The sequence below is a fragment of the Mustela erminea genome, chromosome 6, assembly GCF_009829155.1.
Source record: "Mustela erminea isolate mMusErm1 chromosome 6, mMusErm1.Pri, whole genome shotgun sequence".
NCBI lineage: Eukaryota > Metazoa > Chordata > Mammalia > Carnivora > Mustelidae > Mustela > Mustela erminea.
In genome coordinates this window covers 66,513,731-66,764,099 of record NC_045619.1, presented here as the reverse complement: position 1 = coordinate 66,764,099, position 250,369 = coordinate 66,513,731, and the positions used below count along the sequence as shown (strand labels likewise).

Here is a 250,369-nt window from a genome sequence, read left to right as displayed (position 1 = left end):
ATCCCATACAAGGTTAATCAAGAGGTGACTCCTTTTGCAGGAAGGGAGAAGGAAGTGAGTATGGATGAGGGAATTTCCAGGACAAACAGAAAAGGGAAAAAGCCAAAAGCTCTGGAAACGATGAGTAATATATTCAAAAGGTCATGTGATTGTGAGAGAACATGCTAGCAGACAGATTTTCTTTTTGAAGTCTCAGATTTATTTACAAATATTAAAGGGACTATTCAGACCAACTGGTAGACAGAACTTGGTATATGTTTTTTATAATCTTCAGGAAAATTCCAGTTACTAGATACAGGATCAGCTGCTTTGTTTACAAAACCAAAAAGGAAGTATTGAGTTTAATTAACTCAATTAAAGTTAAAAGTCCTGTAATAATCATATAACACTAGTGATGAAAATAAGGGAACTAGATTATTTTAAGAATAAAATTAATATTTTACTAACTACCTAGATAGGCTTTATTAATATCTAAACTAAGATGGAATAATTTTCACTAGGGCATGTATAGCCTTAAAGTGGGAAATGTACTATTTTCTCATCAGTTTATTTTCAATTTACCAACATCTCAAGCTGGAAAGCTGGATGTCACAATGTTCTACTCTATTGAGAGAGGGAAACATTTAGTAAAGTACCATAATATTAAGATGATCGAAATGCCTTTATGCGGTAGTTCAGTTAACTGCTTTGGTTGGTTGGGTTTTATTTCAGATCTTTTAAATGCCATATTCAATTGAGTCAACCACTATGTACACAATCACTTATTAAAAAATGTCAGAGTCATTTTACAAATATGGTCTTGGTTTTGGATTAGGAGGACAGAAAATAAATGGTCACAAAGTCTCCATTAGTCATGTTTCTTTGAGCAAAGACAGCTATACTGTAGTGAAAGGAGATTTAAACTTGGATCCAAAGCTTACGTTAGAGTAATGATCTGCTGCCAACTGTGTGTCTGGTAGGGTCTTCTAATCTCCACCCTCCCTCTGTCCCTAAGTCCATCCCAGCACTCGTTCCACAGCTCCCCAGAGTGTTGGCTTCTGAGAGTTCACAGCTAGGATCTCCCCCTGAACTTGTCTGTGGTCAAAGAGATCTCCTCTGCCTAAGGTTCCTCTCCTTTCCCAAGGGTACTCTGCATCCAACAAGTGATCCAGGCCAGGGTACATTTCTGAAGGGCCAACCTGACTCAGAGCTCCCCATGAGAGTAATTAAAGCTCTAGTGCAACTATGTCACAGTGCAACTTCTCTCTCTGCCCCGTCTTGTCCCCATCATCCCCTTCACAGGGAATGATCTAGAGACTGTTCCCCAGTAAACCTACACTTGAGTCTCAACTTTAAAGTCCTTTCCCAGGGAGTTTGATCCAACACCTGTAGAAACAAATGAAGACTAACCAAATGAGAACACATAACCAAACCTGCTAAAGCAACAAGTCAGCCACCATGACTTGTGTCTTAACAGAGACTCAAGAAAGGCAGAGGAGTGGGAAAGCTTAACAGTGAAAAAAGAGGAAGGCTTCAGGTATATCTTGATTGAAGGCTACTGGCATGAGGGAGATGTAGATGGGCTAACTAGAAGGGGGGTATCCTTCATAATGGTTAGGAGTTGGTTCTAAGTTGGAAACAGGGACAAAAATTAGGGAAGCTGTCAGTTATTAATCCTGTCTTTGTTCACACATGTATAAATAGTGGAAGATAGTACATGCCTCATGAGATAGTTGGATTAAAGGACTCAACACTTAATAGGTTGTAGGGTATTATTATTATTATTATTATTACTACCATGGACAATATTTTAAACATGTGAGATTACCTAATTAAGAACTTTGAATCTGGGGCACTTGGGTGGCCCAGTTGGTTGAGCCTCCGCCTTTGGCTCAGGTCATGCTCTCAGGGTCCTGACATTGAGCTCCCAGCTTGGTGTGGAGCCTGTTTCTCCCTCTCCCTCTGTAGTTCTCCCTAATTGTTCTCTCTTGCTCTCGCCCTTTCTCTGTCAAATAAATAAAATCTTTAAAAAAAAAAAAGAGCTTTTGATCTGACCTAATCGAGAAAAAGTGAATTTGAATATACTTCTTGATACACTATTTCTAGAAATGAAGGTCACTGATGGTGCCTGAAAGGTTCAGTCAGTTAAGCACAAGACTCTTGATTTTGTCTCAGGTCATGATCTCAGGGTCTTGAGATTGAGCCCCACATCTTGGTCCATGGTCAGTGGTGAGTCAGCTTAAGATTCTCTCTCCCTCTCCCTCTGCCCCTCCACCCCTGCTCACTCTCACTCTCTTTCTCTCTCTCTCTCTCTGAAGGAAGGAAGGAAGGAAAGAAAGAAAGAAAGAGAAAGAGAGAAAGATAAGAAGAAAAGAAAAAAGGAAAGAAAGTCATTGAAGCACAAATTTTGATTCTTTTCTTTCTTATGTTCCACTTGAGGTCTGGCAGGAGATCTTTTGGTTCTACCTTAAAGCATATGCAGAATTCAAGCTCTCCTCACCATCTCCTTGACGCAGCTGCTCTTAATAATAACATCACTGTTACTGCAAAATGTCACCAATTCTCTCTTTGATTCTCCTGATTCCACCCTTGTCCACATATAATTCAGCAGTCAGAATGATACTATTGGGCGCCTGGGTGGCTCAGTGGGTTAAGCCGCTGCCTTCAGCTCAGGTCATGATCTCAAGGTCCTAGGATCGAGCCCCGCATCGGGATCTCTGCTCAGCAGGAAACCTGCTTCCCTCTCTCTCTCTGCCTGCCTCTCTGTCTACTTGTGATGTCTGTCTGTCAAATAAATAAATAAAATCTTTAAAAAAAAAATGATACTGTTATGATGTAGGTAAAATCACATCACCCCTATGCTCCAAAATCTTTCTGTGGCTTCCCATTTCTTTTAAAACGAAACCAAAATCCTGACAATGGCCTTCAGCAACCTGTACTTGACCCTCCATTGGCTCTCACCTCATTCTGTTCCACTTGTCCCCTCGATCACAGCACTCCACTTTCGCTGTCCATCTTGCTGTTGCTGGAGCACGTCAGGCATACTCTCCCCTCACGGGCTTTGCCCCGGCTGTCTCTCTGCCTGCCAGTCTGTGCCCTCAATACTCACATGGCTCACTTCCATGTTGCCTTTAAATCTTAGTTCAAATGTCATCCCCTTGGCTATAATAAAAAGGGCAGATAATGTTAAGTGTTGGTGAGCATGTGTAGAAATTGGAAACTTGATATACTCCTAATGACAGAGTAAAATGAAATAGTCTCTTAGAAAAACAATTCCTCAAAAAGTTAATGTAGAGTTACCATATGACCCAGTAGTTTCACTCCTGGATATATAGTCAAAAGAATTAAAAAACATAAGTCCACACAAGAACCTGTAGATGAATGTTCCTAGCAGCATTTCTTAACAGCTAAAAACTAAAAGCCATCCAAATAGCCATCAACCAATAGTAAACAAAATATAGTCTACCCATACAATGAAGTGTTTACTTAACCACAAAAGAAGGATGAAATACTGATACATGCCACGACATGGATGACCCTTGAAAATATTATGCTAAGTGAAGAAGCCAGACCCAAAAGGTAACATATTGTATGATTCCATTTGCATGAAATGTCCAGAATAGGTAAATTCATGGAGACAAGGTAGACTAACGGCTGGCGGCAGGCAGGGAGGGAGTGACTACCAATGAATACAGGGTTTCTTTCTAGAGTGATGAAATATTCTGGAATTCAATAGTAGTGATGGTTGCACAACCTTGTCAATATACTAAATATTACGGAATTCGTATACTTTAAAACAGTGATTTTATAGTATGTGAATCATATCTCAACTTTTAAAGGCATCATCTTTTTTTTTTTAAGATTTTATTTATTTATTTGACAGACGAGATCACAAGTAGGCAGAGAGGCAGGCAGAGAGAGAGAGAGAGAGAGAGAAGCAGGCTCCCCGCTGAGCAGAGAACCTGAATCGGGGCTCGATCCCAGGACCCTGAGATCATGGCCTGAGCCGAAGGCAGAGGCTTAACCCACTGAGCCACCCAGGTGCCCCTAAAGGTGTCATCTTAATGAGACCTATATGACCATCGTGTTTCATATTGCAATCCTCCCATGTGCATTCCATCCCTCCCAATTGTCCTCCCTTATTTTGTTATGATTTCTAACATATATATAATTTATTCATTTATTAGGTTTATTATTCATCTGTCTCTGTTGAAATGTAAGCTCCACAAGAGCAGTGACTAAACTAGGAAAATTTATGGACACCACATTACCTGTACACATAATATCAGAAAATATGTCCATTTGAAAGGGGGGGACACTAGCATCATAATTACTGAGCAAAATTTCCTGAGGGATTATTTTGCTCCGAATGCTAAAAGTCTGAAAAGGAACGAACTATATCCAGGGTGAAGGAGTCAAAGTTTAAAAAGGATAGGTAACCATAGGAGGAAAGGGGCTAGCTAGATCTGTGAGAGGTTTGTACTTGGATAAAGGATTAGAGGAAGAGGAGAAAAACATGCTCCATGTAGGGCAAATGAATTTCCCAGTTACATGACTGGATTTATTCACACAGACTGTATAATCACCCTAGGCTAGAGAGGAGAGGGCAAATTCGTGGAAACAAATGTACTCAGGCATTTGGTACTTATTAAGTCTCAAGGCAGCAAAACTAAATTCAATGGCAGGTGAAATTGAGTCCAGGGTTATATTGTTCACCTTAGATTAGAGGTAGATGAGACGGTATGTTCAAATTAAGGGTCCCAGGCCTGCCATCCCACAGAATTGGGGAAAGGTAAATATTTCCATAGGACATTAGTTTGCAGTGAGGGGTGATATAAGTAAGGGTGGGTGGGTGTGAGAGACAGGACAGCTCCTCTGTCAGAGGGCCTGTTAGTCACCTAGGAGATTAGCTTCAATTTTGTCTTAACTTCATAAGGTCTGAAACCATCTTAGTTTTTAATTTTTAATTTTTTTAAAATTTCAGTTTTTGAATCTTTTTTTCTACATGCATTTGAGAAAACTCATTAAAACTCCGTGTCATAGGGGCACCTGGGTGGCTCAGTGGGTTGGGCCACTGCCTTCGGCTCGGGTCATGGTCTCAGGGTCCTGGGATCGGGCCCGGTCGGGCTCTCTGCTCAGCAGGAGCCTGCTTCCTCCTCTCTCTCTGCCTGCCTCTCTGCCTGCTTGTCATCTCTCTCTGTCAAATAGATAAATAATATCTTTAAAAAATAAAAAAAATTAAACTCTGTCATAGAATAGTTACTGACCAAGTGACACATCGGTTTTTGTTTGACTGCTTGGGATGATGGGTTTTTCTTTCTCCTTGATTTAAAATTGACTGATTTTACTGATATAATCTCCAAGTGATATAGCCTAAGAAATAAGGCAAAGTTCATAATAATGTAGCAACGCCTACCCAGCCGCCATGCCTCACTTCCCCTTCTTACTGTTGAGAGAAATATCCTTGCCCTGTACCACTGGGGATCAGTGGCTTACACAAGGCCCTGATCCCTTTGTTAATGATTGTTAATGATTGGTTTATTTATTTATTTTTTTAAAGATTTTATTTATTTATTTGACAGACAGAGATCACAAGTAGACAGAGAGGCAGGCAGAGAGAGAGAGAGAGAGAGAGAAGCAGGCCCCCTGCTGAGCAAAGAGCCCAATGCGGGGCTTGATCCCAGGACTCTGTGATCATGACCTGAGCTCAAGGCAGAGGATTTAACCCACTGAGCCACCCAGGCGCTCCTAATGATTGGTTTAGAAGCAAACATGTGATTTTCTGACCAGTGAAACCTGAGAGTATATCTACCAGGGGAGGGGAAGTGTCTGAGCAAGAGTCCTTTACCTTAGAAAGAGATAGTAGAAGGAAAAATCTCTTATTTTACTTTCGGATTTCACTGTGTGCGCATTTGGTACTTGAAATTCCTTAGGTCCTCTTGCAACCATGAAAGGAATGTACAATCTAGTTCAGCCCTACAACCCTTAGAGCAAGGCTGATGGATACCTCAAGAGATAAAAAAAACAAAAACAAAAACAAAAAATGCCTGGATGCTCAATGGCATCGGTGAATGGCTAACAGCCTAATCTATGGTCTGTATTGTTCCAGACTCTTAGCTGTAGATCCAAGGAGGGAAACTGAGTAGGTGGAAATAGAGGTGGATGAGATAATTACTTTTCAAAGTCTAGTTTGTTTTTTTTTTTTTTAAAAGTATATGTAAATAAGACAAATGAGATTCATTTTCTTTTGTAAATGGATCCAGACAAATTTTAATTTATGGGTAACAGCCATTTTGGAATTAAATGGTAGCAAGTAAAAGTTTTAATAAGTGTATTATCAAGTACATAATTAAATTCATTTGACTGATACATAGCCTAGGTAAAAGAAGAAGCTATGCATGTTGGAATTAAGGGAGTTCTTTTAGAACTTTACCAAATGCCTGTGTTGTTTGTGTGGTTATTTTCCTTTCCTGAATAAGAACAAGCAGTAGTGTCTATTGCGACATTTGAGTTTACCAGATGAAGAACACTTGACTAAGAAGCAGTCTCATACATGGCCAAACGTCCTCCTGTACTTGTACTTGATGAGATCCAGGCCTTTTCTGAATAATACCACATGTGATATTCGGTCCACACTGCACAATTAATGTTCTTAAGTGTGGATGTAGGAATAATTTGTTTCTCATTTTCTTATTTTCTTCCTCAAAAATATGGTCAGTGAAGCATTAGGGAGAAATGGAAAGATCTTTCATAGCAAATCAAGTGACTGAAAAGCCCCTGGCTTTTGGAGTTTTTAATGACACAAATTCCTTCCCAACGTGAATGGTGTTTTCTTTGCATTTGGAAAAGTATATTGCTCCCTCTCAGATGGAAGTAATCTCTCCAGGTAAGAATATGGCTGATGTGAAAAGACAATAGTCCTGGGGCTTCTGAGACCTTCACAGCCTCTTACACTCACGCTTTCTTGTGTGTACATCAAAGGTGTTGAGGAAAAGAGGGTAGTTAGTGCGTTTCAGGCAAGACTCTGAACACATCAACCTGACCTCCTTTGGTGGCCTTGCAGATAAGGCTGCACTCAGATTTATCAACAAAATTCTATCCTTCAGCACAAGAAGAGCACAAATGTAAATAGCAACAGTAACAGTGATTGTTATTAACTGATTATGTAACAAAAACTACACATATAATAATAAAAAATGTTGTTTATCAAATGATTACTATGTTTCATGCACTATGTGAAACACTTCATACACATTTCATTATTTAATCCTCAGAGTGAATTGATGAGTCATATATTATTGTTATCCTCATTCTTTTTTTTAAAGACTTATTTATTTATTTTAGAGAGAGAGAGAGAGAGAACACACACAAGCTGGAGGAGGGGCAGAAGGAGAAGGAGAGAAACAGATCCCCCATTAAGAGTGGAGCCCAACACAGGGCTTCATCTCACAACCCTGAGACCATGACCGAGCTGAAATCAAGAGTAGGATGTCCAACTGACTGAGCCACCCAGGCACCCCATTATCTCCATTCTTCTACATAAGGTTACTGAGGCACAGAGAGGATAAGTCCATTGTCCCACTGTAAATGGAAGAGTCAGGACTTGAATCTTCATCTATCTGAGTACGGTGTCTGTAGTCTTTTCGTGTGACACACAACCTTCCAAACATGGATTGTAAATTCTGTGAAGGCAGGAACAATGCCATGGTAAGCCCTGTATGTTCAGCATCTACAACATTACTTAGAAATAACAAGTGTTTGATAAAGTTTTATTAACGAATCAGTGAACTAACATTGATTTGCCAAGTTCAGCCTCCACCAGTGCTGTAGCTTTCAGACACCACCTGCCACATTGCCCTTCTTTGGCATCATCTCTGCCACTGATCACTATTCCCAGAAGTCACACTGATGCAAAGGTTATTAACATAGGCTTGGAAAGGCCAATGGTCCACTTTTCACCCGGCCTATACTTGAGGCATGGATACTGAGCTACAGCTTTTACTGCTTCCTCCACCTTGTCTATTCCCCATATTGAACCCCCCTCTGGAAGCCAAAGCAAGTCTAAATCCCAGTACTTATTCCAGAGTCAGAGGTGTTCCAGAGAGTAAGACTGGCCTTCCCATTCTCAGTTTCTGGGCATGACTGGGACTGCCTGTCCTAATCTAGAAACTCGTTGTTCCCTTTAGCTTCTGGCTAGTGACCTCACCACATGCTCAAAACCCAGATTTGGTCCCATGACTTTTTTCCTTTGGAAGAAATTTGCTACATGTGTTTGATAAGTGAGCAGTGCAAATGGCCACATTATCTTGTTTAAAAATAGAGGATTAACTGTAGGGATGCTTTTGTCTGTAACAGATACTAAGCAATACTGGCTTAAAGAATAAGGACGTTTATTACATCATGTGACAAAATGTCTGCAGCCAGGCTGATTCCAGGGTTGGTTAATTAAGCAGCTCAATATATTAAAATATATTCCTAATATATTATTAGAATATATTGAATATCAACCCCCCATTGGAATATATAAGACGAATATATAAGATGACTTATACTTGTGCGTAATTTGTCTTTTTAACCTGCTTTCAACTTTTTTTTAACCTGCTTTCAGCTTTTTTTTTCAACTTTTCTTTCCCTTTCATGTCATTGACATTTTTAAGATTAGGCCAGTCATTTTACAAAAGGTCCTCAGTTTGGGTTTGTTTGATGTTTCCCCATGATTTGATTCATACTATGCATCTTGGCCCAGAAAATCACCTAAGTGTTGTTGTGTCCTTCTCAGGGCATCATATCTGCAGGCATACAAAGTCCATCTTCCCCTCATTAGTCATGTTAGTTTTGATCATCTGGTCACAGTACTGTTTGGTTTCCCTGCTGATGTATGGTTTTTCTAATCTTCCAGGAAAATGCCTTTTTAAAAACCAATAAATTATAAAAGATCACATTACAGTAACTGGGAACTGAGTATCAATGAAAAACTATATGTATATGCCATGCTCTCTTGTTTTTTCAAAGAGAACTTGTTACACCCCATCAACAATACTGAATTTGAGAGACAGGCATGAGACTTGAAAGCACCATGTTGCCAAAAAGAAGGTTGAGTCTGGAGAGGTGAAGTATACTGCCCACCATTAGCATCAAGGCCAGGGCGAAGACCAAAGCCCTGTCCCTCCTCTCTGACCCTTCCTACATCACTGTACCTGCGAGCCAAAGCACGATAAACGCTTTCTCTGCCAGCAAGCATCAAGGACGCTTTCCTTTAAAAGAAGAAATCTGGTGCCTCCCTTGCCCACCGCCTTGCCACACCATATTTTACTACTGCCCAAGTCTTTAGTCCGGACTCCAGATCTGTTCACATTCCAACACTATCTATGTCCAAACTGGAGATGGGTTTCCTGTTTTATCATTTAAATGAGTTACCTTACTCTCCTGTTAATCTCCACAAACTCACTTCACCCTGCTCACACTCACAGCTTGGAGCCAGTGAAAGAACAAGATAAAACCGTGACACAATGGTATGTTGGATATAGTCCACAGAGGTGCCTTTGTGTAACTTGTGAGGAGAAGAGTAATGATTTTTCCTTCCTGGCTAGAAACAGTCAACTGTGCTATTTTGAAATCTACCAAAGGCAAAGAGTCCAGAACCTATAATTGTAGAGAGGGCCCGTCTTTCCTGGCAGCAGTGTCTGTGTGTGTAGGTTGCGAAAGGTGGTACTGGGCCAGCAGGGGATTCAGTGCCAGGAGAGCTGAGGTTTCAACCCAGCGCTGACATTGTAGTAACGCATTTCCTGTATTGCCATTTAGTTTCATGATAGCAAGTACTGACCTTTCTATGCCTCTGCTTCTCCTACGGGTGATAAGAGGCACTTTTACAACTCACATAGGTATTTGTGAAGACTCGGAGAGAATAATGAATAGAACAAATCTTAGAGGCTCTTCCACACACCGGTTGTTATGGTTTTTTTTTTTTTTTTTAAGATTTTATTTATTTCTCTGACAGAGATCACAAGTAGGCAGAGAGGCAGGCAGAGAGAGAGGAGGAAGCAGGCTCCCCGCTGAGCAGAGAACCCGATGTGAGTCTTGATCCCAGAACTCCGGGATCATGACCTGAGCCGAAAGCAGAGGCTTTAACCCACTGAGCCACCCAGGCGCCCCTGTTATGGGACTCTTATGGGCTGAGTTGTCTCTTCATACCTGCCTCCCCCGACATTTGGATATCAAAGACCTAATGCCTACTACCTCAGAATGTGACTGAATTCAGAGATAGTGTCTTTAAAGAAGTTATTAGGTTAAAACTAAGTCATAGGATAGGCCTTAATCCTGAAGACCATGTGAAGACAAAGAAGGGGGAAGCCATCCACAAGCCGAGGAGAGCAGCTTCAGAAGAAAGCAATCCTGCGGACACTGATAGGATTTCCAGCTGGCAGAATTGTGAGGAAATAAATTTCTGTTGCCTAGGGGTGCCTGGGTGGCTCAGTGGGTTAAAGCCCCTGCCTTTGGCTCAGGTCATGATCTCAGGGTCCTGGAATCGAGCCCCGCATCGGGCTCTCTGCTCAGCAGGGAGCCTGCTTCCTCCTCTCTCTCTCTCTCTCTCTCTGTCCACCTCTCTGCCTTCTTGTGATCTGTCAGATAAATAATAAATAAATAAATAAATAAATAAATAAAAATTTTTGTTGCCTAAAGGCACCCAATCTGCAGTAATTCATTATGGCAACCCTAGAAAACCAATAAAGGGACCTAGGGAAATTTACTCCTTCTAGAAAAAATAAACTATGTAATCTGTGGGACCCAGTACAAAATGAAAATGTGGGGCCCTTTAAGGAATTACAAATTTCAAGATGGCGACAGCGGATTAAACCAAGTATGGGGCCCCTCTAAGCATGGGCCCTTTGTGACTCCACACATCTCCCGCCTATGGAGCCAGTTCTGCTTCTAAAACCAGTTCAGTTTCCTTATCTGGAAGGTTGTGATAATAACTGGAGCTACCTTTAGATTTGCTGAGAAGATTAAATCAGGTTCTAGGACTTAGTTCTCAGAAAACATGAAAGGGTTACCAACAAAGGTGTTTAAAGTTTAAACATTAAAAGTCTTGTGGAGGTTGAGTCACAGGGTCACAGGAAAGAATAGTTTGGGCTTTTTTCACCTATTTCTGGTCAGTGAGACATTAGTCAGGGGGAAGGGAGAGTGTATACAGGGAGTAGGCAGGGACATTTCAGAGCTGAGAGACTCTGCTGGGGTGAACAATGCAGGCTGTTCAATAATTTGCTTATTTATAGTCTTAGGGTCTCTGCTACAGGGTACGTGATTTCTTTCTCTTCTCTCTCTCCAAGTCTGTAGGAGTGTGCTCCGCTGAAAGTGGCACTTGGACCCTGGAGCTTCCAAGTTGCTGCCTGACTTTCTGACAAAAGTGTTATTATTTCCACACATATGACTCTTTTATTCTATAAATAAATAAAGCTTTAGAAGGCAATGGAACACAACCCTAATATCTAAAATAGGACAGGACAAAGAAAGCTGATCCTTATAAGATTAGTCCTCATTATGAGGTAAAGTCAGGGGATTTTGAGTGGCATTTTGGAAAGGGGTGATTATTTTCTTTTACATGTTTATTACCTTCTAAGAACACTGAGAAGCCAGTGCGTTGAACAAATAATAATTTAATGCCCAATGCTAACAACTTTTCAAGCAATGATACCATATGGAAATAATATTTAGTACAACCCAGAAAGTTCTAAATCTTCTGCTAGTATTTCAGCAGACTTCAATGTCTTGCTACTCAACCTCTGCTAAGGGAGGGTTGAATCTAAGCTCCAACTTTTTCCCTCCTTAACATGCTGAGGGAGGCACTGATTCGACAATGTCCACTGATTGCCCTTTTGAAAGCAAAGCTCAGAACCCTGCAAAGGAGCCCTGTAAGAAAGCATCAACTGTCATCACATATGTGGGACTCTCACGAATGGGCTCAATAAAAGCAAAATGGGGTTGATTGAGAAAAGTTTTTAGTTTTTTTGTGAAAAAAGAAGATGGTAGCAATGTATGTCCTGATTTTTTTTCATTAGAGTTAGAATAAATTAAAACTCCTTCAATACCCTAAGTGATCTGGTTGCTGTTGTGAGAGGTGGTGGAAGGATAAAACAATATTCAAGCTGCTTTTCTTTGGGTCTTTGTTCATTGCCCCTGTAATCATAGCCTCTTCGCTCTAGCTGCTTAGGGAAGGAATGAGGTAGAACAGGGTCATGTAGTTAATATAATTATATTTAATTAATATGTAATGATAATTACATGTTGAAAACGAACACACTCTAAAATTCCCACAGTGCGTGGAAAAATGTACCACCAAGATAGACTGAGCCTGACGCGAAGCTATGTTGCAGAGTGATGTGATTACGAGAAAAATTCAATCTTGATCACCAGACTGCCTCTTCAGAACTTTCACCTTCTTTCAGAATAAAAACACTTCAGTTGGGCCATTTATTTCAGGGAAGGTAAAATGCTCTCAAATTTATTGTCTCATTTGAAGTCCCAGTGCTAGATTATTTCAGGAGTTCAGATTACCTCAAGTGGTGGAGATTTAGTGTGAGACTATCCGGGAAATGAGGGAAATGCCGGAAACCACTGAGCCATCAAGCCTTTACGAACGGGAGCATGGTTAAATATTCAACAGTAAGGCTATGTGTCTATCATTCTGGTTAACTCAGCTTCCCTCTTAACACAGACTCTAGTGCTCAGCTGGGTTGAATCACGCTAGCATGGGACTTTGGGCAAGTTACTTAGCCTTTTGTGGCCTAGTTTCCTCATCTGTGAAATGGAAACATACCTCAGAAGATTGGAGTTAATATATTTATAGCATTTAATATATATTTTAAATATATTATATTTTATATAATATATTTATAGCACCTGGGTAGCTCAGTGGGTTAAAGCCTCTGCTTTCGGCTCAGGTCATGATCCCAGGGTCCTGGGATCGAGTCCCACATTGGGCTCCCTGCTCTGCGGGGAGCCTGCTTTCTCCTCTCTGCCTGCCTCTCTACCTACTTGCGATCTCTGCCTGTCAAATAAATAAATAAAATCTTAAAAAAAAAGTACCAGAGAGAAATTGGTGTTTCCTATTATCATCATTTTTATCATCATTGTTCTTTCACTATTACTTCTGCTGCTACTATCCACTACTCTTTTGGGGTTTATGGTCTCATGGTTCACTTTTTAGACTTCATAACGCTACTTACTCATGCTTCTGTTTCTTGCCTTCATTCGATGTCCCTCTCTGCTTCTTTCTGCTTTACTCTCTGGGTTGTTGCTATTATTATTTTTTTTTTAATGTGTCTCACATTCACTATCTTGAGAGAGAATCTGATGGGGACACTGAGACTAGTTAGTAGGCAATTCTGCTGGTAAGTTCCCATGCTTGTTTGCTCCATGCTGTTGGCAAGCTTATACTCGACCGTCTTTGATTCAGGTGGGAATCCATGGTCCAGTCAGTACTGTTCAAAGATCTCGGGCTGCTAACTGAGAATTCTGTGAAGAACCATTTTGGACTGTCAGAAGGAAGCTGTGGGGTTGGCAGCATCCAGGGGTTTGTGGCTCCACTCCAGTGCTTTCTTTAGCATTGATGTCATCCCATTTATAGATGATGAAGTGATCCTCATCTTATGCGAAGTGTCAAAATGTCAAGTGATCCTATGTCTTAGAACTCAGTGCTTTATTTAATTTTACCAAAGAGGAGGTGCTATTTCTTACACTTCCTCTTATTCAGGAATGGGTGATGACCTTTTTCAGAAGTAGCATCTTACAATAGAGAAGGTAATTCTATGGCTATTACACTATGACTAATTCAGAATTTGAGCAATATAGGGTCAAATGGAAATTATATCAGGGTGATATAGGAGAAACAAGGTTCAAATCACTTAAAGACAGACATAGTAAAGTGATGACTGAGCCACTTTCTCCTTGCCTCCTTAATACCCCGGCTAGTTTAACAAACCACCATACTAATTACTGGCAATTCACATGCTACACAGTCAGCATCCTTCAGTGAAAAGGTCTTTCTGGAGATAGAATCTGGAGGAGCTAGGGAAAGCAGGAGAGAACCCAACTTTTATAGGATTTGGGAGATAAGATGCTCTAGCCTAAAGATTTGTTAATCTTCAACTAGTTTCGACTTGCCACAGAAGTCCCTTTAACAAAAACATTTATTTGAACCCGTCGTCCCATCTTCATTTTACATCTGTGCTTACTAAAACCCATTCCTCTTCATCCCCCTAGAAGTTTCTAAAATGAAGTCTAAGCTGCCATTTAAAATGTAAATTCTAGTTAAGTAGAAGGATTCTAGTTAAGGATTAGGAGAGACTGAATAAAGCAACAGTAAATTAATGATTGTCCAGGTGAAAAGGTGAGTGGGGTAGAAATTAATGGATTAGTCTGGGGTCTGGGAATCATATGTGGCAGTCGTCCAGAGAATGGGGTACACTACAACTCGCCAGGGGGGTTAAATTTTGATTAGTAGTGAGCCATGATATAGTATTTGAAAAATGAGCCTTACTAAATATTGTGGCAGATGAAAATTAAAGTGGGAGTTACTGGTTATGAATAATGCTCTGCTGTTGATTGGGTGCATTCCTGGGACCTCTAACAAGGCTTTGTGCACAGTGCCTGTTTTAAGAAGGAATGGCAGTGACTTGTCATCTCTGGACAGCCTGGGTTTGGCCTGCTTGGGAAGAACCCTCTGCCCATCATCTGCGTGGAACCGAAGAGAGGAATTGTTGCTGTGTCCTGGAAGGACTGACCAGCCATCTTTCTGGACTCTCTCAGAGTAGAGGAACCAGACACGCTTTTTAGGAAATTCAATTAACTATGTTTGTAAATGGGCTTAACTATTTAAGGGAATTCAATTTGTTCAGTATAGCCATTAATTGAACATTAATCAAGGACCATGAAAAGCAAGAGTCTTTATTTTTAAAGTTGTTTTCCATTTAAAAATAGAATAATAAAATGGATAATTGAATGTAGCTGGGTTTTTGGATTTGTCTGGCAGGTAACCAGAGAATAACGAGGACAATCCGGGTTGAAAGGGAAGAGTTATTGAAATAAGACCCTACTTGAAGGGAGATACCGGTCTTCTTTCTAACCTGTCTCCATGGGCAGGAAGGGAATAAGGAGGAACGTTGGTTTCATAGATGATGTCAGTGGCCTAGTATCCAGCTAAAGGATATTAAAATGGTGCCTGGGTTATCACTAATGCCATGCTTAGAATCAGAATAAGCCGCAATTTCCTTTAGAAAGAATTCTAAAGCTAGGCTTGTTTCATTTGAATTTGGGTTCATGATTTATACCATGTGTCCAGCTCACTCTGTGTTTAGCAGTGTGACTAGGGTAAGAATAGTCTGAGGCACCCACATCCTTTAAGACAACTTTGGTCCAGTTCTTCATGAGTTTCTGAAGAGTTAGCTCCTGGCAGGTTAAAAGTTTTAAGCAAAAGACAGCATTCATTCATTCAGTCAGTCAGTACCAGTGAATTTCTATTGGATGTCTATAGGGTAAAGCAGGGCTTTGGATTCCCTAAAGAACTTAAAGATAACACAAATTGGCATCCTGTCCTCAGAAACTTAGTCAGTGAGGAACATAAGCTCTCTCTATAAATAATAGTACAATTGTTTTGTGGCGTAAGAAAAAGGAAACTATCTTTACTGATGTCTTATGTGTCAGGCAATGTGCTCTATCACCTTGCCGGTGATGTTTCCTCAAATTCTCACCCCGTGAGGTAGATTTTACTAGAAATGGGCAAAAGTCAGATTAAGGAAAAAACTTATTAGGGAATATGGGTGCCAACTTTGCACAACATGGGAGTATGAAGAAGAGTGGATCACTAAGTGTAGAAAGGTAAGTTGGAGACCAGAATGTAAGGGATGTAAGGGTCTTTGGATACCCAAAGAGAGTTTGGGCTTTGTCCCCTAGTGAAGGGACACGTTCAAGTGTTTTGAAAGGAAAGTGAAGAATGATCAGGACAGTGTTCTCGAGAGTGGCTGCTGGAAGCCTGTGAAGGCCAGACAGGCATGTGATGTGACCTTGATGAGTCAGGTGAACCTCTCTTGGTATGTGCATCTAAATAAACTAAGTGGGGCATGTGTCCTCGTGCCTGCACAGGCTTGGGGATGAGGAATGAAGATTTAGCCTGCTCCCTGTTACTCGGGAGGACAGAACTGGAAAAGGGTAGACTGTGGACAGGCAAGGCTTCAGGTGTATAAAGAGAAAAAGGCTTGTAGTCAGAGACCTTGGTTTCAATCCCAGTTCTAGGTATTCTGGAGCAATTTACTTATATAACCTTGCTGAGCCTTTGATTCCTTATGTTAAAAGGGGGATTATAACACTTAGCTTAATGAGTGGTTATGAGGATTAAATGAGACACAAGCCCGAGTCTTTGGAAGAGAAAGTCAGAAAAGCAGGAACTGCCTCTTAGGAGAAAGATTTTGAGTGGTGGGCTGCTCTCTGAGTTCGTATGCTCCTTGTTACCAGGTGAATCTAAACAGGGGCTTACAACAAGGCTATTTGTCAGGAATGCTATGGAAGGGCTCCTTGCATTCAATGGGGGTTGCATCAGATGACTTTTAGGGTCTATTTCAAGTTCTATTTTTGTTACTCTCTGCAGGGTTTTTCCTGCTTTCAAAATGTTCCTCTCCTCACCCATACCCCATAGTGTTAGTATCAGGCACAAGTCATAGGTACTAAAGGTAAGTCTAACCATAGGAAGAACTAGGTGGACAATAGATATCTAGACATACAGAGTTAATTAGTGTTGAAACCACAGGAGTTGTAAATAGACTTTTCCATTAAGCCAGCTAGAATCCAAGATAGTAGGGAAATTCCAGGTGTCCGCTCATCAGGCATCCTATTTCACTTCTGTTGCATTGTTCTAATCCTTTGGGGCTTCTCCAAGATACCCAGAGGTCAGTATACATATGCATACTTAATTTTTTAAAAATGAACCATTATGCTGAAGCCTAAATGTAGAAAAGAGAAGCTCTAACTCTTGTTAAGGGGGAGCAGAAAAGAGTGCAGGGAGGAGGCTGAAATCTTACCCACTGGTTCCTTCTCACCCACTCTGAAACCCCTGGTTTGAACATTACTGTTCCAGCCCCCGCCTGTTTTCAGCTTTCCTCTTGACTTTTTTTGCTTTCTGGACTCTGATGGCAGCTGTTATCACTCCAGCTGCAGAGGGGATGGGAGGCAACTTCCTGTTATTCTATCCTGCCATCCCTGTGGGGGTGGGACATTCCCTCCCCCATCTGCTGTCGGTTGTAGAATGTGAGCCTAGATGCAGCCTTCTTGTGACTGGGGCTGGAAGAAGACTGGTAGTCACTGGGCCACTGATCGAAGGCATCTGGGGGGCAAAAGAGGCAACAGGCACTACTGATAAGTGCGTCTCTGACTGAGGGAAGGGAAGGATGAGTGGCTAAGAGGCAGGTTAGTGGGTTGGGCAGAAAAAAAGTTAAGGGTTGTTGCATGAATGATGGGAGAGGAGGAAAAGGGAAGGATTCTGGTGAATATATGAGAGAGAGAGAGAGAGTTATAGTGTCTGGCTGTGAGATTATTTGGGTTCTGGGTACATTAAAGAATGGAGGGGGGTCAGGGTGATATGATGATCCATTTTTCTGTAGTCCTGTATTTTTAGTGAGTATTTTCTTTGAATTGGGTGTAAATAATACAAAGAGGCTTAAGCATGGAGCTTGCTTAATCCTGTGGGAAGATAAGGAAATATATAAAACTGGACATATTTAACCATGTTTATACCTTTGGACAATCTCAATAACCCTTACAATTACTTTCCATGTATTATCAGCCCCATTTTATAAAGGAGGTGATCAAGGTTTCCGATGCAAAGTTTTAGTGACTCACCCAGTTAGGCACCAAGTAAGTGCCAGAACTGGGCAATGGACCCCAAGCTCTTTTACTGTCCACTACAGCACACACAGAGGACTAGGACAGAGTTAGGCTTTGAGAGAAGGGCAAGACTTCACACACAGAAGAGCAGGGATTCCAGGTGGGCCAGAAGGTGAGAATCAAGGGATCTGTGATAGACCAGTTTGGGTTTCGCTGGAGTGATGTAGGAGATGAGGTGGTAAAGATAAATACAAAGGATGCTAGGGAGAGTTTTAACCCACTGAGCCACCCAGGTACCCCTTGTTAGGGAGAGTTTTAAGTGGCTAGCTAAGAACTGCAGAAAAAGGAAGCCTGATTTAGAGGGGAAGATGTTGATGGCAAAACCGAAGTGTTTTAGAAAACTCCTTTGGTGGTGATGCATAGAAAGACCTAGAAGTGGGGGAAAAATGGAGTCGGAAATATGTTAGGAGGTTGGAATAGCATAGGTCTGACAAACAGCATAGTGGTGGTAATAGAATGTAGATTTGAGAGAACAGACGCCTGGGCGTGTGGATTTTTTTCAGCATTATGGTGTTTGAATGAGGTCCACTGTGAGCAATTGCCACTGTGAAGAGAAAAAAATGGTTGGTGAGGGGGGCCAATGGATTTTGGTTTCAGCCCCAGTTCTGGAGGCTCTGGAGTAACTTACATTATCTGGCTGAACCTTTGATTCTTTATGTTAAAGTGGGGCTGATAACATTTTACAGGATGGTTGTGAGGATCAAGTTTGATCAATGTTTGACTCTGTGCATCTCTCTACAGTTTTTGGCAGACTGGTGAAATGTGGGGGATGTTGTCATCAATGAAAAAAACCAACAATACAAACCAACAGAAAGCCAATACTTAATTCACTACATTTCCAGAAGGTAATGGGTAATATGTTATCTAATATAAATAGAACCACGGTTCACCATTCAGTTCTGCCTTGGATCAGATGTTAGGCAAATTCAAAGAACTGTCTCCTGAGAATCATTCTGTTCTGTTAGCCAAGGGGATTATACAGCATGATATCCGTCAAGAGTAAATGTTAGTTAATTCTTAATTGATAGCTCAGCCATTGCAATTGGCTCCATTCAACAGTAATTATTCTCATGTGGCTCGTTCAAGTCAATTGTGAGATTCCACCCCCCCCCCTCCGCCCCTTCAGAAGTGTACGAAAGAAAGCAACAGCCTTAAGGTACTGAAAAAGGTAAACAGTGATTTTCCTTACTTCGGAGATTCAATTTTATTTGCCCGAAAGCTCGGGTGGTGTGATTCTCACCACTAAAAGCAAAAGCAGCACATGGCTGATAACGCCACCAGTTAACAATTCAGAGCTGGGTCGCGGTTGCTACGATTCTCTTCCAAACCTTTCCGGAGCTTTTGAAGTTCTCAATTCCCCATCTAAGGGAACACCCAGCAGCCCCAAGATAAAAGGGCAGGGGAGAGAGCGGGCGGCTTCCTTTATCTGCAGGACTTAAAGCTAGCCATTTTCTGCTCCACGCGCCGCGGGACTCGGACTTGCCCGTGACACCGAAGCAATTCTTTTTCCTCAGAAAGGGGGCTGGGGTGGGTTAGTTTCGTTTCCGCTCCGGGTGGTTGTCAATGCGCCGAGATTAGTCCAAAACGCGACCCGCAAGGCTCTTCCCCAGACCATCACCTCCTTTTCTTAAAGATAGCAGGAAAGGCAGCCGCTCCCCCCTCAACCACCACCCACTCCCAGTCCCGGTCTCGCTCCGCGAGGAATGTATAAAATTAGTTGCCTCCTCTGACTGACGGCCCCCCGGCCCAATCGGCGGGCGCCCGGGCGCGGCCGGCCCCACCCCCTTGCGAACGCTCTTTGGCTAATTCCCGCGGGGAGGGAGGAGAGAAGGCGAGTGGGAGGGGGGAGGGGAGGTACCTGGAACTGGGAGTGATGTCAGCTCCCAGCTCGGTGCCTGCCCGGATTCCTGACATGGTGTAGGGCCGGCGGGGTGGGGAAGGCGGGAGCGGGACGGGAAAGGGTTCGGGCTGAGAGCCTGCGGCGGGGCCGCCGCGCCGGGGCTTTGAACTCCGACGGAAGGTGAACCAGAACTTTTGGAAGTCGTGCCGGCGGCTCTCCACCCCCCAGGTAAGGGCGTTTGGCTCGTCTCAGAGACCGGAGGGAAGGGGCACCGTTGTGTGGTTGCAGCTGGGTGTTGCAGCTGCTCCTCCTCTTCCCCGGCTCGATTTCCTTTCCAACTCACTCCTGTTTCCCCGGGGGAACGGGAACTTTTTGGGGGGAAAGGGCTTAACTCCTGGGGCTCCCAGCTAGCACATAAGTGAAAAGTACCTCCACGGTGGACGTGTAAGGTATTGTCTGTGTCCTTAGACCCCCACACCGTGGTCTCCCAGTAATACTTGAGAACCCCGATTAGAGAACGTGTGTGTGTGTGTGTGTGTGTGTGTGTGTGTGTGTGTGTGTGTTGGGGGGCGGTATTTAAAGATGTCACAAGTTTATAAAATTTCGACTCAAAAATTATGCCCCTTGAGAGAGAAGGAAAGGTTTGTATTTTTTTAGTTTCCCTGTGGCCTGTTACACGGTGATTTAAATGAAAGAGTATCATTGTTATTCTTAATATTCGTATATATCAATGTAAAAATGTCCCTTATATGGTCTAGTCAGGATGTGAGACATTCACTTGGGGTGTTTTAATTATGAGCTGTGGGAAAATTCGTCTCTTGGGGGCACACTTCTAAAACTCCCAACTCTTTTTCACTGACATTTTAACAGAATTTCTTTCATAGTCAACTGTGATCTGGTGGGGTTAGGAAAGCTGCTGAGAATCTCCAGATCTGCTCCCTGTGGCTGCCTGAGAAAAGGTTGAGGGCTTGTAGTTGCGTTTTCAAGGATCATTTTTGGAAAAGAGTTTTCACAGGGAAATGAGGTGGAAGGCGGGGCATACAAACTCTTAATTACAGGAGCGTGGCTCTTTCAACATGTGGGACCCAAAACAAATCCTTCCTTTCAATAAGAAGTGCAGAGAGCAGTAGAAGAACAACTTGATTTAGTGTCCAAGTTTAGAAGTTAGGAAAGGCAGTTGGCTGTTGGGAGGAAAAGATATTTTGAGAAGTGGAAGTATAGAATTCTGATTTTTGTTTATTTCCTGTTTGAAACCTTTTTCCTGTTGGGAGATCTTGTGTACCCAGGTCGCTAATCCATTGTGATTGACTTTCTGGTGAACAGAATTAACTCCATAAACTGATTCAGAACCCTCACTTATCAGTGCTTGAGGCTCTTTCTTTTGGAGAAGGAGAAGAAAAAACAAAAACAAAAACAAAACAAACACCACGTATGGGCTGAGACTTGGGAGTCAAGTTTCCATTTTCATTCATCACTGTTCCTCAGCAGTGAGGATCCTTCTGTTGCCAGGTCAGGTGTGAACTTTATAGTGATGCAAAAGCTGCATCCCAGGTGCCTTGAATGAAAGAGAATTTCCAGGAGGTGAGGAAAGAAAGAAAAAGCACATTACGTCTTATAAACCCATGGAGAGAAATAGGGAACACAGGACTTAATAGACCAGGTTCTCCATGTTTCTAGCTGATGACAGTCAGATTTCAGAGCTAGAAAGAAGTGTTTTGTTTTGCTGTTGTTTATAAAACACCTGGGTCTGTATTATTCTTGGTTCTTGAAAAAATTTAGTACAGGGTGGATAAGGAGCAGTCTTTTTGCAAAGGGAAGGTGTGTTTTCCTGGAAAAGTTAAGGCCATTTTAATTTTGGTTTGTGTTTTGGGGCTAAGAAATAGCAATTGCTTAGGGACGCCTGGGTGCCTCAGTTGGTTAAGCGGCTGCCTTGGGCTCAGGTCATGATCCCAGTGTCCTGGGATCAAGTCCCACATCAGGCTCCTTGCTGAGCAAGGAGCCTGCTTCTCCCTCTGCCTCTGCTTACCACTCTGCCTGCCTGTGCTCTCTCTGACAAATAAATAAATAAAATCTTTAAAAAAATAAATTTAAAAAAATAGCAATTGCTTAATGGCTGTGAAATGGGTCTCTTCTATTTGTTCCATGGGAAGTACATAAAACACACTGTATTTTCCAGTGTCCTTTTTCACTGGGAAAGAGGAGGTAATATAGAATTCCTGGGGGTTAATGTGAGCTCACTGGAGCCTTGGTTAATACAGAGTTCAAAGTGCAGTTTGTAATCACCAGTCAAGTAAAGAGCGTCTTCATGATGTTGCGTTGATGTGCCAAATTCTAGTTTACGCTTTCTTTCAGGGAAACTAGTCCTGGCTTAGAGACTTGAATATGCTAATGCTTTAAATTTCATTCGCAGTTTGAGTAATAACACTTACTTTATGTACTTAATTTTAACATTTATTTCCCTTTCTCTGTGTTTATAAGACGGATATGGTAGAGTAAAACAAAGGACAGAATTTGAAAGATAAACTGAGTCATTGAGAAGGGTAAGATCAGGTTTTGGTTAAATTCTCTTTAACCAGCAACTATCATACTTCCAATAGCTACTTTTTAAAAAAATAGGATAATCTGGCCTTTGTGGGCAGGTAGATGTTGACTTGAAATGAAGGGCACAATGTAGTTGCAGATCAATAGTGCCTAATTTCAAGGGCATCATAGACATTTTTTGGAAACAAGTTCAGTGAGAGAGAGCTTAACTGCTTATGTAGTCATTTTGTTCCTCACTGTACCAGCATGAGATAAATGAGACCAAGGTCACTTTTCCCCTCTTACCAACTAGCTGACTCCTTGTAAAAAACATGCCTTTCATATTCAGGAAATATTTGTATTTTTATAGTTAATTAGATTATCTTGGTAGTTTGTTATATTAAAATTAGCCTGTTGAGTTTTTCATCTTCCATTCAAAAAGGTTTCCAGGGTGCCTGGGTGGCTCAGTTGGTTTCGATTCACATCATGATCTCGGGATCCTGGGTTCGAGCCCCACACTGGGCTCCCCACTCGGTGGGGAGTGTCATTGGGATTCTCTCTCTCCCTCTCCCTCTGACCCATGCTCGCTCGCTCTTCAAACAAGATTCTCAAATTCCGAATAGCACACGGTTCAAACTGTTAACTGAAAGAAGACCTCATTCATCTGATTCTGTCTTTTCAAAGATATTATTACATTTCTGACCTGATCTGAATTACCTTTTCAAAACAAGGAGTGAAAGAATGACTATTTATACTGGGTTTGTGTGTCTTGATTCTTTATTAAAGAAATTCTGCTTCAGAGTGGAAAGATAGGCAAGAGATATTGCATAATGATGGCCTGTTTATTCCCAGAGATTTCCCTAGAAAGCCATATTAGTTCTGAAATTAAGTAAAAAAAGTCACAATTGAGCAGCCAATCGTGAAATATTTCGGTGAGCTGGGATTATTATTATTTTTTTTTAGCTGTGGTTGAACAGATGGGTGTAAGTATGAGATGCAAAGCTGTCGAGATTAGTGACACTGGGTGTTGTTTGGGGATAAATGGAACAAAGTGTCTTCTGGCCACCAGTTTCCTTTAACTAAAGGTTGATAATTTCACAGTTAAATCGGTCATCAAACTGTCCAAAAGTGGACACTGTCCTAAAACTGCTCTGGGCTTGTGCAGTTGATTCAGCTCTAGTTTATTATGCCATTTTTTCCCTCAAACTGTTCACCAAGCATGTCAGAACCTTTTTCCTAGTCAAAAAGGCTGAGAGCTTTTGTCACATATGTTACAACCACAAAGACTGATGCTTTATTCATTGGAGGTAATGGCTTAAAAGAAACCAAACTGAACCAACCCACCCTACAAAAAATACAAAGACTCTTCTATTTCTTTTATGCTGTTTATTTTAAATCTTGTCATTATTGATGCCAGTTTGGTGTAAGTGGACGACAATGTTTCAAAAGGCCAAGTGGTGAGGATTACTTTTGCTTTAATATTTTTTTCCATTTTGAAGGATCTAAAATGCCAAACAACTGGAGAAAGTAAAAATAAGGCTAGAACTAGATATTCTAGCTTGTTGGTGTAACTGCTGTTGTTGCCTAAGTCATGTTTCTGCAACCATTAAATGGACTCCCCCAGGAGTTTGAAGTTTGCACACTTGTTAGCCACCTTTGTTGGGGAGAGGAGGGTCTGGGTGAAATGTGTACCTGTCTATATCATTGAAGAGCTTGTATTTCTGAAATGTGGCTTTGGACTCTGAGTGTGGTCCTGGTGGATGTGGTGTCATAGTTTGTGACTGGACTTGGGTTTTGTGTCTCCCCAGAACTTGCTGTGACTCACATTTTGACTGGCCCACATGCAAATTCTTGTTTTTGTTGGCAAGTATAATGAGTTAAGAATAGAAGGATCATTTGGTGGCTTTTGTACAGGGGTGTGCCTAAAAATGTCCAAGACTGAAGGAATTGTACAAACTTGAATTTTAGTCAACATCAATCATTCTGGCAAAGCTCATGGCTCAACTGTGGATCCTGGAGGAAGAAGATCAAGTACTGTAAAGTTTGGGGCTGGCTGTAGATTTCATGGACACCCCCATGAATGGACACCCCCAAGTGGCCAAATTTTTTAAAAAAGAGACAGCACAAGCAGGCAGAATGGCAGGCAGAGGGGAGAGTGTAGGCTCCCTGCTGAGCAAGGAGCCCGACATGGGACTTGATTCCAGGACCCCGGGATCATGCCCTGAGCCGAAGGCAGCTGCTTAACCGATTGAGCCACCCAGGCATCCCAGTGGCCAAATTCTTTAGGCAGGCAAGGAGGTTCTTGGGAAGAAGGAGGAGGCTCAATGGGAAGGGTGTTCATTCTTTCATGCTATACACGTAGTGCTCTACCATATTGCTAAAGACGCCTACGTTATCTTATATCTCTATATGTAGGATCTAGCTCGCAGGATCCAGTCCTTTTTTGCTGGCTCTTTGTCACCTTTCTCTCTATAATACTTGTACAGATGTCATCTCACCACCACAGAGTTTTATGAGGTTTTTGCGAGGACAGTTTATGGAGTTGACTTTATTTGGGAGAAAGTAAAAATAAGGCTAGAACTAGATGGCCTACTTTCTTAATATTCTAGCTTGTTGGTGTAACTGCTGTTGTTGCCTAAGTCATGTTTCTGCAACCATTATCTGTGTCTAAAGATGCTGCTGCTTATGACAACACATAGTAGAGGGTTTTACTTTGTCTGAATCAGAATTTGGACACGCTCTACTACTCTTTATGAATGATAGAAGAGTCCAGTGAGCCTGTAGGGTCTCTTCTGTATTAACTGGGAAGTGAGTGAGTGGGAGGAAGGGAAACGTTGGAGGACTCTGAGGGAACACTAAACCCATTGAACCTGTGAGATGGCCAGAATGATTTGTGTGAAGTCACCTGGTTCTCTCTGTTTTTATTCTGGGTCACCTGCTATGGATTCTTTTACACCCCCATTGGTTTTTAACTTTGTGCAACCAAAAGCTTCTAAATGGGGAATTAAACAGTACCTGGGTGGCTCAGTGGGTTAAAGCCTCTGCCTTCAGCTCAGGTCATGATCTCAGGGTCCTGGGATCGAGCCCTGCATCAGGCTCTCTGCTCAGTGGCTCTCTGCCTGCCTCTCTGCCTACTTGTGATCTCTGTCTGTCAAATAAATAAATAAAATCTTTAAAAATAAATAGATAGGGAATTAAGATTCTTTTAATGCTTTTTTTCTCCCCAGAGTACCTTGATTCTCTAGGGTGACTTGTGTTCTATGTCACCTTATGGGGCAGACCCAGCTAGATGCCACCAGAATCTATCCCACTGATGTCATCCCTACAGCTAACCCCATTTTGTTTAATTTACCACTGTGGCCAGTTTGGCAGCAGGGGAAAGAAACAACAAAAACTTAATTTTTCCAGAATTCCTTGTAGGGTGTCTAAGTGCTGTAGTCTTGGCAAATGGAATGGAAGTAGGTGGGTTGGACCCCCTCCCCACTTTCAAAAGGTCTTATAAGAGGATGGCCTCTCCGAGCTGACCTTTTGGCCTTTGTACTTTTTTCCTCCTTGGAACATGAAGGCGGTTTTCTTTTTTCTTTTCTTTTCCTTTTTTAAGATTGAAGAGGCAAAGGGAGAGAGAGAAGCAGACTCCCCACTGAGCAGGGAGCCTGCTGGATCCCAGGACCCTGAGATTATGACCTGAGCTGAAGGCTGACGCTTAACCGACTGAGCCACCCAGGCGCCCCTGAAGGCTGTTTTCTAAGTGGAGAAGCCATCTTGTGACCAAACACAAGAAGCTTAAGGGTTAAGTAGGCTGAGAAGCTGATGGCATTTTGAAACTGCTATACCAGACTTTGTCCATTTCTTGACTTTCTGGGAGAAAAAGAAAATCTCTGTTTGGTTAGACCACAGAAGTTGGGTCTGTTACTTGTAGCCAAATGTAATCCTGAGTCTAAATTTTAAAAAGTCATAGTTCATCTTTTCTCTAAGAGTTGAAAAGCAGCATTCTGTATAACAAGAGGGGTCAGTCTAAAGCCACACATACCCTCAGCTTGAATCCTGGCTTTGTTATTTATTATAATGTAGTATTGGCAAATGATTTAACTTCTCTGGGTCTCAGTTTTCCCGTCTTTAAAACGGTGGTGCTGATATTTGTCTCATAGAATTTTTAGAAATAATTTCAAAATAGTTAGAAATTATTAATAAAAATAATAATGGCACTTTAGGCACAGAGACTTAAAACAAATGGTGCAGCTACTTCTGAGGGAGAGTGTAATGGGGAGCCTGTTGAGGATGAGGCAAGTAATTCAACTTCTAGTAGGTTCTCAGTAAACACAGATCGAAGGACTAAATGGTATATTAGCTTTATAGCTGTAACCACTCGCCTGCGTGTAATTGCCATTTGGCCAGTGCCCATGTCTTCTCCTCAGCTCTACCCACCTACACCAGAATACTTGGAGCTCTTCTGTCTTCCAGCTTTGTTTGAAAGAGGATGTCCTTATGAAAAATTTATTAGCTATAGCCTGGGGATGAAGGGTGTGGACTCCAGAGTCAGATAAGTGTAGATTAGAATCCCTTGTCCCTATTGGCTTTGTGCTTTTGTCTTCTGTGAAATGGGAATACTTGGTTGGTTATGAGGACTAAATATGATAATACATTGTTTAAGGAATTCTTGGCCTTGGAATGAGGTCCTCTTGCAGATGTAAGAACAAAACAGCCTTTACCCTGGAGAATATTCCCATCTGGGAGATGGGGGCAGAAAGGAAATGGCCCATAATAAAAAACAGATTTAGACTACTGTTTAGCAGTTAAAATGGTTGGAAAAAAATGTTGACTTAGAGTATGTCTATTATGTATTAAGCAAAATAGCCAAGCAGTTCTGTAGTTTGTATTTGTTAATACATGAAAAATTATTAAATGGGTGACTCATGAGAGCCAAGCGTGGCAGGGAAGATGAAAGGGGCTTTAATTTTTTAAGAATGTTTATTTTATAACATTCATGCATTAGTCCTGAAATATAAAAAGCATTAAAGTTCAAAAAATCAGTTTGTTGGGTCTTTGGGAGGTAGGTGTGGGAAGATCAGATGAAGTAGATCAGTCACTCAAATAAAGGGTTGAGTTAGGTGGGATCCCTAAAGTAGGTGGGATTTGAATGAGTCTTGAAGGAGTAGGAGATTTTGAGGAGGCAACGATGGTGGGGGGCGACAGAGAGAGATGAGCATGCTGGGCTTTGCTGTGAAATGTAGAGTGCAGTGAAATTAATTTTAGAGAAAGAGAAGGTACAGATATCCATATTAAGAGATGTAATGTAGTCAGTTCTTAGAGGGTTAAGAGAGTGACAAGATTATGCTTTAAATGAGATTTTTTTTTAAAGGTAGGGAGAATTTAAGCCTCTGCCTTCGGCTCCGGTCATGATCTCAGGGTCCTGGGATCAAGCCCTGCATCAGGCTCTCTGCTCAGCAGGGAGCTTGCTTCCTTCTCTCTGCCTGCCTCTCTGCCTACCTATGATCTCTCTCTCTGTCAAAAAAATAAAAATTAAAAAAAAAATTTAAAAAAAAGGTGGGGAGAATTATGAAAATTACATTATAAAGATGACTTTAGAAATAGTATGTTGGATATTATTGGAATATAAGTGGTGAGGAGTGGGGAGAGGGGCAAAACATTAATCGAGAGAAAGGCATCAGGGTGCATGGATGGCTCAGTCAGTTAAGCATCTGACTATTGGTTTTTGGCTCAGTCATGATCTCAGGATCCTAAGATTGAGCCCCATGTTGGGCTGCATGCTCAGTGCAGAGTCTGCTTGGGATTCACTCCCTGTCCTTCTGCCCCTCCCACCACTCGCGTGTGTGCACGGGCTCTCTCTTTCTCTTTCTTGCTCTCATAAAATAAATAAAATCTTAAGAAAAATGGCACGCAAGTGAAAGTTGAGTTTTAATGGGAAGTAAATTTCTGGAGTTGGAGTTGGAGTTGGAGATTTCCATCATGACCCATAATAACTTACCTTTTTCTTCTCGTTATATAAATGGGTAAAGTAATAGTACTTGTCTTACTAGGTATTTAGATTTAGAATGACAGTAACAGTAATAGCAATAGCTAATGCTTACACATACTTGGTATGTACCAAGCACTGCTCTAAGCACCTTCCATATTTTAACTTGGATTTAATACCTACATCAGCCCAAAGAAAAGGTATTGTTGTTATTCCTATACTACAGAAGAATCTGAGCCACAGAGAGGCTAGACAAATTTCCCTAGATTAGGCATGTTGGACACAGTATTTTTTAATGTAAATTCAATTAATTAACATAAAATGTATTATTAGTTTCAGAGGTAGAAGTCAGTGATTCATCATCAGTCTTATACCCAGTGATCATTACATCACACGACCTCCTTAATGTCCATCACCCCGATTACCCTATCCCTCTACCCACCTCCCTCCAGCACTCAGTTTATTTCCTATGATTAAGTCTCTTGTGGTTTGTCTCCCACTCTGATTTTGTCATGTTTTATTTTTTCCTCTCTTCCCCTATGCTTCCCTGTTTTGTTTCCCAGATTTCTTGTGAGTGAGATCATATAATTGTCTTTCTCAGATTTATTTCCCTTAACATAATTCCCTCTAGTTCTATCCGCATTGTTGTAAGTGGCAAGGTTTCATTCTCTTTGATGGCTGAGTAGTATTCCATTGTGTGTATGTGTGGTGGGCGGTGTATGTACACCATGTCTTCTTTATCCATTCATCTGTTGATGGACATCTGGGCTCTTTCCATAGTTTGGCTACTGTGGACATTGCTGCTATAAACATAAGGGTTCAGGTGCCCCTTTGGATCACTGCATTTGTATCTTTGGGGTAAATACCCAGTAATGCAGTTGTAGGGTTATAGGGTAGCTCTGTTTTCAACTTTTTGAGGAACCTCCATACTGTTCTGCAGAGTGGCTGCCCCAGCTAGCATTCCCACCAGCAGTGTAAGAGGGTTCCCCTTTCGCTTCATCTTCACCAACACCTGTCATTTCTTGTTAATTTTAGTCATTCTGACTGGTGTGAGGTGGTAGCTCATTGTAGCTTTGATTTGTATTTCTGTGATGCCACGTGATGTTGAGCATTTTTTCATATGTCTGTTGGCCGTCTGGATATCTTTAGAGAAATGTCTGTGCATATCTGCTGCCCATTTCTTGACTGGTTTTTTTGTTCTTTGGGTGTTGAGTTTGATAAGTTCTTTGTAGATTTTAGATACTAGCCCTTTATCTGATATGTCATTTGTGAATATCTTCTCCCATTTTGTCAGTTGTCTTTTGTCTCCTGGTTTTTTTTTTTTTTTTTTTTTTGCTGTGCAAAGCTTTCTAACTTGATGAAGTCCCAGTAGTTCATTTTTGCCTGTGAAGATATGTCTAGCAAGAAATAGCTGTGGCCAAGGTCACAGAGGTTGCTGCCTCTGTTCTCCTCTAGGATTTTGATGGATTCCTGCCTCACATTGAGGTGTTTCATCTATTTTGTCTATTTTTATGTAGCTTGTAAGGAAATGGTCCAGTTTCATTCTTCTGCATGTCCAATTTTTGCAGTACCATTTCTTGAGGAGACTGTCTTTTTTCCATTGGGTATTCTTTCCTGCTTTGTCAAAGATTAGACAACCATAGAGTTGAGAGTCCATTTCTGGGTTCTCAGTTTGGTACCATCGATCTGTGTGTCTGTTTTTGTGTCAGTACCATACTGTTTTGCTGATGACAGCTTTGTAATAGAGCTTGAAGTCCAGAATTGTGATGCCTCCAGATTCGGTTTTCTTTTTCAGAATTACTTGGGTATTCAGGGTCTTTTCTGGTTCCATACAAATTTTAGCTTTGTTTGTTTCAGCTTTGTGAAAAATGTTGATGGTGTTTTGATAGGGATTACATGGGATCTATAGATTGCTTTGCGTAGCATAGACATTTTAACAATATTTGTTCTTCCAGTCCATGAACATGGAATGTTTTTCCATTTCTTTGTGTCTTCCTCACTTTCTTTCGTAAGTGTTCCATAGTTTTCAGAGTGCAGTTCCTTTTACTTCTTTGGTTAGGTTTATTTCTAGGTATCTTGGTTTTTGGTGAATCGTAAATGGGATCGACTCTTTAATTTCTCTTTCTTTTGTCTCATTGTTACTGTATAGAAATGCAACTGATTTATGTGCATTGATTTTATATCCTGCCATGTTGCTGAATTCCTGCACGAGTGCTAGCAATTTTGGCTTGGAGTCTTTTGGGTTTTCTACATAGTGTATCATGTCATCTGCAAAGAATGGAGTTTGACTTTCTTGCTGATTGAGATGCCTTTTATTTCTTTTTGTTGTCTGATTGCTGAGGCTAGGACTACTATGTTGAAGAGTAGTGGTGAGAATGGACATCCCTGCCGTGTTCCTGACCTTAGGGGAAAAGCTCTCAGTGTTTTCTCATTGAGGATGATATTTGCTGTAGGTTTTTCATAGATGGCTTTTATGTTATTGAAGTATGTATCCTCTATCCCTACACTGCAGAATTTTTCTCAAAAGAGGATGTTGTATTTTGTCAAATGCTTTTTCTGTATCTGTGGAGAGGATCATATGGTTCTTGTCCTTTCTTTTATAAATGTGATGTATGACATTGATTTGTGGATGTTGAACCACCCTTGCAGCCCAGGAATAAATACCACTTGGTTGTGGTGAAAATCCTTTTAATGTGCTATTGGATCCTATTAGCTATATGTTGATGGTTATTTTTGCATCTGTGTTCATCAGGGATATTGGTCTGTCATTCTTATTGGTGGGGTCTTTGTCTGGTTTTGGGACCAAGGTAATGCTAGCCTCCTAGAATGAATTTGGAAGTTTTTCTTCCATTCGTATTTTTTGAAACAGCTTCAGAAGAGAAGGTATTAATTCTTCTTTAACTGTTTGGTAGATTCTGCTGGGAAGCCATCTGGGCCTGGACTCTTGTTTGTTGGGAGATTTTTGATTACTGCTCCACTTTCTTTGCTGATTATGGGTCTGTTCAGGTTTTCTATCTTCCTGTTTCAGGTTTGGTCATTTATATGTCTCTAGGAATGCATCCGTTTCTTCTAGGTTGCCTAGTTTGTTAGCATATTTTTGCTCATAATATGTACTTGTAATTGTATTTCTTCAATGTTGGTTATGATCTCTCTTCTTTCACTCATGACTTTATTTCGATCCTTACTCTTTTCTTTTTGTTAAGTCCGGGAAAGGGTTAATAAGATTGATTAATCTTATTAACCTTATTAATCTTATTAACTTATTAATCTTATTAACCAATTAATCAATCTTATTCTTGTTACTTAATAATTAATTATCTTATTCTTTCAAAGAACCAGCTCCTGTTCTACCTTTTTTTTGGTTTCTAGCCCATTGATTTCTGCTCTGATTTTTATTATTTCTCTTCTCCTGCTGGATTTAGGGTTTATTTACTGTTCTTTCTCCAGCTTCTTTAGGTATAAGGTTAACTTGTGTATTTGAGACCTTTCTTGTTTCTTTCTTTTTTTAAAAAATTTTTTCAGTGTTCCAAAATTCATTGTTTCTGTACCACACTTAGTGCTCCATGAAATATGTGCCCTCCTTAATACCCATCACCAGGCTCACCCAATCCCCCACTCCCCTCCCCTCCAAAACCCTCAGTTTGTTTCTCAGAGTCCACAGTCTCTCATGGTTTGTCTCCCCCTCTGATTTAGCCACAATTCCCTTCTCCTCTCCATCTCCCAATGACCTCCATGTTATTTCTTATGCACAAGTAAGTGAAACCATATAATAATTGATTCTCTCTCCTGGACTTATTTCACTCAACATAATCTCCTCCATCCTGTCCATGTTGGTACAAAAGTCATCCTTTCTGATGGAGGCATAATACTCCATTGTATATATGGATCATATCTTCTTAATCCACTCACCTGTTGAAGGGCATCTTGGTTCTTTCCACAGTTTGGCAACTGTGGCCATTGCTGCTATGAACATTGGGGGTACAGATGGCCCTTCTTTTCACTACATCTCTATCTTTGGCGTAAATACCCCATAGTGCAATTGCAGGATCATGGGGTGGCTCTAGTTTTAATTTCTTAAGGAATCGCCACACTGTTTCTGAAAATGGCTGTACCAACTTGCATTCCCACCAACAGTATAAGAGGGTTCCCCTTTCTCCACATCTCTCCAACACACATTGTTTACTGTCTTGTTAATGTTGGCCATTTTAACTGGTGTCAGGTGGTATCTCAGTGTGGTTTTGATTTGTATCTCCCTGTTGGCTAGTGATGATGAACATTTTTTCATTTGTATGTCTTCTTTGGAGAAGTGTCTGTTCATGTCTTCTGCCCATTTTTTGACATGATTATCTGTTTTGTGTGTGTTGAGTTTGAGAAGTTCTTTATATATCTTGGATATCAGCCCTTTGTCTGTATTGTCATTTGTGAATATCTTCTCCCATTCCGTGGGTTGATTCTTTGTTTTGTTGACTTTTTCCTTTTCTATGCAGAAACTTGATCTTGATGAAGTTCCAAAAGTTCATTTTCGCTTTTGTTTTCTTTGCCTTTGGCGACAGCTCTTGAAAGAAGTTGCTGTGGCCGATGTTGAAGAGGTTACTGCCTATGTTCTCCTCTAGGATTTTGATAGATTCCTGCATCACGTAGACGTCTTTTATCCATTTCAAGTTTATCTTTGTGCATGGTGTAAGGGAATAGTTAAGTTTCATTCTTCTATACATAGCTTTCCAATTTTCCCAGCACCATTTATTGAAGAGACTCTCTTTTTTCCACTGTATATTTTTTCCCGCTTTGTCGAAGATTATTTGACCATAGAGTTTAGGGTCCTTATCTGGGCTCTCCACTCTGTTCCACTGGAGACCCTTCTTGTTTCTTGAGAAAGGTTTGTGTTGCTTTATGTTTCCCTCTTAGGACTATCTTTGCTTCATCCCAAATGTTTTGAACATTTGTATTTTCATTTTCATTTATTTCCATGAATTAAAAAAAATTCTTCTTTAATTTCCAGGTTTACCCATTCATTCTTTAGTGGGATGCTCTTTAGTCTCCAGGCATTTGAGTTCTTTCCAAATTTCCTCTTGTGATTGAGTTCCAGTTTCCAAGCATTATGGTCTAAAAATATGCAGGAAATGATCCCAGTCTTTTGGTAATGGTTGAGACATGATTTGTGACCCAGAATGTGATCTGTTCTGAGGAATGTCCCATTCGCACTGAAGAAGAATGTGTATTCTGTTGCTTTAGGGTGGAATGCTCTGAATATATCTGTGAAGTCCATCTGGTTCAGGGTATCATTCACAGCCCTCTTTTCCTTGTTGATTTTCTGCTTAGATGGTCTGCCCATTGCAGTGAATAGGGTGTGGAAACATATTAGGAATGTGTTTCTTTGATTTTGTCATCAATTATTTATATAATTGGCTGCTTCCAGGTTAAGGGCATAAATATTTACAGTTGTTAGATCTTGTTGGATAGACCCTTTAAGTATGTTATAGTGTTCATACTCATCTCTTATTACAGTCTTTGGTTTATAATCTAATTTGTCTGATATAAGGATTGCAATCCCAGTTTTTTGTTTTTTGTTTTTGTTTGTTTGTTTTTATGTTGATTAGCATGATAAATTGTTTTCCATCCCTTCACTTACAGTCTGGAGGTGACTTTGGGTCTAAAATGAGTCTCTTGCAGACAACATATCAGTGGGTCTTGCTTTTTTTTATCCAGTCTAATTCCTTGTATCTTTTGATTGGGCTATTTAGCCCATTTACATTTGGAGTAACTATTGAAAGATGTGAATTTCATGCCATTGTATTACACATAAAGTCACTGTTTCTGTATAATCTCTCTGTTCCTTTCTGGTCTATGTTACTTTTGGGTTCTCTCTTCGCTTAAAGGATCCCTTTCATTATTTCTTGCAGGGCTGGTTTAGCGATCACAAATTCTTTGTTTCTCTTTGTCTTGGAAGCTTTTTATCACTCCACTTATTTTGAAAGACATCCTAGCTAGATAAAGTGTTCTTTGTTACATACTTTTCTCCTTTGGCACCCTGAATATATCATGCTAGTGCTTTCTGGCCTGCCAAGTCTCTGTGGACAGGTCTGCTGCCAATCTAATGTTTCTGCCCTTGTAAATTATGGACCTCTTGTCCTGAGCTGCTTTCAGGATTTTCTCTTTGTTTCTGAGATTTGCAAGCATCACTACTATATGTTGGGGTATTGACTTGTTTTTATTGATTTTGAGGGGGATTCTATTTGCCTCCTGGACTTAAATGCCTATTTCCTTCCCCAGATTTAGGGAAGTTCTCTGCTATAGTTTGCTTGAATATACCTTCTGCCTCTCTCTCTCTTTCATCTTCTTCTGGGATCCCAATTATTCAGATACTATTTCGCTTTATGGTATCATTTATCTTTTGAATTCTCTCTTCATGATCTGCTAGTTGTTTATCTTTCTTTTTCTTAGCTTATTTATTCTTCATCATTTTGTCTTATAACTCTCTCTTCAGAAGAGAGATAGAGACTATATCCTAGCAGTTACAGCCTCCATTTTTTATTGCATCTCATTAATAGCCTTTCAAATTTTGACTTGATTAGATTTTAGTTCTTTTATTTCTCCAGAAAGGGATTCTTTAGTGTCTTCTGTGTTTTTCAAGCCCACCTAGTAGCTTTATAATCATTATTCTGGGCTCTAGTTCTGACATCTCACTTATGTCCATACAGATTAGATCCCTGGCAGTCAGTATGGCCTCTTGTTCTCTTTTTTGATGTGAGTTTTCTGTCTTGTCATTCTTGCAGAAAGTGATCACTTCTATATGCAGAGTTGCAACTGTTCCTTCTTAGATATCCTGTTGAGTTCACAGGTGTTCAGAATGATTTGATATTTATCTAGCTGAATTCCTGGAACCTGACATAACTAAGGTCTTGTGCTCCTCTGCCATCTTGGACTATCCTCTGTTGGAGTGTATTTAAATGCAGGTACATACAGTCTCGAGGGTCAGTATCTTCAACTACTTTGTATTACTGCCTCTGGCTTACTTCTGTACTTGGCATGTTAAAAGCCATTAAAATCTGTTAGTTGATTTTATCCACATGAAGATGTTAAGAATTTGAAATTTAGGCACGCCTGTGTGGCTTAGTCACTAAGCATCTGCCTTTGGCTCAGGTCGTGATCCCAGGATCCTGGGATTGAGCCCCACATCAGGCTCCTTGCTCAGTGGGAAGCCTGCTTCTCCCTCTCCTTCTGCCTGCCACTCTGCTTGTCCTTTCCCTCTCTCTCCCACTCTGTCAAATAAAATCTTTTTTAAGAAAAAATTGAAATTTAGATTTGGAGTTTACGCAAAATCCTATATTGATGGATCGTTTCCATGGAGCTGTTATATATAATGAGTAAGAATAGATGAACTCACTAAAGGAGAAGGTGTAGAATAAAAAGAGAAGCAAGTATGGTGCCTTCAGGGAACTCTTTTTTTAAAATAGTATATATATTTATTAGCATTTTTATAGTCAAATATTTTTAAAAGACTAGAAAATATGGGGCAAGGGTAATGACAGAATGTGGCATGCTGAAGTTTGTTTGAATCTAATGTTGATCAATTATTTCTAGGCCATGAAAGTTTTTAATATCAAGAAGAGATGTCCTCTGTAATGGAAAAGTAATGAGTAGAGCTCATCTTTCATTTGATTTACCTTTGGAAATCTTAGAGAAATGCCCATAATCTGCAGAAACACAACAAACCATAAAATACTTCAGAAACTAAAAAAATTTAGTTAAAAAATTAAATTTAACTAAAAAATTTAGTTATTTACCCTTTGTTATGCTGTGTACAATATACCAAATATTGCCAATTTTATTTTTAAATTTTTTATTGGAAGATAGTTGACTTGAAATGTTATATTATTCTCAGGTGCACACCTTAGCAATTTGACAATTCTGTACTTTCTGCAGTGCTCCCTGCAATAGCTGTACTTACCATCTGTCACTAAACACTGTTGTTACAATATTGTTGACCACATTCCCTCTGCTGTGCTTACAATCTCTGTGACTTTTTTATTTACCACTGGAAGTTTGTATCTCCTAATTGCCTCTACCTATTTTGAAGAAGATGTAGAATAAAAATAGAAGTGATACACATCCTTCAAGGAACTCTTGACATTTAGACATGATCAGACTAATGAAATTTATTAGAGGAGGAAGAGCAGGAGCCACCAGAGAAGGGGAAGATGGTGGTAGCAGAGGGAAGAAGCAGACCCAACACATGTGGACCGTCCTTGCCATCTGGCACAATAGACCCGTTAGAAGGATGGGTCCGAGAAACTGCCCCTGGTCCAGCCAGCAGGTCATTCATGAACTTGGAGAGTCCAGATTCAGTAGCCCAGTAGAGATGTAGTCCAGAGTGCAAAAAACTGAGGATTGTAAGGGAGGGGATGCACCATAGGTGGCTCTGTAGCCCAGCCTTTCGAGGAATCAAACCAGGAGAGGCATGCTGTGATAGTTTGGTGAGAAGCAGGTACAGGTAAAGCAGCATTAACAATCAGGTAGAGAGTGGCCGGTTAGCCCTGAATTCCGTAAGAGCCCTTCTTTAAATGGGCTAGAAGAAAGGATGGGGAAATAGAAAAAGATGTGATTGGAAGGGTTAAGAGTTGAGTAAGTTCACCGCAGGCAGTCTGCATTTTTTCAGTCTAATAGGAGGCCGTGAAAGGAAATTCATAGACAAGCCACTCAGGCTCCTAAGAGGCTGGCTGTCAGGATTATTGGTGCAGAGGAAAAATTTGAAAGAATGACAGAAGTCTCTCATCTAAACAATACAGACTGACACATTTCCCAGGATGTGTCTCCAGGCAGGAAATTAATTTATCGAAGTGGAAAGTGGTGGTACCAAACAGAAGAGGAGAATGAAGTGAGACAAAGGAAAACTTGACTGTATTTGAAGGAGGCCTTTTTAGACAGCCAGACTTACACAGAACCACTTCCCAGGGGAAACCCGAGCACTCGGAGTGGTGAGAAACAGCTTGAGTTTGGTGAAAACTGCAGTGCCAGAGCTCGGGGAAGCACTCTGTAGAAGGGGGATGCCCAGCAGAGAGGTCTCTGCCTTAGATGCTGCTCTGGGGAAGATCTTCTATAGTCTTCACTTTGGTTGGAAAGACAAAGGCTTGCTCTGTTTCAGCAGATGTGTTGTTGTGATGATGTGAGGTACCTGGGGGAAAAGGGAAAAGTGATTCAGTAACAGAGCATGGAAGTAAAAATCATCACCCCCATCTGTCCATAAGTGGCTCTTTTGGGGGTTACTTTGGAGGACATCTGGAGGAACTTATCTAGGTGTGTGTAGCATTTTATTTTATTTTTTAAGATTTAATTTACTTACTTGAGAGAGAATGCATGAGCATGTGGTGGGGTGGGGCCTGGAGGGGCAGAGGGAGAGGTAAGAGAGAATCCCCAACGGGCCTCACACCCGCTGTGAGGCTCCGCTGTGTGGAGCCTGTCATGGGGCTCGGTCTTACCACCCCGAGCTCATGACTTGAGCTGAAACCAAGAATTGGACAGTCAACCAGTCTACCACCTAGGTGTCCCATGTGTAACATTTTGGGCTTGATATTCTTGACTGCAATGGTTCTCAGTGGGCCGGCCACAGAATTTGTTGAGCCCTGTGTAACATGAAAATGTGTTTCCCCTTGTTCAAAAAGCATGAAAAAAGCAATGTTAAAGGTACTAGCATAAAAAGCTTTTCCTTCTACACTCTCTCCCTTGACTTATCCTCGTTTGCTATTTAATATTGTTCTAAGTGAAGAGAAATTAAAAATTTAAATTATTAGCATGATTTGTACTCTTTATATGGTGCAAGTCCAACGTTAAATGCAAATGTAAGTTTATTTGACACATCTGCAGAATTACTGAAATTATACACTTCAGATTTTGTAATTTGTACGTGCATATGTATATTGTTCTTACCAGAATGTGGAAACACTGCTAAGCTAACGGATTACTCTTATTCACTTCTTGATACCTGCATTCTGTTAGTCTTTGTCTTATGGAAGGAAGGGCTGGCTTTAAGGAAGGACTGAAAGGAAAAAGAACCATGGGTTGCCCTATATTTCCTTTTCCTTCTATGCCATTATTTTCAGTGTGCAGGATCAGCTAACCCAGGGATGTAATAGGAGTAAGAATATGATAGGATTCTTTTTTTGGTTTTGTATCTTAGAAAAACATTGCTTTGTTTCTATATGCAAAGGGAGTTGTGGTTCCTTTGAATGGAAAGCATGGCTTCTGGGAGCTGTCAACACCTACCTGCTCACTTAGTTGTCTTTGTAACGTACTTACCTTGAACTAGTCTTGCTGGGCTCCCAGGCCTCATGAATCCACAGAAATTCTGTGCTCTGGGTCATGGCAAACACTGTGTAAGAACGTGGCCACACACACTGAGCAGGATCTCTTCTGCTCACATGCAAGCTCCATTTCCCCATCAGACCTCACTTAAAAAACACAAGTTCGAAGTTAAATTAAGAATCTCAAAATGATGACAGCAGATCATTAAACCAAGCATGGAGCCTTTCTGAGCATGGAGTCCTGTGTGACGACACAGGTCACAAGTCCATGAGGATGGCCCTGTTCTCAGAGGTCAAAAAGTGAACATTTAAGCCTGCTTCCCGCTGGTCTTAAAGACTCCCTTTCATTGTCAAAATTTGCAATGGGTCAGGTTTGTTTCTGGTATCCTCGGGACCTTCTCCTGGCCATCAGCACTGTTATTTTTGCCTCTCATACATTTTTTGAATCACTCTCTATTACCTCCTCCATGGCCTTTGTTCACATCCCTGTCAGCTCTGATGTAGACCCTGTGGTGTCTTTTATTTTATTTTTTTTTGGACCCTATGGTGTCTTAAGTGGGATGTCTCTCCTGAGCAGATGAGGATCCCCAGATATGAGGTGATGATTGGGTCAAAGCCAGTGGCACAAGCAGTGAAAGAATTCACCTGAGGCAGAACAAAGGAGGTAGAAGTTTATTGAATATACCTCAGGGGATTGGGGGTGGTGGACAGGACAGCAGAGGAGGGCTCTCTGTAATGAGGCAGTGAGTGGGGGCTGGTTTTTAACTATTTAATTATTTATTTATTATATTATTTTATTATTTATTTATTTATTAGCATACTACTGTAGGTTTTTAAAAATGGGGAAATGAGGAGGTATGCTGATGTGTGGAATTCTCCCATTTTTGGTAACTGCTTAATTGTAAGTAGCCCATTGGTCACTTAGAGCCTGTGGATATATATTTTTTTAAGATATATTTTTTTATTTGAGAGAGAGAGAGAGAGATTGAGAGAGTGAGCAGCGTGGGGAGGGTGGAGGCTGGAGCAGAGGGAGAGAATCCCTAAGCTGACTTCTCACTGAGCGCAGAGCCCAAGATGGGGCCGCATCTTATGACCTATGAGACCATGACCCGAGTCAAAGTCACGAGTCACACACTTAACCGACTGCATCACCCAGGTACCCCTGGCCAGTGGATATTTTGAGGTGTCACCTGAGGGCCGGTTTGTATTTAGCTGGGGGGGCGCTATGGGGCCTTTCTACAGTCCATTGCTGAAGGCTCTACAAACTCTACAGTTAGTTTCTTCCCTGTGTTCTGTGACACGTTGCCGGAGAGATCTTCCAAATATCCCAGAAAGCTTTACTTGACCTTCTGTGGGCTGTGGCTAACGACAGGGTTTTTGTAATGGGGGCCCTGGGGTGGAGACTGCAGGGAGATAGGTTTGGTTTGACCTTCACGGTACTTAAAGCAATTTAGGCCAATACTTAAAGTTTGGGAGATTTCACCTAATTGATATCCAGATGTTAAAATCTGGCTACCCTGGGCTCTTGTGTCCTTGTGTTGGGCTGATGCCCTTAGAGAACAGGAGGACCTGTGGACTTGGGAAAGAACCTATTTGGATTTACTTTTAGGGCAGATTGACTCATTGTTCTGGAAAATCATCACTTTCACTTATGTAAATTTAAGCAAGCATCTGCTTATTGTCCTCAGGGAATGCTGACCTTTTAGTCTGAGAAATTAAGTTCTCCGCCTTCATAATGGTGCTATAAAGCTGTAGCAGCCCTTGGTTACTTCTTGGCTCTAGCCTGTCAGCGACACTACAGATCACCTAGAGATCACCAGATGACCTCCTCTGGTCTTGACCTTTTTTCCCACCCTTGTCTTCCCTTGCCCTGCTGGGTTGAGGCCCAGGCTCTGTTCCTCCGGAGTGCTTTGAGTCCATTCCACCTTTTCTCCTACTCCTGGCTCTTCTCTTTGTTTGAATCCTTCCTTTTCTTTCCTCCAGGCCTGCTTGAAGCCATTCAGGAAACCTTTGCTGAGAGCCTCCGTCAGAGCTCCTCCCGCAAACTCTGCTGGAAACAGGTAATTCAATTTTTGGATTTTCAAATGCTCAAGTACCAAGGGGTGGTGGGTTCAGGGTGTTTTAGAGGGTTCATGCCAGCCCAGTGATTTTTGAGATACTCTAATCCATCCTGTGCTGGTGCCTATATATTGCCAAGCATTTGATATCTGGCTGTTTTTTGAAATCCTATTTCGTGAAAAGAGCGTGATTTGCACTCTTTCAGTGAATTATGAGATCAGCCCTGACATCGTTTCCATATTACAGGTGAGGAAACAGTGTTCTTCAAAACTGGTACTCCGAATAGCTTCTCCATGGCTATGTCTTATTTCTTCAAATAGATTATATACTTGTCGAAGGTCATGACTGTGCCTTTATTGCCAGACTCTCATCTGGCATTATTCATAAATGTTTACGTGATGAGAGAAATGCTTTACTTGAATGGTGTGCACCAAGGCCAACTCAACCAGGCTCCGTGGGGGTGGATGCATAGGGACCAAGTAGAAAAGATGGGTGTGTATATCATAGGTTATAGTAGAAGATCTGCCTCCTACCTGTGCACCCATACAGTACCGAGTTTTGGATCTCGAGCTTTGAAGTTAGATGGGCCTCGCTGTGTCTGTTTCCTCCTTTGTAAAATTCGGGCAATGAGACAGCATGTGATTTGTACCACTGGTTTTCAGCTGGGGTGATTTTGCCCTGCGGGAGTCATTTGGTGATGTCAGGAAACCTTCTTCATGTTGCAACTGGGGATGGAGGGAGGATTGACATTTAGTGAGCAGAGTCCAGGGATGCTGCTGAATGCCCTGCAGTGCATGGAACAGAGCAAGGAATTGTAAGGAATTGCACTGACAGGAGTGCTGAAGTGGAGAAACCCTGCCTGGTAGGTTTGTGAAGATGAAGGTGGATAATGGATGCCATCTCTAAGATTATAAAATCAGCTTTTTTTTTTTTTTTTAAGATTTTATTTATTTATTTGACAGAGAGAAATTACAAGTACACCGAGAGGCAGGCAGAGAGAGAGAGAGAGAGGGAAGCAGGCTCCCTGCTGAGCAGAGAGCCCGATGCGGGACTCGATCCCAGGACCCTGAGATCATGACCTGAGCCGAAGGCAGCGGCTTAGCCCACTGAGCCACCCAGGCGCCCCTAAAATCAGCTTTTAGGAGGGTGAACCCCAAAAGGCTTAATTTCTGTGGCATCTGTTATTCTTGCCAAGGAAAACCTTATGATAAGGACTTCTTGCACTCCTGTTCAGAGGACTCACTGGAGAGGTTGTTTGTGTTACATTGTGTACCAACATGAGCTGGCTGGCTTTATCAGAGCCGTAAAAACAATTGTTAATTTTTAGGGTGTTCCTGGTAAACTTCCTGCTTGCTTAACTAGTTTATTCTGTGGAGATAATTTTGGTGTGTGGGTTTAAATCCTCTGATGGAAAATGTTTTGGTTAATGAATTTCCAAAATATGCTTTGACAAGTGGAAGATGAAAAGTTTTTGTTGTCACATCAAGATGCCTCCTGTTTTTCTAGGCCCAGACTTAAAACAAAGCCTCTCTCCCCTCAGTTTACTGCCTTACCTGCCTGTTGCACGCTTGGGTAATTGTGGGAGTGGTTTGGAGGGTTGTTGGATTTCCTTCTATTGTTGTGGGTTTGCAGGGGAGATTGTTACTTATGTTTTTTTGTAAGTACAAGAGTGAGATGCACCTTATCAAAGATTTTATAGTATAGGAAAACCATAAAGATGTAGTAAAAAACAGTTATCCTACCACACAACTATTTTGCTGTGTTTCTGTCCATTTTAAAAATTTGTATATTTTTAATTTATATATTTATATATATTTATATTTATATATTTTTATAAATTTATTTATTTTACTTAGAATATTTGAGGTATTCTAAGTATATGATTTGTGTTTTACTTATCATTGTTTTATTTGCCTTTCCCCACACTACAAAAATAACTGTAAATGTTATTTCTAAGGACTGTAAAATATTCTCTCTAGGGATATTTTGTGATTTATTTAATCTGATTGCAGAGCCTGTTTTCAGTATTTGATGAGCATCTTATGCAGTCAGCATTTTCTTTCAGATCATTTTTATTTTTATCAGAGATGACCAGAAGTAGAACAAAAGGATGGTCATGCATATGGGTATCTTGATTGATATTGGTATTGGTTGCCAAAAAAGTGTGTACTAATTTTTGCCACCAGTAGCAGAGTGCTATTCTCATTTTAATAATATTTGGCAATTTTCTAAGAGAAAAAGTACTTTGTTTTTCTGTTTTGCTTGATATTAATGAGATCAAACATGTTTATATGACTGTTGACTGCATTTCCTGTTTAACAAACTGTTCTTGAACTTTGCCCTTTTATTATTTATTATTGGGGATTCGTATTTTTCTCATTTGTCATAGACTATGTATTTTACTTATTAATCCTCTATCATCATTACTGCACATATTTTGACCTCGTTTTTTTTTTTTTCCTCTAATTTCTATTTGGTTTATTTTTTAATTTTGTTTTTAGTCCTGTAGAATCATAAAATTTTTATGGAGTCAAATCTTGACTTTCTTTTTCACCGTCTTCAACCTTCCTTTGTACTGAAATGAACCTTCTCTGTTCTGGAAGTCACTGTATTGAATTGTCAATGTTTAAAATTCTGCTACTCTGGACCACTATAGAGTTTCCTAATGGGGATGAACAGGCCTCAAGTGCTTGGTTGAATCTGGGCACCCCCTGTACCATGGAAAGCCCTCCCCATCTCTGTGTGTGTGGTGGCGGGGGGCGGGTGTGGGCAAGCATGAGTGAGTAGGGAAAGTTGATGAGAAAGAGTGAGGTTCATGTTGGGCGGTAGCTTGTTTAGTCTGAATTTCCTTTACCACAGGGTAGATGTGAGCTTGCCTAAAGGCAGGAGCTTCCATCCATTCTTACCTGGCTGACTAACTGGGGCCAGCAGCTTGTCTAGTGAATTGTGGCTGTGCCTGGCACAGAGCTTGCCCACAACCATTATTTTATTTACTAGTGCCTGAGAAGGTACACTGAGCAGAGACTGTACCCAAGCCCCCTCCATTCCTTACCCCTTAAGTTTCGTTCTCTTGGGCTCCAGGCTCTGTGTTGCTCAGGCCTCATCAAGGTTATTTGCTGCCCTGTGGGTGGATTTCCCCAGGTGCTGTTCACCAGCTGAGGCTTGAGGAGGAAGGTAATGATAGCAAATACAAATAGTGCTTACTTGTTTCGAAAAGTGCCTCGACCAGGGCTTTTTTTATTTTTTTATTTTTTATTTATTTGACAGAGAGAAATCACAAGTAGATGGAGAGGCAGGCAGAGAGAGAGAGAGAGGGAAGCAGGCTCCCTGCGGAGCAGAGAGCCCGATGCGGGACTCGATCCCAGGACCCTGAGATCATGACCTGAGCCGAAGGCAGCGGCTTAACCCACTGAGCCACCCAGGCGCCCTCGACCAGGGCTTTTTTATATGCTTTTCCCCTCAACCTTAGGAGGTTAAATACTATTTTCATCTCCATTAATTTGGAGGAAACCACCACTCAATAGAAGCACAATTAAAATCTAGAGCTTCTGACCTTAGAGCTGATCCTCTGTACTTAGGAAATAATTCCATTGTTGTAATTTCTGGTTGTGATTTCTTAGTGGTACTGCTGAGCAGAAGGTAGCAGCAACTTTGGGTTTTGGGGTCAGCCATATCTTGGGTGGAATCCCAGTAGAGTCATATCTTAACATTGTGACTTTGTGGTTTGTCCAGTCTGAGCCGTGGTTTCTTGTCTGTCAGTGGAAGCAACGGTGCCTACCTTGCAGGGCTATGAGAAAGATTAAGTTGACATTACATATACCAGATGCCTAGCACAGCACCTGGCTTACTCATTGCAGGAGCTCAGTAATGATGACTACCTAGTCTTTTTTCTTTTTCTTTTTTTAAAAGATTTTATTTATTTATTTGTCATAGAGAGAGAAGCGAGAGCGAGCACAGGCAGACAGAGTGGCAGGCAGAGGCAGAGGGAGAAGCAGGCTCCCTGCCAAGCAAGGAGCCCGATGTGGGACTCGATCCCAGGACGCTGGGATCATGACCTGAGCCGAAGGCAGCCGCTTAACCACCCAGAGCCACCCAGGCGTCCCATGATGACTACCTAGTCTTAAAGCTAAAATGCTACTGTTCTAAGTCAATCTTAGAATAACTGGCAAACCTGCTCAGACTTGTGAAATCTTAGTAAATGTTATTTATATTTCTGTGCAAGAAATGTTTCTTTATCTGGCCTCTTTATTATCCTGTTGAGTCGATTTTGTTTTTTGTTACGGATATCAGCTGCTTCTCTGAAATACTTCTGCTTGGACGACTTTGTGATGAATCCCCAGCTTAGGGCTGTACTCACAGCCAAAGTAAAACATGTTTGTCTACACGTTTCTGTAAAAAAGCACAGGCAGTTTTTGGGAAGGGCCATAACCTAGTCATTCCTTTACACATAGATGAGATTTTTTGCATCATTCATGTTACTTACTTGTCCCATGTATTATAAACATTCAGGTAACAAAGCAGTCTTAAAAAGAAAGTTATAGGGATGCCTGAGTGGCTCAGTCATTGAGCGTGTGTCTTTGGCTCTGGTCATGATCCTAGGGTGCTGGGATGGAGTCCTGTGTTGGGTTCCTTGGTCAGTTGGAGTTGCTTCTCCCTCTGCATGACACTCCCCCTGCTTGTGCACTTGTTCTCTCTCTCTCTCTTTAAAAAAAAAAAAAAAATCATAGGAAATCATGAGAGAAGAGAAGGTTGCTAAGTAACTCAGGAGAACCATTATTAAATTTCCATTTTTCATACCATATATAAATTGAGTTGGATCTGGTTAGTCCTTATGTTAGATTGTCATCCACATAAAAAGCCTCCACTAATATTATGGAAGTTATTTCTGCCTGAAGAATTTCAGCGTGAGGTTGGTCTGGCCACTTAACTTCTCCTTGTGTTTATTTAGACTTTTTCATTTTAATAAATTGAGCCAAGTAATTATAAATGTTAGCTTAGAGTTATATTATAATCCAATGCAGCCTCGTTTCTATGGAGTTGAAGATAATGCCCTTTGGCAATCTTCTTTAAAATGTGTCTTGAATCTTCTTACTTTTGTCCCTGAAGCCATGGTTGCATTTTCAACAATACACCATCTTAGTATTGGAGGAGGGAGAGGTTAATATGGTTGAGGCTTTATTGAGTTAATGACTAACCTTCTTGTTCTTATTCTGGGAAATTTAGATCTGTTGTCCTATGGTTTTTCCATCTCCTACCCCTTCCCCCGACTATGGCAGGAATGGAGAAACATGGATGAGAAAGCCTCTTTTAAATGTAATTTATATAAGTTATATAAATTAGAGTCATAAATTAGTTGTATTTTTATATAATTCATGCCATATGTATATGCTTTACTTAACACATGGATTCAGTTAAGTATCAATGATTAAGTGAAATTTACGTGATTTCTAAGTTCTTTCTTATGTCTAGAGTTCAAGGATCAAAGTGAATGAACTGTTGGCCAAATCTTGTGACTATTGCCAGGTGAGTGTAGGACATTGTAAAATGCCACACCCAGTTTCAATGGTGGGAAGACAGTTGTTTTCCTAAAATTCAGGCCTAATGTTTGATTTCTTAATTTACAGCCAGTGTGGACATTTGGGGGCACAGGTGGGAGTGTTGATAACAGCGAAGAGAGTAGATTAAGCATGGAAGAATAAAATTGATGCTGCTGTGACTATTAATTTACGGGATACACAGGCCAAAAGACGGCCTGTGTTTTGTGATCTCGAGATAACAATCCAGTTGGGCAGCCCTGAGCCCGTCACTTCAGCCAGATCATTTTGGCACCAGCCCTTTGAAACCAAGCCTGAGAACGCGGAGAGTTTTACCCAGGCATTTCTTGTTGCTGGCTGGTTGGCTTATGAAGTACATAGAGTAATTAGCTCTCATTAGCACTCCCCCAAGCTGTAATGCATCCACCTGAGGCGGAAAGAGGCTTGCTTCTGTTCCTCAAAACGTGAAAATCCCCATCTGATCTCTTCAGTCTGAGCATTTTTGCATTGCAGAAACAGAATGCCAACTTGGCAAGAGTAAAATCCACCAAGTGTCTCCAATGACAGTAGCAAATCCTACTGCAGGGTGGAAGTCTTTCCTAAGAACTGTGACTGTGTCTAAGAAATCGGGGAGCCTTAGCCTTTGCTCTTACCCCAACCCCGCTTCTTGTGTGTTTGGCTGACACGAACTGGGTTAGTCAGAGATATTGAACACTGGTGGTCCTGTAACTTGATCTCCTTAGTCTGCTGTCAGCTGTGGTGCTAACAGAGTGTCTGGGTTGTTTCAAGTCTTTGAGAAAGAGAGATGTCTGAGGGTAGTTGGTGGCCCTGTTTAGGACCTCCTGCATGGGTAGTCCTTATTCTTCTGAAATCCAGATTTGTAGCTATGAAGCTGGGAGCACATGTAGTAGGAGGGCAGCAAAGTCTGGGGGTTTTGCACAGAATCCTGGAGAAATATATAGAAAAACTGCAAATTGGCGGATTTTATAGGCTAGAACCCTGAACCAGGAATCTGGCAGTCTGATCCCCACATTGATCAGGTGTGTGGTCCTGGGCATAAAAGTGAGCTACTAATACTAGCCCCGCCCTCACAGGGAGAGCTGTGAGGGTCAAACTGGACAAAGTGTAAAAACGGTAAAACATTAAGCAGGAGTGTGATTTTAAGTTGAGTTTTTCATATGGGGTACATTATCTACATTTTTTAACATTCTGAACCCAAACCTTTGGTAATAAGATACAGACACTGCACCAGTACCTGCTTTTGCTCAGACTTCTGCTCCTGTGATCTCCCTCACTCCATCTTCCGCCCTCAGCTGGGCTAGAGCCTGAATGACTGCGAGATGGTTCCTCAAGGTTCTTCTGGAAAGCGGTAGTGCCTTCTGGGCAATGCCGTAGCCATGGGTCTTGATTCTTGCTCAGGCCCGTCTGCATCTGCTTTCTTGCAAAGTTGTCTATTACCTGTCGGCTCCAAGAATTGTTTCCTCTTATGGAAAGCTTGAAATGCTGGGGATAAAGCGTTCAACACTTTGTTTCATACTTATATGTAGAACTGTTTAAGGAGCTTAGACTGATTTCCTAGGATTTGAGGTCCTGATGCAAGTGTGCCTTATGTGGGGAGGGGCAGGCTCCATGGGTTGAGGTTGAAAACAGCAGATCCGGCCTCTCATGACCTGGTGTCAGTTTTCAGTGCCCCATGATGTTGTGACGTGCAGATCGCTAGCCTGGCAATGTCTCACTTTCCTTCCTTGTGAACCTGTGATATTCCGGGGCATTATTTCACTCCTGTCCCTGTTGACTGCATTGGGCTGATGTTCAGAAAGCGTTCTGGGCTGACTATCAAAAACGTGCAATTATTGAACCGAGCCAACACTATTTTTCAAAGATGGTTTTCAGCCTTCATAGGACTTCTAATAGTATGTTGTGATAGAACATGTGTAGGGCCTGTAACTTCCTCAGGAGAATTGAAAAAATAGCTTTCTACACTTAGAAAACAGCAAACAGCCTGTCTTTGATGAGGTGCATTGGAAGCCTACCGAGACCAGTAATTGGATGCTGAAGGATTTTAGGGCTGAGGAAAAGGTAGTAGGATTCGGTGGAGGAGAAGCTGACCAGCAATGCCACCGCAGTGGAATCCCCAGCTGCCCATATGGGGAGCTCTGGTCTTAGGATGGCCGCAGTGGAGGTGAGGGGCTGGACCTTTGTATTCCTGAATCAGCTCATTGCTGGCAGCTGGCTATCCCCTCTGGTGGCTTAACCTTGCTGAAGCAGTGTCCTGCAGCTGGCTGGGGGCCTTCCCTCGAGCTGTTGGGAGCCAGGATGAGCACAGCCAGCTCTAAAAGTGGGGTTTGGATGAAACACACCAATGTCTTCTTACCTGTCGCAAAGAAGCTAACCCCTTAAAAAAGAAACAAACAGGGGCGCCTGGGTGGCTCAGTGGGTTAAGCCGCTGCCTTCGGCTCAGGTCATGATCTCAGGGTCCTGGGATCGAGCCCCGCATCTGGCTCTCTGCTCGGCAGGGAGCCTGCTTCCCTCTCTCTCTCTCTCTGCCTGTCTCTCTGCCTACTTGTGATCTCTGTCTGTCAAATAAATAAATAAAATCTTTAAAAAAAAAAGAAACAAACAAACAATAATAGATGACACCAAAATTCCGACATATACGGTCTCTTTATCTGCAGTCAGAAAGTTTGGATCCCTTAGAAAAACTGAACGGAGAGGTCATACCCTTTTGTTAATGATAAATGGATCTCTGGCTTTTCAGACATTTGTGAGATACTTGGGTAATCTTTACACCTGGTGGTGGTATAGCTGGGGCCAGCTTCTGTATGTGTGAAATGGCTGACCTGTTAAGTGATTTTGCCCACATGGGAATTACTGCATGTTTAGAATGTTAACCCTGTGTGTACGTAAGTGCATCTGTTTCTGGAATATTTAAACTCCTGTTGAATTTATAGAATTGGTGGGTCACTACCACAAAAGTCAGGCAGAGCAGATTAAGACACACAAACCATCAAACTCAGAACTTTCCAGGGGACCCGATAGCTGGAGAGAGCAAATATAGGAGAATATAGCCTGTGTTGAAATTCCAGTCACCTGATAGGGCATTTTGATACAGTTGAGGATAATAATTTAGGAGTTATATGGCTGGAAGAGAAGTTAATGTGCTTTGAAAAATGAACTGGTTTTCTGGCATTTCCGAAAGCCAGTTGTACTCAGCCAATGTCTGAAACTGTCTGGCATGGTCTGTGGTGTGAGTGGGATGGGTAAATAAGGCCCAAACCGCCCTACATCTTTTCCAACCTCAGATTAATCATATCTGCAAAAGCGAACATGCTTCTTCCTTAGTTTCTGCTTTTCCTAGCGAGTGAAGGCGGCGGTGGGTTCTGCAGACCCATCATCTCATAGTTAGAGTGTGTTGTGGGGTCCGGAGGTAGGGAAGTCTGATGATTTGAGCCTGGCACAGAGGAAAGGTGTGTGTTCTGACCAGTGGGCTTCACTTCCCAGCGAGTCCCCCATCCACTCCTGTGTAACCCTTGTCCTCTTTGCCTTGCCGCTCAGGAGCTCCGTAGCGCAAGATGTCACGGACCTGTTTGTATTCCAGGTGTAGTGGAGAGGTAAATAGGTCACTCTTCCTTATTCAGAAACTGAACAGCGCCAGCTGCTCTGGTGATACATTCTGTGTAAGACCTACATCTCACCTCGGAGGGATGGGTGATTGGTGATTGCCTGTGAAGGAGGTGATCTGCCAGCTGGTTCATTGTATTGCCTGGAAATGGGAGATGGCATAAAATAAGCTTTCAGGGTTTCCTCAGACAAGGAGGAAGTTAATGTAGCATCGTGACCTTGTTGCAGGGGACAGGCTGAGGTGAGTTTGTCGAACACGTACCATGTCTTCTTCTTTTTTTTTTTTTAAAGATTTTATTTATTTATTTGACAGAGATCACAAGTAGGCAGACAGGCAGGCAGAGAGAGAGAGAGAGAGAGAGAGAGGGAGAGAGGAGGAAGCAGGCTCCCTGCTGAGCAGAGAGCTGAATGTGGGGCTCAATCCCAGGACCCTGGGATCATGACCTGAGCTGAAGGCAGAGGCTTTAACTCACTGAGCCACCCAGGTGCCCCAACGTACCATGTCTTCTTAAACTCTCCACTTCGCTGGTCTTTCTTGATCTGAGTTCTAGAGTGTCAGGTGATCTGATCGGGCAAGGAGCCAGCAAGGCAAGCTGTAATGCGGTTTTTGTCTTCCTCCGGCTTGTCCATCTTTCTGACATGCCTCCACGTGAGCGTTGGCATTCTGGAAAGTTCAGATGGAATCTCCAGCTATGAATTTTCATTACGACTCACATCTGCCGGGGATGAATCAAGAAGAGTTTCTTTGCCAGGAAGTGTGGTACCGTGTGGGGAGAGGTAACTCAAGTTTGAAGAACCAGAATTTTAAAAAAAGAAAAAAGGTGGAGGAAGCCTATCAAGAAAAGGGAAAAGCAGAGGTGATCTGGAGCTGTGGGAAATAAGTCAGGGATAAAAGAAACAGACAAAGGTTCAACAGAAAACACCGCCTGTTAGGGCTGCCTGTTAGAGCCTGAGGACCGAGTCAGCACCAAAGGGCCTGGAAATGCGCTCCACAGAGAACGGCTCCACACATCCACCTGCTTGTGCCCTTGTTCACCTGGAGCAGAAGGGTCTGACACGCCCCTGGAGAGGATGCTGTGTGCCTGTTTTGAAGGCAAGACCTTGACGTGTGGGGGCATCCTGCTTCCTTGTCAAGCTGATGTGGCATCACCAGCCTGAGAGAGGACACAGTGATTAAGGGCCGGGTCCTGGGAACCATGCAGACTTTCGCCACTCAGCTGTGACTTCAGCCTTGGGCCTCAGAAAACAGGAATGTGGATGAAGCTGGTTGTATTTCACGGGGTTATGGTAAAGGGTTTAGGGGACCCTAATGAAGTAAGTGCTTAAAAATGAGCTAAGTGTTGTTGCATGCCAGGAGTGGTTACAGGATTTGTAAAAGGCCGCTTCCTACACCCTCTGGCTCCACTGTCGCACTTTGATCCTGAGCTTGGTATCCGCAGGGAGTTAGACAGTATCGAGGCTCTGCTGGGTTACTGAGAGCAGCTGCAGGGCCTTGCCCAGGTCTCTGCGTGCCCATACGTTGCCGCTCCTGAGAGTTCCTGTACTGAAACCCCTTGATCTTTTCTAGAGATGGCTCCAGCTGGGAGAGCCACACACATTGGCTTGGAATGGGTCTGGGCAGTGTTTTTAAATCTCCATGGATGATGGGTTGCTTTTTTAAATATATGTAAATATTCAGTCCTAAGCATCTTTTGTACAAGACACTGGGCCCATAAGGGTGCAGAATGAAGTGATACATCAGGCTGCCTGCTGTGTGTTAGGGGTTAGCATAATTATGTTACTGATCCTTCCCCCAACACTAAGAGGGGAAGGTGATATTACCAGTTTTATAGAGATTAAATAACTTGTTTAAGAGATAATCATACCCAGTTTCACTGAATGGAAGACACCTTCCAATTTCAGCAGTGTTGAATGTGGGAAAAAATCTCTTTCTAATCAATGAAATGTAGTAGAGTGTAAAACCTAGATGTTCATTCCTGCTTAATTTCAAAGCATATGTTCTCTTCTCATCACACACAGGAACTTGCAGTCGATCTGGTTGGTAAAAAGTACAACAAGCACAGAGAAGAGGACATCTACTGTGTTAGGACTCCGAAGGGCAGCCGTGTAATAGTTGGTGATCATTGACTGACTACTTGGGATGTGGCAATGCTTTCATGTGCTCTAATTCATAAGAGCATGGGGCTCTTTACACGTGCTCTCAGGTGGATACTTCCATGTTCTCTTTTACACAAACAAGGCAATGGAGATTGGTACTCTTATTCCCGTTCAAATGGGAAAATTGATGCACAGAAAATGTCCCAAGGTCACTGGGCTTGTTCTTTTTTTTTTAAAGATTTTATTTTTTTGACAGAGAGAGAGATCACAAGCAGGCAGACAGGCAAGCAGAGAGAGAGAGGGGAAAGCAGGCTTCCTACTGAGCATCTCAAGAGCCTGATGCAGGGCTCGATCCCAGGACCCTGAGTTCATGACCTGAGTCGAAGGCAGAGGCCTAACCCACTGAGCCACCCAGGTGCCCATTGGGCTAGTTCTAAAAATAAATTTTATAACATGGTACTTAAGAGTTCAGGTTTTTTTTATCTACAATCATGTCAGATCTGGTTAAGGTTCCAGAAGAGTATGATCTGGTAGAAGGCTGCTCATTGTCCTCTGGGAGCATCTGACCCAGACCTTCAGTCAGGAGGAATTCCCAAAGATGATGAGTGGCACCGGAAGGAAAATGGGAATGTTCATCTCTTCATCCCTAGCTACTATGATAATTAAAAATAATCATGGTCACCCAAGGTTAGGGACCCGTGCTGGTACCATCTTTCTAAACTGGCACTGGCTAGAAGGAACTGACTTGATTTATAAATAAAGTTCTAAAGAACACCTGACCTGGTTTAGAGGGAATGTTGTAAATCAGACAGTTGTTTGGGTCCTAGGAGGATGGCTGCATGGAAGGTCTTGGAAATCCAAAAAAATTGGGGAGGGAAAAACGTACTCTTTGATGACTTTGTGTAATTGAAGTCACTTACAGATGGACAGGTTTTCTGTCGTGTTCTGCCTTCTCAGGCCACAGGAGAGCCCCATCTGCGTTCACACGCTGGGTGGCCAAATGTCTGTGGCAACTCAACTACTTGGCTTTTCATTTGTCTCTAATTCCTTTTATGGAATTAGTGATTTTTAACTCAAATTGGTGTGCTGCTAAAGGCTATGAAGATTGTGTGTCAAGCTGCCATCTAGAAATAAGGCAGATTATTTTTAAGTGGAGAGTTTTTCTGTCATTTGAAAATAAATTTTGACAGAGTCTGGCCCCTAAGTAGACAGGTGTTAGAAAATACTGAAGGAGCCTGTGGAACGAGGATTCCTAATTGCTGATTAGCGGACTGTATTCCAGGTGTGTTTACTTTCTCACACCACGGCTGACAGTGGTTTCCTTATCTTTAGAACAGAGGGGTAGGTAAGATAGTCCCACATGCCTCTAAAATTCTTTTGACTCAGGGACACCTGGGTGGCTCAGTTGGTTAAGCCGCTGTCTTCGGCTGGGATCATGATCCCAGGGTCTTGGGATCGAGTCCCACATCAGGCTCTTTGCTCAGCGGGGAGCCTGCTTCTCTCTCTGCCTCTGCCTGCTGCTCTGCCTGCTTGTGTTCTCCCCCACTCTCTCTCTGACAAATAAATAAATAAAATCTTAAAAAAAAATTATTTTGACTCAGACATTTCTAATCCTAACGTGGCTTTTTTTTTTTAATTTTTAATTTTTTATAAACATATATTTTTATCCCCAGGGGTACAGGTCCGTGAATCACCGGGTTTACACACTTCACAGCACTCACCAAAGCACATACCCTCCCCAATGTCCATAACCCCACCCCCTTCTCCCAAACCCCCTCCCCCCAGCAACCCTCAGTTTGTTTTGTGAGATTAAGAGTCACTTATGGTTTGTCTCCCTCCCAATCCCATCTTGTTTCATTTATTCTTCTCCTACCCACTTAAGCCCCCATGTTGCATCACCACTTCCTCATATCAGGGAGATCATATGATAGTTGTCTTTCTCCGCTTGACTTATTTCGCTAAGCATGATACGCTCTAGTTCCATCCATGTTGTTGCAAATGGCAAGATTTCATTTCTTTTGATGGCTGCATAGTATTCCATTGTGTATATATACCACATCTTCTTTATCTATTATCTGTTGATGGACATCTAGGTTCTTTCCATAGTTTGGCTATTGTGGACATTGCTGTTATAAACATTCGGGTGCACGTGCCCCTTTGGATCACTACATTTGTATCTTTAGAGTAAATACCCAGTAGTGCAATTGCTGGGTCATAGGGCAGTTCTATTTTCAACATTTTGAGGAACCTCCATGCTGTTTTCCAGAGTGGTTGCACAAGCTTGCATTCCCACCAACAGTGTAGGAGGGTCCTAACGTGGCTTTTGTTCTGACTAGTTCACCCGGGTGCCTGCCTTTAACGCCAAATATTGAATTTGTCGGTCTCTGACTTCTGTTGTCAATGAATGGAAATGGGTGGTGTATTTTCAATTCCGATCACCTGTGGATTGCATTTCAAAGGGAAATTTTTTTTTTTTTAAAGATTTTATCTTTTTATTTACTGCATGTGCACGAGTCACAAGCAGGGTGAGTGGCAAGCCAGAGGGAGAGGGAGAACCAATCTCCCCGTTGAGCAGAGAGCCCGATGTGGAGCTGACGTGGAGCTCAATCCCAGAACCTTGGATAGTGACCTGAGCCAAAGGCAGATGCTTAACTGACTGAGCCACCCGGGTACCCCCAAAGGGAAAGTATTGTAGACATTTTCCTTGCACACCTTTTAAATACACAAACCTACTGTTAATGAAGAGAATTCAGCTGCAGTTATTTTTTGGGTCAGTGTGCCATTTTGTTGCCTTAATCCCTGACAGTCGACCTGAGAGTCAGCGTCTCGCTGAGTGGTTCTGAACTGTGGTCAGACACTGACGCTGTGTGTATAGGTGTACTGGAGGGCTGCCCAGAGCAGAGAACAACTGTTCGGGTTGCTTTGAGAGAGGCCCAGCTGTGGAATGGACTAAGGCTCAGATGAGGCTGAGGACCGAGGAGGAAAAGTGTATTCTTATCCAGTCCACCATACCAGCGGTGGGATTCTAGCTGTGGTGCCAATCTGTGCCTCACAGGGGAAAAAGGGTCTTCTTTCCTCTGGCTGAGGGCTGTCTGGTAACACTGAATTTAATCTGCTGTGACCCGGCTCTAGTCACTGCCCTGGGTGGGGCTTACAGTGGACTTACAGTGCTATGAAGAGAGCAGAACTTCTTTAAGTGGGTGACTGACAAGTCTGAGCTCGCCCTCCATAATGTTGCCTCTATCACCACTCCATCCAGCTGGGTTGGGGATTGTGCTCAGCAGGGCCCTGGATGAATGCTGTTTTGTGCTCTGTTGTGTAGCGTCCTTCCACAGCCTTTTCTGGCTTACTGCTCTCTCAGCTGTCCAGAGGCTGAAGGCCGTTGTCTTACTCTCTCAGCTGTCCAGAGGCTGGAGGCCGTTGGCGGTCCATTTGCTTGTATGAGTGGGCCTCATGGATCGGCCTGCAGAAACCCAAGGGTGCTCAGGAAGGCTTTCTGTGGATGTGACCGGAATAATGCAGGACATGTGTTGGGAAAGCCCCTGGAGCTTGATGGGTTCTCCCCAAGGAGCCTTCATGTTCTGTGGCTGACTCTCTCCGGGTATTGGATTTCTGTGAATTGGTGATCTGTGAACTGAATAAAAAACCATTCTTGTCTGCAGAGTTTGTCTGTGGTGAAGAAAAGGTCCCTAAGAAAATACATCCATCACTTTGGGCCTTAGGCTCAGGGACTCAACAGGCACAAGTCCAGAGACCACCGTTCACCTCATTCTTCTCACTGGCCCTCATTTGATTCCCTTAGTCATTCTCCATACCTTTGAGAACATTTTTGGGGAGATCCTCTTAGACCAGAGAGATGGAGCCAGCTGAGGCCAATAGAGAAGTAGTTCCTACTTCTCTTTTCTCCTCCAGGTCTTCAAATTGAACGAGACAGAGCTTTCTGAATTATATGTGTTATCTAAAAAATGATGAAAGAAACACTTGATAAGCAACTCTTGCTTGTGCCTTGGATAAACCTGCTGTCTCACAGAACTGAACGGGGCACAAAGAGCTGACTTTTGGAAATACTGGTGTTTCAACAAATTTGATACTACGGGTGCTTCATGATTCACATCTGGTTAACATTCAGTGCTTAGATGCGTATTAAATGGTAAATTACTTAAAACTGGCAACTTGTAGATATCTGCTGGCATTCCTGTTAAGATGCATCCTGAAGAGAATGCATAGCCATGCATCGAGACAACTATAGTAGAGACATCCATGCTGGTAGAGATAGTAGTCTGCTCGGTCCAACAAAACAGTTTTTGTTTTGTTTGTTTTGCTTTTTAAAGATTTATTTTAGAGATGAGGGGAGAGAGGGCAAGCAGTGGGGAGGAGCAGAAGGAGAGAGATGCTTAAGCAGATGCCAAGCTAAATCTGGACCCTGACACAGGGCTTCATCTCACGACCCTGAGGTCATGACCTGAGCTGAAACCAAGAGTTGGTCACTTAACCAACTGAGCCACCCAGGTGTCCCCTAACAAAATAGTTTTAAAAATCAATTAATAATTTATTTATTTAAAGGATTTTATGTATTTATTTGTGAGAGAGAGAGAGAGCAAGTGAGCACAAGTAGGGGGAGCTGCAGGCAGAGGGAGAAGCAGGCTCCCCACTGAGCGGGTAGCCTAATGACCTGAGGCTTAACCCATTGAGCCACCCAGGCACCCCCAACAGAACACTTTTAAACGAATTATTCCTTTCTGACATATTACCATTCACCAGATTTCTCAGCTTCTGCTTAAAATGCTTGCTTTATGAAAACTGGTATTTTCTTTGGTTAAAAAAACAGAAAAGTTGTGCATTAGGAGGAAATGATTTGGAATTTCAAAGTGCTCACCGCAGAGTTCATACTCAGCATTTTCATCAGTGATTGGGAGTTGTGGTTGAAACAAAGCTGGGAGAGACCACTGGTGACAGAATTCAGAAAATAATCCTTACGAGAGGACCCGGTGAAGTGAAGCGGGTACTATTTTCATGAACAGGGCTATATGTTATGTTGTGAATTGACATCTAAAAACTTAACTAAAAATGAAGATGACTTGGTTGGGCATACTCTTCCTGGGGGTTGTTGTTGAGCACAAATGTGTGATGCTCTGCTAACAGAGAGCTAAGGAAAGTTAACCTTACCACGTTTAGAGATTTAATGGAAGTTAGCATCCATTTTCCTGGAGAGAACATTCCCTTTGTGCTCTGTGTTGGAGATTCTTGTGCTAGACTCCATACCCACCATTTTAAGGAACGTTGCCATGTTGAAATGTTGCCAGTGTTAGGGTGGGGAGATATAGTGTGACCAGAGGTCTGGAAATGGTGAGCTAATCAAAGTGGTTTGGAGAACTGGAGTTTGAAGTCCTGGGGAGTTCAGGGAGACAGGGCTGCCGCTTTAAAAACTTTTGTCAGCGTAACCACGCAAAAGTATCGTTTTATCCCTGAGGACAGTCCTCATGGGAGATGAAGCTGGGGTGGGGTGGGCAGAATGACTCAGGGAAGGCAGGCCCTTCCAGTAACTGAATGAGTCTAGCCATTTCAAGGGGGTGAGGAGATTCATTGAGATGCGTCAGAAAATAGACTTTGATAAGGTTCTATGATTTTTGTAAAATAGCTGGTTCCTTCTGGTTCTTTTTAAAAAATTGCTTTATTCAGAGAGAGAATGGCAGAAGAAAGGCATCCCTTTTCCATGGCATAGGTCATGGAAAGTGTAACAACCGCTTGTTTCTCATGAGAGCTGAAAAAGCTCTGGAAATGTCTCTTAACATGCTTTTCTTGTTCCTTATTTTCGCAGATCCTTCCAGGACTGTAGATCCCTTATGCCTTTGTTTTGTGTTTTACATGAGTGGACTACATAAAAGTGATTATTATATGCAAAAAAGATTGCTACTCCCCCCTGCTCCCCCCCACCCCCGCCCCCATGGTCAAGCTAAGCCTTGTGTTCCTCTGCTTGGCAGAAATTGCGCTTTTCTGTGGAGGAAATCATAAATCAGCATTGAAAGCAAAGATATTTTAACCCAGTTCTTCTCCTTTTCTCTAAGGACTAATAATGGCTTGGTTACCATATAGCACTCCAACGACAGAATTAAAGCTTTTCACCTGTTGGCAAGCTTGTATTTTCATTGATTCAGATCATTTTTAAGAAATGCTATTTTGGGGAGGAAAAGCCCCTGTTTTATGTTAATTGTCCTGATCTTTATCTCCTTTCCTGACCCCTGTGTATTTATTCCTTTAAGCATTTTGAGCACCATTTTGCATAAGATTGTGAATAACTTAAAAAATAGCTTTATGCAAAAAAAAAAAAAAAAAAAAGCCTTATGCTTGAAAGAGGCTCCTCATTGGGGAAAAAAAATTGTCCATGTTAAACTTATATTTAGTATTGGGGAGCCTGGCTGGCTCAGTCAGTGGAGCATGTGACTCCTGATCTCGAGATCATGAGTTTGAGATAAATAACACTTAAAAATAAATAAACTTATATTTAGTGCTTAAAACTTAAATTATGAAACTTAACTTGAATCATAAGTAATGAATACAGCCTATTTTGCAATTAGCGATTAGCCTAATAAAAACTGCTTCCTGAATACATCTGCTGCTTTTGGGGTAAAGTATGTTTTGGCATAGTATCATGCTAGTTTTGAGTCATTTGTTGTGGTTGATAGGCTAGTTTCTGTTGGAGAAATCAAAGGTCCAGTTCAGGTTTTTAATTTCCTACATGCCTAACAGGTTTCTGACCTACAGATGGCTAATACGGACATTTTCACGGCCATCTGGGAGTGACAAAGAGCATTAACAATCATTTCTGTATTGTAATGAAAGACCTAAATACTGAAAGGAATATTGTACGAGACTTCAATCTTTAGCCATATTTCCCTTCTCTGCCAATGGTAACATTTGTTATCACAGAGTAAAAAACCAGTTTTGGAATATCCCCAAACAAACTTTGCTGGCAATACCTAGAACATTGTTACCAGACTAGCTGACGTGGGCTTCGCTTGCATTCCTAGTTTCACAGATTTTGTGAAAGGTTTGGATAAGGTTAGGCTTATAGGAATTAGGAATTCAAAATGAAGTCTTCTGTTGATTGTCTCTTCCTCCCAACACCTGAATGTTGTCCACATTAGAATTGTCATTTACTGAAGGAACAGGAAACTTCCATTCTGTCCAGATTTGTGTTGTTTTGGAAGAGTTTTATTCTTGCCTGCTGCTTTCAGGCAAATGCCACCCTATCAACCCGGCACTGACCTGGAGAGAGCAAGTCATAGAATTACTAATAAACCATCTAACTTCTCTGCTTCAGATTTCAAGCTGGTTACTTCTTGGACTTGTTGGATTGTTGGAGGCTAATAAATTAATCTGTGTGGGCCTGCATTTCTACGAAAAGTGAATAGTTTACGTTTCCTCTGGCATGTATATTTGGAGGGAGGGGGTAAGAGAGGGGTTAAGAGTCTTAAAATCTCAACGGCCCCTTTTAGATCACATCCCCCTTCCCCCCAAACTCAACTTTGTCCAGGTGTTTACTGACTTCACCAAGTGGCTTGGATTTTGTTTAATCTCAATATCTGAAATTGCGTCAAGTCCTGTTATTTGATAATCCTCCATGACTGACTTCATATGTATTTTTAGGAAAAAGAAAAAGGAGCCTGCTTTATACAGCTCATAGCTTAAGTTATTTTCAAATTAATGAAGGAAAATGTTTTCTCCTCTTGCTGAGCTTTTTTGTAAGTCAAACTAAAGTTTTGAGGAGCAAAATCATAGTCACAATACTTCTACAAGTAAGGGAATAGAAGGAAATACAAATGGAATCATCTAAAAAATCAAAATGTGAAAGTGGTTACTAAGTACCTAAAAAGTCTCCAGAACATACTTGCAACAGCTCTTTCTTTTGAATACATGTTATTTTTATGATTAGGGCAGTTCATAGAAAATTTCCAACACTGTAGGCACATTAAGTTTTGTCTAAGTGCTAAATGCTCCCCTATAGGTTTTATATGAAAAATGAGTAGTGAAAATTTATTGGAGAAAAACCTGGAGTTACTGGAATGTGAACCGCCTTCTTCTATTTCCAAGTGCTCAAGAAAGTTCTCTCTCCTTATAGATTTCCAAACAGGTTCTCTAATTTTGTTGGTTTTCTGATAATCCCGTGCGCCTAGAATTACTCAGTTGTTTAAAGGATCCCATTTTATATTGAAGCTCTGTTCCTTTATTTCCTGGAATCAGTGTTTCACATAACATGGCCTTACCATGCTCCATATGACTTTGGGTGTTTGTATACCATTTATACATTCATGGGATTTTTGTAATGCAGTGGGTATGTTTGAGTGGAAGTCGGCTCTTGAAATACTTTGGAATAAAATTATTAGGCATTTTATATTTTACAAATGCTTGACTGGCATGTGTACATACTCTGTTTCTCATAGATTTGTCTTTTCCCTTAACACTTTCAGATGTTTCCAAGGTTATTTGGTGTTTAGAACCAACGACAGGGTTTTTAAAATGAATAGGGCTACTTCCATTAATTAGATCATACAATCAAATATTGGGAATGTTTATTTTCATTTTCTCTCTCTCCTTCCCAGAATGGGAGCAGTACAGAAAAGTGGGAATAAATGTAATTACACAGAATATTTGCATGTTATGTCTTCCATACTATCCTGTATAGGTCAAGTATGATCTTACTCACTTTTTGAGAGTGGGTGGGGAAAAGCATTTGCGTATATACTCTCCGCCCTACTTCCCTCCTCCACACAAAACACCACACACAAACACAAACATGCTGCTTACACTTGAATAAGACCTATAAAATCTGTATGTTTCATCTTCTGCAAACTGTAAGTGTAAAGGAGTCACGTATAAAGTATACTGTGTGGCCGGAGAGTTAGGAAGCTGTGTGATTGTAAAATCTTATTAGCATCCCCAGAGGTAATAAAGTTAAGCTGATTATTTTCTAAACTTGCCATTAACCTATTTTGCGGGATATAACTCATAGCCAGAATAATTTTTAAGCATCTACAGGTATGTATGAAATTCTTATTCATGCTAAATACTAATAACAGTTTGTATTAGCTTATTTTTTTTTAATTAAAAACACTTTTTAACTCTAAGATTTTCTCATGATTCCTGAGGTTTGAGGAATGTGATGTTCAAGGGGGAAAAAAAAAGCCAACCCAATAACACAGTACCAGAACTCTCTTTTATTTTAAATTGGATCATAGGGATACCTGTGGTATTTGAAAACCTAATTACAGTTCTACCTCCCAGCATAATTATAAGCTCCTTTCCTCCCAGACATGAAAATTAAATGGTGAAATTTCTACGCACATACACAGAGCCGATGTGGAACAAACCCTGCCATTTCCCTACACGAAAAATAAGTGTAACTGGGCCAAGCTGACATTCGCTAGAGAGGACGCTTGGGCCAGAAGATGGTAAAGTTGTTTATTCCTCCTCCTCAGAAAACAAGACACAAAAATTGTCCTTTAAACTAGAATGTCCTTTAAACTTTAAAGTGGCTGAGGCTTCCCTTAATGATAAAGTCTGTGTAATAGTCTTCTCTGCCGAGAGAATGTATGTTGACATGGTAGGTAAATATTATACATGGAGAGTTCTAGGTATTTGAATGTTTTCAAAATACGTAGTCAGAAGTTCGTTCTTGTGTAAAACCTATTTTTTTTTTTAATCTTTGAAAATCCAGAGTTTTCCCTTTGTTTCACAAGCAGCTATCGGCCTATATTTTAAGTTCAAATTATTGGCTGTTTTAGATCATGACAGAAGAAGAAGAAGAGGTTTAAGGGAATAAAAAGGTTTGAGAGATGAGTTCAGGGAACCTCAGGGATGAATTAAATGCAAAGCTAGTCTGTTCGTTTTGGTGGTTTGGATTTGGTGTTCTTTGCTGCCAAACGGATCCTTTCAGTTTGGGTTTGGTAGTTAGACTGGTTTGTCCTTGAGAGTGACTTGTGGAGGGGAGGTAAAAAGGAAGTAGTCCAGATTACCACGTGAGCCGCACCCAATCCTGCTCTGGTTACTCGCTCATATTAGCTGTTGCTTAAAGCAGATTTGGTTGGTCTGTGCTTGGAGGTAATGCGAACAGAGACCACTCTATGTGGGGAGGGGGTCACTCTTATTAGGAGCTGAGCTGAGTACTGAGTCTTTTACTTACATCCAACCAGCCAGATGAGGTGGGCACGAGTTCCTCCCCTGAAGTAAAATATATGGAGGTTGGCAGCCATTAGGCAACTTGAATGTGCACAAAATCAAGAACTAAACCGAGCCCTCCTGATCCAGAGCCAGACAACCTAACCATTTGTCCCAAGAGAACCACCTTAGGGTCACTTTGGTGCACTTAAAAACCAACTTGATATCTAATGCACTGTACCTTTTCTTGTAAAATAATAAGGAAAACTGGAAAATGGAAATTTATAATCACCTCATCAGGAAGAAGTAATTATTCCTAGATTTAGTGTTGTGAACTTTAGTTTGTTTATGGATAAACAGTGCCATTTTTCTTTTATGCAGAACTCTGATGCCTTTTCATATCTCCCAGAGTCTTCCTGGTGACACTAAAACTCCCACATTATCTTCTTCCATGCCCAGCGTCTCTAACTTCACTGACTTCTCCTCCTCCTCCTCTTCCCCACCTTGTTTATTTTGCTGCAGCAGCAGTGGCCTCCCTTCTGTTCCTTTAATTCTGCAACCCCACTCCTGCCCCAGGGCATTTGCACTTTAAGTACCTTCTGCTTGGACTGCTTTCCCCCAGAGAATTGCATGTCTCCTTCATTTTCTTCAGGACTGTGTTCTGACAGCACGACGTCAACAAAGCTTTCCCTGACCAGCTCATATAAAGTAACATCCCTCCTTTCTGAACTCCCTCTTTCCTCTCTGCTTTATTCCCTCCATGGTATTATCACTATCTCTTATATATATTGTTTGTTTATTTGCTGTTAGGCAGGGACTTCGTTTTGTTTATTGCTTTATGCCCAACAACTAGATAAGTGTCTGCTACCTAGCAGGTGCTTCTTAAATATTTGTTTAGTAAAATAAGTGAAAGGATGTATGTGTGAACACGTACACATGGCTGACACACACGTAGATGCACATTCTTCAACGTGCCATTTTGCCGCCTGCTCAGTGTTAGGACTTGTATCCTATGATATGCCTATTTTGTAATTTTTAAAGTTTTAAATTAATAAAATTAAGTTTTAAGTTAATGTTTTAAACCTCAGTTTGTGCTTATAGTGGCGGCGGGTTTGATTCTATGTTGTCCTTCACCTTTCATTCACAGAATCAATTAGTTGCTAAATCCTGTTTGATTTCCTTCTCTTCTGCTTTAGGCATCATTATTCCTTAGCCTCTCTCTACCAACGTAGCCACTCTTTTTCTAAAGGCATAATTGTGCCCTGCTTTCAGAAATAGCGAAAGAAATGGGCTTTTTAAGATTGTCAAAACCAGATATCCTTCTGATTCTCCTCCTTGGAGCTCCTGTGGTCTCAGGCAAGTTAACTTCTGAGCCATAGTTTTGTTAATTATAAAGGTGGTTTTAATATTTATTCAGCAGAGTTCTTTGCAGGTTTGATCAAAATAACTCCCATAATAGCAGTGTCAGTTCATTATCAGACTCTGAAAAATCCAGGGAGATTGGAATCCTTGGGTCAGTTTATTTTTCCATCTTAGAATAGAAATGGATGTGGCAGGCATCATTCTAAAGATTCCGGCCCCCCCCCCCCCCATGCCTGTTCTGGTTGTTCAGTCAAACATTAATCTAGGTACTGTTCTGAAGGAGCTTTGCAGATGGAATTAAGGTCAGTAATGAGCTGACCTTAAGACTGAGAGGGTAGGGGCGCCTGGGTGGCTCAGTGGGTTAAGCCTCTGCCTTCAGCTCGGGTCATGATCCCAGAGTCTTGGGATTGAGCCCCACATTGGGCTCTCTGCTCAGCGGGGAGCCTGCCTCCCCCCACCCTGCCTGCTTCTCTGCCTATTTGTGATCTCTCTCTCTCTCTCTGTGTCCAATAAATAAATAAAATATTTAAAAAAAGAGAGAGAGGGTAGCCTTGATTATCTAGGTGGGCCTGAGGTAAATAACTAATGGGCCTTTAAAAGTCGAAGATTGAGTCAGAGAGATGGGGCAGAGAGGGAGGCCGTGGAGGGAGGAGAGGCCCAGGGGACGCAGAGAGACTAGAACATGAGGGAACTCCCTCACCATTGCTGAGTTTGAAGGAGGCTGCAAGCCATGTGGTCTCTAGACTGGCCCCCAGTCCACAGCCAGCGAGGGAATGGGGACCTCAGTCTTAGAGCCGCTTGGGATTAATGCTGCCAGCAATCCAAATGAACTCCTCTCCAGAGAATTCCAGAAAGGAACACAGCCCTGCCACATGTTGATTGCTGTCTGTGAAGCCTGGAGCAGGGACCCAGCTGTGCCCAGACTCTTGACCCAGTGAAACTGTGAGATAACAATGGTATCTTAGACAGTTAAGTCTGTGGTCATATGTTGTGGCAGCAACAGAAAACTAATCCAGGGAGTTTGAGAAATAAGACCAATATTGGAAGGGCGTTTTGGCTTAGCTACTGGAAAGACATTTAACAACCTTCAGCCGATTCTGAATGATCATTGCCTTAGAGGGCATTCTCCTTTCCAGGGCTTTATCTGCTGGCAGGACTGGAAAACTTCCATGAATAAGTGAACACATCAGTGCTGGAGATAGAGGGACACTTATGCAGTCTAGTAGTCTAACTGCTTGGTCGACAGCATTTTCATCTCTGCACTTCCCCTTGGTAAATGTGTAATAAGTTCTTGGATTCAAGTTTATCTTCTACACTTGATGTCTACTTTTTCAGGAAAGAAGTTCAGCTTCTGGCTGAAATTTAGAAAGTTGAGATTAGGAGTATTCCTGGAGATCTTCTGGAATCCCGGGATTAGAAATAATTTTTTTTTTTAAAGATTTTGTTTTTAAGGAATCTCTGCACCCTACATGTGGCTCAAGCTTAGAGCCTCAAGAGCTAGAATTGCATACACTGAGCTAGATGGGGCCCAAGAACACCTTTATTAGATATCTTTCTTTCTAGCCCATCACCTTTCTTTGTCCATCCCCAGTATTTTCAGTCACTTCATGGGAGTTGAGTTTGGTCTATAAGAAGAGAAACTTACATGTTGTGGGTAGCTGGGATGTTCCGGCTTCCCTCTCCAGGTCAGGGGCCCTGGCAGCCCTCAGCACACACAATTTCCATTCAGCCTTCAGTAGAGTCATTCATTTGTTCATGCCTGAGCCTTTGGGGCAGATCTTGAATATTCACGTCTGTACCCATGATACCTTTGTTGTTTTTGTTTTAAAGATTTTATTTATTTATTCATGAGAGACAAAGAGGGAGGGAGGCAGAGGGAGAAGCAGGCTCCCCGCAGAGCAGGGAGCCTAATGCAGGGCTTGATCCCAGGACCCAGGAATCTAACATGAGCTGAAGATTAACCGACTTAACCAACTGAGCCACCCGGGTGCCTCATACCTTTGGCTTTTTAATAGTCTACATGCAAAATGTTTTTACAGATGCTAACTTCATCCATGTAATACTGATTTCTGTTAGCTTTATTTTTTTGAACTTAATTCTTAAAAATCTTAAGCCATCAAAGCAGTCTGTGACAGCTCATTGTGACATTCACATAGTACCATAGTATTTAAAAATGAAAATCTCGGGGCACCTGGGTGGCACAGTCGTTAAGGGTCTGCCTTCAGCTCAGGTCATGATCCCAGGGTCCTGGGATGGAGCTCTGCATGGGGCTCCTTGCTTCTTCCCCTCACACTCCCCCTGCTTGTGTTCCCTCTCTCGATGTGTCTCTCTCTGTCAAATAAATAAATAAAGACTTAAAAAAAAAAAAATGAAAATCTCTTATCCTCACTCCTTTCTCATTTCTAATGGTCTGTAATAAACATAGATTAGAAATGGTTTGACTATGCTCCCAGACATGACAGTGGTCATACACACATAGGCATATCCAGAAATTTTTGTTAGCTTATGAAAATGCTTTCATACTGATTTTTGGGGGGGGGGGCAGCTTCCTTTTTTTCTTCCCCTCTCATGTTTTATAAGGACAACATAGTGGTCGACTGGGTGGATGTACTCAATATTTAACTGGCTTCCAATTAACTCACTACCTCTAAAATGTTGCAGTGGGCATCTGGGTACATAGATTGTCTCTTGTAGTCTTTTATAGGTGGAGTTGCTAGACAACATGGTACCTGTATTTAAATGTTGATAGATGCTGAACTGTCACTCAGTAAAGTGTATCAGTTTGCACTCCCTCCTGTGATTTAGTGGATTTTCTCAATGACACCCAGGAAACTCTTACAGGTAACTGGTTGCAAGGAGAGGAACTGGGTGTCTGGGGCACAGGGGAGGGAAGGAGACTTAATTTTGAGAACAGTTCCTCTGCACCTTTTCAGTTTTGTGCCCTGTGCTTGTGTTGTTTCTCCGAGAGAACAACAGCAACAACTCTTAGAGACTTCCCATTTTCCCACACCTTTGCAGATATTGTGTTGTAGGCTGTGTGGTACGTGAAATAAAGGGACTCCTTTTGATTTACATTTCTTTGATTCTTAAAAGCTTGCTTTAGATCCATTTTATTCAAGTTTAAAATTTTTTTTAAAAATTGCAAATGCATTCTTGCTGTAAAGTAAGTCACCCAAGCACTGAAGATGAAGCTTTCAGCTCCCCCTTCATCTCTCTGTCATGGGACCACCAGCCCTTACTGTTCTTTCTGAGAGTGGCCGGGCTACCAGTCTGGGTGTAACCGTGTGGAATTACTCTCTGCATTTAACACGTCGTTTTGTGTGTATGTGTGTTTCTTTTAAACACAAAGGGACTTAGGGCCTATGCAGACCCCAGAGGTTCAGGCACCGGGCAAGCAGGTCATGAACGCTGGCTTTCTTCCTTCCCTTTTTACAGGCATTCGCTGTGTGAGACACTGAGAATTTGCTAAACTTTGAACTTTTGATCTCCTTCCTTCTTCAAAACTTGAGACAATGTATACAGTCCTCTGCATATAAGAACAAAGACAGAATGTACTTTTTATCTTCCAAATCATAACTAAGGATATTTGAAGGGAAGTCAAGTGTGTAGTTTAAAAATGGCCTTCCTCAACATTCACATGGCTCATTGCACAAAAATATAGTCCTCTGAACCTGCTCTGATATATGAAGTCCGGTCATGTTTCCCTGGTTTTGTTTTTGTTTTTGTTTTTTTCTTTCCATTAACAAAAAAATCTTTTCCAGGTTATTTCTAGGAGTTGCATAGCAGGGAGATGAAGAAACACTAATGGTCAAATTTTTGCGGGGCTAACTTTTCCCTTTTGTACTAATTCTCCTTGCCTTTGCTTTCTCCCCAAGTCTCTCAGCTCTTCCACTTCGCCTCTGATGTGTGTCTGTCCTCTAATGTTTTTAAACAGGTCTCTCCGTCTTCCTCATCTGCTCTTGGCTCCTGGGATGCCTCTTCTTCACTCTCCCAGGCCACCAGCGCCTTCCGTCTCCTCACTGAGGCCCGCCCAGCACCCTAAAACCTCTGCTTCCTGTCTCTCGCCATGACTGCCCTGTGACCTCTGCTTCCAGGCTGTAGGGCACTGCTGGGCGAAGCGACAAATCACTGCTCCCTCCATCAGACTCACAGATAACAATCCATTGATTATTCATCTCCTGCTGAGTTCCTAACCATTTCCTTCCATGACTATTACAATATTTTTTCAGTTTCCAAATCTCAGTCTGTAGTCCCCACTTACTCTCTAAGGATGACATCACGGCAGCATTTTATTGAAAAGATCTGGGTCAGGGGTCACCAACTCCACTGCCAGGAGGAGCCATTGAAGTCACCACAATGAGTGTGGCCACAGGCGGGGACCGTGGCTGGCTGCAGGGTGCCAGGCATGCCTCCGGTGTAGGCAGCAGCCGTGGTTGGTTGTCCTCTGGAGGCTTGGGCCTGGTGTTGCCATTCTTCTGTTTTCTCCAGAAAAATCAGATCTCTGGTTTTCTAGGTGAAATCTCTACAAGCTCACATCACGTTTTTTGAAACTCTGTGTAGTCCAACGAAACAGATCTGACAGCTAGTCATCTTCAGTTTTCAAGCTTTGCTTTCTTTTTTTACTTTAGTGTTTTCACAGGCCACCATTTCTTTGTTTCCAGGGTTCTCCTTTTTTTTTCTTGCCTGGGGTGTTCACTTGTTTCTTTCCCTTTTATTTGCATAAAAACATTCAGACCTTCCTTTCCTTAAAAAAAAAAAAAAAATGGAGGGGCGCCTGGGTGGCTCAGTGGGTTGAGCCTCTGCCTTCGGCTCAGGTCATGGTCTTGGGGTCCTGGGATCGAGCCCCACATCAGCCTGTCTGCTCAGCAGGGAGCCTGCTTCCTCCTCTCTCTCTGTCTGCCTCTCTGCCTACTTGTGATCTCTGTCAAATAAATAGATAAATCTTTTTTAAAAAAAATGGATATAGTAGGGCACACTTATCCACCTGGCATGCATTCCAAGACCTCCTGTGGATGCCTGAAGCCACAATAGTCCTGAACCCCGTGTATAGGATGTTTTCTATATGCATACATACCGATAGTTACAGTTTAACATAAATTAGGCACAGTAAGAGATTAACAATCATAGCTAATAATTCAAGTTCCTGGGTGGCTCATTCGGTCAAGTGTCTGACCCACAATTTGAACTCCGGTCAGGATCTCAGGGTCATGAGTCTGAGTTGAGCCCTGAGCCCTGGGTCTGAGTCAGGCTCTGTGCTCACAGGGGTTCTGTTGGAGATTCTCTCTGTCCCTCTCTACCCCTCCCTGCACTGATCCTGCGCACTCTTTTTATAAAAGAATAATAGCTACTAATTAAACAGGACAATTAGGACAATATGCTGTAATAAAAGTTACATGACTACAGTCTCAAAGTATCTTATTATACTGTATTCACCCTTCCTGGGATGATGTGAGATGATAAAACGCCTGTGTGATGAGAGGAAGTGAGCTGAATGACACATGCATAGTGTCAGTCTGCTGTTGACTTTTTGATCATATGTCAGGAGGAAGCTCACTGCCTGCTTCTGGACCACCGCTGACCAGTGGTAACTGATACCATGGAAAGTGAAATAGTGGCTAAGGGGGAACTTCTGTATGCAACTCTTTTTTCAGTGCTCCTGCCTAGATCCCCTCTTTTCTTTATTTTTTATATAGAGTTACTAAATAAGGGGTCTCCATTCATCGCCTTTACTTCTTCCCTCATTTCTTTAAGCTCCGCAATCTGTCTTTTGTCTTCATGACTCCTGGGAAGCTCTTCCATACTTTGCATCCTATGATTTGTCCTGCCCTGAAGAGTCTTCTCTGAACACGACTTCTCCATCTATTTGCACTTGCTCGATCCTACACATACTACATCTCCAAGATTTTCTTCCTGGCCCTCTCTCCACACTCCTCTGTTGATGATGGTGGCCCACTGTGTGTGTGCTGCTGGGACATCAGAGTCCACATACTCAGATGGGATTCATTGTGTCATCTCTCTTCCAACCCCAGCTCTTTGAACTGACTTACAGTTTTGTTAATGGTGACACTATTTTTTCCAGACCTTTAGGCTCCAAACTCTGGAGCTGACTTTGAGTTCTCTTTCACTTCTGTCATTTTAGTCACCAAGTCGTATGCCCTCCATCCACAATATAGCTTGTATTCATAGGTTGCTTTCTTCCGGACTTGACTCAGAGGTCCTTGACTTCTGAATCAGGAAACAGGTTGTCCCCTTGTCTCCCTTCACCTCCGTGCATCCATACTAATTTATAGGAAACCACAGCTCTGACTGTGCCACTCACTGGTTCAGAAATCCTCAAAACCTCTCAGTTAACCACGGAATCTAGTCCAGCCTCCTTACTGCTACCTACTCATGAGGGGCTCTTGGGTTCTAGCCCCACTGAATCTTTCTAGCCTCTTTTCTCCTTGTCCCTTCATGCATCCTATACTTGAGCCAGAGCTACTGCCTTTCCCTAAATACCCCCACACTTCAGCCCCCCTGCTCCGGTTTCCTTTGTCTGAAATTCGCTTTTTGCTGCTCTCAACCCTTTCTCTGGAATGTTGAAATCCTACACGTTGTTCAGTCTTTCGTTTTAGCTCTTATCTCCTTCTTAAACAGCTCCCCTCCCGTGACACTTACCATTATGTTATATTAAAGTATAGATCATAAATAAACCTCTCTTCTCTCCTAATGGACTGCAGATTTTCTTCCAGGAAACTGTGCTCTGTTACTAATTTTTCATCCCCACCCTCCAGCATGTGTCCCAGTGGTGGGCAATAAATACATATTTTAAATGAAGACCCTTGGGGTGGCTGGGTGGCTCAGTTGGTTAAATATCTTAGGCTCAGGTCATGATTTGGGGTCCTGGGATCAAGCCCCACATCTGGCTCCCCGCTATGCTTCTCCCTCTCCTTCTGTTGCTCCCCACTGCTTGTGCTCTCTCAAATAAAATATTTTTTAAAAAATCTCAGGTTATTAATAATTAAAATGTAAGAGGGGAGAAATCCAATGGTTTTAAGTTCCAGCAGATTAGAATTCATGAAGTTGCTGGTGTTAAATGCCAGGTTTGGCACATGGTAGGCTCTCCGTCTAAGGAAAAAAAAAATCTGTCTCTCACTTGAATGCTTTTTAAACAACCAAGAAGGTTAGATCTGTGACTATTCAAGGACAGCCGATTCTCCTGCTGTTTGCAAAATATGGATGACATATTATCACACAGAAGGGGTAGTTTTTGTTCTGAAGTGCCATGACAGACAAAAATTGTCAAGAGCACAACTAAAGCAAAAAGTCTTCAAGGTAAAAGTCAATTTAGAGGTGTCACTTAGTGGGGGAGGAGAGGAGATGGTACCTCAAAGTTGAGCTTTAGTTTTGAGAGAGGGAAAGTTTCACTTTTAATTAGGGATAATAGTTTAAAAACAGTAACAATGACAGCTTTTTTTATTTAAGTTTTTCTAGAGTGCTTACTGTGTGTCAAGCCCTTTTTCTGAATTTATCCTGCTGAATTCTCATACCGTAGGTGTAGAGTGTGTTATGTTCATTATATGGTGAAGGACCCTGAAGCACAGAGGAGTTAAAGATGGTGATTAAAGACCACACAGTATGGGGCGCCTGGGTGATTCGTCGTTTTTGTTCAGCACACTGTGGGATATCTTTATCTAGCAACAAGGGGCAGGAAAAAAATTAGCCACCTGAATTTTAAAGGTGAACTAAAACATGTTAAATTGTACCTGCCAATGCAGCCAGACTATGGGGTACTCTGCGGGACAAATAACCCAGTTTCTTCTACCTAGTAATTTGCAGGAGAAAGAAGAGAACTGAAGGGGAAAATGTATAGATTAAAAAATTCTTTAAAAAATTTTTTTAAAAAGTATTTTACTTGAGAAAGTGAAAGAGCACAAGTTGGGGAGGGGGCAGAGAGAGAGGGAGAAGCATTGGGAAGCCCAATGCAGGGCTCCATCCCAGAACTCTGGGATCACGACCTGAGCTGAAGGCAGATGTTAAACTGACTGAGCCACCCAGGTACCCCAGATTAAAAAATTCTTAACTACCAGCCAACCATAGTGGGAAACCCTGATGAGATCCTAATGCAAAAAAAAATGGTTTTTTAAAATATGACTTTTCATAAAATACAATTTTTATAAGACCTTTGGAAATGTGATCATCGATTGGCTGCAAATGGGATGGTATTGAAATAGAAATTCCTCTTCCTAATGGTAAGAATTATACTAATTTTAGGATAAATAGTCTTACAGTTATGTTATCTTTTAGATGTATACTGAAGTATTCATGGAAGAAATGGTATTGTTTTTGGGATTTGCTTCAAGGTGATATGGGGGTATCAGTGGGAGAGAATATAGATGGAACAAGATTGGCCATAAGGATTGATTATTGAAGCTGGTGATGGGTGGATGGCATTCATTGTGTTAATCCACTTATGTTTATATACCTTTAAAATTTTCTGTAATAAAAACTTCTGGGGAAAAAAGCTGGTAAATTCGACTTGTGGCATTACTTTTAAGTCCGAGGGGGTTGTTTAGCCTCCTTGAAGTTTCATCCTGGCTCAGGATACAGGCCAAGGAGATATGATCAGGAACTGAGCCCCCAAATCAAGTTTATATCCTTTATCATTATGGAGAAATTCCACATTATAAAAAATTTTAAGGGCATTGAAAACAGTAAAATATGCCTTCAGTCTAGCTTTTATTTCCCCTTAGAAGAAGACATTGAACAGATCCATAGTTCTGTCAAAACGTCAAAGCCTGTCTTTAAATCCAGATAGAGGGCTGCTGGGGTCTGATGGGAAAGAGGAATCATCAGTGTTGGCCAGGCAGTTAAGCAAATGTAGCAAAAGTAGCATCAGAAGTTACTTCTTCATGTTTTCTGGGTCTGAGGGAGGTTTTGTTCTTAATCTCAGAAAGCACTTTTATGTTCTTTGTATTAGTTGACTCTATAAAATCAAGATCAATAGTGGAAAAAGTCCTTTTTCTAGGAATGACATGATGCATTGTGTATGACTACTTAATTGTAACTTGATTATGCTGCTTCTCTCCTTTCTATAGGATATAAGCCTGCTGATACTGTGCCTTTCTTTACCAAGATCATCTTACATGTGTAAGGGTGAGGAATGGTAGCAGAGGGACCTCATTTTGCTTTGGAAGCAGATGTGTTGCCCAGATGTTCTGACATCACTGATGGCGTGTGCACATGAGTGGTCCCTTAGCCTTGTACCTTTGCCCTGCAGGCATCAGCGTGCCACAGTTCCTCAGCCTCCTCATTCCGCCCTCTCCTGGGCCTTCTCCCATCTCCGAGACTCTTCCTTCCTTCCCAGTCTTCTTCAATGGCTTTGTTCCCACGACCTGTTCTGTTAATGCTGGTGCCCTTCCCATCCACCTTGAGGCATGCTCCCCCAGTGCGCTTACCAAAACTTAGCTTGTCGGTGACCACTTGTAAACAGATGAAGCTCAGCCATGAATGAGCCCAGGCTCTTCCCTGAACTTTCCATACCTGTTTTCCCAATTACCTTTTATGCATTCACCCTGATGTTCCAGGGCCTTGTGATCTCAATCGATCAGAGTTTAATTATCATCGCAGCCCACTCCCCTCAACCCCCACCACACATGCACTTTGGTTTGTGTTCTCTTCTGAATCCACTGTCGCTACAAGTTAGAAACTGTGACATCATCAATGACTTTGGCTCCTCCATGACTGATAAGTGTCCTAGATGCTTTCTCCCTTGTCTGCTGAGTTCAAGCCTTCAGGATCCATAGCTATACCTTTGCTCCAAATTCATCCCCTGACAATGCCTCCAGGAAGAGCTTTTTGAAATGCAAATGTAATTGTTTTCTCTTCTAAAGCCTTTTGCAATATTCTAAACTCTAAACTTCTGAGCAGGGTGTTGCTAATCATTAAGTTTGTGAGCATCTCCTTCAGTATACATATATGTATTATAAATAACATACATATTTATTGCACTAATGTATTACATATTGTAAACACAAAAGTAGGGATTAAAAGGACATAAAAGTAATGTTTTTAAAAATAATTTTATATTCATAATATTCAGTCCTTTAATTTTGGGAATTTTTTTCTGAGTCGTTGATAATTTCAGTGTGAATAATATGATTGCATTTGCTTCCTTTTAAAAATCGATTTCCATTTTGTGATACACTAATTTTAAGCTCTGTTGAAGTACAGTTTTCTTACATACTTTTTTTTTTTTTTTCGATTGTTATCGTTGAAAAGTTAGTTTGTCTTCAGAAAATGCAGATCCAAATGGGAGCTATGCAGTGTTCACTGCTTGTTTGTTTTTATTCACCAGCTGCACAAAACGTTCAGTTGAAATCAGCCAGTAAATTGTAATCTAGCATAGTATTCAGAGTGGCTAAGAACAGACCTTCCATGGTTCTGTTGCCTAGATTAGACTCTTGTCTTGTTTATTTACTAGATTGGATAATTTGCTTAATCTGTGTCTCGGTTTCTGTCTCTATGAAGTGAGATGATTATCACAGTTTCTTCATCAGGGATGGTGGTGAAGATTGAGTGATTAGGAAATAGCACTGATCAGTGCCTGATCCATAAGCAGAGTGTCCCCAATAAACGGTAGCGGTTATTTTCCTCTTTGAGAAGCTCAGTCATTTCTTTAAGAAAGAGTGGGAACACGCTGCATTTTCCTACTTTTAATAGGACTTCAAAAACGAAGACTCTTAATTTTGTAAATTTTAAGGCAGATTAGAAAATTCTGTGTCGACATATTTAGAGAGTGCAGATGGGATGGGTTTTATGGATGCAATATTATTTGGGGAAAGATGAACATAATGATGGAAATATTTTTGAACTTCTGTTTTCAAAATGTTTCCTTCGGGAACCTTTCTTGCTGTGACAGTGTCATCTGTACTTTAGAGGAATGAGGGCTGCTGTACAGTTGTGCAGTGTGGACAAGCAGAGGTGTCAGATTCACGAGTGTGTGCTCTCTTGCGCCTACATGACTGCTGTTCTCATCCAGCGGTGGCTCCTATAAACCACTTGTCTGTTTCACGGGGGTCATGTGGTTCAGGTGTAATGATATCATCCATCCATCTGCTTACATGGGCACATGTATACTGTAATACTTTGCAGTCACTGGAAGGGCACAGGAACGGAGGGTGCCTCATGGCAATGGAGCTCCCAGGCTGCCTTCAGAGACTCCTTTCATGTGACTGGCTGCCATCTGGACTGAAAGAGGTGTCATTGTAAATCTATTCATGAAATACTGGTAAAATTTGGTTTTCCTTCCTTCTTTAGAAATAGGAAGTTTGGAGCACCTGGGTGGCTCAGTTGGTTGGACGACTGCCTTCGTCTCAGGTCATGATCCTGGAGTCCCAGGATCGAGTCCCACATCAGGCTCCCAGCTCCATGGGAAGTCTGCTTCTCCCTCTGACCTTCTCCTCGCTCATGTTCTCTCTCACTATCTCTCTTTCAAATAAATAAATAAAATCTTTAAAAAGAAAGAAAGAAAAGAAATAGGAAGTTTATGGTATTATTTACCATGCAGTAGAAAGAGCTGGCCTGGCTGACCGACCATGTCTTCTGGTCCAACTGCTGGTCTACTCTGCTTTTGAATTCACTGCTCCTCGGTCTAGAAGCCTTTCCTCCCTACTCCCACACATTTCTCCTCATCCCAGTTATTCCTGTGTGCAGGTCTGTATATTTTATATAGGGATGGGGTATAGATATTTTGAATTCTGTTGTTTTCACTTGAAAGCATATCAGACTATTTTGTTTCTCCATGGTCTTAGATGGTTTTCTAATTTTGTTGCTTTGACATGCCAAGATGAATTAAACCATTCCCCATTCCTCTAACAGTGGATATTCAAATATTTCTGGTTAGTTACCGTTATTTAGGATTCCGTCATGAACACCTTTTTGCATATTATTTTTTGCTTTAGGCACATTATTTATTGCAGATAAATTCTTTGAAGAATTACTCTTACCCTAATAAAGCCTAAATGCTTTCCTAAAAGATTCATACGAAATTTAGTGCTGCTAACAATGGAATACCAGCAATTTCACTACAATACTGAAACTTTATTAGGGATTTTGTTTTGGTATGTGTAAAATGGTAATTCAGGGCTGCTAAATATGCATTTTTTGTTACCATTGCAAATACAGTTTTCCCCATGTTTTTATTTGTTTGGTTCTTCTGTGAGACTGGGTTTGGATTTATTTTTCTTAAAAGTACAAACACTTTGGGGCACCTAAGTGGCACAGTTGGTTGAGTGTCCGACTCTTGGTTTCCACTCCAATCATGGTGTTGTTGGGGTGGTGGGATCGAGCCCCACATGCTTTGGGCTCCATACTCAGCAGGGAATCTTCTTGACATTCTCTCTTTCCCTCCCCTCTCCCACTGCTCATGCACACATGCATGTGTACTCTCTGAAATAAATCTTTCAAAAAGTATAAATACTTAGTTTGTATTTTACATAGTACATAATAATCATTTCCTTGATTCAACATGGAATTTCTATTAACGTCTCTAATAAAAAGATGGCTATAATATTATTTGGCCCATTTGCTGGATGGGCACCTTGGGTTGAGTAACTTGATAGCCTAAAATTTATGGACTTGGAATATTAAAACCCAGGCTTATCTGTTCCATATTTTATACCCTTAGTCATCATGCTCTGCTCCTTTTGGCAAAATAATATTTATTGTAAAATTATGAAGTATAGAAAAGCAAAAAGTAAAATAAAACCACATTCATCTGAAATTCTGCCCTACAAAGAATACCACTGGGAGCATGCTGGAGTATGACTGCCTATCTCAGAGGAAGGCAGGAGACCTGGCACAGACCCTGGGAGTGAGAGAGGGGTGAATGTGTGTATACTTCTTCCTTCATTCCTGGTAGACTGCTTTCGGCTCAGTGATCAAGAAGAAAGTGTTCAAAACCAGAGACTTTTTACCTTATTATGTATATATTTACAAAAAGGGATCAATTAATAGACCATGAATGTTCTTCTATGTTATTATCCACTGGTACTCACCTCGGCAACCTTGGCCTGCTTAATAGTCTGTCTAAGGAATGGACTTCAGTGGTACTATTGATAGACATTTTGATTGGTTACATTTTTTTTTTACAAGTAACATTGTGAAAATTATATACATAAATCGTGTCCTTATTTGTCCAGTTATTTATTTTAGCTTAGTTAGTATGGAATGCCAGGTCAGAGGCTATTAGATTTTTAGGGCTTTTGATGATCATTGCCAGGGCCATTCTACCCTCCAAGAAAGCGTCTTCCCATTTGGCCTATTAAAGTAAGAAAAGAGAGGCAAGGAGGAGAGAGAGAGAGAGGGATTTTTTTTTTTTTTCATAATTCCTTAAAATTCACTAGCTTAATTCTTAGGAAATAAGTCAGTCAACCCACATGTATTTCTTAAACACACATGATGGAGAGATCATTGTCCTAGTCTGACAGTGAAAATAAATTTATTCTTTGTGGGACAGTTTAAGAGAAAGAGTTTCTGCTGTTCTACTGGGTCAGCAATGACAGAGTTCATCAAAAGCCAACCTACTTTGCAGAGCTATGGTGAGCTCTGTTGGGTATGTTGGTTCACAGAGTTCGTTTGCCATGATAAAGTGTTATATGCCAATGGACTGAAGTCATGGTTTGTAGTGAAACAATTACTATACAAATTTCACATTCGTTCAGAATGCTTTTTCAGAGTGCTTGTGGGATCAGAGTGGTTTGGCTTCATATTTTTTGAGTGACATTTGCAATAACACATTAACCAATGATATAGGTGGAAGGTCTTGGTTCTACTAGATTTCTTGGGTATGAAAGCCAGGTTTTAGGGCTGGTGCAATTGTTTCTCCTATACTTTCAATAAGGATGGAACATACTTCAGAACAATTATAGAATGTTTTTCCCTCTGAGGACATAAATGAGTGTAGTCAACCATCTCCAATTTCTACAAAACTATGCCTGTGCTCCAAGAAATGTGTAAATAACAGGAATGTCTGCTCTAAAGTTCTCGCCCCAAATTTAATTGAAATCAACTGTTTAAAATACATTCTTAGGTAAATTTTACATTGTAGCTCATAATATTTGTTATATAATTTTCAGGATAGCTCATGAAGTATTTGCCACAAAAGAAATTGGTGTATTAGGAAACTGAGCCATGTTCATTCCCTCCCCCCACCCCACTGTCCCATATCGCACACAACTGTGCATGTTTATTTTTACATAAAACTTCCCAGCAAGCCTTAATCATTTCAGTCAACTCAGTGAAAACTTTCAAAGAATAACAACTTTTAAATCCTCAAATTGCCTAGCATCTTTGAATTAGAATCTTTCTCTGGGAAATAATTTGCCAGCGTTGGCAAAGAAAGCTGTGCATGAAAACGTTTAAAAAAAAAAAAAAGGCAAGCCATTACTAAACACTACAAATATGATTGTGAGGCAACATGTTAATTTAAAGCCATGTGGGCTTTATTTGATGTAATATGTCAGTAGACATTGCAAATACTAAGATTTTGGAACCTTGAGGGAAATTTGATTTTGGCTAAGAAATTGGGTTCGCTGAGGACTTTGGGACATCAGAGATTATAAGATTATCCTTTCAGCTAGTGTTGACCTCATGGTGCTTGGTATTGTGAGAACACCATACACCCTATATTGAACCCTCTTAAAGCATAAGAGGTGAATTCCAAGCCATTTGTCCAACCTCAGATTTGCAAATATACTATAACATGTAATTTCTTCAAGTCTCTAATGTGTATTTTTTTGGCTGAGAGCCTTCCCTTTCTTGTACTGTTTAACTTGATCTTTACTTCTATCATTAGCCCTAGCTGTGAGCTTTTTTCTGACCATCCCAGGGAGAAACAAGTTTTAAGTCTGTTCATAGGAGTTCCTGGATGGGCAGAACACAAAGCCGTGTAGGAAGACCGATGTTTATGGTTGGCTGGGCCCCATGTAACTTGCCAGACAGCCCACGCATATAATTTAAATTGTTTCTCAGCTCAGCTAGCACTACTTGTCAGGGACCTTGAACCTAGAAATTTGCAAATGCCAAGGGTCTGTTTGAAAGAATCTATTCTTTGATAACAAAGTCTTATTGAGGAGGCAAAGCATACTTCTGGAATATTTTAAACACTGAAAATCAATATGTGGTTAAATGCCCATATGAATGAAGAGGTCGAAACACTGAATCTTGTTGGCAGTGAGAGAAGGGGAAGACTCCATAGGGACATAGCACGGAAGGTTTAATTATTTGAACAAGACATGAGGATGGGATACAAATATGGTTTGGTCATGGGTAGGCAGCAACCTAACTTACTTAACCATCACTCCTACACCAGTCAGAGGGAGCCAGGATTTTGGACTCAGGCCTCTCTAGCTCTGGAATGTGTGATGTAAACCTTTATCCCATATGGTTACTCTTCCAACTTTGTAAACTCAACCAGTCTGTGAGCCTCCCCCTTCCTTCAAGGTCCAACTCAGTGATAGCCTCTCTCTAAAGTCTTTTTAGATCCTGTAATCTACATCCTGTAGTAGATTTCACATCTTTAATTATACAACTTTATTTAGTCTTTTGTATACCTCTTTCCCCTGAGGGATTGTGAGGATCCAGTCCTCACAGGAAGTACAAATTATATCCCATATTGAGCGCAGTGATTTGGCCTGTACACTGGATGTGGTGTTGGGAGTAGAAAAAATGGAGTACAGAATGAGTATGGTTCAGAGACAGGAGTAGAGGTGATGTGTGAAAGAGAAATAGGCTGTCCTTGTTACATGAAGGACCAAAAATAAAGGAGGTAGGAGTGAAAAAGAAGCAAAGGAAGGCCTTAAATGTCAAGGACCTGACTCTGCAGACATTACAAGCCAATGAAAGACTAGCTTGACTGAAAAGAAGATTAAGAACATCTCTATCTAAATGGGAAGTTGGTGATGAGTAACTTAACAGTATATTTCCCCCTTATTATTATTTGGGTTGTATAAACTTGTCTTTCAGTCCAAAAGAGTACTGGGTCACATTTAGGTGACACATTTCCTCCAGACATCCTGGAGAACTTCAGGAAGTGGCGGGGATGATTCAGCAGGGGACATCTTCCTGAACCATGCAGAGATTGGTATTTGGATAGAGTTATTCTTGCCAGGCTGTGAAGAAGTCTTTCCATAATTTATGTGGATGTTTGCTCAGCCTTTTCCCAGATGGAAACCAGGCCGAGGATAAGACTAGATGGGAAAAAATTTGGAAGATTTGGGGTCCCTGGTAAGTCTTTATCCTGAAGACTTTCTGAAGGTTCTGAAGTGGCCTTAGCTTACCAAGGGAAAGATAGAAGGTGGTTAGTTAGTTTGGTTCTTTGATTACTTTGGTAAAAAATGGAATATTGTGGACTTTTATGTTCTTCATACCTCAGGGTAAGCTCTAATTTTAGAATCAGAGGAATCTTGCAAATCCATTTATATTCTTATTTTAGGTACTTTATCTTAAGCTGTGCAGAGGTATACTTTACTACCTCTACTTAACATTTCTAGCCTACAAACCTTTTGAGATTTCTTTTTATTATCTGTAACTTTTCAAAAATTGAAAGTATTATCAGTATAGCACAGAGATTAATAATACCAGCTGTGTACCCAGATTGCCTGAGTTCTGATCCTGATTTTCTTACTTAATAGCAGTGTAACTTTGGGCAAGTTATTTAACCACTGTGCCTCAGTTTCTTTATCTGTAATATGGGGATAATAATTTTACTTTCCTTACTGCATTTTTGCCAGAATTAAATGAATGCATTGTCCATTTATTGAAAGTAGAACTATTAGAATAGTTTCTGGTACATAAGTTCCCAACAAATATTATCTATTATTGTATTACAAATGAGAAAATTAAAGCAGCCACAGGATAAGTGATTTAGGTAATTGTCCAACAAGATGACTAAGCCAGGATTAGTGTGTATTTCAGCATTTAGTCAACTGTGAGTGTATTTAACCAGTCAGCTGTGCTATACTGACATAGAGACCAGAGGTCAGGAAACTTTTTCTTAAAGGGACGGATCAGTTAATAAATATTTTATACTTTGCAGGACTTAGACTCTCTTCTGCAGCTACTCAGTTCTCATTGTGTTCTGTAAAAGCAGCTATAGACAGTATGTAAATGAATAGGTATGGCTGGGTTCCAATAAAACTTTGTTTATAAAAACAGATTGCTGTTTTTTTGTTTGTGGGTGTTTTTTTTTTTTTTTTTTTTTCTTCCCTCCCAGACCTCTGCTTCAGATACTTAAGCCATACCTTCATAGAGACTTTGGATTCAATTTAGGTTTATTTATTTATTTATTTATTTATTTATTTGAGAGAGAGTGAGCGAGTGTGCATGCACAAGCATCCCAGAACATGACTGGGGGGCTGGGGGGGGCAGAGGAGAAGCAGACTCCCTGCTGAGCTGGGAGATGGATGTGAGGCTTGATTCCAGGACCCCAGGATCAAGACGTGAGCTGAAGGCAGATGCCCAACTGACTGAGCTCCTCAGGTGCTCCTGGATTCCATTTAAGGTATGAAACAGGTATTATGATAATAAAAAATAACTTCACCTCTAAAGGAGTATGTCTAACATGTTATTCTGACTTGTGATGGTCATGCTTTAGAAGATTGAAGTAATTTAGAAAATAAGCAGTAGTAATGTTTTTTCCCATCTCAAAGAGATATACTGAAGTCACTTAATGGTTTGGAGGATTATTCTTAGAATTTGAAATCTGATTTGGGCAAGATGCTAAGGGTTGTCTTATTAAATAAACACACATACAGGGGCGCCTGGGTGGCTCAGTGGGTGCCTGGGTGGCTCAGTGGGTTAAGCATCTGCCTTCTGTTCAGGTCATGATCTCAGGGTCCTGGGATTGAGCCCAGCATTGAGTTCCCTGCTCAGCGGGGAGTCTGCTTCTCCTGCTCCCTCTGCTCTTCCTGTCATTGGTGCTCTTTGGCTCTCTATCTCCCTGTCAAATAATTAAAATCTTTAAAAAAATAATAAGTAAACATAAATACAGACTTTTTTGTTGTAGTTGTTCATTTTTGTGCAGGAAAAATGTATGAGTCTAGTAACAGGCTATTGTAATTATCCTTGCCATTACACAACAGGTTTTTCTGCTAGGAATGTTGTTTGCATGGGTTTGAATTTTTTGTGGCTTACTTCTCAGTTTAATAAAGTGTTCTTTTTAAATTAAACTTGTCAGCGAACCTTTTTGTGAGTGGCTGTGTTAGTTCATATTTATAGCTTACGTCTGTTTCTGAGGAAATGACTAAAGTCGCTTGCATTCGATCAAAACTGTGTGACAAAGGACATCTTTGACTTACTTTAACAAGGCTCATGATGGAAACTCAAAAAATCTCATGGTTCATGTTTATAAGTGTTTTTATGTATTCAGTCTTGGTTGGGCCAAATAATCAGAGCTCTGTGCTAAGGGAGGGACTGAAAATACTCAATGCTTCCCAATTGAATGGATTCCTCTGGAGCAAGTTCAGGCAACACTTTCTTAAAGTCTTTAACATTTTTTTTATTGCACATGTTTAGAATTGGGTTTTATGGAATAAAATATATGGAATATATTTTTTCTTCTCTTTAAAACATTCCACTAATTTTCTGTATCCTCGTCTGTATCCTATAAGCCCTCATTTGTATTTAGATGTGTGACCTCTAAACCTTGCACATGTAGTTTCTAGGAAGGAGGCTGGTGGGGTTGGGAAGGGGCCTGGGGATGTAACTGACTCACAGAAATGTGCTGTGTCTTGCTCCTGCGGAGGTCCCTGTTTCCCCACCTCTGGAATATCCTCAGGCTGTCCCCTCACTGTTGGTCCCTTCCTCTGGCAATGTCTGTGTCCTTCCTCCTGCTGTTTGCTCCAGGGCAGGAGAAGGGGGCACAGGCCAAGCTCAGGCCTACTCAGACCCAGGTTGACCTGTGCTCTGGGACCCCAGCTAGAACTCAGACCCCCCACAAAGGCCCTGCTAGAAATGGTGGTTGGATTTTGCTGTGATTATTGTTCCAGATCAGTTATGGTATAAACTCATGGGAATTTTCTGTTAATGTAATTGTTAATTTCAACCCTTTATGAGCACTCAAGGAAACCACTTCTCCAGCCAAATCTTGGATCTCAGTGTAACACAGACAAGAGTGAAATTGCTGTGTTGGCTGTCCCATGTCACTCACTCCGGCCTCCATTCTCAGAAGCATCTATGGAGTAGGGTTCCTGCACACTTACTTTGAAAACTGTTGATAAATATAACTGTTTATTTTTGGAGCACACATTAGTCTTAAAATTGGGCTTGCCTATGTATACACGATTAATTGCTAAAAGTTCACCTGGATTGGTGTGTCTGTATGGGTTATATATGAAGCCAGCTTTAGGGGCGACCAAATGGACAGACGCTTACCTGAGTTGAGAGATTTAAGACAGACTTTATCCCCCATTCATGCCTGAAATTCCATTGTCAGTAATGCATTTTATTTCTGTGTTAAGCAGCTGCCTCTTTTGAAGCTCTTTTTCAAATGAAAATATCCCCAGGAAAGCTATCCATTAAGCCTTTTGAACCTTAGTGCTGATCCTGTTTCTTCCCTACTTAAACATCTGGGGTCACTGACTCCTCAGAAGGATAGATAGAAGAAGCAAGAAGCCACACTGCTCCTTCATAATTTGGTCTGGGACTGGCTCTGACTCTGTGTACATTTGATAACCCCATATGAGGTTATCTGTAGTACTTAACTGGGAGATACTTGCTTTCTTATTTAGATGGAGGTATTAGGAGGTATTTGAATAGTGAGCACCTCAAAAGGAACTTCTATTCCTAAATATTCCTTTACTTCCAAAATATATTTTATTACTGTAATGATGAGTATGTACATGCCATACATATAGTACTGGGATCTTTTTTTTTTTTTTTCCCGAGTATATGTTAATTACAAGAAGTAAGGAAATTAAGTCTAGGTGCAAGTCTAGAACACGGGGTGTATATGTTTCTACCGTATTGTCTGCATATTGATTTTCTTTAATTGATTGACTTCCCCTTTTTTAATTGATTTTTTTTTTTACCTTAACAACTAAATATAGTAAAATTGTGGTTCGTTTATGTACTTGACAAACATTCATAGAGTGTCTAACATGGTGCAGGTACTTTGTGCTATAAAAAGGAATGCTGGTGGTTTTCTCCTGAAACTCAGGCTTCAAGGAATATTTGAGGTTGCCTAGCAACTGGGAACTAAGGAAGAAAGAGAAGGGAGTGCTGGGGTTGGGGCAGGTGGAGAAGAAAAGAGGAAGAAGGAAAGAAGGATAACTAGAAGGAAATTAGTTAAATCTATTGGTCCTTAACACATTTTCTTGTTTTTATTTATTTATTTTTAAATATTAAAGATTTTATTTATTCATTTGAGGAGAAGAGGAGAAAAAGAGAGCACAAGCAGGGGGAGCAACAGGCAGAGGGAGGGGGGAGAAGCAGACTCCCTGCTGAGCCCCAGGGAGGAATCAATCCCAGGACCCAGGGATCATGACCTGAGCCCAAGGCAAGTGCTTAACTGACTGAGCCATGCAGACATCCCAGATTTTTTTGTTTTTGATTACACATGTTACCTTGTTAGATGTTCTTCATTGCTTGTAAAATAATTTATCATCTGTCAGCTTTTTTTTTTTTCTGGTATGCTCTAATTTGAAATTAGTTTTAATTTTTTTTTTACAGTTGTTTCTTTCCAGTATAAAAGAATTTTATGGACTGGTTGGCCAATAAGTACATGGGAGGTTTGAAGAGCTGAAGGAAAAAAATCCATCTTAGACTTGCTTTTTAAAATGTGAGTAAACTCTCTACTCTCCATGGTTTATTTCTGAGATCTTTAAAGCCTGAATATAGAAAGGTAATTTCTGTATGTTCAGTGTGTAAATTTTTCCCCAGTAGTAAAGTTACTTGACTATGTTGGTTGACTCATTAAGTCTATGAGAACTGATGACCCACCCCACTCTTGAAAAGTTTTTTAATTCTTGAAATGCTATGACTCACATGGGTGATTATAGAATTTTGACATGGTGTGGCAGTCTGTGAGCAAATCTGTTTGGCACCAGGAATGGAAATACAGACCAGGTAGCCCATGAACAGTACCACCCTCTTCTCAAATCCTTTGTTGCCTTTGTCCCGCAGACCATTTCAGTGCCACATCGAAGCTAGTGAGAATTGGGTCAACCTGTTAATGACCCTATAGGCTTAGAAAAATGAGATGTTTTCACATAAGCTTATTTACTCCCTTCCTCCCTGGTATTTTTGTTCAGTAATAATAATAACAACACCTAACTATTTCTTGAGCATCTGCTAAGTGACAAGTACTTGACTCATTCAAGTCAATCAGTATTCAACACATACTTTTTCTGTTTGCAATGTGCCAGTCCCTACTCTGACACCTTGTGTTATTGTCATGGCAACCTTGCAGGGACGAGTTAATATTTTCAGGAATATACATGAGGATATTGAAGTTCAGAGAAAGGTAGGGAGAATGCTGATGGTCACACAACTGGTAAGTGGCAAAACCTGGAGTGTGAACATGGCGCTGACTTTTTCTGACTGACCATATCCTAAGTGGTGTTTAAAATGCTCTTCCTGACCCTGCTTTGGTAGGAGCCTAGAGCCTTCTGGGTTTTATGCTTAATAGAAATATGATCCTAATTCTTCTAAACCTTGGCCATAGTCACAACAAGGAAGGAAATTGGAGAAACATCCTCCCACATTTGAGAGAGAGCTTTGGTGCTTGGATGGGGAATTAAAAGATACAATGTCCAGTCCCAGCCCTTCCATGGATTTCCTATGTGTCCTTGCGATAATTTAACATATACGGGAAACAATTACTTCTATTTATGCCAACTGAGGAGAGCAGACCAGATATTCTCTGAGGTCTCTTTCAGTCAGCTTTTTAAGGAAATATGGAGGAAAGCCCACAAATCATAAGTGGATAGCTTGAATAATTGTCACAAAGTGAGTACACCTTTGTAACAGCACGCAGATGAATGGAAAATTGCCAGCACCCCAAATGCCCTTGGAAATAACTGATTAATTCATTTTGCCTGTTTAAAAAATTCATGTGACTAGAATCATGTCCTATATATTCTTTTGTGCCTGGTGAATTTTTCTTATTATATTTGTGAAATTTATCTCCAATATTTATAGTTTTTCCGCCATTCTCCTCGCTTTCACAATATTCAGTTATATATCTGTTTTCTAGTTGCTGGACATTTCAGTGGTTATCCAGTTTGGATGAATACCAGATAATGCTCCAGTGAATATTTTTGTGCCTGTCTTCTGGTGATGACTGTATTTTGTTTGTTCAGGGACTACTCAGTAATTTAGACTCTGCCGATCTGGGGAAGGTTGTTGGACTAAATGAGTATCTTTGAAAGCAGACACGCTGATTTTAGGTGATTTGTCTGCCTCAGCCTGACCGTCTGGGCGTGCTAGTCGGGAGCAGATGAAGATGTTTTGGCAGATTGCTCTTGAGGGTGTGGCCAGGTGGGACCTTGTCTGCTCTGTGTGTGGTGTGGGAAGGCTTGCTCCCTGACAGCAAGGGCTCTGCTTGGATTCAGGAAGGGGTTACAGAGAGGAAGAGAAACTAAATCCAGAAGTGATAGACATCTGGGCTACCCTAGAAATCCTTAGGATATCTTGTCAGCCAGATCAAGAGCTTGGAAAGCTGACAATGCAGGGGAAGAATCTCTGCTGTGAGACCTAAAGAGTCTGAAGAGATGAATAAAGAAATAAATACTGATCCAGGCGGGGAGGCTGAATCTCAGAAGGAGCTCTCAAAGCATTTTCTGAACAAATTTATTCTGATTTTGTCAAATTTCTTTTTAAGTCTAATTTTCTTTTAAGGAAGTTTGGAAAAACCTGTCCCTAATGTATGAATCTTGAGCTAAGATGGACTTAATCGGTAGAATTACCAAACTGGGGGAGAAAAAAGTATTTTCAAACAGATTTGAGGAGTGGGCCTGGGGGCCTTGCTGTGTGACCATTCTTTGTGGAAGTCTCAGCTCCCTCACCTTTTCCCGCAATCTCTCTGGATTAGCTTCTCATCTCTATAAAGAAGGGATATTAACATGCTGATCTGATAGGTTTGCTGGTAGTTTGCTGCAGAGTATCAGCTGTGTGCTTTTGGTTGTGTTGCATGGGTGCTAAAAATAATAGTCCTTATTCTTACTGTTTTTCTGAATCTTATTATGGATGTTGCTGGTTTGACTCTGCATCTGATTCTTTATAGGACTTTTCAGGTAATCCTTTTTAAAATATAAGACTAGGGTTGTTTTTTTTTTTTTTAAAGTATGGTGAAAACTAATAAATATTTTCCTACTTGCCTTGCCTTAAACTGAAATCTGAGGGAAGATGAAAGGAAGCATTTGTCCATGTGTTCTTGGCAGGTCCCTCCCCAGGGTGAGTCAGTGAAGACACTCTTAGTTGTTGAAACTGCTTTACATGGTTAGTTCAAGAAGAGGCCAGTGGAGCTAAGAGTCAGGGGGAAGTTGGGTCATTTTGCACAAAGGAAAAATCATAGTTTTGTTTGGGAAGAATTGGCTCTCAATTCTCAATTCTCGAAGGAGTGTTTTCAAAATATGACCTAAGTTCACAAAATAGTTAATGTCCAGAGCAGATAAAAAATTAAATGACTAGAGTCTTGTGGCTGATATAAGGCTATATTGAGCATATTTAGATATATTTTCACATTAATGGTCTCTAATACACATGCTCTGTTCATTAAAGGGTGTGTATATTTATATATAAGCTACATAAATAAATGTAGTTAAATAAGTGGCCTAGCTGGATTATGAAAGCTGTACTTGGCCTTCTCTTCTATCTCTGTTTAAATTTTCAGTTCCCACATGACACAGTTGGGAGTGTCCCACCCCCCAAAACTGGATTTGTTTTGTTGTTCCAGACATCAAAGCAAACATTGATTTAAAAACATTTACTAATTGTCATAGAAATGACATTGGATTAATAAAATGAGAATAAATACCAAATCGTGTTATTACTTATTACTTTTAAGTTCTGTCCTTTGTCCTCTTATACCCAAGTATAAGAGGATGCAGGAGGACATCTAGGGAAAACTTAAACTAAAAACTTCAGTACTTCCAGTCATTTAGATGTTCTGATAACTGGCAAACAGAAGAAATATTATTTGCCCCAGAGCAGAGGCAACCCCCTGGTCTCTCCATTGTTTTCATGGTTCTTGAGATCACGGGTGGCGATGGTGAAAGCTGTTTTTTCTACCCCTTTGGAGGCTGAGTGGCCCCAGACACAAGAATGAGGTGGAGCCTCTGCTCTGGTTTTGGTGGGGTCTTCTCTTCTTCAGGGTGAGGAAGGCTGTGGGACTGTCTGTGTCATCAAGCAGGCATGCTTATGTAATCTCTCCACCTTGTCATATAGTGGGATTTTTGTTTGTTTGTTTGTTTGTCTTAGATTTTATTTACTTATTTGAGAGAGAGAGAGCACAAGCAGGGGCAGGGATAGAGGCAGAGGGAGAAGCGGACTCCCCACTGAGCAGGGAGCTGATGTGGAACTCGATCTCAGGATCCTGGGATCATGACCTGAGCTGAAGGCAGACACTTAACTGACTGAGCCACTTGGGTACCCTCATGTAGTGGTTTTTGAGCAGGCGGCTGAGATAGTGGTGTCCCAAAGAAAAGCAACCCCCCATACCTCTGTTCCTTTGGGCCCTCTTTGTCCATACCCTGGTAGTATTTTTCACTTTAATTATCATAGGGAGGTTGAAGTTTTCTATGTCCCCACTGCCTTTTGTGGACCAAACATTCGCTATTCTAGGTAAATTCCTACTGTGGATTCTCAAGGTGCTGCTGGGGGTTGTTGTCCTAACTGGAATCGTGTCACATATGTGTTATGTCTTGAGCTTTATTAGTTCATTATAACTTGAGGCAATATGTAAATGAATTTCTTTCCATTATGAAAGCCACAGAAGATTTTTATTTCCATTTGTCCCCCTCTAGTCCTCTCTCCCTCTTCTATAGAGTATCTTGGATCTCCTTTACAATCAAAAGGAGGTGTGGTTGGGCTTTTAGAACTCTGCCTTTAAGCAGCTGCTTCCTTTGTGTGCAAGGGTGTGGATGGGGTTTGAAGGCTGCAGGAGCTCTTTGCGCCACTGGGCCAAAGCCACAGCTTCTTTTTATTCTCAGTTGCTTTGTTTTCTCCCCACCCCTTAGGAAACTGGCAGTCAGTGACTTTGATTTTTTTTTTCCTCCTTGATACAGATATGCAAGGGCACAACTGTAGACTGAAAGGAAATGTTTACACATTTAGCAAATAAATAATCAAAATATGTGGAGGGTGTGTGCACACACAGGCCTTGGCTCTATAACGGGACAGGTGATGTGTTTTTTTTTCAAGTGCTCTGCATTTATGTATTTAATTAGAAGCACTTAGCACTTCTGATGATACTGACTCATATAGTCTCAGCAGGTTTTTTTTTTTTTTTTTAAGATTTTATTTATTTGACAGAGAGAGATCACAAGTAGGCAGGCAGAGAGAGAGGGAGAAGCAGACTCCCCGCCGAGCAGGGAGCCCGACGAGCGGCTCGATCCCAGGACTCTGAGATCATGACCTGAGCGGAAGGCAGAGTCTCAACCCACTGAGCCCCCCAGGCGCCCCAAGTCTTAGCAGTTTTTTAAGAAGGAAGAGGGTCCAAGGGAACTTTCATGTAGTGATCTGTGGGTTAATATGACATTTTTTGAAAAGCATGGTTCTGGCTCCAGAATTTCAATCAACCAAGGCTCTCTATGGCTTAGGGAGCAAGGATGTGGGAGAAGGGATTTCAGTAATTCTTAAATCTATTATTTAGCAGTAGCTCAAGGCTTTGTACATTATAATCAAAGAAATGAGGTTGTGTCCCCAGGTGTGTTTTGTGTTCCTTGAATACCAAGATGCTGCCCTCTGCTTGAGAAGGCACAGCCCAGAGCTTGTTCAATTTAAGAGGAGACTTAAATTAGGAGTGTGGTCAATTACAGCCATTGTAGCAGGACCCATTAGTCTTTCGGCAAAAAGAAAAAATGCTATCTCTTGAGAAATGATGGTAGCCTTTAGAGCTTGAAATAGCCTCAACAGCTTCCTGTGACCATTGCCTTGAACTGAGGTCAATCCCTCGCCAGTGAGGGACTCGTCAGTACCGTGCATTAATTGTATTTGTCTTCTGTGTTTTAGTTTGTATTTTAAAATGCAAATTGTCACTGTACCACCAGCTTTTCCTGTTTTTCTGTTTTTTTTTTTTTTTTTTTACTTTGTTCCTTACCTTTGTGATAGTAGTTCTGTGCTTGATTTTAGATACATAGGCTATTTGATACTCTGATATTAAGAGATTTTAGAAGAAAAGGTCATCAGCTGTCTTTCTGGGCTATTCTGGGCATTTTGTACTGTATTTATTTTGGGTCCAGCTTTTCCTGCCCTTGATTTCTGATTAGCTGTTCCTCCCCCTTGCCTTGGCCTCTCATCTTGCTTGGAAGCTTTTCAATAGGTCTGAACTTGGAAGACTGTTTTGTTTGACAAATAAACACAATGTCAACCTTGGGAGGGAGGGAGACCCAGGATGGAACTCTTCGTAAATGTTTCTGGTTCTAATGCATGGGATTTCTGGAGCCAGGACACCAGCTTCCACTATATCAGTGTCCAGAAGTTGTTTCCTGCTTGAGGGGATTAGCTTTTACAGAGGGAAACATGAATCCTGGGGCATTTGCATAAGTTTTGGATGATGTGTGGGATTTATATTCTTGCAGTTTGTAAACTTTTAGAAATTAAAGAATGGATTATTTGGTTCTTCATAGTCGAAATGGGTCCTGAGTGAGGTCTGGCACATAACAGCCCTTTCTGAAGCCTCGTATCCCAGAGAGAATCTCCTGTGTTGTTGGGATAGTGAGAAAAACAAGCATCAAGTGGGAAGCAAATGGCCTTCAAGGACTATCAGACCTTCCAACTAAGACTAGTTGCAGCAGAAAACAGTGACACCCAAAACACCTGTTTATGTTGACCCACAGCACCCCCTGGCCTGTTGGCCCTTTCTCTGGCCTCCCCTTTTTAGCCAGCCAATACAGCTGTAAGCACTTCCCTGGGAGTCTGAGTGACTCTAGAGGGGTGGAAAAATGCTCAGTCATTCTGCTGGAGGGTTGTAGGATTCAGAAAGCGTTTTCTGGTTCTTCCCTTTGTGGCCCTCCGGAATCCTCAGAAGGGGGAGCTGAGGAAAATCACGTGCTACCTATGGCTCTTTGTGATCTTTACCTGATCCATACAGTCCGTTCTCATTTGCAGCAGTCACCTCAGGTGCTGAATTAGTGAATGCTGAGCCACTGGCCCCAGGGCATGTGTAAGTTTTAGGTTCCTGTCAGTCTCTGTCACAACATTTTCTCGGTTGATGAGTACATAACTTTGTTTCTTTTTTGCTGTTGTTTTAAAGATTTTGTTAATTTGAGAGAGAGAGTCAGAGAGATCATGAACAGGCGGTTGGAGTAGTGGGAGAAGCAGACTCGCCTCTGAGCAGGGAGCCCAATACGGGACTCAATCCCAGGACCCTGGGATCATGACTAGAGCTGAAGGCAGACCCTTAACCGACTGAGCCACCCTGGTGCCCTCCATGGCCTTGTTTCTGTTTTTTGTTTTAAGGCACCTTATTTAATATTTAATATTTAATTTTGTTGATTTAATATTGTTTAATATTGTTGATTCATTAGCATTGAATTTAATATTGTTAATTCATTAGCATTGAATTCACAATCAATTGCACTCTAACCCATCCCTGAACAGAGCTTTTTTTTTTTTTAAAGATTTTTATTTATTTACTTATTTGATATAGGGGGAGAGAGAGAGAGAGAGAGAGATCACAAGTAAGCAGGAGACACAAGCAGAGAGGTCCGGGGTGGGGGGCGGTGGGGAAGCAGGCTCCCCGCAGAGAAGAGAGCCAGATGCAGGGCTCGATTCCAGGACCCTGAGATCATGACCTGAGCTGAAAGCAGAGGCTTTAACCCACTGAGCCACCCAGGTACCCCTTATCCCTGAACAGAGCTTATCTAACATACCCGTTTTTCTCTGCAAGGCACGTCACAGCCCTCTTGTGCTTAGCCCTGTGCCCTAGAAACATGTGTTTATAGTACGAGTGCTGATCTGAAACTAGAAAGCAGAGCATTGCCTTGTTCCCCCTCAGCTGGGACCGTGCTCAGAGGCAACTCACATTTTTTGTTGCGCTGTGCATGCCCATGAGTGTCCATGAGAACACTGCTTGTATTGATTTTGGGGTTACAAATGAATTTTAGCAAGGTGGCACATCCACAGGTACCTGTTGTGTAACATAAGCAAAATGATCACAATTATTGTGGCATCAACCCTTTTCAGTTCAGTGCTGTAGTTCACGTACCAAACCAGTCATTTAAGGTAAAAATGAATTCTGAGTTTGTATTGTGACCATTACCCAGAAGATGTCTTTAAACAGCCTCATGTGAGATGAAGACCATTGCAGACAGCTTGCCCTGTTAGTCACTCCTATTGTTGAACGGATGACAACGCTTCTGCCAGGCTTTGAACACTTGGAGGAAAGGAGCAAGGTCTTGTGTATCCCCATATCCTTGACATGAAATGATAACAGCCAGACATAGTGGAACGGCGACTAGAGGGAGCGGCAACTAGAATGAATGAATGAACGAATGGAAGAGCAAGAAGAAGTTATCTTGGTAATGCATGAGCCTACTTCAGGTCACCTGAGGAGTCTGATGCATCTTTTCAGCTTAGATGATTGCCTGTCTCCTACATTTATTAAATTAACTCATGTAAATACTTACTAATTGTCAGAGAAAGTAGTGTAGCATGGAGGGTATTGCAGCTGGCCTGAGAGAGGAACAGCAGGACCACCAACCATACTGAGAAAACTACATAAGGGCTAAAACTGCATATTAGTCCTTCTCCATCTCACCACATAGCCTGGCTAGCTGTTTCTTCTTTTTTTCCTCTTATTCCTGCTGCCAGCTTCCCTTTTCGGTCCCACTGCCGTGCTTCTGTGATCAGAAACCTTTCTGGATTTAATCATCTCAATAGCTTGCTTCAAAATTCCATTCTCCCTGGAAGATACAGTTCAAAACCCCTTCGTGATCTGGCTTCCATCCCGGCACTTCAGACTTCTCTGTCTCTTACCTCCCTGTGCTCAAGCAAAACTATACTTTACACTGTTTGCTATGCATGCTTTTTAGGACTTCTGGCTTTTGCTTAGGCTCTTCCCTTTGCCAGTCTTGTCTGTTTCTTCTTCCAGATCGTCCCCTGTGTCTGGCAAGATGTCTGTCCGCCCCCCACAATTATGAGCCCTTCAAGGGAAGTGTCTTTCTAACTATCTTGGTGCACAGCCTCTAGATGTTATGTTCAGTAAATGTATTTGAATGGGTGAAGGAATCTGAACATTATCTGGAGGATTTGGAAATAGGAAGACTTTAGAAAAGATATTTTCAAGTTTAAAAAAAAAAGAGGGTAGAATATCAATTTCTACTCAAATAGAAAAATGTGACTGTTCTTTTGTTGACTAGCTTTGTCTGTTGTACAGAACTGAGCTTTTCCACTCAGGAAACATCTACACTACGCCACGCTTGGTGGCCCCCAATATAAATATCCAGGGACTAGACTTAATTAAAGTAGAAGATAGTTAGAGGAAATGACATGCAACTTCAGATATTATCTGTTTCAATTCTTTCCTGTAGATTAACCATTCATTTCACCGAATATTTATCATGGAGCTACCATGTCCAAGAAACTGGGCCAGGGACTTTGGAGCATGAAAAGAAAAGATAAGCAGAACACAGGGGCTTTTGTCCAGTGGGAGACATGGCAGCACATTTCTGTAAAACACGATAAAATGTACACTTATTACAGGGAGTGCTATGGTAGCACAAAGGAAGGTGAGATTATTTCTAATCTGCTCGCTCCTGCAGAAGAGCTCGAGTTTAACATGAACCTTGAAAGGGTGCATTTAGGAGTAAGTAGGTAGCAGGGTAGGCTAACATGGTTGGGGCAGTTACGAAGAGAGGGGACAGTATAAGCAAAGGTACAGAGGCATTCCTCAAGGAACATGAGGGGCGAGTGCAGAGCATTATAAAATAAGACTGGAAAAGTACACTGGGATCTGATTTTAGAGCGATTTAATGACAGTTTGCTTGGACATAATTCTATAGGCATAAGGAGCTGTGGCAGATTTTTAACAGGAAGATTTTAAAAAGGAAATATGTGACAGCAACTAGCAGCAGCTAAAATTTGTAAGCACATATTGTGTGCCAGGCACTCTTTCTAAATCCTCACCACAACACTCTGAGGTTAGTACTACTAGGATCATATTTTGTAGATAAAATGGAAGGCCCAGAGTGGTTAAGTAACTTCGCTGCATCCACAGCAAATAAGAGGTAGGCCTGGGACTTGAAGCCAGAAAGTTTTGTTGAGAACTTTGGGTTTTGAACCTGGGTTTGAACAGTAGTCTTCAAGGAGTCTCTGAACTTTCTGAATTATTTACAAAGTGTTAATATATGTGAATGTGTAGATTTGTTTAAGAAAATAAAATGTATAACTTTAATCCTGTAAGAGGAATTTACCAAAAACAGTAAGGACTCTAGAAGCACTGTTTTGTGCTCACAAGTTCCCCAGTATATTTAGCGCCTTATAGGTGACCGTATGCATATGCTGCTGCTTAGGGTTAAAAAGCAAAACACTCTTGCACTGCTGGAAATAAAAGGAAATGTTGAAAAGAGTCTGCAAGAATTAGTACTATAAAGTGGCAGGTTGTTTCTTGATTTGGGAAAAAACAGAAAGTGTCCAAGAAGGTCTTTTTTGAAGGTAAACTTGAGGTCTCCAGGCTACTTGGAACTTGTGATAACTCAAATGAGAAAAGAGCCTAGCTCACCATTTGGCAAAAATTAGTCTTTTAAATTTCAACAAAAGCTAAATAAACTCCTAAAATCTGAAAGTTTCTAAAAAATTCCTGTATGCTGGTCTACTTTCAACTGGATCAACTTTTTACAGTTAGAGGGACTTGTGGGATAGATGTTTATTAACCCAGGAGACTGAAAATTCCTTGCAGCCTGTGGTGAATCCAAAGGCGGGTGCTAATATGAATGAAAGAATCCAGATTAGAGAATTGCCTGACCTATATCATTTGAGAAATCAATGCCTAAGTTCTGTTTAAAGATTGTAATGCTTTAAATATGTACATCTTTAACATACTATTTTCACACAAGTATAGCAAATTTAATGTTTTATTTTCATAACAATCTTCTAGATTCCTATCTATTGGGGTTTTTCTTAACATTTTTCCCATCTTTGTTGCTCATTTTCTATTTTATATTTTTTTCTGGTTTGTTTGAAAGTAAGTTACTAATACCGTGATGCTTCACTCTTAATTTCCTAAGAACAAAGGACATTCTTTTATGTAGCCATAATGTTCTTATTATAATAACATCTAAGATAATAGTGATATTATTATAATAACCTAAGATACAGATATAAGATAAGATATAGATATAATGACCTAAGATATAGTCCATATTCATATTTGTCTATCTATTAAGAAATTTTTTTTATCATTGTTTTGAGAATTTGGTGAATGACTCAGTGAAGGATTATGAACAGCATTTGGTCATCATGTCTCTTTGGTCTCCTTTGTGAATTGTCTGGTCTCCCTGAATTTTTTGTTCTCTTCTATTTGGTATTTCATGGTGTAAACATGTTTGAAAAGTCTAAGATGGTTGTCTAGAATTGTCTAGAATAATTTCTTATATTCTGGATTCATTTGACTGTTGGATTCCTCATGATCCAATTCAGGGTAAACACAACAGTAGTAGCAATAGAAAGATACGTAATGTTGGTTAGGCTGAATCAAATCGTTTGATTAAGCTGGCGTTCACCAGTTCTCTCTATTGTGAAGGTACCTAATCTCCCTGATAACTAATGCGTAGTCTGCTGGATAGTTCCCAGAGACCATGTGCATGTCTTGTTCCCTAACAGCCATTCACCCATTGGTTTTGGCATTCAATTATTTTAAGTTGTTATTTAGATTCTAGTTAACATACAATGGAATATGACTTTCAGGTGTACAATGTAGTGATTTAGCGCTTCCGTATAACCCTTGAGCTCTTCACAGCAAGTGGGTTAGCATTCTTTTTGGATTCTTATGTGCGTCTGTGGTTATGGTGGTGATTGTGATAGGGTGCTAACTGAATTTGTGGTCACTTTACTGGCGAAGAATTCTCCTTGTCATTGTCATGCCTGTTTGGGGAGAAATCTAGGCCCCAAAGACAGAGGGCTGTTGAGGTGATGAAAGGGAAACATGGAAGCAACTCTCCAAGCCTGCATTGATAATGAACTTGTCTGGTGTTTGCCTTTGTGAGTGGGTGCATGGGGAAGTTCTGTGAGGAGAGGGAGATTTGTTTAGTTTTGGGGATTTGCATTTAAAATAATAAATCTTCATCGACACAGATGAGGACAAATGAAGTTAAATCACCATTCTGATTTTCTTCTAGACCAAGAGAATTCAGTAATAATGAGAGGAATTTTCATTAACCAGCCACAGTCTGAATGTGTGCCCTCCCATTCGAAAAGGCCTCAGAAATATTTCTTTGGGAAGCATATTCGACCGAAATCCAAAGGGCATCAAGGCTGTGGAATTCCTTTGAACGGTGGAATAGTAAACAAATTGTTTGGTAGGGGGATTTCTTGGTCTAGGTTTATAATCCTTTTGGGAATTTATCTTAAGGCTTTTGTACCCACCCGACCCATGACTGGCTCACTCTGATTCTGTGTTATCTGATGAGGATCTCATTTCACTTTTGAAAGCAGGGTGTTGTTCTCTTTGTTGGGGGTGAGGGGGTGAGGGGGTAGGGGGAAAAGCTTGACTCCTGGCGATGCAGTATAAAGCCTACTCATGCATCTTGCAATTAGAGAGTACATTGCTTGCCGTAGACCGCCTTCCACTTGCAACTCATGATGCAAAGACTTATTTTTGAGGCACTTTGCTATCCTTCCTGCCAAAACAAAACCATTCTTAACTCTAGGGTAAAAACCCTACCAGGCGTTCTAAGGAATTCATTTATAATTTGTTTCATTTTTCCTTTCGTTGTTTGATAAGAGGATTTTGGAGGTTGTTTTTGTAACTAGGTAGACCTAGACCTGTGTATCCTCTGGAGTCATGAAATTTCAACATTATGTTAAGCCTGAAGAAAATGATTTTGTTTTGCTGGTACGGCGCACATACTTTTTTCTCTCATTGGGATCCTACTGAGTAAAAAATTGACATGGGGTGGGTAATAAAATTCACGTTAGTCTCTCCAATTCTGTGTGTGGAGAAAGCTGAATGCTCTCTATGTGTGCTTGGTAAGTTTTCACCACAGTCTGCCCATTATGACATTATTGATTCTAGAATAGGAGTATCTAAGGTAACACTTGTCTAGTGCAACTAGCTGAACTTTGTGGGTTTCAAGGTTGAGCGGTTCACTTGAAGGAGTTGTTTTAGTTTTGGATATTATGATAATGGGAATCCCAAAATGTTTTGGTTATTTCGGTTAGCGTGTGTCTGGCAAGTGCGGTCATTCGAAGCTTAAGATCACAGCAAAGGTAGGACCTTCCAGGGACCACTTCCATTTTGCTCTCAGTCCTTTTGATGTATAATGGGCCTCCTCTGACCGTAGCCCCATGTGTGTGACAAAAAGTGGAGAACCTGGTTGTAGTTTAACATGTAGCTAATAGCCTCATAGCATATTTGACACCATAATGAAGAGGAGATATTGAACTATTTCCTGTTTTTAAGCACTTTGACTTGCTTTCTGAGATGTAGCATGATAACCCCAATGAATATTTCAAATTCTAATTCTTACAAAGAACATTTGTTGTAAAGGCTTATAAAATACATTGTTTGAATTTTAGAGATAAACCTCATACCTGTCAAGCAGGTTTATATAACACTGAAAAGTAAGCACAAATATGTAAGCAAGTGTGAAGAAAATGATTTTGTTTTGCTGGTACGGCGCACATACTTTTTTCTCTCATTGGGATCCTACTGAGTAAAAAATTGACATGGGGTGGGTAATAAAATTCACGTTAGTCTCTCCAGTTCTGTGTGTGGAGAAAGCTGAATGCTCTCTATGTATGCTTGGTAAGTTTTCACCACAGTCTGGCCCATTATGACATTATTGATTCTAGAATAGGAGTATCTAAGGTAACACTTGTCTAGTGCAACTAGCTGAACTTTGTGGGTTTCAAGGTTGAGCGGTTCACTTGAAGGAGTTGTTTTAGTTTTGGATATTATGATAATGGGAATCCCAAAATGTTTTGGTTATTTCGGTTAGCGTGTGTCTGGCAAGTGCGGTCATTCGAAGCTTAAGATCACAGCAAAGGTAGGACCTTCCAGGGACCACTTCCATTTTGCTCTCAGTCCTTTTGATGTATAATGGGCCTCCTCTAACCCCAGCCCCATGTGTGTGACAAAAAGTGGAGAACCTGGTTGTAGTTTAACATGTAGCTAATAGCCTCATAGCATATTTGACACCATAATGAAGAGGAGATATTGAACTATTTCCTGTTTTTAAGCACTTTGACTTGCTTTCTGAGATGTAGCATGATAACCCCAATGAATATTTCAAATTCTAATTCTTACAAAGAACATTTGTTGTAAAGGCCTGTAAAATACATTGTTTGAATTTTAGAGATAAACCTCATACCTGTCAAGCAGGTTTATATAACACTGAAAAGTAAGCACAAATATGTAAGCAAGTGTGAAGAAAATGATTTTGTTTTGCTGGTACGGCGCACATACTTTTTTCTCTCATTGGGATCCTACTGAGTAAAAAATTGACATGGGGTGGGTAATAAAATTCACGTTAGTCTCTCCAATTCTGTGTGTGGAGAAAGCTGAATGCTCTCTATGTATGCTTGGTAAGTTTTCACCACAGTCTGGCCCATTATGACATTATTGATTCTAGAATAGGAGTATCTAAGGTAACACTTGTCTAGTGCAACTAGCTGAACTTTGTGGGTTTCAAGGTTGAGCGGTTCACTTGAAGGAGTTGTTTTAGTTTTGGATATTATGATAATGGGAATCCCAAAATGTTTTGGTTATTTCGGTTAGCGTGTGTCTGGCAAGTGCGGTCATTCGAAGCTTAAGATCACAGCAAAGGTAGGACCTTCCAGGGACCACTTCCATTTTGCTCTCAGTCCTTTTGATGTATAATGGGCCTCCTCTAACCCCAGCCCCATGTGTGTGACAAAAAGTGGAGAACCTGGTTGTAGTTTAACATGTAGCTAATAGCCTCATAGCATATTTGACACCATAATGAAGAGGAGATATTGAACTATTTCCTGTTTTTAAGCACTTTGACTTGCTTTCTGAGATGTAGCATGATAACCCCAATGAATATTTCAAATTCTAATTCTTACAAAGAACATTTGTTGTAAAGGCCTGTAAAATACATTGTTTGAATTTTAGAGATAAACCTCATACCTGTCAAGCAGGTTTATATAACACTGAAAAGTAAGCACAAATATGTAAGCAAGTGTGAAGAAAATGATTTTGTTTTGCTGGTACGGCGCACATACTTTTTTCTCTCATTGGGATCCTACTGAGTAAAAAATTGACATGGGGTGGGTAATAAAATTCACGTTAGTCTCTCCAATTCTGTGTGTGGAGAAAGCTGAATGCTCTCTATGTATGCTTGGTAAGTTTTCACCACAGTCTGGCCCATTATGACATTATTGATTCTAGAATAGGAGTATCTAAGGTAACACTTGTCTAGTGCAACTAGCTGAACTTTGTGGGTTTCAAGGTTGAGCGGTTCACTTGAAGGAGTTGTTTTAGTTTTGGATATTATGATAATGGGAATCCCAAAATGTTTTGGTTATTTCGGTTAGCGTGTGTCTGGCAAGTGCGGTCATTCGAAGCTTAAGATCACAGCAAAGGTAGGACCTTCCAGGGACCACTTCCATTTTGCTCTCAGTCCTTTTGATGTATAATGGGCCTCCTCTGACCGTAGCCCCATGTGTGTGACAAAAAGTGGAGAACCTGGTTGTAGTTTAACATGTAGCTAATAGCCTCATAGCATATTTGACACCATAATGAAGAGGAGATATTGAACTATTTCCTGTTTTTAAGCACTTTGACTTGCTTTCTGAGATGTAGCATGATAACCCCAATGAATATTTCAAATTCTAATTCTTACAAAGAACATTTGTTGTAAAGGCTTATAAAATACATTGTTTGAATTTTAGAGATAAACCTCATACCTGTCAAGCAGGTTTATATAACACTGAAAAGTAAGCACAAATATGTAAGCCATCTTGCTAATGAACAGGGCCTCTAATTCACCGGGAGCAGTCTTTCCAAGTAGCTCATTTCAGTTGAGTTTTTCTTAGAGCTTGACTTAATTACTAGAGAAAGAGTTAAAATAACAGAGTTCTGGTTACTAGTGCCGTGAAAGTAGGAGATGTCATCTTTTAGACAGATCATCCTTTTAGCCTAAAGCAACACTAAGGCTTCTTATATATTTGTTGAATGGACATTCCAGATTAGTCCCTAACCTCCCCTGGGGTTAGGTTTCTCAGTCTGTGGGTCACCACCTCTCTTGACCTTCCATGGATTTCTTTTCACTTCCTGTCTGTCCCCTTTCCATCCCCATACCTGCTCTTAACTCTGTTCGCCCTAACTTTTAACATAAAGAATAGCAACTCTAAGCTGTTGTATTTCACTTAAAAAAAAAAAAAAACAAAAAATAACTATATAGGAAAAAGTTGAAAGAAATAAGATATATTCAAATCATTTAAAAAGTTTTATAGAGACAGACGGCTCTGGACCAGACACTGTGTTAGGATCCTCCAATAAAAAGGAACTAAAAGTCAGTAGATCATGTAGTTATGTAAAGAGAGCTGAAAAGTACAAGTCACCGGGGGGGGGTGGGGTGTGTGGCAGGATGGGGGCCTGGGGGATGGCTTGGAAGGATGTGGTCAGCTTAAGCCAGAAGGATCATTCTGGGCCTCATAGTAACTCGAGAGTTTGGAGTCTTTAAGGACGAATTCCCCAGGCAGTGGGCAGACTCGAAAAGGCAGTGGGGGGAATTCTTCAGGAATGGAGAAAGTAATTCCTGTGTTTTGTGTGTTGGCCCTTAGGAAAAACACGAGTCTCCTTTGCGGAATGTGGTGAGTATGGATTGAAAGAAGATCTGGAAAGGGCAAGGCTTTGTGATTGCTACTAGATGCGATGGCTATGGTACAGTTGGGGAAGGAGGGGCCTGGGCTGGATCTGGAAAGAAGGGACCAAAACTCCTGAACAGGTGCGGTAATGGGACCCAAAGTCCTTGCCAAGTCAGAGAGAGGTGAAGGTGGGGGAGGGTGTTGGAGGGAGCCAGTCAAAGGGAAATGCTCTCAGAGAGTTGGATAAAGTGAGGAGTCTGCCTGTGAAGAAGCTCAGGATGTGACCGTGAGTGTATTGCTAAGAAAGCCCTGTTGTTTGATGTCTTCCCTCCCATCGTACTGTCTGTTATTCTTCGGGCAATATCATCCCCACTGTGTCTCACATGTAACCAGTCATGTAACCAGGACTGCACACACTCACATGTAACCAAGACTGCACACTTAATGCCACACCAGTTTATCCAGCAGCTTCAAGTCCTCCACCTTAAACTAACTCAAGCAACCTCAGACATGAAACTTTTAACAATTCACTTCCTCATGTTGAATTCTTTTTTAGTAATCAGTGTGTACCTCATACAAACTTATCACCTGTAACCTGTTCTGGTTGAATGTTTACATGGCTTTCTTTCTTGATCAGTGAGCCACCTGAGCCCTAAGGATTGAGTGTCTGTTTTTGTAATTTAGAAGAGTATCTGGCACTTCTTTGTGCTAAATATTTGTGGAAGGAAGGCAGAGAAGAAAGGAGAAAAGGAAATTGAAGTTGAGGAAAGGGAGGAATTTGAGACCAAAGACTCCGATGCTTTAGGCACCTGAACTCTGCAGGTCAAAAGCTGAAGGAAGGCTCTTGGGTAAGCCTGTGGGTGGTTACGGAGGATGGTAGTGGTGATGGGGAGGGGAGTTGATATCAGTAAGAGGGAGAGGTCAGGGCAAAAGGGTGAGAGGTGAGTACATTCTTCCTTAAAGAAGCTGAAATTTAGAGGGAAGTTTGCCATTTGTAAAGGAATTTCAGAAGACATGGTGGGGAACGGACTGGGAGAGGACTTGCTTGAGTCAAGATCTGCAGAAACCTGTAACTTTGGGTAAATATTGCTTCTGTGGGGGAAATACTTCAATGTGAATTACTCTTAAACTCTCCCTCTGGGATGTCCCTTGGATCTGGTTTTCTGGGGAGATCCTCCCTAGAAGCCATAGCAGCAGCAACAACGAAATTATCATCTTGTTCATTCTCCAACAATCCTGTGAGGTTTGTATTATTATCTTCCCCATCTTCTGAACGAGGAGGGTTAAACTTGGAGTGGTTAAGTTGCATTCCTAATCCTCACATTCCTCCCGAGTGAGCCACTCATTCTAGCCACTGCAGCACTCACTAGAACCAGTCAGGTCTCCTGGGAACATCGGATCTACCGTCTGAACTCCTGAAACACTGCCAACTGAAATCTGCTTCCTGAGTGACTCAGTATCTCGGCCACTTGGTCGAGCCATAGAAGTTCAACCAAAACCACACTACCATCTTGGAAATCTGTTGGGTTATACTACTGCCTTCTGACAATGGGCATTTGGGTTAATATTAAGATGTATTAAGATGTAATATTAAGATGTATTAATATTAAGATGAATATTAAGATGAAAATGTGTAAAAATAGAGTAAAATACAGTAAGAAGGGAGGAGGAGGAGGAGACCAAGAATGCCTTCAAATTAGGAACGCTAATACTGCTTAAAATTCGCAGAGAATATATTTCAGACTTCCAGACAACATACAAACTTTCAGCCCGAGTCAAGATGGTGGGCTGGAAGAGGAAGACATGACTAATATAAGAGTATGTGTTATATTTATTAGAAAACAATTAACTCATGGAGATTGTAGAATGGGGGCTGTCAAATGGTTAAAAAATCTGGCGATAGAGGGTGTCCTAATTCAAGGGAGTCTTGAGGTTGGATTCTCTTGCTTCTGTGAGAGAGTCTTTTCTTTCGTGCCAACTTATGAGGCCTCTCAGTGGCCTCCTTGCGGTGTGGTCTCCTGAGAAGTGAGGAGAGGACTTGCTGCCTTAGCCAGCGGAAGACCCACCTGAAGTTCATACAGGAGAGGGCCCATGTCCTGGAATGAGTGTCCTCCTTCTCCGGCTGACCTGATGAGACTGAGGAGGTCTCTATAGTGCTTGTCATTTGGTTGGCAGTTGACTGGTTTATCATCTGCCAAGAAAATGAAGGAGTTAAATATGCAAATCCTGGATAACAATCTGGCTAATATTTACCACTTATAGAATTCAAATCCTTCTATCAAAAATAATCCAATTGTAGGGGTGCCTGGGTGGCTCAGTGGGTTAAGGCCTCTGTCTTCTGCTTAGGTTATGATCCCGGGGTCCTGGGATCAAGCCTTGCATCAGGCTCTCTGCTCAGCAGGGAGCCTGCTTCCTCCTCTCTCTCTGCCTCCTCTCTGCCTACTTGTGATCTCTGTCTGTCAAATAAATTAAAAATCTTTAAAAAAAAAATCCAACTGTAAATGCAAAATTTTAATACTTCAACACACATGGGGCAGGCGCAGTATCATAACTCCCCTATCCTCTCTTCTCCTTCAGTGCTCCTCAGTATTTTCCCTTCAGCTCCACCCCTGACCCCTTTCCTTCCTTTTTCCCTCACTCTCCTGCCACGTCAGGCGCTGAGGGAGGCTGACCTTGGTTTAAAGCAGGGAATAATGCTCCATGCATCATTTCAAACTGCTCCCCCCCCCCAACCAGGTCCATCTCCTCTTTGCCTGTGAGGCATCTCTCTGCTCACCTCAGCAAGTTCATATTCCTGAAGTCTTGGTGGAATCTGTGGAAACGGAATGATGCCTTCATGCTGGCAGGCGTGGGAGAAGTCCTGACAAGTATCATGTTCTTGATGACTGACCTGAGCTATGTCTAGAGGGGAGCTGCCAAACAACTGGGAATCTTCCTCCTGGGCAGATCCAGGGAATGCAGAGCCATCATCTTTGTCATCTTTCTGATTTTCTAGAAATGTCTCAAGCTTTTGTACAAGACTGTCTAGCTTACTGATAGTCAGTTTTCTGTTCTCTTCAGGGTACTTGTTGATCCACTGATTGCTTCCAGTTAGGTCCCAACTAGCTACGGAGCCTGAATTGTTTGAGCCCACATCAACATCCCAGGCCAGGGTGATGCTGAGTTTGCAGAACTGCTTTGGGTCGTCCCGAATCTGGTCTTGTCTCCTCAGGAGTCTGCCTGTACTCTCTGTCCTCCATGTCCCTTGGATAGGAGGGACAAGGATTGGAAGACTCTTGGGAGACTTGTCTTCCCAGGAGATGGTGTTTTCATAGGAGAAGGTGTCCTCGGAGGGGAAATAACCCACGGAGAGACTCAGGTTTGATTGCGAGCTGCAGTCTGTGCTGTCTGATCGGTCGCTGCTGCAGGTTGTGTACGCCATGGAGTTCAGGGACTCATTCTCAGGTTTCCCTCAACTCAGGAATCTTCAAAAGAAAGAAAAAACTTGGTGGGATTGGGGAGAAGAAGTAAGTCACAGTATTTAAGCAGTAATGTTATTCATTCCTTTTTCGGTTTGTTACTATGCCATTCTGGTAGTTCATCCAATTTTTGTATTCCTTAAGGAAGGACAAAAAAAGCTACCCCCCTCCCTTGAAAAAATGCCTTTCTTTGTGTGACAACCCTCTCAGCTAATCCTCTCCACCTGCTACTGCTTGTCTTCTGTCTTGCTGCAGTTGAAACAACTTGCATTGCAAAAGAAAAAAATGATCATCGTTTAAAATTTGAAAAATGCAGAAAAGTATGAAGGTGAAATTAAATACGCTTATGATCGTACTGTCCAGAGATATGGATAACCATCCCTGGAACGATTTTGGTGGATTTCTTTTTCTTTTTCTTTATATGTACATATGTGTGTACCTGTGTATTTGTACATATACATACACATACCTGCATATGTGTGGGTGTCACATCAGCTGTTGATCACTCTCTTTTATGGCATACCCTACAGTAAACCTGTATATGGCTATTTTGTCATTTTTAATGACTTTCTGATTGATGACCATTAAGTGGTTGTTACTGTTTTAATAAGTCTTGAATAAACCCCCTTATCAATAAATCCTTGTGTCTCCCTCTCTATATATATATCTGTGGCTTTGATGGATCAAAGATCACAGATAAATTGGAGTTGGTATCAAATTGCTTTCCAGAAAGGTTATAGCCATTTAGATACCCATCCTCCCACCATCTGTTGGCATTTTTTAGTGCAGCTTTTTCTGTGATGCCCCAGTAGGTGTGTGGGGGTGGAAGAAATACACACACACACACACACAGACACACACACACAGTCACGCCCTGCTCTGGCGGCTGCCCACATGAAAAAGGCGCTGCTAGCTCCTGGGCCATAAACTGGGATGTTAGAAATCCTTCAGATCCTGACTCACAGTGACTAGAAGTCCAACTGCCAGAGGTCTCTGTTCTGGGACTGTTGGTTACTATGGCAACACAAGGACCCAAGTTGGAGTCAGAAATATGGGAAGAGAAAAAAAAAGTGATAGAAAGCCACAAGAGCTATCCTTTTGCTCCCCCCGATTCTGTGCTCATCCTGTCTGGGTCTGAAGAGGATCCCCCCTGAGGGTGGAAGAGCAAATGCAATGGCGGTTCCTTCCCTCCTGTCACATGGGTATGGAAGATGGCTCCTGCCTTAAGGGAGTGTAGAGCCTATTTGGTGAGACAGACGTAAACAGCCTGTTATAGGACAGAACGGTAAGTGCAAGAACAGGACTTAAAAAATAATGTGGGAGAACGAAAGGAGGTTCCTCAGGCAGCCACGGTGAGACGGGGGTGGAGATATCAGGAAAGGCCTCCTGGAGGAGATTACGTCGGATCTGAGTATGTATGAAGAAGTAGAAGTTAGTGAAGTAAAAAGGCTCAGGAGGAAGCATCTGGGTGGCTCATTTGGTTAAGCATCTGACTGTCTTGATTTTTGGCTCAGGTTGTGAGATCAAGCCCTGTGTAGGGCTCTGCGCTGAGTGTGGAGCCTGCTTAAGATTCTCTCTCTCCCCCTCCCCTCTCCCCCTGCTTGTGCTCTTTCTCTCACTTTCTTAAAAAGGTGATAGAAGGGTTGGGGGAGAGGTCCTTTCCAACAGAGGGGACAGCCTGAGCAAGGTGAAAAACAGCTGATTGTGTGGGGAGATCAAGCTTGAGGAGGTGAATTGGGATCAGGGAGATAGTGAAAGGGTTTCCACTCCTGTTAGGGAGCTTAGACTTTTATCTGGTAAGACTGTACTCAAGATAGTGGTATTCATTTATAAGGCAGTCTTCCAGGCAATTCAAAATATATTGAAATACTTGGCACGATTAAAACAAAACTTAACAATGGACTTGGCAGCGTGGATGTTATTGGTGGACTTCTATGAGAATGGAATCGGTAGGTTTGCGTGGGGTTGAGAAATGAATGAGAGGAAAGGAAGCGAGAGCAGTGAATATAGACTATACTTTAGAAATATCTGAATAAGAAAGTAAGAGGTGGAAACTGAGTCAAGGTTAGTTTCTGCACCAAATCCCCAAATAATAAAGGAGCAAGGAATCAGTACGGGGGGGGAGAGTTTCAAAATATGAGATTGGCTGCTGCTTTTGAAGAGGATAAGGGTGGGACTCCTGGCATGGTTAGAGGGACCAGCTTGTTATACCCTGATACTGGAAGGAAGAAAGTGAAGATGGATATAGAGAAATTTGTAAGAATGAAGTGCTGAGGACCTCCCTTTTCTTCTTCCAGTTTCCCAGCTAGGCTTTTGTCTTATTGCAAGGGTAAGCCTGCATTTTACACCAATTCTGTTAACTGAATCTTTGTCCAGTTCTGTTAAGTGCCTCCAGTAACATAAGGTGTCTTGGTTCTTCTAGAACCAAGCCCTCCCACTTCCCAGACTGCTCTTCCCTTAACCACTGTTGTGAACCCTTCCCTTTCTAAAGGTATCATGAAATTATTTGGGAATTGGTCAGATCATAGCCCCACAGTGATCCAATCTGGTCACTCTGCCTTCACTGCTGTATTGTTCTCAGTGGGTAAACCATAGGTGGAGGTAGTAAATCTTTAATTGTTTCAAAACTCTTGTTTCCAAATGTGCAATTCTGAGGATAAATGTGGGTCATATAGGATCAAGAGCTCTCAGCTGCATAGACTAAACCAAAAAACCTTTTCTATAACAAAGTCATCCTGCAAACTAGCAACCTCCAGTCTGGTGTAAACTGTGAGGCTGTACAATTCTGCTTTTTGGTCAGTTCAGTGATTTCCAGGAAGGGACTAGGGCACCTACTCAGTTTCTTAGAGATAAAGCCCATGTGTAGTTTGAACAAGTATATTCTTAAAATAACATTGCTTAGATTTGCTTTTGGTCCATTTTGTAAAAATGTCAAGTTTTAAATAGCATTAAGAGAAATCATAAGGTTTTTATATTTATCAAAAAGAGGCATGAATTTAAACACACACACTCTAGAAAAAAGCCAAAAAATACAAGTCTACTTAAAAGAACCTCAGCTCATTGGAATCTATCCATTACTTAAGATCCTTTCTAAATATTTTTCTTCTTTATTTCCATTTAACAAGATTACATTTTTAAAAAAGATTTTATTTGAGAGTGAGAGAGAGCTTGTGTGCATGCTTATGAGCAGGAGAAGGGTCAGAGGGAGAAGCAGACTCCCCGCAAAACAGGAAACCTGACTCAGGGGCTCTGGGGGCTCAATACCAGGACCACGAGATCACCATCTGGGTCTAAGGCAGACACTCAACCCACTGAGCCACCCAAGTGCCCCTGATGAGATTACATTTAAAGCCTGCTGTGCTTCAGGTTTTTGACTATTGCTCAGGTTTAAATTTTAGGTTCTGCTAAATAAGACTTTTTAGGCAATTCTGTTTCAGGTGATGGAGTTGGGGGGAAAAACCATATCTCCTACCCAACAGCTGCAGGTGATCACAACTCTCATGAGTGACTGGGGACCTAGATTAATCCCACTGGGGCGTGGAATCAGGACCTACAGTCTCCCTAGCATTTATTGAGCATTTACTACATGCCAGGTCCTGTGGGTGTGGCATAGGCACACAGGCATTTTCTGTGTGCCTGTCTAATCCTCACAGCAAACCAATTGGCTGAGTATCGTTATTTGTTTGTTTTACAGTTGAAGGAACAAAGGCATGAGCAGTTATATAACTTGCTGACATTCCAAGATCATAAACCCTAGAACTTGGATTTGAACATAGGAAGTCTGGGTCTAAAGCCCCTACTCCTACCCTCTCCATGCTCTTGTCTCTCAGGGGCTGACTGCCTCCATTCTCCCTAGAAGATCCCTAGGAGAGTTGAGCCAGCCCAAAAGCAAACCCATGTTCCACTGTTTCTTTGAAAGAAGCCACTTTGAGTGGAGCTGTGTGTTCTAAGAGACAGCAGAAGGTGTGTGGTACGTGGGAATGGCCCAGAACAGTGGTGTCCACATTTGTAGTGGGCCAAAAGACTTAAAATGGGTGTCCACCTTCCTCTTTGACATAATGAGACCTAAATCAGTCTGCTTTGGCTTTTTATAAAATTCCCTGTGACTGCCTTCCAGAGCACTGGGAACCTAGAAAAGCATTTGTGAGTAGCTTTCTTTCCATGAAGGTGAGGGAAAAGCTGTGGTACCATTACCCATGGAAATGGAACGCTTTGAACTAAATATAAACATTTAAGTTGGAAAAAAATTATTTCCCAGCCTAAGCCACCAACATTTAGAGTGATCCTGAAGATAAAAAGTTTCAAATGGGGGAAGCCTCAGAAAAGATTTGAAAGTTTATTTATATACTGTTCTCTCTCTCCATATTTATATATACAAGTGCAGTTGACACTTGAACAACACATGGCTTAAGGTACTGAGTGCCCCCGCCACAGGTGAAAATCTGAGCATAACTTCTGACTCCTCAAAACTTAAATACTAATAGCCTTAGGAGCTGTTACATTGTATTGGGAGAAGAAATCCATGTATAAGTTCAAAGCCATGTTGTTCAAGGGTGAGCTGTGTGTGCATAAACATGTATATTTCATTTGACTATACAACTCCAATAGTGAAAGTCTCTGAAACTCACGTTCTCTCTTGTCCCAGAATAATAGGGCATTGTTTGATATATATAGATTTCATTCCACTATCTTATTTCTGAAGAAGCAATGACCTAGAACCTCTTTAGGATGCCATACTGAGCAGTGTAGTTCATTCTAAAAGAGGACTCAGGGGGCGCTTGGGTGGCTCAGTGGTTTAAGCCTCTGCCTTCAGCTCAGGTCATGATCTCAGGGTCCTGGGATCGAGCCCCACATCGGGCTTTCTGCTCAGCGGGGAGCCTGCTTTCTTCTCTCTCTCTGCCTGCCTTCAGCCTACTTGTGATCTCTCTCTGTCTATCAAATAAATAAATAAATAAATAAATAAATATCTTTAAAAGAGGACTCAGCTTTCACCTGGAATAAGATATCAGAAATAAGGGATTTTTGGTTCTTATTAGCTTGTGTTAATGATGGTCAAGCTTCTCTTGAATCACAGTTAATCTGCATATAAGCTGGCTCATCATCACCTTTTCTCTTGAAGTAAAATCATAAGACTTCTGAGATTTTTTGAATTTTTTAATTTTTTAAAAAGATTTTTATTTATTTATTTGAGAGCCAGAGGGAGGTGGGGGAGAGAAAGAGCAGACTCCTCACTGAGCAGGGTATCCCAACACGGCTCGATCCCAGGACCGTGGGATCACCACCTGAGCCGAAGGCAGATGCTTAAGTGACTGAGCCACCCAGGTGCTCCGAAAAATTTTTTAAATGATAGCATGTCATGAATTTACAATGTTTTAGGCCTGAAGCTAGTGATAATGATAACTTTAAAAATTGGAACACTTCCTAAAATCCACTTGGCTTGATGGGATTTGGAACCTAAATATGCAGGAAGTTTTAATTTGGAAGTTAAACTACTGTTAGGGTTAATTTTTTATATTGTCTTCACTGAACGACAGGGTACCCAGATATTTGACTAAATATTTTTCTGGGCCTGTTTGTGGAGGTGTTTCTAGATGAGACTAACATCTGAATGGGTAGACTGGGGAAGGCAAGTAGCTTTCCCCAGTGTGGGTAGTCTTCACCCTACTCTTTTGAAGTCCTGACTAGAACAAAAAACTGAGTAAGGAAGAATTTGTTGTGACTGTCTTTGAGTGAGGACATTGGTCTTCCCTTGCCCTTGGACTCAGACTGGAATTGATTCTCTCAGTTCCCCTGGTGTTCTCAGGCCTCTGGCCTGGGACTGAAACTATGCCACTGGCTCCCCAGCTTTCAGGTGGCAGATCTTGGGCTTTTCAGTCTCCATAAATGCATAAACCAATTCCTGATAATAAACGTGTGTCTGTGTGTGTTATGTGTGTGTACACATACACATATACATATATTTACTATTGGTTCTGTTTTTCTGGAGAACCCAGTCTAATATAGCTGCTTGTTTTTTATCTTTTGAAATTATGAACTATTTTAACAATACAAAAATTATCACAAACATTGTCATATGATGCACTAGGTACTCAGCATCATTTCTGTGGTAGTCCTGCCCATAATCCATAATCACAGCCTGAGAATGAGACAGTGTCAGCCAAACCCCTGTTGTGAACCATTCAACGAAATAACTGACAAGTGTCAAGGTCATAAAAGACAAGGAAAGGCTGGCTGCAAAACTGTCAAAGACTACAGAACACGGAGGAGAAATAACAACTATAAATGTACTGAGGGGGGGCATCTGGGTGGTACAGTTGGTTAAGGGTCTGATTCCTGGTTTCAGCTCAGGTCCTGATCTTAGGTTGTGAGGTCCAGCCACCTGGAGACCCATGGGCTCTGCACTCAGTGGGGAATCTGCTTGAGATTCTCTCTTTCTCTCCCTCTGCCTCTCTCCACACCAAAGTAAAGAAATACATTTTTTTTTAAAGTACTGAGGGATTCTGGGTAGGATCCAAGAATAGGTAAAGAACAGTAATGGAAAAAGTAGAGTGATTTCAACATGTTCCTTATTTTAATTAATAGTTTTACAATAGTATTATATCCAAGTTCATTTCCTGATCTCAAGATGTTGATATTAGAGGGAGTGGGTAGAGGAATGTGTGGATACTGTGTTTGCGACTTTTCTCTAAGTGTAAAATACGGTCAAAAAGAAACATTTTTAAGAGAATACATAAAAATATAGTAAATAATGTAAGAAACACCTATATACTTAAAACTTATTTCGGTCAAGTCTTAACGGTTTGCCATGTTTAATTTTTTAATTTATTTTATAATTTTATATATTCGAGAGAGAGAGAGAGTACAAGCTGGGGGAGAGACAGAGAGGGAGAAGCAGGCTCCCTGCTGAGCAGGGAGCCCAATGCGGGGCTCAATCCCAAGACTCTGGTATCATGACCTGAGCTGAAGGCAGATGTTTAATAGACTGAGCCACCCAGGCACCCCTAATTTTTTAAAAAGAAACAAAACATTCTAGATAAAACTTAAAACCCTTTGTATTCCTCCTTTTCTCTCCTACCCCACTTCTCCTGTGGTCACTCTCTTCAATTTGATGTTTATTTACCTTAGACATCTTTTATTATCAACTTTACATGTTAATATGTTGCTTAATTTTTGGAGACAGAAACCATTGTAAGTATGAGTTTAATTTCAATACTACTGAACTGTACACTAAAACATGGTTAAGATGGTAAATTTTATGATGTGTGTATTTTAACACCGACACAGACACACACACACACACACACACACACACAAACATGTGTTGGGTGGGGGCCCAGTGTAAGTAGATGTAAGAGATGTTTTTTAGAAAATGGTAAGTCCCCTTATTCCTATAGCTTGTTTTGTTTTATAAGAATTATTGTGACAAGGGCATCCTTCTTCCAAATCAAATTCTTAGCTGAAATATTTAGTGTCTATTTTGGGGGGATGGGGAGTGGACACTGTACAGTTTCCTACGCTCTAGTTATAGGTTTATTCCCAAACAGACAAGACCTTATCGAAGCTCATGGACCTCATTAAAGAAGAATGGTGTTTTGGTGTAATGCAAAGTTAAATGTTATGAAGCCTTTACCTATGCTATCTACTAGGGGCTTTCACAGGCTTGTTCATTTAATTTCCATGACAGCTGCCCAAGTTGTGTATTTTTATCCCAATCTTAACTTCTGGTGCAGTTCAGATTACCCAGATCTGCCTTTAGAGTCCAGAGGTCATCTGGAGGTGGGCTGCTGAGAACTAGCCTCAGCCGGTCGTACACTGTAGGCTGATACAGCTAGTGGACAATCGCAGTAGATGAGAGCTGTAGGTCTCCCATGTGCAAGCATTTAATAGCAAGCAGGCACAAAATCTGCGCCTAGCCCTCCTTCATAAGCTCCATAACTATGCCATCCGACAGAGTAGCTACCAGGCACAGGTGGCCATTCAAATTCAAATTAAATTAATAATTTGGTTCTTTGGTCACACCAGCCAAATTTCCAGTGCTCTGTGACTGCCTGTACCTAGTGGCTAGCTTATCACAGGGCAGACAAACATTTCCGGCATTGCAGCAGAGTTCTGTTGCCCTGGAAGATCTTTAACGCTGTGTCCTTTTGTGTATTTGAGTAGCACTCTGAACAAAACGTTTCATTAGAGGCAGATGGGACCATAGCCTAGAATCAGGATTAGACTTTTCTGTCAGGATCAGGTGAGAATATTTTTTTCCAGAGCATCTAGAAAGACGACTGGTGGCAGTCTTCAGCAAGGGCACCATTTTGAAAGGTTTGGACAGCTGGGTTGGATAGGTTCTTATGCCCACTTCAGCATAAACAGAATATATCTGTACGATACTTACAGGCCACAGTGAACACCATTTCATTGATGAAAACTCATTTGTGGCCACCATTATACTAAGCAGCAACCCTCTGGTGTTCAGCAGATAATTGGCTTTATTTTCTGTTTACATGAGCTTTTTTTTTCTTTCTTTCTTTCTTTCTTTTTTTTTTTTTAAAGAAAGGTAGAGAGGTGGAGATGTTGGGGGAGGAGCAGAAGGAGAGAGATTCCTAAACAAGCTCCACGCCCAGTGCAGAGCCCAACACGGGGCTCGATCTCCAGACTGAGATCATGACCTGAGCCAACCAAAATCAAGAGTTGGATGCTTAACCGACTGAGCAACCCAGGCACCCCTACATGAGCTTTTGATTAGTCATTCAAATGCTAACTGCCCCAGAGTATAGGTTAAAAATAATAATCCCTTTTGTGTCACAAGTGCCTAGGTTGAAGTATTTTTAAAAATAGCAGGCACCGTAACAGCCTGTGTTTGTTCTGTCATTCAGTCCTTCCAACAGCCCTTCTCATACACATTGCTGATATTAACATCATTTGGGGCTGGCTTTAATTCCCCAGGGGCCCGTGGCCAGACTTTTGCATGATGGAGACAGTTGCTTCTTTATTTAAGTGAGAACTAAATGAGCATTATTTATGCAGTTACCAGACATGCATATAGCCTGTCTTGTTTTATCTCCTAATGTCGGGTCTTATACCTATTTTAGGCCAAGACTGGTAGTGCCTTACACAACACCAAATGTGGGGAATCCACAGTCTTCTCCTAGCTCTCTGTTAAAATACTCCCTCTACTCTTCCGTTTTTATCAATTTAACTAGGTGCCTACCAATTGAGTGCCTGTCCAATTCCAGGTCACTTCTAGCAACAGCAAATCCATTTTTAACTTGGCTCTTAGAGATAATAATGCTTTTCTTGTAGAGTTTTGGTAATGATTAGAGATTATATATGTGGAATGCAAGGTAAATGGTTTATTTTTATTTCACAGTTAAGGAAATTGAAACTACTTCCTGTTTCATTGGCACTGCTTCTCTGGAGAAAACGTTTTTATTTTAAAATTTCAAACATAGGGGGCACCTGTGTGGCTCAGTGGGTTAAGCCTACACCTTTTCGGCTGAGGTCATGGTCTCGGAGTCCCAAGATGGAACCCAACATCGGGCTCTTTGTTTGGCAGGGAGCCTGCTTCCCCCTCCACCCGCCCCGCCTCTCAGCCTACTTATAATCTCTCTGTCAAATAAAAATCTTTAAAAAAAATTTTTTTTCAAATGTAGGGGTGCCTGGGTGACACAGTTGATTAAGCGTCCAAGTCTTGGTTTTGGCTCAGGTCATAGTCTTAGGATTGTGGAGACTGGGCCCCAAGTCTGGTGCCACTTGCTCAGCGAGGAGTGTGCTTGTCCCTCTCTCTCCCCTTCTGTGCCTACCCTCACTGCTCATGTGTGCTCTCTCTCTAAAATAAAATCTTTAGAAAGAAATTCAAGCATAAACTTATTTCCAGCTCTGATTGTGTATCAGAATCATGTGTGCACTTAGTGATTATACTGGTGTTTGTATGATTATCTGACCATCTCCTTCCCATAGGCTGGATCCCCGCAAGAGAAAGGTGGAGCCTTGTGGTTGTCAAGCAGTGTCTCTGTCTCCCAGTTTGGTGCCTGGTCTGTGAGCCTCTCCAGGATTCTGACGGTCCTAAGGGACCACCACAGTTCTCATCCTTTCTGTGTTTCATGTGGGCACTGCACTGGAGGCTTTCCATTTCTAGTCCATTTTCCAGTCAGGGTGGAAATGCGTGGAAGGGATCCTTTCAGGGCTAAGCAGAGACCTGGCAAAATGAATCCCAACCAATCTGGACATTTAGTTTTTGCTTTGCCATTAATCTGAATTGGCAGATGGTTCTCTTGGTGGAGAGAGTTTTTCACAAGAAATCTATGGGGTGGAGGATGGGGAGAATGTAGACTCTGCAGGTGCTTTTAGTTATCTCAGAGGAAACAAGAAACTTCAGAGCCTAGTTGGCATTTTACTGCAGTTCCCTAAAAGACTTGTAATAAAATGCTCAAAATGCAAAGATTTTGTTCTGGTTCTCTGGGGTGTTGCAAAGGGAGGGGGCGGGGGACAGTCCAAATGAGGTACAGAAATCTAGGAAGATGTGCTCAAGGTTGATAACCCCAAGAGATCAGAGGTAGACTAGCATGCAGCTCCCAAACTCACCCGATGGGAGAAAATATGCATAGGAGGTAGCCTACACTATTTTCCTTAAATTCTGGGAAATCAGAAAGATGGTATGTTGTAACTGAAGAATGAATAAAGAGTACATGTGGATAGAAACAGAAGATGTGAATACCTATTATAAACAATGATTAACTTCATTTTAATTAGAAGGGAATTAGAAGAAAAGCAGAATATGAATAGGTGAGCCTAGGGTGAGGGCTGGGGAGAGATACAGCTTGGATGTCTTGCTGCCTCTGGCCATTATCATCAGTCATCACAGAGCTCCCACTGCAGACATTGCCCATGGGCCAGAGCTTCCTGACCTCGCTCCCCCTCCTACCTGTAAATGTTTTTACATGTCCGTCCAACCTTTTCTTAGCACAGGCAAAGCTTTCTCTCCACTTCCTTAAAGCTAAATAAAATTAAGCTACAGTAGGTTCCCCACCTCTGGCTCAGATCTCCCTTGGCATCTTTGAGCAGAGCTGTTGTGTTTGCATGGTGGTCTCCATTCCATTATGAACCACTTGTGCGTGCCTCCATTGGAAGGCAGTTGGTTACCCACAATGGTGGTGGTCCTGTCAGCATTGGAACTGGTTAATGAAAATGACATTGGTTAATGAAAACTATAAGAAATGATCAGGCAAGGCATTTCCGGATCTTTTAAAGTTAAAAAAGGACTATTTTTAGAATAACACAAGATGATTATGGAAAATTAGAAGATAGAAAACAAAAAGAGGATATATTTTTTAGAGACAACCAAAAGAAAGACTTCAGGATTAGAAATCAGATCAGTGGTTGCCAGGAGCTGGGAGTGGAAAAATGATATCTATTGCAAAGGGAGGGGAGGGAGCTCTTTGGGGGCTGGAAATAATCTCTGAAGCACGGTCTAATAAAAATGTACCTTGAGCCACAAATACAAGTCAGTAACTTTTAATTTTCTATAGTAACTTAATTTTCTAAGAGGCACAGCAAAAAAGGAAAAAGAAACAGGTAAAATTAATTTTACTATGTTAATATTTAACCCACTATATGTAAAGTATAATTTCACTATAAATTAATAAGATCTTTTGCTTTTTTTTTTTTTTAAACCAAGTCTTTGAAGTCTGGTGTGTATTTTATACCTACAGTACCTCTAATTTTAGGGGGAGCCACTCTTCAAGGGTGCAGTAGCCGCATGTGGCAACTTGGATGGGCAACACAGTTCACTGTTTTGGTGGTGGTCACACAACTGTGTACATTCATCAAAAACCATCCAATTGTATGCCTAAAAAGGGTGACTCTTCTGTATATAAATTGTACCTTGATTAAAAAAACAGACATTTTCCTGCTAGGCAGAATGAACCATGCAAGTTCTTTTCATGAGCATCTATTAAAATTACTCTCTTAAAATGAATCTCAGAAATAGAATTTGGCAACTTTTTAAAAAATAAAAGTGAAGAGCATACATCAGAACCACCCAAGGCATGTATTCTCATAGATTTCAGATGAGTGTGTGTATGTGCCAGTTCTTCCATGACAAAGTTTAGAAAGAGTGAAAATTTAATTAGACAGTGCTGCAGTTTTAAAAAACAGATTTGCATGTGTTTGACAAGATCAACATGAGCACAGATTGTTTTGAGAAAGACCCTGGATGCTAATTCTAGGAAAGAGCTTGTTGTTTTCCCTTCTGTTTCATAGCTACTTCTCTTGCAGTAGTATTAAAAACCGCTTGTCTCCGGACGCAGTTCTGCTCCTCTTATATAACATGCTTTGTAGTAACTATTTTGACTCTGGATCTGCCTGCAGGCGTTTTTAGGGTGTGTGTGGGGGTTGGGGTGGAGCTCATGTACCCACTTGAGAGGAGGACGTTGTGGGGCAGTGGGTTGCGGGGGGAGCAAGTTCTATGTTCGTAACTCTAGCCAGGAAATATTTTTGGCTGTGCGACAATGTGTCAGTGGTTATAAATAATTTCATTTGCTATTTGGCAGCTATATTGGTGTTTTCTTTTTACACCTAAAATTCCGTGTTTAAATTTTGTTGAAGCTAATGTAAACATTCACAATTTAGAGTTGAGTAAGTCCAAGAGAAATAGGTGAAAAGGGTATCTTCTAAATGACTGTGTAAAGCTCCGATATCTGGTCTGAAAGAGATAAAAGATATAATTCATTAGGTCTGAAAAGCAAATTCTGTACATGTAGGCTGGGGAAGACACACTGATAGTAAACAGAGAGCACCAAGTGTGATGTTGCTTTAAAATTCTAAAAATCTGCAGAATGCATTTAGGAAGTGGACCATGGGTCAGGAACCAAATAAGCTCTTTTCATTTTGTTTCAATTTAGTTCAGTGTCCTGTGCTCAAGAAGCTGTTAATTTAAGTCTGTAGTTCTCAAGATAGCAGTTCCTCTACAGCCGCACCGAGCAAACTTCGGTGTGTGTTGAAAATGCGTAGCACAGTATATCCTGAAATACTACATTGGAAACTAATGAGGTACTCCACGGTGATTGGCATAACATAATAAAAAAAGAAAAGAAAATGCCTAGCCCTGTGCCCAGAAATTTCTAGTTTAAGAGACTAGAAACGGAACTCAGTATCTCTACTCTTGCATTGTCCTTGCAGTAGACTCCACCTTGAGACACACTGATTTAGACCAGCCGCTAGACTTTCAGTAGGTTTTCTCTGTATATTAGAGACTGGTGACTCCAAATGAAAGGCAGGTCCCTGCTGGGGACGTGCTGTAGCTCCCAGCACGAGGCAGTGTTCTGGGGGTGCAGCCAGTATGGAATGAAGGAACTCGGAGCAGGAGGGCAGGGCCACCATCAGTTGACTCAATGACAGAGGCAGGATTCAGATTGGAGGAGATGAAGCTGGGTGTCCAGACACCTTGAAGGAGATAGCGTGGCAGTCAAATGAGGAATGATGTCACCTGGGGAAGGAGCTTTACCTAGACAGAGACTGCAGTTTTGGAGTTGGGAGGAAATTTTAACAGGAAAAAATGGATTATGGGCATTAGGAAGTAGTCGTGAAGGAAATGTGATTGATAGTTGTCCATGGTTCCTAAACTTTGGTGTGCATTAGAATCAGAGGACTTGTTAAAGGACTTGTTAAAGCCCAGAGGACTTGTTAAAGCCCTGAGTGCTGGGTCCCACCCTCACAATTTCTGAATCAGTAGGTCTGGGGTAGGGCCCGAATGTTTTAATTTCTCACAGCTTCCCAAGTTCTGCTCATGCTGCTTCCTCTGGGGACAATGCTCTGAAACTCAACTGTGCTTAATGAATTTGGTAACTTAATCTATCAACATCTCATCAGTGAGGATTGGAACACATTGTGGGGGCAAGATGGAGGACAGGATGGTAGTCACAGTGTTTTGTGACCTAGAACTCCTACCAGGTAGGCTATCTTTTCTTCTGTTTCTTTTGAGATTTATTTACTCTCAGAGCAGCTGGTACAACCAGAAATACTCTACAAGAATGCAGTCATGGGGAATAATTTGAGAAGTATAGTCATATTTGAGTATGGCCAGAGTGCTTCTAAACTCTGATTAAAATTGTGTTTCTCAGATTTTATTTAAAAAAAAAAAAGTAAGTATGATATAACATACTTTAGTACCAGTGTTTACTAGAAGACATAGTAGCCCACTGTCTTATGGAAGTCTCGACTCTTGAGAGTGAACTCATAAGCTCGATCCCTCAGACTTGCTTCTCGTCCAGTGCTCTTTGCTAATAGCTTCATCGTCTGCCCAGTTTTTCATGGCCCAGGCTGGAAATCATCCTGGACATCATTCCTTCTCTCTCTTTCACTTTTAGCCCTGCGTCCAGTCATTCACAAAGTCCTGATGATTCCATCTCCTAGTGTGTACACCCCATTGGGACCACTTTGTCAACCAACTCTCACCTGTACCTTTCACATTCTCTCTCGCTCCATTCTGATTCATTGTCTACATGGGAGCCAGAGAGAACTTTCTAGAAACACAGATCGCATCAGGTCACCCCTATGGCTGAGACCCTTCAGTGACCTTCCTCTGTATTTAGGATAATCTTTAAATTGTCAAAATGGCCTCCGTCACCATCTCTAGCCTCATTTTGAGTCACACCCTCCTTGTTCTGTAAACTCCAGCCCTACTGACTGTTTCACATTCTGAACTAAACATGTTTAAAATCATTGCCCTTTGCTGAGGTGACTGTGGACCTATATCCCTAGGGTAACCACAGAGAAGAAGGTGAATATGGTCCTAGTCCTGAGAGAGCTTTTGTGTAATTAGAAAATGGTGGCCCCGCAGGCAGATACAGCCTCTGGGCCGGAACAGACCAGATTTCAACCTCCACTTGCTAGGGCAGGGCACCCTGTGCAGATCACAACCTGCACAGTCAGAACAGTGACCCTGACTCAAGATGTCAGTTGGTTTGCCTCCAAATTAAAATAGGTCTGTATGTCCTATTTAGAAGCCGAGTCCTGGACATCTTCTGGAAATCCCTAAAAGCATTATGATATAGTAATGATTGCAAATATGAGGACGCTTTTACCAGGAAAGCTATAGAAATTATTCTTTGCATGACTAGGATAACATGTATGCGTCTTCCCAAGCTGGTGTGGCTGTCTCTGTGCTTGTTCATAGCTGTGTCTCATAGTTGAAGATCAGGAGTGATTTACAATCTAGAATGTCTTTGTCTGCTAGCCGGAGAAGCACAACATTCTTCCATATGGCATGTTTGCTCTTGTGAAAATGACTTGAAGTATTTGAGACCTGGCAGGAGAAGAAATGGGAGGGGACCTCATTCTTGCTAGGCGTGAGTCATCTCATAAACATTTAAACTGAACATTTTATTAAGCAGTTCATCGTTGGCACAGAACGATTCATCAAACCTAGATCACTTTGATGTACATGTTAGATATCCACATGTCCTCTGCCAGGATCCTAGCATCAATCTCTCTCTGAGCAAACATGGAATAAATATCATTATGATAATTTTGCCTTTGATTTGAGGGCAGTTTGTTTCTTTTCTTCAAACTCGGTGTTGAATTTTTTATCTTGCTGTTTTACAGAATTATGGAAGTACCTAAGTATTACTGGGGCGAGGGAGGACTGTAAAGGAAAGCATGAAAGACAACCACTTATATTCAGTACCTTGTCATTTTCGAACATTGATGGGCCCTCTCCGAGAGCGATCATTGCCAGGGCTCTCGGTAGGAATAAAATTTGAATCTGGGAGCAAATAATTGCTCTGTAAATATTTGTTATGGTATTGAAATTGCAAATATGCTGTATCTAATCGAATTAGCTTATCACGTTCATTACTGGGTCATAAAGGCAGTTGATGACTGTTGTCACTGAAAAGACTAGAACATGGCCAGCCCATTGTTGCTCAGAAGACTCGTTCTTCAAGGTAGAGCTGCAGCTGGATTTTCCAGGCCGGTCATGCTCTAAACTCCACCTCATAGGGTGCCCTGTGCCTTTGTGATCATGGGTCATCTCATCCCTGGCAGTTGGCCAACCTGCTGCTCATACCACCCAGCTCCTCTTGTTAGGCCTCAGCCCCCCATAATTGTTTGCTAGGGCTGCCAAACACGGTACAATAAACGAGGTGGCTTGAACAACAGAAATCTATTCTCTCACAGTTCCGGAGGCTGAAAATCCAAAATCAAAGCATTGGCAAACTTGGAGGCTCCTGAGGGCTGTGAGGGAAGGCACTGTTCCAAGCTTCTCTCCTTGGCTGGTAGACAGCCGTCCTCTTATGTTTTCATATCATCTTCTGTCCCTGCATGTCTCTGTGTTCAAATATCTCTTTTTTTTAAAATTGGGTTACTAGACCTCGGGAATAGGACCCGATCTAATGATCCCATTTTGACTTGATTATTTCTTTAAAGACCTTATCTCTGAATGAGGTTGCATCCTGTGGTTCTGGGGGTTAGGGCTTCAACATAGGAGTTTTGGGGGAGACACATTTCAACCCATCACACCACCTATAGTTAAGCCTCCATATAAATTGGCCTCAGAAATCTAGCTGTACTTATTGTGGAATCTCCTATAAATCACCAAAAGAAACCTGTAAACAGCTGAATTTTAGTTCCTCTTTTTCCAGTCCAGCAGAGTGCCTTAATGTGGATGGCGGTGGTTCTGTAGTACACGGTGCTCTCCCTTCCATTCATTTCATGAGTCACTGGATCAAAGTGTTAGGTAAAGGAAAACCAATACGACAGCAGCATCTTTAGCTAGGGGGCTTCAGCTGCTGCCTTTCTGCCAGATTCCGTGACCTATAAAATGTCCCACCCGTTCCTCCTAAGGATCTAAGACAGAACACGTTGATGCGTAGTGTGTTTTTCCTTGACGCCTGGTTTAATTACACCATCTTTGCATATCCTTTAGTTTCCACATAAGCCTGGTTTGGCTGCATAGTTTTGACACTCACAGCTCTCCAGTGCTTTGGACTGACTGTTTATTCTGAGAGCTTGCAGCTGAATTTTCTGGCAAGTCGTTGTGATACTATCTAGTGATTCCTTCAGAGATGGAGGTTTTTGAGCTGAAGGATGTCTTCCTTTTCTCCTCTGGGCCTTTCCCAGTTTCTGGAAGATCAAGGCATTGCCAGGCCTCTGTCTCCGCAGGCACCCAGCCCCTGTCATGTTTGTTTACCCCATCTGTATTTTTAGGTTTTCCCCGTTCCCCGTTCCCAAGCTTGTCTTGTTAGTATGACTGTTGTATACCTTCTTCAGCTTCTGGGCATGGAGTTATAACCCATACTTCGTTTCTCCTGGCTTAAGAGACCCAGGATGGATGGGAACTTGTCTCCCCTTTCTACTGAATGAGGTAGATCTTTTGTCCCTGCAAGTCTGTTCTAAAACACCAGCAGTCTGTTGGTAAAACTCCATATCCTGCAGGAAACAGTTTGGGGCTGGTTGGATACTGCATGGCATCATTGGTATCCATACTTCTATAAGTCGGTAGTAGTGTGGCAGCCACCAAGGTCAGAGGTCCTTTCTGACTATGTGAAAGGCTCTAGTAATCTTCACTATTAAGATGAAATCAAAAATTCCTTTTTTTAAAGGACTAATTGATTTATTTTAGAGAGAGAGAGTGAGCAAGTACGGTGGGGTGGAGTTGGGGCAGCAGAGGGAGAAGGAGAGGGAATCTTCAGCAGCGTCCCCACTGAGTGTGGAGCCTGACATAAGGACATGGGGCTTGATCTCACGACCCTGAGATCATGACCTGAGTCAAAATCAAGAGTCGGATGTTTAACCAGCTGAGCCACTCAGGTGCCCTAAGGTGAAGTAGAAAATTACAAAAATTTTTCTAAATCCTAATACATATATTTCCCTGAGATAAGAGGTCAGTTCTCTCTTTTTTTTCTTTCTATAGCCAAGGGTCCTTTTTTCCTTCCTGTGCTCCCACCAGAGTGAATAACTTCTGAACTGGGAGTTTCTCACAGGTGAAGGTCCTTGGTCAGCTTAGGGATTGCTGCTGTGTTTTTACAAGTCTCTTTGAGAAAGGCATCTCTTCAGGGAATTCTCATGTGGAAATGGAGCAAACATACGTGTCTTTACTCCACCTGACCTCTTGGTGTTTAAAAAAAAAAAAAAGATTTAATGAATGAGAGTCATTTTCTCTGCCATCCTCATGAGGGATGGGTTTCTTGGCTGAAACCTTTTTTTTTTTTACCTCTTGCTACCCAACCCCCATGCCATGGGCCACATGTTTAACTGAACAAGAAACAGTAAATACATCAACCCTCTCAGCTAGCCTTTGAAATGGTGATTTCTATTCTAGAAGTTTGTCTGTGACTGGTTTCTTTTTCTTCATGGAGCCTGGAGCCAATGTCATACCCAAGCAAAGGAAGGCCTAGAACCTCATCTTTCCAGAGGCAACCATGTACCTTGAGAAGCAGTCCTAGATTTGGATCATTCCAGTGCCAAGAAACAGAACGTCTTTATGGCTATAGTTGGTTGCTTCCTGATTGCCATGCCTGGCCTCCCATTGGAGGAAATTCCAGAGACTTCCATGAAGCCCCAGAGAGGAGCCCTAACTTCCCAGCGTCTGCCTGGTAACCTCTTTGACCTCTTCAGAGAAGACAAGACTAGGGGATCCTCCATGAATTCCAGTTTCCCAGTGGACTAAAATACTCTCTCCAGGGACAAGGATGTTTTAAATATTTCATTTAGAGATCTGTAGTATCAGGTAGTAGTCCTTTTGGCCCTTGGCATCAGTCCTCTGGGCTAGTTTTCCACTTTGGCTTATAGACTAACCTCACTCCACAGGTCTAAGGCATTTCAAGCGGCCACTGAGGTTTCACTTCTCTTTCTATTCCCTCGTAAGATATTTTCACAGAGATTTATCTCTGGCATGTACTTCCTAACCTCCTTTCGCTTCTTGACTACACTTGGGGTCCCCAGCAAGTCAAGAAAAACTCAGGAAACTCCTGAACAGTGACAGTCCCGTACAAATGAGAGTCTCGGGTCATGTCAGTGGTTGATTCTGCATTAGCTATTAGCGAACTTCTCTCTTTTTCCTGTCAGAGTCCTCAGCCACTAATGTTCCAGTTGTCGCAGTTGGGCAAGCATTTAATAAAAGTTATTTTCTGCTTTCCATTCTCCTTTTTCCTTTCTTTTCTTTTTTTCTTTTAAAGATTTTATTTGTTTATTTGACAGACAGAGATCACAATTAGGCATAGGGACAGGTTGCGGGGGAGGGGAAGCAGGCTCCCTGCCGAGAAGAGAGCCCAATGTGAGGCTCCATCCCAGGACCTTGGGATCATAACCTGAGCTGAAGGCAGAGGCTTAACCCACTGAGCCACCCAGGTGCCCCCATTCTTCTTTTTCTTCCCTATTTTCCTCTTTCCTCCTTCCTTTTCATTTTTCCTTCCCTTTTTACACTCTTATTTCCATGGTTTTTAAGCATAATGTGTAAGGTAGGAGGTTTTTTCCTGGGGTGGGGGTCTGTCATGAGAAAATATTTATGGAGCCAGTGAAGGGTTTTGAGCTCTTCATAAAGATCAGGTCAGCAGAAGGGGCATACACAAGAGGTTCTCAGTGGATACCTGCCAGGGGCAGAAATCATAGTTACATATGCACTATTTATTGGATCTTTAAAATACAGGAGGCCCACGCACAAGGCACATCACACACATCTTGGCAAATCATTTTCTAAACTGTGCAAACTCAAAGAGCTCTTGTTTTACACTGAAAAGATCCCAGGCCTGTGCCCTCGTGGTGGAAATTAAGGGAGGACATGGGACTTCTGTCACCTTTGGCAGCAGTAGGATTCTTTTATTTCATGAAATAAATGAGACCACCAGGGATGGTGTTTGGTTTTTGGTTTTTTTTTTTTAATCCCCTCAGTTTAGTTGCATTGTACCCATATTCTATGGAATCTCACTTATACTCTGATAAAAGGCGATTTTTCTGTCTTTGTTTTCAGCCTTTTTAATTTTTTACTGAGGTATAATTGACTACAACATTATATTAGTTTGAGGTATACAACATGATAGTTCAGTATTTGTATGTATTGTGAAATGATCATCTTTTAGCAACTTTCCAGTATGCAGTACAGTATTATTAACTATAGTCATCATGCTGGCCATTGCATTTCCATGACTTACTTATTTTGTAACTGGAAGTTTGTACCTTTTGACCCATTTCGAAAGCCCATCCCTCAACTCCTTGCCTGTGGCAAACACCAGTCTGTTCTCTATATCTTCGAGCTTGGTTTTTGTTTTGTTTTGTTTGTTTTTCACTTATCCCATGTATAAGTGAGATCATATGATATTTGTCTTTCTCTGTCTGACTTATTTCACTTAGCATGATACCCTCAAGGTATAGATACACCATGCTTTCTTTAGCCATTGACCTGTTAACGGACACTTAGGTAGTTTCCCTGTCTTGGCCATTGCAAATAATGTTGCAGTGAATATGGGTTTGAGTTAATAGTTTCAGTTTCTTTGGATAGATACACAGAAATGGGGTTGTGGGATCGTATGCAATTATTTTTCATTTTTTTAGGACCCTCCCTACTATTTTCCATAGTAGCAGCACTAATTTACATTCAAAGCAAAGGCACATGAGGGTTTCTTTTTTCTCCACATTCTTGTCAGAATTGGTTATTTCTTGTCTTTTTGACTCTAGCTATTCTGACAGGTGTAAGGTGGTATCTCTTTGTGGTTTTGATTTGCATTTCCTTGATGATCAGGGATGTTGAGCTGCTTTTCACGTACCTGTTGGCCATCTGTATGTCTTCTCTGGAAAAATTTTTGGCCATAAAATCAGATTTTTTTCTTTTTGCTATTCGGCTGTATGATTTTATGTATTTTGGATATTAACCTCTTATCAGATACATGATTTGCGAATATTTTCTCCTCTTCTCTAGGTTACCTTTCCTGTGTGGGAGCTTTTTGGTTTGATGTAATCCCACTGGTTTAATTTTGCTTTTATTGCCTGGGGGATTATTAAAAAAATTATGAGATGAGTAGACGGCAGCCAGACTGTAGGTAGGGACCATTCATTTCAAGGATGTAATCATGAAGAGTCAGAGCTCGGTCTGTAACTTCCGAAGAGCAGAGGGAAGGATTTGGGAATTTTTTACGTGTTGGTTTTGGTTAGGATTTTTAGGTCTGGAAGATTGTCAACATTTTATTGGCTGAGCACAAGGGAATAGGTGAATGGAAGAGATTGAAGATAGAAAGGAAGGAGGCAGTAGTTGTTTAAAAGGCTGGGATAAGATCAATAAAGGTGGCAAGTTTTCTCTTATTTTTTTTTTAAGGTTTTATTTATTGATTTGAGAGAGAGACAGAGTGAGCACGAGCAGGGGAAGGGGGAGAGGGTGAAGCAGACTCCCGTTGACCTTAGGTGGCAAGTTTTCTTATGACAGGAGGCAGGAACAGGCAAGTAGGGTAGAGGAGAGCTCCCTGGGATTCTCTGTATGTAGGGTATGAGGTAATCTACTGAGATGAAGTCTGGCAGCACTAGGAATAGATTAGGGGGGAGGATTTTGTAGGGATTCTTAGAGTTTGCCATTGTGAAGAATGTGATAGGGAACTAATGATGAAGACTGGGACGGCTGAGTAACACGAAGTGCCCATCAAGACAAGTAGCGGACAGTGGCCGCTGAACCAGCCCAGCTTTTTCTAGCAGTGCTTGCTACAGCCAAGTCCACACAACAGGGAGTTTCATCAGGGAAAAGGTGTTTTGGATACTATATTACTTTCCAACAGAAGGCAGGACTTGAGGCATCCTGAGATTCAGATAACTTAAAGACTTTCAGTGTACATGGTATAAAGAGCAAAAATGTAAAAACCAAGTATATTGTTTCTTTGCCTTGTTTTTAAACTCAAGCAAGCACCGTATTCCCCCAGTCATTTAGAATATTCAAGTTTGGGCATGCCAGTTGAAAATAAGACAGATGCTAGAGAAAAAGGCTCTGTCTCTGGCAGGTGGGCTCACTTAACCAGGTCTGTGAGATGGGCTTTATTGTTCATGTGTGTTCATGTAAATGACGATGCCTCGGTGGCTGCGACAGTTCCTGGCACGTGGTGGGGATGTGATAAATATTCTTTCAATAAACATCTGTCTGTATGAATGAATGTCTGAGTTTATCCATCTGGTTTTGAAGCAGTAGCTTTACCTGACATAGTAAAATATGAAAAATCCTGATTATATTGGTCATTTGGTAGCCCTGCCCTCATCCTTCAACGTATAGCTCTTTCTCTCTTGATGGGTATGCGTTGCCAGAACTTTTAATAAAGTGAAAAGAAGGGGCGCCTGGGTGGCTCAGTGGGTTAAGCCGCTGCCTTCGGCTCAGGTCATGATCTCAGGGTCCTGGGATCGAGTCCCACATCGGGCTCTCTGCTCAGCTGGGAGCCTGCTTCCTCCTCTCTCTCTCTGCCTGCCTCTCTGCCTACTTGTGATCTCTCTCTGTCAAATAAATAAATAAAATCTTAAAAAAAAAGAAAAAGAAAAAGAAAATCTGCGTTGATGATCTAGGATACAGAAGTGCCGAGCAAGTCTATTAATGTACCCTACTTTCCCAGTGCGGTTCCCTATAGCATGTGTGGTGGTGATTCATGAATAATTTTGTGTTGATGGGTATAAATGGTTGTTCACTTATTTATCAAATCTTTACTTGAGCACTGTGTCCTGAGCTAAGTTTGGTAGAAAGGATGAAGAGTGGTAGCTTAGCTCTTGAAAAGCACAGTGGAGTAGTAATAACATTCCATGGCCTTAACTTAAGTGAGCCTGCCTGCCAAGTATAGCATCTAGTAAGATAACCCTGTGGTTCCATATGGTACCTGGTAGTAAAGGTTTAAAAAACAAAACAAAACAAAACAAAAACCAAAAAAATGCTGTGGGAGTGTTTGATGCCATTATCGTGGATTTTGCTCAGTAATCCGCCATGACCTACAGCTGTCATGTACAAGATCCGGGTATTTCATTAGGCTTTAGTGTAAAGGACAGCAGGTGATGACTCTCCGTGGGTGATGATTTTGTAGTTCTTGCTTCTTTCTCCTTTGGTGGATAGTGGGGCCATAGCGCTTGAGTCTTTTCTTTTTCCCGAACACCATTATTAAATTGTGTTAGTTTTCCAAAGATTTTATTTATTTATTTGACAGAGAGATCACAAGTAGACAGAGAGGCAGGCAGAGAGAGAGAGGAGGAAGCAGGCTCCCTGTCAAGCAGAGAGCCCTGTGTGGGACTCTGAGATCATGACCTGAGCCGAAGGCAGAGGCTTTAACCCACTGAGCCACCCAGGCGCCCCCAAGACTTGGGCATTTTATTCTGCGTAAATTCAACCCCCCCTTCCCCCTACTTCCCTCTCAAATACAGACTAAATGAAGCTCTCCCTCCTCTTGGCCTTTTTACATTTCTACACCTTGTTTGTTTCTATGTGGAAGCTCTTCCCTGTACTGTACATTCATGTGACTTTTCCCCTCACCTTTTACCAGGCTTTGACCAGTATCACTTTTATCATCAGGGTCTTCCCTGATTATTACATTAAAATTGTGACTCCCTGCCATTTGTTTTCTGCACAAAGAGCCATCACAGTGCATGATTACGAGCATGGGCTTTGGAATCGGGCTCTCTGGCTTCAAATCCTTTTTCTAGCTCTATGACTTGGATGCCCTTTCTATGGCTCAGTTTTATCACTTATAAAATGGTAAGTATTGTGTCGATAGGGTTATTGAGAGGATTTGATAGATTAGTGCATGAAGAGCACTTACAACAGTGCCTGGTACATAGTAAGTTAATGTTAACTTAATTCTCTTTCCTTGCTTTGTTTTTCCCATATGTCATGTACTATACATTTAAACTGTGTGTGGTTTCTTGCCGTCAGAAGTACAACTTTTCTTCTACTCATTTTTCTTTTTCTTTACTACTATATCCTCATCACTTAATTATGCCTGATATATAATAGGTACTTAAATATTCAATCAGTGGGTGAATGAGCAAACGGGAGAGGGTTCTGTGGACTTCCAGGAGGCCATGGGATGGATTGGGCAGGGGTTGGCGCACTTTTTCTGCAAAGGGCCAGATGGGAGATACTTTAGGTTTTGTGAGTTACAACTACTCAGATCTGCTGCTGGACAAGAAAGCAGCGCAGATGATACATAAACGAAAAAGTGTGACTCTAATGAGACTTTATTGACAAAAACAGGCAGGGGGCCAGAGTTGGCTTATGGACTGCCATTTCCCAGCTCTTGGGTTGGGAAATAATTCTTCATCTTGCTTTCCTGATTCTCTTTATACTTCCCGTAAGACATCTCCCACTGCAGCAATTAGTGCTGCACTGGGTCTTACAGAACTGATATAGAAGTAGTTTGCAAAGCACTGTATTACCCATTAATACTCAGCCTTCATTAACTGTACAAAATTTCCATAGGTCTTTTTAATATTTTCATAGTGCATAATGATGTTAAGAATATATTTTGTACTTTCAATGGTGTCATTTCAGGTCTCTGGTTTTGATGTTCTTTTTCCTCCAGCAGCCGAGGACACATATCTGCACTGCTGATAATGGCCAGAAGCATATATGCTATTAGTGAACAAGTGGGCATTCCACTTACTGAACAGCCAGTGCTGTGACTAACTCCTCATCGAAACAGAAACCAACAGAAATTATCCACTAGATAGTTTAGTTTTTAAGAATTACGCTAGAGTCTTATTTTACCACAAAACTGTTGCCTGGCCCATAATTTTTACCACTCTTCCCAATCAATTTGGTATGCTGGTGGGATCCTTCCATTTTTAAGTACAGTACAATGTTGGTCATGTTGAATGAGTGACAGACTATGACATGTTAGCGTGAACCGCATAGACTTGATTGCTGTAATGAAAACACAGTGGATCGGAAATTATGTGTTCTGCTGCTGTGATGCATTGTAACTAGACGTTTAAGTTGAAATATATGACTGCCATTGGTTGAAATTTTATGTAAGCAAAATGTTTCTTATTTCACTTCTTCTGACTTTAATCATATGTCATTGTCAGCGCTAACGGTTTTCCACTTGCTGTTTAACTATTTTCACCATGGGACATGTGTGCAGAGAGAACCTGAACCATACTCCCCAGGTGTTAGGGTTCTCCTGCCTCCTGTGTTGTCTCCTCTCTGTCTGTGACCCACGGCTGCAGCCTCCAGTCAAAGTGCGGTGTTCACACTCCCAAGACACCTGCTCCCTGTGTCCTCCAGAGTGGTGCTTTCTCCAGCCACCTCTGGTAAAGGACCAGGCTTTTTGTCCTGCCTTGTTTCCAGTCCATCATGGATTGATGCTTTCTGTAAAATCCAATTTTAAAAAATCGGGCAGGCCAGCAACATGATCATTAATTGGATATCATGATAAGACCAAGTTACTATCAAATTTTCTGAATAATTTCTATATTTCATTCATAGTAGACCAGTAATAGTGAACCAGTGCACAGACCATATTTTATTTATTTTGTTTTTTAAAATTGTTTTTATTTTTAAAGTTTTTGTTTATTTGAGAGAGACAGAGGGAGAGAAAGAGTGGTGGGGAGGGTCAGAGGGAGAGAGAGAAAGCTATAGAGAGAGATGCGACTCCCCACTGAACAGGAAGCCCGACCTGGGACTTCCTGGGCTCTATCTCAGGACCCAGAGACCACCACCTGAGCTGAAGGCAGATGCTCAGCTGACTGAGCCACCTAGGCACCCCCACAGACCACATTTTAAGCCACACTACTTTAGAGCAATGTTTTTCAAATGGATTGACCTAGTGTGGGAACACTTTCTTGGGGAGCCTGGGTGGCTCAGTTGGTTAAATGTCTGCCTTTGGCTCAGGTCATGATCCCAGGGTCCTGGGATCGACTCCCAGGTCAGGCTCCTTGCTCAGCATGGAGATGGAGGCTGCTTCTCCCTCTGCCCCTCCCTAGCTTGTGTGCTCCCTCTCTCTTTCTCTCTCTCTCCCTCTCCCTCTCCCCTTCTCTCAGATAAATAAAAAATCTTTTAAAAAATATACTTTCTCACATCAAGATGCAATACATATGGATGCCTCCCCCCCCCCCACCTCCCCACCACATTGAAACCTCAGGAATGTCAGCTACCTAAGGGGAGAGATATTTTTCTTCTTTTTCCTTGTCTTTTTCACTGTTCTGTCTCCCATACCTGGCACGTGGTAGGCCTTCAGTCACTATTTATTGCATGCAGATGTGTGTGTATATCTAACTGAATTAAAAGTTTCACAAAACAGTTCTTATCCTTCTCGTCCGCGAGACTCTCTGATATTTTTGTTTTGTTCAAATACACATTGCCTTGCAGTCTGCTAAATTTATTTCACTGCCTTCTGATCTTGGGGTCATGACCCCCAGCTGATCAAATACTCCTTTAGAGAGTTTGTATAGAAGATGACTTGTCCTTTCCCTTCCTTTTCCCTTCCTTTTAGAGCTTTGAGTAGCGGGGACCCACCCTGCCCTCTGTAGGCCACTGTCTGGGTCTTACAGATTCCAGAACTGCTGACCTCTTACCAGCTCAAGCTAGGTTGGTAGACCTGGCAGGAAACTGGGAGACATGGGAGTTCCCAGGTTTCTAAGAGCTAAAAAGAAGAGATGGGTGGGGGTTAGGGTTAGAGTACATGGAAAAATCAGAAGTTAAAACCTGCTCAAGATCCCCAAATACTCCTCTATTAGGAACTAAGTTTGCAAACTCCTATAAATAACATCATCACAATGGATTTGGTTCACCTGCATTTTGAGGAGTGTGAAAATTTATATTGTAAGATTGTAGGTGAGAGCAACAGTCTCTTTCATCCCAAGTTATCTTAAAAATCAGGGTGAAGAGACCAGTTTTTGACATATGCAGCTGAGAAGAAGGTCATACTATTCTATATGAATATGTTTATATATTCTATATATAAAGAATATATATAGGAATCTGGGAGCTAGAATCCTTCTGACAAAGATGTGCCTGTTTGAGGAGCCCCTGAAACAGCTGTGCCGCAAGCATGCTATCTACCCCATGAGATACGGAGAATGTGGACGTCACAAGTCTCCATTGTCACGGAGCTCACAGCTTAGTCAAGGAGACACATACTACAAAATTAGGGCTCTCCTGGACTCAGGCCCAGGGCAGTGTAAGAGAGGGGCAAGAAGGCTGGGCGGCAAGGATGCCTGAGCTGAGTCTTGAAAGTAAGTGTCCTGGCTGGCGGATGAGGTCACTGGGTGATGGGCATTAAGGAAGGCACTTGATGGAATGAGCTCTCGGTGTTATTTGCAACTGAATCAACACGTTCTACCTCTGAAACTAATAATATACTATATATACTGGTGTGTTATAGTATATAATAATATACTATATGTTAATTAAATTTAGATAAAATTATTGTTTTAAAAAAGGAAGTGTCCCAGGGCATCTGAGGGTGGTCCAGACAGAGAAGGAGCAGCTCTCATGACCACACAGAGGAAAGAGAGCAGGTGCATGCTCAGGGAAGGATCTGCTGTACGGCAAGACAGGCAGGGATGGGTCCCTTGGAGGTAGTAGTTAAGTTGGGTAGAAGCTCATGAGAAGGGTCAAGGTTGGTCAGGGCTGACTGGCTGGCTGATAAATCCCTATTGAGAACAACATGGATTTGGGGCTCAGATCTTACTTCTTGAGTGACCTTGGACAAATTGGTAACTTTTTGCAGTCATAATAGCTAATAAGAGTAGATAAGGAGAGATGGGAGTTCTTTCACTTTCTCACAAGATCTGCAGATTTACTGAGACTTAATACAGCCCGTTTTTCAAATAGCAGCAGCCCCCTTTTATTCAAGAAGTAAAGGATCTTGGCTTATTGTATGCACCTTTTTATCAATTCCCTTAAGGTTATCATTCCTAAATATTAATAGCATGGTGCTGAGAAGCTCATTTCCTTTTATCCTGTCCTGTTTTCCCGGGCTGTTTCATTTATCTGAGTACTTGCCAACTTTGCCCCACCATCTTTTGTGGGGCCTCATTTTAGCGAGCAAGAGAAGTAACTTTCACTAAGGTGCAGTCATTAATACTTCCTCTTTTATGCTCTGCCTTACAAATTCTCTGTCTGTGAGAGGCTGTTTCTGACTGTGTGTTTTTGTTTTTGCAGGTGGTTAAAATAAGTATTTTCTTATTGGCTTTGTAAATATTTGGTGAGCCCTCGTTGTGCTTGAGGTCATGATAGAAAAATAGAATATCTAAGACAACATACCAGGTTCAAGGGTGTTTGAAAATCCTACTGTCTAAAGATACGGATGAAGGACTTTAAATATTTGATTATGGAAAATCTCAAATATATAAAAGTGTACAAAGAATAGTCTAATGTTACCACACATACTTATCACCCACCTTCAACAATGATCAAATCGTGGCTAATCTTGTTTCATCTATATAGTTACTCTTATTCCCTTCCCCTTTATTGTCTTAAAGCAAATTACAGATGTATCATTTTATCAGGGAATATTTTGCTAGCAATCTTTAAAAAAAAGAAAACTCTTAAAAAAATAACTATTGTAACTTAAAAATTAAAATAATTCCCTAATATCATCAAATAGTGTTCAAACTTTCAATTATATCATCAATATTGCACCTACTTTATAGTTTGACAGATTTAAAAATGTATGTTGTAACATCAGGTATCACCCCTGCTGCCAGTAGCCTGGTCTCTCCTGTTTTCACCCACTTCCCATGCACCTTGACCTCCACTTCTTACCATGTTGCCTTTTCAAGTGATTCTGAATTAATTTTCTAGGGATGTTAGAGCGGATTGGAGATGAAAAGGATTTGAACTAATAGAGTAGAGAGGAGAAAGTATGTGATGACAGATACATAGCAGAGAACCAGAAAGCAGGGAGCATTGCGTCAGAATCAGAAAATGTTGTGGACATAAGGACTTAGTAGTTGAAGTTTAAAGGGGAAGAGTTTTCCGGTTGAAACCTGAATTGCTTATTCAGAGCTGTTATTTTGGGATCAAAAGAAGCGGTGACTGGGGAGAGGAGTTCTATCCTTGTTTACCTTGGTAACCAGTTCCAACCTCGTCTTGGGTGGAGCTTGTTGGCCTCTTATGCTCTAGCGCAGTGACTGAGTGCACAGCACGATCATCTGGACAGCTTGTAAAAACCCAGGTTGCTGGGCCCTGCCCTAGTTTTTCTCATTCAGTAAGTTTTGGTGGAGCCCAAGGATTTGCCTGCTATCTCGCTTCCAGGTGATGCTGCTGCTGATCCAGGAGCCACACCTTGAGAACCACTAATAGTTCCAACTCCTCTCCTTTGCTCTTTACATTTTTAAAGTCATGTTATCTTTGCTGAGACTTTATTGCTGCATGCATTGGGAATCAGTGAATGACTTGGGAGGGGGGGATTGATGAGAAGTCTGTGGGTAATTTATGTGAAAATACATTGTTTTCATAATGACCACATAATAATATGGAACTACCAGTCTGGTGGAATGTTTGTAAACATTCTCTTAGATAGAAATATTTCTTCTTTTAAGTGAGTTGTATCTGTTTCTAGGTATGAAGTTAGAAGTTCTCTTTCAACCTAAACATTTTAGTTAAGGAAAGCTGAGAAAGCTAGGACAGATGTCGTTTTTGCCCAGGTTTAGAACAAACTTACTAGTTTTCTTAGTCTTTTTTTTTTTTTTTCTTTCTTTCTTTCTTCACAGAGAGACTGGGCAGCTAGCCTGCCCGAAAACATCACTCAGTTAGCAACCCAGGAAAAAACTGTGGTTTTCTGCCAACCCGTTAGCTACCACGCCCATTGTTGGAACTTTCCTTAATATTTTATCCTGTTCAAATCTACTCTAAATGAGTCCTGACCAAACTTGAAATGTACCCAAAACATACTTCTTTTTCTGTTGGGTCTTTCTTTTTTCCTTTAATATATGATATATGAATGTTATCCCCAGGAGATAGCTTTTCTAAGACTTCTCTAAACTTAGTTTTACTGAGCCATTGGAATAGGAAACCGCCAGACTGAGGACTCCTGCAAACAGAGCTGATCTCTGTTTAAATTACCCAACAAATAGGGTTTTCTCGAGTTTGAGCTTTGACCTTAAACCCAAACCCCACTCGTTTGTTGTGGTAGTTGTATTTTCTGGTACTTTTTCCCTTCAGCAAGTCATTCAAAGTAGTAAATTATTAACCATTTAGAATTCAGAAATGAATTTGCTATCGTATGAGAATTATTGGCTGTTGAAGGTTTAATTTTCTAAATGATTTTGTGTACCCAGAAGACCGAGTTATAATCAGGAGGTTTCTGGGTAAGCAAAGAATTAGAACAAAGGGACTTGGATATTCTGAGTCTTTTATTTTGGACCTCAAGTCTATAATTGGTAGTTATTCATTATCCTTGATTTGTAACATCATTATAAGTCCATGCATTTCCTACTTATATTAATCTACTTTATGTGGTTTATCTTAAAACTACAACTTTAGTTTTAATTAATAATCTTCATCCCTAATTTTTTAAAAAATTTCAGATGAAGTATATACATAGTGAAATGCACACATCTGAAGTGTATAGTTTGAGGAGTTTTGACAAATGTATAAACTTGTGTAACCAACTACTCAATCAACATATGGAACAGGAGGTCCTCCAGGATCATTTGCCACTTCCTGCAAAACCGTTTCCTATTTTCTATCACTATAGATTGCCTGTTCTTGATTCAGACAAAAGGAATTATATAGTACATCGTTATTTAAGTCTGGCTTCTTTCGTTCAGCATAATGTTGCATGTGTCAGTAGTTCAGTCTTTGTTAATGTGGAGTAACATTCCTCTCAGTGTATTTGGAGTAATATTGTATTGAGTATGTAAGGATTCCAGGGGAATCTTCCTCTCAGAAGTGGTTTTGGGATATAGGAAAATCTTTTTAGAGCATAGGATTTTCTGAAGCCTTTCCATTTTGCCTTTCTATTTTTAAAAATACTTCGATCCAGCCATGAAAGTTGACATAGTTTTATCAACACAGATGCTCGTTAAATTAAGCTGCCTCTGAAGTAACTCAAGCCAATGGGCAAGTTAGAATTTTAACAAACATGGAAATTCTATTTTAACATTAGTACTTTACCACTTCAGTTTGCTGTTTTTACTCCTCTGTGTAGTCCTTTGAAGTCCATTTGGAATTTATTGAGACTTTGTTGCCTTTCGGATGTGGAATATCTTGAGGAATATAACATGTGGACTTGAAAAGTATCTATGTCCTGCATTTCGGTCTTTCCTTATATAAATCAAATTAGATCAGGATGATTGATGCTGTTGTTCAAATCTTCTGTGTTATTGCTGATTATTTTTTTTCCTACCTTGTATCTGCCTTTGCTCTCCTGAAAGAGGGTTGAAAATGATTGGTGGGACAAAACAAAACCGGAAAAAGGGCAGGACCATACACTTAAATCTAACCATATCAAAAATTACATCAAATATAAATGACTTACGTGATTCTCCTTTAATTGTGTTGGATTTTGCCTTATATATTTGGAAGCTCTGTTATTAGTTGCAGAAACATTTGCAGTTGTTGGGGCACCTGGGTGGCTCAGTCGGCTCAAGCCTCTGCCTTCGGCCCTGGTCATGATCCCTCCTGGGATCGAGCCCCTCATCGGGCTCTCTGCTCGGCAGGGAGCCTGCTTCCTCCTCTCTCTCTCTCTGCCTGCCTCTCTGCCTACTTGTGATCTCTCTCTGTCGAATAAATAAATAAAATCTTTAAGAAAAATGGGCGCCTGGGTGGCTCAGTAGGTTAAGCCGCTGCCTTCGGCTCAGGTCTTGATCTCAGGGTCCTGGGATCGAGTCCCGCATTGGGCTCTCTGCTCAGCAGGGAGCCTGCTTCCTTCTCTCTCTCTCTGCCTGCCTCTCAGTGTACTTGTAATTTCTCTCTGTCAAATAAATAAATAAAAATCTTTAAAAAAAAAAAAAATCTTTAAGAAAAAAAAAATTGCAGTTGTTATGACTTCCTGATGAGTTGATCATTGTTATAAACTCTGTCTCTTTCTGGTAATACTTCTCAATTGAAAGCCATTTTTCTTATATTGATAAAGCCATGCCTTGGGCTTACTGTGTATATGGTATTTCATTTTGCATTCTTTTATTTTCTATTTATATTTAAAGTATAGCTCTGTTAACAGCATATTGTTAGTGGTTTTTGTTTGTTTGTGTTAGCTAGTCTGACAATCTCTGGCTTTTAATAGTGTTCATTCTGTTTATATTTAATATAATTATTTATATGAATTTAAATCTACCATCGTGCCATTTGATTTCTGTTTCTCCCATCTCCTCATTGTTCCATTATTGCCTTCTTTTGGATTGAGGATTTTATTAGTAATTCATTTCATTAACCTAATTGGCTTTTTACTAATATCTCTCTATTTTGTAATCTTAATGGATTGCATTGTATATTCTTAACTTGTCACTGTCTACCATGAATTAGTATTAAACAGCTTTGTGTATAATGTAAGAGGTTTACCCCTTTCTTCCCTTTGAGCCAATAAGATTTTGATAGTCTTCATGATCCTAGCTACTCTCCATCCAGTGGACTGGGAAGTGCCCACCGATAAAAGAGGTATAAAAATGAATCTCACACATTATGGTTCCCTTTACTCAAGTGCTGAATTCCCTCCAGTTTCTACCAGCTTTTGGTCACTCTCCAGTTTCTTCAAAACCGTTTTTATATTTTATCCAGTGCTTTGTATTGCTATTTGTGGGGTAGTTTGTCCAATTAACCTACTCTACCATTATCCGAAGTGGAATTCTCATTTTGTCATGTTTAATAAACTAAGCACTCTTCTGAACCCATTACCTAACTCAAAAACTTGAACAGTAACCTTTATTTAACTATGTAACTCTTCCTCTCAGTCTGTCCCCCCATATCCCTGACTTGAGGTACCATATCCTGAATTTCATGTTACTATTTCCTCTTTTTTGTTTGCATTTATAGTTTTGTTGAATCTTACGTGTATTTCTAAAATATATTTAAATTTATATTGTTTTAACTCCTTAAAGTCTCACTGAATTTATTGGAGACTTATTTTTATTTGCTGTTATACTGCATAGATTTATTCACACCACACGTATATTGTTTTAGTTAGCTTTGACAACTGTATGTAATTCCATTGTGTAAATATACCAGTTTATTTGTCTCTTGTGTTGGACATTTGGTTTGTATCCACGTTTCTGGCCTTGCAAAGAGTCCTACCATGAACATTTGTGTGTGTTCATGATTATGTACCTTGGAGTAAATACTGTTATCGCGAAAAAGAATATGTTGAAGTTTAGATGACAATGCGAAACTGTTATTCCAAGTGGGTAAGCCATTTTACATTTCCACCGCCATTCTGTAAGAGATATTTTGAATCCACATCCTCTGTAATACTTGGTAGTGTCAGGTTTTTTTTTCCCCAGTTGACTAAGTATAAAATGGTATCACATTGTTGTCTAAAATTTCTTGTATATTTTTAAAATATATATTTTTAAAGATTTTATTTATTTATTTGAGATCACAAGTAGGCAGAGAGGCAGGCAGAGAGAGAGAGAGGTGGAAGCAGGCTCCCTGCTGAGCAGAGAGCTCCATGCAGGGCTCCATCCTAGGACCCTGGGATCATGACCTGATGAAGGCAGAGGCTTTAACCCACTGAGCCACCACGGCGCCCCTAAAATTTCTTGTATTAATGACATTAAGCCTCTAAGTGTTTATTGGCTGGAGATAATTTCTATTATATATCTGTTCATGTCCTCACTTCTCCCTTTTTAAAATGAGTTTGTAGGAATTCTATCCTTTGACTACCACTGAAGCAGACCACCTATACTATTTTTAATTTATTAGAGATCATAGGCCTTTGAATCCATCATTCTCCCAGACCTACCCCATTTAGTTTGTAAACCCTTCTATAGTCTTGACCCCCTTTTCCTGCTCCATTTTTCCCCTTTAGCACCTACCTCATTTACAGTATTAAATACATTCTTTATTGACTGTTTTAACTATTACATGCAGGCTGTTACATGATAAGTATAGAGATTGAGATAAGCATCCATAAACATTTATTGCAATTTATTTATTTTAATTTTTCTTTTTTAGAAAGATTTTACTTGTTTATTTACTTGAGAGAGAGAATGAGAGAGGGCATGACCAGGGGAAGGGTCATTGAGAGAAGCAGACTCCTTGCAGAGCAGGGAGCTGGATGTGGGACTCGATCCTGGGACTCTAGGATCATGACCTGAGCTAAGGGCAGTCGCTTAACCAACTGAGCCACCCAGGCACCCCTACTTATTGCAATTTAATATTGTCACTTATTAAACAAGTGATTGGAAATTTAAAAAACCACTGGTTCTTCACCACTCTGAAAACCATGGTCTAGGTTCTCATACCTCCGTGTCAGAGCATTTGAAAGGCTTGTTGAACGGAACAGAGAAGAAATACATAACTATCTGTTGTCTGTGAAAAGTGTTCATGCTGCACATAAATACAGTTGCTAACAAAGATAAATATTTGTTTTTCTAATTCAGTGAGGTGGTGAGAGTTTTTCTAATATGAGCATTACTTTGCTTTATTAGCCATCATTATAGCTGAGCCTGGCTTGAATTTCTTTGTGTTATTTTTATGTTTATCATAGTATCTGGAGCTCTTGGAAGTGCTACTTTTAAAATGACAGGGAATGCAAGCCACTTAATTACATGAAATTCAGGGACTGCATGGTCTTCCGCTTAAACCTCTATGTTCTCAGTTGTCACTGAGTTTTGAGTTTTCATCCTGAACTGTGACTATTAAATTTGCTCCCCACCTCTCTGGACTGTGTAAGTAAATATTTGAGAACTAGCTAAGTTCATAACCTTGCTTTGTTAACTCCTAATTGCTGGGTGATTGTAAACACCTGCCTTGAGTACTTTTGTGCTATAGTTTTTCTACTTAAAATGGTAGTGATACCTGACAACTTCTGAAGTTGAATCAAGTTCTGAGAAATCTGCAACGAAATCTCTAAAAATTATGAAATCAAAGCAATGCTTCACGATGATAGGGCATTTTATCAGAATGAATGCAGAGTAGAAAATTGATCCAAGAAGCTGTTTATCAGAACTGTAAATATGTTCATAAAAATAAAGTGGTGAGATCTGGCTGCTTGGAAACAGTGGGCAAAGTTTTCTTTTAAACAGTGTGTCCTTTATTTCCCAGACATTTGCTATACCACAGTATCTGCAAAGTAGCCAGGGCCCTATTTAGGCCTTTTGGGAGAATTCACATAGATGCTTAGTCTGGTATTTGAAGCGCATTAATTAATATTGGAAATCACATAGTCTTGACTTTTTCTTGCTCATAATTAAACTTTTTGCAAGAATAATTCCAATATATTTTTTAACAGGTGAAAGAGTGAGTAGATTATGTCATAATTTCAGCATATGCCTATTTTTCAGATAAGATGAGATAAGCAGAAATTTAATATGTATCATAGTGGAAGTCAGACAGACCTAGGTTAAAACCTGTCTTTACTATATGTTTATTTGCTGTGTTTCTGTACAAAAATCAACAAACATCATTGATATCACCTATCTAATGGAGACAAATGTATCCATTTTATTGGGTTCTTGTCATGATTAGGGCTTATGAATAATTTGTGTCTATGTATAAGGACCACTATAGACACTTGTACATGGTAGTTGTTTTTGTATTACAAAATACCAGTGGTTGTGTGTGTGTGTTCAGTGTGTTTGCTAGTAAACCCTTTTGACAAGTCCTGTAGTAAATCCATCTACAGAAAACAAAACAAAACAGAAACAAAGGCAAACTGAAAGAGCAGAAATTGGGTGGGGCTGGTGCAGGAAGAAAGAAATCTCCTCTACTGAGCATTCTTCATGGCCCTCAGGAAGTTTCCACAGCCATCCCTGGTGCCCTCCACAGAGGCCTTGAGTTCTGTAGAGGGCATCATGGAAACCATTCTACTGGACTTTCAACACCTTGCGTGCAAGAACTGAAACTCATTTTATTAACTGGTGGAGTGTGTGGTCTTGCAGTTCGGTAGACGGTCGGCCACAGCGTGTTAAGTGACTGAGGTAATTCAGCTCTGCCAGTTCAGAAAATTTCTCTCCCTAGCTGACGTCTAAGTGGGGTTGTAATTTGGCCTTGAGCTGTCACACCTGCTGGGAAGCATGTGTCATTTAAAAGGATATAATGCTAACATCATTGTTTTTTCAGATCTAGGTTGGAATTTGCCCTTGACAAACACAAAATGATGAGTGACGCAAGTGATATGTTGGCTGCGGCGTTGGAGCAGATGGATGGGCTTATAGCAGGTAATCTGCGTCCTCTGAAAGATGGAATCATGACATTTACTCTGCACTTTTGGCTTTTTCATTCCAACTCTTTTATTACCTTTTCCACTTTATTTTCATTTATTGGTTTCCTTTAGATTCCTTGTGGTTTCACATTAGCTCCTCTTCTCCATTTTATACCAGTATCATTCTCAAACTTTGAAAATGTCTAATTCCATTTCCATACTGTGGTTCTGACTCAAGGAGAAAGAAAGTACATCTCGGGGGTTCCCTTCCTCCTCGGGAGCTTTGTACTATCTGTACTTTACTGTACTCCCAATAAACCTTGTTTTGCTGCCCACCCAAAAAAAAAAAAAAAAAGTACATCTCATGGGATTTCGGTGCAGGCAGTAGCTAAGTAAGTACATCTCATGGGATTTCGGTGCAGGTAGTAGCTACAGGTCACACTTTGAGAGATACTGCTCTACCTAGGATCCATGGATATTCTGATCTATTCCCTTGAATTCGACATTTATTTTGCCACCAGTAACTCTCACTTCTATTTACTTTCTCAATTCTCTGCTAAGCTTTGGGTCTCTAACTGCCAATCAGATACCTCCTTTGAAATAGCCTATATGCATATCCATGTCATCACAGAAAGCTTTGAAGTCTTTTTCTTTTCTCAGAAGCCTCTGTAGTAGTCTTTATCTTATCTAGTTTCATAATTGTCCATCCATGCAGTTTTCTACCTAGAAATTTAAGTCACACTAGACCTTTGTCCCTCAGAGCCCCTGCTTAGTCAAGTTCTGTCACTTCTATCTCCCTTTAAAAATTTAGCTATTCCAGACACCTGGGTGGCTTAGTGGGTTAAGCCTCTGCCTTCGGCTCAGGTCATGATCTCAGGGTCCTGGGATCGAGTCTCACATCAGGCTCTCTGCTCCGAGGGGAGCCTGCTTCCTCCTCTCTCTCTGCCTGCCTCTCTGCCTACTTGTGATCTCTGTCTGTCAAATAAGTAAAACCTTAAATTCAGCTATTCCTTTTTTTTTTTTTTTTTTTTAATTGAGAGAAGGAACACAAGCAGGGGAGTGGGAGAGGGAGAAACAGGCTTTCCGCTCAGCAGGGAGCCCGATGTGGGGCTTGATCCCAGGACTCTGGGTCCATGACCTGAGCCAAAGGCAAACGCTTAATGACTGAGCCACCCACGTGCCCCTTAGCCATTCCTTTTTTTCCCCTCTGAAATCTGTCCTGTCTGTGCTCTGCCTTGCTTTGTTCTGGCAACCCTCTCCCTTGATGTTCTTGGCACTCTTGCTTTCCCGCTGTAGTTCCTCATTCTCTAGACCACCAGAATTTTCTTTCTGAAACACAGATCTGGTCGTATTCCTCCCTTATTATGACTCTTGAGTGATTCTCTGTTATGGAAGTAGAGCAAAAACAGTGTAGATCATGACCTGCTTGTTTTCTCATCATGACCAGAGGGACTGAACAGTAGGTAAACCCTTTCAGATGCTTGTGCTCTCCTAGGGGTAGTGGCTCCTTAATGTCTCCTGTCACATTCTGCATTTTGTCACAGGAGAAGTACCTTTATGTATTTAGGAACCCATGGTCATGAAGAAAGGTTGAAGGGGCCAGTGGGTGGGGTTGTCATCCATCTGATGGTCTGATGGTCAGGGTCGAGATGTGGGTAGCATCTACTGCTCCTCCATCCTAGCTACCTAGCCCCTGTTGCTTATCTTTTCTGGTCATAAATTTGACCCTACTCTGTTTCAGTGGTTTGAAGAAACCACAGGTGTTTTCATTGTCAGAGGTTCTTCCCTTGAATGCCATGGCAAGTCAAAGTTTGGCCTCCTTTGTTCTACTTGTATATCCCAAGACCAGATTTTAATTTGACCTCCTTTGTAGATTAGACCACATCTTGTGTACTGTGTTTAGTTCTTGGAATATCCGTTTCAAAGAGGTTATTGGTAAAACTTAAGAGGAGGTGACCGTGAAGGCGAAGAAACAACTTCATCTGGTAAGGAAGGAACTGGTTAAGTGTCACCTGGGAAAGTATATTCTTGCTCAGGGCATGATAGATACTTTCACACAGTTGAAGGACTATTACGTGGAAAAGAGATTGGACTTACTGTGTCACAGTTTCGGAAAATATAACCAGAGCCAGATCCTAGGCTGTTACCAGAGGTTATAATCTCAAATTCTTAGTGGAACTCCGTAGTCAAGACAAGTGATGTTTCTGGACAGTAGTTGAGGACTGACGTTTTACATACTCTACTAGATGAGTATATTTGTTCCTTAGCCCTGGCAGGGCTTCAGGACCAACATTAGAGTTATTCGGAAAATCAAGACTTCCTGGGTCTCAGCTCACACTGACGCAGTCAGAAGCTTTGTGAGTAGGACCTGGCTTTATTTTCTCAAATTACTATCAGTAGCTCTCCACCTAAGGTAGAGGGAGATGTGATTGCAAATATTTGAGGAGTTTTTCTAAATATGCATTTCTCCCCTATCCCTTACCTTGTTTTGTGATGGAGACTTAAAAGAGTAGAAGGTTATTGTGGGTACATCTATTGTGAATAGTATTATCAGGTGATTGTAGTGCTTTAAACTACTGGAATAGGACATGATAGCCTGTTTTGTTTTTAAAATGCTCTACTGTTCCTCCCTTTCCCGGACATACTCTCCTCAATTTCTATTTTTCTGGATTTTCCTCTCAGCCTTATATGGTTCCTGAGGGGAAGATCATGGGAAGTATTTAACATTGGGCCTAGCATATCAGTGGTTACCATTATTACAGTTTGGCAGATTTTGGTCCTCATCATTTGGTCTAGTTCTTCGGAAGGTCAGTGGAATGGACTAACTGAAGGAAAATGCCTCTCCCTATGGTTGGAATTGATCAAGCTGTGTGGCAACTGGAGAGAGAATTTACACATTGGTTCACACTTTTCTTCCCTTTATAAGACCCTCAGATTAATGAGGTGGTAGTCAAAATATCATAATTATTGACACTTAAAGTTAGTGCTTATAATTAATATGTATATTTGATAGACAAGAAAATAAAAATCAAAGAGATGAAGAGGTATATATGAGTGATTTCTGAGCAGGCAATGGGTTAGTTATGTACATTCAAGTCATAAAACGCTTTCCCTTATAAGTAATAGGGAAAGAAAGGCTGTAAAACTATTTTTTTAAAGCTGATATTAGCAAGAGTTTTTGATGCTAGGCTGCAAACAAAATCATGGGAGAAAATGTTAACACACACACACTCGTGTACATACACACAAATGTATACATGTAATTCATTGAAATTAACCGGAAGCCGGTCCTGTTACCCTTGACATTATGCTATGCGGTTTCCACCAAATTGTGCAACTTCTTTTACAGGGAATTTCTCAAATTATGGTACCTAAATTTATATTTTTGGGAGTACTTGGCTCTATCCACACTGATCTCTACCTTCTTAGCCCTTATTTCCATGAGGTCAGCACATCTTTCACCAAAGTCCATTCATTATATTCTTACTGTAATACACAGTTGACGTCCTTGTTAGGTATTTGGTGATTGATATTTACCATCAATTATATGGATTTTATTTTTGCACCAGATCACTATGACTTGGAGAGATTCGCACGACTCCTTTATTTTCTTTTCCTTTTTGCTTATTTTGATTATTCCTCACTGTGACTGGACTTGCTTGCCACCCTCAGCTTTAGGACATTATGTAATATAAACCCTGTTGTTCTCGCTGTGATTTTTTTTTTTTTTTAACTTAGGTTCTAAGGCCCTGGAATATTCCAATGGAATTTTTGATTGCCAGTCTCCCACCTCCCCGGGATTCATGGGAAGCCTGCGAGCTCTGCACCTTGTGGAAGACCTGCGTGGCTTGTTGGAGGTGATGGACACAGATGAGAAGGAAGGTTTGAGATGCCAGATCCCAGATTCAACAGCGGAAACACTCGTCAAATGGCTTCAGAGTCAAATGGTAGATAATGGCACATTACAGATCCTGCGCTCAGAATCTCTTGTGGCTTATTCCAAAATTTAGAACACAGAGTAGCTGATTAGAGCAACAACAACAAAAAAGTACAGGGCAGCAGGTTCACTGTGATTTTTATCCCTTAATGCATCCCAGTTCCCTTTAAGGATAATGTTAGTGTACATTTCGTGGGCTCCAGCCCACCACCTGATTTTGCCTCTGAAGGTGGACTCGCTTTCTTGGATGACCTGCTGTGGCCTAGAACAAATAGTCCTGTAAAGGAAAGAACCTTGCACGTAATAGATGCTTTCTCAGTACTATTGGAAAATTTACTGTAAAAGGACCAAGAGCAATTCACATAGGAAGCAGAGTGAATAGAACCTCCAAAGGCAGCGAGGCGGAGGTCTGCAGTATCTGATAGGAAGTGCCATCCATCTAGTGATCTGCGGGGGTCATGTCAGTTCTAGGGTATGAGGGAAGCTGTAGAATTGGGCTTCCAATGGCGTTCTTCCTGGAACAGTGAAGCCCCTTTCTAGGCATCCGTCTCAAAAACGGATGGCATGGCGGATCTGCCCTTTCCCTGAACACATTGGTATATACCATGGTTTTAATACATTTGGAACAAATAAAATCTAAAGAATGCCACTAAAAATATTGAGAGAAGAAGATAGAAAAAGTGTTCTTTCTGTAATACGAGTAATGCCACTGAACTATATGCTTAAGAATGGTAAAAGTGACAAATTTTCTGGGTGTATCTTACCACCACCCAAAATGAGAACATTAATACTGTGATAAAACTGATGGTTGGATTGTATCTTGGCATTTCCCAATGCAGGTGCTGGAGACAGCAGACCTGAATTTCAATTTTGGGGCTGATTCTTAGAAGCTTGCATGATTTGGGGGAGATTTTTTAAGCTGTTTGTCTCGTTTCCTCGTTTGTGAAACGGGGGCAACAGCTTCTGCCGCACGGGAGTGTGAGTCCCGGGAGTGAACTTATGAGTGCTTGTCGGTGCGCCTGGTAGACGAGTCGAAAATACAACACTGAAGAGATTGTAGAGAATGGAGGGGAAACTACGGGATCCATCTGCAAAGAGGGAAAGAAAGTGTTGGCTCCAGTTCCGTGTTACTCCTACATGGTTCACTTTTTTACAAGAGTACAGACATTTTTCAGACTATGGAGAAGCTTTTACAATATTTTAGAAACTTATTATCAGTTACATAATTAAGATTTCATTTATGTTTAATGATAGCCACCTTGGGAGTCCATGTCCTTAAGACTGATACCGATCTTCTCATTAATGCCACTGGCCCTTTGCAGTTCTAATTACTTTGTCTGGGCCAGGAGACCCCCTGGTTTCCTGTCGGGTGTCGTGTCTTCCTTCCCTACTGATTTCTGCTGCCTGTGTCATTCTTTCATATGATCAGAAGCTGGTTGAGAAGAAAGAAAATAGTCACATTAATAGTTTGTTACTTGTGAGGGGATATTAAATCACTAAGAATGAATTTGTTTGAATAAAGTAGCTATAGCTGTAACCCTCTAAACACTGACAAGTTTAAGACTCCGAAGTTCCTCTCCTGTGGTTAAAACAAAACAAAAACCCAAATCTGTTGAGTATGCCGTATTTGGTCAAGTACTGAGATAGAAGTATTATCCTGTTAATAGAGATATTAATGGTGGAGAATTACATGCTTTATCAAGCTCTAAGTTCAAGAGGGCAAACAGAAAAATATGTCAAATTATTTGAGCCAAGCAAGCAGTTTCTGTTTGCTTTAGGTCTAACTCTATGAGTTGCCTAGAACATTCATACTATGCTTTTCCCAATAGAAGACGTTGAGGATCATGACCTTGATCAGGGCATAAAATCCCACAAGTGACCAGTTACTTAGCAGCTTTAGTATGAGGCATTCACAAAATCAGCAGAAATGACAAAAGTGCAGTTTTCGACAAAGTGAGTGGAACTGCGATGATAGAACTTCAAATTGGCACCGTGGCCGATAAGATAAATTGAAGTGTGCCTCACTGGCTTCTGACCTGATAAGTCACAATACATTTCCATCGTATTCCTACATTTAAAAAATAGGTCCTATTAATTGCAAGTGTATCTTCTAAAAACGTTTTTAGAACAAGTTTCATAAAAATAAAAATACTCATGACTTCAGACGTGGGGCACATTCTCTCCAGTCCCTGACTCTCTGCCACATGACCCATTCTAGGCCTGCCGTCCCCAGAATCCCCCACTGCTCTCTGCCCAGCTTCCCTTTTCATGTGTGTCTCCAGGGAATGTTGTTCCAGCTTTGGCAAACAAGGCCCATCTTAAGATTGGGTCACAGGGTCACAGATCATCTGAGTTCGGCAGTGTCTCACTGAGACATCCTAGCTCACGTGAAAGCTTCTCACCCCCAGAACACTTGTTTCTTGCTCCCGTTGGCTATTGAGTGAAGAAGATGTGTTCTCTTTCTGGAAAATAAACACTGAGAAAAATTACAACCCAGAAATAAAAGCCATATTTCTGATTTTGACCACATCTGCTCTCTTGACTTGGAAAGTACAGGAGGTACTCAGGCTTATCCTGAGCTTCGGGCTTTGATGCACTTTCTGGCGACTTTGAATAAACAGGCATCTTTTTCTAGGAGAGGGTCACGAGTGGGCTTTTTGGGTGTAATGCTGTATATGTGAGATGGATTTCTCCCTTTGGATTTCTTTTTGAGCAGACCTGATGAGATTTTGGGAGAAATATCTTCCTGGAAAGATTGTCCGTATTGCCTCGGGTTCGTATTTATTTTTTAGAGTCATAACACAAATTTCAGAGGAGACAATAAATGGGGTGTTTCAAGATTGATGGAGGCAGACCTGCTAGTACATAGCGTCATCAGCCAATCAGTGGGGACACTCCAGTGGGGACGCTCCAGTGGCTCCCAGTGGCAGTGGTGTTGCCCTGAGATCATTATGCACTGAGAGCCTCACCGCCCTGATTCTATCACACTTGGAGAATGGACAGGGGAGTGGAGTATTGTTGCCTGGTGGTTTGACTTCCAGTGCTCTTGCCATCACGTTCATTTATTCTTTGGAAAACAGTGTATGAGATTCCTTCTTGTGCTGGTAGGCCCTGGTGAAATGTGACTGTGGTGTTCGTGGCCTTCCTGTCTTTCTCCGTTTCTCCTCCTATTCCAGTATCTGGTAGAGAGCAGGCAAACAAATGTCTGCACGCAGCGGTAGAGAGGTAATGCTGGTTAGGGTGCACGAGACCCTGGTGTGAGAGGGTTCTTTGAGTGGCTGGAGATTAAATTTAACCAAAGGAGATTTAGAGGGCTGCGCCTTCCTTTTTTTTCCTTGATACAGAATTTTGAAAAATGTCATCATGAAATAAAAAACTGGATGGCAGTTTCTAAAACTAATTTAAAAAATAAGTGTATTGAGGGGCGCCTGAATGGCTCAGTGGTTTAAGCCTCTGCCTTTGGCTCAGATCATGATCTTAGGGTCCTGGGATCAAGCCCCACATTGGGCTCTCTGCACAGTGGGGAGACTGCTTCCTCCTCTCTCTCTGCCTGCCTCTCTGCCTTACTTGTGATCTCTCTCTCTGTGTCAAATAAATAAATAAAATCTTAAAAAAAAATAAGTATTGACTTTGGTGGAGACTGTGTATCTGTGTGTGTGTGTGTGTGTGTGTGTGTTTGTGTTTGTGTGTGTGTCTGTGTTATAGCAGCAGTCCAACTGTTTCTTAACATTTGTTGTCCTTATAAAATGGAACTGATTTTCTTTTCCACGTTGTCATTTAGCTACTCAGCACTCTGATTTGGGAATGTTCTATTCAAACTGAGTTCTATGTTACAACAGAAGTTAAGTGTAATTGTGGCAAATCACTGCTTGCTTGTTGGTTTGGGATTTAGACAGGACAGCAGAGCTCTGGAAAGAACAAAGCAAAACGAAGCTGGGGAGAGAGGGGAGTCAACTGGAGACCAGTGCAAACCAACAGAACTAAGAAAATTAAAGGAAAATATAGCACGATGCTTTAAGTGAAAATAGCAGGCAAAACATTCCTGCCTACCTTGAAGTAGTAACCGTTGATATTGTTGTGTGATGGGTACTTAAGGTCTCTACTTTCAGATACAAATGAAATTTTGTATAATAAAACAGTTTTTGAAAAGGAGGCATGGGAAGCAAGATGCTAACATTTATTACATCTTTATACTTGATCGTGGGTCTACTTGACCATTAAAAGGAAAATAATATAAATAGAAGAGCTTCTATCTAGATGACTGTGGGTGAGGTATATTGTGCCTTTAGCATTATATGGAGCATCTGCTCCATGAATTCAGACAACTCATATTCCCAGGGGTGGTTGCTGGCTAACTTTGGGATTCTATAATTCTGTAAGGAATAGAGCCATTTAGACATTTTACCCGTCGTGCCAGGAATATCCGGCAAACACCACAAGTTCCTTAATTAAAGTATCACTGTTGCATTCGAGCTGGATCCCTTGCCTTGCTTTTCCCTCCCAAGTGTCCCATACCCTCCTCCACACGCACTGTTAGTTGGCTACAATACTATTGAAATCCCCAAGCTGATGCTGATTTTGACTTAAACTTTCAGTTGCATCGAATGTGGTCAGGATGGAGTTGCATCATGAGTGAAAGTAGGAAGAGTTATTTTGAAGGCATCTCTGGGATTTTGAGTAAAGTAATTTGAGCTGGTGTTCAGTGCTTTGGATGTCAAATAGACTCAACAAGAGTTGATACTCAATGTATTTTTAATTCTCTGCCCATGATTTTATAAGAATCTTGGGAGAATCAAAAGAAATGTAAGGTAGTTTTGCCTTGAGGGACCATTAAGGAGAATAAGTGACCAACTCTTGTAAGGTCATGAGGAAGCCATCCATGGCAGAATATGGTGAAAAGCTAAGTGGTGAAGGACAAGACAAGACAGAGAAGGGAAACCAGTGTAGGGGCAGAAGAGAGTATGGCATAAGGTAAGAAGGAGGAGGTGAGAACTGGCTAAGAAAAATGGATTTGTAGAGGCCGAGAGGAATGATGAGTGAGTATAGTGGTGGACACACAGCCTTGGAGTAGATGTTGGAATGGCTAGTGGAAGAAAGTTCACTAGGAGGAAGAAACTGAGAATAGTATGGGTAGAGGTGGTAATTGTAAGTCTCAGGGAAGCAGGAAATTAAGAATCCAAAGGTTATGTGGAATAATGAGCTTTGAAGTAAGACTCAATTCCCCCAAGATGGCGGAAGAAAGGGAAGATGTCGGAGGCCATATATACTCTGCTTTGGAGAAGATAGTATGTAAGGGAGTTCATGCAAGATAGTCTCAAGTATAGTCCATTAAAAAGGCTCCGAAAACACCTCCTAAACATGGTAGCAAGAGGGAGTACAGGCTTCAGGTCAACCACGGAGTGAGAAGTGAGAGGGCCAACTTGCAACCAAGTGTTCATTCATCCTGTATTCATCTGATGGTTATTGAACACCTATCATTCGTTATTCATTCCATAGTCATTTGGTTTGAACTCACTGTGTGCCAGGTGCAAAGGCAGACCTACTCACAAAGAAGGCAGTTTGTTGGAAGAGGGGAACATATATGTAGCCACGTCTAACCTCATCTGTTCAGTGTGTTGCCTGCCACGATGAGGATTCCACGATCTGGAATCTCTAACTGGCATATGAGTGAACAGGTAACTCAAGGAACACTTCACAGGCCAAGCCCGGGTTGAGCTGGACTTTACAGAGCGAGGAAAGATGAGGAAAGGGTGGGAAATACGGCCCGCGCCAAAGGAATAGAATTCGAGAGTGCATGCCACGTGGGGAGGTTTTGAGTGATCAGGTTGGTAAAGCTTGGGAGTTGGAGGAAAAATAGAGGTGGTAAGGTATTTGCCTAATGGAATTTACCTCCTGCAAGGATTCTTATGTCAAAGGTAACAGAATTGGCAGAAATAGAAATAAATGTGTGAAGAGACTAGACTTTCACCTGCTTGACTAGGTCAACGCACTCCTTTAAAAGTATTTAACTACTCCATTGGTGATTCTTAACTTTGGCTTTGTTTTGCTGTGGTGACCTGTGGTCTTTTAAAAAAAGAACTCTTCTAGCATTATGAGCTCTTGTAAATATCACTAGTCTGGAGAAGTGTGAGTATGTATGCTCATAGTGAGTCAGTTTTTAGTATTTTGATTCTAAGATCATTTTGTGATACTGATTTTGGAACATCTGATTTCCATTTCAAATGCAGTAGCTTCGTGAAACCCTTCTAGAACTTGCTATAGCAGCATTTCTAATCTTTCCATCGGAAGAAATAACAACTTTTGCTTTTTATCCTCAGTGAACAGAAACCCTTTTTTTTTTCTACCTCATGAAATGTATCTGTTTATAAAAGCACATGGGGTTTTAAAAGCAGATGCCTGCTAACATTCATCATCAGAATGAGGAATTCAAAGCTGTAGAAGGCCAGTCTGAGTACTGCTTCAGATTGAGAACGTGTATCATACATCCTGGCTCTGTTCCAAAAAACTGTCCTTAAGAAATTATGTAAATTTCATTTTCATGGCAGTCCCTGGGGTTGGAAGTCTTTCAGGCCACAACTTGTAATTGTATTTGGATACTTCGGTTTACAATATGAACAGAATTATGCAGTGGTTATAGGGCAGGTATGTGGTCAAGCTGATGTTAAAAAACTTTATCCACTCTAAATACATGTTGCAGCCTTCCTCAATTAGCTTCTGATTCTTTTGTGGCCTCATGGGCAATGTATCCAGTGCATCTAAGTTTTTAGAAGCAACATGCTGCAATTTCCTTTTTTGTTAGCATGGGCATGTACGTGTGTGTGTGCATGCGCTCAACACATGCCTTTTATTACTTCCAGAATTTATATGGGAAACTGCATTATTTGGAAAGGTAGTATAAGAATACCAGTTAATTCTGGAAAATAATAGATGTCACATCTGCTGTGTCCTTGGACGATAAGGTTGAGTTTGTGTTTCTCTGGTTTAAACCTGAAGTTATTTGCTCTTTTTTTTTTATGATTTTATTTATTTCAGAGAGAGAAAAAATGAGAGAGAGCATGCACAGGGAGGAGAGGCAGAAGCAGACTCCCTGCTGAGCAGGGAGCCTGATGTAGGACTCCATCCCAGGACCCTGGGATCATGACCTGAGCCTGCCAGGCGCCCCTGAAGTTATTTGCTTTCTTGATTGACCTCTGGATGGCCCTATCTAACTAATTTGAGCTCCAGTGGCTTTTATTTCTGTTGTAGTTGAATGAGGAATCAGGAAATTCTATTGGGATTACCCGTCATATGATTATGAGCTACTTGCATGAGATAACAAGGGACATATCAGATATACTGCTGTATTTCAAAATGATGTTTTTATATTGTGTGCTCTCCGTGAGCCTTTTTGTGTATCTCCTTAATGGCTTTTATATATGAGACAGCTGAGAAAAAGAAAAATGTGACTCGCTTTCCCAATCGGTGTTTCCTTCAGCATTTACACCATGCACAGACATGTCCGAATCTGATACAAACGTGCGGGGCTGGAGGGAGGTGAAGAAAGTGAGCACGAATCTAAGCAGAGCCCCAGGCCAGTGCTGTGGTTGCAGGATGATACCTGTTTCCAGGCTCTGCAGGAGCTTGGCATAACCTAATGGACTTGAGCAAAGTCACAAAGAGTGAAGTCAGGATGGGAGCTAATAAAGTTCCTGGTAAGGTGTGGATGGGGACAGTTGGGGGAAGTAGTTGTGGACTGCTTCCTAAGCTTTCAGGGGAAGGAAGAAAGGCTTCAAAGACAAAGGGAAGGCTTGCCCTGAGATTTGGTCCTGAGTAGCAGGGAGGAAGCTGATATGAGCTGCCCCCAGGGCCTCCTCTGTAAAGATAGGCATTTGCAGTTCTGGGTTTGCAACTTGGGAGGAGAGGGGAGGCACATAAGGGCAGCCCAGGACATTCCCAGTGCCCCCACCCAGAAATAGCACAGATCATTCAGGCGGCATAAGTAATTTCTGCCTGACCACACACTCGCGAAACTTTGTATGACCCAGCTATGCGTCCCTGCGAGCGAATGTTAGTAACCACTGTTCCTTTTAGGTCATGATTTTTCTGCTTGATGGGAACTTGTCTGGTTTGGTGATAACATGCCTACCATGCCCATTTTACCTATTTTGAGGCAAATGGACCAAGTTTTAGACTCGTGTTTTCTAGCAGTGGTGGCAGCAGCTGGCTGAATTCTATTCAGGTTCCTTGGATTAAGAATGTATGCCATTTTATTTGCTCACAGTCGTTTCAGTTTTAAAGAGAGTCAAGCCTTACACATACTCCTTCATCTTTTCAGACAAATGGACACCTGCCCGGAAATGGAGAGGTGTATCAAGAAAGGCTAGCACGTTTAGAGAATGATAAAGAATCTCTCGTTCTTCAGGCAAGTGATTTTTAACAATGCTATTCTTCCTCCACAACATATTTACAAAGACCATTTTAAATTGGGATGGCATATTCAGATGCTTGGGAGCCGGATTGCTGATAGAAATAAGTACGTACACACAATAGGGAGTGGTGAGGACTGTGGCAGCACCAAGGTATGCCTCCCCGGTCTAGAGTGAGCAGCCTCGGCTCCTCTGATGACAGCCACAGTGTCATCTAAGCTGACTTTCTGATCTGATCTGTCATCTTAGTTGATCTGGTGTTTTTAATTTACAGCATAAATTGCAATTTTATACCACAGATTTTCATAAACCTGAATGTTTTTGAATCTGAATCTATTTAATTTTCAATTTTAAAAATGATCCTGTGAGCTGAACAGAAGTGAGTAGTGGAGTCTGGTTTAGTGGCTAAATTTGAGTTTTCTTCTTCTTAAAGTTTTAAATGCACGACAAACATTTTTATTTTGGTATTTTGAGTTAAGTAAATTGCAGTGTATTTATGGGATTGGTGATCGTGGGGAAAGACTCACGTGTAGTCCTTGACAGCTTCTCTTTCAAACATAACTCCATTTCCTCTCTTAATCTCTAATACTACCTCCCACTCCCATTCCAACCTCCCCAAAATGATGATCTATGCACATACCCTCTCGCATAAAATGGTTGAAATGAAGTTAACCTATAACTACAAGGTATTGCATATCCCCAATCAGCCCTAACCTCCTTAAAAATTGGGAGTCTGCAGGTCAAGAAGCATCACTTAGATAGGATTGTAAAGGACTGCTGTCTTACTGACAGTTTTTTTTTTTTTTCCCTTACAACAAATGGGTAGTGACATCATTCCAGTTTTTGTTCTATTTAGAGAAATAAAGTTTGTAGTGGGACCCAAATCCTTCCTAATCTATTGCAGTATTTTGCTCTATATACAGGTAAGTGTGTTAACAGACCAGGTGGATGCTCAGGGGGAGAAGATTCGAGATTTGGAATTTTGTCTTGAAGAGCACCGGGAGAAGCTGAATGCCACAGAGGAAATGCTGCAGCAGGTATGTTCAGAAGCCGTCACTGAGGTGGGGTTTTCTTGCTCGCCTGTTTGAAGTTCTGCACTTGCTTGTTGTGTCCCCTTGGACGCAGCATTGAAGTTCATGATTCACTGAGACTGGCATATTTTAAGCAAAAACCGAGGGTAACAGGGTCTCAAAACACATGCATACCATAGAAAGTGTTCATGTAATTAGAATCTGGAATAAAATACTGATAGGATTATAGGTAGTTTTAATGTTCTTCTTTAAATTTGCATATGGTTTCCTAACCCCCAGATATGAGCATATATTTTATGATTAAGAAAAAAGATATGTACCATATGTGACTTTTACTGGGGAAAAGAAAACAAACCCAAACTTGTAATACACCACACACACACACACACACACACACACACACACAGAGTGCTCGTAGACGAGAGGACCTATAATATAGCGGGTAGGGTACGTACTGGAGGGAGACTGTTCCAGTTTGAGTCCTTGCTCTGCCACATCCTTGCTGTATGACCTTTGGTAGGTTTTCAGCCTCTCTGTTCCTCACCTTCCTCATTTGTTGAACAAAGATAATTCCTGAGTTATCTTTAGTAGGAGTTTCTGCTTTAGAAGGTTGTTTTGAGGATCGAAGCACATCAGAACAGTGCCTAACACAGAGCAACCCTGTCAGCATCAGTGTTCTCATCAGGCTTTGAAGCAGTTAAGATTTCTGCGTATCTAGAGCATGTACGTCTCCCCAGGAAGTAAGCGCACACTTAGTTCTGCTCCATGAAGGTTCACAGAAGCAGATAATTTTTTCAAATTTTATCTGTTTAGTGATTAATCTTTACCACATTCCCGACTTGATAGTTACTGCTTTGCAGGGGTAAGACACAATCATATGTGGTGATTTGTAATAAAACAGGTTTTGAGCGTATCTCTTAAATTCCAATAGGAGCTTCTGAGTAGGACATCCCTAGAAACTCAGAAGTTGGATCTGATGGCTGAAATATCTAACTTGAAGCTTAAACTGACCGCTGTGGAGAAGGATAGATTGGATTATGAAGATAGGTTCAGAGACACGGAGGTAAGTGATACCCTCCCCCGTAACATACATATGCGTGTGCGTGTGTATATGTCATACACATATTTCCAGAGCAAGTTGAAATTCCTTGTAGGCGTGAGGGGGAGGTAGTTAATTGCTACATGCTCTCGTTCATCCGTGCTCCTTTTTAGGAATAATCTTTAATTACATTGGCTTTTTTTACATTGACTTTTTAATCACTAAATGCTCATGGCAGTATTTATTGTGAGACTTTTTGTTGTTGTTCATACCTTTTTTTAAATTGTGAGACTTTTGATATGAAATTTTAATCCTTTCATTAGTCTTTAGAAAGAACTTTTCACTTTGTGACATTTGGAGCTTCTCTCTGTTCGTCTGCCTGTCTGTCCTCCTGTCCATCCGTAGTGGTTTTCTTCATTATGGAAATAATGGATTTAAGTGTATCACTTTACTAATAGCCATTTTTAAGTTGTACTGATTATTTTCTATATAATAAGTAGTTTTGAAAATATGTACAGAGAACATGCTTTTATTATATAATCATAAAAATCAGATTTTTAGAGTTTATTTAGTTTGGCCTTCTACTTTTGGTCTCTTCCACACATAAATCATACCAATTAAATAAAGCTCACTATACTTTTGTGAAATTTGGGATAGATTCTACAACTTGAAGTACCCATTTTTGTGGTTAAACATGTTTTGTTCTTTGGACTGTTTTATTGTTAATCTGGGTCTTTTATTTGCTTATTATTTGTTGTTGGGAAAAGAGAGCATATCCGTTTGAAATCTGTTTATTTGGAAAAAATTTGAAGATCTGCAGGACTCCCTTATCTCCCAGGGCATCTCTTCCTTTCTCTCTCTTTTGTTTCCTCGGTTGGAGTATGGAAAGTTGTCATACTGCATTAGAAACTGCGTCCCAAGAAGCGGAGAGGAGAGGAACTCATTTAAGTATTCTTCCCCCTCTGTTTTCTTTGCACACGTTTCTTTGAAGCCAGCTCTGTACCATCATGATAACGGGGTACCTTAGGTATGTTACTAGCTGTGGGCAAGTCCCGCATAGACTGGCTTTAGTGAGATTTACTCCATTGCTATTTTCCAAATTAAATTTTCTGCCAAAATGGAACTGTAATGGAAGGTCTTGGTGTATGTACTTCCTCAACAGCAAAAGGAAATCCCCAACTTAGTTCACGTTCAATCTTCAAAAGTTCTTTGTCAGTCACCTATATGATGAGCATGTTCCTCACTTGATTGAGGCTGGGGCTCTTAGAACAGAGCTGAGAAAGTCATCCAGTTTCTCTAAAATTGTCCCTTTTGTGCTTTCTTGAAAAAATCCATTTGGATATTTTCCTCTATTTCCTCTCTGTCGTTCCCTGACTCCACACTTGCTGCATAACATGACAGAGTTCAGTCAACAGATGGACTGCGTGCCATGGAGGTTACTCTGGTGCAGGGAAAGACGTTGCAGTGTTCTGGTCAAGAGTTGGCCCTTTCCCTTGTGTCCATAAAGCTGAGGGGGAGTCATCCTGCATGACTGGTTAATTTGGATCGGGGATGTTAACCAAGCATTGGGACTAAATAGAAGTGGATGTGTTAGGATTTTTTGGTAAGACTCCAGAGCAGTAGTCACATCTCTTGAGTTTGTCTGCGTTTTTTAAAAAAAGATTTTATTTAGTTGAGAGAAAGAGCGTGTGAGCGGGGGGAGGGGCAGGGGGAGAAGGTGAGGGAGAATCTCAAGAGACTCTGTGCTGAGCGAGGAGCCTGTCGTGGGGCTTGAACCCATAACCCTGAGCCGAAGATCAAGTCAGAGATGTAAGCGATTGAGCCACCCAGGTGCCCTGTCTGCATTTTTTTAATAAAACTTTTTTTTTTTTTTTTTCCTGATGCTTCCTTCCTTTATTCATGCATTTTCAATCATAAACAAAGTGATCCTGTCATCAGACTTTCAGTAAACTCAATCCTTGATAATTTTCTAATATATTTAACACTATTGGTAAAATACCACATGCATATCTAGAGATTATAAACTATAATCTGATCAACCTCATTACATATAACAACAAATAAAATAGTCCTCAAAATTAAAACCGAATTGAATATGCTCTTACCTATTTTTGTTCCCTTAATAAAATGTTTGGTGGGGGCGCCTGGCTGGCTCAGTCAGTAGAGCGTGCAGCTCTTTTGATTTCAGGGTCATGAGTTCAAGCCCCATATTGGGTCTGGAGCCTCCTTTAAAAACAAACAAAAGTTTCCCTGGCTGTTTCATGAATCCAAAATTCCTTAACTTTGTCTTAGAATTTTAGATTATTTGGAGATTAATTTCTAAGAAAATATTGGAGTGGGGAAGAAATACAGGCACTTCTGAAAGATTAAGGGTAAAAGTCTTGAAATCCTGGAATTTTGAAGACTTGCCTGGAATGGCTGATAGGAGATGCTTAACACTATTCAACAGTGCCCCCTTCTGGTAAGAGTACAGATGCCAGAAATTGCGTTTCTGTGGAGCCTGAAGTTTCTCAGGGAAAAGGGACTAGTAATAGGGGTTTTCTTTTTATAAAGAACTGAATTGGAAATAATTTGAATTCCATTATTTTAAAGTCTTATATTGAGCTATTTCCAGATTTTCCAGCTTGAGTGACTGTGGAAAAACAGGACTTCTTTCAGGTTGGAGATTTACATTCATACTTAGTGTTGCCAGAAGGGAAATTTGGGTAGGGTTTGTTTGTTTGTTTGTTTGTTTGTTTGTTTTTTAACAGAAAAATTATCTCAATTTATAATTGTGTTTTTTTTAGTTACTTCTTTTTGCAAGTTGTCTTTGTTTCTAAAAGAAGAGGTAAAATAAGACAATACCAAATAGGAATTCAAAGCTGCTAACCATGAAAAAGTGGCAAGATATATATTAAAAAGACCAGGAGATGAAGGAAGATCACTAAGAATTCTAGTATGCAAGAATGATTAATAAATGGGGGATAAATAAATGGGAGAAACTGACTTTTTCCTTAGACTTGAATTCCGAACCTGTAGATAAGGAATCACAGCTAAAATGTTATTAAATGATGTCAAACAGTTCCTGACCTCATTTGTGAAAGGAGGAAACAGCTGTTCCCTTTCTGAGGTACTGTATTAATAACAACTGTACTAGGGGCACCTAGGTGGCCCTGTCAGTTAAACCTCTGACTTGAATTTTGGCTCAGGTCAGAATCTCATTGAGCCTTGCCTAGGACTCCATGCTCAGCGGGAGTCTGCTTGAAACGTCTCTCCTTCTTCCCCCCTCTTTAGGAAAAAAAAAAGAAAAAATAATTATAATAATAACTAATGAGTAATTATTATATAGTACTGTTAAGTAATTTAGGAAAGGCATCCCTTTCCCCATGTGTGAATCATTACTCATAGAAGTTTAGTAAGAAAGTTTTATTTCTTATGGTATTGCTTCTTTTTTATGGCATTTTTGTATAGTTCTGTCATCTGTTTATTTGTGGCTCAGGAGTAGAGGACTTGTAAAATGAGGAATAAAAACATGTTAACCATTGGTGGAGTCTTGATGGTTTGTAATAAAAAAAGAAATCCTTTCCACAGTATTTGAAGTTGGTATTGTGTGGCATTCTGATTCCCTTTTCCTACTGTCTGGGCTATAGACAAAAATATGTTACTGTTTCTTAGAACACTTAGACAAGTTTTACAAGCAAATTAGTTTTTGTTTTTTTGTTTTGTTTTGTTTTTTTAATGTGAAAGAGAAAAGCATCTATCTGCTGTATTTGTATTATGAAAACCTTAGGATTATTTTCTTTTTCCTGTTCCAAATGTAACATTCATGTTATGACAATGTATTTGTAAATTACAGGGCCCTCATCCACCCTCAAGCTGAGAATCCTTGGTTTAAAAGGTTTACATTTCAAAAAAAACAATAAAAGGATTTAAATTCCATTCCATTCTCCCAGACTGGGTTGATGAACAATCTATATTTTTGTTAGACAAAGGAAGAAATTGTAAAAATATTTTTATAAATAATCCACAGATCACTGAAAAGGCCCTAAAAGTAATGGCTTTACTAAAGAATATTTTTCTAGTTAATTTTTTTTTTTTAAGATTTTATTTATTTATTTGACAGAGAGAGATGACAAGCAGGCAGAGAGGCAGGCACAGAGAGAGGAGGAAGCAGGCTCCCTGCTGAGCAGGGGCTCGATCCCAGGACCCTGAGATCATGACCTGAGCTGAAGGCAGCGGCTTAACCCACTGAGCCACCCAGGCACCCCTCTAGTTAATTTTTAAAGTCGGAATCTATATGGTGATTTTTAGTCCAGAAATAGCTGATGATTGATGTATGCGATTGGCTACCTTCGTTAATCAAAATTGAAAGTCACCTTTTAACTCTTAAGCATAGGAGACAAACTGAGGGTTGCTGGAGGGGTGGGGGGTGGGGGGATGGGGTAACGGGGATGGGCATTAAGGAGAGCACGTGATGTGAAGAGACTGGGTGTTATATAAGACTAATGAATCACTGACCTCTACCTCTGAAACTAATGATACATTATATGTTAATTATTTGAATTTAATTTTTAAAGAATTACCTTTGATTTCCATAATCTCATGATTGTGGGCCAGATGCATGGAGAATTTAAAATAGTGTTTTACTAGAAAGATGCTTTGGGCCTCAGGGAGATACATTTATTTCCATTTGTCTGATCCAATTCATACAACCCGAACCCAGGGGCTTGTTGACTAGGTTTCCAAGCTGCTATTTTGGCCTACATAGGTGTGTTGTTGCTTTCCTAATGTGTTTCATTGTTCCTTCTTTGACAGGGGCTAATGCAAGAGATCAATGATTTGAGGTTAAGAGTCAGTGAAATGGACAATGAAAGACTTCAGTATGAAAAAAAGCTGAAATCAACCAAGGTAAGCTTTCTCAATGGCAAAAATTTGTAAACAGCCTGACTCACTTATCTATGATCCATAATACAAGTTCTCAACTCAATAGATGATAAAGAAGTTATCTTACAAGTGAATGAAATTTCCCCCCAAGCTGGAGACTTTCTTGAATTTGAACACCACTATTCTGAATTTTTAAAAATTGGGGCTTTAACTAATCTAGTGAAACATAACCTGTTATTTCTGTTAGTTAACCTAACCTCCTTTATAAACCGATACTATTTTCTTGGATATTTAGGCTTGTCTTTTTCTATCTGTGGTTTCTTTCACACCTCTGTCTCTCTACCAGTCTTTAATGGCCAAACTTTCTAGCATGAAAATCAAGGTGGGTCAGATGCAGTATGAAAAGCAGCGGATGGAACAAAAATGGGAGTCACTGAAGGTGTAGTAGACTTTGGGTAATGGGGTCCTGGGCCTGTTTGCTTTCTGGCTTGCGCTGTTTTGCCGTGATAGTGTTTTTTAGTAGCATGTGCATTCATCGTGTGTGTGTCATCTGTTTTTTTAAAAATACATTTAAAAAAGCTGATGGAAGGGCCAGTGCGATCCCTGATGTTGTTTTCAGAAACATATGAAATAATTAATGAAAAATAATAAATGGGCAAAATAAAAATATTCATTTAGAAATTTGATCTCATCCTCTTAGAGTACCTGAGATCCAAGCTCGGTAAAATAGTTGTAAAAATGCACCTGGAAAAAAATATCCATTTTGCCTCAGACTGCTTCTTCCTTTGGGACTTTCTTACAGGTTAACTGTGTCATGACAGTGAGTTGAAATTACTGCTGTAAAGAAGCTTTTTGCCAGTGCTACTGAAAATTCCTTGTACTTGGGATCCATGCCTATCATAAGTAAAAAGTATAGGGCCAGCTTTCTTGCTTCTTTGGAGATCTTCTCATAATACTAAACACAATACCTACCTTAAGAGACTGAAAATAAAATGTTTATCAGTTATAAAAATACACTTATTAGCACTGCATAGCTTTATTTTCTGTGCTAAAATACAGCCAGCAAAATTTCAGTTTGCTAAAGCTAATTCTTCACCAAAATTAAACTGAAAATTTAACATTAGTAAATAGAATATTGGACTTGGAATCTTTAATAGCTACATAGTAGACAAGAAGGGGGGGATTTAAAATCTGCTAAATCTTTTTTCCATTGTTGTGGGAGACTCTGTCCTTTTATTTTGGTGATGAAGATGAATTAGTCCCATGATTTGGCTAACATTGTTCATCACTTGCTACCTTACCCATCAATTAAGCTCTGCCTTGTTCATGCTCAGGGAACATGAATGCCATCTTGAAATACTAAATAAATCTCAGTCAAGTCTTGATATATATTTTCCAATTTGCATTTTATTTTGCTTTTATGACACTCGGGGTCTGATTTGATTATCATCCTTGATTAACTGGGGGAGGGTTTTTTTTGTTTGTTTAACATAAGCTTTAAAACTTAGGGCTACTCAGGTCCTAATTACACTTTAAAGCATTTTGTTTTAATTTGGTCACACAGAAACTTATTCCAGAATTATTAGACATTGACCTTCATTAATTGTCTTGCTTCCTGCTTCCTATTGCCACTGTCTGGTTTCTGAAGTCTGCATCTAGATTCCTATCGTTTTTTGTTTCATTCCCAAAAACTCATTATTGACTTAAGAGTTAACATGCTCCCTGAATATTCTCCTTTAGTCATAATTCCCTGTTGTAAAACGAGCTTATCATTTGTAGGACGAACTGGCATCTTTAAAAGAACAGCTGGAAGAGAAGGAATCTGAAGTAAAAAGGCTACAGGAAAAACTGGTGTGCAAGATGAAAGGAGAAGGGGTGGAAATTCTCGATCGAGGTGGGCACATACATTTGACATTTGTTCTCGTACTTTCTTAGAAACCTCCCTGTGCAGCCCTCCCTTCCTCCCCGCACCTGCAAAAGAACCCCGTGTCCGTGGTGAGTCCTTTCAGAGAAAGGAGAAGGGTAGCGGAAACCAGCTGAGGCCAGGACAGCAGGGCCTCCTCCGAAACTCTTCCCTGTGCCTGGGGATCTAGTAGCTTCCTCTTCAGCAGCTGGAGGAGGGCAACTCTGTACTTTATGCGGTGTTTATTATGCATTACTAAGTTGTAAATTCTGTTGAGACAGTTCTTGTTCTGATGGCAGTACAAGGAAGTGACAGAAAGCATTAAAAGGGAACATTATCATGTCCCAGGTTTAATCTCCCTCTGAACTGAACTTGAAACAGCACGAACTAAGAGATTTAGAAACCGTTCCTACACTTTTGAGAGAAGAGAGGAAAGGACTTTGCATCTTTGGAAGATCAAGGAAAATTTCTTATCGTGGACTGAGCCCTCAACCTGCTAGAAAGCAAAAATAATCCTCTTTTTTGAAAACGTGTGTGAATTTATCAAAAATTTTTCTTATAACTGAGGAAGTTTGTCTTGAATATTGTATCGACTGTCATTTTTAATACACGTTATATGTGATAGAAAATAACTTGAATGAAATGTGTTTTTTATGTTATATTTGGAAATATAAATGCACAGAACACCTGACAACACTAGGTTTGATTTAACCTTTCTTTGCTATTATAAATCACTGTGGCATGCAAACTACAAAGCAACTTCTGACTCTTGAAACTAAAAATTCCATTGAGTGTAGCTTTAGTACATTTTTATGTGAGCATTGGTAACCTCACTGTCTGAACAATGAAGGGCTTCAATTAGGTTACCTATAATGTCTTTCTTGGTTCTAGAATACCCTGGCTTTATATCCCTTAGTTGTAATTCCCTATGGATCAGAAAGCTAACTCATCAACCATTGAAGGATTTTCCCCCCCCTTGTGTATTTTGGCATATAATAGAATTCTGGCATTGTGTTTTTTTGTTTTTTAAGGAAGCTCTACACTCAACATGGGGTTGGAACTCACCTCCCCGAGATCAAAAATCACATACTATATACTGACTGAACCAGCCAGGCATCCCTAGATTTGTGTAGTCTTTAAAGGACGTTCACAGATAGGTCATGCCTTTAGGGTTTTAAGAATAAAATGGAATCATGTTGTGGGCTAGAGGACGTGTTGGAATAGTGGTTCCCAAAGACGGACACTGGTCTATGAACTGCTTATCGCCAACACACAGCCCGATAAACACAAGAGTCGGGAGCAATGTTTAGAAACTTCATAGCAATCTGATGTTGGCATAAGATCTCACTGCGTGATCAGTGGACTCATCTCATTGAACGGGAGGTAGACCATGTCAGAGTCATTGAATTTGAGTGGTGAGGTTCATGTGTCCTAAGCCAAGTGCTGGGCACATTCAGGAAAGCCATGTGCTGACCTGTAATGGAAATGTTACAACCAAACATCACTAATGGTGTTTTCACCCCGTAGAGTATAAGGACTGCTTGTATTCCACAGACCTAACTTTAATATGCCAGGAAATCAGGGTTCACAGAGAAGAAGTGACAGAGGTAGGAACTCAAATCTAGGTCTTTGGATGAATTATATTCTCTTTCTAACCTTACACAGAGCATCATGCATTGCAGTACCATTCCTAAAGCCACAAAATAGTGTTTAATATTCAGTTTTTATAGGGTTAGCTTCTTTATCTTAGGCAAAAGACTAAATAATAGTACTTTTAAAATATTTATTGTTGTAATGTATATACTAACTTCCAATTCGATGGGTTTTCCTGCACAGATGAAAATTTTAAAAAGAAGCTCAAAGACAAAAGTAAGGTTTTTGGTGTATTTCCATCAGCCTTTAAATTCACCAAAAGTACTACTTGGACTGTTCTTTGCATGTGTTTTAAAAACATTTATCTCACCAAAGATGTGAAGTTGCTTCATCGATAAGCTCTCCATTTCTTCAGAGTGCACAAAATAGAGGGTAAATAAACAAACAGTAAAAACAAGGAGTAAAAGGTCATTTTGCTGATTTTTTTTTACCCCCCAATTCAGCCCCTTTGCTCCACAGGGTATAGCAGAACACCCAGAGTAACAGAGGGGAGGAAGAATTTTTTTTGTAGTTCGGGAGACAGAGTATCAGAGGAGAAAATTACTTTTCAAGGTTTTGTAGCCCACTTCTTCCCTGAGATCTACATTAGGAACTAAACATACCCTGTTGGTGTTAGGCAAGAGATTGTACCCAGGCTGATTTACAGAACCCAGATTATCTAATGCATCATTGAGATAAATCATTAATTAATAGACTCTTTCCTCCAGATGTTGAATTCTTACACCCAGAAAATTGGGCATAAAAAAAAAAAGGCAATTTCTACAGAATATACCTTCGTATTGAAAGGGTTGTATCAGTGATGAATGATGCATTTTAAAACTTACCTTAAGTAGTAGTTTGTTTGTTTTTTTTTTTCTCAGAAGCAGGTAACCTTAGCTCAATTTTTTTTTCTGTTTGAATTTTTTAAATTTGTGATTTCGTTTTAGGTTGACATTTCATCTTAAAATATTGGTTCTTTTATTATTAAAGTAATGTGCTTTTGTATTTGACTGTCAAATTTTAAGGAAAATCACATTTACCTTTTCAAGTAGTGTCAGAAATGATGTTTATAGATGAAGCAAAGTACTTATCCTTCTGTATGGAACCTACAACCAACTTCATAGCATGACTGCTATAGATGCCACATTCCATCAGGCTCTTGCCATTCATGCCTCCATCTTGGTTAAAACTGAGTATCCTGTCCTCTGCTTATGTCATTATGTACACCGTCCATCGCTTTCACCCACTGCTTTCTAGGTTTCTTGTTTCTTTTTTTTTTTTTTAATTGAAAAACTGTGTTTTCATGGTTGTAGCACTGAAATTTCACCTTCCGTGTTCTCATGAGGATTTTGTTATTGCTTCGAGAGAGGGTAGTTAGTTCTGACCCATATTGTTTGCTTTCTGGAGTGATAACTATTCAGGCGACATGGAAGGTGTTCATTTTTCAGATTTTCCCCAAAAGAGGATATGGACGGTAAACATTTCATTAAAACACTTCAGTCTGAAGAGTCAGCCCCTTGTTATTGTCACACACCTTAACAAAACTGACTTCTGACGTGTTCTTGTGATATTTTCAGATATTGAAGTGCAAAAAATGAAAAAGGCTATGGAATCTTTGATGGCAGCAAATGAAGAAAAGGTATCTAGATGAAATTAAAGTATTTATGTGGGTGTGTACCACCATTTTGATCATTCCATAAGTTTTCTTGAGATATGCCAGGTTGGAAGAACCCTACACACTACTGACGTTGAGGGACAGCCGTTCTGCCTTTCTACCTTCATGTGCCTGCTCTCGGTGATGGCAGTTGTCATTGTGACTGTGTGGGTAGAGTGGTGACCGGCAGCACTGGGTCCACTGAAATCTCCCTCTCCCACCTCCCTGTGAATCTGGAAAAATGTTCAAGCTCTCAGATCATTTCTTTATATTCAGGTGGGAAATGAGAGAAAGGATACAGTCCATAGTGCATCCTTTCTGGGCTCGCATGAACTCTGAAAGGGGTGGTCCCTGACAGCTGTTAGCTTCCCGATGAGGTTAATTTTCTTCATATCATTTTCTTCACACTCCTGGATTCTTTCACATGAGGGATTGTCTCTGTTCTCCTGAGAGGTGAGATACGAGAACAGAGGCATCAGCACCATGAAATAAAATATGGCCCTAGGCTGTCTTTTAGCTTTGTTGGCCAAATGCCAGGGACTCCAGAGTCTTCTTTCCTGTTGCTTCACTGATTTCATTCTGATGAGAGCAGGGAAACAGTGTCCTCTAAAGCAAGGTGATCAGCCATATACCCAGCGGACAGCAACAGTCGGGTTCAGCTCGCATCATCAGAACTACTCTTACACCTCATGTTACTCAATGAATAGAACAAGGAGGCATTTTCCTAAGAAAAGAGTCATTTCAAGGAAGTAAAAAAACAAGCAACTGCCAAAGAAGTTTGCCTTGATCTTTTTGTCTCATCTTGTTTCTTTCTCTAATTCTTGTGTTCTCTGTTTTACTCTATATTTTGCCTTTCATTCTCTTTATTTGCTCTTTATTAGGAAATAAACTCATTGCCCTCTCCACCCACCTATATTTAGGTTTCTTTTTGCTAGTCTTTACCACTATGGAATAAAAAGGAAAGTCATTAGCAAGGGGCCCATGTAGTTTTTACTTTATTTTTTTTTTTTTTTAAGATTTTATTTATTTGAGAGAAAAACAGCGAACAGGGAGCTTGATATGGGACTTGATCCCAGGACTCTGGGATCACTACCTGAGCCAAAGGTAGATGCATAACTGACTGAGTCCCCTCGGTGCCCCCATAGCTTTTACTTTTAAAAAAAAGTAATCACAAATTCATTTAGTCTTAATTTCTCTCTCTCAAAAAGCATCAATAACAAACAAATCTCCCAGTGTTGACTGAGGGCTTACTAGACATTCAAACTGCTTTAGGAGCACCAACGCTGACATAAGTTTTTAGTAGTTCCAGAAGGCTTCAAAGAGGTCGCATTTGAGCAAAATCTGAGGAAAGGCAAGAGTTGTTTATCAGGAAAACGAAAGCTGCTAAGGAGAGTATCTATGAACTAAACATGTCTCAAAAGCCCAGACTTGGCACAGCCCAGTGCATGTTGGGAAAGTTCAGAATGAGATAAGGTAGAGGGGTATATGAAGCTGACATTTACACAGGTTGACAGGGTTTTTGAAAACATTATTTTGGATTTGAGGGCTCCTGGGTGGCTCAGTTGGTTAAGCACCTACCTTCGGTCAGGTTACGACCACAGGGTCCTGGGATTGAGCTCCACATCAGGTTCCCTGTGGGAGCCTGCTTCTCCCTCTCCCTCTGCCCCTTCCTCCTGCTTCTTCTCTCTCACTCTCACCCTCTTTTTGTCTCGAATAAGTAAAATCTTTGAAGTAATTTTTTTGAGGGGATTTGAGAACAAGTTTCTAGTTTGAGTAACGAGGTGAATGATAGTGCCCTCAAAGAGTTAAGGGAATCTAAGCTCAAGTACCAGGGGCAAATAATGAGCTTAATTTTAGAGACATTCACTTCGATGTGCTCATGGGACTTTTAAAAGGAGTTTTCTCATAGAAAGTTGGAAAATGAATCTAAATTTGGGGGTTAATGTATAATTATAGATGGGGTAGGGAATGAACCCAGTCAATTTTAGGAAAAATACAGAATTATAGATTTTCGGAGACTAAGCTATAGTTGATATGTAAATTAGCTTTTGCTCCATGACAAATCACATTTATTATTTCTCATACTTCTGATGGTTGATTAGGGGGTTCTCCTGGTCTGGGCTGGCTTTGTTGATCTCTGCAGTTAGCTGGTGGGTGGGATGGGGCTGGATGGTCTAGTCTGGTGTGACTCACATGTCTAGTGATTAACATCCTTGCGTAGATTGGGCCCATCTGGGATGTCTCTTTTCCAAATGATATCTCGTCTTCCATTAGACTAGCCTGTGCTTCTTCACATAGTGAAGGTTCCCTGGAGCAGAGAGAGAGGGCAAACCCTAACAATATTTGTTGAAATCTCTTTGACCAAAGCAAGTCACATGGCCAGACCCAAAACCAGTGAGGGAAGAGCTAGGGAGCCCATTTTTTTAGGATCCACCAGAGTGGGGGTAAAGGACAAAATCTTAAAGCACTAACATTTTATAGACTGGGCTGGGTAGATAGTGGAAGTAGAATATCTATCTGGTCAAGGAATTAAGAAATCAAAATAGAAGAAAAGAAAGAGTGGAAAGAAAAGTGAAGGAAAAAGGCAGAAAGAGTGGGGTCAGTCAAGTATCAGAGGTCAAATTAGAAAAAGGATGAAAAGTTCTCTTATTTTTAGTAAATATGAAGTCTCTGATGACTCTGATGACTAATTGGTACAACTTTGGCTGAGTGTTCTGAGAAGAGAAAGGCCAGACTGTGATTGATGACAGCAGGTAAAGACAACAGGTGTAGATCTTTCTTTCAAGACCTGCCCATAAGTTGGAGAGGAGAATAATTAAAGTTGATTTTTTTCTTGTTTTTGTTTTTGTTTTTGTTTTGTATCTTATTACCTTGTTTTGTTTTTGTTTTTTAAAGATGGCAGCTGAAGGATAGGATCTCTAAATTTAGAGGTACTTTTTCTCTATCTCTGATGTACGTAGGAAAACTGGTAAATTGTAGATATTACCAGTTTTACTAAAGTTTAGAAATATTCCTTGAATAATGTAAATAATTCATGTCTCCCTATTCTTTGTGTTGCAGTTACTTTTACTGTTTAAAGTCATAGTTTAAAGATGACAATTTATTTTATTAATAGGATCGGAAAATAGAAGATCTTCGACAGTGCCTGAACAGGTACAAGAAAATGCAAGATACAGTGATACTGACCCAAGGTAAAAAAGGTACTGTAGCTCTATAGGTTTTTCTACTTTACTTGATTTTAAGTGGCTACAAACTTTAACATTTGTTTTCATTTTCCTGGAATATCCATAATTCCAAAATAGTTCGTTTATTCATTCATTCAACAATATCATTAGGAAACAATATCACACACTTTCTTGGTGAGTAGGCCAGAGAGAATACTGTGGACTGGTTGGTCAAGGAGAACCTCTGTGTGCAGTTCATCAGATAGCATTCTAGACAGAACAGTGTGTTCTAGAGCCTGTGGGGAGGGGCACCTGGGTGGCTCAGTGGGTTAAGCATCTGCCTTCAGCTCAGGTCATGATCCCAGGGTCCTGGGATCGAGTCCTGCATTGGGCTCCCAGATCAGCAAACAGTCTGCTTCTCCCTATACCCTTCCCTCCTGCTTATGCTTTCTCTCTCTCTCTCTCTCAAAAATAAATAAGTAAATTTTATTTATTTATTTATTTATCTATCTATTTATCTATTTATTTATTTATTTACTAAAAGAGCCTATGGGGAAAATGGGCTTGGTGTATTTAAGAAGTAAAAAGACCGTTGTGACTGACTGGAAGGAAGTGATCAGGGGGAGAATGAGAGGAGATGAGCCGAGTGGATAGAAGTTAGCGTTGGCCAGGTCAGGCAATGTGAGGCATTCAGCTCTGTGAGCCCGAGGGATCCACTGAAGGGTTTTTACAAGTCTGCGGCATTTTCGTAACAAATGGACCATATTGGGAGGAGGGAGCAGTATCAGAAGGAAGAGAAGCCAGTCAAGAGGCTCTCGCAGGGTTCCAAATGGAATGTTAATAATGGTACTGATTAGAAACATATTTTGGTGTTCGAACTAACACAGTGGTGTGACGAATTAGATGAGAGTGAAGAAGAGGAAAGAATCAAGAAAAACTGACGTTTTTGACTAAAGCGACCGGGTGGGTGATGATTCCATTTACCAAGGTAGCGAAGCCTAGTGAGGGCGCACTGAAATGATTAAGGGGTTTGTGTTCAGCTTTGAATGTGTTAAGTTAAAACATAAAATAAAATAAAACCAAAACCATAAGACATCTAAGTAAAAATAGTCACGCTTTGATGGGGATTAAGGAGTGCACTTGTTGGGATGAGCACAGGGTGATGTTTGGAAGTTTTGAATTACTATATTGTATGCCTGAGACTAGTATTACACTGTATGTTAATTAGAATTAATAACTTTAATAAAATAGTTATGCCTTTTGATGTGGTATTATTTTATATGTGCATGGTTCAGTTGGCCATCCTCAAATGTGGAAAATCTCTGGTGGTCATTTAAAACAAAAGTGTTAAGAACTTTGGAAGTTTTCTCATTCATTAGCAATGCAAGGTGGGGTTATTTGCTCTAAAAGTAAACAAGTAATAAATTTTTTCAGAGATACTTGTGAAATACGCAGATTTTGGAATTTCAATTTCGATGAGTTCAAAAAGAAAGAAAATCCTACTTCAGACGAGGATTTCTGAGAGGGGAAAAAAAAATGGATCTTCATCTTATTTTCCACAGGACTTAGTGTGTATTAAAATTTTAAATACCCAAATGAGCAAGCAAATGAACCTCTGTCAGTGTTCTTACAGCGATTCTCATCACTCAGCATTTTCTCTGCCTTCAAGAGAGTGTCTCTTTTTAGACAATATTTCAAATTAACAAGTGATTAATTTTTACGTAATCATAACATTTGTTTTTTTTTTTAAAGATTTTATTTATTTATTTGACAGAGAGAAAGATCACAAATAGGCAAAGAGGCAGGCTGAAAGAGAGGGGAAAGCAGGCTCCCTGCTGAGCAGAGAGCCCGATGCGGGACTCAATCCCAGGACCCTGAGATCATGACCTGAGCCGAAAGCAGAGGCTTAACCCACTGAGCCACCCAGGCGCCCCCGTAGTCATAACATTTAAAACAGTATTTGATTTTATAGAATCTCAATACTGTAGTTTTTATATTTAAAAATATAAAGGAAAACATTAATTTCTATAATTATGAAACATAAAGTCAAGAAAAGAGGTATTCTTCATAATTGCACTGACATGATCATATTTGTCAGTTTCATGGGTTTTTTTTTTTTGTTGTTTTTGTTTGTTTAATCTGGTTTTGTTTTAAAATAGACTCCATGACCAGCATGGAGCCCAACATAGGGCTTGAACTCACGACCTGGAGATCAAGACCTGAGCAGAGATTGAGTCTGACATTTGGGGCACCTGGGTGGCTCAGTTTGTTAAGCGTCCGACTCTTGGTTTCAGCTCAGCTCATCATCTTATGGGTCGTGAGATCAGGCCTTACCTTGGCTCTGCACTCAGGTGGAGGCTACTTGAAGATTCTTTCCTTCTGTCCCTCCCCTGGCCTGTGCGTGCATGCAATGCTCTCTCTCTCTCAAATAAGTAAATAAAGCTTAAAAAAAAAAGAGAGAGAGAGAGAGACACTTAACCAACTGAGATACCCAGGCACCCCTCTTGTACTTTTTTTCATCTTTTTTAATGCATATAAAATGTGTAGAAAAAAGAGGTTGTTTTTCGTTTTCTTTTCCATAGTTAGTTGTATTATTTTACATTGCCAACAGCAATGTATCACTTGCCAACACTTGGTGTGGTATTTGAAACTTCACAATCCTGTACATTTGATATGATTTTGATTTAATTGGTTTAGTGTTTAAGTATTCTCATCACAGTCCCTCATGATGAAAAGTATTGGACATCTTATCATGTACTTACTGACATTTGTATATTAAAAAGAGGGAGTTTTTAACCACTATTGAAAATTATGTCCTGTTCTAATGAAGAGTTTATAAACAGTGATTTCTAGCTAGTGTTTGTATTTACTTAGTCCTTAGAGAATGCCAATAATACCTACATTTTAATGAAATTAGAATAAATGCCTAATAAAAATATAAGAAGGTAAGTCTAGTTAACAGCTTTAAATGAGTTTAGGATTTTGTACTATTCAGAGAATAGTGTTTTAAGCATCATCTTTTGGTTTTAAAAAAGAATATCTGACATAGTTGTTCAGCACCTAATCCTTTTCATCGCTGAAGATGTAGAAGTAGTTCTCAAAGTTGGCCGCTTTCCTGGGTATGTGGTTGCATTTGTCCATAAGGCTGTTCTTTCTTCTTTAAAATAAATGGCACAGAAGGATCATCTTAAGGAATCAGAAGATTGCCTATTGTTGTTGTTTTTTTTCTTTATATGTATGTGGTTTTTGTTTTGTTTTGTTTTAAGAACACAGAAATGATGTGGTGAGTGCTGTGAAATGTGTAAACCTGGCAATTCACAGACCTGTACCTCTGGGGATAAAAATACATTATTTGTTTATTAAAAATTAATAAAAAAATAAGAACACAGAAATGATGAATGATGAATATTGAGTTTCTCATGGTGACTGTGTTGCTGTTCAGAATTAGTTTGTTGTACCACTGATATTCTCCAGCTTGGTTGTTTCTGAACTGAAATTTGTAAAGCCCCAAATTCTGAAACAAAATTAGGGAAGGTTGTTGGACTAAATGAACTTCTGATTTCAAGGCTGTGAGTCTGTGGTAGTAGCTATTAATACCACCCTCAGGCTCCAGGTGCTCATAGTTTAACATGTCTCCTAGAGGCCCTCTTGTTATTTTTCTAAGGATTTCAAAGGAAACTCACTTTGATTTTTGAGGATGGGAAAAATTTTTATATTCAGTTGGTATTCTTCCTCCAAAAATGAAATGTAAATGAAAAGCTGCCATTCTTCTCCTTTTCCTAGACCAAGATGGCGACTTTGACAGTCTGCTCACTTCTGGTTCCGTCTCCACTTTGCTGGATGCGCAGGGTTTTAGTGACCTGGAGAAAAGTGTATCATCTACACCAGTCACGGGATCTCCCAGTCGTGACCCATTTAACACAAGTGTTCCAGAAGAGGTATTTACGGACTCTCAACATTATCTTTGTAGTGAAGAGACTGTGTCATTGAAGGTTAAAATGCTGTTGACAGCAGGAAAGACATGGGATCTTTTCTCAGTGTGGCTACTGACTGAGTCTTAGCAATTTTCATGTCAAAACTCAGTCTCCTAGGACTTTATTTGAAAGATTGGTTTTCCCCCCTCTTTAATAAATAAATACCTTGGGCAATGTCAAAATTGCTTAAATAATTCAGGAAGATCGTGGGAGAAAGATGTCATCCTAAATAGATTACAATCTACATAATAATAATCTTTATTAGTAAAGAACAAATAGGGAATAAATGAAGAGGGATAACGTGAGATTATATAAAGAAGTTGGTTTTAGTCACTTCCAATGTTGTCTCTGAAAAATTCTGGTCTAAAATCTTCCCTGACTTCTTTAGACTTGGAAAAAAGCAGCTGGACAGGAATATTTAGTCTTGAACTCATTTACTTTTCTTTCACACATCAGACTGGTGCCAAAATCTGTTTCCATTACCTATTGCAAACCACCCCAAAAATTTGTGGCTTGAATGACAGCACTTGTTTTGCTAACAAATGTGTGATGTGGGTAAGGCTCAGCAGGAGCATTTCTTCTTCGCTCCACTGGGCAATAGTTGGAATGGCGTGAAGGCTGGAGGCTTGAGTCATCCGAAGGCTACCCATTTGTATATCACATGGTTGGTACTACTGTTGGACAGGACCTCAGCTGAGGCCCTAGCTGGAAATACCTGACTCCCTGGCTTTCTTCTAGCATAGCGTTTAGATCCTAAGGATGAGCATCCCAATAAGAGGACTGGGCATATTTATATCATCTTTTATGCTATGACTCGGAAATCCTGTGGCATCTCTTCTCCTGTAGTTACAGGCCCACACACATTCACAGAGAGGAAACAAAGACCCTACCTCTTGATGGACAAGTAATATCACATTTGAGAAGAACACATGGGATGGCATATACCCCTACGACCATATTCGACTAGTACAACTGCCCTCCACTCTCTGGCTACAATCATTTATATCCCTCCCCCATGCAAAATGTCCTAATCCCCTCGTCAAAGACCTCTTGGTCTTATTCCAGTCAGGCTTCCGCATCCCAAGACCTTGTCATCCAGACCCGGTCAAGATGTAGGTGCAGCTGCTCAGGTTTGGCTTCTTGAGTAGCACTCCATTCCATGTAAAGAACCAGGAAATTCAAGGTCAAGTCATTTGTCCCCTACACACCTGACATACAGTGGTGGAATGGGCATAGTAACTACTGGGCATTCCCATTCAAGAAGAGGGAACATAGACATGGAAGACACCCAGCGTATCATTAGTCAGTAGCAGTTCCCAAATCCAACCAGGCTCGTGTGGCCAGTTCCTTGACAGGGCCCAGACCTTTGGGCTCTTGGTTGTTCCTTGGGAGTCATCTTTCCATTTCCAGGAGAAAGAACCTGTAATTGCAGATGAGTTGTTTTCTGCAAAAGTATCTATACGGGTCTAGGGCCTTCTGCCTTCTACTATCTCTGTCCCTCTTGGTCCTATTTGGTATAATATTTTATTCATTTGGAATTTCTTATGAATCAATTTATAATCCACTCCGTCAGGTAAAGGATATCCACAATTATCTTCACCATAAGACTTTCTCTATCTTAAGTTTTCTGTATGGCTGCTATGGAATATCCCTCTGTTTTTAGAGTTGTTGAACTTTTTGAAGGTTTCAGTGAGACAGCTGTACCTTAAGTCTTCCTGAGGTCTTAACCTGGGCACACCCGTGGCTTCCTGACAGCACCTCCCTCTTTGCCCTAGAACTTTTAATTTTAGTGCAGTGTACTGTCTAGAGAAACTGGGAATGGGAAAAATTGTTTTTGTTATTGTTGTTTTCGTTTTTTAACTAAATAGTCTTGACTACCTTATGTTTTCCAATTCCCCTTTTGGTCGTCTTTCCTTTAACATATTACTGTATGCAGTGAGAAAAAAACCAAGTGGCATCTTTTCTTTTCCTATCTATTCCTGCTGATTACCTAATGAGAAAACGAAATTTGAATTGCATGAAAATGAATTCAAGGAGGAAACATTTCTCTCTTCACTATAGGAGAGGGCTAAAAGATGTCAGTCATAAGGATTACTGGGTAGGGGAAATTGGAAGGTGGTGATCAAAAGGTACGGACTTCCAATTATAAGACAAGTGTGCTGGGGGTATAAGGTACAACGTGATGACTATAGTTAACACTGCTGTCTGGTATGCTGGAAGGTTGCTAAGACTGTAGATCCGAAAAGATCTCATTGCAAGGAAAAAAATATGTTTTTTTTTTTCCTTTCCTTTTCTTTTTTATTTTTAATTTATACGGTACTGCATGTCAGTGATATCCCAATAAAATTGGAAAAAAGAGGCAAAGGATTAGTTAAGGAATAAAAAATATTTTAGAGGGGGAAATAAAAAATATGTTAGAAGGGGAAAATCCCCTAATTGCTAATTATATTTGTACTGAAGGGAAAAATAACATTTGACAGTCAGTGAGTATGCTTGCTGCCTATTTACAGAATGGCAGATGTTACATGTAAGATTTGCCCAGATAGTCTCTTTAAAAAAAGTCTTTCCTATGTGAATTGTACTTTAATGAGACTTTTCGTTTGGAACCAGAATGATTTGATGAGGATTGAGTGTGTTCAGGCACATTGTTAAAGAAGAGCTAGGAGGGAGATTGGAGTTGGGAGTTAAAGTCCTAAGTTCAAAACGAAATCAAGGAAATGGATCAGTTTGTTAGTGGGCCATTTCCTTCCCCATGTTAGGAACCCGGGGAGCTACTGTGAACTTGACAACACAAGGGATGATGGCTCAATAATTCGCCCAGAACTAATCATAAAGATTCAAATTAAAAAAAAAAAAAGATAGTGAAGTAATCTCCTATTTTACAGCAATAGGACTTCTTAAAGAACAAAATTCAGGGGCGCCTGGGTGGCTCAGTAGGTTAAGCCTCTGCCTTCGGCTCAGTTTATGATCTCAGGGTCCTGGGATCAAGTCCCACATTGGGCTCTCTGCTCAGCAGGGAGCCTGCTTCCTCCTCTCTCTCTCTCTCTGTCTCTCTGCCTACTTGTGATCTCTCTCTGTCAAATAAATAAATAAAATCTTTAAAAAAAAAATTCAGCTGAGAAAATTTTTAACACAGGGATGGTGGCTCTGTAAATTGCCCAGAACTAATCATAAAGATTCCAAAAAAAAAAAAAAAAAAAAAAAAATCGTGAAGCAACAAGATCGGACTTGTTGTTAAAGAACAAACTTCAACTGAGTAAATTTGCAACATCTTACTGGCTTTATTCAGCAATTTATGAATCAGGCAATGTCCGTTTTAGCAGATGGAAAGGAACTCTACGGATCTGTACAAAATGAAGGGCTTTTTTAGGCCGAAGGAAGCAGGAGCAGAGGATCAGGCTGGTCATTAGCTGGTTGGTTAAGTAGGGTTACTTTCCTTAATGTGCAGCAAAGAGAAGTCTCGGGGCAGGGTGGGTCAGGTAACTTACTAAGGGCAGGCAAGTGCCGATTGGTTGACCTAGGTCTGCCTTTTCTGGGAGTGCCGAGCACGGAAACTTAGCTAAGCTTGGGTTTACTGACATGGAGCTTAACACGAACCACTCCATCTTGGGCCCAATCAGATTATTTCAACAGACTTCACATGTTATAACCTCTTAGTGTCAAGGAATGAGACCACCGCTCAGTAACTGGAGCAAAAAACCACAGAGCTAAATGTATTGCTTATTTAGTTACCTCAGTGAACTTTGTTGGTCAGGGACAGTCTCTTTGATCATATGTGGGGCATGCGGGGTTGCTTGGAGCTCAGGGATTGAGGGACTCTCAGAGGCTAGAGAGAGTTGACATCCGCTGTGGACGTGTGGTTACAGAGGCGAGACTGTCATTGATTGATTGGCATCTAGAAGTGTGTTCCAGGTTGTGAGTCCCTACCTTCCTGGCTGACTTCAGAAGGGAGGCACGGTCACTGATTGGTTGGTTGACTGGCAGACTGAATTCACTGAGGAAAATTTTGTTTTTTTATCACAATATTTTTTAAGTGATTCATGTATTGTAGTTTATGATGGGCTCTTACACCATACTGCTCTACAGTCATTGAAAATTATTTAACCCCAGAGTATAAAATTTCTTCCATAGATTCCATCCTTAGGGTACACAAAGCATTTGTTTAGGAAGGTGTTTTTAGGCATTTTTGTTGTTGCTGCTGTAGTATTATTAAGCCAAGTGTTTTAAGTGGTATCCACAAAGAACTGGTTTGGGGGGTGCCTAGGTGGCTCAGTCGTTAAGTGTCTGCCTTCTGCTCAGGTCATGATCCCAGGGTTCTGGGATGGAGCCCCTCATCAGGCTCCCTGCTCAGGGAAGTGGGAAGCCTGCTTCTCCCTCTCCCACTCCTCCTCCTTGTGTTCCCTCTCACCATGTCTCTCTCTGTCAAATAAATAAAATCTTAAAAAAAAAAAAACTGGTTTGAACAACATTCTATATTAGACTAGTGATAGAAAATAAAGTGAAAACAGGTGTGTTTACAAAGCACTTTACCCAAATCTCAAATCATGACAACTCTGTCAGGTAGGCATTGCCATTCTCATGTTACAGAGGAGAAAACTGGTGCCCAGTTAAGTGACTTGCATAAGGTTAGGACCAAAATTTTTACTAGGGCTTAAAGTTGTCAGGATCAAGTATTGACTTATTTGATGGTATTTATTATGTTTTATTCAGAACCAAGTTCAAAAATGACCTTCCTTGGGGCACCTGGGTGGCTCAGTAGGTTAAGCCTCTGCCTTCAGCTCAGGTCATGATCTCAGGGTCCTGGGATCGAGCCCTACATCGGGATCTCTGCTAAGCAGGGACCTGCTTCCCCCCTCTCTCTGCCTGCCTCTCTGCCTACTTGTGATCACTCTCTCTCTGTCAAATAAATAAATAAAACCTTAAAAAAAAAAAATGACCTTCCTCCAGAATGTTTTCTCTGACTTTAACAGTCATTGATGTTTATATCCAGAGACCATTTTATAAATAGAAGAATAGTGTTTTTAAACATAGGTGTATGAAATTTTTTTGATGGACCATGTAATTGTCTCGGTTATTTTTATTTTTTCTCTGTGACTTCTGTCTTATTTATTGGATTTTTTACTTTCTCTAATTACATTACAGTTCCACACCAGCATCTTGCAAGTTTCAATCCCTTCATTACTGCCAACATCTAAGGGCTTGGAAACGTCTGAAAGCGCAAAATTGCCTCCTCAACCAGAGACTTCATTCGAAGAAAGGTATGTCATTTATGACCCAACATTGCAATATAAATGTTCAGCAGAGTAGATCAAGCAAACACAAGAGTGCATTGCAATTTATTTACAGACACAGGTTTTACTGTGAGAGGCAAGAAACTGTAAGGCATGTGCCAGGGGACCAGTGTAAATCAATCACTACAGTCAGTTCTGGATTATTGAAATAAAGGGTGTGAAGCAAGAAGTCCTAGGGCAGGAGTCCAGGGAGGTGTGGTGTTCAGGTTAGAGAGAGATTTTAGGGGACTCAAGTTTTATGTCCGAAGTCATGGGGGGCCGCCAGTGGGTCCCAAGCCCCATAGCAATGGTCATGTGGCCCAGGCTGTTCGGAAGAAGGATTTGGGACAGGGATACAGTAGTTTCTCCATTAACAAGTAGAATTTTGAGGGAGCATGTTCTCAATTACTTAACCTTATAATGAGACCAAATAAAAGAAAATATAATAGAATATTTTAGGGGCACCTGGATGGCTCAGTGGGTTAAGCCTCTGCCTTTGGCTCAGGTCATGATCCCAGGGTCCTGGGATCGAGCCCCACATAGGGCTCTCTGCTCGGCAGGGAGCCTGCTTCCTCTTCTCTCTCTGCCTGCTTCTCTGCCTACTTGTGATTTCTCTGTCAGATAAATAAGTAAAATATTTTTTTAACAAAAGAAAATATAGTAGAAAATTTTAAAAGAGAGGGGCAGCTGGGAATCCTCAGTAAGTTCAGCAGCTGACTCTTGATCTCAGCTCAGGTCTTAATCTCAGTGTTGTGGGTTCAAGCCCCATGCTGGGCATGGAGCCTGTGTTTAAAAACAAAACAAAACAAAACAAAACACACATGACTCTTTTAAAAGAGAAGTCGCTTCCCCAGCACAATTTTTTGTTTTTTTGACAGTTCTGCTTACTTAGAATATATATGGTCTTTTACTTGTGAAGCACACACATTCCATTTTTTTTCCTTTTCTTTTCTTTCTTCTTTTAGTGATGGAAAAATAATCCTTGGTGCTTCTGTTGAAACCCAGCCATGCGATAGTCTTTCGTAAGTCATGTTCTTGAATGTGGAAAATGTCATTGATACCTGGGAGAGAGGAAGCTTCTGACAGACTCACAGTGACCACTGTGAGAAGCGGATGACTGAGGCCTGAATACATGAATGCAGGTGTGGTGGTTGGATGTCAGGGAAAGGGGAGGTTGTGAGTTAACAAAGAGGTACTTGCTCTTTGACTGTTATCCATTATCTCATGCCAAGTGTTTGCACGGCTTTAGCCTTCCTTCATCAGTTTTCATGTGAAGTGCAGTGCTTTGAATTTCAGGTTTGCACTGGCTTGCATTTTGACCCTAGCAGAAAAGAGTCACAGAGAATGATGTAATGGCTGGAAAGGCTGCAGTAGTTTTTTGCATTCTCCATGTAGTAAACCGGTCCATTATCTATGTTTATCCAAGTTCAAGTCTGAATTAGGAAAATCTCTTACCAGAGCAGTATTCAAAGATGAGATCTTCTCTTTTCTCACCAATATCTTTTACTTTATTTGATACTGGACAAGTCTAGTAACTTATGTACACATGAGTACATGAGAATTGCCTTTTAAAAGTTTGTGTATGTGTGTTATTCTGCTTCTTAGAGCTTTTTTCTCTCTCTAAACTGGTCACCTATTCCTGCCTTCCATTTTTGAAAAGACGGCCCTGTACACTTGAATGCTAGTTATGTGAAAGGGAAAAAAAATCTCTGGATGTTTACAGTGTCACTTCGCCTTTGCAAGGATAGCAAACAAATTATTATGGGCAGCCAGAGGGATTTTTCTTGTATGCCTCGATCAGAACTGTAAAATGAACTACTTGGCCAGATTCAGAAAATGGATTCCTTTGTGAATTGAAAAGTAACACTTCTGTCCTTTATTTTAATTACAAGGATTATATATAAATAGTATGTGAGTGTTTTAGAAGTTCCCTGGTATATTAACTAAAATTTAAATAAAAATAAAAAAGTTCCTGGTCTAAATGTATACATAAAAGGATACACCACTGGTCCATGGAAAAATGCTGGTTTATTTTCAAATGTTGACATCACAAGGGGAGTCCTAAGTGTTTTTCCAGCTATTCTAACATGTGTGGGACATTTAGAGTTATTGGCAGGACAGTTAACCACCTCTGCTTTTAAAAGAACTCAATGTTATAATTTAGTAAAGCACATAAGTGACTGCCTGAATCCGGATTTTCTTTTATGACCAGGATTCAACCCACACACAGTTTTAGTTTCTTTCCAAGATATTCTCCTAAGAAACAGTGGCACCAGAGCCACTTATTATTAATCCTAATTACTATTATTGTTATTTTTAGAACTTCAAGTCTGCAAAAGTCCAGCAGCCTGGGCAATCTGAAGAAAGAGTCATCAGATGGGGTTGGTTCTGTGTTGTTTCTCTGTCTGTTACCCTGAGACGCAAATATTTAGGGATCCTCACATTTTCCCATTTTCCAAATAAAACTCTCAAGAAGAGTTTGAGGTTTCTCTGATGCAGATTTATTAGATACCACAGTTAATGGTAAATATTAAGAAGGGTGAATATGAACAGTTGAAACTAGTGTATATAATCACAACTGAAGACTTGAATTAGCCATTATTGGAAATAAATGGAACTGAGATTGTGTAGCTTAGAAGTAGATAAAAGTTTATTTTAATTTCTAGAATTGTATGTAACAGATTGTGAATATATGAAGCCATTCCTGTAACAATCTAAAATATTATTGTTTCGAACAGGAAAAGGAGTCTGTTCAGAAGCCTCCAGAGGTAATTTTTATGTCCAGATTACAATGGAAAAATGTTTTTGATGTCTGATACATGGGATTGCTTAAATGTCTCCAAAAAACCCAAACTCAGAACCTCCAAAACATGTTATATGAAAGAAGCCACATACGAAAGATCAGATAGTCCACGATTCCATTTATGTGAAGTATGTAGAGTAGATAAATCCATAGAGACAGAACACAGTTTGGCGGTTGCCAGAGATGGAGAGGGAGGAACCGAGAGAAACTGCTTCCTGGGTGAGGGGTTTTATTCAAAATGATGGAAATGTTTGGGAGCTAGGTGGAGGTGGCAGTTATATAACACCGTGAGTGTACTTAATGTCCCCTAATTGTTCAGTTACTTTTTATGTTTCACCTCAATAAACTGTTGGGGAGGTACAAAAAACAGACAAAACCCCAAACTCTCAATCAGGCTAGTGATATTCTTAATTATCATATTTGGGCTTCCTAAGACCTCACAAAACATCCTTAGGTCACCTGCCCGAGAACAGCTGTTTATTTAATATAACCACTGTGTATACAGCAAACATTTTGGTGTTCTGTTTTTTTGTCTTTTTTTTTTTTAAAGACCTCATCAACAAGGGCTCTCGTTCTTCCTCCAATTTTCAGTCATTAACTCTGTAAAGGCTACCTTCTGGTAGGCCACTTCCAGATGCACTCCCTTGACTGCTGGCTCTGAATGCCTTGAGTTGTAATGTAGGTGTCCCTGATAAGGCACGGACTGTGCACACAGCTGTAATTACAGGCATCCTTTGTCCTTTTTTGTCTTGCCAATTCAATAAATGATTAAATGATTTTGACATCTGTGGTGAGACATAGGTAATAGTTGCACTAAACTGTGGCATCTATAAACTTGTAGTAACGATGAGCAATAAATTCAGAGGATAAAATAACCACCTTCAAAGCTTGTGTCCCCTCTCCCCTTTCTCCACCTCTGCAAAAACAAAAACAGAGGGCAGGAGATGTTAGAGGAATGAGGGCATGCAAATCAAAGCATCTTTGGATCCTACTAAAACAATATAATAGATCATGTTACTGGAACTGCTAATTCAAATAACGAGAAAGCTAAAAAATCAACAGTACTTAGAAGTATAACTTAATTACAGTTAAGTTTTGTGATAAAGACCTTGACCTGTTAGAGACAGCCAAAGAATCTTCTGAATTGATGAAGAAAAATTTAATTATAACAAGTTTAGTTTTGGTGTTAAGTGTATCGAGCATGTCATAGCGTTTGAAAATTGGTGATCCGTGTCGGGTAACTTGCAGGCAAGGTAATGCATATGTCTCAGAACACCCTCTCAAAAACAAAATGTTTAACGGTTACTGGTTGTGTCCTCATTTGACTAGTAATTCCTTGAGTAGAATATTTAAATAACTGGAGTAGAATCTCTTTCTGCTGCTGGTGTAGAAGCTTGGAGATAACGCCTACTTTGCACAGTGATTATATTACGCTGGGCTTCTGATGCAGTTACGGTACAAAGACTGTGAACTGCATTGTAGCCTAGTCCATGTCATAACCATTCGAAAAATAGGAAGCCTGCTGGTATTCTGGTTATGCAGTACCTTATTTCCATGTCATTGGGGGAATGAGGCAAATAAAATAAAGCTTGAGAATTTCTATATCCTAAATACTTCACATCTGAAGCATGCCGGTTATAGGTCAGTGATGAACATGTTTTTGTTGCTGTTCTTGCTTCCTAAGTAGCTTTCAGAACTGACTTTCTAAATTGTAATATGGTGCTTGGTGTTCATAATCAACTTATCAGTTCTGTGATTCTTTTAAATAAAATCACATGTGTAACAGATCAGGTGTTGTGCCCAGCGTGTACTCCTAATTGTGCACAGCCACGCTGTGTTCCATTTATTATTACTTGTCTTTTAGGATAAAGCTCCTGTAGAAAGCAGCCCATTCAGGGGCCTCCCTCCGAAAGCTCCGGGGCGTGATGCATCCGTGGACGACAACCCCTTTGGCACTCGGAAAGCCAGATCATCCTTTGGGCGTGGCTTTTTTAAAATAAAAAGTAACAAGAGGACAGCAAGTGCACCAAACTTGGGTACGTATGGCCAGTGTGCTTTTGCTTTAATTCACTCAGAACGAGGACAAGGTCAATCCCCTCCCTTCCCTGGTTCATTGATCTGTGCGTTTCTCGTTCTCAGAAATGAAGGTGAATGAGCTGGGGGAAAAGTTTGCAAGAAACTGCCCCCTTGGGTTTAATTCGGTGGTAAAGATAGCTCTGTGCAGGCCATCACCCTGCTCTCCTTGTTGGAGTATAAGTGTAGAGGAAAGACCAAAACCCTTGACACTCTCTGACTTCATTGTAAACAGCTTCTCATCTGTTTCGAAAGTGGACCAATTAACCCCATATTGTTCCTGCTAATGGAGTCTGCGATGTTGGAAGCACAGCGCAGTGCTTGCCTTTCCTCCCCCTGTGTGTATTTTGTGAGTAGGACTTTGAGCTGTGTTTCATTTTGTCATTCTCCTGTGTTCTCTCCATTGGGCTGCGTGTGATTGTGTGCATTGTTGGGATATCTGAAGATCGTAAACGAAGTGCCAGTGCACCCACCCTAGGTATCGTACTCCTGCATGCCAGCCTTCACCAGTGCTGTCCTCCAGGCTGACTAATCCTTGCTCTTGGCATCTGCGATCTCTAGAAAGCAAGCTGGCAGTGATCAGAAAATGTTGTCCTTGACTCCAGAGAGTTCCTTCCAACTGCTGCTAAAGTGAACTCTCTGGAGAGCCTTTGCTTCCCAGCCTACGTGCTGTTTTAACCCCTGCTAATGACACCTTGCGAGGAGCTCTGGGAGGACCCAGAAGCGCACGGCACCCTCAGAGTCCAGGGCAGGACTCTCCTGCCTCGTACCTTCCAGCTTTCTCACCCTTCCAGTGCATCCTGTCTCACACTAACTCCCAGGTCCTGGCAGTTCCTTCTCCATGTCTCCATTATCCCCAGAGAGCAATGTTTTTAGCCAAATCGAGAAGTCTGTAGAAGACATTGCAAATGATTGCTTTAGACTGACTTTTCTTAAGGGAATGTTCTTCTGACATTTATTGCTTTGAAGATGGAGGTGGCGTTTAGTGACACTGGAGGAAGATTTCTGGGATATCCAAGGAGCCTCCCCCAGAGTGATTTTAGGAGAGGGGAAACAACGTTTTCCTTTTTAAAAGTGTGGGGCATGGGAGGGAGGAAACATCCTCAAAACAACAAAAATGAAAACAGGATGCTTTTAGAATGAGGGTGAGTTAGGCAACATTTTCTGGTATACCCGTACCCATGATGGCTTTGGGGTTTGGATGGAAAGGTTCCTTTGGATTTTCCCTGTGATACCCATACACCAACTCATGTGGGTCAGCACAGGTTACTTTTCTCCCTTTGCAGTCTTACATTTCTAGAATACACATGGGATAAATAAAATCCAGACAACATTTTCAAATGTTTTTGCATCTTTCTTAGAAGAAATACATTGTTAATGCTAAGAGCCCAGTGCTGCTTATTATAACCTATAATCACAGCTGTGCTTCGTAGAAAAGTCAACCTCTGCAACTTTTGTATCTTGCTGAAACACCATTTCTGTGATTTTTGTACAACTTTTTCTTTCCCGTAAAAGTGTCGTCTCACACTGAGGAAACGGTACTGCTTGTGTTTGTTAGTGGGGGATCATGTCTTAAGGGGCAGGTAAAAGAATTAAGAAATAGAGAATGCTGGGAGAACTGGGCGTAGCAAATTTGGATGTTACTCTTTCAAGGCAGAATCAACAGACACTGATTTTATATCAAAAGAAAAATGTGTGCATATCCAGTACAGTCTTTTCTCAGTAGGACATAGCAAGTTATAAATAGGAATAACTCTCTTGAAAAAAGACTGCCAGGGCTTGGTGACTAGGATCTGATGTAAATGCCAAAGGAGAGGAGGGAGTGAAAAGAAAATGCCAAAGAGTGTGAATGGGAGTAACAGGAAGAATATTAATTAGTATCAAGGGAATATTAAATAAGAAAATCTAAGAGAATTCTTCTGAGAATTGGATGGATTTGTTGAGTCTAAGATGTTCCTGGCACAGCACATTGGGAATATCCATAAACGTTCAGATCCTGAGTCTGGGGAGAGAGATTAGGACCAGAGATTGTGATACTGGCTGCTTATGAATGAGGGAAGCCATCATTTTGTGCCAGGCACGGAGTGGGTGAACTTTTTCAGAGATCCTGCTGGCAGGAGCCTAGAACAGAATCTCGGAGTGGAAGAAGAAGAGAAAACAGGTCCTATAGCAGAGAAGAAACGATCAGATGACAGATCTGGGAGATTGTCCTAACAAGATGAAGGAGATGATGATTTTGAAGAATGTGGGAAGAATGTCAGCAGTACCAAGTGCTGCAGAAAAATCGAGATTAACTTAAGTGATCTCAGATCACTTAAAGAATGTGGCAATCCTATCCCAACTTTGAACTTCAAAGAGGTGGTAATTTGTGAGTTAATGAATTTAGGCACAATATCATATGCGATATTATACACATCATTCACTGATACACAGCAGACGGTAAAGCAGAACATAAATTTGTGTTCCATCTGTAATATTTGTAGGGTGCTCTTTGTAAATTACTGCTTTACAGACCAACAGAAGAAGAATTTGTTAACAGTTGCTAAAGTTAAGAAGGGTAGCATCTAGTCATGTTCATTCCGTACTTTAAAACTCACCAAGTATGTATTCTGTTCTTGGAATAGCTGAAACAGAGAAGGAGACAGCTGAGCACCTAGATCTGGCTGGTAGATCTTCCCAGCCGAAAAATTCGCAGGGAGGCAGTCCCTTCCAGATATCTCCACCATCACCGGATTCCAAAAAGAAATCCAGAGGTATCATGAAACTCTTTGGAAAGTAAGTAACACAGCAGACAACCGGAGGGGGCTTTGTGTTGTGTGTTGCTCAAATGTAGGAATAAATGGAAGATTGCCTAGAAACAAGTATGCAGTTGTAAGGCTTTGCTCTTCCTTTTATGGAAGGAAAATTGTGATCTGGGATGCACTGACTCACTGGGTCTCAGTTAAAGTGTAAATCCAGATGTCTTTTCTGACCATACATAAGCAATGCTCTCATTAACTTTAAAGTCCTAAGGTCTCGTCAGGTCTCTACAAGGCAATGTGATGTTGTTTCTTCTATTCAGACTTAGGAGAAGTCAGTCAACTACATTCAACCCAGATGACCTGTCTGAGCCTGAATTTAAAAGAGGAGGGACAAGGGCAACTGCAGGGCCACGACTGGGTTGGTCTCGAGATTTGGGACAATCTAACAGGTGAGAAAAACTGAACGAATGGACTTTGACATCTCTACCCACATGTCCAGGCTGTGAGCACTTGCAGTGTTAGTATTGTCCCTGGGCTGAGCAGTAGAATCCCTTGCTTACCCCTTTGCCTGGCAGAGGGGTCCGTCATCTTTAGAGCAGTGCGGGTTGGCAGTGGTTGGTGAAAATCATGCAGAAGATGAGGGCTGCGTGAGCCAGGGGAGGAACCAAAGCTCAAGTGTCAGCAACATCTGTGCAAGAATGATTCTTTGACTTCAATCTGACTGAGAAAATAGTTACTCCAAGTACTCTAAAGCATAGCTCTAGAGAGATGGGCTAACATAGCGGTTAAGAGTAGGTTCTAGAGACAGACTTCTTGGATCTGATTGCTGGCGTGGCTGCTTCCTGTAACCTGGGTGACCTTTGAGCAACTATATCCATACTCTACGCCTCCGTTTCCCCGGTATGAATTAGTCTAATTATGAAGATTAAAGGAGTTAATATGCGTTGAGTATCTGGTAAATAGTAACTGTTCAGTGAACGTTAATGACTAATGGATTCTGTGAAAGCACCTACATAAATTCATTAAGACACAAATTCTAACGGAATTTAATCAGGATTCAATAATCCTGAATTTATCAGGACTATGTAATGCTTTAGCTGTTAAGACTCTAGGAACTTTTCCTACACCCTTACCACAATTGAGGGCTGTTTTGAAATTACTGTACTGACCTACTGAGCATGAGAAGGGTGGGGTTGGCAAACATCTAGCACAAACCATTACACATAGTCTTTGGAACATGGTCTCTCCTACCCTCGCAGAAGACTGGGCACAGGTTTTATCGAGGAGGAAACCCTGGCTTTCTCCAAACACATGAAGGTCTCATTTGCCATGTATTCTCTTTATACACAGTAGAGGATCTCCTTGTGCTGTTTTAAAAAAAAATAAAGAAAATTTTTGTTTATCTACATTTTTTTTCTCCCAAAGAGGAACACGATTTACATGTCAAAGTAGAAAATTTGACCCAGAAATTACTGTGATTATGTTTCCCTGTACTCAGTGATGGCATGTTGCGCTCTTCTCACTGATAACCATTTGGAGAGAAACCATAATTCTGCTACAGTTCAAGTTAGACTTGATTCTCTCCATCTAACCTAGTGTTTTCTGTTTGGAAATTCAGTCTTCAAACCACGTTGACTGAAACTAGTACAGCGACTTGACTTGTTGGTTCAACTTGCTTTTCTTCCACACAATATGTTTCTTGCTCACTCATATTGAATCTTTTGTGGTTTCATTTGAAATGAAAGCTGTGGTCCTTTTGAGGTAACTTTCAATGCCAGTACCACCTCCCCTAAACATGGACTGAAAAGTAAGCTTTTCACGGTCAAATAGGGCATTACTAGGGAATTTCTACATTAATTCAGTATAAGTTGGTCAACCTCGAGAAGCCACAGGGCTGGCTTGGAATTGTTCTTCACACAGTTGTTCGTTTTCTTATAGCGACTTGGATATGCCATTTGCCAAATGGACCAAGGAGCAGGTTTGCGATTGGCTTGTGGAGCAGGGCTTGGGGTCCTACGTGAATTCAGGCAAGCACTGGATTGCATCTGGCCAAACACTTCTGCAGGCTTCTCAGCAAGATCTGGAGAAGGTGACTGCTTCTCTGTTTTGTTTAGACAATGGCTACTGAGAAAGAGAATATGATTGTAGAATTGTTTTATACTCCAGAAAGGGGAGTGGGGGGAGCCAGTCAGTACTCTTGAAAAACTGTTTTCTGCTTCACACTTTTTTTTTTAATTTAATCGCATGGATTTAACAAGAAGGACCTGATCTTAATGATTCCTTATGAAACATGTAAGCCACTGGCTATTTTAATGAGAAATAATTGTATAGACATAATAATAAACCTTAAGCTCGTATTTCTCAGAATCTTTGTGAGGCTTTAGCATTGGCCCAACTTCTCAGTGTAATGTATGCAATTCAACTTTACTTTGCAAAAAGGAAAAGGAAAGAGCCCTACATCTTACGTCAAATTATTTAACATATTTCCTAATTGTTTAACCTTTTGTACAGAAAGAATAGAATTCCAGTCTTGCTGAGGAAGGAGCCTACTAGGGAATGGAACATCCCACTAAACTAGTTGCTGTGGTCTTGGCTTTCTAGGGGCCTTTTGTTCAGCAACATTTCACCAACTTGACTTGGCATGCTGACTGAACGGGATTGTCGGGTCTTTAACACTGGCTTCGTTTGGGGGGAACTGGCATCTTTTGCCAGTGGCATCTAGCCCATAGTGACAGAATGGTCAAACCAGTGTTTCTGCTTATTATTTCAGGAACTTGGGATTAAGCATTCACTTCATCGAAAGAAGCTCCAGCTGGCACTGCAAGCCGTGGGGTCTGAAGAAGAAACCAACCATGGAAAGCTGGATTTCAACTGGGTTACTAGTAAGAGATTTTAAATTCACTCATTCATGAATGAGTAAATGAGTGACTGACTGAATGAATGAATAAATGAATGAAGCTGATTTTTCTTTTGAATCACAAGTACAGGTGTTGCGTGGCTTACTAACAACACCGATTTCTCTCCTGTAGGGTGGTTGGATGACATTGGTCTCCCCCAGTACAAGACCCAGTTTGACGAAGGACGGGTAGATGGTCGAATGCTCCATTACATGACTATTGTAAGTGATTGGCTCCTGGGAGTTGGGGAAGGGGAGTGTCAAATTGCTTTTCTCTGGAAAGACACAGAAATAGTGAGCAAAATACATTGTTTTCACAATGATTCCACCAGAGTTTCAGGGTGTTGCCTTAACTTGAGAAGAGCCAGAAGAGTTTCTGTTAAGTTGAAGTCAGATGATTTGGTGATTGCAGTACTGTTGGGAAATTTAAAACTTGGATTTAAGCTGTATGAAGGCTAATCTAAACTCAGCTCTCCAGGAAGATGGTTTTATGTATATTCGACAATGTAGACACTGAAGTGCACGCTTTGAAGGGGTAAATTTTCGCATAATTTTATATGCGAATTATATGTCATGGTGATGCTTTGTTTTGTTTTATTTTAGATTTTATTCATTTATTTGAGAGAGAGAGTGAGATAGAGCACGAGCCCGGAGAAGGTCAGAGAGAGGAGGAGACTTTCACTAAGAAGGGAGCCTGATGTGAGGTTTGGTCCCAGGACTCTGGGATCATGACCTGAGCCAAAGGCAGCCACTTAACTGACTGAGCCACTGAGGCGCCCCTCTCCTAACGATGTTTAAAAAATAGAGTGTAGAGTGTCGAAGCCCTGGGGGTTTCTGAGTTACACATTCCTATATGCAGTGACTGCTCAGAAGAGACCACCCTTTTGACCTGACATCTAGAGACTCATCTCCTCTCCTCCTCTCCTCCCTTCCCAAAACCTGCCTTCTTTCTCTCTTTAGCCCTGTTCCACTAGGGGAGTAATCGCAGAGGCAAGAAGTAGGCTGAGGTGGACTCTCTGATTCCTGCATTACTGTTCCGTATTTTTATCCTTCCATCTAAGAGGTAGAAGGACTTTACAACAGTGGAAGAGACGGTTTCCAGGAGAACTTGTTCTAGATTCCGCAGTCCTGTTAGTGCACTGCTGCTTTAGATTCTTTTCTTTAAAAGGCCTTTTGTGAGCTACGCTCTGGAACCAACTCCCAGAAGTGTCTTCTTTAAGTTTGTTGAAAATTTGGGGCACCTGGGTGGCTCAGTGCGTTAAGCCTCTGCCTTCAGCTCAGACCATGATCTCAGGGTCCTGGGATTGAGCCCCGCATCGGGCTCTCTGCTCAGCAGGGAGCCTGCTTCCTCCTCTCTCTCTCTGCCTGCCTCTCTGCCTACTTGTGATCTCTGTCTGTCAAATAAATAAATCTTTTTAAAAAAAAAAGTTGTTGAAAATTTCAAACAGCTTATTTCTCAATGTCAGAATTGTGGGGTTCCTTTCATGGGATTCATTTTCTTCTCTGTCATTGAGCCAAAGTCCATACCTTGGTGGGCACCTGCTTGTAATAACATGAGCGCGTGGCACATTGCATGTATACTGTGTGCCAGACACTCTTCCAAGCTCTGTACTCCTATGACTACTCCAGTTTCAGCAAGCCTTGAGGTGACATTCTTGTTATCCCCCAGTGTTTAGGTGAGGGAATGAGAAACTTGAGAAATGGGGTAGCTCAACCAAGTTTCCACAGCCAGAAAGTAGTCAGAAGTCACAGGGTGTTTGAACCCAAGATGTTTCCAGATTCCTCCTCTTAATAGCTCAGCCTGGAACAAATTCAGTAAATACTTGCCTGCCTGTCTAGGTAGGTATGCTTCTGCACGAACATGAGCAGATTCAGGCTTATTTGACCTCAAAAGTTCTGAGTCACAAAAATACCTATTTGAACACGGTATCCTGGGCTGGATCCTGGAATAGAGAAAGGACCTAGTGGAAACACTGGTGAAATCTGAGTAAAGTCTGTAGTTTTAATTACCATTTTTTGTTTATGTTAATTCCTCAGTTTTGATGACTACATTATGGTTATAGAAGGTATTAACCATTAGGGAAGCTGAGTGAAGGATATATGGAACTATTACCTCTCTTTGGCAACTCTTTGGTAAATTAAAATTACCCAAAAGATTTTTTTAGGGGCGCCTGGGTGGCTCAGTGGGTTAAGCCCCTGCCTTCGGCTCAGGTCATGATCTCAGGGTCCTGGGATCGAGCCCCACATCAGGCTCTCTGCTCAGCGGGAGCCTGCTTCCTCCTCTCTCTCTGCCTGCCTCTCTGCCTACTTGTGATCTTGCTCTGTCAAATAAATAAATAAAAATCTTTAAAAAAACAAAAGATTTGTTAAAAAATCTAAAAACAGTATCTGTTTTGATTTAAAACAGCCCTTTTAAAAAAATCTCTCAAGCTAAAATAATTTGCATTGTATTTACATTGTAATCATTACGTATTTAGATTTTTTTAAATCTGAAAAACTTGAATTAGTTGTTTTGAATGGGTGTCTCAATCTTAGATTAAAATGTGTTGAATGCCTTCTAACTTACCATAAGGAAGTGCCTTAAAGAAATTGATCCAGAAAAAAATTCAGGAAATAATTTTGCTGAGTAGCTTTAAGAATTTAAGCTGATTGTCCAATATTTTTATTTAAAAACTATTTCTGTGATAGATTATCACCTCGCCCCACCCCCACCAACAAATGTGTTTATCAGTAAGGTGTGTCTAAAATGGATATTTTTCTTGTTTTATTTTCTGGGTGTGTTTGGAAATAGACTGGTGCTTATCTTGACACTGCCCTCCACATCACCTTCTGAAATAATTTGTTTTGGTGTGTTTGGTATGTTTGAAATGTTCCCAATAACCACAGACAGGAAAGTTACACCTGGAAGGAACTGATGGTGATACATGTTGCTACTAATAACTTCTTCATGTCTCCTTTCTCTTTAACTCTCACCAAAACATTCTCATCGATCAACATAATTTTCCCAAAATTATTCACAGACTCTGCTGGATAGAGCATAATAATCAAGAACTAGAGATTCCTTGAGACTTGGGGAATACTATAACAGAGATACTTTTCTGATTTTCTCCCAAATGGTGATGTGCCTTAGTTCAGCAAACCCAGTTCTGCTATCCTCACTGAACATCATGTGCTCTTAGCTCTTTGCTTTATCACACCAAATCAAAGTGTAATTCCTTTCCAACTGTGCTCTACAGAGCTGTGGGGTCTCACGATCCTGTTTCAAAGTGTCTGGAAGAGAAACAGGTGAAACTTGGCTTCTGTTGATACAACACTAATTTTTTTGTTGTTGTTTTTAATTTGGGGTCCTGGAGAGGATTTTGTTGGGAACAGGAAAAAAAGTGTTCTGTTACCAAATAAAGGGTTTGAAAATACAAGCGCTCGAGGCCTGTTGGTAGAGGGGTTTCCTAGTTTTACTTGTTTTCTGAAATTTCCCTGAGAAGGTCCTCCTGCTCTAGGCCAGCTCAGTGAACTCCTCTTTTTATTGTTGTTCTTCTTTTTTTTTTTTCAGGATGACTTACTGTCTTTGAAGGTCGTGAGTGTGCTACATCATCTCAGTATCAAAAGGGCTATCCAGGTCCTGAGGATCAATAACTTTGAACCGAACTGTCTGCGGAGGCGGCCGTCTGACGAGGTAGCACCTGAGGTTGAGATTCCCGCTGCATGCGCTCTCCATGCACGGGACAGCTGTGCGGGCAAAACAGACACACGAGTCTTCATGGGCCGGCAGGGAAGGCTTCTGCCATCCTCAGAGCCTCAAGTCCAGCCTCATTACCTTCTCGGGCTTTATTTTCCTATATCCCCCCCATTGTGGTGGCTCAACCTGTGTAACCACAAAGATTGTGTTTTAATTTCCCTCCCTCCTTTTCTCGGGTGTCTCTTATTTTCCTGCCTCCTTAAGCCACAGAGTTAAATATCACTCTAGAGACTTGTTTTCCTAAAGCACTGCTTCATGAGTTTGTGAAAAAAGCTTGGAATACTGGCACGGATGCCTCAAAACAAAACTGAGATTAGCAGACCCCTTTTCACCTTTTCTGTAAATACTTAGTGGGATGTCGAGGGAATTGTGCTCTAGAAGGCAGACTTTGTAGAAGGTGCAGTTTGAGTGTTTGGGATCCCACAGTCAATGGACTAAAGCTCCTTTTATTTTGTTTTATTTTACTTTTTTCATAAAAAATAAAATGTTCCAGATTTCATTGTTTATGCACCACACCCAGTGTTCCATGCAATACGTGCCCTCCTTAATACCCACCACCAGGCTCACCCAACCCCCCACGCCCCTCCCCTCCAAAACCCTCTGTGTGTTTCTCAGAGCCCACAGTCTCTCATGACTGAAGCTCCTGGTGGTTGTTTGTTCTCACAGAACAGCGTCACCCCGTCCGAAGTTCAGCAGTGGACCAATCACCGGGTGATGGAGTGGCTGCGCTCCGTGGACTTGGCAGAATATGCCCCCAATCTCAGAGGCAGTGGTGTCCATGGTGGGCTCATGGTAAAACTCTCTTTTAATTGAAAAACTGACTTCTCATTTTGTTTCCATCAGTCAAATGAGTTAGGACATTATCAGTTTGCTTGTCATAATCCTAGCACCATCAAACTGAGCCCTCCTGTAACCATTTCTAGGGAGTCTTTACTTTCCGAGTATTTTTCCCCATCATGTATTTGTATCATGTAGGGCTAGATCAGATTTCAATCCATTGTCTCTTATCTTATGTGACCATCTGGCCACCGGTTCTCATGTGAGGCGCAGCACCAAAGGCATGAAACACCTGCCACATCCAGATTCTATTTCTGCACAGTGATATAAGGAGTCGCCTTCCAAAGGCTCCACTTTGGGGAGCTACAAGCCCTAACTTTGGAATGCATGGATGTTGGGAACGGCTCTACTTCTCACTGGCTTAGGCAAAATAAAGATCTATAGCTTGAAAATCAAAGTCCATGCTCGGTCTCTCTGGGCTGTTGCGGGATCATTGGTGATGACTAAATGAAGGAACTTTGCCAATTACAAAGCACAGGGCGGACATGCATGATACACAGTGCCTTAAATGACTGTTTTTTTTTATAGGTTCTAGAACCTCGTTTTAATGTAGAAACAATGGCTCAGCTATTGAACATCCCACCAAGTAAGACCCTCTTGCGAAGACATTTGGCTACTCATTTCAACCTTCTGATCGGGGCCGAGGCCCAGCACCAAAAGCGTGATGCCATGGAGTTACCAGATTATGTACTCCTGACAGCCACGGCCAAAGTGAAGGTTGGTTCAGGCTTCTGTCTTCTAATAACAAAAACTGGTTAAAGCAAAAACTAAAGCTGGGGCTTGGTTTTGACCTGACTGTCCCATTTTCTGGAGTTTACTGAGTCTTGTGGATGGGTTAATGGTCTGTGCATCTTTAAGAGTAATTAAGAAAATGCATTTTTGCAAGTGTCTTTCTGGGGGAACCTTTGCTCACGTTTCTTCTATTAGAGTTAACAGTGATGAAGAGGATGACGTTGGGATGCAGTCAATGTATTGCCAATGCAGAGTCCATGACTTGGGCTCAAACATTGATTGCAGTTGTTCTATGGATAAATCCAGCAGAAGAGGAAGATTTCTCACACAGATTCAACTTGTCTGGCTTGCAATGAACCAATCTTGCAAGTTAGAAAAAGATACTTAAGAAATGATTCAAGGTAGACCAACAGAGAATGGCTGTTTCCGGGTATACCCAGATTCATGGGTCATACCAAATTCAGATTACATTTTCTTCTTTTTAATCATTTCTCTGTGAACTCTTGTGAGTCTGTTATCTCAGCCAACTTAATGTGGAGATAGAGTTTATCAGCTCTTCTGCAAATTTGTACCAAGTTCTTTATATACATAGATATTTCTTTCTCTCTCTCTCTCTCTCTTTTACCTCCTCTACCTGCCTGACACTTTCTCATTAGCTCCCTTTCTCTCTTAAGAGATCTGCCAGATTTGAAACTTCTCAAAGACTCTGTTCTATTTAAATTCTCAACATCAGCCTGATCACCGTCTGCTGAACTGATAGTCTCAGGGACTATGCAGTGACTCAGATGGAGTTTCTCTTCCAAGTATCATTAGAAATTCTCTCTCCAAACAAGCGAGGATTCCTTTAGCAACCTCAGTATATATGCATAGCGGGCATACAGGATAATCATAGCTTCCCCTGAAAAGAAAACACAATTAGGACCATTCTCTTTTCCTGATCTGAGATGGGAAAACCTTGCAAAACTGGATTCATCCCTGAGAAATATCATTGCATTAAGTCCCGTTTAATCAAATACTAAGGCTCTTGGCATTTTTTTGCGTATCACCGTGACTGCGCAGCTAATTGGGGTGAATAAGGAGAACAAGCTTAATCTTCTGAGATTCATAATCTGGATCATTTATTATATTTGGGCACATCAATCATACGCACACAGGGTGCTTTTATTTTTGTCACACCAATTTAATCATCCAATTGCTTTTCTCTGTAAATGGAGTGAATATTTGAATCATGCATATTCTCAATTCTCTGCCATATGAGTTTTATTAAATCCCTGGATGTTTGCTTTTCTTTTAAAGCCAAGGAAACTTACCTTCGGCAATTTTGGGAATCTGAGGAGGAAGAGACAGGAAGATGGGGAAGAATATATTTGTCCTATGGAACTGGGACATCCATCAGGAAGTACCTCTAAGAAGGGATTTAAACCTGGATTGGACATGCGTCTGTATGACGAAGATGATTTGGACCGGTTGGAGCAGGTAAAGGCAATAGGACAAGCCTGTTTTCTTTCAAGTTCCTCCAGCCATGAAGCACTAAATGGAAACTTGATGCACTGTGTCTACTAATCAGTTTTTTCTCTAATATCTGAAGATAAAGATAATAAGAAAATAATAGTCAATAGCTTCCCAGTTGCTTGCTATGTCCCAGGCACTATCCTCAGCACTTAACGTATGTCAGCTTTCACGGTGATGGTAAAACATACAGAGCCTTGTCATCCTCAGTATAGGGGGAGGAAACCGAGGCACGGAGAGGCTGAGTAACTTACCTGAGATAGAAGAGCAGCTTGAAGACCTGGGCTTCCAAGCTGCCAGGCTGGGCTGCTCACTGATGTTATATTTTCTCTGGGTTATGGAAATCTGTGTATTAAGTCAAGTGGAAATACACAGCTCATGTAGTCTTTTTCCATGCGAAGTCCTGGATTTGAGTATTGCCCCCTAGTCACCAATCCTTTGATGTCATTGTCAATATCAGAGCATTAGGCTAGATGTGCCAGTAAAGGGACATTTTGGCTCATTCTTAGCCTCTGGTTGCTGTAACGAAAGGAGGTATCCCCAGAAGTGTTCTGTTGCTCCCAGCCGGTTTCATATCACTTGCATTATTTCTTCTTTGACTTCTGCTCATTTTGCTGTCCTTTCTTTGAAATGATGCAACCGAGTAGGTCACGTGATGGGTGTGTTCTTTACAGATGGAGGATTCAGAAGGTACGGTGAGACAGATAGGGGCGTTCTCCGAAGGCATCAACAATCTAACAGTAAGTCTGTAAAACGAAGTTAACATGTTATTCTGTGGGGGCACCTGGCTGGCTCCGTTGGTGGAGCGTGCGATTCTTGATCCCTGGGGTTGTGACTTCGAGCCCTACGTTGGGGGTAGAGATTACTTAAAAATAAAATCTTTAAAAATGAGAAGAAGTTTAAAATAAAAATGTTATTCTAAAAAGATATTTAAAATAACCCCAAAGGACTGCATGTTTTAACGGAGCGTGTGTCGTGCCGAGCTCCTGCTTCCTGTTTCATGACCCCATCTCCTTGTTTTCCAGCACATGTTAAAGGAGGACGACATGTTTCGGGATTTTGCGGCCCGTTCCCCCAGTGCCAGCATCACTGACGAGGACTCCAATGTTTAATCTGAGCACTTGGACGAGCATGAGGAGCCCCTTGGCTTTCCTCCACCTGATTTTTCAAACAACTCAAAGAATCTAGAACAAGCAACAGATTATATACATTTGATCATTCCACCTTCTCGGAAATGGACACGGACGGCTGGGTTGCGGGGGACAGCGTGTGCCTATTCCGAAGACGCCATGAAAAATGAGACACTGGTTAATGAGAGTGTAGTGGTCTGTCCTCTATTTAATGTAAAAATCTGTGATATATTTAAAGTATTGCATTTAATGAGTGTTTTACTGTAGCGTTTCACGTTCCCATTCAACAGTACGCAGGATTTGGGGATCAGGAAGCAGCGCGTGGATGATCTCGTCACGTCAGTGTGACAGCACTGTAGCTGTCAGCATAGGACATTACATGTTTTCAAAATCCGTATGTGGAATTTCCTCAAGTGTTCCACGTGCCTGCTAAATGCCAGCGGCCACCTCCACTTGCCACCTCTTGTCCTATTTTATATATTTTTCTAAATACGTGTATATATTTAGTACATAGAAAATAGAACTTTTATTTTGTGACATACAGGAGATGATGAAAAGCAAATGCAGTGCTCCAAACAGTCATATACCAACTGGTCCTCGAAAGGTTGGGATGATCTCTCCTTCTCCACAACTGAATTTTAATGATATTAAAAACGATGTTAATATTGATCATCCCAACTAAATTAGGGTATACGAAATACCCCTTCTCTGATGACACATCACCCAGTTAATTGTTGAAGAGTTGAAAGTTTCAGCCTTCATCTTGGATCCTTTAGCCTCAAAAGGAAGAACACCAGGGACATTTGAATACTATTAACTCAAATGAATTCAGAAGTTCCCCCCCAAATTTGTAGAAATTTCTGAAGAAATCAGACCCAAACAAAAACCTTCACAGTATTAAGCTGCTTATTTTCCTTCTTGCTGAGTATCTCATGACATCAAAATACTAACCATCTACCTACTGTTATTAATTGTATATTTCTCAGGCTATCAGTGGATGGGATTTTGTTAAGCTGAATATGCATCTGAACATTTCGTCTCAGAGTTCAGTAACGCTGAGGCTGCACAATGAGTTTTAGAATGGCTATATTTTGATGAGAAAACGTAATTCATGTTTTTAGCACAGGGCCCAGATGACATTTATTTCTAAAGGAAATAGCGGTGGCAAAAACTTATTGTGTTTATCATTATTTTTAGGGGTAGTAGAAAAAATAACCTATTTTTTATTCACTACTACATCACTTCCCACGATAGCCAACATGGTAAAGACATGTTGTCACAAATTGGTGTGGGGAGAGGCAGTTCAGTATGTGCCCATGGATTTGCTTATAAATTCTATTTGAATATCAGTGGTGTGATCTTGCAAGTTCTTAGCAGGTTACCAAGCTTTTCAACAAGGGCCTAAAATACCAAATTACTGTTTATTCGTGACTAAAATGATCTGATGCTAATAATAATCCTTTACTCTCTACTATTCATTGTCTGGTAACTGTATTGGACTCTTACATATTAGTATTTTTTTTAATGTGAACATATGTCACCATTTGAAAAACAATTTCTTATTCAAACCTGGTTAAAAAAAATATGCCAGAAGACTGTTAGAGATGCCAAATATTCTTTATTCAGGGCAGTGTAACATAACTGATGATATGTGATAAAGTTAAATTTTTTTTTGATGAGATATATTTTATTTACAAAACATTGTGCACTGCTGGTTTTAACATATGAAAAGAAATAAAGTCAGTTGATAATTGTCTCCTGTTTTTATGCTCTGTGACTTTATTTTCCTTTGTGCAGAATACCCAGTAGGCTTTATTTCTGACCTATTAGAACAGTAACACAGATGCTTTATCATTTGCAAACTCCCATAAATTTCATGGAGGAGGGTTATAGCATATATTGACAGGTAGAAATTTGAGGGCTCTGAGGAATTTCTGTACAAAAGGAAATAGGCAGCTGGACTGGGTGGGGCGTAAGGAATCCTAGCAGAGGGGTTATTAGAAAAGCAAAGGGAAATGACTCGCCATCAGAGTTGAAGAAGTTCATTTTAGAAGGAGATGTATGTTTCTTTAAAGAACTAAATACTGTCTTTAAGTAAAATTTGAAAAGCGGAAACCTATCTTGGAAGAGATTGCCCAATATTAGAAGTGGAGTGAACATCGCTAGAGAAGAACAGATGTTTTGGTGAGAGTTAATCATCTCTAACTTAATAAACCAGCAGGAATGTGTGAATACAACACACCTCGTTGGCAAACAGAGAGACCGGGCATGTTTGTTTAGCTGTGTGTCTATGTGTTCAGCTACGCCACGTCAATGCTGAGTCAGGAAACTGGGACTGCATTACCAGACATGACTTCACTGTAAAACACTGTAAAACTTCTCCGAAGAAGTCATTCTGCATGAGCTTCATACGTTCGATCTCCGGAAGCAGTATTGATCAGGTGCAGAGGAAATATGGGGCAAAACTCATCGCAACAGTTGCCTCCGAAGGACAGCAAAGAGGATTCCAGCATCTGTGAGGTTGTCAGCGAGGCTATAGTCCATGCAGCTCGGAAAGTGAGGGAGTATCTTGGATTCGAAGATCCTCTGAGCAATTTGTGCCCAGCTTCCAACACTCTGAACGAGATCTTCTTAATCCACTTCATCACTTTCTGCCAAGGCAAGGGAGTGGATGAATGGCTCACCACCACCAAGATGACCAAGCACCAAGCTGTACTGTTCGGGGCAGACTGGATTTGGACTTTCTGGGGAGCCGACAAACAGATCAGGCTTCAGCTGGCAGTGCAAACTCTGCAGATGTCTTCCCTCCCTCCTGTGGCATCTCAGCCCTGTGACATGTCCCCTCCAGAATCCAGGGCAGGGGGGTCTTCCAGGAAGAGAAGTCGATTTGATAAGCTTGAAGAATTCTGTCACTTGATAGGAGATGACTGTCTGGGCCTGTTTATCATCTTTGGGGTGCCAGGTAAGCCCAAAGACATCAGAGGAGTGGTCCTGGACAGTGTCAAAAGTGAGACCGTGCGGGGCCAGCTGCCAGGACGGAAGGCCGTGGCACAGTTTGTCCTGGAAACGGAAGAGTGTGTGTCCATCAGAAAGCTGCTGGGGAACTGTCTGAGTAAGAAAGATGGGCTGAGAGAGGTGGGCAAGGTTTATATTAGCATCCTCTGAACTGGACGTGGGCAAAGAGACTGTAAGGCAAAAAGGAAAAAGTATTTTAGCGAGCTCATCCACATGCATCATCCCAGCATGGGATTTTTTTTTTTTCTCTACCCACCCTCCATTGCAAGAAACTAATCACCTGGATCAAAGCATATAATGTCATGACAACAGGGGGGGAAAAAAACCCTGCTCATATTGCAGGGAAATTTAATTTATTCAATAATAAAAATGAGAGGAGAGAATAAAGTCAGCCTTGAAGTTTGATTTGCTAAGAAAAAGTCTTTGTTTAGTAAGTCTAGAACTGTAAAGTGTAAAATGTATTTTTACTGCTTGGGTGGAAGGTGGCAGGATGGGGGATAAGCTGGTCCTTTTTGTGAGACTACAGAATGGGATTAATTACATTGACAACACCAGTTCCGATTCAGGACTCCTAAACAAAACCTCATTCCCCTCTCTTCCTATGAGCTCTGCCCTTGATCCCATCTCCTCCCCAGCTGCTTTCTCTGTGCACAGAGACTCTTGGTAGGATTCACTTTGGGACTTGCTTGAAGTGTCCACTTTCCCTATGCGTTAAACACAGTGACCCCTGAGGTGCCTGGGTGGCTCAGATGATTAAGCATCTGCCATCAACTCCGATCATGATCTCAGGGTCCTGGAATTGAGACCCACATCAGGCTCCCCGCTTCTGCCTCTCCCTCTACTACTCTGTCTGCTTGTGCTCTCTCACCCGCTCTGTCAAATAAATAAAACATTTAAAATAAATAGTGACCCCTATAGCAATCCCTCGTAATGATGATTAATATGTATCCACTTATAAAAAGCATCTTTGCTTAAAAGCCTGGGTGGAATTGTAATAGTACTAAAAGAGAGGAAAACTAAGTGAAGCAAAAAGTGCTTAAGAATGTAAATGAAAGATTCATTCACATGATTGGTAAATGCCTAGTTTTGTGTCAGGTGTTGTCCTACACCCTTCCAATCCAGTAGTAAGAAGAACAAAGTCCCTACTCTTGGCGATTTCTCTTTTAATGATGGAAGACTGACAATTGACAAATATATGATTATATAAAATGCATCTTAAAAATATATCTAGTGTTAGGTGAAAGCACGGATAAAGGGATAGAGAGTACTACTATACATGGGATTTAGGTTAAGGAAGACCTCTGAGAAGGGATAATTGACCAGAGATCTGAATGAAAAGGGAGAGCATTAGTACAGACAGTTCTGGGAAAGAATTTTCTAGGCTTAGAGTACTGCAAAGGCAGAGCCTGAAATGGGAGCAGAGTCAATGTGTGTAAAGCAAAGCAGAGGCGGCTGGTGTGAATGGAGTTCAGGGAGCCCGGGAGAGAGTGATAGGAGTTGAAATTGAAGTACCCAGCAAATGAAACAAGCAAATCACCCTTGTGAGGACCCAATTTTATTGTGAGTGATAAAGGGACAGACAGACATGCCTTGATCAGACTTACACTTCAAAAAAAATCTCACTTAGGCGCCTGGGTGGCTCAGCTGGTTAAGCCACTGCCTTCGGCTCAAGTCATGATCCCGAGTCCCCGGGTGGAGTCCCGCATTGGGCTCCTAGCTATGCAGGGAGTCTGCTTCTCCCTCTGACCTCTTCCCCTCTCATGCTCTCTCTCACTCTCTCTCTCTCAGATAAATAAAATCTTTAAAACAAAAAACAACACCTCACTTGATTACTGGGTGGCAACTAGGCTGTAAGGAGGAAAGAGTGAAATCCGAGCCCATGGGAGCAGCTGGAAAGCTGTTAAAAGAGTTGAAGGTAAAGCATACAGCGTTTGCTGATGATTGGATGTAGGGATGAAATCTACCACAATTAATGCTGTATTTCCAAACATCTTAAATATTAAGGATGCAAGGGAAGAAATAAAGGCACACACTTTGAATGAGCCTGGAAGCTACCCTGACACTCAAGTAATGTTTCCTTGGCGTATGTGGACCCTATCTGTAGCAATGCTGTGTCAAGGAAACTATCAAGAAGGTGGTTAGGGTAGTAAAAACATTCAATATGAAATCAGAGGTGGGTTTGAGTTGAATTATCTTAAGAGCAGAGTCTGGCAACTTAACTCTTCAATTTCTTATCTGTAAATGGGGATGAATTCAATTAATTTGAAGGAGATGATGCTTGTGATAACATTTTTCCATACTAAATTATAAGCTAACAATAATTTTGGGAACTCTAGTACAAATTGTAAATATTCATGTTCTAAACAAGTGGAAGATATAAATCAAAGACTTACCATGTCTTCTTTTTTTCGTGAAAATAAAAATGTGAAGCTTTTGCTGATTTAAAAAATATTGTATTTTTTAAAAATCTGCATTCTGCTGTAAAAAAGTATGGAAATACAGAAAGTTAAGCCTTCGGGAGTCTCACCCTCTCTCCATACGCACTCTCTCCAGTTTGCTGGAGAGTTAACATTAAGAATATTGCTTAATTAACAATTCTGCTTAATTAAGAATTTGCTTAATTAAGAAATTTGCGTAATTAAGAATTAAGAATTTTGCTATTAACTAAGAAGACGTTTTGAAGAAGTTTTAACTAAAAGTAGCTCTCTGACAGAAAGTCACTGGATTAATCTGGGTTTTAGATATAATAAAACCCCATTATAAAAATCCTTAATATTTAAAATTATTCCAAACAGCATTGGCTATAATTTGCAGGGCCATAATTTGGTAAGAAAGCTGAACAAAAAGTGTTTATCCTAAGTGAGCAACTGCACTTTTAAGAATTCTTCCAACTGAAAAATTATGTAATTCTTAGTGACTCCTAGGTACATGTGTTACTGTTTACACTGCATGAAACGTATTATTGCCTGCTGACAGGATTGCAAATGAGTTCTTTTAATTCAGAAGGAACCTTACTGTACTTGATGTCTGGGAAAACAGTAAGTATTTTTCTAGCTCCTCTAACTCTGGTCATGTCTGTCCACTAATGTCTTAGGGAGATAGTAAGACAAAAAGAAAACACAGGAGGGCAGGGTGAGGACAGGAGTCTCAACTTCCTGCTCAGAAACTGAGAGATCCCTGAATATAAAGTAATTCTGTAAAGATTCATACTTCTTTTGTCCCTAAATTTGTATGGTATAGGTCTTGTAATTCACTGTACTAGAACATACAAACTGGAGAGCGCAAAAATCACAGCTGTATTGACCATGAGCTTAATTCCAATGACCACCATTTATTTATTTATTTTAAGATTTTATTTATTTATTTAGCAGAGAGAGATCACAAGTAGGCAGAGAAGCAGGCAGAGAGAGAGGGAAGCAGGCTCCGTGCTGAGCAGAGAGCCAGATGCAGGACTCAATCCCAGGGCCCTGGGATCATGACCTGAGCCAAAGGCCGAGGCTTAACCCACTGAGCCACCTAGGGGCCCCATGACCACCATTTATATTCTGCCTTCTGCAACATAACTACTTAATCACAACAGCTCTGAGGAAGATCTTACGGTTCCATTTTCCATGAAACTGAAGCTCAGAGATGTTAGGTAGATTTTCTCCAGAACACAAAAAACCAGAGCCTGGATTCAAACCCCATACCCATCTGACCAAAAGGCTGTACTTTTAATCTTAAAAACAGAGGCGACGGTAGCTCACCATGTGAAGACGGAAGCAGGGATTGGAGCCATATATCTACAAGCTACTGCAAACCATCAGAAGTGAGGAGAGAGGTATAAACAGATTCTCAGAACTTCCAGAAGGAACTGTTAATCTTAAAACTGTCAATTATTTTACCAGCAAAAATGAGTTTACTAGGGATTAGCAGAGACTTGCAGTTTAGGACATGAATGCTATAGCAAAACCATTGGCATGTATGGAGAACAAATGAGACCACTGCTTTGTTACAAAGAAGGGAGTTGGGAGGGGCTGTTTTGGATGAAAAGTCCTAGAGAGTAAACTGGGAGTTTGTTGAGGCATGTTGCCTTTTCGTTAGCTAATCGTGACTGTCTCTTACTGACTGGGCTGTGGCTGGGGTAGGAAAACAACTGTCTTTTCCTGCGGGGCTTAGTAAACTGGTATCCACTGGCAAGACTTGCAAGGTACTCTCTGTTCCTGGTGGGGTCTGTACTTGCTGGCTAGTGGTAGGATGTGAGAGCTCCCTCATCTGGCCTCTAGACTTCATTTTAAATGATATTTCCTTTTATTAGATATTTTTTTATTAATTTTCCTTTTATTAATTTTCCCTGCTAACACCTGGATTTGGGGTTTTTCGCATCTAGAACTGGTGAGAGAATAAATGTTATTTTAAGTCACTCAATTTGTGGTACTTTCTTAGGGCAACCCTAGGAAACTAGTACATTTAACACACTGTACTTCTGCTTTGGAACAGTTATGGGATGGTAAAAGGCCAGGAAAGATGAGAATGGTGATTATCACAAATACTTGTCCCTATCTGCCAATTACCCTCCCCCACCCCCCAACATTACTGATTGATGTCCATAGCACACGGAATGCTTGCACACACACTACTCTGGGACACCTGCACCCCCCTGCTCTACTTGGTATGCTTACCAAGAGTCAGTCCTGTTGGTTCCCAGTTATTCCTGTTACTGTAATTTTGTACTTTGGTTAAATATTATAGTACCTATTAAAAACAATAGAGGATAATTTTTTAATGGTTGTACATTAATCCATCCTAGGGTTGTCAAAATAGGTTTCAATCCAAGATGCCTCGAGGCAGGAAGACCTTGAACTCACCTCCTTTACAGACACACAAATCTACAACTTTTTATTGAAATAGAGGAGGGCAGAAAAAAAAATCTCATTTTAAAAATGACCATTATTGGGGCGCCTGCGTGGCTCAGTCATTAAGTGTCTTTCTCTCAGATCATGATCCCAGGCTTTTGGGATTGAGCCTCCAGCCCCGCGCATGCTCCCCTTGCTCATGCTCCCTCTTGCGCACTCTCTGTCAAATAAACTTTTAAAAAAATCCTTAAAAAAAAGAAAGAATGACCATTATTCTTGAGGTCTTGATGAGGTCTTTTTGTAATTCTAACCTGATCTACAAAGGAGCTAGGAAATCATTAATAACAGTCACAGCCTACGCACACAGGGCGCTCACTGTAGGCTAACAGTTCACCCAGAGCTTTCGCTATATTTACTTGATTAGGATCAACCCAGCCAAGAAAAAATGAAATCAAGTTTTAAACAGAAGTAGTTTGGCTAGAGGCCATCCTTTTAACTACTCTCAGATACTGTCTCGTTCTTAGAGTATATCACTTGCACCAGCTCAAGACTTCTTTAAACCGAGAAAGTGTGGAAAGGCAGCAATGGCAAAGGAGCAGGGCCCTAAGTTAAACTGCCAGACTCTTGTGTCATCTGAAATCCCAGCCAGATCACGTTTGCCTTCTGTAAGCCACATTTTTCCCCATCCCTTACAGTCCTCTTTGGACTCACTGCGTATGTATGTATGTATGTGTGTGTGTGTGTATGTATGTATGTATGTATGTATGTATGTATGTATGTATGTATTAAAAATTTTTGTTATCTTTTTGTTTTCTTCTATTAGTTTTTCCTATTTGGGGGCTATCTTCTTGCACATTTGACTCCAAGCGGACTTTGCAGGCCCGCCTATTTCCTGTTTTTCCCCCGTAGGGGCGGGGCAAGGCGGGGCGAACCTGCGCAGTAGCGGCCTCAGAGCCGCCCCTTGACTCTCGACTGCGCGTGTCCCATCCGGCTTGCCGTCCTCGTGACCATGGCGGCTGCCGCGCTCTCCGCGTGGCTGACCCTGCAGCCGGGGACCAGGACCCTGCGTGCTTTCTGTACCTCCGTGTCTCCGGCCACCCGCTCCGCGATACCAAGCCCGCGTGAGTGTCTGTCGCATCCCCTCCGGGCTTTGCGGGAGGTGAGAGGGCGGAACACCGAATCCATGCTAGCCGCCGCGGTGGCAGAGTCCGCACCGCCTTGGGGAAGCCGGTACGTCCTTTGCTCCCGGTAGCAAAGCCGCAGGTGTGGGTCTCTTTTCTGTACCCCTGTCATCGGATTTTTAGTCGCTGATTTCTGCTTCTGGATGGGCTGGACGTTGCGAGCTTTCTGCCCCTAGCCCCTTACAGTGACCCGCGCTTTCTGGTCCTCCCTTTGCGCGGCCACTGGCACAGGGTCACGCTAGGTACTGGTGCCGGGTGATGTTTGTTGGGCAGTGCTGAACCATGAGTTTTCTCGAACGTTAAGAGAAGCATACAGCTCTCGTGGGATAAATTGCCGCTCTGAATTCCAGCCCTAGGTAGGCCACCAAATGGGATGACCTTCATTCAACAGACATCATTGAGATGACCTTCATTCAAGACACTTGTTCTTACTTGGAAGAATCTGTGGAAAAAGACAGATCTGTTAACGGAGTCACACTATATGCAGTGTGAGGTGCTGTAATGGAAGCGCGAATAGAGTAACGGGCATTGAGGAAGAGCCCTCGGGAGGGAATTGGGAAAAGCTTTGTCAAAGAGGGGGCGTGTCCAGTCATTCACCAGGTGCTGTCCAAGCTACCGTCTGTACAATCGCTAATCTTTGTATTACCACGAGTTCAGTCTAGGCCACCATCTCTCACTTCTACAGTAGTTTCTTTACTGGCCCCTATTTCTGCTCATGCTCTCCTACCTTGAATTCTCATAACTAGAGTGAAGTATTCACACTTGATCTTAGCCAAAAGGCTGATAAGCGATAGAGTCAAATATTCAAAAAGCGAATCTTACCTTGCCACTCCCTTGTTCAAAATCTGTGAATGATTCCTCATTGCTTTAAGATAGGATAAATTCCTTAACTTGTCAGAGTGGCCCTTTATTGTCTTAATGATTGTGTCTTGTAAGTTTTTTATTCATTCTGTAAATACTTAACTCCTACTGTGTGCTGGGTAGTGTTCTCGATAATGGGATATAGCAAGGTCTCTCACCTCATGAAGTTTATATTGTTTTGGGTAAGTCAGACTATAAACAAAACAATGTCAGTACAATGTCAGGTGGTGATTAGGGCTTTGAAGGAAAATAAAGCAGAGTATTGAAAATGATAGACTGGAGGAGTACTGGCTATAGGGTAGATAAAATTTGAGTAGTTAGGAAAGACCTCCTTGAGGAAGTGACATTTGAGCAGAGCTCATGGCATGGTATCATGCCAAGATCCGGGGGGAATAGCATTGTTGACATAGGGATCTGCAAGTGCAAAAGCCAGGAATTGAGAACAAGCTTAGGGGTGTGATCAAGGAAGAGAAAGAAAGTCAATGAGGTAAATGAACATAGGTAAGTGGTAGTCTTAAGATGTCAGAAAGAGGGCGCCTGGGTGGCTCAGTGGGTTGAGCCTCTGCCTTCGGCTTAGGTCATGATCTCAGGGTCCTGGGATCGAGTACTGCATCAGGCTCTCTGCTTGGCAGGGAGCCTGCTTCCTCCTCTCTCTTTGCCTACTTGTGATCTCTGTCTGTCAAATAAATAAATAAAATCTTTAAAAAACAAAAAAAGATGTTAGAAAGATAAGTAATGATCTGATCTTGCACGGCTTTTAGGATTTTATTTTAAGTTTGGGATTATACTGGAGGGTTTTGAACATGGAAGTGATATAATTATTTATTTCAGGAGAGGAGGAGCAGAGGGAGAAGGACAAGCCGACTGCTGAATGTGGAGCCTGACGCAGAGATTGATCTCATGACCCTGAGATCATGACCTGAGCCGAAATCAAGAGTCAGATGCTTAACCAGCTGAGCCATTCAGGCACCCCTGATTTATACTTTTAGAAGATCACTGACCCCTGGGGCACCTGGGTGGCTCAGTCAGTTAAGCATCTGCCTTCTTTGACTTGTGTCATGATCCTGGGGTCCTGGGATCAAGCCCCGCATCAGGCTCCCTGCTTGGTGGGGAACCTACTTCTCCCTCTGCCCACTGCTCCCCCTGCTTGGCCGCTCTCTCTCTCTCTCTCTCTCTCTGTCAGGTAAATAAATAAAATATTTTTTAAAAATCACTGTGTGAAGAACCAACTTTAGTGGGCTAAAAGTGGAACGGCTAGGAGGACTTAACTGATGGATTTGATATGGGGCATAAGAATAAGTCTCGGGAAGGAGGTTAGATTCTTATCCTGAGTGATCGGATTATTGGCAGTATCATTTACAGGGGTCAGGAAGTCTGGAAGAAGAACATTAAGAGCTCTCTTAATGATGTATTGTAGTTGAGGTGCTTATTAAATATTTCCAACTTCTTTTCTTAATGTCCTTTCTGTTCTAGTCTTAAATTTCAGCTATCTTGAACTATTCCCATTGATTTTACATTTCCTTTTCTGTGTAGAAACTTTCTCACTTGCCTGTTCCCAGCGCTACCTCTTGCTCATCCTTAAGGTTTAGGCTTAAAATCCAGCTCTTTAGGGCAGTTCTCTCCAACTAACTAAGTTTTGTCTTCTGCTATATGTTGCCCTTAATAGTATGACTATTTATTGAAATCACTTGTTAAATATCTTATTTGACAGACCACATTCTGTGAAAGCAAGGTCTGTGTTTCTTTTGCTCATTGCTGCCTTCTCCGTTTCTGGTATACAATATCACTCAAATGATTGAGTGAATAAATGAATTACTATCAAGGGATGAATAAAAATTTGTCAGATAAAGAAATGGGATGGGGAGGCAGAAGGGGACAGAAGCCAGACAGGTGGAAGGGATGCACATTCCAGGCAGAGGGGCCAGTAAGTTTGGAGAAAGTCCACAGGCTCTGGTACTGGAAGTTTAGTTTAGCTGTGGGACCTTGTGAAGGGAGATAAAGCTAGAGATAGAAGTGGTTCAGAGTGTGGAGAGTCCTATATGCAATCCTGTTGTCACCCTAACTCTTTTTCTCGGCTCTAAATGACCTCTAAGGATAATAATAGTACTTCCAGTTATTGTGAACAATAAGATTAAGTGAGATAATGAAAAGCATGTAGCATAGTGCCTGGCATGTGAAAGTGCTGCATAATTATAGCACTGTATGCTGTGATGAAGCAGAACATTTAGAGAGACGAAAGCTATATATTATATGTAAATAACTTACTGTCTTCTGTAGTTATATGATTTATTAGGAATGGCCATGATTTTTGTTTTTACTGGCATTACTGTAACATTGGCTAATATGTTCTAATATGCAATACAGAAGGAAAAACAAAGGTGTTTTTTTTTTTTTTTTTTTTTTTTGTGGAACCAAATAATGCCAAATATGAGCAAGTATATTTATAGTTAAAACATTTCCATTCAAATATCTTTAAAGATGTAAAGTTCTTATTTCTAACTAGATATTTTAATTGGGAAAGTGAGTTTGATTATGAACCTTAACATTTATTAAAAATATTTCTTTAGGTGATTAATTCACTATATCATCAGTCACAATACATTTTTTATTTAAATAACTGGACTTTGGGGCACCTGGGTGACTCAGTGGGTTACGCCTCTGCCTTCCGCTCAGGTCCTGATCTCAGGGTCCTGGGATCGAGCCCCACATCGGGCTCTCTGCTCAGCAGGGAGCCTGCTTTCTCCCTCTCTCTCTGCCTGCCTCTCTGCCTACTTGTGATTTCTGTCAAATAAATAAAATCTTAAAAAAATAGTAACTGGACTTTTCTTAACTATTTCTGACTTTTCATTAAGATAATTTAGTCCCAGAGCTTACAGAAAATGGATTATTGTTTCATTTTCATGAATACCTGAAATAATCTCAGAGTTTGGGGATCATGATCACTGTTGAACAACTGTACATATTCAGTTCTCTGTAACTACTGTGTTGTCTTTTAGGTACAGCAGGCAGAACACCCAGATATGAAAGACCACTGAGAAGAAAGGTAAACAATTAATGTGCTCTACTACATATTATCTTTATGATCTCTGAAGTTCTAAAGTGAGGCAGATATTGATGATCAGGCAGAAGAATGCTGCCCGAGAAGGCTTCACAAGGGGATGCGTACTTGGTGACTGCCAGAGCTTTGGCTCTATTCTTTGACTGGTTTTTGTCAGTACCCCAAGAAATGGATCATCTTTGAGAAATAGACTCACATATTCCTGGGAAATAGGTATATAAACTAGAATATAGAATTATTTTTGATGGTGCTTTTAATAATTATGAAGCCTGGGATGTGTGTATTAATCTCACCAGTTTGGTCTTACCCTGTAGGCAAGTCTATAAAAGAATCCGAATCCTAAGGTCACTTGTTGAGGATGGAGTCAGAACAGAGACAAATTATTAGATGGAAGTTAAATGGTACCAAATTATAATTATCTAGAGTAGTTATTTTCACAGGAATATTACCTTCTTCCAAGGCGTACACTACCCTAGTTTTGGTATTGCATTATTGGGCATTGCCAGATTTTGCTTCTTTAAAACCCTACTTTTATATGCCAGCCGTCCCCTTCTAATGAATATAGTTTTTTAAAAAATACGTGTATGTTAATGTGATTGACTAAACTGTCACATAGCTGTTCTCTGAAACTAGGAGACATATAATCTCTCATTATATATGTATCCAGTTAGTTTAACCTACTTACTTATTTCCAAGTTCATATTATTTATTTCTTATTTCTTCTAGTTCTCAGTTTTCAGTGTCTTCTCCTGTACTGACTTCCATCAATAAAGTTCTGAAAACTGTTTTAACTTGGGAAACATTCACCCTCTTACACTGGTTCAGCTTATAATTTTTCAACTTTATAGTGGTGAGAAAGCAGTACACATTCAGTAGAAACTGTTCTAGGAATTTGAATTTTGATCATTTCCTAGGCTAGCATTATGCGGTATGAGCTTGTGCGATGCTGGGCAGTGTCAGGTATAGCCACAGAGTCATGAGGATAAATAACCAATATACTTAACAACCAGTCTGTACCTTATAACTATTCTTTTTTTTTTTGTAACTTTCAGTACAGTATTCAATAAATTATATGACATATTCAACACTTTATTATAAAATAGGCTTTGTTTTAGAAGATATTGCCCAAATGTAAGCTAATGTAAGTGTTCTGAGCACATTTAAGGCAGGCTAGGCTAAGGTATGCTGTTTGGTAGGTTAGGTGTATTAAAAGCGTTTTTAACTTATGGTGTTTTCAACTTAAACACTGAGTGTCCAGTAAACCCATCGTAAGTTGAGGAAGATCTGTATTTCAAAATACATTGTTACTCTTCAACAAGATGTAAAAAATTTGCTAAAAGTCTAAATCCACAGAAATTTTTAGTGAAGGAAGTGTGCTATTAAAGAAGATCCTTACCAGAAGCTTTGCAGAAACAGTGCAAAAATATTAGGTAGATTTGGTGTTTTTCATTTGAATAGCGGCAGCTTTATAAGAGGTCAGATTTTACATCAGTTGCAATTCTGCTTGTGTTTCTTTTTTTGTAGGTTTTTTTGCTTTTAAATTAAAGATCATATTCATATTTAAAATACTAAACCATTTTATGTTCTATAGGCACTACCTCCTAGGACAGAGAAAATGACTGTTGACCAAGATTGGCCTAGTGTTTATCCTGTTGCAGCACCATTTAAACCTTCTGCTGTACCTCTTCCAATTCGAATGGGCTATCCAGTAAAAAGGGGGGTGCCCATGGCAAAGGAGGGAAATCTAGAACTATTAAAGGTAAGGTAAATTGTTGATTCATTGGCTAAGAATTATTTCTAAAGAAATGCTGGTCCTCTTCCCACTCCTACCCTGCCTTGTACTTGAGGGTTCAGTATGTAGCAGGAGGTATTGTATTTTAGTTTAAACTTTTTTTCAGGTAATAATGGATGATACATTCTGATTGTCCATGGTAGAGAAGACTCAAAGAGTCCTGAGCATTTAAGAATATAACCAGTTGATCCTATGGCTTCCTTTCTGGCCTTTTCTTTTCTATTGTATTTTTTCTACCTATATCTTTCGAGTGGAACTCAGAAAAATGAAATAACCTAATTTGAGATTGAGAATTGTAACTGAAATTTACTTTTTTTTTTGGTAAGATTTTATGTATTTATTTGAGAGAGAGAGGGTGAGGAACCATGCACACAAGAGAACACCAACGGGGGAAGAGGCAGAGGGTGCAGGGCTTGATCACGGGGATCATGACCTTAGCCGAACACAGGTGCCTAAACAGCTGAGCCACTGAGGTGTCCCTGAAATCTACTTTTAAAGATTTTTATTTATTTTTGACACAGAGAGAGAGAGCACAAGTAGGCAGAGAGGCAGGCAGAGACAGAGGGGAAAGCAGGCTCTCCGCCGAGCAGAGAGCCCAATGCAGGGCTCAGTCCCAGAACCCTGAGATCATGAGCCAAGCTGACGGCAGCGGCTTAACCCATGGAGCCACCCAGGCACCCTTGAAATCTACTTTTAAAAAAGAGATTCTAAAACTTTCTGCCCAGAAAAGTAGAATATCATTTAATATTGTTATAGTCCTTCAACTTCTTTATTTCGTGAAGCAAAATATGTCATATTCAATGCTTCAGTTGGTAGCATCTATAATGATTTATGAACTATAAGCCTTTTTTTGAAGATTTTATTTATTTATTTTTGCAAGAGAGAGAGAGAGCATGAACACGTGGGAGTATGAGCAGGGGGAGGGGAGGAGCAGAAGGAAAAGAAGACTCCCCACCGAGCAGGGAGCCCAGTGCAGGGCTCGATCCCAGGATGACCTGAGCTGAACACACACACTTAACCAACTGAGCCACCCAGGTGCCATGAACTATAACCTTTTTAAAGAAAATACGAATATGTTTTGCCTGAGAAGGCATATCTTAGATGGTTCGTGTTATATACGGTAAAATTGTCATAAACTGTGTTTTCCACTATATGAGAATCTTTTCCTTCTTTTTTTTAATTGGAAGTATAGTTAACACACAATTTTACATTAGTTTCAGGTATACAATGTAGTGATTTCACAAGTTTTTGTGCTATACGGTGCTCACTACAAATGTAGCTAGCATCTATCACCATACAGCCCTATTACAATATCATTGACTATATTTTCTATGCTCTACCTTTTGTCCCTATGATTTACTTACTCCATAACTGGAAGCCTTTATCTCCCACTCCTCTTCACCCATTTCTTCCATCCCTCCATGTCCCTTCCCCTCTAGCAATCAGCCACCAGTTTGTTCTCTGAATTTATGGATCTGTTTCTGCTTTTTGTTCATTATGTTTTTAGATTCCACATGTAAGTGAAATCATATGGTATTTGTCTTTTTCTGACTTACTTCACTTAGCATATGTATGCTACTTTTATATGCTACTTTTATATACATCGCATATATATATGTTCAGTATTGAAAAACCGAAAAACAAAAAAAAAATTGCTAAAAGATGGTGGTTAAAAAATGAGATGGTAATATGGAGAAGGAGTTGACTGCTGCTAGAGAGGGGTAAATGAAATTTGGAAATCTGAATGTTTCAAGGGATAAAAGAAAACAAACATTGAAGAAATTTATCATTTCTTTAAATGAAAGAAGGGAACTTAGTTTAGGGGTGTCTGGATAGCACAGTGGTTGAGTGACTCCTGATTTTGGGTGAGGTCATGATTTCAAGGTCGTGAGATCGAGCCCCACATTGGGCTTCACACTCAATGTGGAGTCTGCTTGAGATTCTTTCTCCCTCTCCCTCTGCCCCTCCCAGCTGTGTGCACACATGTGCACGTTCTCTCTGTCTCAAATAAGTAAATCTTTAAAAAGCAGTTTCTAGAACAGTATGAATCCATTTATGTAAAGTCATATACATGTATCTGTTTTTTAAAGAGATGTCTAGAAGGATGTTAACCAAAGTGTTAAGACTGTAGAACCTTGAATAATTTGTATGTCTTTTTATATTCCAAGGAAATTAAGATGATTAAACAATAATCTGTGTCCTTGAGTGCTTTTAGTTTTATAACTAAAATATGTGTACCTGTAGATTTTTGGCAGGAAGAGTACTTTAAAAACAGCATTTTTTTCCCCCACAACGGCCAGTCATCATAAGATACGTCATGAATCTATATTTCCCAGAATTCATTTATTGAATTCATAACACATGTGACATAGAATTAATATTGTAAAAACTAGATTTTATTTATTACAAGGTTTGTTGTGCTTAGGATTTAGTTTTATGAAATTTTTTTTTTATGTTTTTCAGGTAGTAGGTGAATTTATCCTTTAAATTTCTCTATTTTAGATTCCCAATTTTCTGCATTTAACTCCTGTAGCAATTAAAAAGCACTGTGAAGCTCTTAAAGGTAAGTGATTGTTTCAGTATATGAACTTAACAATAACTTTGAACATAAAAATTTCATTTCTAATGATAAAGGGGTCAGTTCATCAAGAAGATATAACATTTGTTTATGCACCTAAATTTACGCATCTTAGTTTATGCACCTAAGATAGGAATACCTAAGTATATAAAGCACATATTAACAGAACTGAAGGGAGAAACAGATGGCAGTATAGCAATAGGAGACTTCAGTATACCATTTCCAACAATAAATGGATCAGTCAGAAAATCAGTAAGGAAACACTGAATATAAACTATATGTTAGACTGGATGGGTTTAGCAGATGTTTACTGAACGTTGCATCCAAAAGAAGCAGAATACAGATTCTTCTCAAGCACATATGAAACGTTCTCCAGAACAGATCATATGTTAGACCAAAAGACAAGTCTCAACAAATTTTAAAATACTGAAGTCATATCAGGCACCCTTTCTGATCACAGTGGTATAAAACTAGAACTCTATTACAATAAAGAAAAACCCAGAAAATCTTCAACAAAATATTACTTAATCAAATTCAACAGTACATTAAAAGGATCATGTCAGATCAAATGGTATTTATTTCAGGAATGCAAATATGGTCCAACATAAAAATCAGTCAGAATGATGTATCACATTAACAAAACAAAATTAGAAGAAAACATAGGCAGTAAGCTCTTTGACGTGAGTTTTGGCAATGATTTTTGGATTCGATACCAATAGCAAAGGCAACAAAAGCAAAAATAAACAGGTGGGACTATACCAAACTATAAAGCTATAGCACAGCAAAGAAAACCATTGACAAAAGGAAAGGGCAGTCTACAGAATGGGGGCAAATATTTGCAAACTTCGGGTCAGAGGTTAATATCCAAAATATATAAAGAATTCATACAACTCAATAATAATAAAATTGTATAATAATAACTAATTGTATAATAATAATAAAAAATCCCAGACAACTCAATTTAAAAATAAATAGAGGATTGGAAGAACTAATATTGTTAAAGTGTTCATACTACCCAAAACAAAGTACAGATTGAATATAATCCCTATAAAATACCAACAGCATTTTTCACAGAACTAGAAGGAAGCATCCTAAAATTTGTATGGACCCACAAAAGTCCCTGAATAACCAAAAGAGTCTTGAGCAAGACCAAAGGTGAAGATATCACAGTCTCAGATTTCAAGATATACAATAAGCTACAGTAATCAAAACAGTATGATATCAGGACAAAAGTAGACATATAGATCAATGGAACAGGATAGAGAGTCCAGAAATAAGCCCGTGCTTATATGGTAAATTCAGCTGTGACAAAGGAGGCAAGAATATGCAATGGGGAAAAGACAGTCTCTAATAAATGATGCTGGGAAAATGGGACAACTGTATACAAAAGAATGAAACTGGACCACTGGCTTAAGTCACACACAAAAATAAACTCAGAATGGATTAAAGTCATAAATGTGGACCTGAAATCATAAAACTGCTTAAGGAAAACATGGGCATTTCTTCGACATTGATCTTAGCACTATTTTTCTTGATATGTCTCCTTGGGAAGGGAAATAAAAGCAGAAATAAACTTTTGAGACCACCAAAATAAAAAGCTTTTGCGCAATGAAGGAAATCATCAACAAAATGAAAAGGCAACCTACTGAATGGGAGAAGGTATTTGCAAGTGATATATCTAATAAGGGTTATATAAAATATATAAAAAACTTACACAACTCAACACCAAAATATCCCAAATAATTTGATTAAAAAATGGGCAGAGAACCTGAATAGATGTCTTTCCAAGGAAGACATACAAATCATCAGTGGACAAGTGAAAAGATGCTCAGTATAACTAATTGTGGAAAGATTAGTGCAAATCGAAGCCACAAGGAGCTGTTGCCTCTCACCTGCTAGAAATAGTTACCACCCAGAAGGCAAGGGATACCAAATGTTGGTGAAGGTGTGGAAAAAAGGGAAACCCTATTGTACTGATGGCTAGGGATGTAAATTGATATAGCCAGTATGGAATATAGTATGGAGGTTCCTTGAAAAATCAGAACTCCCATGTGATCCAGCAATCACACTTCTGGATATATATATGTATGTATGTGTGTGTGTGTATGTGTATATATATGTATATATATATATATATATATTTTTTTTTTTTTTCAAAAGAAAAGGAAACATGGTATTGAAGAGATATCTGTACTCTTCTGTTCACTGCAGCATTATTTACCACAACCAAAAAATGGAAACAACCTAAGTGGGGAGTGCCTGGGTAGCTCAGTCATTAAGCGTCTGCCTTCAGCTCAGGTTATGGTCTTAGGGTCTTGGGACTGAACAGTGGGAAGCCTGCTTCTCCCTCCCCCACTTCCTCTGCTTGTGTTCCCTCTCTCAGTCTCTCTTTCTGTCAAATAAATAAATTAAAACCTTAAAAAAAAAGTGGGGTGTGTGTTTGATATTATTTAGTTATGAGAAGGAAGGACATCCTGCCATCTGTCACAACATAGATGGCCTTGAGGGCATTGTACTAAATGAAATAAGACAGAGAAAAACAATTGGATTATTATTTCACTTATATGTGAAATTTGAAAAGGCTGAACTCAGAATAGTAGGGGCTGCGTGGGGGAGGGAGATGTTGGTCAAAGAATACAAACTTCCAGTTTTATGATAAGTTCTGGGAATCTAACATACAGAATAGTGATTATAGTTATTAATACTGTGTTCTCTACCTGGAATTTGCTGAGAGCAGATCATAAATATTCTTAACACAAGAAGAAATGGTAATTACGTGACACTGTGTTAGTGTTGTGAATGTAATCATGTTGCAACATATATTAAGTGCATCTAGTCAATATATCATGTACCTTAAACTTACACAATGTTTTATGTCAACTATATCTCAATAAAAATGGAAGAACAAAACCTCATTTTTATTGTATTAAATTGTCTTATATTCATTGCTGGTTTCTCCTTTTTTAAGAAAAATTTTTAAGTTTTCAGTGAATTGTTAAGATGTCAAATCTGCAAGTTCTTTTTTTTTTTTTTTTTTTTTTTTTTGCAGACTACTCTGCAAGTGGCTATGAATAATAAATAGAACCGGAAATTGTAGTCCTTGTTCAGGTAGACTAGGGACTTAATTGTTGCATTATAGATAGCACATACATAAAGTGATGGAAGAAAATATTGCAGAGTGTTGCCTATAGATAGAAGTCAGTATAATCCAAACTGAAGATAATGTAGAAAGATGCCAAGTCAATAGTTAGTAGAGTCAGTAATGGGATACTTTGCAGAGAGTTATCTTGAAGAAATTGTTTAAAATAAGAACTTCATAGTGATACATAGATGTGGTAACATCAAGTAGCAGAAAAACTGATGATGAAAAGCAGTAGACTTTTATTTCTCCTTTCCCCTCAGCCCCTCATTTTAGAAGTGTTCTCTTTTAGTCATTGTTTAGGTCTGATAATTACTTGCTGAGAGTATATTTGCTTATTTTTACACATAGTCTCATATTTATGTATGTATGTATGTATGTATGTATTTGACAGATCATAGGCAGAGAGGCAGGCAAAGAGAGAGGAGAAAGCAGGCTCCCCGCTGAGCAGAGAGCCGATACGGGGCTCGATCCCAGGACCCTGAGATCGTGACCCCAGCTGAAGGCAGAGGCTTAACCCACTGAGCCACCCAGGTGCCCCACATAGTCTCTTTCTATACAGTATTTATTATATATTCTTTCTCTATATATTTTATATATGTATAGTTATGTTAGTATATATTTTTCGTTATACATACGTAAAATGGAAGTAATCACCAGACCATGATTATATTGCCAGTTCTAAATTTATTGAATTTGAACAATATTTATTGATTCCTAGATATAAGCAGAGAGAGCATGTAGAGGGGAGGGAGAAAGGAAGAGGGAAAGAGAATCTGAAGCAGAGGTCACCTGGGTGGCTCAGTAGGTTAAAGCCTCTGCCTTTGGCTCAGGTCATGATCCCAGGGTCCTGGGATTGAGCCCCACATCGGGCTCTCTGCTCAGCAGGGAGCCTGCTTCCTCCTCTCTGCCTGCTTCTCTGCCTACTTGTGATCTCTGTCTGTCAAATAAATAAATAAATAAATAAATAAATAATCTTTAAAAAAAAAAGAATGTGAAGCAGACTCCTTGCTGAGTACAGAGCCTCACAGGGGACTCAGTCTCATGATTTTGAGATCGTGACCTGAACCAAACCAAGAGTCGGCTTAACTGACTGCACCACCCAGATAGCCCTCACTCACTTATTCTTTTTCCTTCCCACATGCACGGAGGTAAAGGCAAAGAATTTTTTTTTTCATAGTTTTATGCATGTTTTCATATATACATAGGCTCAATTTCTCATCTCATTTGCATTGGACTACATACAGAAGGACGTTGGAATTGTTTTAGGTTCACAGCTGTTAGCAATTGGTTGTGTAGTTTAATTCAAGAGTTAGTACCTTTGAATGAATTCTTCATGCTAATTGAAAAGGAGATATATAAATGCTCAGTACACTTGTTAAGGCTTTTCAGAAAAGAAATGAAATGTAAAAGCTCTTCACAGGCAACCTGATAATGCTGGAAGGAGAAATAGTATAGTGATCATGATTATGATATAATTTTGAGCTTTTGGAAGGGCCTTTTATTGAGAAATGTAAGGAAGAAATAAGTCAAAAAGTAGGAAGAATGACTTTACTCTTACATGAAGGAAGAACAGTTTCTCCTATCTTCTTTCATGTATGTGGTCTTTTTGGGATAGTAGAATGCATTTCTATCCTTTTAGTATGTTTCTGTTTATATTGGTGCCTAGTGATAGACTGTCACTGATCATTATTCCAGATTTGTTCCTTGTTTGGCACAAACCATGTAGCACTTTTTGATCCTTTGTGAAGCCAGTTAAGGAATGTTCTGCACTGTGATAAACCTCATTTTTTTCCTTTTTAAACATTATTTTGGAATGTGCATTTATAATCTAGAAATGGGTTTTTAAATGAGGTACTTCTAAAATACATAATTCTTAAATGAATGGTTTTCATATAGCACATTCAGAAGAGTTGCATTATATTTTAAGTGTTTAAGTGTTTAATCTTTCTTTGATTTTGTCTTTACACTTTTGCCAGCTTCTAGATTTAGCTTGTATCTTCCAAATAACTCAAAAGCTTTTAAAATATTTCTTCTCAATTTTCTTTTAAAGTAGGTCAGTTCAGATTTTATATCTAACTTGCAAGTGGAAAATCTGAAGCACAGGAAAGTTAGGTAATTTACCCAAACTTTAATAATCAGTGGTAGAAGTTAAGTAAAAACCAAGGTCTTTCGAAGTCTAGTCTATTGCTCTACCTATCAGATGAATAGGGGTCTATTATGTACTTTCCAGTTGGCTGTATTTTTTAGACATATAATCCGGTAATTTAAAAGTTGTAATTATCATCTGGTTATTGAAATGACTTATTCAAAGTTATAAAAAATAAAAGAGTCAGTACAAACCCAAGAACTCATAAAATTCTCCAAACTAGTCTCTTATAAAGTGCTTGGCAGTGTGGCATCTTAGAGTGCAGGATATTGGAATTGTTCCATGATGGGAATAAAATTTAACTTCAGTAATCATGCTCTTTCCATTTTATTTAAATGTCAGAATTGTGGAGCTACTTCTTTCCCCTCAAGTGTGTGAGTATTGCTCTCTTAAGCAGCGTGTTCAGGGAATGGTGTGAGCTATACTTAATTTGTTACCATATATTTAGTTATAAATCTTGGAGAGTCTTTGTGGCATTTTGCTGACTGGTATTAAAGCCTATAAAGGGAGCTAAATATAGTACCTACTATAAGAAAATTGTTAACTAGGGTAAAGCCTCTGCCTTCGGCTCAGGTCATGATCCACGGTTCTGGGATCGAGCCCCACATCGGGCTCTCTGCTCAGCAGGGAGCCTGCTTCCCTTCCTCTCTCTCTGCCTGCCTCTCTGCCTACTTGTGATCTCTGTCTGTCAAATAAATAAATAAAATCTTAAAAAAAAAAAAGAAAGAAAATTGTTAACTATAGGAAATGTTATTGACAAAGTACCTTTCACTGTCCCTTAAATCATCACGTGGAAGGGTTCCCACATATGCCTGTGCTTGTGACCAGCCTCTCCTGCAGTCATGCTTTTTGGAGAAAGCACAGACCCCCTGAGATTTAATAGGTTTGACCTAAGAAACCAATTACTTTTAGGTATTCTTCGAATGAATGAAGATTCTTAGAATGCAGTGAAATTTCCATGGAGGGGAGGCTGATAGTGCCAGAAGTACATCTCAAGCTGAGAGCCCTCTACCTCACTAACTTTATAGGAATAGGGCAAAATGAAATCAGCTACCTTCTTATGGAGTCCCTCAATACAGATAGCTATAGGACATGCCGGGAGCTCTTTTTTCTTTTCAGCCCCCTCTCGCCTATTCCCCACCCCTCCACTGAAGGCCTGAGTTTGTATGTGCTGTGGAGATCTGTGCTGTGGAGATAGATGGTGCACCACATTTTTGTCACAGTGCTTGAAACTTCCCATTGTGGCCCACTTCTCACAGCCAGTCCCATCTCCCCTTTAGGCTAGTTGTGTTGCCTGAATCTGAGGACAAGTCTGTTCCTTTTTCCATTTAGCTTCATTGGCACAGAAGTCACCTAGAGGAAACATGAGTTACTGTAAGGATCTATTTAATAATGCCCTAGACTGTACCTGTTCAGTTTGAGGCCCTATTCAGCTCAGTTTCTGAGAGAATGGAGACCATATCTCTCTTCTAAGAGCTCTTTCAGAGCCTTTTTCACTTCCCTCAGAACTTCAGTAACTTTCATTTGGGAATGAATTACTATTAACTGTTGCTTTTCTCAAAAATAGTTAACACTCTGAGCACTATGAACTGTTTGCTTTTAGTTGGTGAGTGAGGGGGGATTAAACTGCCCCATAACTGGGTATGTGCAAAACTATAATAAGCTTCTATCAAGTCATAGCTTCCTTTTAACCAAGCTTACTGCTCCTCACCAGACCCAAGTTATCTGAGTCATTCATTTAATCACATTCCCTAACTAGGATTCATCTGAGAAGAAAAGGGGTGAAGGATGATGATGTGTTTGTGAGGTGCAGAAGAGAGTCTGCTCTTTCATTCCATGTAGCTCGAGAGTCATCTCCCTCAGTGATTTGATTTTGTCTGGTAGCGCACATTGCAACGAGAATGTAGTTGGCGAAACTATACTTGAGATTATTTTTCTTAATTCTCAGATTTCTGCACTGAGTGGCCAGCTGCTCTGGACAGTGATGAAAAATGTGAGAAGCATTTTCCCATTGAAGTGGACACAACTGATTATGTTTCAGCAGGACCATCTATCCGAAACCCCAAAGCACGAGTAGTAACCTTAAGGGTAAGGAATATTTCTCTAAAAATAAGAATTATTATAATACATTAATTCAAAATAACATTTTGTATATAGAAAACTGATACTGTAGAAAATTTGGAAAACAGTGAAAATTTTAAAGTATTAAATAAAATTGCCTCTAATTCTACCACTTATAAATAACCTTGACTACTGGAATTCATTTTAGTATATATATAGTCAACCTTTGTGTATGTTAATAGGATGATACTATATTTGATTAGTTATCTGCTCTTTTTTATTTAACAATGTGAATTAAAATTTTTCCAAGGTTATTAAACATTCTTTAATTTTTTATTGAAGTATAGTTGACATACATTACTATATTAATACCAGGTGTACAGGCTAGTGATGATTATATACATTATAAAATACTCACTATGATAAGTGCAGTTACCATCTGTTAGCATACAAAGTTATCACTCCTTAATATTATTTTTTTATTTTATTTTTAAGTTATCTCCATACCCAAGGTGGGGCTTGAACTCAAAACCCCAAGATCAAGAGTCACATCCTCTACTGACTGAGCCAGCCAAATGCCCCTCTTTAATATATTATTAATGGCTACATAGAATAACGTAAATCAGGGTCTTTTCTGTGCTAAGAGAGTGTTTGAGGCTGAACACTGATATATAATAAGAGACCAAAATCTGAATATTTGGGCTTTTTGTTTACTCTCAGAGATTTCTTAGGAAATAAGTGATAAATAAGAGTGGTTTTAATTCTCCTTTTTAAATATCTATACCTTGTTTTTATCTTTTCTTTTTGTCTTTTTCATTAGGTGAAACTTCTAAAATAATGTTTATGTAGTCCTTTATGCTGTTCTATACAATGGATGTGCCTCTGGCTTTTAGCTTCTAAGTATACACTGGTATTCAGTTTGAGATAATAGCCTCTATTATGTTAACGATGTGTCCTAGTCCTATAGCATTTTTGAAATGATCTCCTTTGAATTAATGTAGTAATGAATTATATTGTTGTATTTACACTTACTGAAGTGTTCTGAACCCTGATTATTTCATAGTACATCACTCTTTTGCTTTACTATGGATCTGCTCTTAGCATTTTATTTAGGATCGTTTGTTGCTTGGAGAAACATTAAATCCCTGCTCCTACCCATCAGAGCATGTCACATACTATTGCAGTTCCAAGTGTCTTGCTGTAGTAACTTCCAAGTTAGTATTTGAAACCACTGTTTTCTCCGGTAAGAGTCTTGATCCACATGGCATAGCTTTCTCACACAGCAGTCACAGAGCAGTTACTTGATGGGTTTTTGTTTTTTGTTTTTTTGTTTTTAACTAAAAAAAATTTAGATTTATGGAAAACTTTCAAGGATAGTTCACAGAATCCTCCTATATTTCACACCAAATTTCTTATGTTGTTAACATTTTTACTATTGTGGTACATTTATTACAATGAGCCAATATTGATACATTATTAATTAAAGTTCATACTTTATTCAGATTTTCTTTTTAAAGATTTTATTTCTTTATTTGAGAAACAGCACTCATGAGACAGAACATGAGTTGGAGGGCATGGGAGAGGGAGAGGCAGGCTTGCCTCTGAGCAGGGAGCCCTGTTGACACCAGGCTCTGTCTCAGGACCCTGGGATCATGCTCTGAGCCAAAGGCAGATGCTTAACAGACTGAGCCACCCAGGTGCCCCTATTCAGATTTCTTTAGGCACCTCTTGACTGTGGTGGTTTCTCAGAATTTACTTGTTTTTAGTGACCTTGACAGTTTTGAGAAGTACTAGTTATGTATTTTGTGGAATGTACTTCATTTTAGATTTGTTTGATTTTCTTCTCATGCTTAGACTGGTATGTATTTTGGGGAGGAAAACCTCACCAGTAAAGTGCCATTTCATCATATCATAACAAAGGTAGAGACTCCTTTTTTTTCACTCAAAAAATTAGATTTTGTACTCCATGTAGTTTGTATTTTAAATCAGAACAGTCCATGTTTGGGGTGCCTAAGTGGCTCAGACAGTTAAGCGGCTGCCTTTGGCCAGGGTCATGATCACAGGGTTCTGGGATCAAGACCTACTTTGGGCTCCTTGCTCAGCTGGGAGCCTGCTTCTCCCTCTACCCCTCCCCCTGCTCATGTGTGCTCTCTCTCTCCCTCCCTCCCCTTCTCTCTTTGTCTCTTTGTCAAATAAATAAAATCTTTTTAAAAAATGAAAAAGAAAGGGCTCCTGGGTGGCTCAGTGGGTTAAAGCCTCTGCCTTTGGCTCAGGTCATGATGCCAGGGTCCTGGGTTCGAGCCCCATATCGGGCTCTGCTCAGCGGGGAGCCTGCTTCCCCCTCTCTCTCTGCCTGCTTCTCTGCCTACTTGTGATCTCTGTCTGTCAAATAAAATCTTAAAAAAAAAATGAAAAAGAACATTCCATGTGGACTGCAAAAATATGTTGACAGTCTCGCAACCATTTTTACACTATAAGGTAACAAGTAGATAAACTTTAATTTCTAGAAATATTATTAGAGGTACATCAATGTTTGATTTGTAATTTTCTTTCTTTGAAAGGTTTTGGTATCAGGATTGTGCCTTCTTTATGAAATAAATTTACAAAGCTCGTCAGCCTTTTTTTCCCCCCTAGAATAGTTTAAATATCATAGCATTATATTTATATGTTTGGAGAAATTGAAAATATTAAAATCACAAAAGACAATACATGTTTACTGTATAAATTTTAGAAAATCTAGATAAAGGGGGGGAAACCTTAAAATTATGCTTGGCCAACATTCCACAGGTTAATATAAATTACCTAGGGAGTAAGGCGCCTGGCTGGTTCAGTCAGAGGAGCATGTGACTCTGGATCTCAGGGATGTGAGTTTGAGCCCCATGTTGGGTATAGAGATTACCTAAAAATGTTTTTAAAAATTTTTTTAAAAAGTACCTAGGGGTAATTAACACCTGATATATTTTTAATAATTTAGTAAATGTTGCCTCTTTTTAATAATAATGATGATAATAACAACCAGCTGTTGTCAAGCTCCATGTTAAGTGATTTTAAAAATCTCTGAACTCAGAATCAGGAAATCTAGAATTTTGCCTTACTTTTTGTGGGCCTTAATCTTCAGTACCAGAATAGACATCCGGTTCCCTACTTGTTCTGTTTGTTTATTTTATTTTACATAAAAATAATCCAGCTGCATTATTTGAAGTATCCCACAAGATACCACTTACCTAGCAGGCCGCCATCCACTTTTGTCTCCTTTTTTTTTTTTAATTTTTTAAAAAAATTTTATTTATTTATTTATTTGACACAGAGAGAGAGAGAGAGAGAGAGATCACAAGTAGGCAGAGAGGCAGGCAGAGAGAAAAGGGGAAGCAGGCTCCCCGCTGAGTGGAAAGCCCAAAGTGGGGCTTGATCCCAGGACCCTGAGATCATGACCTGAGCCAAAAGCAGAGGCCCAACCCACTGAGCCACCCAGAGGCCTCCTGTCTCCTTTTTGTCTTAGGCCACCATGTGAAACCTTCATCACTTCTTTGTGTTCTTTTCCTAACTCACATCTGCCCTTCTCGGACTCTTTTCACTCTACCCACTGACAGTTGAAGCTCAGTGGTGGTGTCCTGAATGGTATCATGTAGTTCAAGGGTAAAAGTAGGTAAAACAGTGGGACTAAAGCATGTGCATTCCTGTGTGACTTATTTTTTATTTTATTTATTTTTTGGGGGGAGAACATGAGAGAGAACCTGAGTTATCTTCGGGGGTATAGGGAGGGAGGGAGAGAGAATCCCATGCAGTCTTCTTGCCCAGTGCAGAGCCCAGTGTGGGGCTTGATCTCAAAACCCCAAGATCATGACCAAAATCAAGAGTCAGATATTTAACCGGGTGTCGCCTGGCATGATTTAAAGTAATATTGTGAAGCCAGTCAAATAGTATAAAGTACTATATTAAGAGATACTCGGGGCCACTGGGTGGCTCAGTGGTTAAAGCCTTTGCCTTCGGCTTAGGTCATGATCTCAGGGTCCTGGGATCAGGTCCCGCATCGGGCTCTCTGCTCAGTGGGGAGCTTGCTTCCCCCTCTCCCTCTGCCTGCTTCTCTGCCTACTTGTGATCTCTCTCACTCTGTCAAATAAATAAATAAAATCTTTAAAAAAAAAAAAGATACCCCAATTTTTTAATTCAGAGAAAGAAAGATGCTATCATATTTTTCTTGATAGTCATAAAGGTAGTGCTGAATTAAAAACAATATTTGTGTAGGACTTTTCTTTAAAAATGGCTTTCTTCTATTTATTCTCATTTATTCCTGACAAAAATCCTGTGAGTACTTTGTTTTGTAAATGAGGAAACAGTAAGATCAAGTGATTTAAGGTCACTTAGCAAATAAAGTTGCAAATCTAGAAATCAAACCCAGGTCTTGTCTTTTGTATATAACTATAGTTCTTTAACTGACGTACTGTGCTTCTAAATAGAGAAGGTACTTAACACAATTAGGTTTATTTCTCAATTTATGTAACTCTTAAATATGGGTATTTGAAAGTATATACATAAAACCATGATCTCCTATGATTTGAAATGTCAGTGTTGTTTTGGGGGATAATGTTAATACAGTATTGATGCTTTAAAATGTAGCAAAAGAAAAGTCCAAGCATTCTTTGGAATTTTGGAAAAAGAATGGTAATGATTGCTGCTCAACTTCAGAGTCAGACTGTTCATCTAGTTTAATGACTACAATTTTGCAGTGCCTTTGAGTGCTAGCAGGTGGCGTGAGTGTACCACATAGCTCTAAAATATTTTGAGTTTCTGGCATAAACGCTGTATAATTTTTGAACATTCAAAGTGTTAATGTGAATGTAAGTTTTAAAGCAGTTACAATAATCAGCATTGGTGCCATTTTTTTTTTACTACTTCTTACATAAAAAGCTAGAACACTTAAATTTTTTAAATTGTAAATTTTAAAATTTATTGTTGAAAATGATTACATTGAAGGGAGTTTTAAAAGGAAAAAAATCATTCCATTCTCTTATTCTAACGTAAAAACTATTCTTTGTCCTGTATCTGTATGCATGCATATGTACAAATATGTTAATAATTAGGGGTGCATTCATTTCACTATTTCCTTTTAAGTAATTCTTATTGTTAATAATCAGAATTATATTTTTTATCCCTCAAGCTGATAACCTGGTTGTTGATACGTATTCTTTCCAGGGGACTGTGGTAATTTGCACTGCCTGCACATAGGACCATTCTGTTAGGTTGATATTTAATAGTCAATGTTTTTCCTGCATTTATTCTTTAAAAGTATATTTTTATTTATTTATTTCCTATATTTTCTTAGTTCAAATAAAAATTCACAGTGCTTAAAAAAAACATGTATCCTTTCTTTTTTTCATTTATGTGTTCATTCAATAAATACATGTCATGTTCTTTAAGTGCTAGGCCATCACCAAAAATGGGACTGATACCGTTCTTACCCTGGAGAGTTTGCAGGCTAGTGGGAAAAATGGAAAAATAAATAAGCTCTTCTGCTATAATGTCTTGAGGGAAGTGCAGGGTTATTGAAGCTAACGAGAAGTGGATGTGATTGTAAAATCTTATTGAGCCTTTTTTTCTCTTCATATAGTTATGGATTTTTCTTATTCGTAATGCCGTCCATGGAAAAACAGTGTGTGGCTTACCTTACTTAACTGTATTCTAATATCTAACCTATTTTTCTATGTCAAGTCTAGTTTTCTTTTAGATACCTTCAATCCATGCCATAATTCTCTCCAAATTAAAAACTGTTCATGTAGTCCAGTGTTTCCCAAAATATGTTTTAAGGAAGACTAATTCCATGAACTGTCCCTTGAAAAATAGAATATGAGGTCAGATAAATCTGGAAATTGTTACATAAGAACCCTGCGTCTTGAAATTTCAGAATGCTCATTAGCATATTACCACTTCTAAGAAGTCCTTCTATAAAGAACCCAGTTTAACTCTGTATTATCTGAATATATTCAACAAAAATAGCCTTTTTAGAGAAATAATTCTTTTTTTTTTTAAGATTTTATTTATTTATTTAACAGACAGAGAACACAAGTAGGCAGAGAGGCAGGCAGAGAGAGAGGAGGAAGCAGGCTCCCTGCTGAGCAGAGAGCCCGATGTGGGGCTCAATCCCAGGACCCTGGGATCATGACCTGAGCGGAAGGCAGAGGCTTTAACCCACTGAGCCACCCAGGCGCCCCGAGAAATAATTCTACTTAACAGCCTCTGGGACTAGTATTAACATTTTGAGAAATGTTGAGCTGAATTTCAAATGTCTTGATCCTTCATGAATGCTCTATACCATCTTCCATGAGATACCTGTACCTTTTAAAATAAATACCCCTAAGCAAGTTGCAATGATAAAAGTCTCATAATTGCATGGTGGAAATATCTTAAAGCATTTTTGTTTTATCCCAGTATTCTTATATTCCAGCTTTACTAATACTAATTGAGTTTAATTCTTAGTGCTACTCATAAGCTGTAATATCATTTATTTAAGAGACTTATTGGTTCTAACAGGAAAGGTGCTAATGCCCAGAACTTTCAACTCAAAACAGTTTCCTCCTCCTCTTTTTTTTTTTCCCCATGAGTAAGATCAGGCTTCATAATGCATGCCGTTTGCTAACTCTACATAGACAACGGTACAGGTTGCAAAAGTTTCTTTTTGGTTAGTTTAACATTAAATGATATTGTTACTGGGTTTGGGGGTTTTCTTTTCACTAAACAAAGTATCTGAAATAATTCTTTTCAAATAACTTTTTCTTGTATTTTTAAGGTTAAACTTTCCAGTTTGAATTTAGATGATCATGCAAAGAAGAAACTCATTAAACTTGTGGGAGAGCGATACTGCAAGACTACAGATGTACTTACCATCAAAACAGACAGGTAAAGAAAAGTTCAGCCAATTGGTCATTGTGTTGTTTTTATTGGTCATTGTGTTGTTTTATTATCTTCCAGTCTTCTGGCAGTCCTTTCCTTAAGAAATGACATTGAAAATCGGGGTATACATAAACAATGAATTCTGGTACACTGAAAAGAAATTAAAACAATAAAAAAAAAATCGGGGTAGCCTTTTACATCAACATACACTAACGTATTAGGTCAGTGAAGTTGTCCCATTCATGTGTTTATTTATTTGATTTTTTTTCTTAAAGATTTTATTTATTTGACAGAGAGAGACACAGTGAGAGAGGGAACACAAGCAGGGGGAGTGGAAGAGGGAGAAGCAGGCTTCCCACCAAGTAGGGAGCCTGGTGCAGGGCTCGATCCTGGGACCCTGGGATCATCACCTGAGCCAAAGGCAAACACTTAACAACTGAGCCACCCAGCCACCTACATTTCATGTGTTTAATATCTTCACACTAGTCTACTGTTGCTGTCCTCTTTATGGACATGGAGAGGCTTGCCTAACTGCCTAGTTAAATTATTATTGTTATTTTTCAGTCTTGATTCTAATATATCCATGTGAATAAGACTCAGGGAAGATGTTAGAAGAGAACAAAAGTGTGATTTGCTAGTGATTAAGGTTTAAACTGATTTTTACAAAGTCAAAGATCTTTCAGTTCAAAATTTAAATGATTAAATACAGAAATTTAATTTACCCAGGCAATTTTGTAAATAAGAATTTTAGTGAATTTGCTTCATAAAAACAGTATTAAATTTACCTTATATGAATTTATAAATTGTGTTATTTGAGGTGAAGAAGGGTTCTTGGTATGTTTTTACAAAAGGGTTATTTTATTTCTGTTTCTGGAAGGCGATGAAGGGTAGAAGGAAAGGGGGAGAGAGAGAATCTTAAACAGGCTCCATGCCCACCATGGAGCCCAACACGGGGCATGATCTTGTGACCCCAAGATCGTGACCTGAGCAAAATCAAGAGTCAGACACTTAACTGACTTATTTTATTTTTATCTTACCATATTTGGCTGTTTCTGAATTATGTCAAAATATAAAGACCTGCCTTTAGAGAAAAGCAAGTGGGCAGATATCTTCTCTCCCTTCCCATTCTAGTTTCAAAGCTCTTGGAAGTCATTTAAGTTTTATGTTCTTCTTAATGGTGAGAAGAAGTAGTATGGCATATATAAATGAAGGCAATAATGTGGGGTGGAAAAAACTTGGGAACCCTGGTTTTAGAGTATTATTGTATGGGGGAAAATAGATTTGAGATATATTAGTAATATTCTTTTTTACTGTCTTTAGAAAATGTAAAATAAGGTTGAGTTTTTAGTTTGTGCAGCTTAAAAAATTACTTTTAAAGTGTTGCTCTTTGAAATTCTGTAAGTATTTGACAGAGTTTTTCCCTAAGTTTTCCAGTGTTGGTGGGTGTGTGTGTGTGTTTATGGTAGCAACTATTTAGAGAACTATTAAACCTAAATATATAGAATAAACAGAGTACTGTTAAAGTCACTTGTCATGTGAAGGTTTTTGATTTTTTTTTTAAGATTTTATTTATTTAATTGACAGAAAGAGGGAGAGAGTGAGTACAAGCAGGGGGAGCAGCAGTCCAACATGGGACTCCATCCCAGGACCCTGGGATCATGACCTGAGCCAAAGGCAGATGCTTAACTTACTGAGCCACCCATGTGCTCCTGTCAAATGATGATTTTATTTTATATTTAAAGAAATTGGAATTAATGATTTCTAAAAGCTTAATTTGTTATCTCATATTTATATAGAAGTTTTATCTAGTATTAGGTCATTAATTCTGTTTTAAATACAACAACTTCAGTATAGCATTGAATAGTGTAGCTCATTTTTTAAAAACTTGGCTCTGGAGAAATCAGGATGAATGTTTTGATTAGCCACTGTCTTTAGTCTATCTCTGTTTTTATTTATTTATTTATTTATTTATTTTTAAAGATTTATTTATTTGCCAGAGATAGAGAGAGAGGGTACACACAAGCAGGCAGAGAGGCAGGCAGAGGCAGCGACGAGAGAAGCAGGCTCCCCGCCGAGCAAGGAGCCCGATGTGGGACTCGATCCCCGGACCTTGGAATCATGACCTAAGCCGAAGGCAGCGGCTTAACCAACTGAGCCACCCAGGCGTCCCATCTATCTCTGTTTTTAAAATGAACTCTGTAGATACAATCACACTGTCCAGCAGACTCTTAGCCCCAAGATTGTGAAGGGCACTTAGATTGGACACAGTCATATTAAAAAATAGTGTAAAACTATTGTCAGATACAAATAACTCCCATTAGTGATTAAAACAAAGAGAAATAAAAGGTAGGATATTCCCTGAATATAGAGAATACCTGAATATAAGTTATCCTTTGTATTTAGTGTTTGTATATTTTGCAAATTATTTTATGTATTGAATTTTTAAAATTTTGACTACTTCTCTCTCTTTCTCTTACAGGTGCCCTTTAAAGAGACAGAATTATGATTATGCACTCTATCTGCTAACAGTTTTATACCATGAGTCTTGGGTAAGTGATTGTGTGTGAATGTTTAATAATTTTGTCAGTATAATTTAGATGGTGTTAACATTTCAAAACAGTCTGTGACAGGTAGTCAGTTGAGGATTTAATGAACCACTAAACTACAGATGAAATGTTATAAATAACTTCTACTGACATTGAAATTGAGGACCTTGAAATAGATTATGCAGTCCATCTCAGTTCCATCTTACAGAAATCAGATGACCAAATACTAAATGCCTTTAAAATTCAGAGTTTCTGTCTTCGTTTAGAAGATTTGAATTTTTTTTTTCTTTTGTTTGACTTTGGCTGAAAGTTATCAAAGTTATAGAAGGGAGTTCATCTGTATAACTCGAGAATTTCGAATGCATCCTGCTGTTCAAATAAACTTCATAACAAAGCCCCAAAACTTTATAGAAAGGTATTTTAAATATTTATTAAAATTTTTAGTTAACACATAGCCTTTTGTGTGAACATTTCACTAGTTTACATTAGGGACAACTAAGGGCAATTATTTATTTAATTTTAGTATTAAAAATAGTCTTGTGTCTGAATTTATTGAGATTTAATATAGGCATACACATTTATTTATAAGGAAGTTTTTGCTTGAGCATCAACTTACTAATTTAAAGTTGGTATCTAATATGTTTGGGTAACTCAAAGTTTTAAATATTATTTTTAAAAATTAAAATAATTTTAAATATGCATAAATTAATTTTTTTGCGGCTTGCCTAACAGACATGGAACTCAGTAGTATTTTCTATTAGGAACATATGAAGGAATGGAGATAGGAGAGTGTCACTCTCTTTAGATGTTTGAAGGACTTCATATTAAAGAAAGGTTAGATTTGTTTTTCATGACTTTTAGGTATACAAGGTAAAAGCAATAGAGAAACAGACTTTGTCACTGAGTACAAACTTTCTAAGAGAGTCCTCTAAGATGGAGTGTGCTACTTTTAATTGGTAGAGAACGTTCCATCCGTTGGCTACTTAATGGAGATATGGTGGTGAAAGGATCACTCTCTTTGGATAGATAGTTGGATTAGATGCCCTTGGGAATCTCCTGCCATCCCTGAGTTGTTGTAATTGAGTAAACACATGCAACCATTCTCCAGACTGTTCACAGCATTCTCTTTATAATAACAGTAAAACTGTAGCACAAGAGCTTAAGTGGAAAATAAAAGAAAAGGAAATTTTGTTGCCAGGTTAGTAAAGAACAAAAAGTAGCTGGTAGCTTTTCTCTTCTGAGGTATTCTAATTATCATAATTTATCTGGATTTTCTAGTTCCTGGCTTCAGGAGCAACATCATAATAGCAGTTAATCTCTCTTTCCTGTCAGTTGATTTTATAAATGCCTTTGGCTTAATGTAATTAAGTTCTCTTCTGAACCAGCAACTTCCTTGAATTAGCTATAGCTCTATGGCTGATCCTGAAAGAGTTAATACCAAACAATAAAAACTGACCAGTTTTGAGTCTCTTTTGCCAGCAGCCTGTAAAATGAATTTGCCCCAAAGGAAATGACAGGCATAAATAAATTCAGTGAAAGTTGACTTACTGGATTCTTTCTGTGGTTCCATGACATAGAATCCAAACAAGTTTGTATTCTGAATTCACACAAGTAGCCTTTGATCTTTAATGCTAATTACTTTGATGCCAGGATAAGTGGCCACATACATCTGTCCTAAACAGATATAATTAAATAATTTCTGTATTAAACTTGGCTCTTAATCCTTTCTAAATAAGTACCATCAATGAAGAAGCTTTAAGAGAATGCAGATGAGCCGTGAAATTTTGCAGAGCTGGTGGAACAGAATTTTTATTGAATTGAAGTTCTTTTTTCCTTCACTTTCCTTCCTTTCTGGAATTCAGACTTGAAATTGATGTTAGCAAACTGGTATTTAATCAAATATTTAGAGAACCCTCTTTTAATCCGTTTCTTTATTTTTTAACTAGTTTCGGAGTATTTAATACCTAAAAGTAAGCTGCTCTTAATTTTCTGGCTTTTTAACCTTTTTGTGGAGGTTACCTCTAAGTGTTGAGGGGAAAGTAGTTGATTTTATGTAGCACACAGTTCGGAAACTTATATGAAAACGTGTTCATCTAGACTTGAGGATAAAGAAATTTACTACTGTATGCTATTCAAACAGTTTAACTTTGGAAGTATCAAAGTAGATGTCGAAAAGCATAGATTTCACATACCGTAGACTTCAAGCAGTGAGTTAAAGAATGGTTATGGCAGTGCTAGGAGGTGAGGAGACATGCTTAAGACCATTTATCCTTCTGCAGTTCAAAGAAGGAAAGAGAGTTGTAGAAATTTGTTTCAGTCTTTCAGTATGACATGTTGTTAGCATAGGAGTGAATTAAGTTTTATCCTTTGGAACCTGATTGACCTGGATTTGAATTCCATTACTTCTTATGTAGCTTTGGCCAGCTATTTGGCCTCCTAGGTTCACTTTTCTTCTAAGCGTTTTCGGGTAGAATTTGCATGAAATGTCTGGCAGGTAGCAGGCTCTCAGTAAATGGTGGCTATTAACATTATTGTTAATACTAAAAGGAAGAAAGATTTGTCTTTGGATTTCAAATTCATTTATTCCCATTTAACTTGACAGAGACTTTATATAGGTAATCAGATCTGTACCCTGTTGTATTTGAATTTTTAGAACAGGTATCCAACTCAGCATTCTGACATGCTGATAATAACAAAACTTCCTAGATTTTAACTTCATGCCATGATATTCTTTAAAGCTTCCACAAGTAATTTGGTTAAGAAATGATCAGATGAAACATTTTGTAAAATGATTTGCACAAAAGATAGACACTGGGGGAAGAAAAAAACACTTTATAGAGATCTGAAATCAAATTCCAAGGATTCTTGAATAATTTGATATTTAATTACTTATAGTTCCTTTTTTAAATATGAATTTTCAACTGTCTTATGTGGATTTCATGATAGTCTTATTGCCAGTCAAAAATACATCTAGCTTTATACTAAATTGGTTCTGGAAAGTCACGTAACAAACTTCTGAGTCGGGTAATTTCACACTCAGAGTTCTTTTTTTTTTTTTTTAAAGATTTTATTTATTTATTTGACAGAGAGAGATCACAAGCAGTCAGAGAGACAGGCAGAGAGAGAGAGGAGGAAGCAGGCTTCCCACTGAGCAGAGAGCCCAATGTGGGGCTCGATCCCAGGACCCTGGGATCATGACCTGAGCCGAAGGCAGAGGCTTTAACCCACTGAGCCACCCAGGCGCCCCTCAGAGTTCATTTTTAAAGAGTTCATTTTTGAAGTAAAGAGTTCATGTTAAAGTAAGAAGTTCAGGGGCAGTGGGGTGGCTCAGTTAGTTAAGCATCTCTTTTCAGCTCAGGTCATGATCCCAGGATCCTGGGATTGAGCCCAATGTTAGGCTCCCTGCTCTGTGGGGATTCTGCTTCTCCCTTTCTCTCTATCTCAAATAATAAAATCTTAAAAAAAAAAAAAGTTCATTTTTAAAGCAGACCTTATCGCAGATATATCTGATAATGAAGAGTTCTTTTGCAGCTCCATCATCACCATTTAATGTTTGGTCTGTGAGTTCCTTATGATGTGTGGAATACATGGAATGCACGTATATTTCCAGGTGATAGTAAAGAACTCTTGAATGATGTTTGTAATGTTGTGTACTCTTTCCTGCATTCAGCACTGATTTTGTCTTGTGTACCAGGTACAGTGCTAGGTATTGCTCAGACTATGAAAGTGAAAGAGCTCTGCCTTTAGGTACCTTTATTTCTGGAGAGAACCAGTAAGTTATAACGTAGTCTGTTTCACTCAGTAACGGAGGTAGGAACACGGTGTTGTGAGAGCCACCGATGAGTATTAATTCTCCCTGGAAGCTTCACAAGAACTGGTGACTGGTTCTGGAAGATAAATAGGAAGATGCAGTAGAGCAGTGGGTGAAGGACTCTGGCCTTGTGGATGTAGAGAGCCCGCAGAAGTTGGGTGTGGCCGGGGTGTAAGGCTGATAGGGCAGAGGTAAGGAGTTGAGACCAGGAAAACAAGTCAGAGCCAGGTTGTGAACAGGTTGTATGGCTTATTTACAGAGTGTAAAATTGTATCCAGAGGGCAAAATTGAGCCGAGGTAGCATTTTACTAGTTGTTTAAGAAGGTACCCCTTTCACTTTTTTAATGTTTATGAAATAGTAAACCATCCTTATAGCAAATGTCAGGTGTGCTTTCATTAAAATGAACTGTTTATTGATTGATGGGGTAAAAGTTTACTGGTTGCCTATTACTTGCTTGGTGTTGTTGCATATGGGTTTAATATATAAGGAGGAAGACTTTGTCTTTTCCATTGAGGAACACTAGTAGAAACAAGGTTTAGTAGTAAATATTACAAAAGTGTTGTTGTATAGTTTACTATGTTGTATAGTTTACTATTTAATTTTTAATTTTTTCTACTTATTGTATATCCTTTAACACTTCAGTTGATACCTGCTTTGAGCCTATTTTTTATGATATAATTGATGTATAATATTATATTTGTTTCAGGTGGTAAAGTGTAATGCTTCCATAACAAATATGTTATGAAATGATCACATTATGTCTAGTTAACATTCATCCACTCATCACTGCATATAGTTACAAATGTTTTTTTTCTTGTGATGAGAACTTTTGAAATTTACTCTTAGTAACTTTCAAATATGCAGTACAGTATTATTAACTATAGTCACCATGGTGTACATGACATCCCCCTGATTTGCTTTCTAACTGGAAGTTTGTACCTATTAACCATCTTCACTCACTTTGCTCAACCCTAGCCTCTAGCAGCCACCAATTTGTTCTGTTGCTATACGTTGAGGTTTTTTAGATTCCACACATAAATGAGATCATATGTTATATATCTTTCTCTGACTTTTTTTCACTTAGCTTAATGCCTTCAAGAGCCATTCATGTTGTCACAGATGGCAGGAGTTCCTTTTTTTGGCTGAATAATAGTCCATAGTGTATATGTATGTATGCTTGCATACATACACACTTAACTCTTTATCCGTTTATCCATCATTGGACACGTAGATTGTTTCCGTGTCTTGACTATTGTAAATAATGTTGCAGTGCACTTGAGGGTGCAGGTATTTTTTCAAATTAATGTTCCTTTTCTTTGGATGTATACCCAGAAGTGGAGTTGCTTGATCTTATGATAGTTATATTTTTAATTTCTTGAGGAACTTCTGTACTGTTTTCCACAGTGGCTGTACCAATTTACATTCCCACCAGCAGTGCACAGAGTTCTGTTTTCTCCGTATCCTTATCAATACTTGTTATTTCTTGTCTTTTTGAGAATAACCATTGTAACAGGTGTGAAGTGTTCTTGCATTGTCTTTCATTGTCCTTTTGATTTGCATTTCACTGGTGACTGATGTGGAACATCTTTTCATGTGTCTTTTAGGCCATCTGTATGTCTTTGGAAAAGTGGGTATTTAGATCTTCTCATTCTCAAATTGTTTTTCTGCTTGAGTTGTTATGAATTCTTTATATATTTTAGATATTAATTCAACAGATGAATTTGAGCCTTTTATTCTTTGCGTAACTCCTATCTCACATAAATAGCAAGTTATACTGTCTCATCTATATTGGTTAATAGGGCCCTTGACCACAGACAGTTGTGCCATGTATGACTGGAAACAGTTGACTGTTTGCCATGTGTGTTTTTGTTATTCCATATATGTTTCGTCTTTCTGACTAATCATAAGGTCCTCATTAGCATATATCCAACCTTACTGTATTTTGTTCTTCATAGTATCTAGGTCAGTGCTATATAAGAACACTGAATGTTTAATAATAGTTGTCCATTCTTTTAGATTTCCATAGACCTTTTTTTTTTTTTTTAAAGATTTTATTTATTTATTTGACAGGCAGAGATCCCAAGTAGGCAGAGAGGCAGGCAGAGAGAGAGAGGAGGAAGCAGGCTCCCTGCGGAGCAGAGAGCCCAATGCGGGGCTTGATCCCAGGACCCTGGGATCATGACCTGAGCCGAAGGCAGAGGCTTTAACCCACTGAGCCATCCAGGTGCCCGATTTCCATAGCCTTTTGAAGTAGAAGTCTTCAAAAGTAAGGTGACAGAGTATCAAATTCCCTTTTTAGTAAAAACGTAGCATACTTGTTAGATGTTAGCAATAATTAGCTTACTGTTCTAGCTTAATGATCTTTTGATAAAATTGTTAATAATCAGCAATCATAATTGTGCCCAGTTTATAAAAAATATCTTTGCAACAGTTTGAGATACTTAATTTTCATGGATGTATGATTTATGTGTAGATTAGGTTTGCTTTTCATTTGATTATGTTTTCTCAAATATTTACAAAGTATTCTTAATTCCTTATTGTTTTGGAATTTTTCCACAAATATTTGCTTCTATGAGTTTATTTCCTGATGCTAATTTATATTTGACTACGTTAGTATCCTCTGTATTCTAGAAAAATAATGGCTGCTGTAACAGGGTACATCTCTTCAATGTGAAATGTATTTATGCATAAACTTCTGAGTAATCTAATTATGCATAAACTAATATTACAGTGTTTATTAAAAAAAAAATAACTAAATACATTAATTGGATTCCCATGATGAGTCTGAGCATTTGTAGTAGAGCAGTAACAATAAAGAGTGCTTACTTGCTACCTTTTCCTTGATTCCAGGCAAATAGCACATCTGGCCTTTATTTAATTTATTTTTATTTTTATTATTGTTATTGTTATTTTTAGAGAGGGAGCAGAGAGGAGAGAAAGAATCTTTTTTTTTTCTTTTTCTTTTTTTTTTCTTTTTTATAAACATATAATGTATTTTTATCCCCAGGGGTACAGGTCTGTGAATCGCCAGGTTTACACAGTTCACAGCACTCACCATAGCACATACCCTCCCCAATGTCCATAACCCCACCCCGCATTCAGAAACCCCTTCCCCCCAGCAACCTTCAGTTTGTTTTGTGAGATTAAGAGTCACTTATGGTTTGTCTCCCTCCCAATCCCATCTTGTTTCATTCATTCTAGGAAAGAAAGAATCTTAAGCAGGCTCCAAATCTAGCACCCAGCCAGATGTGGGGCTTGGTATCACAGTCCTGAGATCATGACCTGAGCCAAAATCAAGAGTTCGACACTTAACTGACTGAGCCACCTAGGATCCCCTTGGCTTTCGTTTTAAAAGAAATTTTTAGTCTTGCTCCAGGAGTCACCTGTGTCTCTTTCTTTTTTACCTTTGCTTTCCAAATGATCACCCTGGATAAAAATAAAAAGGAAACCAAAAAGGGGATGAGGAGTGAGAGAGGAGCTCCATTTTTTTTTTTTAAGATTTTATTTATTTATTTGACAGAAATAGTGAGAGATAGAGCATGATGAGCAGGGGAGAGAGGGAGAAGCAGTTTCCGCTGAGCAGGGAGCCGCATGCCGGTCTCCATACGAGGATCCTGGGATCGTGACTTGAGCCGAAGGCAGACGCTTATCTGATTGAGCTGCCCAGGTGCTCTGAGGAGCTCCATTTTTAAAAAGTGCTTTAAAATGGTGTCTTTTTTCTGAACACAATAGTGTTTAGTGTGTCCATACATTTTAAATTAGTACTGACTTTGAAGATCAGGAATCAGATTTATCTGTTACAACCTCTTCATGATATAAATTGAGAAATCAAGATTTAGAGAGATACATAGTTTTTCTCAAGTTTACAGAGTTTGTTGGCTGAGGGACTCGAGATTTGAACTGCAGCTTCAAAGTTCATATTCTTCCCATGGTATCATATTTAGTGTTATTCAACTTTGACTTCCATTAAAACAGATTATTAAATAAGAGATGAAATCAAATCTGCACTTTAGCTGCTAGCTTACTATGTTCTCAAACTGAACAATTGACAGTTGAAAATTTATTTCCAGGGCACCTGGGTGGCTCAGTTGGTTAAGCTTCTGGCTTCAGCTCAGGTCATGATCCCAGTGTCCTGGGATGGAAAGCCCTCTATTAGGTGCCCTGCTCAGGAGGGAGCCTGCTTTTCCCTCTCCCTTGGCCTCTCCCCCTGCTTATGCTCTTTCTCTCAAATAAATGAAATCTTTTTAAAAAAAGAAAAAAGAAAGAAAATTTATGCCCCTAACCTGTTTTCAGCTAGGGGTTGCATTAGACTCACCTGGGAAGCTTTTTTTAAATTACGGATCCATGAACTCTACATAATTAACATCTCTAGTGGTGAAACTCAGGAAGGTTTCATTTTAAAGTCTCCACAGAGGAGTCTGATATAAGTTCTGATTGTGAATAATTTCCCCAATCTTTGAGTCTTCTTAATAAAGAAACTACACAGAAGGCTGGTATATCTCTTTTAAGATGGTTTTTGTATATGTGTCTAGTATCAGTTAGTTGAGTGACTGCCTTCAGCTCAGGTCATGATCCTGGAGTCCCAGGATTGAGTCCCGCATTGGGCTCCCAGCTCCACAGGGAGTCTGCTTCTCCCTCTGACCATCTACCCTCTCATGCTCTCTCTTACTTGCTCTCTCTCTCAAATAAATAAATAAGATCATTAAAAAAAAAAAAAAGAATAAGGGCAAAAAAATTTGTCCATGATACAGACTTTTTTTGACTTGATGTGTTAGGCAATAGGCAGCTGTTCTGTATTCTTGGATGATGGCACAATTAAGGTGACACTTCTCTTTGCTGTCAGGGAAAACATCATATTACATCCTTTAAAAATATTTTCTCTTCCTGTTGCCTACTGCTACCACCCTGAGTCTTCATCATCTTTTAACTATAATAGCCTTATTGATTTTCCCATCCCGTCTATCTTCTGGATTTCTGTTAAAGTAATTGTTTCTAAAAAGCAAATCTATTGTGTCATATTGCTTTATAAAGTCCTTCAGTGAGTGGTTCCCTATTACCCAGGATAAAATCTAACCTACATAGCCTGTCTGTTCACAACAGTTTGCCACCTCATTACCAGTTCTCAGGAAATATAAGCTATGTATTCTGTATCTCAGCCATAATGAACATAATGTGTTCTTTTATAACTTTACATATGTTGTTCTTTCTGCTTATGATCCCTTTTTCAAATTGATCAGCCTTGCCGATTCATATGAATCTTTTAATACACTTCAGATGTAGCCCGTCCTAGAAGTTATCAGTGTATCCTTTCCTCCTCCTCCTGTTAGCATTCTTCTTATTGCTTCTATGGTAATTGTCCATATACATGTCTGACTGACCCTGTTAGACTGTGAGATTACTGAGGAGAAGGACGTATCTTTCATTTATTGTTGCATTCCCAACCCCGAGTACAATGTCTGACAAAATAGCATTCAGTAAATTTTTAAAAAACCAATCTGAATTAAATTGAGTTCCTTGACATACTCAGTTAAACATTTGGCCATGGTAACTGAAAGATTTGGCAGTAGTCTTTCTTTTTTTAAAAAATCCACTATGGATATTTACCTCTTCTTATTTTTTATGATTTCAAATAACTTGAATTTTCTTCTGATGCTTAAACTGTTTTTTCCTCATGTAGCACAATGCCTTACTTATAATCATGAGAAGTGGAATATTACTGTGATTCATGTTCTAGGCAAAGGGAGCTGTAAATAAGATGGTAAAAGGTGACAACTTTGTGTGTTCAGTGGAACAGCTATTTCTTTGCCTTCTGTTACATCAGAATACACTGACCAATGCATGGAATGCAGTGTTTTTCTTTGTATTGAATTTATGCTTACAAGAGGACAAAAAGGTGATAGATGCAATTAAATTATTCTTTTGTTCTTTATATTCTTTTTTACACTGTATCTGTGTTCCTTGGAATATGTTCTGCCACTAAAAAGCAGTATGATTTGGCAAATTATTTAATGGGTCTGGGCTTCAGTTTTTGGTCTATAAAGCAGATAGTAATAGTACTGCCTCATAGGGTTGTTGTGGAAGTTAAGTGAATTATTGTATGTATGGTGCTGACATACGTAGTAAGTATTCTAAAGTAAGTATTCTAATAGCTATATTCATCCCATGCTGCTTTCCTCACCTTGGCCTCCATTCAGTTCCGTGATTATACTGAGGTCTTTGCTATCTCCAGGTCTTTCTGGATGTTCTTCTCTGCTGGGATCGCAGTCTTCCATTTGATTGGCTCCTACTCAACTCCAGGTTTCCTACTAGACTGGCAATTGCAGGACAGCACAGTGTGTGCCTGGCAGGGTAGTTGTGCAATAAAGATTTATTGAGCAAATGAATAATTGAGGCTTTGTAGAAAGGAGAACAGATCGTGTAGAATGAAAGGTTGCTTCCTCTAGGGTTGTAGTCAGAGCAGGTTCTCTCGTTGTAGGCAGGGAAGAAAAAAGAGAGCCCAGATATGTGTATATGTATTATATACACACTCATACAAATTAAATGCTAAAATTATAAATGTTTAGTGATTGAAGTATTAAAATAGGAGTCTATAGGTTAATCAAACTCTGCCTAAATGGTGATCAATTTAAGCTTAGTGATATTTTTAATTGCCACCCAGTAATTTGAAGATGACATTATTTATACTTTAAAACTAATATATTGCAGCTACACTTCAAAAGAAGAAACTCTTGGGGCGCCTGGGTGGCTCAGTTGGTTAAGCATCTCCCTTCAGCTCAGGTCATGATCCCGGAGTCCTGGGATCAAGCCCTGCATTGGGTTCCCTGCTCAGCCAGGAGTCTGCTTCTCTCCCTGCCCCTTACCCCACTCATGCTCTCTATCTCTCTTTTGCTATCTCTCTTTTGCTCTTTCTCTTGCTGTCTTTCAAATAAATAAACAAAATCTTTGGGGGTGCGATGGAGAGAGACTGGTTGATGAGTTTGTGAGAGTTTATATAGTGCTATCTCTTTTGTATGTGTTTGAAATTTTCTGTAATAGACTCCTTTAAATCACAAAAACAAAATGTATTTAGCCTCATAGAAAATGATTAACTTAGAGGTGCCTGGGTGGTTCAGTCAATTGAGTGTAAGACTCTTGATTTTTGGCTCAGGTCATGATTTCAGGGTCATAGGATCAAGCCCCCAGTTGGGCTCCATGCACAGCACTAAGTTGGCTTGTCCCTCTTCCTCTGCTCCTCCCCCTGCTAGCATGTGCCCTTTCTCTCTAAAAAAAGAAAGAATTAGGAAAAAAAGAAAAGAAAAGAATTAGCTTATAAATTGGATTTTGGGGGCGCCTGGGTGGCTCAGTGGGTTAAAGCCTCTGCCTTCGGCTTAGGTCATGATCTCAGGGTCCTGGAATCAAGCCCTGCAACAGGCTCCTTGCTCGGCGGGGACCTGCTTCTCTCTCTGCCTGCCTCTGCCTACCTGTGATCTCTGTCTGTCAAATAAGTAAATAAAATCTTTTTTAAAAAATTTGGATTTTGTTCCACTACATTATTATTGTATTTGAATAATGAGGATTTTTTTTTCTGTTTTTTATTTCATCAGCAGATGCCTAATACGAACAAGCATAGGTACCCTTTTTCTAAAATACTTGGATATGAAAACATTCATTTTTAGCAAGGGTACCTAGAGACATCCTGCTTCTCCCCGTACTGCCTAGCACATGGTGGGTTCTCAGGAAATGTTTTTTGAAAGAGTATGCAGGAGCAGTCACAGACCGAAAGGGAGTTTTGTCTGTTGAGCTCTTCCCTTGCAATTTATTTGTTGAAGAAATCTTGGGCTCTTGTTTGCTGTGGGCTTTCCCATCATTTGAATTCTGCTGATTGTATCACCATACTGTAATTTTTTAAGTTGATAGTTGGATCTAGAGCTTCATCAAATTCTATTTTGACTTTTTAAAAACTACTGTGTAATTAGTATTGTGCTCTTCCATCAGGAAGTCTATGGTATCAGATTATTTTTGTGAAATTTAACACTATTAGTTCTTTAAGTTTGAAGTTATAGAAAAATTATGTTTTAGATGGTGAAAATTATAGGCTTTTAAATAAACTTATTTAGGGCGCCTGGGTGGCTCAGTGGGTTAAAGCCTCTGCCTTCGGCTCAGGTCATGATCCCAGAGTCCTGGGATCGAGCCCCGCATTGGGCTCTCTGCTCAGCAGGGAGCCTGCTTCCCCCTCTCTCTCTGTCTGCCTCTCTGCCTGCTTGTGATCTGTCAAGTAAATAAATAAAATCTTTTAAAAAATAATAATAAATAAATAAATAAATAAACTTATTTAAGAAAATTGATCCAGACTAAATTTCCCAAAATTTGTTATTGCAAACTTAAAAAATAAGTTTTGATTTTTATTTGTATAAGACATTGTCTTATTCCATTTAGGTTGCTATAACACAGTACCACAGACTGGTCTGTTTATAAACAAAAGAAATTTGTTTCTTGTTTTTTTGAAGTTTGAGATATCTAAGATCAAAGCATTGGCAGATTGGGTGTCTAGTGAGGGCTCACTTCCTGTTTCATAAACAGCTGTCGTCTTGCTGTCTCCTCACATGGCAGAAGGGGCAAGGGTTTTCTCTGGAAGCTCTTTCACAAGGGTGTTAATCTCATTCATGAGGGCTCCACCTCATGACCTATGCATCTCCCAAAGACCCCACCTCCAATGCCACCACTTTGGGAGTTCCATTCCAACAAGAATTGAGGGTGGGCATGGGGGGGCGGAGACCCAAGCATTCAGTCTATAAGAAATATGTTAAGAGTTCTCCTCCAAAGATTTGTTGGAACTTGTTAAGTAGAATCATTGGGAATCTTGGAGTTATATCATAAAATATAAAAAGATTTCAGAATCTCATAGTTATAATCCCATAGTACAGATATGATATGTATAGCAATGTAGTTTTGTGTTGGTCTGTTTTGGCATTCATTAATTCTGACTTCTGCTCTATCTAGACTGTTATTAATCCCATCCAGTAATTTATTAATTTTAGATATTGTGTTTTTCAATTCCAGGTGTTCATTCAATTGCTTTTTCTTTATGCTTTTTCTTTCTTTAAGTCATATTGTTTATCTTTTCCTCTTTTTTCTTTAACATATTTTTTCTTAGTTACTGTCCTTCTCTGCTAACTTCATTATCTGGATCATCTGGAGTTCTGCTATTCTTTGTTTCCCCTTGGTTATTATTACATTTTTCTTCTTTTCAAATGTTTCAATTGCCTAGGAACTTTCTTGCATGCTAGACATTATGTATAAAAGACTCATAGATGCTCCAGCTGCTATCATCCATCAGAAGGAATTTCCTCTTTTTTTCTCTTAGGCAGAGAGGTTCAGGGATTTATCATTTTAGTCCAGTCATGATTTAGCTACACCAGGGGTGGGCTGCAGTTTTTTTAAGATTTAGTCCAGCTCTTCCTTAGGCATAGCCTTCAAGGCTTTTGATTGGGAACTTGGTTAGTTAACTTCTATATCTGCTGTAGAGTCATTTGTACTTTTCAGAAGTTTTGAGCTTAGCTTGGTAACCTCTAACCTTGAAACAGAATCTGGTAGATGTTTTAAAAGGGTGATTGGGGTAGGGGGTGCCTGGGTGGCTCAGAGGGTTAAGCGTCTGCCTTCAGCTCAGGTCATGATCTCAGGGTCCTGGGATCAAGTCCCACATCGGGCTGTCTGCTTGGCAGGGAGTCTGTTTCCCCTTCTCTCTCTCTGCCTGCCTCTCTGCCTACTTGTGATCTCTGTCAAATAAATAAATAAAATCTTAAAAAAAAAAAAAGGGTGATTGGTTGTGCATTTAAAACACACTTCTTCCTTCTAGTGCGACTTTGTCTCCTAAACATTCTGAGATTATGGGGGATTTTACTGTGCTTTTTAGAGGTGTGATTATGATTTCCCAACTTCTCCATAAGTAACCCCAGAACTAAAACCAGTCATGTTTGGGATTCTTCAGTTCCAGTCTGTTTTATAGAGCCCTGTGTAACAGCTCAAATTTCACGTATTCCTCTATACCCAAGAAGAATCCTGCATTTGCCAAGTGCCAGTCTTGTACAGAATTGGAAAATGCCCTCAGGAAAGAAAATGTTTAAGGATTTTCAGAAGGATCCTCCTCCCATCCTTGCAGCCTGGAATTCACATTCGTCTAGTCATCACTGATTCTGTAACTCTGATATCTTTTTTTTTTTTTAAGATTTTAAAATTTATTTTAGAGAAAGAGTGAGAGTGGGGGAGGGGCAGAAAGAGAGGGATTCCCAAGTAGACTCCCTGCTGAGGAGGAAGCCCTACTGGGGGCTCCATCCCAGGACCCTAAGATCATGACCTGAGTTGAAATCAAGAGTTGGGTGTTTAACTGACTGAGTCACCCAGGTGCCCCAAGGATTTTATATTTATACCTCTCAGAAATGAAAAATATTCTAACGTGACAAGTATTATGGACAGTATTACTGCTTTTATATCATTGACAAAGATTAAGATGTTTTAGAATAGCTTCCTAATATATCATTTATAGAACAGCATCTCTTTTAGTTAGTTCTGTTCTCTCTTCACTGACAGGCTCTATTTGGTTGTTACTCATCTGTGAAAGCTTATACATTAATGACTAGGAAAGATTTCCCTCAAAAAGTAAATATATTGATAATAATTAGCTTTTACTTTTCCTGCTTGAAAAACAGAGACATTCTAAAGATGCTGTAAAGGTATTTTCTTCCATTTAACTCAGGACTTCAAAAAAATAAATTTCTTTTTCTTGACAAGAATGCTATTTTGTGTGCGTGTGTGTGTGTCTGTGTTTTCTAATCTACATCTGATTAGACATAAAATGCCTATATCCAAAGGAGACTGCAGGAAAACTGGAGATAACTTAGTAAGAATAGGTAATTAATTGGGAAAATTTAATCAGTGATAGCATTTATCAAGAAGACATGAAGTTACAAGAATCACGAAAAACATTACCTTTATATCAGGGATAAGAAATAAAGACCTCTTGTTTCCTTAACTATTTTATCTAAACATTATAAAAATAATGATACAATTTTGTGAGTGGGAATAATTGCAGAACATTCGAACAATTTGGTTTGTGTTTATATTTACACTGAAAGTTTCTATTTATTGTTTGATGGGGGTAGTGATGCCCTTGACATAGAAACACATTTTGTAGGTAGGCTAACAAGGATTTGAATCCCACTGTCTTTCATTCATCTTAATAAGCTATGTTTTATTAGTAGCAAGCATTTATTTAGTGTTTACTCTGAGCCGGTTGCTCTAAGTGCATGGATATTCCTTACCTATTTTATTTTATTTTTATTCCTTACCTCTTTTAATTCACAGAACAGCCCTTGGAATCACTTCTTCTGTAACACAAGTCTGTCACAGTAGTAAGTGATGAAGCTAGGATGTAAACTGAGTTCCGTAAAACACCAAAGCCCATATTAAATATTGTGTCATACCACCTCCCTGTGCGATCCTGAGCAAATCACACACATACACACCCTAACTCTGTAACCCCCAAAGCTTTGGAAATTGCTAGTTTTTTCATAACTTATTTGGTGGCAAAATGAGACTTGAATGGATGAAAAACATTTATAGCCTTTGTTTATACCATTTAGTGTGACTGCATACACGTTGCTGCAAAAATGGTGATGTATTTGATTTAGGGTGTCCTGTGGTTGATCTTCTCTGGAAATGTTAACAAAATATATGGTGTATGCACTGTATTAATTTTCTAAAATGTAAAAAATTCTGAAATCAGAAACATTCCCAGGTGGCTATGGCCCCTATTTAACTTCCATATTACTTTATTTTCTTTCTGTAGAGATGTTAACATCAAACCCAGTAGGTTTTAATAAGAATTATATGAAATAATTAATGTATGTAAGCATTTAAGGTCCGTGGCATATAAGTATTTAATTTATTGGTATTGTTACTATCATTATCTTGGAATTTATATTCAACTGTGCAGAGTTTGGATCCTAAAGTTATTAGAATTGTTGAAAACATGAGTTTTGTTTAGCTTGCAGCTGAAGCCCAACACTGCTTTGTGTCTGTGTAGGATTAGTAGGAAACTATGCCTTCTACACGTTGTAGTCACTTTGACTTACCACTGGCTATTTAACACAGTATGATTTTCTCCTGTAAGTGTTTGTTATCCCTTAGTGCAGTATTTCCTAACCTTTTTTGTGTCACTGCACACAGAGAAAAGTCTTTCCTGAGATCAGTGAAGGAAGAGGGTGCTTGTGCACCGCTGCTCCAGGGTCTCCTGGCCACCTGAGGGCCACGGGAATCAATAGCATGACACACTGTAACACTTTGACAAAGCAGCCTAGAATTGTGTACACCAAACATAAGCGGAAGATAAATGAAATGATGAAGATTACAGTGAATTTACTTTTGTTACCTCTTTAAGTATCTATTTCAGAATAGGTGAAAAAATCCACATAAAACTAGGTGAAAGTTATAATTTTTTAAATTGTTCATCTCTTAATTGTCTTCTAGCAGTCAAGAATGAAGTAGATGAGAATTTTTTTTAAAAAGTAAGAGGTAGATTGACTGTTTTACATAGTGCTTTATATAATGTATTTCTTGGAATCTTAAGGATACTCATTTGTAAGTTAGAATTATGAAGAAACTATGACACTGTTTCATCATTTAAAGCACTTCTAAGAGTAGATAGGACCAAAGATACATTTAATTTAGGGCATTTGTTTTTTTTAAGGGTCTGACATTTATTTTTTCCCCAAATATTACAGTAAAAAGTAGGTAGGGTAGGATGATTTTGTCAGTTTTCTTTTTAATGTAAAATTCAGAGTTTGGCTGTTAGAAGGTATTTGCAACAGGCTTGTATGCGCAGGATACAAGAAGTTGTTTCACATTATTCACCCACCCCGCCCCTTTGCCAAGCCTATGGGGTGAATCACAGCCAGATTAAAAAAGGAGTGTAGAGTTAATTCTCAACCAGATAATATGTTTCTAGAACGTTAGGTGAGATGTTTTCCTCAGCTATAAATTCAGGATAAGGAGGTGGAGCAAACAGTATATAGGGAATTGTGAGTATAGCCCCTTTGGCTAAGGAATTTGAGGGTCAGGGAAACACTCCACATCCTATTGGTTTATCTTGAAGGAAAGGTTATTTAGTTTGAAGGATATAAACAGGATTTCTTTTTCTTGTGGTTCTTTATGGTGGAGGAGACTCTTTCCTGGCCTTCAGTTAACCCAAATGGGGTTAGCTGAGTCCATGGCATATCCAGGGGCCTATTTGCAGTTGGTGGGGCTCCTCTTTACCTTTTGAGGGACGCATTTCCTGTGCTTTTTCTTTTCTTTTTTTGTTTCTTAAGATTTTTTAAAATTTTTATTTATTTGACAGAGATCACAAGTAGGCAGAGAGGCAAACAGAGAGAGAGAGAGGGGAGGAAGCAGGCTCCCTGCTGAGCAGAGAGCGTGATGCCCCAGGACCCTGAGATCATGACCTGAGCCGAAGGCAGAGGCTTTAACCCACTGAGCCACCCAGGCACCCCTCTTGTGCTTTTTCTTTTTTCATGGACTCGAATAGTGAGGTTGGGGACAGGAGGGAGGCAGAAGTGGAAACCGACTCCTTGGTACTCACTTAATTCTGAACAGACTTGGAGCTCTGTCTGCTCAAGTTGGGGTCTTTTTCAAGAGGAGTTTTCAGAGATAAAATATTTTTGACAGCCTTACAAATCTGTCTTTCTTTTAATACTTCAGAAATGTTCTAATTTGCGGGGTTTACCACCTTCAAAAGCTTTAAGAATATTGGATGATTCTATAATAGTATATAGCTCAGAATATGTTATTTTGGAAATAAATATTGTTAATATGTTATATTATGTTAGAATATGTTAGTTTGAAAAGAATGTGGCTGGCATTCAGCACTTCATTGAACCAGGGCTTATTATTTATCAGCTGCGTTCCTTGATTTTTCACAGAATGTTACATCTTCATCTAAATCACAAATCTGAATTATATTACTATAAAACCTAACAGTGTTCCCTAAGATAGCATAGTAGTAACTTTTGTAAGAAAAAACATGTTAGTGGGGAGCCTGGGTGGTTCAGTTGTTAAGCGTCTGCCTTCAGCTCAGGTCATGATCCCAGAGTCCTGGGATTGAGCCCTGTATCGGGCTCCCTGCTCCAAGGGAAGCCTGCTTTTCCGTCACCCACTACCCCCTGCTTCCCCTCTCTTACTGTGTCTCTCTCTGTCAAATAAATAAATAAAATCTTAAAAAAAAAAAAAAGAAAGAAAGAAAAGAGAAAACAAGCGGTAACAAAAATTGTTTCCCTTAGAGGAACAGAAAATAAAGATAATAACAAAATAAAATTCCAGAATATATTTAGTCATTAGGACTAAAAATCATGTATTGCACATGTATTTTACATTTTTTATTTTATTGTAATGATTGGTATTCCTTGTCATCCCCACAGGCATGTTACAAAGATAAATACAGTCTTTTCTCAACTCTTTATTATTAACCTCAGAAATGTGAAGTGTTGATGTGTTAAGAGTTTAGGGATTAGAAAGCTGCAGAAAATGAGTTTTCTGTATCTTTTGGAAAGTAGTGTTGCTTTGTGAGTGGAATTTGCAAGCCAGATAAATTCTGTAGAGTTAGTGAGTGGTAATGTAGTAGTCACATCATAGAGTGTGGGGTCCTGAAACAGTTGGCGCAGGTGGGTAGCAGTGCTGTAAGGGAGGGAAATCAAAGTTCACATACAAAGTATCCATAGGGACTCCACATTTTGCAGATTTTCTTTCCCTAAAACAAAAACAAAACTTTGTTTTTGGATCGTATTTCTCAGATTTCAGAACTCATTTTTTTCCTTTCAGAAAACTGAAGAATGGGAGAAAGATAAGACTGAAGCAGACATGGAAGAGTATGTATGGAACAATAGCTCCTCTGAAAAAAATATTCTGGAAACACTTCTCCAAATCAAAGCTGCTGAGAAAAATCTGGATGTAAATAAAGAAGAGCTCCTTGCTACGAAAGAAGTTGAAGAGTACAAAAAGTCTGTTGTTAGTCTTAAGAATGAAGGGGACAATGAAAATACCCTTTCTCAGTACAAAGAATCAGTGAAGAAACTATTAAATCTAATGTGATTTATTTAGAAAAATCTCCTTGATTTAATTTTAATTTTATGATTTTAAAAAATCTCCTTGATTTAAAATCTCCTTGATATAATTTTATAATTATCTCACTTTATATAAATTTGAAAGTGCTAAAAAAAAAAAACCATTGTTACACATTTCAGATTTTTTTTTATTAGTTTCAGAGGCTTAGTGATTATTATTAGTTTAGTGATTCATCAGTTGCATATAACATACCCAGTGCTCATTCCATCAGTTTCCCTCCTTAATGCCCATCCCCCAGTTACCTCATCACCCCACCCACCTCCCCTTCAGCAACCCTCGGTGTGTTTCCTAGAGTTCAATGTCTCTTACAGTTTGCCTTCCTGTCAATTTTCATCTTATTTTATTTTTCCTTACCTTCTCTGTGTTCATCTCTTTTATTTCTTAAATTCCACATATGAATGAAATCATATGGTATTTGTCTTTCTCTGACTTACTTATTTTGCTTAGCATATTACTCTAATTCCATCCACATTATTGAAAATCTTAAGATTTAATTCTTTCTGAATAAAAATACTACTGTGTATATATATACCTCATCTTTATCCATTCATCTGTCAGTGGACATCTGGACGCTTTCCATATTTTGGCTGTGGTGGACGTTGCTACTCTAAACATTGGGGTGAGATGCCCCTTTGGATCACTGCATTTGTATCTTTGGGGTAAATACCCAGTAATGCAGTTGCTGGTTCATAGGGTAGCTCTGTTTTCAACTTTCTGAGGAACCTCCAAACTGTTTTCCAGAGCGGCGCACCAGTTTGCATTCCTACTAACAGTGTAAGAGGGTTCCCCTTTCTCCACATCTTCACCAACATCTGTTGTTCCTGACTTGTTAATTTTAGCCATTTTGACTGGTGTGAGGTGGTATCTCATTATGGTTTTGATTTGTATTTCCCTCATGCTGTGTCTGCAAGCTATTTGTATGTTTTCTTTGGGGTAAAGTCTGTTGGCGTCTTCTGCCCATTTCTTGACTGGATTTTTTGATTTTTGGGTGTTGACTTTAATAAGTTTCTTTATAGATTTTGGATACTGGCCCTTTATCTGATAAGCCATTTGCAAATATATTCTCCCATTCCATAGGTTGCCTTTTAATTTTGTCAGCTATTTGCTGTGCAAAAGCTTTGTATCTTGATGAAGTCTCAATAGTACATTTTTGCTTTTGTTTCCCTTGTCTTTGGAGACATATCTAGCAAGAAATTGTTGCAGCTGAGGTCAGGTTGCTGCCTATATTTTCTTCTAGGATTTTGACAGATTCCTATCTCACGTTTAGGTCTTTCATCCATTTTGAGTCTATTTTTGTGATGGTGTAAGGAAATGGTCCGGTTTCATTCTTCTGCATGTGGCTGTCTAATTTTCTCAGCACCATTTGTTGAAGACACTGTCTTCTTTCCATTGGACATTCTTTCCTGCTTTGTTGAAGATTAGTTGACCATAGAGTTGAGGGTCCATATCTGCTCTCTATTCTGTTCCATTGATCTATGTGTCTGTTTTTGTGCCAGTACCATGCTGTGTTGCTGATTACAGCTTTGTAGTAGAGCTTGAAGTCCAGAATTGTGATGCCTCCAGCTTTGGTTTTCTTTTTTTAGAATTACTTGGGTATTCAGGGTCTTTTCTGACTTCACACAAATTTTAGAATTATTTGTTCCAGCTTTGTGAAATATCTTGATGGTATTTTGATAGGGATTACATTGAATGTGTAGATTGCTGTAGGTAGCATCGAC

At 40.2% G+C, this 250,369-nt stretch overlaps 4 protein-coding genes across 22 annotated transcripts; 3 read left to right on the top strand and 1 right to left on the bottom strand.

Moving 5' to 3' along the window:
- Positions 1 to 19,744: 19,744 nt before the first annotated feature.
- PPFIBP1 (PPFIA binding protein 1) lies at positions 19,745 to 196,391 on the top strand. Of its 15 annotated transcripts, XM_032347570.1 has the most exons (34): positions 19,745 to 19,978; positions 40,526 to 40,602; positions 84,079 to 84,187; positions 91,853 to 92,090; positions 100,537 to 100,566; positions 140,176 to 140,273; positions 143,996 to 144,204; positions 152,509 to 152,595; positions 153,523 to 153,636; positions 154,562 to 154,693; positions 159,464 to 159,556; positions 159,879 to 159,971; positions 161,312 to 161,426; positions 163,272 to 163,304; positions 164,645 to 164,706; positions 167,837 to 167,921; positions 171,669 to 171,823; positions 177,002 to 177,117; positions 178,095 to 178,151; positions 179,450 to 179,510; positions 179,868 to 179,897; positions 181,797 to 181,968; positions 182,451 to 182,483; positions 184,630 to 184,780; positions 185,067 to 185,195; positions 186,685 to 186,835; positions 187,517 to 187,628; positions 187,776 to 187,864; positions 191,193 to 191,315; positions 192,045 to 192,170; positions 192,744 to 192,932; positions 194,244 to 194,423; positions 195,131 to 195,196; positions 195,482 to 196,391. In XM_032347570.1, the coding sequence occupies exons 6-34, from the start codon at positions 140,210 to 140,212 to the stop codon at positions 195,566 to 195,568; spliced, it is 3,114 nt and encodes a 1,037-aa protein (XP_032203461.1). In that variant the 5' UTR covers positions 19,745 to 19,978; positions 40,526 to 40,602; positions 84,079 to 84,187; positions 91,853 to 92,090; positions 100,537 to 100,566; positions 140,176 to 140,209; the 3' UTR covers positions 195,569 to 196,391. The 15 variants fall into 15 exon arrangements, with proteins under 15 accessions (XP_032203461.1, XP_032203462.1, XP_032203464.1 ...); XM_032347571.1 differs by lacking the exon at positions 91,853 to 92,090; XM_032347573.1 differs by lacking the exon at positions 100,537 to 100,566.
- Positions 102,332 to 105,004, bottom strand: C6H12orf71 (chromosome 6 C12orf71 homolog). Of its 2 annotated transcripts, none has more exons than XM_032347589.1 (3): positions 104,982 to 105,004; positions 103,337 to 104,024; positions 102,332 to 102,751 (listed from the first exon to the last, which is right to left on the bottom strand). In XM_032347589.1, the coding sequence occupies exons 2-3, from the start codon at positions 103,979 to 103,981 to the stop codon at positions 102,437 to 102,439; spliced, it is 960 nt and encodes a 319-aa protein (XP_032203480.1). In that variant the 5' UTR covers positions 103,982 to 104,024; positions 104,982 to 105,004; the 3' UTR covers positions 102,332 to 102,436. The 2 variants fall into 2 exon arrangements, with proteins under 2 accessions (XP_032203480.1, XP_032203479.1); XM_032347588.1 differs by having other exon boundaries at positions 104,488 to 104,989.
- Positions 196,392 to 196,566: 175 nt separating the features above from the next.
- REP15 (RAB15 effector protein) lies at positions 196,567 to 199,375 on the top strand. Its single transcript, XM_032347590.1, has one exon. The coding sequence runs from the start codon at positions 198,041 to 198,043 to the stop codon at positions 198,749 to 198,751; it is 711 nt and encodes a 236-aa protein (XP_032203481.1). The 5' UTR covers positions 196,567 to 198,040; the 3' UTR covers positions 198,752 to 199,375.
- A 5,014-nt stretch (positions 199,376 to 204,389) lies between these two features.
- On the top strand, positions 204,390 to 248,664 carry MRPS35 (mitochondrial ribosomal protein S35). Of its 4 annotated transcripts, none has more exons than XM_032347583.1 (8): positions 204,390 to 204,557; positions 208,475 to 208,521; positions 210,128 to 210,295; positions 212,831 to 212,891; positions 220,143 to 220,282; positions 227,040 to 227,149; positions 229,623 to 229,692; positions 248,349 to 248,664. In XM_032347583.1, exons 1-8 carry the CDS (start codon positions 204,446 to 204,448, stop codon positions 248,616 to 248,618), a joined length of 978 nt encoding a protein of 325 aa, XP_032203474.1. In that variant the 5' UTR covers positions 204,390 to 204,445; the 3' UTR covers positions 248,619 to 248,664. The 4 variants fall into 4 exon arrangements, with proteins under 4 accessions (XP_032203474.1, XP_032203477.1, XP_032203476.1 ...); XM_032347586.1 differs by having other exon boundaries at positions 204,422 to 204,595; XM_032347585.1 differs by having other exon boundaries at positions 204,557 to 204,666.
- Positions 248,665 to 250,369: the final 1,705 nt, after the last annotated feature.

Bases quoted from the DNA above. Each gene is read 5' to 3' on its own strand.
- C6H12orf71 (XM_032347589.1), bottom strand. From the start codon at position 103,981: ATGGCGTACACAACCTGCAGCAGCGACCGATCAGACAGCACAGACTGC. The intron at 102,752-103,336 runs GTGAGCAGAGAG...TTTTCTTGGCAG, and splicing joins AGGAATATGAACTTGCTGAG to ATGATAAACCAGTCAACTGC.
- PPFIBP1 (XM_032347565.1), top strand. From the start codon at position 105,192: ATGGCGGTTCCTTCCCTCCTGTCACATGG. The intron at 167,922-171,668 runs GTACTGTAGCTC...TCCTTTTCCTAG, and splicing joins ACTGACCCAAGGTAAAAAAG to ACCAAGATGGCGACTTTGAC. The intron at 178,152-179,449 runs GTAAGTCATGTT...TGTTATTTTTAG, and splicing joins CAGCCATGCGATAGTCTTTC to AACTTCAAGTCTGCAAAAGT.
- REP15 (XM_032347590.1), top strand. From the start codon at position 198,041: ATGGGGCAAAACTCATCGCAACAGTTGCCTCCGAAGGACAGCAAAGAG.
- MRPS35 (XM_032347583.1), top strand. From the start codon at position 204,446: ATGGCGGCTGCCGCGCTCTCCGCGTGGCTGACCCTGCAGCCGGGGACC. The intron at 204,558-208,474 runs GTGAGTGTCTGT...GTTGTCTTTTAG, and splicing joins CTCCGCGATACCAAGCCCGC to GTACAGCAGGCAGAACACCC. The intron at 229,693-248,348 runs GTAAGTGATTGT...TTTTCCTTTCAG, and splicing joins TTTTATACCATGAGTCTTGG to AAAACTGAAGAATGGGAGAA.